Source organism: Capricornis sumatraensis, chromosome 20 (genome assembly GCF_032405125.1).
Source record: "Capricornis sumatraensis isolate serow.1 chromosome 20, serow.2, whole genome shotgun sequence".
Classification (NCBI taxonomy): domain Eukaryota; kingdom Metazoa; phylum Chordata; class Mammalia; order Artiodactyla; family Bovidae; genus Capricornis; species Capricornis sumatraensis.
Window position 1 is genome coordinate 53,562,575 of NC_091088.1, and position 277,182 is coordinate 53,839,756.

At 52.7% G+C, this 277,182-nt stretch overlaps 9 protein-coding genes across 25 annotated transcripts in view; 6 read left to right on the forward strand and 3 right to left on the reverse strand.

The window, feature by feature from the left end:
* The first annotated feature begins 290 nt into the window (after nucleotides 1–290).
* Nucleotides 291–6,333, forward strand: PSMD8 (proteasome 26S subunit, non-ATPase 8). Its single transcript, XM_068992442.1, has 7 exons — nucleotides 291–518; nucleotides 1,526–1,598; nucleotides 1,720–1,822; nucleotides 3,202–3,367; nucleotides 3,837–3,937; nucleotides 5,061–5,172; nucleotides 5,855–6,333. Exons 1-7 carry the CDS (start codon nucleotides 348–350, stop codon nucleotides 5,990–5,992), a joined length of 864 nt encoding a protein of 287 aa, XP_068848543.1. The 5' UTR covers nucleotides 291–347; the 3' UTR covers nucleotides 5,993–6,333.
* Nucleotides 6,334–6,957: 624 nt separating this feature from the next.
* GGN (gametogenetin) lies at nucleotides 6,958–9,844 on the reverse strand. The gene is made up of 2 exons (XM_068991709.1): nucleotides 7,947–9,844; nucleotides 6,958–7,075 (listed from the first exon to the last, which is right to left on the reverse strand). The coding sequence occupies exons 1-2, from the start codon at nucleotides 9,842–9,844 to the stop codon at nucleotides 6,958–6,960; spliced, it is 2,016 nt and encodes a 671-aa protein (XP_068847810.1).
* Nucleotides 9,845–12,915: 3,071 nt separating this feature from the next.
* SPRED3 (sprouty related EVH1 domain containing 3) lies at nucleotides 12,916–18,811 on the forward strand. The gene is made up of 6 exons (XM_068993301.1): nucleotides 12,916–13,040; nucleotides 13,251–13,431; nucleotides 14,544–14,712; nucleotides 14,818–14,894; nucleotides 17,287–17,430; nucleotides 18,146–18,811. Exons 1-6 carry the CDS (start codon nucleotides 12,973–12,975, stop codon nucleotides 18,809–18,811), a joined length of 1,305 nt encoding a protein of 434 aa, XP_068849402.1. The 5' UTR covers nucleotides 12,916–12,972.
* A 5,686-nt stretch (nucleotides 18,812–24,497) lies between these two features.
* FAM98C (family with sequence similarity 98 member C) lies at nucleotides 24,498–28,142 on the forward strand. Of its 2 annotated transcripts, XM_068993314.1 has the most exons (8): nucleotides 24,498–24,562; nucleotides 24,669–24,817; nucleotides 24,896–25,030; nucleotides 25,438–25,643; nucleotides 25,881–25,958; nucleotides 26,051–26,167; nucleotides 26,709–26,876; nucleotides 27,992–28,142. In XM_068993314.1, the coding sequence occupies exons 1-8, from the start codon at nucleotides 24,498–24,500 to the stop codon at nucleotides 28,133–28,135; spliced, it is 1,062 nt and encodes a 353-aa protein (XP_068849415.1). In that variant the 3' UTR covers nucleotides 28,136–28,142. The 2 variants fall into 2 exon arrangements, with proteins under 2 accessions (XP_068849415.1, XP_068849416.1); XM_068993315.1 differs by lacking the exons at nucleotides 25,881–25,958; nucleotides 26,709–26,876.
* A 1,448-nt stretch (nucleotides 28,143–29,590) lies between these two features.
* Nucleotides 29,591–43,198, reverse strand: RASGRP4 (RAS guanyl releasing protein 4). Its single transcript, XM_068992367.1, has 17 exons — nucleotides 43,176–43,198; nucleotides 39,998–40,182; nucleotides 39,471–39,589; nucleotides 39,299–39,360; nucleotides 38,517–38,648; nucleotides 38,277–38,430; nucleotides 36,662–36,835; nucleotides 35,337–35,453; nucleotides 34,270–34,545; nucleotides 32,494–32,574; nucleotides 32,310–32,414; nucleotides 31,969–32,087; nucleotides 31,714–31,858; nucleotides 30,565–30,601; nucleotides 30,328–30,462; nucleotides 30,093–30,205; nucleotides 29,591–29,647 (listed from the first exon to the last, which is right to left on the reverse strand). The coding sequence occupies exons 1-17, from the start codon at nucleotides 43,196–43,198 to the stop codon at nucleotides 29,591–29,593; spliced, it is 2,034 nt and encodes a 677-aa protein (XP_068848468.1).
* A 7,282-nt stretch (nucleotides 43,199–50,480) lies between these two features.
* Nucleotides 50,481–176,879, forward strand: RYR1 (ryanodine receptor 1). 2 transcript variants are annotated; one of them, XM_068993321.1, is made up of 106 exons: nucleotides 50,481–50,528; nucleotides 56,031–56,150; nucleotides 56,979–57,083; nucleotides 58,134–58,208; nucleotides 58,290–58,368; nucleotides 58,767–58,879; nucleotides 59,203–59,296; nucleotides 60,443–60,536; nucleotides 60,652–60,726; nucleotides 61,214–61,370; nucleotides 61,518–61,682; nucleotides 64,076–64,197; nucleotides 64,990–65,185; nucleotides 68,978–69,113; nucleotides 69,196–69,291; nucleotides 69,376–69,494; nucleotides 70,358–70,491; nucleotides 70,968–71,209; nucleotides 71,729–71,921; nucleotides 72,871–73,087; nucleotides 75,553–75,657; nucleotides 75,849–75,952; nucleotides 76,810–76,893; nucleotides 77,853–78,160; nucleotides 78,923–79,125; nucleotides 80,050–80,224; nucleotides 80,397–80,605; nucleotides 85,457–85,851; nucleotides 87,064–87,196; nucleotides 88,134–88,294; nucleotides 88,892–89,057; nucleotides 89,698–89,784; nucleotides 89,949–90,175; nucleotides 91,674–92,286; nucleotides 93,820–94,092; nucleotides 94,427–94,627; nucleotides 95,193–95,304; nucleotides 99,028–99,174; nucleotides 101,665–101,938; nucleotides 103,050–103,164; nucleotides 103,250–103,382; nucleotides 103,985–104,079; nucleotides 105,609–105,744; nucleotides 105,991–106,177; nucleotides 106,269–106,377; nucleotides 106,752–106,872; nucleotides 106,966–107,135; nucleotides 107,403–107,623; nucleotides 107,707–107,797; nucleotides 108,739–108,879; nucleotides 109,278–109,441; nucleotides 109,538–109,616; nucleotides 109,870–109,959; nucleotides 110,632–110,772; nucleotides 111,106–111,180; nucleotides 111,281–111,356; nucleotides 112,387–112,510; nucleotides 112,818–112,933; nucleotides 114,661–114,728; nucleotides 114,824–114,945; nucleotides 115,410–115,459; nucleotides 115,869–115,929; nucleotides 116,057–116,295; nucleotides 117,883–117,964; nucleotides 118,478–118,608; nucleotides 118,849–119,181; nucleotides 120,087–120,327; nucleotides 121,676–121,763; nucleotides 121,869–121,961; nucleotides 122,559–122,573; nucleotides 123,774–123,944; nucleotides 125,465–125,524; nucleotides 125,777–125,914; nucleotides 126,466–126,578; nucleotides 126,757–126,853; nucleotides 127,084–127,190; nucleotides 129,256–129,307; nucleotides 129,449–129,517; nucleotides 131,077–131,176; nucleotides 131,508–131,587; nucleotides 131,677–131,753; nucleotides 132,695–132,768; nucleotides 133,399–133,416; nucleotides 134,519–134,599; nucleotides 138,589–138,677; nucleotides 138,772–138,900; nucleotides 138,985–139,089; nucleotides 141,678–141,759; nucleotides 144,089–144,276; nucleotides 159,974–160,315; nucleotides 163,531–164,337; nucleotides 165,069–165,139; nucleotides 165,735–165,888; nucleotides 166,912–166,998; nucleotides 168,243–168,494; nucleotides 169,393–169,523; nucleotides 170,620–170,662; nucleotides 172,127–172,257; nucleotides 172,365–172,425; nucleotides 173,113–173,259; nucleotides 173,529–173,663; nucleotides 175,617–175,773; nucleotides 176,183–176,247; nucleotides 176,338–176,438; nucleotides 176,585–176,636; nucleotides 176,784–176,879. In XM_068993321.1, exons 1-106 carry the CDS (start codon nucleotides 50,481–50,483, stop codon nucleotides 176,877–176,879), a joined length of 15,126 nt encoding a protein of 5,041 aa, XP_068849422.1. The 2 variants fall into 2 exon arrangements, with proteins under 2 accessions (XP_068849422.1, XP_068849421.1); XM_068993320.1 differs by lacking the exon at nucleotides 122,559–122,573.
* Nucleotides 176,880–177,283: 404 nt separating this feature from the next.
* MAP4K1 (mitogen-activated protein kinase kinase kinase kinase 1) lies at nucleotides 177,284–193,693 on the reverse strand. The gene is made up of 31 exons (XM_068992140.1): nucleotides 193,595–193,693; nucleotides 193,367–193,424; nucleotides 193,166–193,256; nucleotides 192,395–192,459; nucleotides 190,862–190,917; nucleotides 190,723–190,770; nucleotides 190,531–190,573; nucleotides 190,353–190,425; nucleotides 189,598–189,729; nucleotides 189,127–189,189; nucleotides 188,941–189,022; nucleotides 188,089–188,205; nucleotides 187,803–187,881; nucleotides 187,045–187,103; nucleotides 186,928–186,971; nucleotides 186,806–186,850; nucleotides 186,003–186,045; nucleotides 185,431–185,593; nucleotides 185,254–185,336; nucleotides 184,632–184,716; nucleotides 183,366–183,442; nucleotides 183,204–183,264; nucleotides 182,161–182,269; nucleotides 182,015–182,073; nucleotides 181,730–181,833; nucleotides 181,155–181,329; nucleotides 180,815–180,877; nucleotides 180,527–180,616; nucleotides 180,366–180,436; nucleotides 179,654–179,709; nucleotides 177,284–177,353 (listed from the first exon to the last, which is right to left on the reverse strand). The coding sequence occupies exons 1-31, from the start codon at nucleotides 193,691–193,693 to the stop codon at nucleotides 177,284–177,286; spliced, it is 2,463 nt and encodes an 820-aa protein (XP_068848241.1).
* Nucleotides 193,694–194,971: 1,278 nt separating this feature from the next.
* EIF3K (eukaryotic translation initiation factor 3 subunit K) lies at nucleotides 194,972–207,447 on the forward strand. Of its 2 annotated transcripts, XM_068992478.1 has the most exons (8): nucleotides 194,972–195,093; nucleotides 195,944–196,042; nucleotides 199,419–199,539; nucleotides 200,830–200,904; nucleotides 203,728–203,794; nucleotides 203,887–203,964; nucleotides 205,564–205,689; nucleotides 207,386–207,447. In XM_068992478.1, the coding sequence occupies exons 1-8, from the start codon at nucleotides 195,035–195,037 to the stop codon at nucleotides 207,415–207,417; spliced, it is 657 nt and encodes a 218-aa protein (XP_068848579.1). In that variant the 5' UTR covers nucleotides 194,972–195,034; the 3' UTR covers nucleotides 207,418–207,447. The 2 variants fall into 2 exon arrangements, with proteins under 2 accessions (XP_068848579.1, XP_068848580.1); XM_068992479.1 differs by lacking the exon at nucleotides 203,887–203,964.
* A 6,376-nt stretch (nucleotides 207,448–213,823) lies between these two features.
* The window catches only part of ACTN4 (actinin alpha 4), a 73,474-nt gene continuing 10,115 nt past the window's right edge, over nucleotides 213,824–277,182 (forward strand). For 5 of the 14 annotated variants that reach the window (XM_068992017.1, XM_068992027.1, XM_068992026.1 and 2 more), the window contains exons 1-11: nucleotides 213,825–214,071; nucleotides 258,492–258,606; nucleotides 258,782–258,901; nucleotides 262,363–262,449; nucleotides 263,399–263,486; nucleotides 265,357–265,435; nucleotides 266,638–266,719; nucleotides 267,442–267,527; nucleotides 271,959–272,051; nucleotides 273,668–273,898; nucleotides 274,465–274,612. In XM_068992017.1, the coding sequence (XP_068848118.1) occupies nucleotides 213,910–214,071; nucleotides 258,492–258,606; nucleotides 258,782–258,901; nucleotides 262,363–262,449; nucleotides 263,399–263,486; nucleotides 265,357–265,435; nucleotides 266,638–266,719; nucleotides 267,442–267,527; nucleotides 271,959–272,051; nucleotides 273,668–273,898; nucleotides 274,465–274,612 (1,291 nt within the window). In that variant the 5' untranslated portion in view covers nucleotides 213,825–213,909. Of the gene's footprint in view, nucleotides 214,072–258,491; nucleotides 258,682–258,772; nucleotides 258,902–262,362; nucleotides 262,450–263,398; nucleotides 263,487–265,356; nucleotides 265,436–266,637; nucleotides 266,720–267,441; nucleotides 267,528–268,508; nucleotides 268,595–271,958; nucleotides 272,052–273,667; nucleotides 273,899–274,464; nucleotides 274,613–277,182 lie in introns of all 14 variants that reach the window. The other 9 variants (XM_068992019.1, XM_068992023.1, XM_068992025.1 and 6 more) reach the window with 6 other exon arrangements.

Genomic DNA, 277,182 nt, shown 5'->3' on the forward strand with positions numbered 1-277,182 from the left:
GAAATCTCCAAGACACAGACCTCAGGGTGAAGCCGGTGCGGCCATATTGGCTACGGGAAATGCGGAGGCGTTGCGACTGCCCCATTTTCAATTAGGGCAAGGGGCGACTTCCGGTTACCATTTTGAGTGACAGTAGAGGCGGAACTCTGGCTGACAAGCTCATTAAGGGCCGGGCTCCGAGGGCACCTCCCTGAGAGCGACTGAACGCTAAGCCCGGCGGGCGGAGGCAAACCATCGTAGCCCCGCCCCCGATTTAGGGCTCCACCTCTCGGCCCCACTTCCGTCGGGTGAGCGTCGGTAGGCGTCGCTGCCGTAAACCGGGCTGTCGGTTTGCCGCATCACGGAAGATGGCGGCCACGGCGGTGAACGGGGTGGCCGGCACCTCGAGCTCGGGGACTGCGGCGGCCTCGGGCGCGATCCTGCAGGCCGCGGCCGGCATGTACGAGCAGCTCAAGGGCGAGTGGAACCGGAAAAGCCCTAATCTTAGCAAGTGCGGGGAAGAGCTGGGCCGTCTCAAGGTAAGGATCGGCCGGCGGTGCTTCGCGGGGTCCAGACCTAACCGAGTTTCGCGCTCAGGGGGAAACCGCGCGAGGACGAGACTAAGGCGGACTGGGCTATCTAATAGGGTGAAGGATTCAGAGGAGCCGAGGTGCGGTTTGGAGGCACGTAGATGTGAGAGGGACCTCGAACGGACTAAATGCGGCCCCACGGTAGGGAGTGATGGAGAGGGTGTTTCTGGCACACCGAGTGAGAGGTTAAAATTTTGGTGCTTGGAGGCCTGGCTGGTTGGAGTGGTTGGATGGGGCTGTCAGCTTTTGTGATGTAGGGTTCTGGCCGCCACCAAGTGGGAAATGAGGACTGGACAGGGAGATGGAAGAAGGCTGAGATGATGGGGTTCGTGGTTAAGAACAGGCTAAGCTGGGGTCCGAGAAATCTGGGGCTTAGGGATAGATCTTTGGAGAGAGGGGCCCAGCTAAGTTATGAGGGCAAGACTGAAGCTGGGAAAAATGCTCTTAGAGCAGAGGACCTTAATGGGGCTCGGGTTGCTTCAGGCCAGGTGGAAGGGGTACAAATACAGTGGGCTGGACCACGTTGCTGAGGGGAGTGGTATCTGATAAGGGATGATGTGTGAGCTGGACCATAGGAAGAGATTAGCCCCCTTTCCTCCTTGGTGTAGGTTGAGGAGGGTAGCTGGTCCCACCCCCAACAAGGTGTGGGAAAGTGTTGCCAAAGAACCGAAGGTGCTAGTGTCTCCCCTCTCCCTTGATTCCACTGGGTCAGGCATGGAGTCGGTCTCCCCAGTGGGTCTATTAATACTTGTAACATGAAGTCATCCTAAATGAGCCCACATCATGTGTCCAGGCCCTGATCTGACTGACTCCTTTAATACTCATAACAACTTTATGAGTCAGGGATGATGGCTAGTTCCATTTTCTAGGTGGGAAAATGAAGGCCTAGATAAAAGTAAATAACTCATACCTAAAGTCCCATCTTCTTTCTTTCCTTCCCCTGCCCTCCTCTTCAGCTAGTTTTGTTGGAGCTCAACTTCCTGCCAACCACAGGGACCAAACTGACCAAGCAGCAGCTCATTCTGGCCCGTGAGTGTCACTGGAGTTGATGGGGGAGGTTTATGGACTTGGGTCGTGGCAGGAATGGTAGCAGTGGCGGTCAAGGTCGGGACTCTGGTCACCTCCTGAGAACTTTCTCTGTTGCCTACAGGTGACATACTGGAGATCGGGGCTCAGTGGAGTATCCTACGCAAGGACATCCCCTCCTTCGAGCGGTACATGGCCCAGCTCAAATGCTACTACTTCGATTACAAGTGAGAATGGACCTGGCCCCTAATTTGGGGTGTGTGTGTGTAGCAGCTTCCCTGGTGGCTCAGTGGTAAAGAATCTGCCTGCCAGTACAGGAGATGGGCAGATGCCTGGATTGGGACGATCCCCTGGAGAAGGGAATGACAGCTCACTCCAGTATTCTTGCTTGGAACATCCCATGGACAGAGGAGCCTGGCGGGCTACAGTCCATGGGATCACAAAGAGTTGCATGCAGCTGAGCACACAGTAGTGTGTGTGTTGGAGGGGGTGGGTGGTTTACATGGCAGCTTTATATCCTTGTTGCTCTAGCCACTTGGGACATCTTCCTTCGCCTGGGAATTCCCCCTCTGCATAGCTGTGTGCCCAGAAGCCTCAGGGTTTGTGGTTGGCCTGGAGGGCCTGAGTCTGGGATTATGCCATCCAGTCTCAGTTACCCTCTGGTCTGTCTCCTCCTTCACATTCCCATTAGAAATTTCCACTCCCCAAGGTAGCCACCGTCCCGTTTTATCTGCCTTGATGCCAGCTTTGCCCTCTTCCATTCATCCCTCCATGGCAGCTGGGAGGATCTTCGTGACACTAAAATTTGACCATGTTGATTGCCTGCTGAGAACCTGTCATGAGTCTCTGTAGCACTCAGGTTTCAGACCAGGCTCTTTCCTGTGGTCTCCAATGGGGTATCAGCCCTGACTCTTCTGTCTGTGTGTTTCCCATCCCGGCCTTGTCTCTCCTACTGGACTGTGAGTCTTCTAGAAACAGAAGGGTCTTGGTCACTGCTGGGTCCCAGCACAGCCTAGTATGGAGCCTGGCCCAGAGCAGAGACTCACTGATTGCACCTTGAATATGAAACTGAATGGTTTCATAACCGAATGGGGTTTCCATGGAGACTGATGGTTAAGAATTTGACAGAAGCAGCTAGAAAAACCGAATTTGAAGCTGTTTTCCCCCCTTCCTGATTATATGATCTTGGGCAAGTGGCTTCATCTCTCTAACTCTCAGTTTTCCCCCAGAAGTGAAGGTAATGCTTATTAATATAATCATAATTAGCACTTCTGTGATATTTGTTGGGGCCAGATACCATTCTAATCACTGTATTTGGATTAAATAACTAAATCAGTTAACCCTATTCATTTAACCCACCTCTATTACAGTTAGGGGAATGAGGCTTAGTCACTTTACTGGAGTGAGGTCACTTTCTAGGGCCCATATGATTGTGACTTCTTTATGTCTCTTTGAGCCTCAATTATATCTGAAAATCCAGGAACTAGTGCTCCTCCAAGGAGAGAGCATCGGGCAGTCATCAGGGTGGATCCCTGGTACCTGTGGTGTGGGGAGCTTGGTTGGCACCTAAGCCCTCCTTACCTTGGATTCCCACTCTGGTCCATAGGGAGCAGCTCCCAGAGTCAGCCTACATGCACCAGCTTCTGGGCCTCAACCTCCTCTTCCTGCTGTCCCAGAACCGGGTGGCTGAGTTCCACACAGAGTTGGAGCGGCTGCCTGCCAAGGACATCCAGACCAACGTGTACATCAAGCATCCAGTGTCCCTCGAGCAAGTGAGGCTGAGGAAGCGGGAGGGGAGGGCCTGGCTAAAGGGAGCGGCGCAGGGAGAGACACTCGGGAGGGTTTCCTGGAAGACTAGGCAGGGCTCAGCCTGTGGACTCATTTGCCCATTTTTCCAACACATATTGAGCCCTAGTCATGTACACAGGCACTTTGGTTGGTTTTCCGACTGTACAGTGAACCAAACAGATCAAATCTCAGATCTTATGAGGTTGATGTTCATCTGAGGAAGCAGATAGTAAACAAAATGATTGTGTGTGTGTCTGTGTCTGTGTGTACATACCAGGGAGGGCTTCCTAGGAGAGGAGGACCCCATCTGCATGGGGAATGGTGACTGTATGGCAGAGAGTATTCTGGCAGAGTGTAGATTCTGGAGGCACTGGGATTACAGTGAGGCCTCAGTGGGGATGCCTCTGTGCTGCCTCTTCCTCACCCTCTCTTCTTCCCCACCGTTCTCTACAGTACCTGATGGAGGGCAGCTACAACAAGGTATTCCTGGCCAAAGGCAACATTCCCGCCGAGAGCTACACTTTCTTCATCGACATCCTGCTTGACACTATCAGGTGCGTGGGGGGCCAGGGCCCTGCAGAGTATAGAAAGAGCTTGGACTCCAGAGTCAGACAGTTGTCTGTTTGAATCCCATTTGGGCCACTTGTGATCTGGGGAGGCTGGGCACATGAGTTTCCTTTTCTGTGAACTGGAACTGGTCATGAGATGGTGGTAAGAGCCCTCCTCTCACTCTGGGCCGTGTGTGTGTATGGGCCCATAGAATTCGATCCTGAGCATGGGCTTGGTGCCCAAACAGTGCTCAGCTCAGCGCACAGACAGAGACCTTGCTGCCTTTCTCATGGAAGTACTCCTTGAGTCATCTGGCTTCACCTCAGGTCACCTAAACTGTGGAACCTCAGTTTTTCGTTCTTTAGAATAGGGCCACCAAATCCTGCTAGCTCCTTGGGGGTTGCTGTGTACACAGGCAGCACTGCATGGGCGGATGGGAATGACGTGTACAAGTCCACATGTTCAGGTGGCATCACAGTTGGTTCACGTGGGCAAAGCACCAGATTGAGTGGAGTTCTCATTCCTCCAGTGACAAAGCTGGGCCCAGAGAGGTGCGGGGAGTGAGGAGGGGCAGTTGAGTAGGTTTAGGTTATTTTTAACTCTGAAATATTTCTACTCTCTGCAATGCACAGGGAATAATATAATGAGTGCCCACATACCTACCACCTGGCCTAAGAGATATTAATAAAATACTCACAAACAGGCAAGCTCCTCCTTGTCACTGGTTTTTGCCCAGAGCTACCCCCTTCTCCCATTTCAGTGGCTTGATGTCTTGCTGTTTTTTAACTTTAGTGTTGACCTCTTAAAATGGGTACAGAGAACCCCCTTGGGATTGGATCCTGTGGGGGAGGGTGTTAGGTGAAGAGATCCCTTTATGTGAATCTGAGACTCAGTTTCAGCCAAGCCTGAAGTCCTCATGGCTAGGAGTGAGAATCTGAGCCTGGGCCCAGGAGTCCTAGAGACCTGAGTGTGTGCCCTGCTGTGCACCTAGGTTTGCAACTCTAGTCAAGCTACTCTCCCCTGAGCCTTGATGGGATAAATGGGGCAGGTAACATATTTCAGCCATAAGTGCTGAACTGAAGGGCCAGGCCTTGTCTGTGTACGATAATGAGACTCATCTTCCCCCAGGGATGAGATTGCTGGTTGTATCGAGAAGGCCTATGAGAAAATCCTCTTCACTGAGGCCACCCGGATCCTCTTCTTCAACACACCCAAAAAGATGACAGACTACGCCAAGAAGGTGGCTGGGGTGGAGGTCAAGGGACCATAGGGTCCACTCGCTAACAGCAGGGTGGGATGGCCTGGAGGGACACTGGAGCAAGACTCCAGTTGTGTGACCTCAGGCAAGTGGCCAAACTTCTCTGAACTTCAGTTTCCCTATCTGTAGAAAGGGGCGAGGGTTTCATGTGTGGGATGAGCTGAGCCCAGCACCTGCCACCAGCCGGAGGGGGAGGCTTAGCGCTTGATGGTGGCTGTCCTCAGAATTCCTTGGAGAGTGCAGCTTTTCCCCACAAGACTTTGGTTCATTGGCTCTGGGGTGTTTGTGTGGGAGCAGGGTCCCTGGAGGTGCTGCTGCTTGTGGTGGAGTAGCCCTGGTGACTGACGAGGGTCACGATCAGACTGGAATAGGTGAACCTGAACTTGGGTGATGGGGACAGCTGATATCTAATGATTGTTTACTCTGGGCCAAACATTGTTCTCAGTACTTTTGATTCATTTGAATCCCCACAACAGACCCAGAGAGGTGTGTGATTAGGGTCCCATCTCAAACATGGAGAAACAGGGGCACAGAAAAGTGAAATTACTTGCCCAGGGTTGGTGAGGAAAGTGAGCCAGGGCCTCCATGGGTAAGTGCTGGCTCGGGGGCCTGGGGAGGGTGTGTGTGATCACCCCACCCATCTCCCATCTCTCTTTTCTTGCAGCGAGGGTGGGTCCTGGGCCTCAACAACTACTACAGCTTTGCCAGCCAGCAGCAGAAGCCGGAAGATACCACCATTCCTTCCACAGAGCTGGCCAAACAGGTCATCGAGTATGCCCGGCAGCTGGAGATGATCGTCTAGAGTCCACCAGGCACTGGGGTGGGGCACGGCTTGCATTATTTAAGGCAGTTGCAGTGCAGAGTCGTCCCCCCCCCCGCCCCCCCGCAATAAAGATGGATTGACATTTTCTTTCTTAGGCCCTTGTCGCCCCAAGTGGACTGGTAGGGACATAAGTTCTTATTACCTCTGAAGAACTTGGAAGTTTGAGGGCACGAGGAAGTCTGAGCTAACCTTGGATCAGCCTCTTTCCAATGGCCATTGCTCAGAGTCTCCAACACAGATGGCCTGAGGGAGGGACAGGCCCCAGTAGAGGGACTCTTGAGGCTAGCTGTGGACGTTCAAAGGCCAGGCCAAAGTACCAGTGTTCAGTGAAGGGGGCGAAATGTCCTGATATTGAAAAATACTTGCAGTGATTAAACCAGTTTTTTAAAATGACATGCTAAATCGACCTCTGTGAAACAAAAGGCACAAGGTCCTGGCCTGGGTGGGCCTTACTCCCACTCTTCTGAGCCAGTGCTGTGATGTAGGACCTCTGTACCTCCCAGCCTGTTTTCTGCCCTTGAAGTTCTCAAGGTGTTGAAGGCAGAGGCCAAATTTGACTGGGCCATTTGTGGGTTGTGGGATTTTCAAGATTTTCTTTGAGTCAGTTTTCCCAGCTGCATAATGGGAATGATCATTCCTGCTTTCCGGAGTGATTTGGGCTAAACCCTGAGCTTGGCACCAGAATGCCTGGAAATGGGGTTGATGATATTTAGGGGGGAGAGAACGTCTCACCTGCGGGCTCATCAGTCCACATGCTGGATGAACAGAACCTCCCTTATTGCTGGTCTGGGTCCAGCTTCTTGTTCCCAGGATGCGGTGCTTTCAGGGAGACCTCTGCCCCACCTCAGCCCTCCAACCCTTAGCTGGTGACTGATAGGCATCTCAGCATCTGGATAGCTTTTATTACCAAGGAGGGGTGGCAGAGGGCATTGAGCAGACTGCACTCAGTTGGAATGGGTCGCCTGCAAGTCATAGTGCTCCAGCCCGGCTACCAGGGAGCCGGCCAACTTGATGGTGGCGACCCAGGGTGGCTCACTCAGGTGGTTGGTGGGCGTGCTCAGCCTACAGGGAGGGTAGAATCATCAGAACCTGTGTGGCCAGGCCTTTACCCATTCTAGGCTCCACTCTCTCCATCTGTATGAGAGACCATGACTGAATATCCCAAAGGGAGTTTAGATCTGGGCTGTATCTGAGGAACAAACTTAGTAGGAAAGAGGGCTGAGGGCTGGTGATAATGGTTCCCCCAACTCCCCCTCCAGGCCCCAGCTGAGCCCCAGAGGTTCCAAGGGAGAGGGTCTCCCTGTGACTCAGGACTCAAGGTCCAACAGACCTGGATGATGACCAGATTTGAGATTAAGGGGTGAAGGAGAGGTAACCAGAGGATGCAGTGTCTCCCCTGAAGCAGCATCAAGGGTAATCTCTGCAGGACAAGGACTGGGACATCAGCGCCCTCTGGTGGTCAAGGACTGGAGAGGTCGGCAGTCTGAGGGACTAGGACTGGGGCTTCCTTTGGAAGCCTGCATTTATAACCACTTGGTTCCAGAAGACCATCATCTCTTCTGTCCCTGAAGAGCTTGAGACATGGTCCTTCTTAATCTCATTGGGGACAGGGTCAAGGAAGTGCATAGGATCAGGCCAGCAGGGACCAGTACCCCTGATGGCTCCAGAGAGTAACAAGGGAGGTTATCCGTCAGAGGTCTGGATACTAAGGGGCTGGGCCAAGGTGTTTTCTGTCAGGGAGCAGTGTGCTATCAAGGCTCCTATTGGTTCTGAAAGATTGGAGTTCAGTTGGGTTTGATATGCAGCCAAGGGGAGGGTCTGGGGGCAGCTGGGGTCAGGAGGCCAAAAGGTTGAATGGGGCCCTCCAGGAAAGTGAAGTTCAGGACTTGGAGGGGTATCCCCTTTCCCTCCCTCCTCCCTGACCTCCCCTCACCAAGCAGACACGTTTCTTGGCAGGCGGCGGTGGCGTGGCTGGTGGCGGCAGTAACACTTGCAGGGACAGGAGTTAAGCACCTGGAAGGGTGGCCAGTGGCGCGCGGCGCCCGAGTTAGCTGTCCCCGCCGGAAGAGCTCCGCTGCCACCACCCCCTGCACCACCGCTGTCAGTCACAGTAGTGGCTGTACGATCGCGGGGACCATCTCCGGGGGCGCCATCCTCACGCGGAACCGCGCGGGCTGCACGAGGACCCTTGTTCCTGCGAGTGCGGGTCTTGACTGGCGCGGGCGCGGGCACGGGCGCAGGTGGCAATGGCTCGGCCACAGTGGGAGCTGGAGCCGGGGATGGGGCCGGGGCCGGGGCCGGGGCCGGGGCTGGGGCTTGGTAGGCAGCCAAGGCGGAGGACAGAGAGGGAGCCGGGGCGGGAGTCACGGCCGACTCCAAGTAGCCCGGGGCGGGCGGGAGCGTCACGGGCAGCGGCGTTGGCTGGATCACGGGCGGCTGCGGTGTGGGAGGCGGCGCTGGAGGTGGCGTGGATGGTGGCGTGGGCGGCGGCGGCGGCGGCAGCGGCAGCAGCTCCGGCGGGCCGGGAGGCCCTGGGCGCACAGGCTCGCCATTGGTGGGCGCCGGGAAGATGAACATAGGCGGTGCCAGCAAGGCGGGTGCGGGCCTCCGGGACCCGGGAGCAGGATGCATCTGCCCTGGAGCAGGTGGTGCGGAGCCCCAGGGCCCTGAGAAAGCGGCTGCGCGTCGTCTGGGCGCCCCGACGCTTCCGCCAGCTCCATTGAAGCGAAAGTGGCGTTCAGGGCCATCAGGAGGGCTCACCCAGTCAAATTTGGGCTTCGAGCCTGGGAAGGTGGTATAAGGTGGCGGCGGAAGGGTCCGGGCGTGGGACGCAGGCGCCGAGGGGGGTCCAGAACACCCCTCGCCGTCTCCATCACCGCCCTCTGCTTCCTGAGTTCCCCGAGGCACCTCTCCCGAGGGGCGAGAGGCCCCAGGAGCGAGGGGCCCCTGTTTCAGGACTTCAGCGTAGGAGATAGCGCCCGAGGCGGCGAAGAGCCCGCCGCCGCCGCCGCCCCCCAGAGAGGCTTTAGCGGCTAAAGAACTCGACGCTGCCGCAGGGGCCAGCTGGGGCCCCGACTTGAAGGTGACTTTACACAACAGACTCAGGCCGGGCTCGGAGGCCGCAGGCCTGGCCATTTCGCCCTCGCCTGCTTGGGGAGGTGCCCCCCTGCGGGCCCCGCTGGCCGTCTGGCCCTCGCTGCCGAGTCTGGCCTGGGTTTCTGTAGGGGTTGCGGCGGGTGTGGCCAGAGCAGGAGTGATTCTGCGGTCCGGGGGCTGCCCGTCGGAAGGTGGCGGTAGTGGTGGCTTCCGCGGCTCCAAGGGCGGCGGAGTCGGAGACGGGGCCCTCGGGACAGGGTCTAGGTCCTCTTCGGGTAGTTGCCGGGACGGCGGCGGCAGCGGGCGGAGGCTCGGAGGGTCACCCTGGCCGCGATGACTCGCCTCCAGCAGACCGCGGATCCGGGGCACCGGAGTGCCCGTGGGTTTTCGCCACTTAGACGGCGCGGGCAGCAGGGTCCCCACGGGGGGCGGGGGTGGTGTGGAGACCGCGGCCGCAGCCGCCTCCTCTGAAGGGGGCGTCACTGGCGAGGGCAGTTCTAAGGTCAGGGGCAGGGGTGAGGGTGAGGCCTGGGGCTCCGGGGGTACCAGGAGTCCCGGGGGCGCGGAGCTGCCAGGGAACCAGACGCCCAGCCCGCGAGCCAGGCGCATGGCCGGGGAGGAAGGGGTCACCTCGGGCTCCACCAGGGATGTCCGGCGGGAGTCGGAGGACCGGTCCGAGGCCTGCTCTTTTCTGGAGCCCCCGCCCGCGGACGGCTCCGACTGCACGTTCCCCATTTCTGACGGAGGTCGGGGACTGTGGTCAGAAAAACTTCCGCCAGTTAATCTGCCAGGGCTGTGGGGAACCCCCCGAAGCTGGCTGAACTTGGTCCTGTCCGCCAGCACCGACTCAACCCTTGTTCCTCAAGACCTACTCAGACACTGGTTTCTCCCCGCATTCCTGTTCCCTGACTCTTGACGTTCACGCCTTCTTCCTCATGGCCCCATACAGCTAGCTCCTGCTCAGATACTTAGTCTCCCATCCTCTTAGTGTACTAAGGTCCGGTCTCTGTGTCTCTGGCTGGTCCCTCATATCACATCCCTACACTGTGGCCACGTTTCAGGTCTTTAAGCTCCAAGATATAGGTCTTGCCCGCTTCCCTGGCAATCACGCAGGCCGCGACACTCATGATGTCGGCCTCTGTAGCCTATAAGGCCTACAAAGAGTTCAAGCTTCTTTTCCAGAACTTAAACTGGGCTCCTGAGGCCCAAGCCCCGCCCCCGCCCTCTTGTCCCGCCCCCGATTGTCAAAGAATCGGGCCTTCTCAAGTCCCCTCCCACCCCTGCCCCAGGTCTGGCCCCGCCTCCGCTTAACAATTTCTGGTATTCTTGTCAGTCTAACCCCTCAGTCATCACCTCTAACCCTCAGATCCCTCTCTCTGTGTTGATCATTTGGTCCTGTCCTCTTCCCGGCTTTAATCCTAAATTTCTTTTCCCGCTCCTAGTCTAGAGGCAGGCCTCACATTCAGGCCCCACCCCTTTCCCCAAGCTCCTCCTTGGCTCCTCCTTCGCTCGGAGGATGCCACTCACCAACTCCTCCAGCTGACCAAAGTTCAGACCGCGGCCCCCTGGGCCCAGGGCAGGGCGGGAAACGGCCGTAGCAGAAAATAACCGAAAAGAACGGGGGTGCGGGTGAAGGCAAGTGGGCGAGACAGCGAGGGCGGACTCCGAGATCTAGGCCCCGCCCCCGAGCTCGAGGCTCCGCCCTCCTGTGAGCCAGCCTAGCACAGCCCCTTACGAACCTGGATCTCCCTTTGAAATACTCCGGTGTCTTCTTCCCCGCCCCCCAGACCTCGTAGTCCTAGGCCTCAGCCCTTTAGAACCTTCTTTTAGCCCCGCCCATTTACAATGCCCCGCCCCTCCGTTATTACCTCTCCCGAAGCCCCGCCCATTACGAACTCTGCTACGTAGCTCCTCCCTTTTGGAACTCTCCTTCGTCCGGCCCCTAAAGACAATTTACTTATAAGCTCCGCCCTTCTAAGACCTGGCAACCTCTCTTCCCAAGACCCTCTCCTTCCTCGGGCCGGCCTAGAAGGCCCTTCCTCCGTGGGCCCGCCCCTTCCCTGACGCAGGCGCTCGTCCGCGCCTTCGGCGTCCGCACCCTCTCCTCTAGGCCCTCCGACCCCGCCCCCTTGCGAAGGCTCCCTTCTCGCCCCACCCCTTTTCGAACCCAGTCAGGCACCCAGCCCCTCCCATTTAGAACCACAAACGTAGACCCTCGCCTCTTTAGAATCTTGAGACCAGGCTCCGTCCTGGACCCCTTCTCCATATCCTCAAGGGCCAATGGCGCGGATGGGTGGGAAAGTAGGGGATCCTGTCTGGATCCTGAGAAAATGCGGGCTGGGGGGCTGTTCGCTAGAGCCACTGCCGGGCTCTAGGACCCAGCGGGCAAGTGCGCCTGCCTCGCGTTTACCCCTCCCCCAAGCCGCCCCCTCCCCCCCACCCATCTTCCAGGTTCCCCCTCCCTCCCCCTGCGCCCCGGCTCCCGGTGCCCGTCTCTAGCGCCGCCGGAGCCAGCGAGGGAGCCGGAGCGAGCAGGAGGAAGAGGAGGAGGAGGAGGCCACGTCGCCACCGCTCGGAGCCCGGCCGGAGCCTCCCAGGCAGGTGCCGAGGGGGGCGAGGGGGCGGGGGCTGACAGACAGCCTGTCACGATGAGGGGGCGGCCTGGACCGCGCTGCCCCTCCTGCCCACCGGGGCCCCCCCAGACCCTGACTGGAAGGAAAAGGAGGTGGGGGCCCCTGAACTGCGCGGCAGCCATTTGGGGTATCGGTCACCATTTAGGGGGCCTGGACTTCCTCCGAGGACTCCCCATTCATAAAATTCCGTACTGGACCCTCACCATTGAGGAACTCAGGGGACCACTCCCCCCCGGGGAACAGCTGTGTGAGGAGCGTAGGGCATCCAGAAATCCCGGCGTCCCATCCCAGTAGGCCCGGGAGAGGACCCCTGCCCTCTTTCTCTGTTTCACCTGTTGTCGGGGGAGGCGGGCGGACAAAGGAAGCAGCGTCACGTGACTGCTCATTCACAAAATCCCATCCCATTGAGAAAAGGGGGCTGGGGGCGCTGCAGCCTCCCCCTCCCCTCCCGAAGGACTGGGGAAACCCGGCAGCCTGCTGGTAGGGGAAGGGGCTAGAGCTCGTTGCTGGGGTCCTCAAGGCCGGGGCTCCATGGTCCCTGCGCTAGGTGGTAGTGAGGGGTTGGACGCTGATCCCAATTATGGGCGGAGGGCTACGTCCCCTGAGCTGGGGGGCGGGGTAAAATGGTTCTGAAGGATGCTGGGGCGGGGAGGGAAAGGAGGAGGGATCAGTTCCTCAACCCGCAATCTCTCCCCCTTGCCTTTCCTCGGCAGGGGCCTGAGGGAGCAGGCTTGATTTTTGTGAATGAAATGCTCTCTGGATGTCTCTCGATCGCCCGTTTCTGGCTTCCTCTGCCTCCATCTCTCTTTCGGCCTGTCTCTGGCCATTTCTGGTTCTCTCCCTGCTCCTTGCCCATCTCCCGTTGCTGGGTGACTCAGTGAGCTTTGCATCCGGTCTCATTCATAAATCCGGGAAGGGGTGGGGGGGGGTGGGGAGGAAGACAGCCTGGGTTTCTCACCCAGCCAGTGGCCTGGGTGGCAGGGTGCGGAGGCAGTGTAGGGGGGACTGGAGCTGAGTTGATGGGCTCTAAGAAAATACATATGCGCAGGCACCCAGCTGTGAGGGGGACGATGGGTGGGGCTGTGGGTACGTGCTGAGGGAGGAGAAGGAGATAGGGTTGATAGGGGATGAGCAGGAGGAAGAAGGGAAGTGGAAGAGCGAAGCTCTGGGGGTGAGGATGGGGAAGATGGGGAAAGGGAGGCAAGGTGAGTATGGAGAAAAAAGGTAGATATGGAGAAGGAGGTAGGCATGGGAGAAAAGAGATGGCAAGAGGAAGAAAGAAGCCATGCTGGAAGAAGGTGGGCATAAGAGAGGTGACGGGTATGGGCAGAAGGTGGGCATGGGGAAGGAGGTGGGTGTAGAAGGTAAGGGGAGTGTGGGTGACTAAGGAGACAGTAGATCGGGCTGTGAGGGATGAAGAGGGGCGGTGAGGGCTGGGGAAACACTGACTAGGAGAGCAGGAATGACGCTCACTGACCATGTTGTCCCTGTCCCCCTACCTCCTCCAGGTACATGGTTCGGGTCCGAGCCGTGGTGATGGCCCGAGATGACTCCAGTGGGGGCTGGCTGCCTGTGGGGGGCGGGGGCCTCAGCCAGGTGAGCGTATGTCGGGTCCGAGGGGCCAGGCCCGAGGGGGGGGCCCGCCAGGGGCACTACGTCATCCACGGGGAGCGCCTCCGGGACCAGAAAGTGAGCCACCCTGGGGCGTGGGGGTGGGGTGGGGGTGTGGGGAAGTAGGGGGATGGGGCTGGGAATGCAGAGGTGAGGTCAGGTCATCTCCCAGCCGAAATCAAACCCGGGTGTGGGATGGAGCTGGAAGTGACTCTGTCCTCTGGATGAGAGTGGGGAGTTTGGGGACTATTGAGGGTGTCAAACAGTTCCCGTCCCCTGTCACTGCCCACTGGACGGCCACAGCAGCCTGCTCACTGGTCTCCTTGTCCTCCTGCTCCCTCCCCCAACCTCAGCCTGTTCCACTGGGGCTGGGCTAACACCTGACTCAGATCGTATCCCTCTTCGGCTGGCTCAGAACCCTCCCCCTGGCTCCATCTTGCTCAGAGATCCTCACCACGGGAATTTTACACCACCTGCCGCTCTGCCCTAAGTGTATTGGAGGCCTTTGGTGGGGGGACCATCTGAAAGTGTCACATAGGGTTTACCATCCTGTTGTGGGTTCAGCAGGAATATTCTGGGCTGTCTGGCATGAAATGGAAAGAGACTGTTGACGTTTCAGCTGGGGATGTAGTAGAAAGGTTTGGATTGTTTGAAAAGGCTTGGGGTAAGGGTTGCATTTCAGAGCAGGGGTTGGAAGGAACAGTGTAGGGGGATTTGAAATGGTGTGGAAAAAATACGGTGATGTTGGGCAAGAAGATGGGAGAACATCTAGGGTGTTGACCAGCATCTGAGGGGAAATCTGTGGGATTTTGATAAAAAAATTTTGGGAGGTGGTATTTGGGGAGATTACTGGGGCATCAGAAGGGGATTAACATTTTGAGATGTTCAGTAAAGCTTGGGGAGTACAATTGAGTTAGATGGGTGATATTGGCTATCAGAAGGAGGTTAACATTTTTTGAGGCATCCAATAAAATTTGGGATGCCCACTGAGATATCAGAGGGAGGGAGATGTTAGGAAAATGTAGAGATCAAGGGTTTGGGAGGAAATATTAGAGTATCAGAGGTGTGCTCAATACTGGGGTGTGATTGGGGTTCAAGGGTGCACCTAGGATGGGGAAATGAGATTTATGAGGTGCTCTGGCAGGAAGAGAATGTCTGACTTGGACCCTTCCTGCCTGCCTCCACTTCAGATCACCTTGGAGTGTACCCTGAGGCCAGGCTTGGTTTACAACAAGGTGAACCCCATCTTCCATCACTGGAGCCTGGGTGACTGCAAGTTTGGGCTGACGTTTCAGAGCCCGGCCGAGGCAGATGAGTTTCAGAAGAGCCTGCTGGCAGCGCTTGCTGCTCTGGGTCGAGGTGAGTGGTGCAGGTGGTGGGGGCTGGAGCCTGGGCTGGTTTGGGTGGGGGGTGGGAGAAGCCTGGCCCCAAGAACTCACTGCTCTGCCTCTCTCCTGACCCCAGGCTCGCTCACCCCCTCCTCCTCCTCCTCTTCCTCCTCCCCTTCCCAGGACACCGCAGAGACCCCCTGCCCTCTGACGGTGAGTCTCCTGGGTGCAAGGCTGCTGGGAGGGCAGGGGGCTATTTCTATTCTGCAAACATTCTTGAGCACCTACTGTGTATCTGGAACCATGCCACATGCTGGGGACACAAATTCGGGCCAAAACCGATTAGTGTCAATTTCAATCCCAGTGATTTTAGTTTTTCTGTTCTATCATGATTTACCCATTCATCCAAGGGTATTTATTGAACACCTTCCATAAGAAGTGTTTTAAGCACTGGGGATACATCAGTGAATAGAATAAAGTCTCTTTCCTCGTGGAGCTTCTATTCTAGTGTGGAAAGGCAGAAAAAAATTTTAAGGTATACTATAAAAATGGATAAATATTAAAAGTAAACAGGTGAACAAATCAATGGGAAATCCAACCTTCTAGTTGCTCAAACCTTGGAGTCATCCTTGACTCCTTTCCTTTTTTTAATGCCCCCTCATCTAGTCTGTCAGCACATATTGGCTCCACTTTCTTTTTTAAAAAATTTGGCCTCATCTCACAGCACACAGGATCTTGGTTCCCCAACAGGCATGGAACTTGGGCCCATCAGTGAAAGCACCAAGTCCTAACCACTGGGACCTCCAGGGAATTCCCTGGCTCTACTTTCAAAATTATCAGACTGTGCCTCCAACCTGGTGACTAGTTAACCTCATCTCCCAATTGGACTGTCTCATCAGCTGCTCATCATCAACTGCCCCCCTCCTCCATCTCCTTTCCCCCCACACAGCCAGAGGGACCCTACTGACATCTAAGTCTGATCACGGATATCCTCCACTTAGAATCCTACCGGGGCTCCATCTCACTCCTGGTAAAGGACAAAGTCCTCACAGAGGCACATAAGACCCCACACCAGCTGGCCCCCTATTAATCTCCCTCATGCTCACTAGGCTCCAGCCACATTGGCCTCCTCACTGTTAAGTCAAAAGGGAAAACAGATTCCTGTTTCAGGGCTTTTGCACTGGCTGGTCCTCTTGTCTTGGAACATTCCCAAATTTCCACATGGCTTATTCTCTTATTTCCTTCAGGGCTTTACACACGTAGTCTCCTCCTCAGTGAGGGCCCTGCCTGTTTTTATTCAGTAGCTAAGTTGCATCTGACTCTTTGCGAACCTGTGGACTGTAGCCCACCAGGTTCTTCTGTCCATGGGATTTCCAGACAAGAATACTGGAGTGGGTTGCCGTTTCCTAATCCAGGGGATCTTCCCAACCTGGGGATCAAACCCGGTCTCCTGCATTGGCAGGTGCATTCTTTACCACTGAGCCATCAGGGAAGCCCTGAGGCCTTCCCTGAGTAACCTGTGTAAAACTGCAGTCTCCTAATGCTCCTTATCTTGTTCTTTCCCCCATCTTCTAAGATAGTTTTATTTCCTCTCCCAATAGACAATTTTCTTATCTATGACTTTACTATCCACCTCCCATGCTAGAATGTCTGCTCCAGGAGTGCAAGGATCTTTTGTTGCTTTCATGCTGCATCTTCAATGCTTAAAACAGTGCCTGGTAGACAGTAAGTGTTCAGTAAATATGTGTTGAATAAATTGATTGAATGAATAAACGCACATAATGTCGGATTCGATTTGGCCCTTGCTGGGAACAGTGGGAATGTCTCAAGAGCACATGTAGGAACAAACTTGGTTCCCTGGGCAGAAAGGGGGGCTTCCCAGTATAATGGGAGATGTAGAGGGGTCTACAAAAGTCACCCAGACAGATCCCATTGAGTGCTTTCTCAGGAAAGATGCTGTGCTTTCTGTGCTCCATCTCATATCCTCCCAATGGCCTTTGCAAGCTTGGCAAGTCATGGGTGCTCAATGAATGTTTATTGAGGATAGTAATCTGTTGAGGTAGGAGTAATTCCCAAGTCACAGAAAGGAATGGAAGGTCTGAGAAGTGATGTTTCAGCTTGTAGAGGACACAGCTTGGTTTGGATGGGAAGGAACACATTCTAGGTGGGTGGAACTACCCCACTAAAGGTGTGGTGGTAGGCAGGAGGCAGGAAGGCAGCTGATGGCCAAGGGACAGGGGTTCTGAGAAGGGAGGAGGATTTGATGTTCTGTAGGTTGGTAAGCTGAGCAGATAAGAGGGAGTCCAATTATCATAACCATTTCCCACTCTTCCTGTACTTCAGGCATGTTTATGCCCTTTACAGTGGGTCCTAACCACATCCTTATGAATAGACAATATTATGATCCCCATTTTACAGAGGAGGAAACTGAGGCTCAAAGAGCTGAGCTCACTTGCCGGAGGTCACACAAGCAGTCAGTGGCATTGCCGGGGCTTGAACCCAGGTCTGCCTGGCCACAGAGCCCTCGCTCGCAATGGGAGGGGGTCTATATAAGGGCATCGGCTGTGCCAGAGGTCCCGGCTCTGAGGCCGCCAATCTCCCCCAGTCCCACGTGGACAGCGACTCCTCCTCCAGTCACAGCCACCAGGAGACGCCTCCCAGCGCAGCGGCGGCCCCCATCGTCACCGTGGAGTCAGCTTCCGGCTTCGGGCCGGCCACGCCCCCCCAGCGCCGCCGCTCATCAGCTCAGGTGGGGCTCCCGGGAAAAGGAGGCCAGGCGTCGGGGTCCCGACATGGGCGGGAGCTGAGGCCGCAGAAGGGCAAGAAATCACAGATTCCAAGGAATGGCTGACATGTCTTGTGGCGAGGGAGCTTAGGCCTGGGAAGCTTAGTTCCTGGGAAGGTTGGGTGAGGGCTTCCCGCGTGTCTCCTGCGCTCTTGGAGATTGGAACGCTCTGAATTCCAGAGGGGTTTAGGGGAGGACTTGGACAATGAATATATATTAGGGAGTTGGTGGTACTCATGGAAGGAGTTCTTTAGTACTTAACTCACGAGGAGTGAGACTCAGTATCCAAAGGAGTAAAAGGGACCTGGTGACCAAACTCCTGCAGGAGAAGGAGAAGGAGGAGAAGATGGCTGGGGTCCAGAATTCTTGAATCTGAGAAGGGCTGGGTACAGGAATCCTGGATCTTGAGAAAGGACAGGACTGAGAGCCTGGCCCACTGGGTTCTTAAAGTTTGGGCTTGTGTCTGGAGTCTTCTGTCTGTCCCTGGGAGTGGAGTGGGCTGAGAACTTAGAAGTTCGGGACCCCAGGCAATCAGGATCCCAGTACAGGATGCTAAGATAAATGAGGCCTGTGGCTGGGTCTTTGGATTCTCGGGTCTTCTAAGGCCGGGATGGATTGTGGTGGCATGTTGGGGATCACAGAGCCCGTTAACCTGTTCTTCTGTATCTTGGTCCCACAGAGCTACCCTCCGCTCCTACCGTTCACGGGGATTCCGGAGCCTTCAGAGCCCTTGGCTGGGGCAGGAGGCCCGGGCTGGGGCGGCCGCGGCTATGAGGATTACCGGCGCGCGGGGCCGCCCGCACCCCTCGCCTTGTCCACCTGCGTCGTGCGCTTCGCCAAGACCGGCGCTTTGAGGGGCGCAGCCCTAGGGCCCCCCGCAGTCCTACCCGCCCCTCTCACCGAGGCTGTGCCTCCAGCACCCCCGGCTCGCCCACCCCCAGGCCCTGGCCCGGCCCCTGCTCCAGCCAAGGCCTCCCCGGAGGCGGAGGAGGCGGCGCGCTGCGTGCATTGCCGCGCGCTCTTCCGCCGTCGCGCTGATGGTCGTGGTGGCCGCTGCGCCGAGGCCCCGGATCCGGGTCGCCTGCTTGTGCGCCGTCTCAGCTGCCTGTGGTGCGCTGAGAGTTTGCTCTACCACTGCCTGTCGGATGCCGAGGGCGACTTCTCGGACCCGTGCGCCTGCGAGCCGGGCCACCCGCGCCCCGCCGCGCGCTGGGCCGCGCTGGCTGCGCTCTCGCTCGCGGTGCCCTGCCTCTGCTGCTACGCGCCCCTGCGTGCATGCCACTGGGTCGCGGCGCGATGCGGCTGCGCCGGCTGCGGAGGTCGCCACGAAGAGGCTGCGCGGTGAGGACGGCCTGATGGGTCCAGCAGCCGGACCGAGGACCCAAAATTGAGGGTCCGGGACCCCGGACTCCGTTCGGACCCCAAACCCAAACCTAGGCACACCCGGAACTTGGAGCTTGAGTTTGGATTGAGAGACCCCAGACCTGGAACCTGGACCCCAAATGTAGGACTGAGAGACCCCAGAACCAGCTTCATTGGGATGTCTGTCCAAGAGATTCCAGGCCCCTTGAGTTCTGGCTTCCCCATTCTCCACTCCCACCCCGACCTAGACTAAGGAGATTCCAGGGATCCCCAGACTCTTCACCCCAGGCAGGCAGGGAGCACACGGATCCCTGAGAGCCGGGCTCATCCTGACTCCCTGTTCAAATTACCAACCTAGACCCCCTTCATGCCTGGCACCATGAACCCCGTCAGATTACAGCCCAATAATTAGGAGTGGCCAGAACGTGACCCTACCTGTATACAGTTACTCCCAGATCTTAAACCATAGGACCCGGAATCACCCCCCAGTGATTCTTGAATGCACCTAAAACCTGGGGTACCTGTATTTAAGATGTTCTTGTAGCCCCAGGACTTCTTAGACACCAAACCCTCTTAAGATGCCCTGAGTTCTTGGATGTGCTCAAATGGCTGTTCTCTCACCCAAATGACTTGGGAGATCCACCTCAGAGCCCTCCTTCCCACGTGCACATGGCCCAAGATCCAGAAGTCAGACTCCGAGATGCTCTGTGAGCCAAGGATCAAAGACCTCTGTAGACCCACCCATCCCAAGCTGGTGTTCCCAGGGATTTTCACTTCCATATATAGAACTCTGAAGTCCTATATATGTAGGACTGAAGGCCACCAGTACCTCAGGGTCTAAGACATAGGTCCCAACCCCTCAGATACCCTTCTTCCGAACCTCCTTGGACTCGGATTTCAAGCCCCAGATCATCCTGGAATCTTCAGCTTCTTTGTTCCCACATATTCCCAGTCCCCAAAAGGCTAGGAGCCCAGTTCCCAGAAGATGGGACGTTCATGGCAACTCAGACCTCTGACCCCTTGCCCCTGAGTGGCCCCAGAGTACTTTAGGAGCACTCAATCCAAGCCCCTAAGGTGCCATTGACCCTCCAAATTCAGAACTCAAGCCTACACAGTATTGGGATTGTCCCTGACTCAAGACCTTGGTCCCTCCATGCCAGAGACAAATCTGAGGTGCCCTGGAACTTTCGCACCTTCAGATCCCAGATTTTTTTGGATTCCAACCTCTCTAGCCTGATATTTCCCAGGCCCAGCTTGTGCATCTCTTGAGACCTGCTGCCCGTTGAATCCTGCCGTCCACAGGTCCCTGAAACCCCAAGGTCCCAGACTCTCGGAATTCTAGTCCTAAGGGCCCCAGCCCAAGTTCTCAGTATCATACAGAACTACCCCTTTACCCTAAAGGGAAAACAAAAAAAAAACATTTTGAGCTAATGTTCCTGGATTCCAGGACCACCCAAGAGCTCCCTTGCTCCCATATCTAGGAACTAGCATTGCCATAGATGAGTGTGCAGGCTGTTCACTAAACAAAGGCTCACAGCCAAGGCTGTGAGCGGGGCTGGCCATGCTGTACCCTCAGTGGAAGGTGTGCATTTGTGTAAGTTGCACAAAGGCAACTAGATATGGCTCTATTGGCACAAATGCCCATGGGTGCACACTCACACCTATACACACCCACACCCACACAATTCCCAAGCCTTGCAGACTCTCTCCCAAGCCCAACCTTGAGTCCTAGCCTTAGTCCAAGCCTTTCATGTTCTGCCCCTCTGTTAACCCCTTCACATCCATCTCAGAGTTGGGAGTTGTTTCGGAAAGTTTGAAAGCCTGGTTCATGGCCTTCTGGGAAAAGACTCCTGGGAAAAGGGGATTCCAAGATCTCTTTCTCTTCAATGGAATGGGACTTCTAGTGTACCACGGATCTGACAGCCTGTATGGGGGAGATCACGGTCTTGGAGCAACACAATCTCAATGTTGTATGGGCTTGGGACCTACATCTGGTCCTAGGCATCTTGAAGTGTGCCCTTACCTTTCCTCATTACCCAGACCTGGATGGCCTTGTGGGGGTTCAAGGGATAGGTCAAGGGGGCCAGAGGGATGGATCCTCCTGTCACTTCCTTTAAATTATTAACTATTTATTACATCCGGAACCTGTGAGATTCAGCTCTCTCAACCAGACCCTGGGATGGGTGAGAGAAAAGAGGGGTGTCCCTCCCATCCCCACTCTGCCCAGCTCTCATCAGTGTCAAACCCATCAGAGCTGAGGGCAGAGGGACGAGGGGCTGGGGCAGCCTGGGTCCCCATCCCCCTCTCTGTGCCTCGGTCTCCTCCCTTCCGTGGTGGGCGGGGGGAAGCTCCATTCTTAACCTACCTCGTTTTGGGGAGGGGTGGGACGGGGGACCAGAGTGCTGTAAGGTGCTGTGGGATCTGTGGCTGAAGTGGCGGGGGCTGGGGGAAGGTTCCCTGGCTCCCACCTCCCAGCACCGCCTCTCCCAGGTCTCCCAGTCCTGCTCCCTGCTAATACCCACCTCTGATCCATGATTACTCTTCATCACCCCTAAATCAGGGGTGTATGGAGGGATGACCCTGGGAGCCAGGAAGACCTCAAAACCTGGAGCCCCCAGGCCCAATTTCCCAGCTGCTTGCCCCTCAGATTGGATGCTTGGCCCTCAGGCTTGGGGGAGGCACCTCGACATTTATCTTCCTGATCTTGATTCTAAGCCAGTCTGTGACCTCAATATTGTTATCAGTGCAGGCTGAAGTAGTGGGGGGAGGATGGGGGCCGAAGACCAGCCTTGTCATCAGGGGAGGGGGCATGAGATATCGGCTCCAAGAAATGTCTGTGACAAAGTCTCAGCCTGTGTTCTTTATTTGCATTGATGCACCCCATCCTCTCACCTTCCTGAGTCACCAGACCAGACAAATCCTCCTTTCCCCTTTTCATCCTTTAGTCCCAAGCAGACCCTCTGGGTGAATTTTATACATCCAGTCACTCCACAGGTACATTTACTGAACACTTGTTGTACACCAAGCCCTATTCTAGGTGCTGGGGATAAAACAGTGAACAGAAAAATTCTTTCCCACAAGAAACTTATGAACTTTGTAGTGAAGGAGACAACATGTGAAGGAGATAGCATGTTAGTGAAGGAGATAACATATTAGAAATGATATATGCGTGCATGCTGAGTTACTTCAGTCATGTCCAACTCTTTGACTCTCTGCAACCCTATGGACTGTAGACCATCAGGCTCCTCTGTCCATGGAATCCCCCAGGCAAGAATACTGGAGTGGGTTGCCATGATCTTCTCCAGGGGATCTTCCCAACCCAGGGATCGAACCAGTGTTTCTTATGTTTCCTGCATAGGCAGGCAGGTTCTTTACCACTGAGAAATTATATATCCTATAAAGAAAAAGTGAAGATGGGGGATACAGATAGTTATTGCCACGGTGATCAGGGAGGCCCCATGGAGGAGGCTGGTACCCTGAAGGTGAGGGAGTCCTGGGGATGTCTGTAGGAAGAGCATTCCAGGTAAAAAGGACAGTCATGCAAGGCCCTGAGGGAGGAGCATGTTTGGTAAGTCTGAGGGGTGTCAAGGGAGCTGGAGAGGGGGAAGGAGCAAGAGCAGGAGGGTGCTTAGGCGATAAAAGGTGAAAGAAGGGGAAAGGGGGACAGGGAGGATCTCTGGGACCTTGCAAGCCATTGTATGGACTTTGCTGTTCACCCTGAGTGACATGAAGTTACAGGAAGTCTCCAAGCATGGCAGCTTGGAGCTTCTATGTCACAGCAGATGTGACCAGACTCAGTTATTCACAGGTTCCCTTTGGCTGCCTGTGGGGACAGATCCTGGTGGGCTGGTGTAGGGGTCGGGGAGGCTTGGAGACAGGGAGGAGGCTGCTAGTATGGCCCAGGGGAGACAGTGGTGCACAGGACCAGGGTGAGAGGAGTGGAGGCCAGGAGAAGTGGGCAAGATACTGGATCTGTTTTGAAGGTCGAGTTCAATTTAGGTATGAAAGTGGAAGTCTCAGCTGCTTAGTCGTAAAGTCATCATCCCACCTTCTTTATCCTAAGAGGTGGTGGTTGTTCAGAGTCCTGTCTGACTCTTTGTGATCCAATGGACCGTAGCCCACCAGGCTCTTCTGTCCATGGGATTTTCCAGGCAAGAATACTGGAATGGGTTGCCATTCCTTTCTCCAGGGGATCTTCCTGACCCAGGGATCGAACCCAGGTCTCCCAAATTGCAGGCAGATTCTTTACCATCTAAAGCACCAGGGAAGCTCAATTTAGATAAGGAGTAACACCATAAAGAGTCAAGGTTATGACTCCGTGGCTTTGGTCTGAACAATTTTTAATATTTTATTGAGGTCAACAACTGCTGCCGCCCCCTCCCCTCTCCAGTACCCAGCCATGGAGTAGATGGGACTGTGGAGGAACCAGATTAAGGGTAGACTCCCCCCTAAGAATCAGGTTCTGGCTCTTTTTCTCCTTGGAGTCTCTACTTCCAGTCTATTCTCACTCCCACTAGAACTATCTAGAAACTACTGGAGATCAGGACAGAGTTGGGAAGAGAGTAAACCTGGAAAAATAATATGAACAACAGCTACAAAAGCAAAAGCAGTAATAACAATAGTAACAGGTTAAGTGGTTAAAAGCACAGACTTTGGAATCATCTGAATTTGAGTCCTGGCACCACTATGCAACTCACTCTGTGATTCATCCTTTCTCTTCCATAAAGTGGAGATAAAATACCTAGCCCAGTACCACATACGAAATGCACTAGGTGGCATACGATATCTTAGTTCCCAAATTAGAGATTAAACAAGCGTTCCCTCCAGTAGAAGGGCGGAGGCTTAACCACTGGACAGCCAGAGAAGTCTCTCTGTTAGTCATTTTTAATTGAGTACCCCTTAGATGTCTGCTAAGCACTTACATACAGGACTAATCCTCACAAACAACTGTAAGAGATAAGCGTTATCACAGTTATTACACAGATGTCAAACAACTTAGAAGGAACACAACGATGGTGAATGGTGAAATCAAATACCTAACCTTTGCCTGCGGACCAAATTGCACTGGTAGAGTGCAGTCTCTTAATCACCATGGTATATTGCCCTTGATCCCTCTCTGAAAGGCTTAGGGAGGCAGAGGGGTGAAGGTGCAACGGGCGCACTGTTATCGATGAAGATTAACTCGGCTGTGTGTGTGCGTAACTGGGATTCCTGGTCCCTGTCAGAATTCCAGCTCTAAAGAGGAAAGGAGGAAACGGGTTTCTGGACTTAGAGCGGAGTTGGGAGAACAATATTTGGTATGGGATGCTTTAAGAGCAGAGGGCATTTGAGGGAGCCGGAGGAAAAGCTGCTTCTATGTCGCAGCACGAGCGACACCGCTGGTCTGTCGCGACAGCCGGGATCCAAAACGCCTGCTCTGGATTTTTACAAAGCCAGGTGGGTTTTCCAGCGCCCTGACTGGTTACGCGAAAGCACGCGCTCTTGTATTCGGCTAAGGCGGCGAACCTGAGGGCGGGTTCTACCTCCTACTACACCAGTTGGAATGACGAAGGCCCTTAGCGAGAAGCAGTTGATTGGTCAGTTATAGGGGCCACGCGCACGCCGCTCCTGGGGCGGAGCCTCCCACCGACCGGCAGGGGGCGCGCGCCTGAAGAAGAGGCGACATTCGCATGGAGGGGGCGGAGGCCGGGGAGCAGGAGTGGGCCGCAGTGGCCCAGGACCTGCTGGCCCTGGGGTAAGGGGAGCCGGGTGTGGCTGGGGGTGCAGGAAAGGGCAGGTCTTCCCTCAGAAATTCCTATTAACCTCTCCCACCCGCTCCCGCTCTCTCGACCGCGCCGCAGGTATGAGGGTTGCCCGGGGGCAGCGTCGCCGGGCACCTCGTGCCCAGACTTCAGGGCGCTGTGCGCGCGGCTGGCGGCGGAGCTGGCGACTCTGGGTGCCCTGGAGCGGGAGCGAGAGGAGGGCACGGAGGCGTTGAGCGCCGGCGATGGTACGCATGGAGGGAGGTCGGGAGGTTTGGAGCCTTGGGTGCCGCCGCCACGCCCTGACCATATCCCGCCTTCAGTAGGTCCCGGCGCTGAGGAGGAATTCCTGCGGCAGTTGGCCGGCCTGTTGTGGGAGCTGCACTGTCCGGACCGCGAGCTCTGCGGTGGGGACTGCGCGGCCTCACTGCGGGAGCCCGACGCGCGCCTGCGCCTGCTGCGTGAGCTGGGGGCCAGGCCGGCATGCGGAAGTGGGCGAGGCTACAGTCTCGAGGGGGGCGGGCTCTGCAAGTTGAGGTGGAGCCAGGATTGCCCCCGCCTCCAGGGGGCGTGGTCATTAACTGAGGAGTTCGAGGCGGGTGGAGGGCTCTGGGGTGGGCGGGGCTAGGATTCTGACGGAGGTTTTTGAAGCTCAGGTAGATTGGATAACACGGAGTCAGACAGGGTGGTTCCGAAGTGAGCCGGTTTGAATTCTGCAGAAGGAGCTAGGTCTCGAAGTGGGTGGAGCTTATCCTGGTGGTGGAGTCAGGGCTCTAGGTGGGTGGAACTAGGAGGCGGGAAGTTTCGAAGCCGCTTGAACTGTTCGGCGGCCCTCCTTGTTTGCACTGCTCCTTTTCCCTACTTTTAGGCTTTCTCTGCTCCGAGGTCCAGGCCGCCCGCCTCCTCCGCCTGCGCTCCCGTCTGGATCCCAACCCCGAGCCATCCTGTGGAGAGGGGGCAGAGGCGGGATCTGGCATGGTCCAGGAACTGATCCTTACTCTCCAAGCCCTGGGGCTGCCCAGACCCACGCGGGGGACCCCAGCCTGTCAGCTGCTTCTGGACTTGCATGCCAAGGTAGCCAGAGTCCCCTCCACACCGTGGCCACCCCACCTTCCTCGTAAGGGGAGAGCCCCCTCTCCAAAGGAGGCTGCAGGAGGAGTGCCACCGCCTCTGATGTTTTCATCAGGAGAATTGTGACTGCCATTCTTGGTTCTATGGCCGGGGTCCTCAGGGTCATAGGGAACTGGGATTCACTGAGGAGTCTATCCGATTTCTTCGAAGTTAACTCTGTCTTCCTCCTTCTCCCATCAGATCTCCGAGCTGCTGCCTTCCCTGCCCCCAGAGGCCCTGCAGCCCCTCCTCAACCACCCACTGGACGCACCCAGATGGGTAAGGTTGTGTATGGCTGTAAGTGAACAGTGTTCTCATCCAGAGATGGGAGTGAGGGCGACCCCTGGCGTGACTGAGACCTTTTCCCCCAGGAAGCGTTGGCGTCTCTGTCCCAAAGCCTGCGGGATCAGTATGGCTGCCGCCGCTGCCTCCTCCTCAAGCGCCTTGACCTCACCACATCTGCTTTCCACTGGAGTGATCGGGCTGAGGTGTGGGCAGAAGACCTAGGCGGAAGCAGTTGTGGGAGCTGCGGCTACAGCGGGGAGGAAGGGAGGGCCAGGAATATGACCCTCTTGCTGATTCTGAGACCTAGGACATTTTAGAATCCTGTGAGGTTGGGGATGTGGAATCTCTGGGCCCCCAGGGCATTCTAGAATTTCCTGGTCTGAGCAGGAAGGGTATTTAGAGCAATACTCCTTATTAAAAGATGTGAGGGCCCTCCCTGGCAGCCCAGTGGTTAAGACTCTATGCTTCCCTTGCAGAGGGCAGGGGTTCAATCCCTGGTTAGGGAGCTAGGATCCCTCATGCTGCATGCTGCGTGGCATGCCTCCTCCCCCAAAAAAACATACATAAAAGATGTGGGAAGCACACAACTTTGTAAGTCAACTATACTTTGATAAGACAAACAAAAATCGTAATGAAATATTAAAGAAGAGAAGATGTGGGCCTGAGTAGGGAAGAGAGAGGCTTTCAAGATTACAGGTCCCACCTGGTGAGTGCTCATGGGCGTGTTCTCCCACTACCTCGTAGGCCCAAGGAGAGGCCATGAAGGCAGTGCTGATCCCAATTCGAGAGGCTCTGGCCTCAGAATCAGATGTCTCCATTGCACATGTGCTGGCTGCCCGAGCCGATCTGTCTCGCCTTGTCCCAGCCACTAGCAAGACTGCCCGCCGAGGGACTTGCTGTGCTATCAACAAGGTGAGCACCTGGGGATGGGGAAGGGCGCCAAACACCCTTGGCCTTCACACTGGCCTTTCAGTCGCCTCTGCCCTGGACCAGCTTGTCCTCCCCTGCCTGGGTTGCTGCCCTGGCCTTCTCCTTAGGTTCCTGGCCTCTGGACTCACCACCTCTATTCTTCCCTCTCCACATGGCATTTAGAAGGAAATTTCCAACTCAAAAATCTGACCATGTCCTTCCCCAGCTCAAAACCCTTCTATGGCTCCCCAGTGCCTTCAAAACAAAGTCCATCTGTTTACTGAGCCCTTGCCCACCTCTCGTGCTTTGGCTTAAAATCCTCCCCTATCACCCCAGTCTGTTGTTTTGGGTTTTAACCATTTTTAAAAGCAAAACTATCTTCTGTTCAAATGATTAGGCTCAAATTTAGCCTCATACATCTCTGTTCAAACAGTCTTATATGACCTGGGCTTCCTAGCTGGCACTAGTGGTAAAGAACCTGCCTGCCAATGCAGGAGACATAAGAGACACAGGTTCAGTTCCTGGGTCAGGAAGATCCCCTGGAGGAGGGCATGGCAACCCACTCCAGTATCCTTGCCTGGAGAATCCCATGGACAGAGGAGCCTGGCGGGCTGCAGTGCACGGGGTCACAGAATCAGACCTGACTGAGACTACCAAGCACACACATGATCCTTAGGGCATAAAATCCAGCACAGCAAAAAGTGAAGCAAAATTTTAAGGAAAAAAACCAAAACACCGATTTGCTGGAAATGTTCTACAAAGCCCAAATATGAAACAGACAAAAGCTGAAGTGCCCTCATTCCTATTGCTGGGGATGTGGGCCTCTATCATCACCCTCCCCTGTATTCCCCCTTTGCTGAGGCCCCCTGACTGAAAGCTCCAGGACTGCATCTCCCACCACGCAGCCCCCACCACTGCACCACGCAGCATGCAGGATCTTGGTTCTCTGACCAGGGGTCGAACCTGTGCCCCCTTCACTGGGAGTGCGGAGTCTTAACTACTGGACTACCAGGGAAATCCCCAAATCTGCCCTGCCCTCCCTGCTGTTCTCTTGGGTCTCTGGTCCCCTTGTCCAAGATATTTTTCTTCTCTCAAACTCAAGTCTAATCATCTCTCAGGTGCTTATGGGCAGCGTTCCAGACCGGGGGGGCCGCCCAAATGAGCTGGAGGCCCCCATGCCCAGCTGGCAGAGCAGAAGAGAGGATGGAGGCGGGCGGAAGGCAGGCCGCCAGTGCTGGGGCCGGAAGAAGAAGAAGAAGTAAAGGGGACTGATGCTTGCGGGGAGGGTTCCTTCATGCGATGCTCATCTCTGAGGAGTCACTCTGAGGGTTTCTCTTGGCACCTGGCATCCCAGCCCCATATCCCCTGTTCCTGAGGCCCCAAAGTCCTCCCTGCATCTGCCATTCAACACCAAGGACCATGTTCTCTGGAAAATAAATGTAATTTATATGACAGCCCTAGGACCTGTCTCTGTGGGGGCCAGGTCAGGGGTGCTCAGGTTTGAGGTGACATTGGATGTCTCTGTTCCCTGGGTCTGAACAGGCTCCTACTGCTCTGACCCTTCAAATTCCGTTCTCTTCAGCAACAACCTTTGCTCCTGTGGGCATGGGGCAGGAGACAGGCAGGCATTGGACAAACATCTGTCAGTAACCAGTGTGTGCCAGCCCTGTTCTAGGCATTGGGGATACAGATAATAAAACTCCCTGGTCTCCTGGAGCTACCTTTCTGGTGAGGAAGGGCAGACAAGAAAGTTTAGTTTGTCAGATGAAGAAAGGGCTTTGGAGAGAAATAAAGCAGGAAGGCAGGATTGGGGGACTACGGGGGGATTGCAGCTTTGTGTGATCCGGGGAGGCCTCACTAAGAAGGTGATACTCGAGCTAAACCCCAGAGAGGGAGCCACGTGGACCCCCTTCCCGGCAGAGCGAGTGTCCTGTGCAGAGGTCCTGAGGTAGTGTTTGGGGGCATGATCAGGGACCACTGGGGCCAGTGTAGCTGAAGCAGGATGAGTGAGGGGGTGAGTGCTGGGAGGTGGCAGCGGCAGATCATGTGGGGTGAGGCACAGTGAGAACTCTGGTTTCCCTGAGTGAGATGGAGCCACAGGAGGGCTCTGAGCAGAGGAGGGGTTTGATCTGACTTAGGTTTCAGAGGCTCCCTTCCTGTTCCACCCTTTCTCTGACCTTCTCTCCCACCTCAGAGTTTGAAACTCTACCCCCTGTCCCCTCTGGCTCCTGACCCATACTGACATCAGTGCAGTATATTGGTCAGTAGCTTCCATGTGAGAGGCAGACAAACTGGGTATGAGTCCTGACTCTTAACACTCACGAGTTCTGCCCCCTTTGGTGAGCAGTTTGACCTCACTGAGCCTGTTTCCTCATCTGTAAAATGGGAATTTACGGACTTGGCAAGATGATGATGTTGTTTAGTCACTCAATCGTGTCCAACTCTTTGCGACCCCATGGACTATAACCTGCCAATCTCTTCTGTCCATGGAATTCTCCAGGCAAGAATACTGGAGTGGGTTGCACGGATATCACATGCAAGAAAAGGGAATACAATTAACAGCCACTCTGATGCAAAAGAAGAAAATAACTTTCTTTTGGAGTAAGAGATGACAGAAGCTTCAACAAAGGCAGTGTGGATGGGAAGGAGACAGAATAACAGGACTGGGGACTGACTCTGGAGGAGGAAGTGGGGAAGAGACGAGACCAAGGCAACATCTAGGAGTTCAGCTTGGAGGACTTGGTGGGTGGTGAGGCCTTCACTGGCAGAGGGACCTGGAAGGAGGATGACATGGGGTGATGTGGGGAGTGTACGATGTTCAGGTTCACTGTGGGGAGAGCCTCCCCGACGTGTCAAAGTGAAGTTTCTTTAGCTCATTCTGAGACGTTGCTCTTTTGATGAGTGGAATTTACTTCAATATTTATTAATGTCTGATCTGTTTGGCCTTAATCTTGACATCTTATAGTTTTCTTTCTGTTTTTCTTCCTAAACTCACTTTTTCTTTTGTACTAGGGATTACCCCTTCCCCTCCCCACCAATATACTGAAATTGCTGTCAACATTAAAAATTAGCCCATATCTACACCCTCCCACCCAAGCAGTTGAAGACTTTTGCATTGTTTCACTTTTCCTGTGCTTCCCCAAGTCTGTCTGGGTTCCCCCAGGCAACTAGGCTGGTCTCCCCGTATCCAGTTGGGGGTAGGGGGCAGTTCCTCCTCACCGTCTCTGGTTCCCAGGAGGGGTGTGGGGACTCTGTCTGGGTCCAAGCATGGCGAACGTGGCACCCAGTCTCAGGTTCCAGGGATAGCGTGTAGGAGAGATTGTCCTCGGAGCCTGTGTGTAGGGGTGCAGGTGGGAGGGACGTAGGTATGATGGGAAAGGCCTCATGACCTCGGAATGAATCCCCATCCGTCCACCAGGACCCCTTCCCAGGACTGCCACACCCTGGGTCTTACCACAGCTGGCCTGGGGAACTGGAGTGGGTGGGGCAGGGGCTTCTGGGGGACTCGCATCGCCCTTGGCCCCTGGCCTCTTCTTACATTCCACCTTCACTTGGTCTCTGCAGTGTCTGTGGCAACACAGCCCACAGTCTGGGGGAAATTCAGAGGTTAGTGCCAGAGGCCCAGTCCACGTCCCTCATTCTTCCAGCTTGCAGGTCCTAGATCCCCTTTCTCTACTGATGCTCCACTCACCCCGACAGCGGTAGCCTTGCTTGGTGACACCCCAAAGCTGGGAAGAGAGAGCAGAACAGGTTACCTAGGCTAGGAGAGGGAAGGCTGTGATTGGGGTAGGGATAGGGACTGTCTGCAGGAAACCATCCAAGTTTTGGAAGTGCCCAAGGCTAGAGGCCTCTGTGGGGTCTGGAAGACTAAAGGAATTTGGAGATTTGTCTCAAGTTTGGAGAGTCACCTATGATATGAGAATCAGACAAAATCTGGAGTTAATAAAACATACATTGTATGGGCAGGGGTTGTGTCTGTTCTGTTTCTGCCTGTCCCCTTCCACCCCCGCCCAGCGTCTGTAACTGTGCCTAGCGCCCTGGAGGTGCTCAGTGTCTATTCAGTGAACGAAACAGTGAATTTGGAAAGCAATCCAAGGTTTGCGAATTGGTCTTGGTTTGGAAGTGAGAGATCTGTCCATTCCACAGACTGGAGGATAGATTTCCAAATCCAACTGGTTTTGGAAATTGTACAGAGTTTGAATCATCCGGGGCCTAGAGACTTGGGAGCCTGATTCAGTTTGCAGATAATCTACCCATTCAGTCCAGTGCGTGGATGCTCAGTTGTATCTGACTCTTTTCGATCCCATAGACTGTAGCCCGCCAGGCTCCTCTGTCTGTGGGATTTCCCAGGCAAGAATACTGGAGTAGGTTGCCATTTCCTCCTCCAGGGGATCTTCCCGACCCAGGGATCGACCTTGTGTCTCTGGTGTCTCCTGCATTGGCAGGCAGATTCTTTACCACTGTGCCACCTGGAAAGCCCTTATTATCCAGGATTTGGCAATTATCCAGGATGGAGACTGTCTGGGATTTGGGCATTGTCTAGACTTCAGCATTATCCAGGGTGTAGGGAATAGCCATTATTTAGGGTTTCTGTGAAGTGTTTGTTGTTAAGTCACTCAGTTGTTTCTGACTTTGTGACCCCATGAACTGAAGCACGCCAGGGTGCCCTGTGAAGTATGGGGACTATTTGAGGCTGGAGGATTTTCCTAAATATGGGGATTATCTGGAACTTGGGGACTGTGAGCACCACAGGGGAGGGTTGGCTTTCCCAGCCCAGGCTGTGAAGAGTTAGGGCGCTCCAGGAGGGGTCCCTCAGGGTGACGGTGGGCAGAATGCTCACGAAGCCACTGCAGCTGTCACAGAAGGTGGGCTTGCGGAAGGTGACCTCCTGGAAGGTGTGCAGGAAGGCCAGGCCCAGCTTGGAGCAAATGGCACTGGCCCGGAGCAGGTATCCTGTCAGCTCCTCACGGCTGAAGGAGCCGCTCCTAGGGGAGAGACTGCACTTTAGCAGGCCTGGCCCTGTTCTCTCAGACCCAGGAGCCCGGGCTACCCCATGTCCTCATCTTTAGGGAACCCAGGAGTCAGGAGTACCTACCCCTGTCGGGGGGGTGGGTGAAGCCCGTGGCAGGCGAAGGGGAAGTTGCCTGAGAGTCGCTCAAAGTCCTCCTGAGAGATGGTGCCGCGGCCGTCAGGGTCATAGTTCTTGAACACAGACTTGGGAGGAGCATGGGAAGGGGAGAGTAAGGTCAGATCAGGGGCCCCACCATTATCTTATTTTTTAATCTTCTGTCCACACCCCACGGCATGTGCAATATTAGTTCCTTGACCCATGCCCCCTGCATTGGCAGTGTGGAGTCGTAACCCCTGGACCACCAGGGAAGTCCCCGGGGTTCCCACAGTCTTAGATCCCTCCTCCGGCTCAGGGCTCCCCCTCACCTCCACCAGCTGCTCCACATGCCGACCCAGAGTGACCGTGTCAGGCTTGGGCGTCACACCAGGGGCCCACTCCACCACCAGGGGCGCCTTGAAGGGGGAGGGCGGCTGGGGCAGGGACAGAGGGGCACAGTTAGCCAGGGCAGAGGCTTGGGCTGGAGGTCAGAGGTCAGGGCTGGGGTCTCACCAGACTCTTGGGACAGCGGGGCTCCCGGGCGTAGGAAAGCTCATAGATCTCGTCCTCCGTGTAGAAGAGATCCAGGGAAAGCTGGGGATGGGCAGGATGTTAAGGACCCTTGTCTCCATCCTCCTCCCTGCAAGCTAGGACTGCCCAGACCCCCAATCTCCTCCTCTTTCCAAAACCCCTTTCTCCTGGGACCCCCATGGTCCTCTCTCCCACTGAGCCCCCATTCACTCTCCATACCGCTGGCCCATTGAGGTGTTCTTTGTTGTTTGTTTGTTTTTGATCCCATTTAGAACTGCAAACCTCTATCGCTTTCCATTGTCTGTTTCTGCTGTAATTTTCTCTATAGCACCTATTTCCTAAAAGACCATACGGTTTACCTATTTACTTTTTTCACTGGCTATCTCCCCGAGGAAGTCAGCCCCATGAGACAGCAATTTTTTTTTTTTCCTGATGCACACACTGCTGTGAGCCTAAGTGCCTAAAGTAATGCCTAGCTCAGAGCCGGTGCTCAATAAATATTTGGGCTGATGGCCTCAGAGCCAGCAAAGCATGGCAGCTTAGGCACCAATCATCAGAGGGCAGGACCAGCTTCGGAGGCAGGCCCCACACGTAGAAGGGCCTTGGGTTCATTTAAGGCCCTCTGTCACCCTCTTGAAATTCTCAATAATTTCAAACAAGGAGACCCACATTTTCAATTTGCTGGTGATCCTGACTTAGGATCTGAAAGTCAACTTTTCAGCCTTTGACGACATTGTCCTCCAAATCCCAGTCTCTGTCAATTTATCACTCTTTAGAAAGAAATCCTCTATCTTCCTATCTATCTATGTAAAACAAAATATAGCCAGAACTGCACACTTGCAGTCTTGGGACATAGTGTGATGGTTAACATATGTTAACACTCATGTTCTGAAGCTGGCGTGCTGTGGGACAGGGGGCGAATGACCTCACCTCTGTGGGCCTCAGTTTCCCAGTCTGTAGAATGGGCAAATAAGGGTCCCTTTCTTGTAGGCGTGTGAGGATGGAATGAAGTGCTCTCTGGAGACTGTTAAACATGGTGTCTGGCACACAGATGATTAATAATTTATTATCTTTTTGCTTAGATTCCTGAATATGTTATAGCTTGGAATTTTGATCTGTTGGTATGAGAAGCTCAGAACCTTGAAGTTCTGAGCCCAAAGCAATTTTGGACCTAAGATCAATGGATATTTGAGTTCCTTGGTGAATTGGGGGAAAAACGCATTTTAAAAAATTTATTTATTTGGCTGTGCCAGGTCTTAGTTGTGGCATGTGGGATCTTTAGTCACAGTGTGCAGACTCTTAGTTGCATATGGGATCTAGTTCCCTGACCAGGGATCGAACCTGGGCCGTCCTGCATTGGGAACTTGGAGTCTTAGCCACTGGACCATCAGGGAGGTCCCCCAAAATGCATTACTTATATATAGCTCACTGTGTTCCAGATACTATTTTAAGTACTTTGTGTGAACTGTATGAGTGATATTTACATGAATTATAGATTCTTTTCAACCACTCTCTGAAGTACATCCTATTAGTATTCCCATTTTGCAGTTAAGGAAACGGGCTGAGGAATTAAGTGCCTTGCCTGAGATCACACAGGAAAAAACAAAAACAAAACTTACAAGCTCTGGCTTCAAAACCCATGCATTCCAGTGCTATTCTACTATTCTGTCCTGACCCTCATCCACCAGGACCCTAAATCTCAGGGCCCTACAGGCGCAGTCTCTGGGAGCCCAACCAGGGCAGCTCAGGGCAGCTCACCGTGAGCAGGTGCAGAAGGTCCTCACTGGCACTGCACGGGGGGCGCTGTTGCTGCAGCGCTGCCAGCTCCTGCAGCCGCAGGTAGAGGCTGTTGAGTTTGGGCAGGTGCAGGCGGCCATCAGGCAACCTGTCAGGCTGCGCCTCGTTCAGGGCCACCAGATCCTTGAGGTGCACACCCAGGACAGGCAGCCGGAAGTCCGTGCAGCCAGCCCAGGTACGGCGGTAATGGGCGTAGTTGTTGTGGGCTGCCAGGAGCTCTGTCAGCTCCAGCAGGGCCTGTGTGGGAGGGGCATGGAATGGGGGAGGCTGGCTCTGTTCCCCCAGCTCCCTGAAGGGGAGTACCCAGCAGTCTGTGGTGTGGCTTCGGACCCCCAGGGGCCCAGTGGCATTTTGGACCTCTCCCCAAGCCCCTCCATGTCCCACACTGGCTTCAGCACTATCCAGACTGCTCTTTTTCTTGGGTCTCCATCTCAGAAAGGCCCCACTATCTCCCATTCCCCAGCCCAGAGTGATTTTTCAAAAACCCAACTCTGATCATGGGTACTGTCATCTTTCCTAACTCCCCATTGCCCTCTAGATAAAGACCAGACACCTTAGCTGAGCTTGCAAAAGACTCAATAGAATCCTCCCTGCCCCCTTCCCTGGGGCATCTCTAGCCTAATATCCTGTCACGTCCTGACCTCAGCCACACACCAGACTCATGGATGACTCACTCTCCTTAAGACACTTTCAGGACACCCCAACCCATGCTCCTCCCATGGGTAGCCCAAATGTTGGTATCCTTGAGGACATGATTTCACTCCCCACCTAGACTGCAAGTTCTCTGCTAGCATCTCTCATCTGTCTCCCGCCAGTGCTGCTCAGGACCAGACACTCAGTAGAGAGTGGTCAGCACCATGGGTGAAGAGGGAGGAAGAGTGACAGAGGAGGACAAAGCCTGGGGGTCTGTCCGATTTGGAGGAGCAAGGTCTCCAGGGCCCCTGGGAAGGGGTGGAGGGGGTTGGGAAAAGTGTGAGGGCTCAGGATAATTGATCACTGGAACTTTGGGGAGGGCAGTGGGAGTTCACCTTGGTGCTGTCAGGGCTCAGGTGGGCATGGGAGTCCTTGAGTCTGGAGATGGCACTATGACAGAGGCCGCCGGTGACTGCCATCAGCGTGTTGAAATTTTGCAACTGGAGGAGCCTCTAGGGAGGGAAGGTGATGCAGAAGTGGTGGGTACCACATGGAGGACAGGTAAATTGGGGGTTCAAGTGACAGCATCCCCCTAGCTGAGATGAAGTCTTAAGCATGTGTGTGTGGGGTGCCGTGTAGGCATCAGATAGGTGAGATGTGTCAAGCAGGAGTGGGCCGCAAGCAGGTATGTGGGCATTACCGGGGGTCATGCAGACGATAGACTAATGTGAGGTCAGATGAAGGTAGGGGGAGTCAGGCGAGTATGGGGAGTTGGACCAGTTTGGGGAGTCAACAGGTCTGTGTCAGGTGTGGAGGATTCAGAGAGTTTAGGGTGTCAGGCAACTAGGCGGTCTCTGCCCTGGGAGTCAGACAGGTGAGAAGGGGCAAGAAGGCCTGTGCTCTGGGCAGGAGTTAGGGGCCGGGCAGAGGTGAATGGAGCCAGAGTCATATGGAGGGGTCAGGTAGATATGAGAGACAGGTGCGGGGTCAGCCAGTCACCAGGAACAATAGCCTCACCCTCCCCTTTTTCAAGTTTAAGAGCGGAGGTCGCTGGGGGGAGAAGGTGGGGCCAAGGAAAAATAAGATGCTCAGACGAGGAGACCCCAGGTAGAGGCCAGAACCTCTAAGCCTAGCGGGCCAAAGAGGGGAAGCGAGGTATGCAGAGACGCCAGAGGAAGGGCGTGGTCTGCGAGGAAGTACGCAAGGGGGCGTGGCCACGCTGGGGGAAGGAGGGCTTCCCTTTTCTCCAGAAGGGAGGGAACCTAGGAGGAGGGGGGCGGGGAGGAAGGGGGTTGGGGGAGGAGGGAACAGCGGGGCCTAGGGACACCCCAAGTGATGGGGCCGGATGCTGTCATTGTCCTGAAGGGGCAGCTGGGTCCTAGGGACCGGGGCAGGGGATGACGCAAAGGTGGAGGCAAGAAAGAGCCTCCTCTTCCGTTGCCCTGGAGACAGAATATTTGGGCATAGGGCTTGGGTGACGGGGTCAGGACGAACGTCGTCACCTGCCACTTCTGGGAAGAAGGAGTGGGGCCACGGCGGGTTTGCGTGGTGAAATCAAGGCCGGGGAAGAAGTACCAGCACAGTCCTGAGTTAGAACGATGGGACTGAGGCCTCTGGGGCATGGCCAGGGTGGGACGAAATGCTGCAGGGCGGGACCAGGAGATGGTGACGTCACAGGCCGAGAGCCCCGCGGGGCAGGTGTTCAGAAGGCGGGCCTCACCTGTGCCACGCGGATGAACTTGTCCAGCACCTGCGCTCGCTGTGCAGGCCCGGGACGGCTCAGCACCATGACCTGCACCCAGCGGGATACGCTGTTGCTGAGACCTACAGATCCCTCTAGGGTCGGGCAGCCCCGCACAGAGCCCTGCAAAACGTAGTCCCGCAGGTCCTGCGGCTGGGGGAGAGGTGGGCGTCAGGGTGGGCCCTGGAAAGCTCAGGCCCTAATCCTCACTCTCCCATCCCCCCAGCAGTCACGACCTCCGATGTCCTAGCCAGGCCATCACATGTCCCTGACGTCACCATGGCCCCTTTCATCTGAGGAGAAACGTTTAAAGAAAGCTGGGCCCTGTTCTGAGTCCTCTGTCATAGCCTTACAGCAAGTTGATGAATACTATATGATTCCCATTTTACAGATGAGGTCATTGAAGCACAGAGAGGCTAAGTAATTTGCCCAGGGTCACACAGGCTCAAGTCACAGTGGGAACTCAGTCTATTGCCCTTAACAGCATACCTGACTTGTGTACAGAAGAGGATACAGAACTAACTGCTATTTGTTCTGCACAAGGGGTCAACATTACATACCCACGTCCACTGCAGTGTACAGTCAGGAAATTTTCACATTAAGGAACCAGATCCCCACCTACCCTCAAAATGATGTCAAGATGGCAATAACTAAATACATATATAGTTTGAATGTGAAGTTGCTCAGTCATGTCCAACTCATAGTTTGAAGCATTTTAAATAATCATTTGAGTAGGTAAAATATGTCAAACTCTGCCAATTTCATATGCTTCAACTGGATGGCATTTACACTGGATCAGACACTGATCCTATGAAAATGAGTGTTAGTCGCTCAGTTGTGTCCGACTCTTTACGACTCCGTGGACTGTAGCCCGCCAGGCTCCTCTGCCCATGGGATTCTCCAGGCAAGAATACTGGAGTGGGTTGTGGTTCCCTTCACCAGGGGAAATTCCTTACCCAGGGATTGAACCCAGGTCTCCTGCATTGCAGGTGGGTTCTTTACCATTTGAGCCACCAGGTACCTATGAAGCAGGAACTAAGCCCCCCTTTTACAGCAAACAGGCCAAAGCACAGTGTATTTAAATGCTTCTCAAATAAATGAACAATTAATAAAAATATTTTGAGCACTTACTATGTGCCAGACACTGTGACAAGCCTTTTAGAAATATTTATTTATTTGGCTGCACTGGTTCTTAGTTGCAGCATGTGCGATCTAGTTTCCTGACCAAGGATCAAACCTGAGCCCCCTGAATTGAAAGCAGAGTCTTGGCCACTGGACCACCAGAGAAGTCCCCTGTGATGAGCATTTTTAAATGGACATATTAGTTTAATTTCCCCAATGAGCCAATGAACTATTATGACTTTTTTTTCACACATGAGAAAACTCAGTCCCAGAGAGGTTGAGAAACTAATTCAAAGTCACACAGGTTGGAAGGGGCTGATGGGATTTGAACCCTGGGGGCTCTGTACTCAGCCAGCTTAACTTATTTTCCTGTACCCTCTAGCACCCAAGTTTGACAGTTTGGGTCCTCTCAGTCCTGCCAGGCCCTGCTCCACCCTAAACCATCCCCAGCTGGGAGGAGAGGGGTCCTTACTGTGATAGCCTGGAAGGACCGGAACTCCAGGTAAGTGAGATGCTCTGCCAGCTCCCCAGTCTCCAGGTGGTCAAAAATCAAGGACACTTTGCACTTCTTGCCCAGGCCTGGGCTGCTCATGGGATGTGGGGGGCCTGGGCCACCCGGGCTAAGCCTATGGGCAAAGAGAGGCAGCGTATTAGAGGGACTCAGGGTGGGAGGTGTCGGGGTGTGGATGGGGAGGGGAAAGGACTGACTCACCGACTGGAGAAGTCTCCTAGGCTCTTCTGGACTGAGTTACCCTCCTGCTCCACAGTGGCCCAAAAGCGGCCGATAACCTCTTCTAACTGGGGGTCCTGGTGCATCGTCTCAGGGTGTTGGGTCAGCCAGTACCTGGGGGTGGTTTAGAGGTGGTAGGATGGGGCTGCGGGGAGGGACGCAGGTCTCTGAAAGGGGTCTCTGGCTGAGGGATCTCTAGGTGCTGGGCTTGGGGGTGGTGACTCTAAATGTGTACAGAGGGGTCTCTGGAAGGCCAGGGTTCAGAGAGGCACCAGGCTGGGAGGAGCTCTGGGAGTCGGGCTGGGGGCCTCTTATTACAGGCTGACAGATCTATGGAGGATAGCCTGGGCAATCTTGGGAAGTGGTTCGGAAGCACAATAGTCGGGGTGGGTCTCAGGGACTAGGCTGGGGGCCTATGGGGTGAGATTTTGGGGTAACGGGGTGAGATTTTGGGGTAACAGGGTGAGTGGAGTCTTAGAAGCTAGGTGAGTATATATATGGGAGGTTTCAGCAATTTCAGGAATCTGAGCTGGAGGTCTTGGGGTACTAGCTGGGAAAGGGTCCATAGTATCTGGTCAGGCGTCTCTAAGAGGTGAGGGTTCTAAGGAGAACTGGGAGGTGTTAGGAAAGAAGCCAGGGGGTTCTCAGAAGTGGGATGTAAGGGAGTAGGACTGCATAGTCTCTGGGAAGTGTTTTTTTTAGAGAGTGGCAGCAGGGTGAAGATCCTGGGTCATCATGGGCGTGGAGTCTTGGCCCAGGCCTACCTGACCAGGTGACAGATCTGCAGCTGTCTCAGCTCCTGCGTGCTCCCTGTGGCCTCCTGGTACTTGAGTTCCGGTCAAGGCTCGGTCATCCAGCATCTCAGACCTGACTGCTCACCCCGGCCCCACAGGCTCTCACGTCTCTGTCCTCCGCCCTCCACCCACTGCTTATGGCCCAAGGAGGATATAAGGTCAGCAGACGGGCAGCAAAGTGGGCAGAAGGCAGCACCCAACTGTGCATGGCAAGTACCATGTTGAGAACGTGGTCCCCACGGCGCAGGCTGCCAGCCGAGTCTGCAGGCAGGAGAAGGGGACTCTGGGTCAGAACGGCCCCTGCTGGACAGCCTGGTTCAAACCCCAGTTCTACCAGTGACTCGTGTGTGAGCTCGGGCACACAGCCTGGCCTCCTTGTGCTCCAGTTTCCTCGTCTGGACTGTGCATGGACCAACATCGTGCCTGGCAAGTCATGCTGAAGATGGAAATAAGAGTCAGACCCCCCACCCCCCACCAACCTGCCGCCCCGTCCATGCAGGTCAGGAAAATGAAACACAGGTATCTCTTGTGTTCCGACTACAGTGATTGAGATTCATCCCACATACTCCTGCTCTCTTTTTGTACCCCTCAAATTGAGCCCGGAGAGAGGTGGGTGCCTGGCCCAAGCTCAGACTTGGGGGAGGCTGGCCAGGGAGGGGGAAGACTCACCAAAGGACTGAATGCATTTCTCCAGCAGCTCATCTTCGCTGCAGCCGCCCTCGTTCAGCATGCCCAGAGCCATGGAAGCCAGGACCTTGCTGATTTCCCGGGGGCTGGGGCATGTCTTGTGGCGGCGGGCCAGTCGGGGCCGGCCCCGCCCCCCTGTCTTGCCTGGGCATTCCTGGTGGGACTTCCTGTGGGAACATCCCCTGGGGATTCATTTGAGCCCCTTCCTTTAGGCAGACCCCCAGCGTTCTTCTTGACCCCAATACCCCAAGGCAACCTGGGAGAAGCTTCTTAAAGGCAAGGGGCTGGCATTAGTCCTGACCTACACTGGATCCATAGGAGAAAACCCCAGTAGTCCAGATCATGGGAGCCATCTCCTACAGGTAAACTCCAAGGGAACCAGGGGGAAAACCCCGAAGGCTACCCTGATTGCCCTCTGAGGGAATCATGGGAGAAGATCCTCCAAGGACTAGTAAGGACCCACCAGGAATCATAAGAACTCTCACCACCAACCACTGCCCCTGAATTCCCCTTGACTGTGTGGTCCCGAGACCTCATTGAAGAGACTTCCTGTTGGCAGATGGGTTACTCCAGACCTCCCAGGGAATCATGGAGAGAAGATCCCCCGAACTATTCTCATCCTCCCTAGGGGGAATCATGGAAGGTTCTGCCTTCAGGGCCACTCCTCAGAATTTCTCTTTGCAGGGCTTCCCTGTTGGCTCAATGGATAAGAGTCCACCTGCCAGTGCAGGGGACTCCAGTTTGATCCCTAGACCGGGAAGATTCCACATGCCATGGAGAAACTAAGCCTGTGTACTGCAACTACTGAGCCCATGCACAACTACTGAAGCCTGTGCACACAGCCATGCTCTGCAAAGAGAAGCCACTACAGTGAGAAGCCCAAGCACCCCCATCAAGAGTAGCCCCCTGATCTACAGTGAGCACCCCCATCAAGAGTAGCCCCCTGATCTACAGTGAGCACCCCAATCAAGAGTAGCCTCCTGACCGCTGCAACTAGAGAAAACCGATGCAAAAAAGCAATGAAGACCCAGTGCAGCTGAAAAATAAATTAATTAAAATTATTGAATTTTAAAAATTTGGGGAAAAAAAAGAATTCCCCTTTGCCTTCCAACAGCCGCCCCTCCTCCCCTGAGCCCTCAGGAGGGAAGCAGACCCCCGAGATTTCATTCCTCTCTTCTCTCCCTCTCCTTGATCCCACTAAGGTGACAGACCCCCCTCCCCCAAGCCAGCCTTTCAGCAGGACTGGAGTCTCAGCTATGAGCCTGGGTCTCTAGATCTGGACCCTGGAGAGAAGATACGGGTGCAACGTGGCCTCATCAGGGCTCTTCAGAGCTGGGTGCGGTCCCTTGGGCTCAGGCAGCTTCAAGAAGTTTAAAAATAGTCCTCACTCTGCCTTTCGCCTCTCTGAGGCGCCTGTTCTAGTTGGGGAAGGAGGGTAATGGGGAGACAGGGCTGGTGAAGGAAGGAGGGAGCAGAATCCAGGCAGAAAGCCTTGGCTTCCACAGGAGTCAGATAAAACTGGGTTGGAAGGACTTCCCTGGTGGTCCAGCAGTTGTCTCTGTGCTTCCACTGCCTGCCGGGGGCATAAATTCAATCCCTGGTTAGGAAACTAACCTCCTGCATGCCTAGAGGCCAAAAAAACCCCCACAAAAAACCAAAAAACTGGGTTGGAGAAATTTGTGCTGACTGTGTAACTTTATGTTAATGACATAATTTCTCTGGACCTCAGTTTCTTCATGTGAAAAATGAGAGTCATCTTGGGACCTTCCCCAGGAATTTATTATGAACATTCAATGCCCTGCTCTTCAAAAGTGCTAAATAAGGGATTAAGTTTGCTGAGGCTGTTAAGTGGCCAGGGGTGGGAAAGTTAGATTTGAGATGCAGAGAGAGAATGTGATGGAGCAAACTGAAAGCCAGGCTAGGGGGATGGGGGTGAACAGAAATTTGGAGACTCTCATAACAAGGGCACTGCTATGTCCCTGGAACATCCTGCTAAGTCGCTTCAGTCGTGTCCGACTCTGTGTGACCCCATAGACGGCAGCCCACCAGGCTCCTCGCCCATGGGATTTTCCAGGCAAGAACACCGGAGTGGGGTGCCATTGCCTTCTCCGAGCATCCTGAGGGCTCAGTAAATCACCCACTGCATACCGGGCAGAGAGGTAAACACCTATCTATAGATCAGGGATTTTCAAAGCATTACCTGGGAACTTGACATAAATAGAAATTCTCAGGCCCCACCTCAGATCTACGTCAGAAACCTTGGCGGTGAGCCCAGAAGCCTGTGTTTTAGAAGGCCTCCAGGCGGCTCTGATGTGTGCCCATGCTTGAGAACCACAGGTCTAGGCTGTACCACTGAGGGCTTATGAGCCCATCTGAGGAGGGACTATGATTGATCTACTGACTGAAGAAGAAACTGAGGCACAGAGTGGGCAAGTGACTGACTAGGGTCACACAGCCAAAGAATGAGGCAGCCAGGTCTCCACCACTAAACTCCTGGATATTATAGGGGAGGGGCCTTTTGCCATCAGAGACAAACCGGGGGAGGAAGGAGAAGCTGCCTAAGCTAGGGACGCAGCCACCATTGCCCCTGTGAGGACAGGAGGGCAAGCTTCTCCAGGTTATAGGAAGCCTACTCTAGAATCTGCGGGCACAACCAGCTGCTAGGCCCTTTCCTTCCGACTGTCTGGCCCCCTCCTCCCCCGCAGTAGCATCGGGGGACAGCCAGGAGTCGCTTAAGAGGCAGGGAAGCCGCCTTGCCCCTTGGCACACTCCCCTCCCCTAGGGTAGGGCCCTGCAGGAGTCTGGAGTTTCCAGTCCAGCGGGCAGCCATGAAAACCCCCGGGAGGACAGAGACACCCAGCCTAGGGAGCCAGGATGACTGAGGGGGTGTGAAGGGTGCGGGGGCGAATGGGATCAGAGCAGCTCGAATGCCAGCAGAGCTAGGATAAGACACAGCCGCCCGAGCCAACAGCCCCAGCCTGAGCTTTCTCTGGACACCCCGAAGCATCTTTCCACCTGGCGCCCCCTGCTTCCGCGACGGCTGCGAGAGTAGTTCGCCACCGTGCCCCCCTCGTCAGAACCTTCCTGACCTTCTCCTGCAGCCCGAGAGAGACCCAGGGGCTCACGGAGCTCCGGGTCTCCTTGGGGAGGGTCCTCTCACCTCTTGCTGTCTTTCCTGTTCATGCTTCCTGGAGAGGAAGGGGGGTCTTATAAGAGTGAGGCTCAGCTCCTCCCCCCTCACCACTGCTCCAGCTTCTTAGCCCCCTGGGAGCTGGGGCCTCCTCGGCGCTTGGGAAGGAAAGAGGAACTGCCCCTCCCCACCCAGCCCCAGGCCAGGGGGAAGGAAGAGGCTGGGGAGAGACCAAAGGTCCCCCCTCCCCCCACTTGGGGATCCCTTCAGGCTGAGGTTTCCGGTGCTGCCGGCCCCCACCCCCAATCACCCGGCGGGCTCTCTCTATCTCCCCCATCTTTCGATCTCCAGACCCGTGATTCTCTGTTCTGTCACTGTCATGCTTCAATAAAAGCCCTTTTTAAAGAAAATAAGCCTAATATGACACATTTATGTACACGCACTCTAAAGAAAAGTCTGTATTTCTGTCAGGACATACTTACGTCTAACAATGCACAGAAGTTTGATTGGAAAGTCACAATACATGGTATTTTGTATATTTCTTCTTCTATTCCTTTTATTTCTAGCTTAGTTTTAATGCCATTTATGTCCCCAGAAAACATTTTTCACTCTATTGGTTTTATTGTAAGAAAACCTCATGTAGCACCTACTGTATGCCTCACACTGTCGTAAGGGCTTATATTAACTCATTTAATTGTCACACAATCTTAAAGACTGTTATTATCAAAACATTGCAGATGGAAGCTAACCCCCTGGGAGCCCCCACCCTATCCCACTGTCCCTCTTAGGCAGGGCTGACACATGGTTGGCTTTCATCTGACCTGTTCACTGTGAGTTTGTTTAAATACACAGAAACATGCTCATAGAAACAGACTTTTCTTTTGAGTATGTGTGTCTTTTTTTCGTTTACCTAAATGTGTCATGCTTGGCATATTTTTAAATGGAAGTACAAAGAAGAGTCAAATCATAAGTGTTTAGGTTGCTGAATGGTGACAAACTGAATACGTCCATGTGACACACATCAAGGGAGAGAATCTTTCTGTTTCCCATAAGCCCCCTTGTGTTACCAGCAGCCTAATTTCTAGCAAAGTGGTTTTGCCTGGTTTTGAGCTATACATAAACTGAATCAACTATTGTGTCAGGCTTCCTTCATTTAACCCGGTGTCTTTGTGATTCTTCCGTATTATATTTAGTTGTAGCTCATTATCTTGGTTGCTGTATAGTCTTCCATCGTGTGATTAGTTCATGATCTACTGACTGGGTTTTCTGTCATGGACATTTGAGTTGTTTCCCGTTTGGGGTTGCTGTGAATAATGTTGCTGTGATCATTCTATCCCGTCTTTTGGTGAACGAAGCAGTGCGTAGTTCTGTAGTGTAGATATCCGGGAGTGGAGTAGTAGTTGCAATATGATTCTGCCAAACCTAGTAAATGAGTCCATTCAACCAAAGCTCTCATATAAGTCTATATTTAAAAATATTTATTTATTTGGCTGCACCAGGTCCTAGGTTGAGGCATATGGAATCTAGTCCCCTGACCAGGGATTGAACCCAGGACCCTGCATAGGGCGTGCAGAGTTCTAGCTATTGGACCACCAAGGAAGTTCCTAGGAGTCTATTTTTGTTCCTTTCTTTTTTCCACTGAGAGAAGTCACCATGGATTTTTTTTTTTTTTTCAGACTGGAACATTTAGACAAGTACAGAGTGCATTCTCTTTAACTTTTCCATTCCATGCCATGTGATACGGTTTCAGACCCTCTCCAGCTTTTTCCTCCTCCTGCATTTTCTCTTCTCTCTCCTCCAGTCTCAAGGATGCTCTCTGTGATGTGCTGTTTGTGACTCTCAGCCAATCTCCTTGGCACCTGCTTCACACAAGGTGATGTAACGGCCCTGACTGAACTGAGCTCGTAGTGAGAAAGTGTCTCCAGGCCTCCTGGACTCGAAGAAGGATCAAGGAGTGAGATCGGAAAGCTCTGGGCACCGGTATATACGTGTGCCATTCCATGGCCCGCAGGGATGGTTAATACCAGCAATAATACCAGCAACCACAAAGGAAAAGACTCCTCAAGCAAACCACAAAAAACTTATGAGGCAGAAAAAGGGTGCATTTAATAACATCCAAATAAAGATTTCTTTTAATTGAGGACACTGTAGAACAAATATCGAATGACAGAGAGGAAAAACTATATTTAAAATGTCTAGAATCAATAAGAGGAGCTTCCCTGGTGGTCCGGTAGTTAAGAATCCACCTTCTAATGCAGGGGATGCCGGTTTGATCCCTGGTTAGGGAACTAAGATCCCACATTCTGTGGAGCAACTAAACCTGCAACCGCTGAGCCTGTGTGCTCTAGGGCCCATGTGCCACAGCTAGAAAAAGCCCGCACGCTGCAACAAAGACCCAGCAAAGCCAAAAATAAAAAGGTAAAATCAATGAGAAGAATATCCAGAATGTATATAAAAAAGGAACAGCTGCAAGTCAGCAAGAGAGAAAGATAGCCACTCTGGTAGAAGACGGGGCGGAGAGGATGAGCAGGTGAGGAGGAGACCCAAAACTCTGACAGGCACCTGAGCAGATGCTAGAAATTATTGGTAAGGGATCAGGGAAGGGCAAATTAAAAGAACAGTGAATCATCCTATTGGTCTGGCAAAAATTAGGCCTTGGAAAAATGCCAAATAGAGGTTGGGACTGTGGGGACCTCGGGACCCTCCTTGTACTGATAGCAGACAGCCATTCCTGAGGGCCACTTGGCACTGAAAGTGAAAGTGTTAGTCCTTCAGTCGTGTCCAATTCTTTTTGACCCCATGGACTGCAGCCTGCCAGGCTTCTCTGTCCATGGGATTCTCCAGGCAAGAATAATGGAGTGGGTTGCCATTCCCTTCTCCAGGGGATTCTCCTGACCCAGGGATTGAGCCCGGCTCTCCTGCATTGCAGGCAGCTTCTTTACCTCCTGAGCCACCAGGGAAGCCCCAACTTGGCAATACAGTCAAATCAAACGTGTGCATAGAGCTGTGACCCCCTCACTTAGCTCCTGGATGTGCATCCCTCGGTTCCACTCAGGGACACATACTAGGACATTCACCACAACATTATTTGGGGAGAGCTGGGGGCAACCTGGGTGTTACCTTCCCAGATGAGAGGGTGAATAAACCGAAGCAGACTGTCACCAGAAGGGCCTGCAAAACTCCAACAGGCATAGACAAGATGTCCACGGAGCAATGTGGGTGGGTCCTAAAACACGCAATGGTGACTAACAGGAGAAAGAAATGCTATTAATATCTTATGATATAATGCCCAATGACACAGAATAATTTTCTGTTATATACACAATTCTAAGGAAAATCTTAGATACTTAATATACAAGTGTGCATTAAATAGTGTACAATAGATAAACATGTAATTGGATAACATAATTACATTAGCCTAAATATCTAATTATATAATTATGCATTATATCATCCAACGATGTGGTACAAGCTCGTGTGCCATATAGTACAGTTGTATCAGTAAATCGGTATTTATGTAACATGTAGCAGTCCATTATACACAACTCTCCAGGTATCACTATAATTTTATTGAACTGCAAGATATTGTTTTGTATAGCTTAATGGATACCATTTCATGTTAATGATATTTTTGTTTCCCTTGCACCATATGGCATGTGGGATTTTAATTCCCTGACCAGGGACTGAATTTGTGCTGCTTGCAGTATAGGTGCAGAGTCCTAACCACTGGACCACCAGGGAAGTCCCCCCAATTTTTTTTTAATATTTACTTATTTGGCTGCACTGGGTCTTAGTTCCAGCATCCAGAACCTTTTAGTTGCGGCATGCAACTCTTGGATGTGGCATATGGAATCTAGTTCCCCAACTAGGGATTGAACACTGGGCACCCTGTATTGGGAGCACAAAACCTTAGCTACTGGACCATCAGGGAAATCCCCCAATAATAATTTTAATAGATCCCTTTATCAATCAATTACCATGTGGTAAGCTCTAATGGGTTTCCTCATGGAATCTTCACAATCCTAACTATCCCAAATTAATCTAGTGGACAGATGAAGAAACTGAGGCCCAGAGGCAAGAAGTTAACTGCCCAGCAGGAAGCCCAGGTGTGTGTGGCATCCTACTTTGGGACTTAAGTCCCCACAGGAGCAGGAAGGAGCTGGTTGCCCCCCTCAGGGTTCCCAAACTTACAAAGCCCAGGGCCCTCATCTGCATAAAGGGCGGCCCAGTTAGTGGCCATGGGTGGCTCAGGCAGCCCCTGGTGAGATGAGGATTAGTATTCTGGGGGATGTAGCCTGGCTCTGCTAAAGTGTCTTTTTGCTATAACTAAGAGATTTTATGCAAATATAAGAGACAGTATAGTAAAATGGTTAAGAACCCTGGCTCTGGGGTCAAATTCCTGGCTCAGCCTCTGTATGACCTTGGGCTGGTTGCTCTACCTGTCTGTGCTCAGTTTATCTGGAAAATGAGCACCATAAAAGTACTGACTTCCCAAGATTATTGTGAGGACTACAGTCATCGCTCAGCAACTGCAGGGGCTTGGTTCCCAGACCTCCTTGGATATGAAAATCTGTCCCGTTTTTGTATAAATGGTGTAGTATTTGCATGTAACTCACACACATCCTCTGGCAACATTTAAATAATCTTTGTGCGTGTGTGCTAAGTCATTTCAGTCATGTCTGACTCCTTGCAACCCTATGACCTACCTGTAGCTCGCCAGGCTCCTCCGTCCATGGGATTCTCCAGGCAAGAATACTAGAGTGGGTTGCTACGCCCTCCTCCAGGGGATCTTCCCAACCCAGGGATCAAACCCAAGTCTCTTATGTCTCCTGCACTGGCAGGCGGATTCTTTACCACTAGCACCACCTGAGAAGCCCAAATCATCTTTAGATTACTTATAATACCTAATACAGTGTAAATGCTATGGAAATAGTTGCAGGCCTGTGCCAAATTCAAGTTTTGCTTTTCAGAAACTTCTTGAATTTAAATGCATGATCAGTCTCTTCAGTCATGTCCGACTCTGTGCAACCCTATGAACTGCAGCCTTCTGTAGGTTCTTCTGTCCATGGGATTCTCCAAGGCAAGAATACTGGAGTGAGGTGCCATGCCCTCCTCCAAGGGATCTTCCCGACGCAGAAATTGAACCCACTGAGTCTCCTGCGTCTTCTGCATCACAGGCGGATTCTTTACCACTGAGCCACCCAGAAAGCCCCTGGATTTAAATATATATGTATATATAATTTAAGTATATGTATATAACTTATATACAGTTGGTTGAATCTGCAAATAGGAAACCCACAGGTATGGGGAGCAGCTGTACCTTATTTATTTAGGTCATGTCCTTAAAACCATACATGGCAAGGACTATACATGTTTAATTTCCCCTCTAAACAATATAAATAGTGACAGGATTGTTGTGAGAATTAAAAAATGACATGCAGTGAAAAGGTCCTAGCTCAGGGCCAGCCATGCAACAGGTGCACAAAAGACATCTGCTATGGTTAGTACCCCTTCCTCATCAGTTTTTATAATAGTGATGATGAAGATGATTTTCCTTGTATAGGTAGTTTTTAAATACAATTTTAAAGATATTTCCATGTACAGTTATTAAAAAATATTGGGTATATTACCCATGTGGTATAATGTCCTTGAACCTGTCTTGCACCCAACAGTTAGTACCTCCTACTCCCCTCCTCTTTATTGCCCCTACCCCCACTAGTAGCCACTAATTTGTTCTCTGTATTTGTGAACCTTCTTTTTTTTTTTATATTCACTAGCTTGCCGTGTTTTTTAGGTTCCACATGTAAGTGATATCATACCATATTTGTCTTTCTCTGTCTGACTTATTTCGCTTAGCATGCTGCTGCTAAGTCGCTTCAGTTGTGTCCGACTCTGTGCGACCCCATAGACGGCAGCCCACCAGGCTCCTCCGTCCCTGGGATTCTCCAGGAAAGAACACTGGAGTGGGTTGCCATTTCATTTGTTTAGCATAATACCATCCAAATCCATCCATGTTGCTTCAAATGGCAAAATTTCACTCTTTTTTTAATGACTGAATACTATTCCATTGTGTATATGTACCATATCTTCTTTATACATTCATCTGATTATGGATATTTAGGTTGCTTCCATCTCTTGGCAATTGTAAATAATGCTATGAATACTGGGTGCATGTATTTTTTTGAATTAGTGTATTTTGCTTTTTTTGGATACAAACCCAGGAGTGGAATTGCTGGGTCTTATGGTAGTTCTATTTTTAGTTTTCTAAAGAAACTTCCATACTATTTTCTATAGCAGCTTCCCATGTGTTGGTACAGTTTTTAGTGCTGGAAATAATCTGATTTAATACTTGCAGCAGCCCTGTAAGGTAGGTGCTATTAATATCCTGCTTACTAATTGAGGAAACTAAGCGCAGAGAGGTGAAGTGACTTATCCAAGGTCACACAGAGGACTGGCAAGGCAGGAATTTGGATCCAGTCTGGCTTATTCTTAATCATTGTGCGCGATGGTTTCTTTGTAAAAAAAATTTAAAATTTTCATTATTTATTTATTGGCTGTGCTGGGTCTTTGTCGCTGTGTGGACTTCTCTAGTTGCGGCCAGCGGTGGCTACACTCTAGTTGGAATCTGCGGGCTTCTTGTTGCAGTGGCTTCTCTTGTTGCAGAGCATGGGCTCTAAGGAGTGGGTTTCAGTAGTTGCTGCACGTTGGCTCAGTAGTTGCAGCTCCCGGGCTTTAAAGTACAGCCTCAGTTGCTGTGCCCCATGGACTTAGTTGCTCCACAGCAGGTGGAATTTTCCTGGACCTGGAATCGAACCCGTGTCTCCTGCACTGGCAAGCAGATTCTTTACCAGAGCCATCAGGGAAGCCCTGTATGATGATTTTTAAAGCCAGGAGAACCGGGTGCTCATTCCGACTCTGCTGTGTGACATCAAGCAGGGCCTTCACCACTCAGAGCCTCAGTCGGCTTTCTGTGAAATAAGAGAACGATGGCGCTATGGCGTAGGAGGACAGACGGTGGCTACCTTATAGACACTCCCCCTGAGCCTCCCCACCCCAAGCACACCTTTGGCAGAGGTTTGGAGTGTGTGGGCGGGACACCGTCTGGGGGCGGGGCCTTGGGCGCCCTGGTCCAATGGGAGCCCGGGGGCGGGGACCTCCTCCCAGCTCTGTCCAGCACACGAGTCCTCCACGCAGTTCCATCTACCCCGCGGGTGCCTCTGGCGTCCCCAGAGGTCTCCGACCCCAACCCGCCCCCAGCCCACCCGCCCGGCCTTCAGCCCCCTCCTCTTAGTCCCCGACTTCAGTCCGACTTCAGACGCCTCGGGATTCGACATCATGGGTGACGGAGGAGAGGGCGAGGATGAGGTCCAGTTTCTGCGGACGGTGCGTATCTCTGTGTTGGGGTCTCTGGGACTCTCTCGGGTCCCTCTGAGTGTCTCTTTGTCTCTGAACTCGCTGTCGTGATTGCTTGTGGACACTGAGACTCACGGTATCTTCCTCTGTCCCTTTGGGTGACTGTCACTCTTTCTCTGTTTTTCTCTCTCAGTCTTCCCCTACCTTCCTTGCCAGAGAACCAGCAGAATTTGGGACTGCAAAATGGGGAGTAGGGGTGTCTTCCGCCACCTTCTCTGACACTAGCAATTTGTCCCAGAGAACGGGGCCGCTGAGAGAGCACCCCCCTCCCACCTCTCTGGAAGCAGGCACTTGGAGAAGGTGGTTCTAGTTCCTGAGCTTAATTTAGCTGCCCCCTCCCCCACCCCCCACCTAGCCCTAATTCTCTTCTTGCTTCAGACTCTGACCTATTTAAATTCTTGGGAAGGGGGCTGGTGTGGGTTGAAGGACCGAACTCCTTTGAACTCCCAGCCCTGGAGGGTCTCCTGAGGGTCCCTCTCGTTCTGGGTCTTCTTTCTTCCCCCACTTGGTCTTGGGGAGGAGGGTCAAATATGGATGCTAATGGTCTCTGGGTGGTGTCTCTCCGGATCTGTCTCTTTGGGTTGTCTGCGCCTCTGTCTCTCTCCATCTCTGTCTCCCTGTCTCTGGCTTTGTTCTTCAGCTTCAGGCCATCTGCGTTTCACACCGCGTCTTCAGTGTCAAAGACTGTGTCTCTCCCCGCATCTCTGATCCTTGGCTGGGGGTGGGGGGCAGGGCAGGGAATTGGAGCAACAGGTGTCCCTCCCAGAATAGACCGTTTTTCTGGGGCCTGGGCAGGGGACAGGGAGAGAGGATGGAGGAGGGGCTGCCCATCTCAGAGTCCTTCCCATTTTTCCTCCCAGTGGTTCTGCTGGGCGTGGGGGTGTGAGGAGGGGAGGGGACGTTCTCGCTCCTGGGCCAGGTCTGCTGATCCTGCACTAGCCCTTCCCCACCCCCTCCGGGCCCTGGGAAATGCTGACACAGCATTCCGGCCCCAGAATAGGACCCTGGTGAGCCAGCTCTGGTTTCCTGGGAGGGAGGAACGAACAGCTGGGGCTGGTAGTGAAGGATGGGGGCAGCTGGACATTCGGCCATGGGAGGAGGCCCAGCTTCACCCTAGACGCTTGCCCCAGCCCCAGCCCCTTAGCAGACATCATGGGCTGGGCTCTGCCCTGCTCCCCAGCCCTAATAAGACCATGGGCATGGCTATGAGCCCTTGAGCAGCCACTCTATGTCAGGCGCCATGCCCAGGGCCTCAGCCTCCAGAGGCATCTAATTATATCCTTGCCGCTCTATCTTCTGAGGTAGGGCCCTATCTTTATCTCCCTGGGGGTTTTGAGGGAAACCGAGGCCGGAGTGGCAGAGTGACTGACCAAGGTCAAGGCCAGGAAGTGTCATCTCTGGATGCCCCTGGGTACAGCTCTCCTGCTTTCACAAGAGGAAAACTGGACTCCGACTGGCCTGGGTAGCCAGCGTTGAGTTCTAGAGGCCTGGCCTTGGCATCTCTTGGCCCCAGACTGGGTCCATCTTCCTGAACTTTTTTGAGGTTATTGGGTGATTTTCTCAAACTCTCATCCCACCGGAAAGAAAAATATTTCATATTGCAACCCAGTACATGCGTCTATACACACATATTATAAAAGTCAGCTTTATCGAGTTATAATTGACAGGCAATAAATTGTACCCATTTTAGGTGTTGTAGTTGACAAGCTGTACATGCCCATATGACCACTATCATAATCAAGACATAAGACATTTCCTTTACCCCAGAAAGTTCCGTTGGGCTCTTTTCAGTAATCATCATGCCCATCTGCTTTATGTCACCATAGATTCCATTAGTCACTAACTGTGTTTCATGTAAAGTATATGCTCATTTGTCTTGCTTCTTTTGCACACTGTAATATTTTTGACATTAATCTATGTAGCTTGTATTAAGAATTCATTCCTTTTTTGTTGCTAAATATTCCTTTGTGAATATGCTGCAATTTGTTTGTTGGTTCACCTGCTGATGGACATTTGGGTTGCCTCCAGTTCGTGATATTATGCTCGAATTAGCTTCATTCACACACGCCTATTTTTAACTGAAACAAGTTTCGTAAAATGTAGGTAGCCCTAGAACACGAGGGGCATGTTGCTATTTTCTGTTCTTGCTCTACTTTTATTTCACTTTTTAAGCACGATGGCCATGGTCCCCAAATTCCTTTCATTTCCTTCTGATGGGTGGCAACATCCAGCCCTGTGCAGGCTGGGGCTCATCAAAGCTTGGCCCAGGTCAGAACCTCCTGGGGGCTGGTTAATGGTCCAGATTCCCCGCGGACCCCAGAGCTACTGAATCAGGCTCTTGGTGTTGAGGGAGAGAGTAGGGCAGCTAGGAAGTTGCCTTTTTAGCCAGCCTCCTCCCACTTCATTCTGATGCAGGAGAAGGTTAGAGAATCATTGGCATAGGGATTAGGCTCACTGTCTCTGGTTTACATCTTGGTTTTGCCATCTACCTGTTTCCTTACTTTGGGCAAGTTGTTTTTATTTTTCTTTCTGAGCCTCAATTTCCCAGTCTGGAAAATGAGTACAATATGTACTCTAAGGGTTCAAGGGGTACATGCAAATATCTCTCTGAGCTCATCTCCCACTTTCTCCCTTACTCTTGAAGGCAGCACCACCAGGCTGTCTCCCTTGCTTTTTCTATTTTTTAATTAATTATTCATTTATTTGGCTGCACCAGGTCTTAGTTGCAGCATGTGGGATCTAGCTCCCAGACCAGGGATCAAACCTTGGGCCCCCTGTATTGGAAGCACAGAGTCTTAGCCACTGGACTACCAAGGAAGTCCCTCCCTTGCTTTTTCTGAACACCCTCAGCCCCAGGCCTTTGCACAGGCTGTCTCCTCTTCCTGGAACATTCTTCCTCCAGAGATGATCAGGCCTGATTCTTTCTTGTTATTCAGACAAGGTTCAGCTCAAATGTCACCTCCTTGCAGAGCCGGTCACTTCACCCCCCTCACGGATGTCATCTCTACCCCAAGAGCCACTCACTTACATCACCCTGATAGCACTTATCACTGAAATTAAAATTATAAATTGAATCACCTGTTTTTTTCCTTCACCAAGCAGCATGGGGGATCTTAGGTTCCCAGACCAGGGATTGAACTCATGCCCCCTCCGATGGAAGCATGGAGACTTAACTACTGGACCACCAGGGAAGTCCCTGATTCACCTGTTCATTACATCTCCCATAAGGATGTCAGCTCCACAGCCAGGGATTTTGCCTGCTTTATTTGCTGTTTTATATCCACACGTAGTCGGTGTCTAGCACAGAACAGATGCTCAGTGTTCATTAGATGCATGTAAAGCCCTGAGCATGAAGTCTAGCAGACAGTAGGTGCTTGATAAATGCAAACCATACAATCCCTTTGAATAGATAGCATATGCCCGGATGTCAGGTTTGGGGGTTATAGAACAGAGTAGTCCTGGGACCTCTCCTCCCAGGCTGGATAGAAAGAAAGAGGGCTGTCTGTGGGGAGTGAAGCCCAGGGTTTGCTGGAAGGACTAGGGGCTGTGTGACTTCCGGCAGGCCGCCTAACCTCCTTGAACCTATTTCCTTGGCTGTAAAATGGAATAATCACTGCCTTACTTGGTGATTAAACACTGAAGTCTCCATCAGTATTTTTCCCCCCATCAGTTTTGATTGAAACCTCTGTCAGTAAAAGTGTTGAGCATGCCCCTAAGTACATTTATATTAGTTATAAATGGAATATACGCTACTCAACTAACATATCAAGAAGTAGTCTAGTGTTCTAAGAGTGAGGCATATTGGGAATTGCCTAGAGGTCCAGCACTTTCACTGCCAAAGGCCTGGGTTTGAATGGAGAAAAATAAAGGTGGTGTGTGGCATATAGAGCCGCAGCATTGGGATGAAATCTCAGCTATGCCATATTCCAACTGTGTGACCTCAGGCAAGTTACTTCACCTCTCTGGGCCCTTGTTTCCACAAGTTCAAATACTAGGACTTATCTCAGAAGGTTGTTTATTTTACCTACATTTTTAATTTATTTCAAGCTTAGAGAAAAGTTGTGAGGTTAGCTCAAAGGACTCCCATGTGGCCTTCAGTCATTTCCCCCAGATGCTAAGATGCATTCGCTTCCCTTCTCCCTCTCCCTCTCTCCAAATGTCTTTTCCTAAACTGTTTGAGAGCAGGCTGTGGACACGATAACCTTAACTCCTAAATCCTTCAGTGTCTGATTCTTAAAAAACAAGGACTCTCTCTTACAAAGGGGAAGATGATGGCTCAGATGGTAAAGAATCCACCTGCAATGCTGGAGGCCTGGATTTGATCCTTGGGTTGCGAAAATCCCCTGGAGAAGGGAATGACAACTCACTCTAGTATTCTTGCCTGGAGAATCCCATGGACAGAGGAGCCTGGCAGACTATAGTCCATGGGGCCTCAAAGAATCAGATACAACTTAGTGACTAACACTTGGTTATTGTTGGTGGTCTCTCACAAAACCACAGCACGGTTATCAAAATCAGATTTCATGGGAACTTCGCTGGTGGTCCAGTGGTTAAAACTCCACTATTTCAATGCAGGTGACATGGGTTCGATCCCTGGTTGGGAAACTAAGATTCCGCATGCAGTGCGGCAGGGCCAAAACAAAAAACAAAAAAAAAAAACCAGGAGATTTCCTATGGCTGTGATACCATCATCTAATTCACAGGCTGTATTCACCTGTCACTAGCTGTCTCTATACCATCTTTACAGCATCTCCCCTTCATCCAGGATCCAGTCCAGGCTCTGGCACTGCATTCAAGAGTCACTAGACTGCACTCCTTAAATGATAACTACTATTAAAACAACACACAAAAGAGAAGTTAGAGAACACTGAGCTTAAAAGCCATTTAACTCCAGGCGCCCATATTTCCCATCCTCGTGGACCCCATCTGGGAGTCCTCTGGAGCCACTTGGCGTGGGCGCATGCTAAGTCGCTTCAGTCGTGTCAAACTCTTTGCAACCGCATGGACTGTAGCCCGCCAGGCTGCTCTGCCCATGAGATTGCCCATGATTCCAGGCAAGAATACTGGAGTAGGTTGTCATGCCCTCCTCTAGGTACTCTTCCGGACCCAGGGATAGAACCCTCGTCTCTTACGTCTCCTGCCTTGGCAGGCAGGTTCTTTTCAGGGCGCCACCTGGGAAGCCCGGAGACCGTTGGACTGGAGTTCAAATACCAGTTCCTCCTCTTATCAACCATCTGGCCTTGGACAAGCCATGTCCCCTCATTGAGCCTCAGTTTCCATATTTTAACACTGGGATGACACTGGCTCGGATCTCATCGGGATTTTAGAAGCATGCAGCGCCCTCAACAGGAGCCCCTACTGGATAGCTGGAGAGGGTGGGCGTTACTAGTAGTGTCTTCCACGAGGGGAAGGGGTGGACCGGGGGGCGGTGTCTTGGGGCGGCGCCGCCCCTGACGCTCCGCCCGCCCCCAGGACGACGAGGTGGTCCTGCAGTGCAGCGCCACGGTGCTCAAGGAGCAGCTCAAGCTCTGCCTGGCCGCCGAGGGCTTCGGCAACCGCCTCTGCTTCCTGGAGCCCACCAGCAACGCCCAGGTCTGTGCCGGACAATGGGAGAGGGGGTTGACGAGTAGAGAGGCCGGGACCTGAAGAAGGGGGTCTGGGTGGGGGGTCTGGAGAGGGGGTGCTCTCCCCACGAGGGAAAGGGGCGAGGTCTGGGGTGGGCGGAGGCCTGAAAAGGGAAGGGCGGGGGGCGGAGGGTCTTCAATACAAGGCAGAAGGGCCGGGAGGGTCAGGGGGTGCTAGCAGGGGGCTGACCAGGGAGGGGGCTGGAAGCTGAGAAGTGGAGGGAGTTTGGGGTCTGAGCCTGAGGTGTACTTAGGATCTGAGGGAGGAGGTGACCTGGGGGGGATGGTCTCGGGGCTGGGAAAGGGAGGGGATCTGGAGACTGACGAAGGAGGCGGCTGGGGGCCTGAGGTACTTGGGGTGGGAGGCTCAGCGGGGCGGTGTGAATCTGTGACCGCCGTTGTCTGAGGGAGGGGCAGGAGCTAGGCCTGTCTGCTGGTGATGGCGGGAGGTGGGGGTTCTCTCCGGGGAGGGCCAGGAGGAGGCTCCAGCGTTGGAATGGGCGCAGTGTGTCTGCGGGAGGAGGGCGGGCTGCTGAGGCCTCCTATGCGATTAGGTGGGGTGTGGAAACTTCTGTGAGGTTCGGGCGGGATAAAGGGGTGCGCAGGAGGAGGAGAACAGAGGTATTTCCTGGGATGTTGGCGGGGATGTGGAGTGTCTGAAGTGGGCGACAGAGGGCAGGGCTTCTTGGAGGGTTGGGGTCAGGTCGGGGTGTGAGTATTTCGATTAGGGGCAGGGGGTGCACCAGCACTTTGGAGCTTTCAGGGCCCCGTTCACCTCTCCCTACTCGCCCCCCAGAATGTACCACCCGACCTGGCCATCTGTTGCTTCGTCCTGGAGCAGTCCCTGTCTGTCCGAGCCCTACAGGAGATGCTGGCCAACACTGTGGAGGCCGGCGTGGAGGTGAGGCTTCTCCGGGCGGGATGGGTGGCGGGGATGGGTGGGAGGACCTGGGGGTCATTTACCGTCCTCTCTTCTTCCTCTCTCTGCCCTGCCCCCCGCAGGCCCTCAATTTGGATAAGTGGGTAGGTCTGGCCTTGGGTGTCATCTGTTCTTGCCACCTCTCCTGACCCCAGGCCTGCCTCTTGGGCCCACATCCTGCACATAGGGGTTGGGGGTCTCCCCCACCCCAGTTGTCAAGGTCTGTGGAGCCCAGAAAAGGCCAGGCAGGCAGGAAGGAAGAGGGTGGGGGCTCTTGAGCCCCCTGTTCCCCCACCCGCTCCTTCCTCCTCTTTTCCTTTCCTCCAACCCCGCTCCCAGCTCTTCTCCGCATGGGACCTCTCCCCTCATCACCTCCTGCCACCCCAAGTGTGGGTCCCCTCTGGTCCAGGAGTGGGTCTGCCATGTGATCACGTGGCCCCATCACATGGCCCCCTCAGAGCATGGGCATGTGATGGACATGTGATGGGGGCATGATGTCTTTGAGCACCTGGGTGTACCCACCCCTCCAAGAGGGGCTGAGTCGCCTTGTGCCCAGGGGTGAGGGGGTGGTGGCAGCACAGGGCAGGTCTCTGTGGACGATGCTCCAGTGTAACAACTGGCAGGATGATACCGGTGCACAGACGTGTTATGACGGGTGACAGCAGGGGGGCCAGGGTCCATGGAACGTGAGATACCGGGGCTGCCCTGAGTGACCCTAGGTATCTGAACCTCTGGAAGAGGGGTTCAGCTCCCTGGGTGACTTTGGGCCCTGGCTAACAAGTTGAAGGAGGCGAGGGGGACAGAGTGGGTTTTGGGGAATATAAAACACCCCATCCACAGGCTTCTCAGAGACCAGACCCTGCTTCCCCATGGAAGCAGGGAGGCTGAGGCAGAAAATCTGCTTCTGGTCTGAGCTGAGTTCTCTTCGAATCCAAGCCTGAGCATGGTGTTTTCTGGGGAGCATATTCCCCCCTGGTAGGCCAGATGTTTCGAGGGGCCTGTTCTCACTCTGCGCCCTCCGTGCCCCCACAGTCGTCCCAGGGTGGGGGACACAGGACACTCCTGTATGGCCATGCCATCCTGCTCCGGCACGCACACAGCGGCATGGTGAGTGCATCCAGGAGAGGGCGGGGCAGGGGGCGAGGGGGCAATGCCCACCAGGAGGCTGACTGCCCGCTCCAACCCTAGTACCTGAGCTGCCTCACCACCTCCCGCTCCATGACTGACAAGCTGGCCTTCGACGTGGGACTTCAGGAGGATGCAATAGGTACAGGGGCTGGAAGAAGAGGGTGTGATGGGGACACCGCAGGCAGTGAGTTGGGGTGCAGAAGGTCTGCACCCCAGACCTTTGGAACTGAGAGTCTTAGGGTGTGGATGGACATATTCTGGACGGAGAGACTTGGGTAGACGTGGGGGAACTCTAGGCAGAGAATCTGAGGGTGGGAATGGGAAACTATGAGGCAGAAGTAATAGGAGAGTTTGGGGAGGAGGGTTTGGAAGGCTTCGTGGCTGGGAATGCCTTGAGGAGGAGCATTGTTACCTGGAAAATTCCATGGACAGAGGAGCCTGGTGGGCTACAGTCCAGGGGGTCGCAAAGAGTCGGACATGACTGACTGGGCACACACACACACTTATCCAGAGAGCCCTTCCCGCCCCCACCCATAGGAGAGGCCTGTTGGTGGACGACGCACCCAGCCTCCAAGCAGAGGTCAGAAGGAGAGAAGGTCCGAGTTGGCGATGACCTCATTCTTGTCAGTGTCTCCTCCGAGCGCTACCTGGTGAGCAGTCCCTCCCTGACCACAGTGCCTATTGCCCTCTGGGGCTGGGGGTTCATGGGATCCACCCCATCTCCTCATCATGGGTTTGCTTGGTCTCTGGCCCCAGTGTCCTGACTCCCAGTTTCTGGTTTCATCCAATTTCTGGTTTCCACCCAGTTTCTGGTTTCTGATGCCCCATTTCCTGACTTGATCTCCATTTCCTGATCTGTGACCTCTAATTTTCTGTCTGCCCATTTCTTGGCTTCCACCTTGGTTTCTGACTGACTCTGGAACTATTGTTCACACCCTATCATCTCTGACCCCCACATCCTGGTGGCCTCCAGCACCTGTCGACAGCCAGTGGGGAGCTCCAGGTTGATGCCTCCTTTATGCAGACACTGTGGAACATGAACCCCATCTGCTCTGGCTGTGAAGAGGGTGAGGACCCCACACTTCTAGACCCTAAGCAGATACCCCCAAAAGCAGACCTCCAACATCACTCCTCAGACCCCAAATCTAGATCTCCCAATTATAACCCTCACTCTTAGATCTCCAACTGACCCCAAGTCTGAGACTCTAGAGCTCAAATCTCCAAACTGATGGTCAGATTCTAAATTCAGACTCCAAAGCTTAGATGCCAAACTCAAGTCCTAGAGGTCAGACCCCTAAACTCTAATCCAAAGCTTGAAACATTAAGTTTGGAGCTTATCTCTCAGAATCAAAGCCTCTAAAGGCAAGCACAAGTTTATCCCTCAACCCCCAAAACCAGCCCCCCAAATTCAAACTCAGATCTCTGATCTAAGACCCTTAATTCAGACCTCAAACTCAGCCAAACAACCTCACACCTCCAACTTTAACTTCAAATCTCCAATACCATTTCCTAGTTCAGACTGCCATGCTAAAACCCTAAATAAACTGTGGCCCCAAAACTTTGACCCCAAATCTCACACCTCAAACCTCAGGGCCCTAAGCTAGACCCAAGCTGAGACTCAAGTCACAGATAACAAAATTCAGGCCTTAATCTCAGACCCTGATACTCAAATCCACCAGCTTGTAACTACAAAGCTCCTATCTCCACAGACTCACACCCAAAAGTTAAAACTTTCAAACCTCAGACCTCAAACCGCAAACACTAGCCTCAGACCTCCAAAGTAACACTCAAAATTCAGATCCCAACTTCAGATCCAACCGCTGTACTTCTAAACCCAGGCCCCAAAGCAAGCCCTGGAACTCAGACCCCAGTGTCAAGGAATATTAGACCCAAATCTCTGCTGACATTCTCTGACCCAATCTCAAAAATCCAAACTCAGAACTTTAAACCCCAGACCTGCAAACCTCCCAACCTCAGCCCCACACACCCAGACCCCCAAATTTAGATCCCCCACCTCAGACCCCAAATCTCATGCCCCCAGCTCAGGTCTCAAACTGAGCCCAAATCTCAGACTACCACTTTGTACCTTCAAACTCAGATGTCCTATTGCAGACCCCCAAACCCGGTCCCCAGCTTTCCACAGGGCAGAAGGCAGGCCCCCAGTTTTGGTTCCAGACCATATGGGGCTCCAGCTCCCCTTGCTTCTCATCCAGGCTATGTGACCGGTGGCCACGTCCTCCGCCTCTTCCATGGACACATGGATGAATGTCTGACCATTTCCCCTGCTGACAGTGAGGACCAGCGCAGGTCTGGGCTTGGGGACAAGAGGGTCTGGGGTCTTGGGGCTGGGGGGTGGGTGGCAGAGTTTGGCTGGGGGGACTGGACCCTGAACCCTTGACCTCACTATCTTCCATGTACCCAGACTTGTCTACTATGAGGGGGGATCTGTGTGTACCCACGCCCGCTCCCTCTGGAGACTGGAACCACTGAGAATCAGGTAGGGGTTGGGTTGGGGGAGGCAGGCTGCAGGGGTATGTGAGGGGTTCCTGGGGGGCCTGGGAGGAGAAGAGCATTTTGAAGGAAGAGCTGAGGAAGAGACTGGAGGGTTCTGAGGGAAAATCTGGGGTCCCTAAGGGAGCAGTGAAGGTCCTTAGGGGTCTTACAGGTGGTGAGGGTTCCTGAGGGGGAGATCGGGGGTGCTGACTGAAACTGTGGGGAGTGGAGGGGAGAAAATGACAGATCTGGGAAACCTGGGTGCACCAGAATTATCTGGGGAAGCTCCGAGGAAGCGATGAGGGCTTGAGAGAAGTTTGGGGTTCCTGAGGGAGACCTGGGGGTCCTAAGAAATATCTGAGGGCTCGGAGGAAGGCTTGGGGGCCCCTGGAACAGGGCAGAGGGCTTGAGAAGGTTTCAACAAAGACTGTGGTGTCCACTGGGAGACCTGGGGGGCCCTCTGACGCCCACCTTGTCCTTATCCTTTGCAGCTGGAGTGGGAGCCACCTGCGGTGGGGCCAGCCACTCCGCATCCGGCATGTCACCACTGGGCGGTACCTGGCACTCGTGGAGGACCAGGGCCTCGTGGTGGTTGACGCCAGCAAGGCCCACACCAAGGCCACCTCCTTCTGCTTCCGCATCTCCAAGGTCGGTGCAATCAGAATGCCCGCGCTCACCTGGAGCTCTAAATTCCACTCCAGCCCCACTTCACACTTTGCAATCTCTTGTCGGGGGTGGGATTCCCCATTAAACTCACAGGCAGAGGAGGCTGACCTCTGACCCCTGCCCCTGTAGGAGAAATTGGATACGGCTCCCAAGCGGGACGTGGAGGGCATGGGCCCCCCAGAAATCAAGTATGGGGAGTCACTGTGCTTCGTGCAGCACGTGGCCTCAGGCCTGTGGCTCACCTATGCTGCCCCGGACCCCAAGGCCCTGCGACTCGGTGTGCTCAAGAAAAAGGTGGGTGCCTGGAGTGGGGAGGGGTGGGCTGCAGGCTGGGGCAGGAAGGGGACTGGGGGTGGTCATGCTTGAACCCTCAGGGTTTGAGCATGGGATTGAGAGAAAGAAAGACTGAGAGAGAAACTGAGATTGAGAGACACAGGAAAAAAGATATTTTATATATTTAGTGGGAGGGAGGTTCGAGAGGGAGGGGAAATATGTATGCTTATGGCTGATTTTCATTGTTGTACGGCAGAAACCAATGCAACGCTGTAAAGCAATTATCCTTCAATTAAAAATAAATTAAAAGAAGAATGAAAATAAAGTGAAACATTTTGGAGGATTTTGTCAAATTATACCAGAAGCTAAAAAGATATGTCTTTTGGCATAAGTAATTCTGATGTTAGACATTTATTGTAAAGGAATCAACTGGATAATTGTACAAAGATTTGGGTATATTTATCAATGTAAATGTCCAGTTAAAAAAGAATATATACATATGAAGAGAGACAGAAATATAGACAGACGTGAAGACAGAAAAATAGAGAAAGATAGAGAGACAGAAATAAGAAAAGACAGAGATGGAAAGAAAAAGATGGACAGTAACAAAGTGAGAATAATATTCAACCAAGTATTGAGTACCCCAGTTGTTCTGGATGTATGTATGGAAAAATAGGCAAGCTAGATTGACCTGCTCCCTGCATTTCCCATGCTCAGACACTGACTATACTGTCTAATGAAGTACATAGTTTTACAACCAAACAGTAGGAAAGCTATGAATACTTTTGATAGAGGGAACCGCATGTGCAAAGGCCCTGAGGTTGGGATGAAGTTGGTCTGTTGCAGTCACAGAAAGGAGATCTAGTTTGGCTGGAGGAGAGTGAGCGAGGGATGGATTATAGAGGTGAGGGCAGAGAGGGGATGGGAACAGATTGTGTAGGGCCTTGTGGGCTGTGGTGATGGAGGTGGGGGGGGAAGAATCTTGACTTTTACCCTGTATGAGATGGAGCTACAAGACAGTTCTGAGCAGGCCTGGAGGTGGCCTGACTAAGGTTCACAGGGTTCCTGAGCTGCTTGTGGGAACAGACTATGGGAGTGAGCAGAGCTGGAGGAGGGAGATGGGGTGGGAAGGGGCAGATGGGGGGTGACAGTGGATAACACAGGCGTTTCTGTGGAATGAGGAAAGGCAGAAGAGTCTGGTTGTATTTTGAGGGCAGAGCCAACTGGATTTTCTGCCAGACTGGATATCAGGGTCAAAGGGATAGGGATTAAGGATGAGGCCATTATTTTTGCCCTTTTTGTCCTGAGCAGCTGGAAGGAGGGAAGTGCCATTAAGCGAGTCAGGGACAGCCAAGTGTCAGCTCAGGAGGACAGGCCCCAATGCCAAAAACAGAGACATGCAATAGGCTTGCTAAGTGAATAAGTGGGAAGATGAGAGTGGCACCTGTTTGTAAAAAAAAAAGTGAGGCTTGAAGTTGGATACAAGAGCAGAGGATTTAGAGACAGGCCTGGACCAGAGAAGGGAATGTGGGAGTGGTCGGCAAGTGGATGATATTTAAAGTTGCTGGACTGGGTGGGGTCCTGGGGAGGTCAGCTCAGGGGAAAGCCAGCTGCTGTGATGGACTCATCTCCCAGAAAGGTGTGCAGGCATTCTGTCTGGGACATGTTAGGTTTGGGGTGCACTAGGTCTTTCTGACGGGGGGTGGGGGACGTTAATAAATAGGAGATACAAATGGAGAGGGTCTGGCCTGGACAAGATAGAGACAGAGAGGGAGAGAGTGAAAATCCAAGAGGGACCAAAAGAGAGAAAGAAAGACAGATGCTTGGACTCACCTGGTGGTCCAGGGGTTAGGAATCCACCTGCAGATAGATGCAGGGGACATGGGTTGGATCCCTGGTCTGGGAAGATCCCATGTGCCTTGGGGCAACAAAATCCAGCCACCACAACTACCGAAGCCTGCACTCCTTGACTTTGTGCTCCACAACAAGAGAAGCCACCGGAGTGAGAAGCCCACACACCGCAATGAAGACCTAGCACAGCCTAAAATAATAAATATATAAATAAAATTAAAAAGAGAAAGAGACAGAGAGAGAGCTGGAGATAGAGACAGAGAGGGAGGGAGGGAGAAAGAGACAGTGTGGGATAGACATGAGAGAGAGAGACAAAGGTGGAGAGACACAAACAAAGAGGACAGAGACAGAGGGTGGGAAAGAGGAGAAAGCTAGAGGAGAAAAAAGAGAGAGGGATTGAGGATGAAAGACACAGAGGCAGATGGAGAGGGATGGTGGGGGACTGGCAGAGATCTGGTAAAAGAAGCGGACAGTCAGGGGGCTAGAGACTGGGTGGAGGTCTGGGGAGCATGGCCCTGAGTGACTGGGTCCCCTTCCTGACTTCTCTGTTCCACCACTGCCAGGCCATTCTGCACCAGGAAGGCCACATGGACGATGCACTGTCACTGACCCGCTGTCAGCACGAGGAGTCTCAGGCTGCCCGCATGATCTACAGCACTGCCGGCCTCTACAACCATTTCATCAAGTGAGCCACCAGCCTGCCCTGCCCTGGGGGGCCATGCCACACCCTGACCCCCATGCTTCTGGAGTTCTTGCGCCTGACCATTACATCTCTATCTCTGACATTCACATGTCTAACATAGATAAACTCCTGACCTCTATACACTTGGGGCTTCCTGGGTAGCTCAGCTGGTAAAGAATCTGCCTGCAATGAAGGAGACTCTGGTTCAATTCCTGAGTTGGGAAGATCCCCTGGAAAAGGGATAGGCTACCTACTCCAGTATTCTTGGGCTTCCCTGGTGGCTCAGATGGTAAAGAATCCACCTGCGATGCGGGAGACCTGGGTTTGATCCCTGGGTCGGGAAGATCCCCTGAAGAATGAACTGGCAACCCACTTCAGTATTCTTGCCTGGAGAACTCCATGGACAGAGGAACCTGGTGGACAGTCCATGGGGTGGCAGGGACCACAGCTGAGCGAGGGACCACAGCTATACACTTGACCCCTAATCTGTCCTCTCCCAGTCATGACTTTGACATTCCATCCCTGATCATTACCTAGTTTCACACCCCTGACACCCAGACCCTCGACCCTAGACATCCCTTAGCCGTGACCTATGCTTGCATGACGTGTCCTACACAGGCGCTTTGCCTTTGGCGACTGTGTGAGCTCAGGCCGATGCCCCTCTATCCCTGCGCCTCCGTCTCCCACTCTGTTAAACAGGTGTATCTGTGGGCGTCCTGCGGGGACTCGGGGTGGGAGGGGCGGGACTTGCACAGTGTTCCGGGTCCCTTGCTGACCAGTGCGCGGTCCCCGCAGGGGCCTGGACAGCTTCAGCGGAAAGCCGAGGGGCTCGGGGTCCCCGGCGGGCACAGCGCTGCCTCTCGAGGGCGTCATCTTGAGCCTGCAGGACCTCATCGGCTACTTTGAGCCGCCCTCCGAGGAGCTACAGCACGAAGAGAAGCAGAGCAAGCTGCGCAGCCTGCGCAACCGCCAGAGCCTCTTCCAGGAGGAGGTGAGGCCACAGCGCGGGAGGGCGTAGTCTGTGGGCGCGGGGGCGGGGCCTGTGAGGGGGGCGGAGCCTGCCGGACCTGGAGAAGCGAGGCAGGAGGAAGGACCTGTCCTGCGTGAACAGGGCGGGGCAGCGGGTCATCAGGGACACGCGAGGGGGCGGAGTCTTGAGTGTCCGGACTGAGCGGTGGGCGTGGTTTTGGTGAGGGGCGGGGTGTGTGGCAGAGCAGGGGCGGGGCCTGTGAAAGCACTTGGGACTGGAGCCTGGAGGCCCCGGGCAGGAGTTGTTTCCTTTCGTGGGAGGACGCTGCGCGGTGAGGGTAAGCTCTGAGCCAAGACAAGCCCGTGGAGGCAAGACCTGAGAAGTCAGAGGCTGAGCTGCTGGCCTCAGGGGGCGGTGTCTGCAGGGGCGGAGCCTGCGGAGTGAGAGGACAGAACCTGAGTAGGGCATGGTGGGGTGCAGGGCCAGAGAAGTTTTCGGGTATCAGGTGGGTGGTGTAAGGAGTGACTTCAGCTTGAGTCAGAGGCTGGGGTTTTGTGTTTTACGAGGCTTGGTGGTCTCCAATCAGCGAGAGGTCTAAGTGGGAGGGGCCGAGATAGGTGGGAGGCTGGGGCTGGACAAAGGCCCAGGGTCTGATATTTCCACACAGTGATTGGGGAGCATTTTCATTTAGGGTCTTCCAGCTTGGGCCCCCTTCCTCTTCAGGGGCTCCCATTCTGATGGGGGCGGCAGACTTATAAATGATAATACTAACAATAACAAAATTTATGGCTTGGGATTAGTATATGCAAAGCGTTTGGAACAGTACCAGCACATGGAAGATGTTATATGGACCATGGTTATTATTACTGAATTTAACTACTGTATGTTATGGGTTTTGTATACCTGATATCCTCCCCATAACCCCATGGGGGATTGTAATTCCCATATTGCAATGGGAATTACAATGGGACACTGAGTCGCAGAGAGATTAAATAACAACCATTTATTGAACAGATATACCAGAGGGATTATAGTTGTCAACAAAACAGAAAAATCCATGTCCTTGTGGAGCTGACATGGCGTAGAGGATAAATGATCAATCAAATAGAAGGATTATAGGGTATATTAGATGATGATAATAAACGCTAAGGAGAAAAACAAAGCAGGGCAACAGTAGAGAGTGCTGGGGTTGTTGCAATTTAAGGTAGAATGGTCAGGGACTTCCCTGGCAGTCCAGTGGTACTCCCAACGCAGGGGATGCAGGTTCGATCCCTGGTCAGGGAACTAGATCACATTTGCCACAACTTAAGATCCCATTCCTGCAACTAAGACCTGGCCAAAGACATAAATATTAAAAATAAATGAAATAGAATGGTCAGGGAGGATGACCTGAATGAAGATAGGCAGCTACACCTACACTTGAGGGAAGGGAGATAGAACAAGTACAGGGGCCATGAAGTGGGAGTGTGCTTGAGACTTTCCAGAATAATGAGGAGGCTGAATTGACCGAAGCTGGTGAGCTAGAGGAAGAGTGGGAGGGGATGAGCCCAGAGAGGTGACAGGGCCAGGCCATGGTGAGGACTTTTGCTTTGGGAGTCAGAGAAGAGTTAGGTCTTTGAAAGTCACAACTGGCTAGGGGCTGAACCACTCTGTGTGACTCCAGCTGGTTGCGTTCTCTACCACGAGGCACTGCATCTCTTACCATGAGCCCAGGATGTAGATACAGTAGTTGTCATAGCAGCCTTATTGTCTATTACTGCTGGAATGAATCCACAAATGTAGCTTATCCATACGATGGCTGTGGATGCCTCTCAGCAATGAAAACGAACAAATGACAACTGCATGAGACAATGCTCTTCATCTTTTTTAAACAAAATATTTATTTTTTTATTTGGCTGAGCTGGGTCTTTTTAGTTGTGACATGCGGGATCTATAGTTTTGGCATCTGAACTCTTAGTTGCAGCATGTGGGATCTAGTTCCCTGACCAGGGATGGAACCCGGGTCCCCAGCATCAGGAGCACAGAATCTTAGCCCCTAGACTACCAGGGAAGTCCCACAGTGCTCTTAATCTTAAAATCTAGTATTGAGCAAAAGAATCCATGTACAAAAGAATACTTACTGTATATATCAAGTTCAAAAACAGGCAAAATGCCACTAGACTGCTTACCAATGTACACATAGGTAGTAAACATAGAGAAGCAAGGAAGGAATTTCCATACAAGTCAGGATGACAGTAATCCCTGGCTGAGAGGGTTGTGTAATCAGGAGGGGCATCAAGGTGACTTCTGGGTGGCTGGCAATGCTCTCTTTTGAGGTTACACAAGTGTTCTGTACATTTGTTTGTAAACCATAATCACTTAATCTTTATTATTTGCAGATACTGTCTTTGCAAATATGCCTACTTGCTCAAATTCATTTGTAACCCTCACCCCCTCCTCCCACCAAATCAATACTTGCAGTGTATTTGTAGTCATTTGTGGACATGTACGTACGGAGAGGAAAAAGTTTAAGTCAGCTGATGCCATGTTTCCAGTTGAGGTTGAGCAGTCTGCCTTTTTATTTCAACGCTCACCTGTAAACAAGCATCCTTTGCATATTGGTATATTGAGAGCCACATTTCATATTTTTGTGCTTTTTGTTAATTTTATTGATTAAAATGGCCCCTCAGCACAGTGGCAAAGGGCTGTCTAGTATTTTCAAGTGCAAGATGACTGTGATGTACCTTACTGAGAAAATACATGAATTACAGTGTCATTGGTTGTGATTTTAATGTTAATGAATCAACAGCATCTATTAAATTGGTGTCTTTAAACAGAAACACACATAAAACAAGAGTGTGTATTGATTGTTGGAAATGTTGTGCTCAGAGACTCAGAGATGCTCCCTGTGTTTCCTCTTTGAGCTGTGATTCTCAGGATTCACTAATTCAGTGTTCACGTCCACTATACAGAACTTAGCTACTGTGAAAATCAAGTATTGATTGTGCATTTTTATGTGCTTTTCTGTATATCTGTTATAATTCAAAATAAAAGAAGACAAAAGGTTAAAATGTTTAAAAGGAGAGAGAGAAGGCAAACATCTCTCTGATGGTTAGTATGGAGAGTGAGCTGGGCCAAATGGGACCAGGAGTAGGGTGCTTGGAAGTGGAAAGGAAGAAAAAAAAAAATGCTGCTGGAAGGAGAAGCACAGATTCAGTCCTGATGTTAATAGGGATGTGTTATGTTGGGGACAGAGGCAGAGCAGGACAGAGTCAGGTCTGGGGAAGCGAGGATGAGAAGAGGGAGATAGGAGTGAAGGTGGACATGGAGCCGGTGGCTCTGATTTAACATTATTTATGTATTTAATTGGGCTTCCCTGATAGTGCCGCTGGTAATGAATCCCCCTGCAATGCAGGAGACTCCAGTTCGATTCCTGGGTTGGGAAGATCTCCTGGAGGAGGGCATGGCGACCCACTCCAGTATTCTTGCCTGGAGAATCCCCATGGACAGAAGAGCTTAGTGGGCTACAGTTCATGGGGGTCACAAAGAGTCGGACACAATTGAGCCACTAAGCACAGCACACATGTATTTATTTATTTATTTGGCTGTACCTTACGATATCTTAGTTCCCTGACCAGGGATTGAACCCATGCCCTTGCAGTGGAAGTTTGGAGTCTTAACCACTGAACCACCAGAGAAGTCCCTGTGACTCTAGTTTAGATCTGAGAACACAGAGTCACTAGCTACTGAAGGAATGTGAATTAGCAATTCAAGAAAGGTAAGGAAGGGAGGGCCTGGGGTTCCTGTGATAACCCCCTATTTTCTCTATTCCAGGGGATGCTCTCCTTGGTCCTGAATTGCATTGACCGCCTTAATGTCTACACCACTGCTGCCCACTTCGCTGAATTTGCAGGGGAGGAGGCAGCCGAATCCTGGAAAGAGATTGTGAACCTGCTGTATGAAATCCTGGGTAAGGGGCCCCAGTCTGGACTCCCCGTTGAGCACCCCAGGTTCCCAGGCCTTTGGGATCTGACCCCTCTTTCCACCTTCAGCCTCTCTGATCCGTGGCAATCGTGCCAACTGTGCCCTCTTCTCTAACAACTTGGATTGGCTGGTCAGCAAGCTGGATCGGCTAGAGGCCTCCTCGGGTAGGAGAGCCCACAGGGCGGGGATGGGGACTGGGCGAGGGGAGGGCTGCATCTGTGTCGCCTCTCATGCGGGCCCCTGCGCAGGGATCCTGGAGGTGCTGTACTGTGTCCTGATTGAGAGTCCGGAAGTCCTAAACATCATCCAAGAGAACCACATCAAGTCCATCATCTCCCTCCTGGACAAGCATGGGAGGAACCACAAGGTTGGCCCCTCATCCCCTGAATTCTGAACCCTGACCTTTCCCTATGGCCCTCAAATTGCCCCCCTTCCCCCGTTTATCTCTTACCTGGACTCTCCTGCTATAAGCTTCCATCTCAATACCGAGTCTTCAACTTGTGGTTCTTAAATGAACTCTGTGCCACATCAGATGCTTCATTAGATCTTTGAAGCAGTTTATTCAGTTTCTGATTTTGTAGTCTTCAGTGGGAGCTGCACAGATACCCTCCATTTTGCCACAAGTGCTACTGGTTCCCCTAGAATTATTTCTAACCATCTCAGATACTCGACTGCAATGCAGGAGATAAGGGTTTGATCCCTGAGTTGGGAAGATTCCCCTGGAGGAGGAAATGGCAACCCGCTTCAGTATTGCTGCCTGGGAAATTCCATGGATAGAGGAGCCAGCCATGGGGTCCCAAGAGTCAAAAAAGACTTAGTGCCTAAACCACTAAACTACCGCCACCCCTCACATGTTTCCGTCATCCACCTGGGCCCTGAAGACACTCCACTAATCTAAAAGCCTCATCTGGGTCCCTGCGCTCTTCCCCTCACTGACCCTTTCACTCTTCCCCTGACCTCTCACCTGTTACTGCAGTCTCCCCTTCCTTACATTGCTGATGTCTTATCCCAACTCAGATGGCCCCTCGCTTCTCGCCTGACCTTTCCCTTTGACCCCAATCTCTCTCAGTGATTCCTGACCTCCCACTTACATCACCTCTTCTCAGTGCAAATCTCTATCTCCCATCCTGGCGCGTCATCCTTCTGGTATCCCATCCTGTGTCTCCCATAGACCCACCTCCCTCGCTTCTCTGGTGCCCTCACACCCTGACCTCTGACCTTGACCTCCAGGTGCTGGATGTGCTATGTTCCCTGTGTGTGTGCAATGGTGTGGCCGTGCGCTCCAACCAAGACCTCATCACTGAGAACTTGCTCCCTGGCCGCGAGCTTCTGCTGCAGACAAACCTCATCAACTACGTTACCAGGTCTGGCCCCAACTCCTGACTCCAGGGCTCAGAGCCTCTCAAGCCCCTCCCTGACTCCCGGGTGGGTGGGCCTTCCTCCACCCCCGACCCTGGGACTTGACACCGGTCCCCACTGCTGTCCCCAGGTCATCCTGGCTTCTCACACCTCTTGTCCTCTCTCCCTGCTCCGTTTCTGCCTCTGTCTCTTCCTCTCTTTCTGTCTTCCTCTGTCTGTCTCTCTCTATTCCTCCTCCATCTCTTTCTCCTGGGCTCTCTTCCACCTCTCTCTTCTCTGTCCTTTGATGCTCTCCCTCTCTCTGCTTTCTCTCTGTGTGTGTCTCTCTCTGTCTGTTGCTCTCTGTCTGCATGTCTCTGCTTTTCTATTTTTCTTGGGTATGGATCTCTTGGTCTTTCTCCCTTCCCTTCCCGCCCCCCACCAGCCTGGCTCTCCTCTCCATCTTTCCTCACCCTCCTCTCCTGTTCTGTCTCTCCTGTAGCATCCGCCCCAACATCTTTGTGGGCCGAGCAGAGGGCACCACACAGTACCTCAAATGGTACTTTGAGGTGATGGTGGACGAGGTGGTTCCATTCCTGACGGCTCAGGCCACCCACCTGAGGGTGGGCTGGGCCCTCACTGAGGGCTACAGCCCCTACCCCGGGGGCGGCGAGGGCTGGGGCGGCAACGGGGTCGGCGATGACCTCTATTCCTACGGCTTTGACGGGCTGCACCTCTGGACAGGTACCTGGACCCTTCTAGGGGACCCTCAACCCTGACCATTGACCCCAGGGTTTCTAAGGGTCTCACTGCACACCTTGGGGTTCTTGGGATCTTGACCCCCAAACAAGCTAACTTTGACCCCTTTACTCCTCATTTTCCAAGACCTTAACCCTAGAGCTTCCAGAATCTTGGCCCTCACCTGTTTCTTCATAAGCCCCAGAACTCTGATCCCAGAGGAAGTCTGATCTCTGACCTGAGAGATCCTAGAAAACTGCCCCAATTATTATGACCTCTGATCTTTGACTTCTGACCCCAATGATTCCAGAATCCTGACTCTAGGACAGCTTTAATCTCTGACTCCTACACCTCTCAGGAACCTAACCTCAGAGGAAACTTGACCTCTGCCCCTAATCTCTAAGAGCACTTGACCTTGGAGATCCTAAATCCCATTGGATCCTCTAATGTCTACCCTTGTCTCCTGAGTCCACTGGTTCTGCTGGACCTCTGACTTCTGACTTCTTCCCGGTGATCCCGGTGCAGGACACGTGCCACGCCTGGTCACTTCCCCCGGGCAGCACCTCCTGGCCCCCGAAGACGTGGTCAGCTGCTGCCTGGACCTCAGTGTGCCGTCCATCTCTTTTCGCATCAATGGCTGTCCCGTGCAGGGGGTCTTCGAGGCCTTCAACCTTGATGGACTCTTCTTCCCTGTTGTCAGCTTTTCGGCTGGTGTCAAGTAAGGACTCATCCCTGCCCCCTTGCCAGTCTCCAGACCAGGGCCTGTCCTAAGGCGGCTTCTGCAGGCATGCCATGGCCTGCTATGGGGCCAGAACCCAGTGGCCTACCCTCAGGACCGACGGGCCAGACCCCTGTGTGAGGGTCATAGTGATACTCTCCATGTTCTCCCAGTGACCTCCGCTTCTCCCCAATCTCCATGTCCCCAAATTTCACTGTGACCTTCTAATGATTAAAAAGTTTCTCCCAGTGACCTCCCAAATGAAGCTCTGACCCTCCCAATTATTCTATGCCATTCCAATGACCTCCAAATGATTTCAAAATCCGAACGATGATCTTCTAGTGACCAAAAAGCCTCCCAATGACCTTGGACTCTCCCAGTGACTCCATGTTCTTAACTCCTCAATGACCCCCCGCGTCGCTCAGTGATACTCTAAGAGCTCCATAATCTCCCAGCTACCCTTCAATGACCACAGTTATTTCAAAGACTTCTCAGTAGCCCAGTGTTTTCCCAATGACCCCGAGCTCTGTGTGTGACTTCTCACAATTTCAGTGGTAATTGTGATTTCTCAAGGTAACACCTTGAAAGTCTCAGTGACTTCAGGATGACCTTCTTCTTGGTCTCCCCCAAACCTTCTGGTATCTCTAAATGCTCTATTGACCCAGGACCTCCTCCAAAGGACCTTCCTGTGATGTGGATTAACTCCTTAGTGACCTGGCCCCCACTTTAGTTTTTTTTGACTTTCTAACAATTCCTATTGCCTTCTGACAGTTTCTTTGACCTTAGACTTTCCTGATTCCCAAAATCACCTCCATGACCCTATGACTGTCCACTGACCTCAAGTCAACCCAGCACCTCCCACCAATTCCAGGATTGCTCCCTTCCCCTCCCTGAGTATAGACTCTGCTCGGTAAACTGCCCTCACTAGTGACCCCACTCTCCCATCTAGAGTGCGGTTCCTCCTTGGTGGCCGCCATGGAGAATTCAAGTTCCTCCCTCCTCCTGGCTATGCCCCTTGCCACGAGGCTGTGCTCCCACGAGAGCGACTCCATCTGGAACCCATCAAGGAGTATCGGCGGGAAGGGCCACGGGGGCCCCACCTGGTGGGCCCCAGCCGCTGCCTCTCACACACCGACTTTGTGCCCTGCCCTGTGGACACTGTCCAGGTACTGCCTGCTCTTTAAGGGTTTCCTGGAGTGGCAGACTCCCTTAGGAGTCAGTGGGGTGGGCAGCTGAGCTGGAAGCTGGGGACCTTGTTGTTTGACAGATGGGGAAACTGAGGCAGGAGGAAGGCAAAGGAATCTCTCCAGGCAGAATCTCAGTTTCAGGGGGTCCTCACGATAGCCCCATAAAGAAAGGACTATTATTGGGACTTCCCTGGTGGCTAAGGCTCTGCGCTCCCAACACAGGGGGTCTGGGCTCGATCCCTGGTCAGGGAACTAGATCCCACATGCCGCAACTAAAGATCCTGTATGCCGTGATGAACATAGAAGATCCTGCATGCTGCAATTAAGACCTGGTGCAGCCAAATAAATCAGTAAAAATAAATATGTAATAAAAGAAAGGACTATTGTTGCCCCAATATACAGTCGAGGAAAGTGAGGCCTAGAGAGGTCGAGCAGGTCATGCAAGTCACACAGCTGATTTGAACTCAGGCGTTCTGGTCCCAAAGCCTGTGATCATATCCAGCACGATTTGTGGAGCATCTTTTCTATTCCAGGCCTCCCCCATTCCTCTTATCCCAACCTGAGCTCCCCACCCTTCCCACCAAGTGTGTTCCTCTAAGTCATGTTTAAGAGCCTGATCACGAGGGTCTGACTTTCAGCATGTCACTGTGGGCATGCGACTTCACTTCTCTGCGCCTTGGTTCCCTCACCTGTGAGGAAAAGGGGAGAATGAGAGAATGCACCTGTAGCGTGGTTGTGAAGTTTAGATGAATTAATGTATGTGAAGTGCTTAGCATGGTCCTAAGAAAATGTTAAGTCCTCAATTGAGTTATTGTCATTATGGGTAAAGTGAGTGAGTGAAAGCCACTCAGTCGTGTCCAGCTCTTTGTGACCCCATGCACTGTACAGCCCATGGAGTTCTCCAGGCCAGTATGGAGTGGGTAGCCTTTCCCTTTTCCAGGGGATCTTCCCAACCCAGGGATTGAACACAGGTCTCCCACATTGCAGACAAATTCTTTACCAGCTGAGCCACAAGGGAAGCCCAAGAATACCGGAGTGGGTAGCTTATCCCTTCTCCAGCAGATCTTCTCGACCCAGGAATTGAACCAGGGTCTCCTGCATTGCAGGTGATTCTTTACCAGCGAGCTATCAGGGAAGCCCTGTCATTATGGGCAGTAGTAATGTTATGGCAGATCAACCTGCCAACCCCCTGTAGCCGGGCCTGGATGTCTCCCTTCCCCTCCCCCACCGGTCAGCCTCAAGAGCTGTCCACTTAGTCTCCTGGACATCCCCTCCCCACTCCTCCCCTCACAACCCAACCTGGTCCAACTATGTGCCGGGTATTTATACAAACTACAGTTGATCCTTGGACAGTGCAGGGGGTTTAGGGGCCCAACCCCAGCACAGTTGAAAGCCCCAGTACTACTATTTCTGTCTTAGATACGAAAGAGCTGGTAAATGACACATTAAAGAGCAGGAAGCTGAAACAGTTGGGATAGGATGACCCAAACCCCTCTTCTTTTGATTCCACATATTGTGATCTCAATCAAACACAAACTTTTCCCTACCTTGAGTTAATTAGAGACCTGTAAAATGAAAACATGGGGCTTCCCAGATGATGCAGTGATAAAGAATCCTCCTGCCAATGCAGGAGACTCAAGGCACGGGTTCGATCCCTGGGTTGGGAAGATCTGCTGGAGTAGGAAATGGCAACCCACTCCAGTATTCTTGCCTGGAAAATGCCATGGACAGAGGAGCCTGGCAGGCTACAGTTCGTGGGGTTGCAAAGATTCAGACATGATTGAGCACACACACACACACACACACACACACACACACACACACACATACACACACACAATGAAAATACAGGTACTATATTTACTGAAAAAAATCCATGCAGTTCAAGCCTGCATTGTTAGAGGGGCTACTGTATATAACATTTAGTAGCTTATGTAGATGATTTCCCTGAACTCATATAAAGTAAGTATTGTGTTGGCCAAGAAGTCTGTTCAAGTTTTTTCATATGATCCTATGGAAAAATCAGAACGAACTTTCTGGCCAGCCCAATGGTATGAGTTAACATTGTTCCAGTTTTCATTGTACAGAGAAGGAAAGAGACCCATCTGTTCATTCAGCAAACATCTCCAGAGCATCTTCTCTGGGCTGGCAGGGCTGGGGAAATGCTGGAGACAGACACAGCCTCAGCTCTGCCCTCACGGAGCTCCCAGTCCACAGTGGGAAACAGACTCATCCCCAGATAATTGCTTGATTCTGAGGATGTCAAGTCCTGAGCATCCATCCTGGAGGCAGGACGAGGGGATGGGGAGCAGGGCTTGGATGGCAGGAAAGGTCAAAAGAGCTCCCTGGTAAACTGTCCAGAGCTGGTGCGTGTTCTTCGGAAGACTATTTATGGCGCGGGGTGGAGGGAACTCAGGGACCTCACGGATGTCCCCTGCCCCCAGATTGTCCTTCCTCCCCATCTGGAGCGTATTCGGGAGAAGCTGGCCGAGAACATCCATGAACTCTGGGCACTGACTCGCATCGAGCAGGGCTGGACCTATGGCCCGGTGAGTGGACAGGGGAGAGAGGCTAAACTGGCTATGGAGGAGTGAGAACCGCTTGCTATTGGGGAGGGGCCCGGGGTTGGAGGGCTCCTTGGGTTTCAAGTGGCAGAACGAGGGGTAAGAGGTCAGAGGTCACAGTCTGGGAGTGCTGGGGAGGGAAGAGGAGCCCAGGAGTGACTCTGGGGTTTCTCCAGGTTCGGGATGACAATAAGAGACTGCACCCCTGCCTCGTGGATTTTCACAGCCTACCGGAGCCTGAGAGGAACTACAACCTGCAGATGTCGGGGGAGACGCTCAAGTGAGGAGGGGACTGGGGAACAGGGCCCTGGGCCTGGCCGCTGGGCAGAAGGGCACAGGGAAACAGGGAGAGTGAGACAGAGACTGAGAGAGAGAGAGAGAGAGATAAAAGAGCCACACAGGGAGTGGGAGGTGGGGACTGTGAAACTGACAGAGGGTGAGTAAGAGAGAGAGGCATAAAGAGAGAAGCTCAGGACTTCCCTGGTGGTTAAGAATCGCCTGCCAAGGTGGAGGACACGGGTTCAATCCCTGGTCCGGGAGGATTCCACATGCTGCAGGGCAAATATGCCTGTGTGCCACAACTACTGAGCCCACACACTGCAGCTACAAAAGGCTGAGTGCCCTAGAGCCTGGGTTCTGCAGCAAGAGATGCCACCGCTGTGAGGAGCCTGTGCACCGCAACTAGAGAAGGGCCTGTGCAGCAGCGAAGACCCAGTGCTGCCCAAATGAATGACAAGTGAATAAATAACTTAAAGACAAGCGTTTCTCTGCACTAGCTGTGTATACACTGGAAAACAAAATTTTTTAAATTACTATTATTTAAAATGGTTCCCCTTGCTAAATAAAGATGCGCAGTAAGTGGAAGAAAGAGAAAGAGACAAGGAAAGAAGCAGAGAGGAAAAGAACACAATCAAAGAAATACAGAGACAGAGACACAGGGAGAGACAGAGGCAGAGAGGCAGAGAGATGGGACAAACACCCAGAAAACCAGAGCAGGAGACAGGGAGGGAGCTGGTGACCCAGAGTCAGCGCTGACAGGGGCCGGGGGAGGAGGGGAGCTGGGCTGGGGGAGGGGAGGCTAGGGACAGGGTGGCCATGTGGGGTGACCCGCTCCCCTGGCCCCACCCCCTGCCCCAGGACTCTACTGGCGCTGGGCTGCCACGTGGGCATGGCGGACGAGAAGGCGGAGGACAACCTGAAGAAGACGAAGCTCCCCAAGACGTGAGTGTGGGTGACCTGGACCCCACCTGGGGAATAGAGTAGGGGGCTGGGGATCCCACGGTGAGGGCTGGAGTGATCGAGAGCTGGAATGGTGAGGCTGAGGTCAGAGACAAAGGGGCCATGGGTTGGGGTGGAGGTCGTAGGACCAGGGATCAGGGCTGTAGGGTCAGTGGTGAGCGTCCTAGGCAGTTGAGAACGCAATTAGGAGTTCCTGAGAGAGTGGGAATGAGTTAGACTCAGGGTCAGAGTCTCCATGGAGTTGGGAAAATGAGAGAGCAGAAGTTGTGTCTCTGAGTTTAGAGATGCAGGGTCAATGGAAAGAGGTGATAAATTGCTAGAGTTGTCAGTAAGGGATCCTGAAATGATAGATGAGAGGTCAGAGGTCCTGGGGATAGATGCCAAGGTTGAAAAGTCAAGGACTCCAGTTTGAAATGATAGGGTCCTGGAATCAGAGGTAAGAAGCCTCCAAGTCAGAGGTGAGAGGTCAGAGCACCCCAGGACCAGAGAGGAGGCTCCCAAGATCAAGATGAAAGGGTCACAGAGGCCAGAGGTCAGTGAAGTCAAAGCCCTTGCTAGGGTCACAGGATCCTGGGGTCTGAGGTCAGGTAAGTTTATTTGAGAACCTTGATGTCAGATGGGAGTTCCCTGGTGGTCCAGTGGCTGAGACTTCATGCCCCCAATGCAGGGGGCCTGGCTTTGACCCCTGATCAGAGAACTAGATCCCACATGTCACAACTGAGTTTGCCCACCAAAACTAAAGATCCTGCATGCTACCCCACGCAGCCAAATAAATAAATGAATGTATTGAAAAAGAACGCTGCTGTCAGAGATCAAAGGTCAAAAGTTTCAAAGATCATGGGATCCTAAGGACCAGGGTCAGAGGTCAGGGGTCCCGTGGCACAGAGCCCAGTATTGGAGGCGAGGGTCTCGTCCCACTGGCTCCCCACCGCCACCCGCAGGTACATGATGAGCAACGGGTACAAGCCGGCACCGCTGGACCTGAGCCATGTGAGGCTGACGCCCGCGCAGACCACGCTGGTGGACCGGCTGGCGGAGAACGGGCACAACGTATGGGCCCGAGACCGAGTGGCCCAGGGCTGGAGCTACAGTGCCGTGCAGGACATCCCTGCCCGCCGGAACCCTCGCCTCGTGCCCTACCGCCTGCTGGATGAGGCCACCAAGCGCAGCAACCGCGACAGCCTCTGCCAGGCCGTGCGCACCCTGCTGGGCTACGGCTACAACATCGAGCCGCCCGACCAGGAGCCCAGTGAGTGCTGACCGCAGGCCCCTGACCTCGCCCCTGGACTCCAGTCTCTGACCCAACTCAGCCCCTCAGTGGGCTACATCTGTAACACTGACATCTTCCCAACCATGACACTCTGTCCCTGAGCCTGAACCCGATCTTGACCACTGACCTCAACTCAAGCTCTGCCTGGGCTATGGCTGCAGCAACTGAGCAGCCAGCCCAGGAACCCAGTGAACTCTGACCCTGACCCCTGACTCCAGTTCCTGACCCCCAGCTCTGATCCCTGACCCCTAACCTCTGGACTATGTCTACAATGTGGAGCCACCCAACCAAGCACTCAGAGAGCCTCTAAGCACTACTCCTAACTTGACCGCTGACCTATCACTGACCCCTGACCCCTGCCTCAACCCCTGCCCCCAACTCCAATTTCTGTCCCCCTCCCTGACCCTGATTCTGACTCCCTCTCCCCGATCCTGCTTTCAGCCCTTGTTTCTTAACATCGACCTTAATCTTGACCCTTCACCGCAGACCACGACCGTGACCGACCCAACTTTCTCCCTCCATGTCTCTATTCCTAGTTCCTCTCTGAAACTCTTGACTGCTAGAGGGACAGAGGAGAAGTCTCAGTAGGTCCCTCCTACTTCTCTGTGACTGCTCTGAGAGTCTCCAGTTCTTCTCTAACACCAAAAGCTGTCCCTTTCCCCCCAGCCCCCCAAGACCCTTACCTCTCCTGATCTCCCCCACCAACCCAGCCTCTCTTACTCTGCCTGGCCCCACATGCAGGTCAGGTGGAGAGCCAGTCTCGCTGGGACCGGGTGCGCATCTTCCGGGCAGAGAAATCCTATGTGGTGCAGAGTGGCCGCTGGTACTTCGAGTTCGAGGCGGTCACCACCGGCGAGATGCGAGTGGGCTGGGCGAGGCCCGAGCTGCGCCCAGACGTGGAGCTGGGAGCGGATGACCTGTCCTATGTCTTCAACGGGCACCGCGTGGGTAGCTCCCTGGCTCCGCTCTGCCAGGCTCTGTGATCCTTCCAACACTCATGCACTCTAGCCCTGCCTCTCTATCTGTGTCTCACTCTGTCCGCCCATCCCTGAATCTACCTTTGAATCTGACCTCTGTCCGTGCATATATCTGTCCACATCCATCTCTCTATCCAACCATCCATCTGTCATTTCATCCATCCATCTCCTCGTCTGTCCAAAGAATCACTTAGGCATCCACGTTTCCATCTATTCAGGTAGTTGTCAGTTCAGCCATTCACCTTTTTTAACTAATTTGTGATTCCATTTATTCATTCATCTATCTAATAATTTAATGTTTCATTTATCCATTCATCTATCCAATAATCTAATGCATACAGACGTCATCTATTTATCCACCACCCACACAGACCTATGTGTCTGTCTGTACTTTCTTCCTTCCCTCCGTCAACGCAGGTAGACTCTCAGCTTTCATTTCATTCTTCCATCCAGCCATACACCTGCTTCCCATCCATCTATCCATCTCATTATTCATGTATCTGTTCTGGGGCATATGGGTATAGATGAGTACATATGGGGGACATTGATAGTTAGTTTTTCCTTTCCATTCCTCTACTTTCTGCTTCCCCCAACCCTCCAAGACCACCTGGGTGGCCTTTACAGTCCCAGTCATGAAAACAACAGAGAACCCAGGCAAAAGGGATGAGATAGAGAGATGGCTGGGAAGGGAAAGCATGAACGCCTGACCCTTACCTTCCAAGGACAATGGATGGAAAGAAGGGGGACGCTGTGGGGCTGACCCTTCCTCTGTCCCCCATGCACTGGACCTGATGCCTTGCGTGTGTGTCTTGACCTGTCTCCCCTCGCTCCCATATCTCTCCATTTCTCTGTATGTCTCTCACACCACGTCTCCCCCTCACCTCCTCACAGGGTCAGCGCTGGCACCTGGGCAGTGAACCGTTTGGGCGTCCCTGGCAGTCGGGAGACGTCGTGGGCTGCATGATCGACCTCACGGAGAACACCATCATCTTCACCCTCAACGGCGAGGTCCTCATGTCCGATTCCGGCTCAGAAACAGCCTTCCGTGATATCGAGATTGGGGATGGTGAGGGCCGGCCTCGGGGCCCCTCTCTGGTTTTCTTCCATCTCACCTGACCCTACACCGCCCCCTCCAGTCCCCCGCTCTTCCATCCCCTCTTTCCACGCGCATCCTCCCCATGGCTGCCCCTGCCTTGCCCACGTATCCTCACCCCTGCCCATCTATCCTCTCCCACCAGGCTTCCTGCCTGTGTGCAGCTTGGGACCTGGCCAGGTGGGTCACCTGAACCTGGGCCAGGACGTGAGCTCCCTGCGGTTCTTTGCCATCTGTGGCCTCCAGGAAGGTTTTGAGCCATTTGCCATCAACATGCAGCGGCCGGTCACTACCTGGTTCAGCAAAGGCCTTCCTCAATTTGAGGCCGTGCCTCCTGAGCACCCGCACTATGAGGTGAGGACCGACCCCACTCAACACCCTCAGATCTGCTCCCACACCTCATTCTCGCCATGGTTCTCTTCCCCAAGCTTCTCTTCATCTGCCATTAATATGTTAGACCACAAACCTTGTAGAAGTGAGTGTCAGGATGGTGGACTCCCAGGGCTGCCTTGCAGGGTATCAGTTCAGTCGCTGTGTCATGCCAAACTCTTGGCGACCCCATGGACTGCAGTACGCCAGGCTTCCCTGTCCATCACCAACTTCTGGAGCTTGCTCAAACTCATGTACATCAAGGTGGTGATGCCATCCAACCATCTCATTCTCTGTCGGCCCCTTCTCCTCCTTCCTTCAACCTTTCCCAGTATCAGGGTCTTTTCCAATGAGTCAGTTCTTCACAGCAGGTGGCCAAAGTATTGGAGTTTCAGCTTCAGCATCAGTCCTTCCAATAAATATTCAGGGCTGATCTCCTTTGGGATTGACTGGTTGGATCTCCTTGCAGTCCAAGGGACCCTCAAGAGTCTTCTCCAACACCACAGTTCAAAAACATCAATTCTTCGGTGCTCAGCTTTCTTTATACTCCAGTTCTCACATCCATACGTGATTACTGGCAAAACCATAGCTTTTACTAGACGGACATTTGTTGGCAAAGAAATGTCTCTGCTTTTCAGTATGCTGTCTAGGTTGGTCATAGCTTTTCTTCCAAGGAGCAAGTGTCTTTTAATTTAGGTAATTTTAATTGTAGGGTATAACCTTGGCAAAAACACACCTTTCTGAGCTCCAGGTAGCTTGCCTACAAAATGGGGGAAGGGAGGAAAGAGAAGCTGAATTAGATGACCTCACTGGAAATTTTCAGCTCTTATAACAATTTGATCCTACCAAGGGTTTCTGCTTGATGCTTAAGTCACTTCAGTCGTGTCCAACTCTGCGACCCTATGGACTGTAGCCTGCCAGGCTCCTCTGTCCGTGGGATTCTCCAGGCAAGAATACTGGAGTAGGTTGCCATGCCCTCCGCCAGGGGATCTTCCCATCCCAGGAATTGAACTCATGTCTCCTGTGGCTCCACTGGTGACCCAACAATAAGGCTTAAAGAAATATAAATCCCTGGACACATTTCGGCACCTTCCTTACTAACTGTTATCTAGGGTGGTTTTTTGGGGGCGGTTACTTGTTTTGGGGGAGGGGCTGTGCTCGGTCTTTGTTGAGGCACATAAGCTTCTCTGGTTGTGGCACTCAGGCTTAGTTACCCCATTGCATGTGGAATCTTAATTCCCTGACCAGGGAATTAAGGGACTGAATCCATGTCTCCTGCATTGGAAGGTGGGTTCCTTACCACTGGACCACCAGGGAAGTCCCAGGGGTTACTTATTTTTTAGTAACTCTTCATTAATCTGAGTATCCTAATTTTTAGACCCTAATGTCTTTCTTTCTCAAGGTTAAACTCCGTGTCATATTCTGACCATAAAAACTCCATATAGGCCAAAGTGATGGTCCTTTTCTCAACCTGGGAAGAACTTGAATTCCACATGGCTGAGCTTCAGCTGGTACTTTATAATCAGACAGGCCTTGAGTTGGCCTTTTCCCTGTTTTGTGACCTGGGGCATATGACTCTTCTTCTGATAATCAGTTTTCTCTTCCTAGGCATAGCCCCAATCTCCCTCTCATACACTCTCTCTCTTTTCTGAATTACTTAGATAAGTTGGAGACATCTTGCCTCTTTATCCCTAAATATTTCCATATGCATTTCTTCAGAACAAGCTATACTCTTACAGAGCAGCAGATATGAAAATAGGGAAATTTAACATCCATACATATTATTACCTAATTTATAATCCATATTCAAACTGTGTTCATTGTGGTAATAATGTCTCTTTTTATTTTTCTGGTCCAAAATCCAAGCCAGGGTTACACGTTACAGTTAGTTGTTATGTCTCTTTAATGTATATAGAATGCTTTGGAGTCTTTCATTGTCTTTTATGACACTGGTGTTTTTGAAGGGTGCAGACCAGTTATTTTGCAGAATATACCTCAATTTGGGTAGGTCTCATGTCTCCTCGGCTTCCCAGGTGGGAAAAAACCTGCCTGCCAATGCAAGGAGACATAAGAGACCTGGGTTCGATCCCTGGGTGGGGAAGATCTGGAGGAGGCCCTGGCAACCCACTCCAGTGTTCTGGCCTGGAGAATCCCATGGACAGAGGAGCCTGGCGGGCTACAGTCCAGTCTGACTCTTTGCGATGGGGTCACAAAGAGTCAGACAGGATTGAAGCTACTTAGCATGCATGCATGCATGTCTCCTCACGATTGGGTTCAGGTTACACATGCTTAGCAGGAACATCATAGCAATGACGTTGTGTTCTGCTTGCTGCAGAATCTCAAGAGAGGCACACCATGGCACATGTCTTACAGCTGATTATATTAACTCTGACTCTGTGTTTATCGTTACCACCATCAAGTTAGTGTGTTTCCCTTTGTAATTAATAAATAATTTGTGGGGAAGCGTTTTAGGCTATGTGAAAACAGAAGGGTGTTTTCTTTTCTTTTTCGGCTGAGCTTCAAAGCTTCCAGACTTTTAGTTCCCCAACCAGGGATCAAACCCAGGCCCTGGTAGTGAAAGCACCAGGTCCTAACCACTGGCCCACCAGGGAATGCCCCCATCCCTGACTTTTATTCTATTTTTTTCATCTTAAATAAAGGGTTTTAAACAGGGGACTATCCAGTCTAGATTTGAGTTTTGGAAAGATTCCTTTTGACAGTGAGTTGTAGGTAGAGAGAATGGGGCCACGAAGACTAGAGAGGTGCCGGGGATGGGAGAGGATGGTGGAGTAGACATGCGTGCTAAGTCACTCCAGTCATGTCCAACTCTTTGTGACCCTAAGGACTGTAGCCCTCCAGGCTCCTCTGTCCATGGGGGTTCTCCAGGCAAGAATACTGGAGTGGGTTGCCATGTCCTCCTCCAGGAGATCTTCCCGATCCAGGAATCGAACCCAAGTCTCTTAGATCTCCTGCATTGGTAGGCAGGTTCTTTACCACTAGTGCCCCCCCGGGAAGCCCAACAGGAACCTCCCAATACTTGCCACTGCCAGATGGTGTTCTCAACCCCAAGAACAGAACGTTAGAGAGCAGTGAGAATGAATCAACTAACCCAACCACGACCACACAGACGAATCTCACAGACATAATGTTGACTGAGAGAAGCCAGACACAAAAGAACACGTACTGTAAGACCCCATTTATAGGCACTTCAAGGATGATGGATGCTACTCTGGTATGCTAAGTCAGGAGGGCATTACTGTGAGTGAATAATCAGACATTTAGTTACTTAGCGTACAAATCACAGGAGGAAGATGGTCAGTAGACTCGTCAAGGAGCAGAGGCAAAACAGGGTTTATTTAAATTAATTAATTTATTTATTGGCTGTGTCGTGTGGCACGGGGGATCTTCGTTGAGGTGCGTGGGCTCCAGAGAGTGTGGGTTCTGTAGTTGCACATGTGGGCTTAGTTGCCCTCAGGGCATGTGGGATTTTACTGAACTGGCCGCTCAAACCAGAAAGAATCCATCTGCAATGCAGGAAACAAGGGTTTGATCCTTGTATTGGGAAGATCCCTGGCGAAGGGACTGGCTACCCACTCTAGGAATCTTGCCTGAAGAACCCCATGAACAGAGGAGCCTGGTGGGCTACAGTCTATGGGGTTGCAAAGAGTCAGACATGACTAAGCATGCACACACACACACACACAGAGTTGGGATTTTAGTTCCCCAACCAGGGATCGAAACTGTGTCCCCTGCATTGCAAAAAGAATTAACCACTGGACCGCCAGGGAAGTCTCCAGACAGAATTTATAAGAGAGAAAGGAGAGAGAGGAGAGAAAAAGATTCTGCAGACAGTTTTGGTTGCACAGTTTTGGAGTGAATTCATTGGCTGACAAGGAGCACAGAGGTCTGTCTTGGCAATTGGTCCTTGATGAGGTCAACTTGAGGTGAGGCGTCAAAGAAAGGGCACTGCTCTAGTTGTTTATGGAGTCTCCAGAAAATTTGAGTATGTCTTTTGGGTTCACAGGCCAGGCACCTGTCCCTCTCTCAGCTCCTGCCCCTTATTTAGGCCAGGTTGCTGCATTTTCCTCATCAGACTCCCTCACTATCTTTGAGAGACATTGAGGAGGCTTCCAGGGGGACTGGTCGTGTGGTCCATTCCTCCTTCTGAGTGTGGGAGACACAGGCGTGTCTCTCCAGAACCTCACAGTGTTGTGCACTTATGATGTATGCATCTTCTGAGTGTTGTATTTCCACAAACGACAAATTTAACAAAAATTCATCTGGGGAACCTTTAAAAAAACTCTGACCCTTCTGGGCTGCTCTCCCCAAGAGGTCTCCATAAGAAAGCACGAGGGTGGGGCCCATGTTCTGTTCACTGATGTGTTCCTAGCACTTGGAAAAGTGCCTGGCACACAGTAGGTGCTCAGTAAATATTTGTGGAGTGGATAGATAGATGGGTGGGTGGAACAGTGGATAGATGGTTGGATGGATGGAAGAATGGATGGATGAATGGATAGGTGGGTAGATAGAAGGGTGGATGGATGGATGGCCTAGGCTGGGGTGAATCCTGTGCACAGGCAGGTTTTGAAAGCTCCCTGAGTGATTCCAGTTTCTGACCAGGGCTGCTCATGTACAAAGGTGTCCAGACAGACAGAAGGTGAATGCACCCACAGCCAGGCTGTGCGTCCCATAGGAGCTCCTCCACCCAGAGGAGTGAGTCTCTGGCTGATTCTCAAACGGTGCTCTAAGGCCGAATGGTGACTCTGTGTGTAATAAGGTTTAGGACCAATGGCCCAGCCCAACCTGCTGGCTCAGCGCTTCCTGCTCCCCCGACAGGTGACTCGTGTGGACGGCACCGTGGATACGCCCCCCTGCCTGCGCCTGACCCACCGCACCTGGGGCTCCCAGAACAGTCTGGTGGAGATGCTGTTTCTCCGGCTGAGCCTTCCGGTCCAGTTCCACCAGCACTTCCGGTGCACCGCAGGGGCCACCCCACTGGCACCCCCTGGCCTGCAGCCTCCTGCAGAGGATGAGGCCCGGGCAGCGGAACCTGATCCCGACTATGAAAACCTGCGCCGCTCAGCGGGGCACTGGGCCGAGGCTGAGGGGAACAAGGAAGGAACTGCCAAGGAGGGGACACCCGGGGGTCCTGCCCAGGCTGGGGTGGAGGCCCAGCCTGCCAGGGCGGAGAATGAGAAGGATGCTACCACAGAGAAGAACAAGAAGAGAGGGTGAGTCAAGGGAGGGGCAGGGTGAGGTTTGGGGTCTGTCCTGGGACCCCTAAGTTAGGCAACTTCAATAACTTGAGAAATCCCACTGTATCCCAAAGTGGCCCCATATGTGCTAGGTGGACCCAGATTACTGAGGGATCCTATTATGTCTCAAGTGAAGGCTATTATTTCTCTGGGATACTCTAATTTCCTTGAGAATGTAAAATCGGGATGCCCCACTATATCTATGAAGAACTCCACTGTCCTTGGGGGTACCTATTGGGTCCCAAAGCTTTTCATCCAATGGACTTCATTATCTGTGAACACTAAAGGGGACCTCAGATTCTTGGTCAAGTTATCTATGCCCCCAAGGCATTCCAATGAACACCACTGGTCTTCTAAATTGGGGTCATTTCTGTGTCTCAAATATACCCCCCCAAAAAAACTAACTTTAAGGGAGACCCTCAAAGGGCATTAAACTTGGATTGAAACCAAATCTGCTTTTCCCCTATGGTGGCAATGATTTTCAGTGGGATGTATTTCTGTGTCTCTTGAGGGGATGTGTGGAAATGATGGGAGATTTGGGGTTGTCACAGTTTTGAGGAGACATACTGCCTGCTGGGGGCTCCAGGGATCCCACATGCCTTCAGTGTATAAGACGGTGCCACAGGGAAGAGCTGTCCTTTCCTAAATGCCTTTAGCACCCGCATGAGACATGCTGACTTGGGAGGACCACTGTACGCTTCCCAAGGCAACCTCCATGTTCCCAGAGGCACCTTTAAATCTGGGTAACCCGACATCCGAAAACAGAGAGCCTCCAAGGTGGACACTCCTGACGCAATTGGGATTTCAGCCCTCTAGAAGCGAGGCCTTGGGTATCAGAAATGGGGTGTAGTTAGGATGGATGTGGGGCTTCCCTGGTGGCTCAGCAGTAAAGAATCCGCCTGCCGATGCCTGCCAATGTGGGAGGCGTGGGTTTGATCCCTGGGTGGGGAAGATCCCCTGGAGAAGGAAATGGCAGCCTACTCCAGTATTCTTGCCTGGGAAATCCCATGGACAGAGGACCCGTGGACTGGGTCACAAAGAGTCGGACACGACTGAGCATGCACACACGCACACACATACGTACGTATATATGTAGGATGAATGTGGAGGCGTGAACATTGTGACGGGAGGGCTGGGGGACAGGGCTGGAGAGTGAGCCTCATGACAGCCTCTCCTCTTCACCCCCAGGTTCTTGTTCAAGGCCAAGAAGGCCGCCATGATGACCCAGCCACCAGCCACGCCCACTCTGCCCCGACTCCCTCATGAGGTGGTGCCTGCTGACGACCGTGATGACCCCGAGATCATCCTCAATACCACCACGGTGCGAACCAAGGGCCCTCAGCAGACTTCCAAATGCCATGCCATAATCCCCAGTAATTGCCCTTATCTGGGGATACCCCAGTACCTACTGGAAACCGCAAAGTATAGTACACATCAATTTAAACCCGTTGAACCCCTAATTCCATATAGCTAAGGGCCTAAAAGTTGCAGGGAACACAATGAAGTCATGAGGCATGCTGACCTAACTCCCAGGGATCCCCAAATCCCAAGGATAAACCAACATAGACTCAGGACCCCAGTATCTGCATTTACAAAACTCACCGCCCCCAAATTTGACAGCTATTCTAGTGGCTCAGATGGTAAAGCGTCTGCCTACAATGTGGGAGACCCGGGTTCAATCCCTGGGTTGGGACGATCTCCTGGAGAAGAAAATGGCAACCCACTCCAGTATTCTTGCCTGGAAAATCCCATGGATGGAGGAGCCTGTTAGGCTACAGTCCATGGGGTCTCAAAGAGTCAGACACGACTGAGCGACTTCACTTTCACTTTCACTAGTATATTCCTGGGGGCCAGAATTCACAATAACCCCAATGTAGTTTTCAGTTCAGTTCAGTTCAGTTCAGTCGCTCCGTTGTGTCCGACTCTTTGCGACCCCATGAATTGCAGCATGCCAGGCCTCCCTGTCCATCACCAACTCCTGGAGTTCACCCAAACCCAATGTAGTTTTGGGATTCCCCAGATCTGGAATATTTTCTGAGACAAATAGCCTAGTGGTGGGAGGGACCCAAATTTGAGGGTATCACAAAACTGTCTCAAAAGTTTCCCAGATCTAGAAATACATCAGTAGATACAGAAAGAGAGGGTCTCAAATGCAGTAATTTCTTGTCAAACCCCCAGAGCACACTGAGAATCCAGGGAAACCAACTAAGAGTCCCAGGGAAGCCCACTGACTGCTGGTCCCCCCTTTGCTTCTCCAGTACTATTACTCTGTGAGGGTCTTTGCCGGCCAGGAGCCCAGCTGCGTGTGGGTGGGCTGGGTCACCCCTGACTACCACCAGCACGACATGAACTTCGACCTCAGCAAGGTCCGGGCAGTGACAGTGACCATGGGAGACGAGCAAGGCAACATCCACAGCAGGTGTGGGCAGGGGTGGGGCTGTGGGGGGCAGGCACGCTGGGCACCGCCCTTTCCTTCCCTCCTCTCCTCCTGCTTATCTTCCTCCCCATGGCTCCTACTCTGAGTTTTCCCTCCTCCTCCTTTTTTTTTTTTTTTGGTAAATTTTGGCTGCTCTGGGTCTTCACTGCAGTGCGCAAAGCTTTCTTGGGTTGCAGTGTGCGGCTTAGTTTGCCCCACGGTATGTGGGATTTTAGTTCCCTGACCAGGGATCGAACCCACAACCCCTGCAATGGAAGGCGGATTCTTAACCACTGGACCGCCAGGGAAGTCCCCTCCTTTCCCATCTTGCCATCCTCTTTCTAGGTTACCTCCTTTCTCTGTTCTCTCCTTCTGCTCCCTTTCCTTCTTCTCCTTCCAGAATCTACCACCAGCTCCTAAGAATTCTAGCTCCGAGGGGCTCAGGGTCTGGGGTGAGGGGTTTCAGTGCTCAGGTCTGCAGGTGGTGGGTGTTTGGGGGTAGGACTCTGAGTCCTGGTATTCTGGGAGCTCGGGAGAGGGGGTGTCCAGGGGTTCAGAATGCCTGGGGATCAGTGTGCTGACCACTTCTGTGTCCTCCAGCCTCAAGTGCAGTAACTGCTACATGGTGTGGGGTGGAGACTTCCTGAGCCCTGGGCAGCAGGGCCGGATCAGCCACACGGACCTTATCATTGGCTGCTTGGTGGACTTGGCCACTGGCCTAATGACCTTTACTGCCAACGGCAAAGAGAGCAACACCTTTTTCCAGGTGAGCCCAGCCCCTCAGCATCTTAGCAATAGCATCCTCATGATCTAGCATCCCAGGACAGCCCACCGAGAGGACAGACCCTAGGGAGACAGGACAGAAACAACCTCACGACAGGCCAGAGCTGTATTATGGCTATGGGAGGGGCCTGCAAGACCCTCTACTGACATCCAGAGAGAGGGAGACAGAGCAGAGCCTTGACCTTGGAGAGAGGTCCGTATTCCATCTTGGGCTGGTGGTACCAGTCCCCACCTTTTCACCAATCAGGGAAAACCCTAGGATGGACCAGAATTCTAAAATGGTATTTTCCTTTTCAACATTTGATTATGAAAGGTTTCAAGAACACAACAAAATTAAAGGAATTGTATAGTGAGGGCCTATGTACCTCCATCACGAACTGCAAAGTCCCAGATGAGAGGTTCCCCTGAGGAGGTGGAGGAGGTTGAGGAGGTTGGCCTTGCTGGATCAGAGGTGGTACAGTCCAATGGCAACCTCAGGGCCACTGTGGAGCCTCCTATGCCCTTTGGATCTGTAGGCACCAGCAGGATCAGGCTGGGGCAACTCGTTCCAGAGTTTGGGATCTAGAGTCAACACCACCTCCAGTTCATCCTCTTCCGCACCCTGCCCTCTTTTCCCTTGCCAGGTGGAACCCAACACAAAGCTGTTCCCTGCCGTCTTTGTCCTCCCCACGCACCAGAACGTGATCCAGTTTGAGTTGGGGAAACAGAAGGTCGGTGATGGGGCGCGAATGGGGGCAGGCTGAGGAGGGAGGTGCGGGAGGTCAGGTTGAAGTGTGTGTGGCGGGAGTGCAGTCTGGGAGGTCTTCCTGGAAGTGGAGTGGCGGGATCCAGCGTACTGGGAATCCTGACCTGTGCACACCTCTGCGCCCCGCAGAACATCATGCCGCTGTCAGCCGCCATGTTTTTGAGCGAGCGCAAGAACCCCACGCCGCAGTGCCCGCCGCGGCTGGAGGTGCAGATGCTGATGCCTGTGTCTTGGAGCCGCATGCCCAACCACTTCCTGCAGGTGGAGACGCGGCGGGCGGGCGAGCGGCTCGGCTGGGCAGTGCAGTGCCAGGAGCCGCTCACCATGATGGCGCTGCACATCCCCGAGGAGAACCGGTCAGGGCCAGCTCCGGCGCCCAGGGGTGGGGCGGGTACCTCAAGCCCTCTGGGGTCTGGATCCCACTGAGTACCCCCTCCCCACTACCTCTGGGGCTCCAGATGACGCCCCAAGAGGCCCCAGACCACCCTATTTTCTGCAGATAGCACACCAGGGGGCTCTCAATCCGTTTCAGCAGGCTCAGACTCACCGCTAGAGACTCAGACTCAACCCAGGCATGTCCAGATAACACCCCAGAGGACTCCAGATCGATCTCAGGGAGCCAGATCCACATCAAGAATCCCACACAACACCCCAGGGGCCTCAAGTATACCTCAGAGGGTCTTGAACATTATTCAGAGAGCCTTGGATGCATCCTAAGGTCTCTCGGGCATATGCAGGGAAACTTCAGATGTGTCCCATGGAAATCTCTAGCTCACCCCAGGGGACCCAGACACACCCAGCTAGAGAGTATTCTCATGGATGACAGCAAAGCTTTTACAGACTCTAAATGTGGCCAGGATCTCAGACTGACTCCAGGAGGCTTCCAGCATGCTTCATCTTTCCTTTATTCACTCATTCGACAAATAGCTCTGAGCCCCTCCTGTGTGACAACAGCATTCTGGGCTGGAGACACCAAGCCCTTGTAAACGGACATCTAGCAATGCTCAGACCTGCCCAGCAGGCTTCAGACCCACCCCAGAGGCCCCAGATGCACCCATTTATTCATCTGTTCCTACAGCAAATATTTATGGAGCACATTTGTTGTTGTGCAGACACTCAGTCGTGTCCAACTCTTTGCGACCCCATGGACTGCAGCACACCAGGCTCCTCTGTCCTTCACCATCTCCTAGAGTTGGCTCAAACTTATGTCCATTCAGTCAGTGATGCCATCTAACCATCTCATCCCCTGTCATCCCCTTCTCCTCCTGCCCTCATCTTTCCCAGCATCAGGGTCTTTTCCAATGAGTCAGCTCTTTGTATCAGGTGGCCAAAGTATTGGAGCTTCAGCTTCAGCATCAGTCCTTCCAGTTAGTATTCAGGGTTGATTTCCTTTGTGTTTAGTCCTTTTTAGGTTCTGGGAATATAGCAAACAATAAACAAATGAAACAGGCAGGAATGTCCTGTCCTGATGAACTTTACATTCTGGTGGTGTTCAGATATATCCAGGGTACTCAGACTTGCCAGAGCGGGATTTAGACCCAACCTGGAATCCCACATACATCTCACAGTCACCAGATCTTTTCCCTGGACTCTCAGATCCCCAGGGTACCAGACCATCCTATAAACCCCAGATGCATCCCCCAGGGAGCCCCCAGACGGGTGAGGGACTTCCACAACCATCAGAAAGCCTTCTTGTCTCAGCTCCACAGACCTCACAGAATCTTGACCCAGCAGAACACTGGGATTCCCTTCTAGGGCCACCAACACCTTCCTGAGCACTCTTTGCCTCTCAGGTCTGTGTCTCCCACCTCCTCTGCTTGCTCTGTCTCTGAATGTGGCCCACCTCCACCACAGATGCATGGACATCCTGGAGTTGTCTGAGCGCTTGGACCTGCAGCGGTTCCATTCGCACACCCTCCGCCTCTACCGCGCGGTGTGCGCCCTGGGCAACAACCGCGTGGCGCATGCTCTGTGCAGCCATGTGGACCAGGCACAGCTGCTGCACGCCCTGGAGGACGCGCACCTGCCCGGCCCTCTGCGTGCAGGCTACTACGACCTCCTCATCAGCATCCACCTCGAAAGTGCCTGCCGCAGCCGCCGCTCCATGCTGTCTGAGTACATCGTGCCCCTCACGCCTGAGACCCGCGCCATCACTCTCTTCCCACCCGGAAAGAGAGCAGATAACGGTCCCCGCCGCCACGGGCTTCCTGGCGTCGGCGTTACCACCTCGCTGCGGCCTCCACACCATTTCTCAGCCCCGTGTTTCGTGGCTGCCCTGCCAGCTGCTCGGGCGGCAGAAGCCCCGGCCCGCCTCAGCCCCAGCATCCCTCTGGAAGCTCTTCGGGACAAAGCACTTAGAATGCTGGGGGAGGCTGTGCGAGATGGTGGGCAGCACGCTCGTGACCCAGTCGGGGGCTCTGTGGAGTTCCAGTTTGTGCCGGTGCTCAAGCTGGTGTCCACCCTGCTGGTAAGGACTTCCTCCTGCTTCCCTCTGTCCCAGTCTCTTCCGCTACCAAATCATCCATACATCCATTCATCTGCCCATGCTTGCATACATTCCCCCTCCCAGTTATGTATCCAGCCATCCATGCATCTCTCCATCCATACACCCTTCACCTTCCAACTTATCCTTTTATCATCTGCTCATTCACTTTTCCTTCCATCCATTCATCTGTCATCTATTCATCTTCCTTCCTTTTGTTCAATCATGTAGCCAACCATCATTCATCCGTCCTCCACCCACCTTTCCATCCATCCATCTGTCCATTCAGACATACCCCCATCTGCCTATCCAAAAGTTCATCATCTGATTATCCTTCCAGTCTCCACCCAATTATCTATTTGTCCACCTCTCCATCCATCCCTGCCTCCATCTATCCACCTTTCAATCTAGTTGTCCGTTCATCCTTCCATTCGTTCATACATCATTTCATTCACCGTTTCATCTATCCATCTATCCACCTACCCATTTATTTATTAATCTATTTTCCCTTCATACATCCAACCATCCTCCTCCTTCCACTGTGCATCCATTCATCCACATATCCACGGATTCATCCATTCTTCCATCTTCCACCTACCTATCCGTCAATCCATGCATCTGTCTATCCATCTGTATTAAGTACCCACAAATCCATCCAACCATCTACACCTGTTCATTCACCCACTCGTTCACTCATTCTCCATCCTTCTATCCATTCTTTATTTCATGTACTCTTTCATTCACTACCCATCTAATGATTCTTACATAGAAACATCCATCCAGTTTTCACACACAAATCTATCCACCCATCCATCTATCCATCCCACCCCAGTACATGGTTATTTATGTGTTTATCTATTTACCTATCCACTCATGTACTTGCTTATGCATCTATCAAACCATGTATCCACCCATGTCTCTAAACATCCTTTATCCTGTCATCCATCTACCCACCATCTCTTCGTCCCCCTTTACCTTCACCTTTCAATCCATTATCCACCCACCCATAGACCTCTCCTTCACACCTCTGCTATTCCATCCACCCAGTCACCCAGTCACCCAGTCCTCCCCCATTCATTCATCTCTCTCTGTCTCAACTATTTTCCCTTCCATTTACCCCCTCTCCTTCCATCTCAGCATCTCCATTATGTTAACTGAGAGCTGGCATATACTGGGAGCCATGAGGGCCTCTATCAGATGTAGGATGTTTCCTGTCCCAGAGTCACAAACACTCAGGTTTGGGAGAAAGGACATTCACTTGGGAAGGGAGAGATGCTCATGTTTGGCTATGTGGTCTGGGCCATGTAGATGGGACACAGGGTATGGATCTGGGGGGATCTTAGGGAAGGTGGATGGTGGGACAGGGGGGATGCCATTCCTGTTTGTAGGAGGAATTGTATCCAGTCAATGCAGCGATGAATCTGGCTTGTGCTGGAGAATCAGGTCTGGGGAGTGAGGCCGGGACTTGATTATGGAAGCCTCGCAGGCTGCAGTGACAGAGCCATCTTTGTTCCCTAGGTGATGGGCATCTTTGGCGATGAGGATGTGAAACAGATCTTGAAGATGATTGAGCCTGAAGTATTCACTGAGGAAGAAGAGGAAGAGGAGGAGGACGAGGAGGAAGGGGAGGAGGAAGAGGAGGATGAGGAGGAGAAGGAGGAGGACGAGGAGGAAGAGGCCCGGGAGAAGGAAGATGAGGAAAAAGAGGAGGAGGAGACAGCAGAGGGGGAAAAAGAGGACTTGGAGGAGGGGCTGCTCCAGATGAAGTTGCCCGAGTCTGTGAAGTTACAGGTGAGCTGGTTCTTCCTGTTTTTCCAGCCTCCATCCCTCTGGGCTGGGTCTGGTGGGGCTGGAGTCTGGACTTTGACCCAAGGCAGTGGGGAGCTGCCGAGGGGCATAAAGCAGGGGAGTGCTGCTGGCTTTGAATGAGCTCTCTGGTTTTCTTGTGGGAGGTGAATTAGAGGGATGAGACCATGGAGATGGCCGCCTTGAGGATCCAGGCAGGAGACAGTGGTGGCTCGACCCGAGCAGGGCTGTGGAGTAGGGAGGGAAGGTAAGAATAGTTTCAAGGAAGTCCTCATGGTCTCACCACCATCCCGCCTACTACATGGCTATCATCCCACAGATGTGTAACCTGCTGGAGTATTTCTGTGACCAAGAGCTACAGCACCGTGTGGAATCTCTGGCAGCCTTTGCAGAGCGCTATGTGGACAAGCTCCAGGCCAACCAGAGGGACCGCTACGCCATCCTCATGAAAGCCTTCACCATGACTGCAGCTGAGACAGCCCGACGCACTCGCGAGTTCCGCTCCCCACCCCAGGAGCAGGTCCTCTGACCCCTGACCCTAGCTGGCCTTACTGTTTACCTCTCAACCTCAGCCTCTCCCCTTGCCCTGATCATGGATGATACTCAACCTCTAAATCGACTTTGACCTCTGACCCTACTGATACACTTATCTGTTACTCTCTCATGTGTGTGTGTGTGTGTGTGTGTGTGAGTCACTCAGTTGTGTCCAACTTTGCAACCGCATGGACTGTAGCCTGCCAGGCTCCTCTGTCCATGAAATTCTCTAGGCAAGAATACTGGAGTGGGTTGCTGTGTCCTTCTCCAGGGGGATCTTCCCAATTCAGGGATCAAACCCAGGTCTCCCTCATTGCAGACAGATTCTTTGCTGTCTGAACCACCAGGAAAGCTCTGTTACTGTCTTACGTCTCTCTGAACCAGACTCCTGAGTCACTGCAGACTGACCCTGACTCCTTTTGAACCTTTAGTTGCCCAGATTTTCTTTACTGATTCATGAGCTTAGACAGGAACTCACAGTTGGATATTTGATGCTCAACCTCAGAGTTCCTGCTCTGGGGTCTCTCACTCGAATCTTTGATCTTCCCTAGATCAACATGCTATTGCACTTCAAAACTGCTGAGGATGAGGAAGAATGTCCTCTCCCTGAAGAGGTCCGACAGGATTTGCTCGAATTTCATCAAGACCTGCTGACACACTGTGGTATGAGACGAGATCAGAGAATCCACCTCCCAAACTTTCTTTTGAGACCTGTCTTGAAGTTTTCCTAAGATTTTCTGATCTTAAATATCTACAGTTCTTGCGAAGTAACTGTTGGTAAAATGAATGACTGAATGAATGAACATATTAGTGAACAGGTGGATGATGTGGAAGGATATGTTTATATGGGTGTTTGGGTGGATATACATATGGGCTTCCCAGATGGCGCTGTGCTGTGCTTAGACACTGTTGTGTCTGACTCTTTGTGACCCCATGGACTGCAGCCTGCCAGGCTCCTCTGTCCTTGGGATTCTCCAGGCAAGAATACTGGATTGGGTTGCCATGCCCTCCTCCAGGGGCTCTTACAAACCCAGGTCTCCTGCATTGTAGGTGGATTCTTTACCAACTGAGCCAGCAGGAAAGCCCAAGAATACTGGAGTTACCCCTTATCCCTTCTTCAGGGGATCTTCCTGACCCAGGAATCAAACCAGAGACTCCTGCATTGCAGGTGGATTCTTTACCAGCTGAGCTACCTGGGAAGCCCCAGCCACCAGGTGGCACTAGTGGTAAATAATACACCTGTCAGTGCAGGAGACCAGATTTAATCCTTGGGGTGGGAAGATCCCCTGGAGGAGGAAATGGCAACCCACTCCAGTATTCTTGCCTGGGAAATTCCATGGACAGAGGAGGAGCCTGGTGGGCTACAGTCCATGGGGTTGCAAAGATTCAGACAAGACTGAGTGCGCGCGCGCGCACACACACACACACACACACACACACACACACACACACGGATGAATGGCTATCAGTTCAGTTCAGTCTCAGTCGTGTCCAACTCTTTGTGACCCTATGGACTAAAGCACATCATGCTCCCTGTCTGTCACCAACTCCCAGAGTTTACTCAGACTCATCACCAACTCCCAGAGTTTACTCAAACTCATGCCCATTGAGTCGGTGATGCCATCCAACCATCTCATCCTTTGTCATTCCCTTCTCCTCTTGCCCTCAATCTTTTCCAGCATCAGGGTCTTTTTAAATGATTCAGTTCTTCGCATCAGGTAGCCAAAGTATCGGAGCTTCAGCTTCAGCATCAGTCCTTCAAGTGAATATTCAGGACTGATTTCCTTTAGGATGGACTGGTTGGATCTCCTTGCAGTCCAAGGGACTCTCAGGAGTCTTCTCCAACACCACGTTCAAAAGCATCAATTTTTTTGTGTCAGATTTCTTTATACTCCAACTCTCACATCCATACATGACTACTGGAAAAACCATTGTTTTGACTAGACAGACCTTTGTTGGCAAAGTAATGTCTCTGCTTTTTAATAAGCCATCTAGGTTGGTCATAACTTTTCTTTCAAGCAGCAAGTGTCTTTTAATTTCATGGCTGCAGTCACCTTCTGCAGTGATTTTGGAGCCCAAAAAGATAAAGTCTGTCACTGTTTCCACTGTTTCCCCGTCTATTTGCCATGAAGTGATAGGACCAGATGCCGTGATCTTAGTTTTCTGATGAGCTTTAAGCCAACTTTTCTGATGAGTTTTCTGGTGAGCTTTAAGCCAACTTTTTCACTCTCCTCTTTCACTTTCATCAAGAGGCTCTTTAGTTCTTCTTCACTTTCTGCCAAAAAGATGGTGTCATCTGAGGTTATTGATATTTCTCCCAGAAATCTTGATTCCAGCTTGTGCTTCATCCCAGCCCAGCGTTTCTCATGATGTACTCTGCATATAAGTTAAATAAGCAAGGTGAGAGTATACAGCCTTGACGTACTCCTTTCCCTATTTGGAACCAGTCTGTTGTTTCCTGTCCAGTTCTAACTGCTGCTGCTTGACTGCATACAGGTTTCTCAAGAGGCAGTTCAGGTGGTCTGGTATTCCCGTCTCTTTCAGAATTTTCCACAGTTTATTGTGATCCACACAGTCAAAGGCTTTGGCATAGTCAATAAAGCAGAAGTATGGCAACCCACTCCAGTACTCTTGCCTGGAAAATCCCATGGACAGAGGAGTCTGGTAGGCTGCAGTCCATGGGGTCGCTCAGAGTCGGACATGACTGAGCGACTTCACTTTCACTTTTCACTTTCATGCATTGGAGAAGGAAATGGCAACCCACTCCAGTGTTCTTGCCTGGAGAATCCCAGGGACGGGGGAGCCTGGTGGGCTGCCATCAGTGGGGTTGCACAGAGTCAGACTGAAATGACTTAGCAGCAGCAGCAGCAGCAGCAGATGTTTTCCTGGAGCTCTCTTGCTTTTTTGATGATCCAACGGATGTTAGCAATTTGATCTTTGGTTCCTCTGCCTTTTCTAAATCCAGCTTGTACATCTGTAAGTTCATGGTTCACGTACTGTTGAAGCCTGGCTTGGAGAATTTTGAGCATTATTTTACTAGCGTGTGAGATGAGTGCAATTGTGCGGTAGTTTGAGCATTCTTTGGCATTGCCTTTCTCTGGGATTGGAATGAAAACTGACCTTTTCCAGGCCTGTGGCCACTGCTGAGTTTTCCAAATTTGCTGGTATATAAGTGAATGGACAAGTGTGTGAATTGATGGAGAGAAGAATAGCTGAATAAAGGAGAGAGTAAAGAGATGGCTGACTGGTTGGATGAATAAAAAGAAAGATGGCTTGAAGGATGGTTGGCTGATCTCTATTGTTTCTCATAAGAAGTCAGCTGATCATCTTACTGAGATTGTTTTTGTATGTGATGACTCATTTTTATCTGGCTGGCTTTCAATATTTCTCTTTGCTTTTGCCTCTAAGCAGTTTGAGTATGATGTATGTAGGTGTGGAACTCATTGAATTTACCCCATTTGAGGTTGCTGAGTTTCTTAAATGTGTAGATTAATATTTTTTATCAAATTTCAGATTTGGGGCCATTATTTTTCTAAATAGTCTTCTGTCCCATTCTCATCGCTTCTTCTAGGACTGCCATTATGCATACATTGTTATACTTGATGGTATACCATGGGTCTCTGTGGCTCTGTTAATTTTTCTTCATTCTTTTATTAAGGCTGGATAACCTCTTGTTGTTCTATGAATCAAGTTCATTGATTATTTCTCCTTCTATCTCAAATATGCTGTTGCACCACTCTAATTTTTATATTTCAGTTATTGTACTTTGTCACTTCAGCTTCTATATGGTTATTTTTGTATCTATTTCTTTTTATTATTATTATTGGCTGTGTTGGGTCTTCATTGCAGCGAGTAGGGGCTACTCTGTAGTTGCAGTGTGGAGGCTTCTCTTATTTGACAGGCTCTAGAGCTCGTGGGCTCAGCAATTGCAGCTCGTGGGCCCTAGAGTGTGGCTCAGTAGTTGTGGCCCTTGGGCTTAGTTGCCTTGAAACATATGGGATCTTCCCGGACTAGGGATCGAACCTAAGACACTTGCATTGGCAGGTGAATTCTTAACCACTGGACCACCAGGAAAGTCCTGCCTCTTTATCATGAGTCTCTATTTGATGAGTCACTGTCATCATACTTCGCTTTAATACTTCAGACATGGTTTCCTTTAGTTCTTTGAAGATACTTGCAATAGTTGATTTAAAAGATAAACGATTCAAAGAATGAATAAGTGAACAAATAGATGAACATATAAAGAAATAAATGAAAAACCCCATGAACACACACACGAGTGAGAAATGAATGCGTGAATACGTGAATGAATAAAGAAGTAAATGATTCAGCAGATTAATAAGCAAGCAGATGAATGACATGCCTTCCCTTCTTGTCTACCTCCAGGAATTCAACTGGCCGGGGAAGAGGAGGAACCAGAGGAAGAAGCCACCCTGGGCAGTCGCCTGATGAGCCTGTTGGAGAAGGTGCGGCTGGTGAAGAAGAAGGAGGAGAAATCGGAGGAGGAATCACCTGCCGAGGAGCGCAAACCCCGTGAGCATTGGGGCCACCAGGGAAAGACAGGGGTGGGCCAGGCAGCCCTGTGCTTAGGGAGCTTCTGGGTACAAGACAGGCCTCAGGAGTGGCACAAGGGATGGGTAAGTGGTATTAATGAGAGAGGAGGAGCGGAGAGGGGGGTGAGAGAGGAGGCCTGCTGGATGTGTGGCCCAAACACGGGTGCTGCACAGTGTGTGTGTTGAAATAGTGTGGCACAGGACTGCCAGAGGGGAGCCACACCTCCAACCTAGGACTGGGGGCAACTCCTGCACCACCGTGGTTGCCAAGGCTTTTCGTTGTTTTTCTTTTATTTCTTGGTGAAACAATTACTGTGCTGAGGGATAGGAAAACAGTCATGATAAATGTTGGGCTAGTAGGTCATTATACAAACTATGTATTAGGACCATATAACAAGGACAGAGTCCCTGACATTGCTACAGAGTTTATTCTATAACATTTCATAAATTATTGGACCAATTCTGGGCCAGGCACTATTGTTAGAGCTGGGGAATATATTACTTCATGGCAAATATAAGAGGGAAAAGTGGAAGCAGTGATAGATTTTATTTTCTTAGGCCCCAGATCACTGTGGATGGTGACTGCAGCCATGGAATTAAAAGACGCTTGCTCCTTGGAAGGAAAGCTATGACAAACCTAGATAACGTATTAAAAAGCAGAGACATCACTTTGCCAACCGAAGTCTATATAGTCAAAGTTATGATTTTTCCAGTAGTCATGTATGGTTGATTCACAGAGTTGATTCACAAAGAAGGCTGAGCACCAAAGAATCGATGCTTTTGAATTGTGGTGCTGGAAAAGATTCTTGAGAGTCTCTTGGACTGCAAAAAAATCAAACCAGTTAATCCTGAAGGAAATCAACCCTGAATATTCATTGAAAGGACTGTTGCTGAAGCTGAAGCTCCAATACTTTGGCCACTTGGTGTGAAGAACTGACTCACTGGAAAAGACTCTGATGCTGGGAAAGATTGAGGGCAGGAGGAGAAAAGGGCAGCAGAGGATGAGGTGGTTAGATAGCATCACTGACTGAATGGGCATGAATTTTAGCAGAGTCTGGCGGGCTACAGCCCATGGGGTCACAGAGGGGTGGACACGACTGAGCGACTAAACACAGCAAACTCCCTGGAAGACAGGGGAGGACAGAGGAACCTGGCATGCTACAGTCCATGGGGTCACAAAAAGTCAGACACAGCTTAGTGACAAACAACAACAAAGAGTCAAAGTCTCTACCTTGAAGGAGTTTAGAATATTACAAAAGAGATATATATGCACACACCATAATGTCAAATGACCATAGATGCCAATAAGAAAAATGAAGTTGAGTAGGGGAGAAAGAGGGACAAAGATGGAAAGGTTAGAATGGGGGCAGAAGATGCAAAGATTTGGGAGAAGATAGTTGGTACAGAAAGAATAGCTGGTGCAAAGGCCCTGAGGCAGGAACATCCTTGGTGCATTTAGAGGCCAGCATGGCTGGAGCCAAGTGAGCAGGAGAGGCGCTGAATATGAAGTCTGACGTGATGGGTCCAGAGTGCATAGAGCAGATGGACGGAGGGTAGGACAAGTCACAGGTCATCATTCAGTGCCAGTGCAAGAAGGTTTCTCCTAACTCTGAGACATGGGAAACATCTATCTTCTTTCCCAGAAATCCTGGGAAGAAAAAGTGCTGGGAGAGAAAGAGACAGAGAGAGACGTGGATGCTGGATGTAAGGGAAGAAAGTCCCGGGGAAATCACCAGGGAGAGAAAACAGTTCATTTTTGACATTATTTTCAAATGCCACCAATGTCCTCACAGTTTCTCTTTGTGTCTGTTGTCTCCCATGAAGAAAAACTGGCTGTTTTTGGTTTTTTTTGGCCACATCTTGTGGCACATGGGAGCTTAGTTCTCTGCCCAGGGATCAAACCCCATACTTCTTGCATTGGAAGCACAGAATCTTAACTGCTGGACCACCAGGGAAGTCCCAAAATTGCCTGCATTTTTACAGAACAGGGGCTTCCCTGATAGCTCAGCTGGTAAAGAATCTGCCTGCAATGCAGGAGACCTGGGTTCAGTCCCTGGGTTGGGAAGATCCCCTGGAAAAGGAAAGGCTAGCCACTCCAGTATTCTGGCCCGGAGAATTCCATGGACCGTATAGTCCATGGGGTGGCAAAGAGTCGGACACGACTGAGCGACTTTCACTTCACTCTACAGAACTAATGGAACCATTTGTGCTTTTAAAGATGCTCCTAATAGCACTCTAGTACTTTGTATCTGGTGGTACCCATTCTTTTTCCTCTTGAAAAGGGGCCTCTTGTGGTCTGGGTATAGGGTGAAGGTGACAAAGAGACTCTTAGGGCCATAGAACAGAGCATCTGCCCAGTTCTGGCAGGGGTAGCAACTGAGAAGCCCTTTGGCAAGAAAGGCTCCTCTTGCATTGTTCTGGCTCACGGCCCTGTCCTGGAAGCCCGTTCAGACCCTGTGTCCCTTCCCAGAGTCGCTGCAAGAGCTGGTGTCCCACACGGTGGTGCGTTGGGCCCAAGAGGACTTCGTGCAGAGCCCGGAGCTGGTCCGCGCCATGTTCAGCCTCCTGCACCGGCAGTACGATGGGCTCGGGGAGCTGCTGCGCGCCCTGCCCCGGGCCTACACCATCTCCCCCTCCTCCGTGGAGGACACCATGAGCCTGCTCGAGTGCCTCGGCCAGATCCGCTCACTGCTCATCGTGCAGATGGGCCCCCAGGAGGAGAACCTCATGATCCAGAGCATCGGGTGAGGCCCCCGCCCTTCCGCTACTGAGCCTCTCCCCTTCCCTGTTGAAGCCCCTCCCCTCCCCGCTGAAGCCCCGCCCCTCCTCCGCTGAGTCCTGTCGCTCCCCTACTGAGTCCCTGCCCTCCCCTGCTGAGGCTCCTCCCCTCCCCGGCTGAGCCCCGCCCCTCCCCTGACTCAGCTTGTCTTCGCGGGGAGGGACCGGAGCCCTCTGGGCTCCAGCTTGTCCCCGCCTCACGTCCTCTGGTTGCAGTAACGTGCCTGTCCCCACTTCTGCCCAATCCTAGAGGTGGTGCGCTCCTCCCAGCTGCTAGACTGTCTCCCCTTACCTCTCCACTCACTCCTGGGGAGCCTCTCCTACTTGCCTGCGACTCTTGGCACAAGATTTGCACCATTTGAGCTTCCATTTCTTCATCTGTAAACTGAGAAAGAGCCACACCTACGTCTCGGAGTCGTGGTGTGGCTTTAGTGAGCTGGTGTGTTTTTGTGTAGTCGCTAAGTTGTATCCCACTCTTTGGCAACCCCATGGACTGTATCCGACTCTTTTGCAACCCCATGGACTGTAGCCCAATCCCATCTGTCAATGGGATTGCTTCGTTGTCCCAGGCAAGAATCTTGGAGTGGGTTGCCATTTCCTTCTCCAAGGGATCTTCCCAATCCAGGGATCAAACCCACATCTGCTTGGCAGGTGGATTCTTTACCACTGAGCCACCTGGGAAGCCCAATAGCAATAATAATAGGTTTGAGCACTCACTCAGTGTCAAGTGTGCCTCGTTCATTCACTCAGCAAGCATCTGTTGAGCACCTACTATATTCCAGGCCCTTTCTAGGCATTTGGCAATACAACATGCAACAAGCTAAAGATGTCTGCCCCAGGGGAGCCCACCCTGGATCTTTGCCTGGTTTTCTTGTCTGTGAAACAGGGATAATTATAGTTCCTGCCTTCCAGAGTGGACATGAGGCTTGGATGAGTTCAGATCAGTAAAGGGGGCAGTGCTGGGCACAAACTAGGAGTTCAGTAAATGTGAACTCTTACCACAGTCGTGGTGATCGCTCCCCCAAGGGTCTGGGGGCTCTCCATGGACTTGACCCCATGCACTCGGCCTGTCCACAGGAACATCATGAACAACAAAGTCTTCTACCAACACCCGAACCTGATGAGGGCACTGGGCATGCACGAGACAGTCATGGAGGTCATGGTGAACGTCCTTGGGGGCGGTGAATCCAAGGTAAGCGGGCTGTGTGGGCCAGGAAGCTCAGGGGAGGGTGCCAAGGCGGGCAGGCACTGACCACTGGCCCACCCTGCCCACCCAGGAGATCCGCTTCCCCAAGATGGTGACGAGCTGCTGCCGCTTCCTCTGCTACTTCTGCCGCATCAGCCGGCAGAACCAGCGCTCCATGTTCGACCACCTGAGCTACCTGCTGGAGAACAGTGGCATCGGCCTGGGTGAGCAGCCCTGAGCCCACTCCTAGCAGTCCATCCAGGCCGGGCCCCACCCTCCGCAGGCTCACTCAGTCATTCAACAAATGTGCGTGTGTGGATGCTAAGTCACTTCAGTCGTGTCCGACTCTTTGTGACCTCATGGACGGTAGCCCGTCAGGCCCCTTTGTCCATGGGATTCTCCAGGCAAGAATACTAGAGTGGGTTGCTATGCCCTCCTCCAGGGGATCTTCCTAACCCAGGGATCGAACCCATGTTTCTTATGTCTCCTGCATTGGCAGGCAGGTTCTTTACCACTAACGCCACCTGGGGAACTCAACCCACCCCAAATCTGGCCCTGTAATGAGTAGCGCTGGGGACACCCAGACAGCCCTGGGCCTGGCCCTCATGGGGCTCACAGTGGAGTGGGGAAGACAAACTCATCCTGGACCAAGACAGCTTGGACTGCTCAGGCCTGGGATGGGGAAGCACGGGTCAGAGGAAGCATGTGACCCAGGCTGGGAAAGAGGTGGTCAAGGAAGTCTTCTTGGAGGAGATGAGACAAACAAAAGTAAGACAGTCAGCCAGGCACCTCTAATGAGCATTCTCACTGCCTCTCACCCCCACAGGCATGCAGGGCTCCACTCCCCTGGACGTGGCAGCTGCCTCTGTCATCGACAACAACGAGCTGGCCTTGGCGTTGCAGGAGCAGGATCTGGAGAAGGTATGGAGAGAAGAGGCCTGGCCCGTACCTGACCTCTTGGGGCGCCTGCTGATTTGGGATACACTCTAGGGGTGCTGTTGTGCAGGGTCCAGAACTGAATCACGAGGGGAATAATCTCAGGGAAGGAACAGGACCTAGTCACTCAGTCATGGTGTGTGTGTGTGCATAGTCGTTCGGTTGTGTCTGATTCTTTGTGACCCCAGGGCTGAGTGAAAATCCACGCCCCACCTCCCCAGCCTTGTGGCCTTGGCACGTTTCTTGGCCGTCTGTGCTCCCTGCTTCTGTGTGTAGCACTGAAGAGCAAGGGCTATGGAGTTCAGCAACTTAGGTTCAACTCTCCACACTGCCCCCCTTTGCTGTATGGCTTTGGACTAGTGACTTAATTCTCCAGGCTTCCATCTCCTCATCTGTAGAATGAATATAATGGAAACAGTTTCATGTAGTTGTTCTGAAGATTAAATGAGTTAACCCACAAAAGCATTTACAAAACAGTACACACTCTCTGACAGTTAAATAATTTATTTAACAAATGTTTATTGAGCACCTATTATGTGTCAAGACTGGTCCAAGGCAGTAGGGGTATGACAGTGATTGAGACGGTCAAAAATCCTTGTCCTTGTGAAGCTGACATTCTAGTTGGGAAGATGGAAAATAAACACGATGAATAAGTAAAATATATGGTGTATTAGGGCTTCCCAGGTGGCTCAGTGGTAAAGAATCTGCCTGCCAAGTAGGAGCTGCGGGAAATGCATGTTCGATCCGTGGGTCGGGAAGATCCCCTGAAGGAGGAAATGGCAACTCACTTCTAGTAATCTTGTTAGGATGATTCCATGGACAGAGAAGCCTGGTGGGCTTCAGTCCATGGGGTTGTGAAGAGTCCGACACAACTGAAGTGACTGAGCTCACACACATGCATGGTGTATTAGCTAGGGACAAGTTCAAGGAGGAAAAAACAAGAGAGAAATATCAAGAGTCGGAAGGGTGTGCCCAAATTTAGACAAGAGTGGTCACAGAAAGCCTCAGTGAGAAAGTGATAGTCAGGTAAAGTTCTGAAGGAGACAGGGGCCATACGGACATGGAGGGGGAAGGAGAGCATTCCAAGCTGGGAAGGAGCCAGTGCAAGGACCCTGGGGCAGGAGTGAACTCAGCAAGTTTGATAAACAGCAAAGAGACCAGTGTGGTTGTAGCAGAGGGACACAGGGTGAGTGCTTGGAGGTGAGGGCAGGAGGTGACAAGGGCAGGCTATATGGAGGGTCTTTGGGCATGGCCCTAAGAGAGATGGCATCACAGTATTTGCAGGGTCCCTCTGACTGTGTAGGGAACAGACTGGGGGTTGAAGGGAACAGTGAGCCCGGGAGAAGGTGGCTGTGATGGTCCAGGGGGGAGATCGATGGTGGAAGATGAGGCTTATTGGCTGAGGGATCCAGAGACAGTCGGATTGCAGAGGTCCCGGGGCAGACAGGGACTTGTGCCTTGGGGAGGAAGGTGGTGTGGGTCGAGCCCCTGGCTGAGCCTCCCTCTACACTCAGGTGGTGTCCTACCTGGCTGGCTGTGGCCTCCAAAGCTGCCCCATGCTCCTGGCCAAAGGGTACCCAGACATCGGCTGGAACCCCTGTGGTGGCGAGCGCTACCTGGACTTCCTGCGCTTCGCTGTCTTCGTCAATGGTGAGGCGGGCGGTGGTGGTAACAGGGTGGGAGGCTGGGGGCCGTCACGGGTCAAACCTCCCTCGGGTGTGGTCCATATTCTAAGCCACAGGCCTGGCCTGGGCAGGGGTGCCTCCTAGTGGGCATAGGGCAGGGTCCAGAGGTCAACGGGGGCCTGGAGTTCACCCTCGAGGTGCCAGGTTGAGGGCTGCCCAGGGAGGAACCCTGGGCAGTGGCTCAAGAGGCCTCCTGACTCTGTGCCAACAGGCGAGAGCGTGGAGGAGAATGCCAATGTGGTGGTGCGGCTGCTGATCCGCAAGCCCGAGTGCTTTGGGCCTGCCCTGCGGGGTGAGGGCGGCTCGGGGCTGCTGGCCACCATCGAAGAGGCCATCCGCATCTCCGAGGACCCTGCGCGGGATGGCCCAGGCGTCCGTAGGGACCGGCGGCGCGAGCAGTGAGTCTCCCCACCTCTCCTCGACAGAACAAACCACCCTCCCCAAGCCCCTTGATGCCGCCCCTTCCCACATCACCTCCTTCCCTTGCAGCTTCGGGGAGGAGCCCCCCGAAGAAAACCGGGTGCACCTGGGACACGCCATCATGTCCTTCTACGCTGCCTTGATTGACCTGCTGGGACGCTGCGCGCCAGAGATGCATGTGAGACCTGAAGCCCGGGCTGGGGCACAGGGGATGGCCAACCTTGAACCTCTTCTTTCAGACATTCAGCGACATTGATTCAGCTCTTGCTGTGTGGGTGGTCCTGGGCCAGGCAACGCTGGGAACACACCAATAACCAAGAGAGCCTGTGGCCCCACTCTCATGGACCTCCCAGTCCAGTGGGGGAGACCAGGCAGTGAGAGCCGGGGTTGTCAGGGCTGCAGGCGAACAGCGCAGGCGGAAGAGTCAGGGCTGGAAATTCTAGCATTCACTCAGGGGACAGGGTCCTACTTATGTGCCAGCGGGTCAGGAAGGGATGGAATGACCAAATGGGGCGTGGGGTGCCTGATGACATGCCCACCTCCCCTCTCCAGCTAATTCAAGCCGGCAAGGGTGAGGCCCTGCGGATCCGCGCCATCCTGCGCTCCCTTGTGCCCCTGGACGACCTCGTGGGCATCATCAGCCTCCCGCTGCAGATCCCCACCCTGGGCAAAGGTGCAGAGGGGCAGGACTCAGCAAAGGACTGATGCTGGGGAGGAAGTAGAGGGGCCCCAAGGGCAGCTCTAATCCCAGTCTCCTTGCCCACAGATGGGGCTCTGGTGCAACCAAAGATGTCAGCATCCTTTGTGCCCGACCACAAGGCGTCTATGGTGCTCTTCCTGGACCGAGTATATGGCATTGAGAACCAGGACTTCCTACTGCATGTGCTGGACGTGGGGTTCCTGCCCGACATGCGGGCGGCTGCCTCGCTGGACACGGTGAGTAGCCTGGCCACCCTCCCAGCCTCCACGGTTGAGATGGGTTATGGGAACGCCTGCAGAACAGTCTAATCTGGATAATGAGGGTTCATTAATTGACTCCTGGACTTTTGTATATGTTTGAAATTTTCTTAGTCCAAAGTAATAAGGGTAATAGAGACTGGGAGGAGCAGGTTTGGGGCGAAGATCAGAGGCCCGGGTAGTTGAGTTGCCAGGGCAACCCCAGGAGCATGCACGGGGACCTGATGTCCCCACCCTGCGCCCCAGGCCACTTTCAGCACGACGGAGATGGCGCTGGCGCTGAACCGCTACCTGTGCCTGGCGGTGCTGCCGCTCATCACCAAGTGTGCGCCCCTGTTTGCGGGAACGGAGCATCGCGCCATCATGGTGGACTCCATGCTTCACACGGTGTACCGCCTGTCACGCGGCCGCTCGCTCACCAAGGCACAGCGCGACGTCATCGAGGAATGCTTGATGGCGCTCTGCAGGTGGGGCGGGACCCGGGTGGGCGGGGCTACGAGCGAGGCGGGCCTTGGGGAGAGATAACCCCGTCCTGTGCGTGTCCTCGCAGGTACATCCGCCCGTCCATGCTGCAGCACCTGCTGCGGCGCCTGGTGTTCGACGTGCCCATCCTTAACGAGTTCGCCAAGATGCCGCTCAAGGTGAGGGCAAGCCCTCTTCAACTTGCATATTTCCATGTTCCACCCACCCACCGCCTTGCTCTATGCTCTGACTATGGAACTTTTTAGTATCACATCGTCTGGGCCGCTTAACCTGCAAACGTTCGGGCAGCAAGCGTCATAGAAACTTCTTTAATATTCTTATTTGCATACTAGGATTCCCAGGTCGTTCACTTTGCTTCATTGGTGCCTCTAGCACTCCCTAATTAGAATTTAATTCGCCCAACAGTGAGCCAGCCCCCCTTAATCAGCATATATTTGTGTGGTGTGCACCGCTTTTCCTAATCAGTATGCTTATTCGCGTGCTTAGACCACCAGCCTTCCGCTATTCAAATGAGAGCATTTATTTGAATCAACAGTACCACAGCTATCCTGCATATTTGCACACTGTCTCGTCTATTATTTTTTCATTTGCATGCTTCTTTGCCTAAGGAGATACCCCCAACTCACATATCTTAACTATTATGCACAATACATTTAAATCACCCCTATTTTAAATTTACATATTGGATGGTAGAGGCTCTCTCCCCAGTTACCATATGTTTGCATGGAGTACTGAGTATGTTTCTACTTGCCACGTTAATTCACATAAGGACAGATCACTTCATCCTTATGCCCATTTGCACACAACCCTTCCCGTGGATTAATATCCGCATGCTTATTTGTGTAAAGCAACACCAGGAAAATCCAGGTTTGATTTAATGCCCATCCTGATTCTGAATAAGAGTGCCAAATTTACATAATAAACTGTCCAGGATCACTTCCCAATATGCATACTATTCTCTTATTAGCATGTCATTTGCATGATCTCCACCTCCTTCATAACTTAAAATCAGTGGCACTCTGGGCCTCCCTAGGCCTTCATTTGTCTTCCCCTGTTTATGTCCCCCTCATTCGTGTGTCCCCCTCTTGCTCCCACCCAGCTCCTCACCAACCACTATGAGCGCTGTTGGAAGTACTACTGCCTCCCCACAGGTTGGGCCAACTTTGGGGTCACCTCGGAGGAAGAGCTGCACCTCACTCGTAAACTCTTCTGGGGCATCTTTGACTCGCTGGCCCATAAGGTCTGAGCACCCAGGGCTCCTGAAAGAAACCTGTTTGGAGGGCTTGGGATCTGAAGTCAGGGACCCAAAATGAAATTCCCAGTTTGGGGGTTCAGGGAGGGAAGCAGTTCTGCAGGTCTGGATCTAGGAGGATCTATGAGTTGGGTCTCTGGTTTGAATATCATGGAAGAGGGGATGGGGGACTCTAGTTTGGGGGCTTGGAGAGTATTAATTAGGGGTGCTTTGAGAGCCCAGGTGGGTCTGAGGTTTGAGTTTTAGAGTGAGACCATACTTCAGGTCTGAGGGCTTAAGAAAGAGGATTGATTATTGGAGGGGTGAATTTGAAGTCCTGGGGCCCCAGAATTGGAAGGCTCAGCCAGGCCTGCAGTGACCCACCCCGCCCTCCTCACATTCCACAGAAATATGATCAAGAGTTGTACCGCATGGCTATGCCCTGCCTGTGTGCCATCGCAGGGGCCCTGCCCCCAGACTACGTGGATGCCTCATACTCATCCAAGGCTGAGAAAAAGGCCACGGTGGATGCTGAAGGCAACTTTGATCCTCGGCCTGTGGAGACCCTCAAGTGAGGCCTGCAGGCGGTGGGGGGCTGGGGGAAGGAGGTTTCAGAGATGGAAGAAAGGGCCAGATCCAACATCTGCTGACCCCATCCCCCCAATAGTGTGATCATCCCAGAGAAGCTGGACTCCTTCATTAACAAGTTTGCCGAGTACACACACGAGAAGTGGGCCTTCGACAAGGTTGGCATCAGGGTCCTCCCCTCCCCAGGAATTCCCCACCCTTGCCCACCTTCCTCAAGACCCCAGCTTTCCCCCAGACCCAGATCCTCCTAGAGGGCCCCAGATTTCCCTGAGACCCATAACTCCTCCTGGAGCCCTCAGCCCCTCCAGGGCTCCCCTTCAGTGTCCCCCAGGCTGGTGTCCACCCCTCATCCTGCTCCCACCCTCAACTCCATAGTGACACTGTCCCTACCTGTCCCATCTCATCCTTCAGATCCAGAACAACTGGTCCTATGGGGAGAACATAGATGAGGAACTCAAGACCCATCCCATGCTGAGGCCCTACAAGACCTTTTCAGAGAAGGTGACCAAACCTTGGGGCCCAAAGTTGGGGGTGCAAAATTGGGGGCTTCGAGGAGGCAGCTTCATAGGTTTGGATCTAGCTGGATCTGTGGATTCGAGTTCCTCACCCATGGACTTCTGTTGTTCAGCCGCTCATTTGTGTCCAGTTCTTTAGGACCCTGTGAACTGCAGCATGCCAGGCTTCCCTGTCCTTCACTATCTCAAACTTGCTCAAACTCATGGCCATTGAATCAGTGATGCCATCCAACCATCTCCTCCTCTGTAGCCCCCTTCTTCTCCTATCCTCAATCTTTCCCAGCATCAGGGTCTTTTCTAATGAGTCGGCTCCATGGACTTTGCCTTCTGGCAAACCTGACTGCCTCCCATTGATCACAGACTCCTCGTGTCCCTTCTTTTAGAAACAGTCAGAGGGACTAGGTTTGATTCCTTGACCATACAACTTAACTTCTCTGAGTCTCATGTGTAGAATGGGATAATGAGAGCTTGTTTGGGAGCCTGTGTTACAGGGCAGGTAAGAGACTTGGTTTTGAATTCGGACTGGACCACTTAGACATATTGTCAGGGTTTTCCCCTTCTTGGGACCCTGGAGGCCAATGAGGCTGAGCCAGGAGGTCCTACCTCCCCCTCCCTCTCACCCCATTCCATTAACTCCACTCCCTCCTGTGCACCCCAGGACAAAGAGATTTACCGCTGGCCCATAAAGGAGTCCTTGAAGGCCATGATTGCCTGGGAATGGACGATAGAGAAGGCCAGGGAGGGTGAGGAGGAGAAGACGGAGAAGAAGAAAACCCGGAAGATATCCCAAAGCGCCCAGGTGGAGGCGGGGCTGGGGCAGGGGATGGGGTCATGACGGGGTGGAGAGCGGCTAGGAGAAGGGGTGGGGCCAGGAGGGGTGGGGCCAGGTAGGATGTGGGGTCCAGAGAGGGAAAAGGGCCAAGGGAAGGAAGTGGGGTCAGCGGTAGCGGGGGAGGCCAGGAGCGGGGTGCCGGCTAAAAGATCTGGAGCCTGAAAAACTGCAAAGGGCAGAAGAGCAGAGGGTGGCTTAGAGGCAGGCCTTTAAGGAAAGGTGGCAGAGGAGGGGATGAATTGGGTTGGGGCCTGGGCTTCCTGTGAACCAATCAAGCCCCCCCCTCCCCTGTCACCCCAGACCTATGATGCAAGAGAAGGCTACAACCCACAACCCCCCGATCTCAGTGGAGTTACCCTGTCTCGGGAGCTGCAAGTGAGTCTTCTGGCCCTTTATTTGGGAACGTGGAGGTGTCTGTGGCTAGAGGAGAACATCCTCTGAATGTGGGCCTTGACCCCTTTGCATCCACTCCTAGGCCATGGCGGAACAACTGGCGGAAAATTACCACAACACATGGGGACGCAAAAAGAAGCAGGAGCTGGAAGCCAAGGGTGAGGGCACCCACCCCACCCGCACAGACTCCCCTTCTCTGCAGTTCCCCTAGTCACAGGCTCCGGAGTCCTAAGGGCCTGGGTTAGAGTTGCGTGACTTTGAACGATTGCTTTCACTCTCATTGAACCTTCCTTTCTGTGTCTCTCAGTTCAGTTCAGTCGCTCAGTCGTGTCCAACTCTTTGCGACCCCATGGACTGCAGCACACCAGGCTTCTTTATCCATCACCAACTCCCAGAGCTTACTCAAACTCATGTCCATTGAGTTGGTGATGCCATCCAACCATCTCATCCTCTGTAGTCCCCTTCTCCTCTTTCCTTCAACCTTTCCCAGCATCAGGGTCTTTTCTGATGAGTCAGTTCTTCACATCAGGTGGCCATCACATCAGTACTGGAGTTCCAGCTTCAGCATCAGTCCTTCCAATGAATACTCAGGACTGATTTCTTTTAGGATGGACTGGTTGGATCTCCTTGCAGTCCAAGGGACTGTCAAGAGTCTTCTCCAACACCACAGTTCAAAAGTATCAATTCTTCAGCGCTCAGCTTTCTTTATAGTCCAACTCTCACATCCATACATGACTACTGGAAAAAACAGCTTTGACTAGATGGACCTTTGTTGCAAAGTAATGTCTCTGCTTTTTAATATGCTGTCTAGGTTTGTCATAGCTTTTCTTCCAAGGAGCAAGCATATTTTAATTTCATGGCTGCAGTCACCATCTGCAGTGATTTTGGAGCCCAAGAAAATAAAGTCTGTCACCGTTTCCATTGTTTCCCCATCTATTTGCCATGAAGTGATGGGACTGGATACCATGATCTACGTTTTCTGAATGTTGAGTTTTAAGCCAGCTTTTTCTGCGTCTCTACAGTGAGGAGAGTCACAGTGTTTACTCCCGTAGGGCTGTGGGGAGGCTGTGGGGAGCATCTGAAAGCAATGTTAGGTATGCACACTTTCAACTTCAGGAACCACGTCAAGGAGAGATTTGGGTTCCCCCTCCTACCAACGCCCCTAATTTCTGGTCTTCGCTGTCCCAGGCGGTGGGACCCATCCCCTGCTGGTTCCCTACGACACGCTCACGGCCAAGGAGAAGGCACGAGATCGGGAGAAGGCCCAGGAGCTGTTGAAGTTCCTGCAGATGAACGGCTACGCGGTCACCAGGCAAGAGGGCTGGAAAGCCGGGTCGGGGAGCGGTAGGGATTATGCGCGGAACCCCAGTATAAGCTGGCAGAGGCGAATCCTAAATAGCGGAGGCGGAGCCAGAGAGAGGAAGCTGATAGGGTGGGGCTGGGGAGGGATCAGAGGGGTGCGGCCTGTGGGCGGAGGCAGGGCCAGAGGGGAGGAGTCTAAGAAGGGTGGGGCCTGGAAAACGAAGGTGTCTCCTGGAGGAGTCCAGGGGAAACTGGAAAGAGGCGGGAAATACCGTTGATCTCGGTCTGAGCTGACCCCTCGCTCCGCCTGCACGCAGAGGTCTTAAGGACATGGAACTGGACACGTCTTCCATTGAGAAACGGTTCGCCTTCGGCTTCCTGCAGCAGTTGCTGCGCTGGATGGACATATCTCAGGAGTTTATCGCCCACCTGGGTACGAAGAATTCCCTCCTTGTGCCCGCCTTGGCTGCAGTTTCATCCAAGGACTCAGTTCATGCATTTCTGTCCCCGTCCCCGCGCCCTCCCCGTTGAGTCATTGAGCTAGACGTTGTTCTAGGGATTGAGAATAGGACGATGAACAAGATAAAGATCCCCGTCCTCGGCAACTTACATTCCGGTGGTGGATACATTCCCGCGGTGGATTCAGACAATTAACGTTGGAAATAACGTGATCACTTAGTGTGTTAGAAAGTGATTAGTGTTATGGGGAGAGGAATACACTAGAGCCAGGTAAAAAGGGCTGGGAGTGTGGGCCGGTTGTAATTGTAAATAGAATGTTCCAGGAAGCTAGGGAGAGCTACTGGTCATCTGGGGAGAGTAAATTAGGCAGAGGATCAGCCCGTGCAGAGGTTGCAGATGTATTAGGAGGTCTGTGTGGCTGAAGCAGAGTGGGGTGGGTGGGGTGGGGGGGAGAATGAGGGGAAATGGGGTCAGAACGGTGACAGACAGGTCACACCAGGCTTTGCGCCATGGTTAGGACTGTGGCTTGTTCCTCTGAGTGAGATGGTGCCCTGCGAGCAGTCTAAGCAGGAGAGGACCCTGGTCTGCTTTGGGTGTTCACAGGTTCCCTCTGACTGCCTGTGGGGGGTCAGGAGCAAAAGAGAATTAGAACTGGGAGATTCTGGGCCTAGTTTGAAGGCTGAGGCTGTTGAGATGTCTTGCAGATGCCTCTTATATGTCACTAAGAGTCACAAGTGGGGCCCCTGTAATCCCAGCTTCCCCCAGAGAGCCACCCCGGGACCCCCAAATTCCCTTCAGCTAAGTGAAAGGCCCAGCAGGGTTCACTCACACATCTCACCCCAAATCCCATGCGAATGGGATCCCTGTACTGCACGCCCTCCTGGAAATTCCCTTTCCTCCCGAACTTCACTTTCCTCATCTGTGAAATGGGGATTCTGTTCACTGTAACCAGCAGTGGTTCTGTCCCTTATTTGCTAAGTGACCTGAAGTAAGCTGTTGCACTTCAGTTTCCTCATCTGTAAAATGGGGTCAAAGGACCAGCCAGGCCTCCCATGTTGGGAGGAGATTTTACAAGGACTTTTCTCACAGTGTCAGAGACATAGCAAGTGTTTAGTAATTAAGCATTATTTTATTATTATTTCAGTAGTAGTATTTTAATAATATGAATTATTATTATCACTATGATGATGATGATTGAAACGGATTTCTACTTTAAAGTTAAATCTAGGGGACTTCCCTGGCAGTCTAGTGGCTAAGACTCCATGCTTCCAGTGCAGGGGGCACGAGTTTAATCCTGGTCAGGGAACTACGATGCCACCTGCCATGCACTGCAGCCAAAAAAAGGCTAAATTTAGCTTTTAAAATTCCCCCCCCCTCACCTATCACAAATTCTTTTCTTCCTGTCTACACTGACTTCTTTTTTCATTCATTCATTCCATATTTATTCAGTGCCAGGTGAGGAGGGGGAATGGCCTTACCCCATTCCAGTTTGTCCTTCTCTCCATTTTCAGCATCAGGAAGGGATTGATCAAGGAGTTGGGATCAGATGAAAACAGGGAAGAGAGGTTTACCTCAAAGCCGACAGCAGTGACTTCATACCAGGAGCTTATCTCCTGTCATACCGTCAGTCTGCCCCATCAGAAAACCCTGAGTTCCCTAGACTTGAAGCCACCATGACCCCTATTTGCCTTCCCCCACCAGAGGCCGTGGTCAGCAGTGGACGAGTGGAAAAGTCCCCTCACGAACAGGAGATTAAATTCTTTGCCAAGGTGAGAGGTGGCCACAGAAGCTGAAGGAGGCTGGGGACTGGTGGGCTTTCCTCGCCCTCCACCCAGTCCCCTTCATCTCTTCCCCATGCCCCCAGATCCTGCTCCCTTTGATCAACCAGTACTTCACCAACCACTGCCTCTATTTCCTGTCCACCCCAGCCAAAGTGCTGGGCAGCGGTGGCCACGCCTCCAACAAGGAGAAGGAAATGATCACCAGGTGCGCCCCCTCCCCCAGGACTTCTGACTCAGACCCCTGACCTCATGGTGTTGTAATCCTGGGTCCTTTTCTCCCAGCCTTGGACTTTAAAGGCTCTGTCCTGGGTGCTGGGCACTGATCAGTCTACCTGCAGAGGTGATTGAAGGGCTATGGTGACAAACTGTCCCGGTATGCCCCCCAGGATACGGGACTTTCAGGCAGACTGGGATGAATCGGTCATCCTATCAGAAAGGCAGATCAGCCTCCCCAACCCCAGCATCCCCGTTACTGCTTGCGACACTCTAGCTGGTTCATCTCTCTGCCGCTCCCCATCCCTCTGTCTCCTTCATTTTCTCCCCCATCATCCTTTCTCCTCCTGGCTCTGTCCCTCCCTCCCTGTCTTCCCTGTCTCTCCGCCTCTAATTGTGTCCCCTGCTTGTCCTCGCTCCCCGTTTCCCCCGTCCTGTTCCTTTCTCTTTCTTCAGCCTCTTCTGCAAGCTTGCGGCTCTTGTCCGTCACCGAGTCTCTCTCTTTGGTGAGTAGGTCTGCTCCCCAAGCCCTTCTCCCCGATCTTCCCTCTCTTCGCCTCTTCACAACCTCACCCTGAAGAGATATGGCCCAGGTTCACGCCTTAATCTGAACAACCTTCACGGTTCTTCCTCTGGACTTGGACATGGAGTGGGTAGTCCTGGGGATGGGACAGTGACTGGGAGAGTCCTGGGTTCTGCCACCTTGGAGTTCCCAGACTCCTCACCAGACAGTGATGGCCCAGAGGTCAGGGCTGGGGTCCGGGAGGGACCGGCAGAGGGGTCACAGGATGAGGAAAGGACAGGGGCCTATGGAGGGGGGGCAGGGTGGGCGGAGAGAGATGAGTTGAGGTGGGTGAAGAGGGAGGTGCTGTCGTCATAACCCTTCCTTCACCCAGGCCCACCTTGCTCCCCCAGGCACGGATGCCCCAGCTGTGGTCAACTGTCTTCACATCCTGGCACGCTCCCTGGATGCCAGGTGGGGCCATGGGTCACAGTGCCCACTCCCATTCTACCCCCGCCCCCCGCCGCCCCCAGCCCCTGTTCTCCTGGACTCTCTGCAGTCTCGAATCTCAGATTGCAGAATGCCCCCACTTCCCTCCTAGGACCGTGATGAAGTCTGGCCCTGAGATCGTGAAGGCTGGCCTCCGTTCCTTCTTTGAGAGTGCCTCGGAGGACATTGAGAAGATGGTGGAGAACCTGCGGCTCGGCAAGGTGTCGCAGGCGCGCACGCAGGTGAAGGGCGTGGGCCAGAACCTCGCCTACACCACCGTGGCCCTGCTGCCGGTCCTCACCACCCTCTTCCAGCACATCGCCCAGCATCAGTTCGGAGACGATGTTATCCGTAAGGGCTGCTGATCCCAGGGGCCGGGGTGGGGCGGGGGGTGTCAGTTCCACCAACACCATCCACCCCAGTGTGCCTGGTAGAGTCTGCGAGTGTTTCAGTGTTACGTTTATTGAGAGGTTTCATTGCTGTAAGCAAAGCGTGCATTCGGTTCAGTAAATTGGTAGGGAACAAAATGAGTTAGTCAGAATATTCATTCCACAGATCTAACAAAAGACCCTCCTTCACTGTAGCTTGAGCAAGTTACATGTATATTTCTTTTAAAAAACATATTTACTTATTTATTTACTTTTGGCTATATTGGCTTCCCAGGTGGCGCTAGTGGTAAAGGACCCACTGGCCAATGCAGGAGACATAAGAGATGCGGGTTCGATCCCTGTGTCGGGAAGATCCCCTGGAGGAGGGCATGGCAACCCACTCCAGTATTCTTGCCTGAAGGGTCCCATGGACAGAGGAGCGCGGCAGGCTGCAGTCCGTAGGGTCACAAGGAGTCAGACACGACTGAAACAGCTTAGCACACACATGCACACTGGGTCTTCCTTGCAGCACCCGGGCTTGTCTCTAGGTGAGGTGCTCGGGCTTAGCTGTCCCTTTGTTTTACCTTTCACTTTGAGTGTAGCTTCCCAGGTGGCTCGGCGGTAAAGAATCTGCCTGCCAGTGTAGGAGACATGGGTTCGATTCCTGGGTTGGGAAGATCCCCTGGAGAAGGAAATGGCAACCCACTCCAGTATTCTTGCCTGAAGAATCCCAGGGGCAGAGGAGCCTGGTGGGCTACAGTCCATGGGGTTGAAAAAGCGTTGGACACGACTTAGCAACTGAACCACTGCCGCTTATGATGAAGGTATCTCCAGACTTTTTGTTGAGCTCTTGAATATGAGCTGCACACACGGTGCCACCTCATCCCTAAATAGCCAGCCTGCAACACCTAGATGCTGCAGAACCTTTCCTCCTGTAACCACAACTTCAGTATCACTCTTAACCTGACCATGGTTAGATTTCCCCATTACCCTCAAAATGTCTCTGATTTGTTTTCTAACTCAGAATCCAGCGAGGTTTCTCTCACTGCATTTGGTTGTCATGTCTCTGTCACCTCTTTTCAATCTAGAACAGTCCCCCTGCCCCCTCATGACATTTAGGAAGTTGATGAGGTTCTTAACCTGGCCTCCTGGGGCGTGTGTGGATAACTGAGATTGAAGTCAGGATTGGATGTCTGTTTGCATATTCTGGAGACAGTGTCCAGCATTATCATCAAAGAGATCCATGACCCTTCTCCAAGGAAAGAGCAATTAGCCTTTATTGAATGTCTGCTGTGTGCCCTATCCCAATTGCTTTCCGAGTATTAATTATAATTATATTAATTAAGTAGTATAATTAATAATATTTTCCGAGTATTCTTTAATCTTCATAGCAACTCCATAAGGAAAATACTATATTTATCCACATTTTACAGAGAGGGAAACTGAGGCCAAAACTAGTAAATTGCAGGCTGGTTCTACGGCCCCTGCTCTTCCTCTGTCATTTGGAGACAAGGGAGGGGGTTGGGGGGGACCGGACTAACCCTAACCCCACCCTTCCTCCCCCACTCAGTGGATGACGTCCAGGTCTCTTGCTACCGAACACTGTGCAGTATCTACTCTCTGGGGACCACCAGGAACCCTTACGTGGAAAAGTAAGGCAAGAGATAGTTTGGAGCTGGGGTGGGGACTATCGGGGCTCAGGGACGTGAGGGCTCAGGAGAAGATGGGAGTGAGTGAAAAGCTGGGAGATGGTTTGTCTTCAGAAGACATGCGCACGGTGGCAACTGCAGTTCCTCAGTGTGGCCACGTGAGAGCGCTCAGAGGAAGGCCAGTGAAGGTGGTCACAGGCCCTTGGCACAAGGATGCTAGGTTATTCTCCGCTGGCAGGGGGCACGCAGTAACTCTGGTGGCCCAAGGCAGCCAGGCATGCTGGGGGGAACTGGAGAGGGCGGCTGGCAGTGCTCAAATGGGCTCTCCTGAGCCCAGATCACCAATGGAGCAAGAGGACATTCAGGAAACCCAGGGAAATGGCTACATCGGTGGCCACTGGTGAATGGCAGCTCTGCTCCTAAGGGTTCTGGAAGAGGCATGTCTGTGGAGGACGGGACTGGGATCCAGGACTGGGCAGAGGGGGCTTGGAAGCTAAGTACAGCCTTCTCTTCCAGATTGCGGCCAGCCCTGGGAGAGTGCCTGGCCCGCCTGGCAGCGGCCATGCCAGTGGCGTTCCTGGAGCCACAGCTGAATGAATACAATGCCTGCTCAGTGTACACCACCAAGTCTCCCCGGGAGCGGGCCAGTAAGTGGGGTGGGGCTGGGGCAGCTGGCAAGGGTTGTCTTCTGCCCACACGGGGTCCAAGGAGACCCATTGTGAAGGTAGTGGGGTCCAGTCTGGGCCCTGAGGTGTTGAGGATTCCCCGGCTTGTGGGTGCTTCAGATTGGGGAACCCCAGAGTTTATGGGGACACCAGTTTGTAGTATGGACACTGAGGTTGGGGCATGAGGAGTTGGCATGCCCTGACCCCCACCCTGTACCCCAGTCCTGGGGCTCCCCAACAGTGTGGAGGAGATGTGTCCTGACATCCCAGTGCTGGAGCGGCTCATGGCCGACATCGGGGGGCTGGCTGAGTCGGGCGCCCGCTACACAGAGATGCCTCACGTCATCGAGATCACGCTGCCCATGCTGTGCAGTTACCTGCCCCGCTGGTGGGAGCGCGGGCCCGAGGCACCCCCACCCGCCCTACCTGCCGGGGCCCCTCCACCCTGCACAGCCGTCACCTCCGACCACCTCAACTCGCTGCTGGGGAACATCCTAAGAATCATCGTCAACAACCTGGGCATTGACGAGGCCACCTGGATGAAGCGGCTGGCTGGTGGGTCTGGCGAGCGCGCAGGTCCAGAGAACTGGGGCCAGTGTCCTGGGACTCGGGTCCCTGGATCTCAGGGAGATCTCAGGGTCTGTGGTTTTCTGGGAATGGGGAGGAGTCAGATCTCGGTTTTCTCGGGATCCCAAGGCCAGAGATCATTCCCAGGAGCCTGAATCTCAGGGTCATAGAGTCCGAGATGGATGCATGGATCCTAGGAATCTTCCAGGCTGGATTTGGAATTTCTGGAGCCTTGGAAAGGGTTAGGAGCTGAGTCAGAAGGCTGAGTTCCTTATGCAAAGGGTCAGAGAACCAGGTCAAACATGGGGGTCCCTGATATGGACATTTAGGGTTCTGAGCCCAAGGTCAAGAAATGGGATTCCTGGTTCATAAGTTCCATGTCAGGGGTTAAGTTTGGGATCAGGGCTAAGCTAGAGATCAGAGCTGGGGTCAGAGGCCAGAGTCAGAGGCCAGAGAAGGTAAGAAGCCAGAGGTGTTGGTCAGAAATCATGTGGTGAGCTCCATCTGCGTAAGACCAGGTCAGAGGTTAAAGACTGGAGTGAGATGTCATGGGCTAGGATAGGGTATCAGGTTAGGATTCACTTGTTGGGGTCAGAGGTTAAGGACCTGTGTCAGGCTAGAGGGTCACAGTTTCAGGTCAAAGGTTATGGTGGGTGGGATGAAGATTCAGGAGCTATGTCAGAGGTCACAGTCAGAGGTCAGGCATGGGATCGTAAGCCGATACTAGGGTCAGACATGAGGGTCAGGCTGGGTTCAATGTTAGTTTCTAGATCAGAGGTACAGGTTGGAAGTCAGGGATGGGAACAGAGGTCAGGGGTGGGATCAGAGGTCATAGATGAGGTGCTGGAGTCAGCAGCCGGCCAGCAGCCCATGCACCCCGTCTACTCCTGCAGTGTTTGCCCAGCCCATCGTGAGCCGAGCCCGGCCGGAGCTCCTGCACTCTCACTTCATCCCCACCATCGGGCGGCTGCGCAAGCGGGCGGGGAAGGTGGTGGCCGAGGAGGAGCAGCTGCGCCTGGAGGCCAAGGCGGAGGCCGAGGAGGGCGAGCTCCTGGTGCGGGATGAGTTCTCTGTGCTCTGCCGGGATCTGTACGCCCTCTACCCGCTGCTCATCCGCTACGTGGACAACAACAGGTTAGCATGTCCCCAACTGTCCCCCACACACCCCCAGCCTGGCCTCTGGCTTCCCTGGACTCCTTCTGACCTCTGGCCTCCGACTTGCTATATACTTGCAATTCCCACTTCATCCCACCCCACCTCCTGACCCCCAGCCCCTGTTGCTTATGGACCAATAGAAGCCAGCCTTTGTTTGCTCCCCTTCTGCTCCTTTAAACCTCCTGAATCTGAGGCCCTGTGAAGGTTGCAGTGTTAGCCAGAAGGAGCCGTATTTCCTTCCTCCATCACTGGTCTCCATCCAGACCTTGCCAGCCTAATTTGCCCCAGAAACATGAGTCTTTGTAAAGGGCAAGCTCAGATATCAATCAATTGCTAAAACATCTCCCTGAAATCAGAGGCACCATTTAAAGTATTATGAAGTCTTAGGTGCAGCCAGATCCAGGGCTTGAACAGGTTTCAACTCCAAGTTCCATCTTGGTTGGAAAAGATGTTAAGGTTGTACCAGGGCTTTGTAAGAAAGGGCTCATGGATTGATTAGCTATGTCTGTCCCGGGAGCAGAAACACGTAGCAGCATGCATGCTCTATGTATCCTTGCGTGCTCATCTTTGTGCACATGAATGGGTATTGCTGCAGGACAGATTCCTAGAAGTAGGAGTGCTGGGTCGAAAAGTCTGGACGAGTAAAGCGAGGTATATTCAACACAGTATGAAATTGAACAGATTGTTGTAGCGTGAATCTCACAAACATCAGGTTGAATGAAAGAAACCAGAAAATTTTAAATAGAGTACATATCATATCATCTTTTTATGTAACGTTCAAGAACAAAGATAATTCATGGTCTGGAAGCCAGGATAAGGATATCTTTCAAGAAGAGGATGGGGGCACAAGGTTACTTCTGGGGACTGGAAATGTTCTTTTTAAAAAAAAAATTATTTATTTATTTGGGTGTGTTGGTCATAGTTGTGGCATACAGGATCTTTAATTGTGGCATATGGGGTCTAGTTCCCTGACCAGGGATTGAACCCAGGCTTTCTGCATTGGGAGCATGGAGTCTTAGCCACTGGACCACCAGGCAAGTCCCTAGAAGTGTTCTATTTCTTGACTTGGGTGGTGGTTACCCAAACCAAATGTGTTCACTGGACACTTTATACATATGTTATACTTCAATAAAAAAGGTTAGAGACAAAATTTTCAGAAATTGTCATTTATAATTTTTAAATCATCTGAATGGCCAGATTACCCTAGAAAGCTCTCGCTCTCCCGTTCGAGTCTCTGGGTGCCCTCCCCTGAGATGTCTCCCTGCTGCCCCCTTCCCTGGGGGTCCCTGCCCTCATCCTTCACCAGCCCCTTCCCCTGCCTGCCCAGGGCACACTGGCTGACCGAGCCCAACCCCAGCGCGGAGGAGCTGTTCAGGATGGTGGCCGAGATCTTCATCTACTGGTCCAAGTCCCACGTGAGTCCCCACCCACGCGCCCCTCCTCTCTGGAACCCGAGCAGCTGCTTCCCAAAGAGGCCCTCCCCCACCCTGTCTGATCCCCAACACCGCCTCCCCCACCAGAACTTTAAGCGCGAGGAGCAGAACTTTGTGGTCCAGAATGAGATCAACAACATGTCATTTCTGACGGCCGACAACAAGAGCAAAATGGCCAAGGTGGGTACTGTGCTCTGGGAGGAGGACTTAGCCGGGAGGGAAGGGGGAACAGCCTCGGGCTTCCTAGCTGAGCCCTCCTCATCCTGCCCGCCCTCCTCGTCCTGGTCACTTCCCTGAAGCCCTCACAGCAGCTCCTTCCCCACCCCCCTTCCTCCCCACCTCCCCCTTCTCTCAGCTCCATCCCCTTCCTCCTGTTTTTCCTCCTCCCCCATTTCCCTCTTCTTTCTCCATCTCCTCCCTCCTCCCTACCTGCTCTCTCCTCCCCATCACCCAGCACCTCGTCTTGCTCCACCCTCCCCACCTCCTCCTCCTCCCCCAATTTCCTCCTCTCACCTCTCCCACTTCTTTCCTCCTATTCCTTTATTCCACATCCCCACCTCCTTCCCTCTCCCCTTAGCCTTCCCTGAACTGCCCTCTAAAGGGCAAGGTCAAAAGGACAAACCCACCACCCTCAGCAAGGTCTGGAATTCCCCGGCTGGGGGATACACGTCAGGGTGGGGCAGGGGAGCTGGGCTAGGGCAGACTTGGAGGGGCCCTGGGGTTCTTGGAGGGACTGGGGTAACACTTCTTGTCTCTGTCTGCACCCTGATGCAGCAGGCGGGAGATGTACAGGTCAGCCCCACGTCTGGGACCTTCTGCATGGCTCTTGGCTAATACCCTCTACCCACCCGCCCCCAACCCCAGCCTCTGCTTTGCCTCCAGAAAACCCTTCCCCTGTTCCTTGCCTCTCAGCCTTGGCTTTCAGCCCCATCCTCTCTTGCTCCACCCCTCCTCCCACTAACTGTTCCCTTCCCGACCCTCAACTGTTGGTAGTTGTTTTTTTTAACTTTTATTAAAACAAACAAAAAAAACTCTCCTCTCAGCTTTCCCCAAAGCTTCAAAGCATCGTGGACTGAGGTTCCAGGGAATGGGAATGGGGGTGCAAAAGGCACGTGCATGGTTGGGTTTAAGGCCTGGACTTGGGAATTAGACCGACTCAGGTTAGAATCCTGCTTCTTGGCGGTGTGATGTTGGTCAAGTGTCTTACCCTTTTGAGCCTTAGAAGGCGTATGGTCGGTGGCCCCCGGCCCCAGAGCTCTGTGAGGACCCAGTGAGACACCGCATGTGCTGGCACACGGGTCACACTCTGTATCACGAGCCGGTGTGGATATGGCTCTGGCTGAAGCTTGCCACTGGGGCTTTTCATTGGCATGACTGGGGTGGCCCTGGCCGTGGGTCTGCACCCAAGGCTCCAGAACATGGCTGTGGGACTCTGTGCCCCGTGTTTCTGCTTCCAGATCTTTCTGGACCTGTCTTCTCTCTTGTATCTTCTGTCTTCCTGTCTCCTTGTTCATCTTAGTCTCTCAGTCCCTCTCTCGATCTCTTTCTTTCCACTTCTCTTGTCTCTTGGTACTCTTCCCTGTTCTACATCTTCATTTCATTTTCAGGAACTCTGTCTGGGGCTCTGAGGTGGGGGTTGTAGGTGTATTGTAGGGGCAGGAGGGGTGTCCTAGTGAAAGTTCTGAGGGGATTCTGGGAGAAGAATCCAGAGGTTGTGGAACCCTGGAATTGGGGGAAATCTGGAAGGATTTGGGATAGAAGCTGGGAATCTGGGATAGAAGCTTTGGTCCGTGAGACTCTGGGGTCAGGGCTCAGGGTCTGAAATGAAAGATCAGCAAGGTCTGGGGTGCAAACTGAGGCAGGCTCTGGGATCAGGGAGGGTCTGCCTAACATTCAGGTGAGGGGCTGGAGTGTGGACAGTGGTGGCAGGTTGGGACTGGGGCAGAGGTCAGGCTGGGACTCAAACTGGCACTGAGCCCCGTGTTCCCACAGTCGGGTGGCTCGGACCAGGAACGCACCAAGAAGAAGCGCCGGGGTGACCGGTACTCCGTGCAGACGTCGCTGATTGTGGCCACGCTCAAGAAGATGCTGCCCATCGGCCTGAACATGTGTGCCCCCACTGACCAGGAGCTCATCACACTGGCCAAGACCCGCTATGCCCTGGTGCCTGCTCAGCCCCTTTCTGGGAACTGCCAGGGTCCAACTCAGCACCCTACTGAGCCCCACTCAGCACCCCACTCAGCACCCCTACTAAACCCCCGTGATCCCCCAGGGGCCTTCCCTAGGACCCTCCTGAGTCCTTCTCCAGGACCCTGAGGGCTCACTGGGCCCTCTAGAATGCCCTGAACCTTCCCACAGGATGCTGAGGGCCCCACTTGGGATGTTGTCAGAGCTCTGGATCCTAAGGACCCTAACTGGGACCCCCTAGAACCCAGGAAGGCCACTAAGATCCCCCTAGGACCCAAAGACCACATCAGACCTTCAGGAACCCCACTGAACACCAATCCCACCTCTGCCAGAATCCTGAGAATCCCACCTGAGGCACCTTAAGCCCCCTTGAGACTCCTCCAAGTCCTCTGCCAGGACCTGGCCAAGTCCCTTGGGACCCACAGAGCCCCTCATGATCCCACTGGCCCTCCTTTGAACCTCTGGATTCCCACTGGGCTCTCCACCTCACTCTCTCTTTTCCTCAGGACCCTGTGGATCTCTCCCCTTGGAGTCTGTTAACACCCAACGGAGCCCCAAAGACTCTTAGGGGCCCAGTGAGCACCCTGTGACCCTAACTAGCCTCCAGGATCCTAATGACTTCTTCCCTAGGCTCAGAGAGAGACTGAGACCCCTTCTAAGCCCTCTGGGACCCCAAAGAGGCTCCTGGGGCCCCTTTTATCCATTATATGGGAACTCCCCCCTAGATCCTTTTCAGCCTCAGGGATCCAAGAAGTCCTCCCAGGATCCTGCCCCAAGACCCTTAGAACCTCCCCCAGGACCCTGCTAAGCACCCTGAGGATCTACTAATCCCCAGGACCCTGAAGACCACTGATTCTCCACCGATATCACAAGCATTTCCTTTCCCAGAACCCTAAAGCCTCCTTCCCTCAGGACCTCAAGCTTTTCCTAGGACCTGTTGAGGTCTGCTGGACCTGTTGAGGCCTGCTGAAATCCCAAAGACCCCTCCTGGGCCCTTCTGACCCCTTAACTTGGTTCTTGAGCACCCCCTCTCCTGGGATCCTAAAGAACCCCCACCCTACTGATTCTTCCTTTAGTCTCTGTGAATCCCACCAATGACAAGTGATTTGCCTGACCCTCTTGACCTCTGATGACCTTGCTGTCTCTTATAATCCCCCTCACCTACCTCTGATTTTCAAAAAACCCCTGCCCATCTCCCACTTACTCCCAGCCCCACTCTGACCCTCTTCTGACCTCCTTTTCTGACCTTTGAGGATATCTTCATGTCAACCCCTACCTCCTCTCATACCCCAACGAGGCCCCTCTAATCCTGATTCTTCAAGGTGCCTTCAGTGGCCACTCGGACTCCTCTCTGACCATTCCTGACCTCTGGATCCTTTTCATTTCTCTTGAATCCTCTCTTGGATCTTGGGGTGGTGGGGCTAGAGGGGAGAGGGTTGTAGGACAAGGAGGATGCTGGGCCCTCCGGAGTGACCCAGCCTGGCTTGTCTCTCCAGAAAGACACAGATGAGGAGGTCCGGGAATATCTGCAAAACAACCTTCACCTTCAGGGAAAGGTACGCCTCTGCCTCCTCAGTCTGCAACTGAAAGGGGCGCGTCAGGATAATAGCAACAGCCACAGCCAGCTTTTGAGCCTTTACATCGGTGCCAGGCATCGAAAGAAGGACCTTAACTCATACTCAATCCCTCAGTGAATCATCGTGGCATTGAATCGTGGGGCGGGGGCGGGGCCCTCCGAGAAGCCCGGCTGAGGGAGGAGGGAGCGCGCAGGGGAGAGGCCTCATGCCGGACCATCTTCCTCCTCTCAGGTCGAAGGCTCCCCTTCTCTGCGCTGGCAGATGGCCCTGTACCGGGGCCTCCCGGGCCGCGAGGAGGACGCTGACGATCCGGAGAAAATCGTGCGCAGAGTCCAGGAAGTGTCCGCCGTGCTCTACCATTTGGAGCAGGTGTCTTACTGCTGAGTGGTCAAAACTTGGTCTCTGGGCGGGGCCTGGGGCGGGCCTTGAGCCTGTGGGCGGGGCCTGAGAGTGAACCGCGGGCCTCTGGGCGGGGCAAGGGGCGGGTCTTGAATCTTTTGTAGGTGATGGGCCTAGAATTTTACAACGAGACTTAGAATGGAGGGTTTGATATGGGAATCAGACCTGGTGCGCAATCTTGGGCCTAGGGACGCCGGGGCAGAACTCTGGGTCTGAGAGTCAGGCCCGGTGGAGACGCCTTGACTCTGTGGGCAAGACCTTGGGCGGGTCTTGAGATTGGGGCGGGGCCTAAGGGGGCGGTCCTGAGTCCGTGGGCGGGGCCTATGAGGGAACTAATTGGTCTGCAAGCCGAGAATAGGTCAGAACTTTGACTCTATTGGCGGAGCCAGAGGGTTCCTTCGGCCCTGTGGGAATCGTCCTGAATTTGGACTGGGCACAGATAGGCATTTTCATTCGGAGCTGGAAGTGGGAATCAGACCAGGGGCAGAATCTGGAGCCATGACACATAATCCCGCCATCAGATCGAGCACCCTTACAAGTCCAAGAAGGCCGTGTGGCACAAGCTCTTGTCAAAGCAGCGCCGGAGGGCAGTAGTCGCCTGTTTCCGCATGACCCCCCTGTACAACCTGCCCACGTAAGACACCCCGCCTCCAACGGGGGAAGGGAGCCTAAGCCTCCTTGGAGAATGGGTGGGTGAGGAGGAGAGAGGATGGGGTGCGCACCCAGTGGGGTCTTGCGAAATGGTTAAGGGAGGCGGGCTAGGGACGTGCATGGGGAAATCTTGCTGACGCCTCGAATCTTCCCCTGCGAAGGCACCGGGCCTGTAATATGTTTCTGGAGAGCTACAAGGCGGCGTGGATCCTGACGGAAGACCACAGTTTTGAGGACCGCATGATAGATGACCTTTCAGTGAGCTGGGGCCTGCCTGGGAGTGTGGGGGCAGATGGGTAGGGCTGGGGCCCACCTCCAGGGGTCACCCTTCACACTGAGCGGTATGGGAGCAGGGGCCCCTGGCTTGGGCAGAACCAGGGGAGGGTGCAGGATGTGGGAGAAGAGAATAAAAACAGTCTAGCAGGGCTTAATGGGAGACAGGTGGGGACTCTGGAAGCCCCTACCCAAAGCCCCACTCCTCCCTCCAGAAAGCTGGGGAGCAGGAGGAGGAGGAGGAGGAAGTGGAGGAGAAGAAGCCAGACCCCCTGCACCAGCTGGTCCTGCACTTCAGCCGCACCGCCCTGACTGAAAAGAGGTGAGACCCTTCCTGGGTCCCCAGGAGGGACCCACTACCTCTCCCCACCCCAATCCTTGCTCCTCAAGAGAGAACCCGTGTGTCCTGGGAAGGGGGGACACCCACAGCTGATCCTTTAATGTCATTTAACTGGAACAAGCAGAGTCGCCTTGTACCACTGTGCAGACTGGGCACTTCACAGGGACATCTCTTCTGAAGGGTTCACATCACACGCAATATCAATTTAGGCTTATTCTAGAAGAAAATGTCTTGTTCACATAAAATCAGTATATTGCAGTATATTATACGGGTGAGGTCAGTATATTGTGATGCATTTCCAACAGATGACAGTGAGGAACAGGGCACTTCTAATTCAGACAAAAGCTTCATATGAGCCAATGGCAGTCCTGGGGATAAATAGCAGTAATAAGGGCACTGCTGCTAACGGTAACAATAGGCAGTATTTATCAAATGCTTTTCATGTGTCAGGCATCATGTTAAAACACTTGACAGTGAGATCCTCTCACTTCATCTTCACACTAGGAGATAGATATTATTATCAACTTTGTGTGTGTGGATGAGGAAATGAGGCACAGAGATTTGTTTTTCTCATGGAACACCAAGTCAGGAGATAGAGAGTCCTGGGCTGGGCAGTGGCATAGTGACACTGACAGAGACCCAGGCTCAATCAGGATTTCTGCCCTGCCATTCTAAGCTGTTGCCTCATAGCTACAAAATGGATGCTGAACCTCCAGACATCATGACTACATGTCAGACAGAAGGGAGAAAGGCTTTCCTCTAAGGAAAACCCAAATCTTTTTAGCCAAGGGACGCTCTCCATGGTGGGCTTAGGCACATGGCCCGTTGGCTAGAATTCTGACATCAGGCTACCACCAGCTGTGAGGGAGACTGGAAAGCCAAGTGTTCTGTTTTCTATTCTCTGGGAAAGCAGTGACTCTGGAGTTAGACTCTTCAGGTTTGAATTCCAGTATAGACTTTGTGACATTGGCCAAGAAAATTATTTGTGCCTCAGCTTCCTCATCTGTATAATGGGACTAGTCATATTGTTGACCCTTGAACAATGCAGGGGTTAGGGGCACTGATGCTGAAGCTGAAGCTCCAGTACTCTGACCACTTGATGTGAAGAGCCGACTCATTGGAAAAGACCATGATATGGGAAAGATTGAAGACAAAAGGAGAAGGGGGCGGCAAAGGGTGAGATGGCTAAACAGCATCGCCGACTCAATGGATGTGAATTTGAGCAAACTCCAGAAGATAGTGAAGGACAGGGAAACCTGGTGTGCTGCAGTCCATGGGGTCTCTTAAGAATCGGACACAACTTAGTGGCTGAACAACAACAAAGGGGAACTAACCCTTCACACATTTAAAAATTCATGTATAACCTTATAGTTGGCCCTCCATATCCATGGTTCTTCATCCATGGATTCAACCAACCATGGATCATGTAGTACTTTAGTAGTATTTATTGAGGGGAAAAGACCCCACATATAAGTGGACTCATGCAGTTCAAACCTGTATTGTTCAAAGGTCAACTCTATATCTACTTAGTTGGATTATTATGAGAATTAATGTTATTATGTACCAACACTTAGAATAGAGACCAACCTAGAGTAAACTCAATGGGTGTTGGCCATTACTTCTGCTATCATTAGTATTATAGAGGAGACGCAAGGAAGTGGTTAGTCATAGTTGTCAGGTGAGCCAACCAGTTGTCAGGTGGCAAGATAGCCCCAGAAGCTCCAGGGTTCCATCACACCATCACAACAATCCCAGTGGAAAAGGAGCACTTCTATCAATAGCTTCAGCAAAACTCCCAGAATGAATTCCATTGGACCAGCGTGGATCACATGACCATCTCTTACTTATTATTGTAGTCAAGCAGATAGAAGGTAGCAATTGGCTCAGCCTTGATCACATGCCCAGTCTGGCAATGGAGAGCCTACCCCATTGGCGCCACACAGCCTGAGAATGGGGAGGACTGACTTTCCAAAGGAAATCTGGAGGCGCTTATAAGATGAAGTTCCTCCATACTGGGTCCTGACTGTCTCCCCACTTACTTCCTCAGCAAACTGGATGAAGATTACTTGTATATAGCGTATGCTGATATCATGGCTAAGGTGAGGCCCTGCCCCCATCTGGGGCAGGTTCCCTTCCCTCCTCCGCCCCCCAGCTGCAATGCCTGTCCACTGAAAGGGCTGGGACTGGACTGGGATATCTTTTCTGTTCACCATCATCTCTCACTGATGCCCCGTCCCCAGAGCTGCCACCTGGAGGAAGGAGGGGAGAACGGCGAAGCTGAAGAAGAGGAGGTTGAGGTTTCCTTCGAGGTAGGTGGGATCAAGTAGTTCCAGAAGAAAGGGGTGGGAACCCTGACTCCATCATCCCCCATTCATTCAGCGTGTGTTCACAGAGCAATGCTGTGGGCCCAGCCCTGGGCTGGGTGATGTTGGGTACACAGCCGTGACCAAGCCAGTCCACTGGGGAGACAGCTACATCAGGCAGACAATAACAGCATCGAGTATCCATGGTGGTGATGAGGGGAGCTAGGCAAAATGGTCCTGGCAGGAAGAAGGAGGCACAAGCAGTGGGGTCAGGGTGGGAGAAACCAGGGAAGTTCAGGGGGTCATGGGGACCGTGGTGAGACACCTGATCCAGCCTGGGGGGAAGGGCTTCAGGGAGGGCTTCTCAGAGGAAGGGATGTCTGCAGAGAAGGATAAAAGAAATGTGGCAGTTGAAGAAAAAAGAGGAAAGTGTTCCAGGTAGGGGCACAGCATAAGCAAAGGCCAGATAGTGAGACAGCAGTAAATGCAATGAGCCCATCCTTTCATTCATTAAGGTGATCAGCAAGCATTTCCCCGAGTTTCTCAGCCTTTTTTGTGTCAGGGTCCCCTTGGGCATCTGGCGAAACTTTTCTTAGGATCATGTATTTATGTTTAGAAAATATTTATTTGGCTGTATTGTGTGTTAGTTGTGGCTTGAGGGATCTTTGTTGGGTCATGTCGGGTCTTTCATTGCAACGCATGGACTCTCTAGTTGTGGCTCAGTAGTTGAAGCACTCGGGCCCCAGAGCACATGGGCCTCAGTAGTTTCGACACCCAGGCTCTCTGGTTGTGGCTCAGGCTCAGTTGTGGCCTGTGCGCTTAGTTGCTTCACAGCATGTGGGATCTTAGTTCCCTAACCAGGCACTGAACCCATGTCCCCTGCATTGCAAGGAGGTTTCTTAACCACTGGACCACCAGCGAAGTCCCTCAGAATAATGTATCTAAGTGTACAAAATGAATTCATAGCAGAAGAAATGAGATATTAAAATAGTTGCTAAAATATTATTTTAAAATTTTGTGATACAGTAATATCTGTACCTTTTTATGAATCTACCAAATAACAAGAACAGTGGATCCAGCAGCTACTGTAATTGATAAGTGGTGATGAACCTAAGTGACATTTCAAGATGTCTTCAGAAATAATGTGGTATGCAAACATCTGTGATTCTGATGGATGACACAACCACAGATTCTGCTACCATTGCCATGACTTATGACCTCATCTATAATGGAAGGAAATGCTACATTTCAGCCAGAGGCTGGGAAACACAAACATAGACCTTCCCCCCGCCATCCGCATTCACAGATCCCTGGGATTTTATCCATTGACTCCTTGAAGGTGTGTGAGGCCATGTTATGACCACTCCAGGCCCAGTCCTGTGCTCAGTGCAGGAGACAAATCACAGATCTAAATCCCAGGGAACAGAGGAGCTTACAGTTGAAGGAATGAGCCAGGGGATGTGGCTGGATCAGGAAGAGCAAGGGTGAGGGCAAGGCTGTGAGGGGGAGAGGCTGGGCTGGTGGGCCTGGATTCACTCAGCAATGTGGGCTGGGCTCTGCTGCAGGAAAAAGAGATGGAGAAGCAGCGTCTCCTGTACCAGCAGGCGCGGCTGCACACCCGGGGGGCTGCAGAGATGGTGCTGCAGATGATCAGCGCCTGCAAAGGTGCCCTCCGGATGCATTTGGCTCCCCCCGAGTACACCCGTCCTGTCCCAGCCCGCCCAGCCCCTCTGGACCCAGCAGGCACACTCTCCCACCCCTCCTGCATGTGGTTTGCCCTCTTGACTTGCAATTTCTCACTAATTCCTTCAATCCTGATCACCCCTGCCCACACACCCTTGCACACTCCTCTGATCAACCTTGCACACTCCTCTGCCCAGTTCTCTGACATTCCCCCCGGGGTGGCTGTTTTCTGGTGGGCGGAGAGCACTGATTCCAAATTGAGCAGACCACTGTTTGCCCCCCGCGGTGCCCCCCTGCAACCCGTTCCCCCCAGGAGAGACAGGCGCCATGGTGTCCTCCACCCTGAAGCTGGGCATCTCGATCCTAAACGGAGGCAATGCTGATGTGCAGCAGGTAACGAGTGAAGGGACTTGGGAGGGCTAAGAGGGCTGGGAGGTTCCTGTGTGACTCCCAGGTCCCTCACTCCTCCCACCCTTCTGCAGAAAATGCTGGATTACCTGAAGGACAAGAAGGAAGTTGGCTTCTTCCAGAGTATCCAGGCACTGATGCAAACCTGCAGGTGGGCTCTAGTGCACATATTATTAAAAAAAAATAATGTTATCTACTTATCTTTGGCTGTGTTGGGTCTTTGTTGCTGCACAAGCGTTTCTCTAGTTGTGATAAGCAGGGGCTACTCTCTAGTGGCGATGCGTGGGCATCTGACTGTGGTGGCTTCTCTTGTTGCCGAGCACGGGGCCCTAGGGCCTGTGGGCTCCAGTAGTCGGAGCACATGGGCTCAGTAGTTGTGGCACACGGACTTAGTTGCCCCAAGGCATGTGGGACCTTCCTGGATCAGGGATCCAACCCATATCTCCTGCATTGGCAGGCAGATTATTAACCACTGGATCACCCCACTGAGCCAACAGGGAAGCCCCCCTAGTGCACATCTTTCATTAAGCTGAGTCCCCAGTCCTGGTACCACCTCCAGTTCTAGTTCTATTCTCTCGGTTCCAGGAACAGAGACCCACTCAGGCCAGCTCAGATAACAGGGAGTTTATTATAAGGAGTCACATGGAACAATAAAGGAGGCAAAATGCCGCAGACTTTAAGAATGAGTTGTGTTAAGGATCCAGATAGCTGGAAGGTAGTTGAGACTTCAGGGGCACTCAGGCAGCAGGGACTTGGGACTCTTTCTGATGACCCCTGTTCCTGTGGCTCCAGTGCTGTCTACTTTCGCTCTCCTCTTGTGGTTGACTGCCTTTCACTGCCTCTCTGAAGCTTTTGCTAATTGATGGTTTCTGTTTCCTTCTGATTTCAGCTTTTATGTATTTCATCCTTGCCCCACCTTACCCCACAGCTGCTACTGCATAGCTTCTATCAACTCTTAGTTTCTGCTTCCTCTCGATTTCAGCTTACTCTCTCTACCACCTCCCCCCATCATGGGGAGGGCTGCCAGGCTCTGGAATAGAGGAGGGCAGAGGCCTCAGCGCATCTTCACCGTCTTTCCTTTCTTTCCCTCAGTGTCCTGGATCTCAATGCCTTCGAGAGACAGAACAAGGCAGAGGGGCTGGGCATGGTGAATGAGGATGGAACTGGTGAGGCCCTTTTGGGCTTCCCTCTCCCTGGGGCATCCCCTTCCTTCAGGATCTACTCCCTCCCCCAACATTGCCCAGAGCTCCCTTGTCGCCCACACACCCTCCCTCCCCAAGAGCATCCTCAGGTTCCCCCTCCTGCAGTGGTCCCAGTCCTGCCCTGCTCCCATTCCTCCAGAGTCTCCCTCCCCCTGGTCCCACCCTTGGGTGTCCTTCTGTGTTCTCTCACCCATCGCCACATGGATCCCACCCTCCACATGCCCCAAGTCTCCAGCCCGGGTTGCTGTTCTCTCATTAATGTCCCTAATCCGGTTAATTGAGTCTCCTCTTTGCTGTGTTGTGACATGTCTAACCTTTCTGCCCTGATCCTTGCCTCCTGCCTCTCAATCTCTACCTGTCCATCTCTCTTTATCTTCCCTCTTCTTTCTTCCATTCTGCTTTCACCTTCTTCTTGTTCTCTTCTTTGCTTCCTTGCTCCTTTTTGCTCTTTATCTCTATGGGTTGTTTCTCTCTCTATGTCTTCAATCCTGACCATATCACTGTGTGTTTTTTTCCTGTCTCTCTGTCTCCTTCTGTCTTTCTTTTTCCTTCTTTTTCTTCTGCTTCTTCCTCCCATCCTGTTGGCTGCCTCAGTCATCAACCGCCAGAACGGTAATTCCCGGAGCCCATTCCTTGCTATGCTGCTGCCACCCCTCCCTTCTAACCCACAACCGCCCCCCTCCACCTGGTGGCTGAGGATCTGGGACATCCAGGGGAGGGAGGTAGCATGCCGGCGGAAAATCTTGAGATCAGGGCTCTAGAGACCAAGAGTCGGGTCCCAGATTAGCCACTAACAACACATGGAACTATGAATAAATCGCTTACTTTATGTAAGCTTGTTTCCCCATGTGTAAAATAGAAGCAAGAGAAGATGGCAAAGATCCTTTTCCAGCTGGATGTTGTTGGAGTTCCAGACCCAGATTCGCAGTCCCGAGGTGGGGTGAACCCCACTCCCACATACCCGGCTCTCTGCACCCGCGACCCCAGATTGATCGAGTCTGCTGTTCCCATCCACCAACCGGATTGGTTGCCCCCAAGCATCCACTCTGATTGGTGTGCGTGCCTCCTCTGCGCCTGCTCTGGTTGGCCCGAACATTCACTATCTAGCTTTCCCCTCGCTCGTCCCGCCCCCTATAGTCTACAGTGATTGGCTCCTTTCAGATGCCCGTTCTGATTGGTCCATGTTTACACTCCTCCCCCTCTGCTTTTCCTGGATTGGCTGCTTTTAAGACGTCTGAGCCAATTGGCTTTCGACCGCATCTCCTGCTCATTTCTCTCCTGCACATAGCCTTTGCGTGAAAGTGACTTCAACCCCCATAATCTATTAACCGCCCCCCCGCTCCGCAGTGCTGGAGGGGAGCTGAGGGAGGTATCAGTAGCCCAAACCTCTTCTAGGTCGACAGACACTCTTGGATGTCACACAAATGGTGACATCGAGGAGACACTGATACTGTATAAAGACATTTGAGGCCCAGCTTCATGACTCGGGGCCCCTCAGTCTCCTTCTGCTGATGTCCTGGACTTTGAGGTTGGGACTTCCGGTGTCATGGATTCCCATGGCCCTCATAGTGTCTTTAAAATGGTGGCTGCTGCTCCCTGCGCACCTGCTCTTTGTGCATGTGTGTGCAGTGTGCATGGGCCGTGTGCACACTTTCTGGTGTCTTCGCGCATCTGATGTCTTCTGGACCATGCCTTACCCCCCGCTTCCACCCAGGAGAGAAGGTCATGGCAGATGATGAATTCACCCAGGACCTGTTCCGATTCCTGCAGTTGCTCTGCGAGGGTCACAATAATGGTGAGGAGGAAAGGAGGGTGAGGTGGAGAGGCGGGCAAGGTCTGCGATGTGTCTGGAAGGGTTGCCTGAGTTAACCTCCAGTCCCATTCTCCCCTGATCAGTGATGAGCTCACCACCCTTCCAGACCCCACTGTCCTCGACCCCACAGTCCTTCATTCTTTACTTTCAGCCAGTGTCAAGCCCTGTCTGCCCACCTTCCTAAATCTCTCTTGAATTTCAGAAACCCAGCCACTTTGTTTCACTTTCACCTCCTCTAACCAGTCCAATTCCCCCAAAGCAATCTGCCAAAACCCAATTTGGCCAAAAATCAATTTTCACACATGAGCAACTCGCCACATGCCATTTTCCCACAGGCATTTTGCAGCAGCTGGCAAAGTTCGGTAAATGCGGTGGATTTCCTTTAACTCTGGGTCTGCAGAGGGAGAAATTGCCTGGCATTTCTAAATGAATCTCTTAGAACCACCTATTAATTTTGCTTATAAAATACTTTGCCAGGAGGAAGTCTCACATTCTCTTGCCTAACTTAAACAAGTTTGAGTTTCCACAACTTTTGTTCTGGTTCAGACAATATAACCAGATGAAAGATGACACAGCAATTTAATTAAATACATCACTGGTGAGAAAATGACACCTCACGTGGCACACAGTGTACAACGTTAAAGGAACAGTTTGAAATTCTGAACAGCAAACATCCCACCCAATGCAGTTTCCTATGACAAACATGTACAGTCTTGAAGTTGTGGTTATAACACTTAGCAGGTGATAAGAAACCACAGACTGCCCAGAAATTAACCTTCATGACAAGAATGGGAGTGATTCTAAACCTAACTTCCATAGAACCTGCACCCTGGCTAGCATTCTTTAAGGTAACTGGTAAACAACTTTAATTTTCACTCTTTTCTTTTCAACAAAAGATAAAGCATGAATCATTGTTTCCACAGCTAGTTTTCCTTCAAGTTCTGTTACATACCTTAGTGCCAAATGACTAACGTTTTCTTTCTTTAACGAAAGTGGAATCAGTCTTTGGGATTTAAAATGAATTTTCGTCTCTGGGTCTGTGACTTTTTGGAAATAAGAATGTTCTTTCAGTGAAATTTCTTTCTCCCACCAAATCTGCCATCCAGCCTTCTGCCCAAATTTGTGGATTCATAAACCAGTCTAGCCGAATAAATGTTTGAAATATCTTTCAAATCTTAGAGGCTTTGCATGTTTTGAGTGTTCAGTGTCATTCAGAGCAGACAAAAGCCAGGGAGTTGTAGCTAACCATTTAGGCTTATGTTCTGATTTAAATGAACACAGAAAAAAGAATTAGAAAACAAGGTTGGTGGGAAAGCCTATCAATTTGCTTATAAAATCTTGAATGTCTGAGTAGACTTTTCGTCTATCACATGAAACCAGGCAAAAGGACATTCAGACTGAAATAGTGATTGTGAAGTGTTCAGAGGGAAGTCAGGTAGAAGTAAAACTTCAGGAGAAAAAAATTCCAAGGGGCTGTTGAAGCCATCCTGGGCAACACATTGCTATAACATCAAAAGGATTTAACTGAAGTTTGTGTTCATTGCCTTGATAATCTGATGAATTGGTCATATGACAAATGGGTCTATAGAAGCTGTTCTCAGACTCAAGTGTGCCTAGGATTCACCTGGAGGCCTTGTTAAAATAGACTTTTGGACCCCATCCCAAGCCTTTGATTTAGTAATTCTGGGATGGAGCCCAGGAATTTGCATTTCTGACAGGTTTCTGGGAGATGCTGACTCTGCTAGTCTGGCCTGCTGCTTTGAGAATCACTGCTCCAAAGCACAACTTAACCTCAGCACTCTCTTTAAGGCCCCTTAAGAACCGCTGTTGTTGGAACTTGCCAGTGATTCAGTGGTTAAGACTCCGTGCTTCCAATGCAGGGGGCGCAGGTTCCAGCCCTGGTCTGGGAACTAAGAGTCCACAAGCTGTTGTTTATTGAGCACTTAACATACCTGTTCTAAATTTAGAACAGTGCAGTGTTCTAAATTCATTATATATACTAACACATTAAAATCTCAGGACAGCTTGATAAAGTAGGTCTATTGTGACCACCATGTTACATATGGGAAAATCAAGACACAGTCTGCCACACAGAGAGGTCACACAGTGAGAAATTTGAGCAGCCAACGCCTACTCATCTTTCAGGTCATAGCTCAGAGGTCCTCTCCTCCACGAAGCCCCCCATGACCACCCAGTCTGAGTCAGGCAGCTCCTCTGGGTTCCTCCAACCCCCTGAGCTTCCTCCATCACAACCATGATCATCATAATTATTATTCCAGAACTTCTCAACCACACACTGAAGAAGGGAGAATGGTTTAATAAGCCCCCAAGTAGCCATCACTCAGCTCAAATTATAAGCTTTCTGTCATAGAACGTTTTTCAAATAGTGGGAACTGACTCACAAGATGGTTGTGAATCAAGTTTATCGCCGAGATTCTCATTTCTAATTGCACATTGGTATGTCTGGGGAGCTTTGCAAGACACTAACGCCCAGTTTTCACCCCAGATAGTCTAATTTAATTGGTCTGGGATGAGTTATGAGCACTGGGAATTTTAAAATTCTCCAGGTGTCTCTAATGTGCAATCAAGGTTGGGAGGTTAAGAATATACATTTAGTGCATTGAGATCAGAATTCTTTCTCGTTAACTAGTACAGGGCACAAAATAGCAGAATGCATGGGACATACTGGGGTTCTCAGGTGGTGCTAGTGGTAAAGAACCCGTTTGCAATGCAGGAAACACAGGAGACTCGAGTTTGATCCCTGGGTTGGGCAGATCCCCTGGAGGAGGGCATGGCAACCCACTCCACTATTCTTGCCTGGAGAATCCCACGGACAGAGGAGCCAGGCAGGCTACAGTCCACTGGGTCACAAAGAGTCAGACATGACTGAAGCGACAGCACGCATGCACACATGGCACATAGTAAGGGTGTGTGAATCTACTGGTTCAGGTATATGTGGATGTCAGATTAGACAGCCCTCCTGGGCCTCAATATAAACATGTACTGTGTTTCCTACTGTGGGTTGCAGTTAGAAAAGATTGAAAAATTACCACATGACAATAGAAACTTCACAAGGGCTTCACTTTTACTCCTGTATCCCCAGGGCCTTGAACAGTGCCTGCATATGCGCTAAGTCACTCCTATCATGCCCAACTCTTTGCAACCCTATGGACTGTAACCTGCCAGGCTACTCTGTCCGTGGGATTCTTCAAGCAAGAATACTGGAGTAGGTTGCCCTGCCCTCCTCCAGGGGATCTTCCCAACCCAGGGATCAAACTTGAGTCTCCTGTGTTTCCTGCATTACAAGCAGGTTCTTTACCACTAGCGCCACCTGGGAAGCCCTGAACAGTGCCTGGCACAGAGTAAATGCTCAGTAAATTTATAGTACTGAAGTATAAGTGACCAATCTTCATCTATCATTAGCATAAATGATAAATATATAAACAATAAATATAAGTATATAAACAATAAATATATATTGACTAAATGAACAAATAAATGACAGATGCTTATCTCCTCTGCTTCTCAGTGGCTGTGCAATAAATTTTTTTTTGAGAAATGAATGAATAACCAATCTTCCATTGCTCCAGCACATAGTAGGCATTCAGTAAAAAAAAAACTTGTGAATGGCTAAAGGTTGAATCTCCATTTCTCCCTGCTGTATTATAGATGCTCAGTATATATTTTGGGGGGGAAATGAATAAATGATTGACCTGCCACTACATCTGGCACATAGTAGGCCCGCAATAAATATTTATTACACAAAATGGATAAATGATCCTCCATCTTCCTCTAACACATAGTAGGCACTGATAAAGAGTTATTAAAGAAATGATTATATGCTTTCTGACATACAATAGGCACTCCATAAATATTTATTGCATAAATGAATAAAGGACCCACTGTCCATCTCCTCTAGCACGTGTCCATCTCCTCGAGCTCAATGAATGAATAACTTTTCATCTCCCTAGATTTCCAAAATTACCTACGGACACAGACAGGGAATACAACCACTATTAACATCATCATCTGTACCGTGGACTACCTCCTGCGGCTGCAGGTGAGGCTGTGAGGCCGTCCAGGTGTGACCTGGGCAGGGAACTGTTGGGCCATAGCTGGCCCCAGCAGCCGCTCACACTGCGTCTACCCGCCAGGAGTCCATCAGCGACTTCTACTGGTACTACTCCGGCAAGGATGTCATTGAGGAGCAAGGCAAGAGGAATTTTTCCAAGGCAATGTCGGTGGCTAAACAGGTGTTCAACAGCCTCACCGAGTACATCCAGGTAGGGTTCGCTCTCTGGGGGGAGGCGGGGCAGTCTCGCATCCCTCGCCCTACCTGGTGCTCACGTAGAACCTTTGCCACCCAGGGCCCCTGCACTGGGAACCAGCAGAGTCTAGCGCACAGCCGCCTCTGGGACGCCGTGGTGGGATTCCTGCACGTGTTTGCACACATGATGATGAAGCTCGCGCAGGTTCGGGCCCCCCTGTTCTTCATCCTAATGCCTCTGGACACCCCCTAACTGGCACGTTTACAAGTTTTGCCCTCTCAGTTTTCCACCCCAGGGTTCCCAGCGGGTTCCGGACGGGTCCCATCTTCCTTCTGGATGGGCCTTCTGCCTGACGTCGCCTCCTCCCCTCCACCGCCAATCGGCTGGTTATCTATCTATAGTTCCATTGGTCTGCGCTTGGGCCCCGCCCCCTCTGGCCCAGAACTCCTCTATGGTTGGTTGGTGTTCACACCAGTGGGATGGATCATCAGCCGATTGACGGTGGAGGGGAGGAGGCGAGGTCATGCGGAAAGCCCGTCCAGAAGGAAGATGCTGAACCAGTCTGGAACCGGCCGGGAACCCTGGGGTGGGAAATTGACTGATGGGGATAGGAAAAGGGTTGGCGTCTAGATCTGGGCCTGAGGCTGAAGCAGTGTTTTGGTTCTTTATTCTGCTTGCGGCAGATGACTCCTATCCAGTGCATCCATGATGTAAGGTCCCTGTCGAGCCCCATCTCTAGCATCTTCGTGCTCCTTTTGCCCCACCACCTCCACCCCTTTGCAGTCTTGTCAATGTCTCACAAACATCTTGTCCGTTTGCTCTGCTTCTGTCTGGTAAACATATTTCAAGGCTGCCAAATGCCCTGCAGGAGGGCTCAGCATCTGAAAGGGCACCATCCAGACCCTACACATCCTAAGTAAAGACATCGATGTGTTTATTCCAGCAGGTGGCAATATTCTATATTTTATAATTTCCCAACAGGAAGAGTCTTGAGGAAGGGACGCTTTTTCTAATTTACTCAAAGGTGCCACAGGGGCTGGCAGAAACCCTGTCTGGTGTCATCTGACCTTTTGAAAGGAGTTGAATTTAACTACACAGTTTCTCAGTGTGAGTGAGTTGAAGTCAAGCTGTTGTAATCTTAAAACTCTAGAGAACACTGGTATCTTTGTAGAGATTTCCAAATCTTACAGAATTAATTCATCAGCCATAGCCTAAGTTACATTGCAAAAGCTAGAAATCCAATGCAAAGTGGTGGCTTACAAAAAAAAAAAGAAGAAGAATTTATCAGCTCACATCACAGATCAGATCATATCCAGGGTCTAGAATGCTGTTAGTAGAAATGTCTGTCTCCTCTCTGGCTTCATTATCAAGCAGGCACTTCCCAGGGGCTGGAAAGAATGGTGTCCTGGTGAGGCCCTCTAACAGCTTCAGAGGGGAAAGAACCCCTCTTTAGCTCCAAGAAAAGAGTTGCCATACTCTTATTGGACTACAGAGTCACATGCCCATTCCTGAACCAATCACCCTGGTCAGGGAAAAGAAAGTTCTGATTGGCCAGACCTGGTCCAATACTCACCCCTAGAACCAGGAAGGTGAGTTTAGTCCTATATTCTCTGAGAGCAGGATTGTTGAATCAATTAAGTAGCTGTGTCTTGGGCAGGCACACACCACAGGCACTCACCAGGATATGAGATCCTGGAATGTTGGAATCTTTGAGTCAGAATGCAGAGCTTTGGAATCATGGGAAAGTGTTAAGATTAGAGGGCTTTTTCCCAGGCGGCACTAGTGGTAAAGAACCCTCCTGCCAATGAAAGTAGACATAAGAGATGTGGGTTTGATCTCTGGGTTAGCAAGATCCCCTGGAGAAAGAAATGGCAACCCACTCCAGTATTCTTGCCTGGAGAATCCCATGGACAGAGGAGCCTGGCGGCTACGGTCCATAGAGTTGCACAGAGTCAGGCACGACTTAAGCAATTTAGCACGCATGCGCGCACTATAGGATTAGAATTAGCAACTCAAGAACTAGCATGGGGTAGCCTTACATCAAGCCTTACAACTAGCAAGGAGGAGCCTTACATCCCATTTACCTGGTGCCCTTACCCTTCTTCCATTTTATTAGGTAGAACCTTATGAAATTACCGCTTTGTTGGCAGCATGCCTGAATATTGTCATTTTTGTGTAGTTCAGCCTCATACAAATAGGGACCATGAGGCAGAACTTCGATAATGTTGGAGACTTCTGTGGGCCCTCCATGAGACACTATAACAGGAGAAGCAAAGTGTCCCCACATTCTTCCCAAAAGACTTACCAGAGAGCCCTTAGCTGTGCCCTGCAGCCTTCTTCCTGAACCCAGAGTCTCACTTTTTTCATCACACATTCATTCAACAAACATTCAGCCTCCCACTGTAGGCCAGGTGCAGTGTGGAGCTCTCATCCCTTCCCAGATCTGTGTCAGTGTCCCCAGTATTTGCTCCTGTCTGTCTCTGTCTCTCTTGGTCCCAGGCATCTGCTCTCAGCCCCATACTCCTCCTAGCCCTCTGTGTCAACCAGCCCTTGCCATTACACATCCCCCCTTGGGCTCACTTTCCCCAAAATGTCGACCCCAGCCCCACAATCTTGTCTCTCTGCCCTTTGCCCTGCTTCCGAGGAACATGTCTGGACTCGGGTCCCCTCAGAGGTAAGATGGGGGAAGAAAAGTGGCCTTAGGCCCTGCTGGGTGGATGGAAGCAGATGGAGGTGGGAGAGGCCTCTCTGCCAAAAAGAACCCTCACATAGCTGGGATGTGGGGTCCCTAGGACTCAAGCCAGATCGAGCTGTTGAAGGAGCTGCTGGATCTGCAGAAGGACATGGTGGTGATGTTGCTGTCACTACTGGAAGGTAAATGCCCAGTGGCTGGGGGTAAGTGGAGGGTACCAAGGTGCAGACAAGCTCGAGAATGGCCCTCAGACCCAGGAGAGTGTAAGCCTCAACCCCATCTGACATCATGTCAGGGTCAGTGCATTTAAACCGCTGTAATAAGCTCTCCAAACACTTATTGAGCACTTATTATGTGCCAGGTCCTATGTACATATGATAATTTATTGATTGCCCAGAGAAATCTTAATCAGGTGGGTGGCCAGGACACTTTTTAAAATGTCTGCCCTGAATCATTATTTATTTGCTGAATGTGTCAGTTAGTTCTTGCTGCCTAACAAATATTCCTAAAATGTAGTGGCTTAAAACAACCATAATTTATTACTAATTAATAAACTAATTTAACTTGCAGACAAAGACTTTTTCTATAGAGGTTCATAACAGCATCCTCATTCTTTTATATGGCTGCATATTACCAGTTGTGTTGTGATACAGTGATTCATTTAACCACAACCCTATCAATGGACATTCAGAGTTGGTTTGTTTTTTAATATGTTTATTTATTTTTGAGTCTTCATTGCTGCACACAGCTTTCACTAATTGCAGCGAGTAGGGGCCACTCTTCATTGCAGTGCACGGGCTTCTCATTGTGGTGGGTTCTCTTATTGCAGAGCAGAGGCTCTAGGCACACCAGCTTCAGTAGTTGCAGCTCGTGGGCTCAGTGGTTGCGGTGTGCGGCTCTGCTGCGTGTGGGTCAGTAGTTGAAGCACACAGGCTCAGTAACTCTGGCTCCCAGACTCTAGAGTACGAGCTCAGTAGTTGCGGTGCGTGGGCTAGTTGCTCCCCAGCATGTGGGATCCTCCCAGACCAGGGATCAAACCTGTGTCCCCTGTACTGGCAGGTGGACTCCCATCCACTGTGCCACCAGGGAAGTTCCACATTCAAGGTTTTTAAAATATATTTTGCTATGACAAACCATTTGGCAATGAATAATCCTCCTACAATGTCTTAATTTTTGGTAACTAGTCATTAGCTTTTAAAAATCAGATTTAGGGACTTCCCCTGGTGGTTCAGTGGTTAAGACTCTGTGTCTTCCAGTGCAAGGGGCACAGGTTCGATCCCTGGTTGGGGAACTAGGGTCCCACATGCAGTGCATGGTGCAACAAAAATAAATAAATAAATCATAAATTTAAATTTAAAAAATCAAGTTTAAAAGCAGCAATCCCTTTAAACATTTTGTTTTTGAAAAATTGAAAAACTCAGTGTCCAGGGTCTACAGTCTCACATGGCAAAAGTCAGCTGAATTGGATTAAATAACAAAATAATATTAATATTCAATCTGATGTTGATGACAGTGCTAAGATTAGATAAGAGAATGTCCTCATCATTTAGAATATATATGTGGAAATGTTTGGGGTAAAATGCCTCATGTCTGCAGCTTACTCTTTAATGATTCAGTGAAAAAAATAGAGGAAGCGGTATTAAAAAGCAAACATGGCAAAATGTAAGCCATTGATCAATCTGGAATACATGAAGTTCCCTTGTACTCTTGGAAACTTCATGCATTAATACATTTGAGATTATATGAAAATTGAAAGGTCCGAAAGGAAGCTGGAGCCAGTTTGGGGAATTGCCTGGTAGTCCACTGGTTAGGACTTGGCAGTTTCACAGGCATGGCCTGGGTTCAATCCCTGGTCATGGATCCTGCAAGCCATGTGGTGTGGCCAATAAACAAATAAAAGTGAAATTCTGTTTAAAGAGAAGCTTGAGCCAGTTTGCTTTGGGAGCGGGGGGAGCATGGTGTCCCAGTTTACCACAGTCTCCACCTCTTCCTATTGTCTGCCCTCCAGCCTACCTCAGTCTTCTACGGACTTCCCTGGCCCCTATGGACTTGGGAAAGACTTAGGTGTGTGAGCTCTGAGGTCTTACCTCTCTGGGTTCAAGTCTGCCCCACCGCCTCACTGGCTATGGAACCCTGAGTGTGGAGTCTCTCTGAGTCTATTTCCTCATCTGTACAAATGAACAGGGACTCATGTTCCTTACAAAGATGAGGTCACGCCAATGTAGCCGTTGCCATGGCATCTGGGACCTGCTGTTAGCTGATGCCGTTGTTATCTTTATTGATGACTCCCCCAGCTGTAGGGGGAGGAGGACGGAGACAGGATCAGCCAGGTTCACACCTGATGCTGTTGCAGAGCAGGAAGTGACCCTTTGGGGAGGGGTCAGAGCTGGCCGGGAAGTTCCACCAGCACAGGGCATCCTGGCAGCTCCTGAGCTAAAGAGGGGAGGCAGGCCACATGGGGACCCAGAGAGGAGGTGCTTTGGGGTCACACTGATCGGGGGCTGCCCACAGGGAACGTGGTGAACGGCATGATTGCCCGGCAGATGGTGGACATGCTTGTGGAATCCTCATCCAACGTGGAGATGATCCTCAAGTTCTTTGACATGTTCCTGAAACTCAAGGACATCGTGGGCTCTGAGGCCTTCCAGGACTATGTCACTGATCCCCGTGGTCTCATCTCCAAGAAGGACTTCCAGAAGGTGGGTACTGGGAGGTGGATGGGTGGGGGAGCCAAGGGCCACTTGTGCACCTGCCTGGCTGCCTGCTTTGGTCAAGAGACTCCTCTGGGCACCTCCATTTCTTTATCTGTAAAATGGGAATAAATCCATCCTTGGAGTTTTTTGGTGTTTTTTTTTTAATAATTTCATTTATTTAAGAAAATTTTTTAGCTGTGCTGGGTCTCTGTTGCTGCACCAGCTTTTCTCTAGTTCAGGCGAGCAGGAGCTGCTCTCTGGTTGAGGTGTGCGGGCTTCTCATTGCAGTGCCCTCTCTTGGTGTGGAGCACGGGCTCTAGGGTGTGTGGGCTCCAGCAGCTGTGGCTCCCCGGCTCTAGAGCACAGGCTCAATAGTTATGGTGCAGGGACTTAGCTGCTCTGTGGCAGATGGGGTCTTCCCAGACCAGGGATTGAACCCATGTCTCCTGCATTAGCAGGCAGATTCTTTACCACTGAGCTACCAGGGAAGCCCTTGGGTTTTGTTTTTGGTTTGGCTGAGCAGCATGTGGGCCCTCAGTGCCCTAACCAGCCATTGAACCTTCCCCGCTACATTGGAAGCAGGGAATTTTAACCACTGAACTGCCAGGGAAGTCCTCCTTGGAGCTGTTTTGAAGATGAAATGCGTTAATACAAATAAGAACCAGTATTTCTATTATCATTATTAATAGTCATAATTTTATCATTATTATAAATAGAGATCAGTTTTTCAGTTGATAAACATCCATTGGGTTTCTCCTCTGCATTGGGCCCTGTGCTGGTACCGTGACCATGGACAGAGCAACGCCTGAGACAGACACAGCCCTCCCTTCATGGGGCTTAGAGACGAATGGGAGAGGCAGTCACTAATGACCACTGCAGGTCTAAATAATGAGACTGTTAGGAGGGAGAGGCAGGAACCAGCTTTATCCAGGAGTCCACCCACCTGGCTTTGCCATCCTTTCTATCCCAGGTAAGTCACTCATCTGCTCTGAGCCTCAGGCTCCCCATCTGTGAAATGGGGCTAAGATAATAACATTAACTGTTTCAAAGGACTGCTATGAGAGTGGGCAGTGGGTGAACAGTGGATAGTGCCTGGAACACAGAATACAGGAGATATTGCCCGTTATTATTTCTATTATTACTGCCAGATCTTTTCCATCACTATTTTATCTTTTTCATTTCAAATAACTTCAGGCTTATGGAGAAGTTGCCAAGAACATTACATAAAATTTCTGCATACCGTTTCACCCAGATTGAAAATATGTTAACTTTTTACCTCATTTACTCTGTCATGATTCTCCTTTACCTCTAAATACTTCAGGTAATGAGAATGAGTTCATTCCCTTCAGTTCAGTTCAGTTCAGTTCAGTTGCTCAGTCGTGTCTGACTCTTTGCGACCCCATGAATCGCAGCACGCCAGGCCTCCCTGTCCATCACCATCTCCCAGAGTTCACTCAAATTCACATCCATTGAATCAGTGATGCCATCCAGCCATCTCATCCTCTGTCGTCCCCTTCTCCTCCTGCCCACAATCCCTCCCAGCATCAAAGTCTTTTCCAATGAGTCAACTCTTCACGTCAGGTGGCCAAAGTACTGGAGTTTCAGCTTTAGCATCATTCCTTCCAAAGAAATCCCAAGGATGATCTCCTTCAGAATGGACTGGTTCGATCTCCTTGCAGTCCAAGGGACTCTCAAGAGTCTTCTCCAACACCACAGTTCAAAAGCATCAATTCTTCGGCGCTCATCCTTCTTCACAGTCCAACTCTCACATCCATGCATGACCACTGGAAAAACCATAGCCTTGACTAGACGGACTTTAGTCGGCAAAGTAATGTCTCTGCTTTTGAATATGCTATCTAGGTCAGTCATAACTTTTCTTCCAAGGAGTAAGCGTCTTTTAATTTCATGGCTGCAGTCACCATCTGCAGTGATTTTGGAGCCCCTCAAAATAAAGTCTGACACCGTTTTCACTGTTTCCCCATCTATTTCCCATGAAATGATGGGACTGGATGCCATGATCTTCATTTTCTGAATGCTGAGCTTTAAGCCAACTTTTTCACTCTACTCTTTCACTTTCATCAAGAGGCTTTTTAGTTCCTCTTCACTTTCTGTCAAAAAGATGGTGTCATCTGCATATCTGAGGTTATTGATATTTCTCCCAGCAATCTTGATTCCAGCTTATGTTTCTTCCAGTCCAGCGTTTCTCATGATGTACTCTGCATAGAAGTTAAATAAGCAGGGTGACAATATGCAGCCTTGACGTACTCCTTTTCCTATTTGGAACCAGTCTGTTGTTCCATGTCCAGTTCTAACTGTTGCTTCCTGACCTGCATACAGATTTCTCAAGAGGCAGGTCAGGTGGTCTGGTATTCCCATCTCTCTCAGAATTTTCCACAGTTTATTGTGATCCACACAGTCAAAGGCTTTGGCCTGGTCAAGAAAGCAGAAATCGATGTTTTTCTGGAACTCTCTTGCTTTTTCCATGATCCAGCGGATGTTGGCAATTTGATCTCTGGTTCCTCTGCCTTTTCTAAAACCAGCTTGAACATCAAGGAGTTCACGGTTCACGTATTGCTGAAGCCTGGCTTGGAGAATTTCGAGCATTACTTTACTAGCGTGTGAGATGAGTGCAATTGTGCAGTAATTTGAGCATTCTTTTGCATTGCCTTTCTTTGGAATTGGAATGAAAACTGACCTTTTCCAGTCCTGTGGCCACTGCTGAGTTTTCCAAATTTGCTGGCATGTTGAGTGCAGCACTTTCACAGCATCATCTTTCAGGATTTGAAATAGCTCAACTGGAATTCAATCACCTCCACTAGCTTTGTTCATAGTGATGCTTTCTAAGGCCCACTTGACTTCACATTCCAGGATGTCTGGCTCCAGATGAGTGATCACACCGTCGTGATTATCCAGGTCGTAAAGATCTTTTTTACATAACCACAAAACATTTATGCAAATCAGGAAATTATCTTCGACACAATGCTGCTATCTACAGATTTTATTCAATTTTCACCCTTGAAGGAAGTTTTCCCTTGTCAGGGATCCAGTCTGGGATCAGGGATTGAATTTAGGCATCCTGTCCCTTTGTTGCTGCTGTTCAGTCCCTCAGTCGTGTCTGACTCTGCGACCCCGTGGACTGCAGCATGCCAGGCCTCCCTGTCCCTCACCATCTCCTGGAATTTGCCCAAGTTCATGTTCATTGCACTGGTGATGCCTGTCTCTTTAGCCCTCTTCAATCCAGAACCCTTCCTTGGTTTGTCTTTGCCTTTTATGAGCTTGACGTTTTTGAAAAATAGAGGCCAGTTGTTTTATAGGATGGCCCTTAGTGTGGGCTTGTCTGAGTTTTCCTGTGATCTGACTGAGGTTATAGACTTCGACAGGAATATAAGAGAAGCACTGTGTCCTTCTTGGTATCGTCTCAGGAGGTACGTGCTATTAGTACTTCACATTTCAGTCTGTGTTCGCTCGGCTCACTTGGTGAAGGTGTTTACCAGGGTTTCCACTGTAATGATACTATCGTTCCCCTTGGTATCTTGTGAGGATGTGCTTTGAGACTATGTAAATATCCTGTACTCAGGTTGGCATCCATCAGAAATGCTTATGTCAAATGATTATCACTCTAGCAGTTGATAAGAGATAGTTTTTAAATTTTCTGATGTCCTTTACCTTCATTGTGTGTGTATGCTCAGTCATGTCCAACTCTTTGCGACCCCAGGGACTGTAGTCTGCCAGGCTCCTCTGTCCATGGAATTTTACAGGCAAGAATACTTGAGTGGGTTGCCATTTCCTACTCCAGGGGATCTTCCTGACCCAGGGATCAAACCCATATCTCTTGTGTCTCTTGCGCTGGCAGGCAGATTCTTAACCACTAGTGCCACCTGGGAATTAGATACCTTTTAGAAAATTTTTATTGCATTATAGTTGATTTACAAAGTTATGTTAATTTCCACTGTACTGTAGAGTGATTCAGTTTTACATATATATATATAATCTTTTTAATTATGGAGTATCACAGGATGTTGAATAGAGTTCCCTGTGCTATACGGTAGGACCTTGTTGTTTATCCATTCTATATGTAATAGTTTGTATCTGCTAATTTCACACTCCCCATCCTTCCCTCCCCCGCACCCCCTCATGCAACCGCAAGCCTATTCTCCACTGTCTGCGAGTCTGTCTCTGTTTGGTACATACGTTCGTTTGTGTCATATTTTAGACTCTGCATATAAGTGACACCGTATGGGATTTGTCTTTCTCTTTATGACTTACTTGGCTTAGCATGATAAGCTCTAGGCCCATCCGTGTCGCTGCAAGGTCGTTATCTCATTAATCTGTAGGACTGAGTAGTATCCCATTGTCTACGTGTGCTGCGTCCTCTTTTTAGGTCCTTATTTATGACTGCACTGGGTCTTCACTGCTGCATATGGGCTTTCTCTGTTTGCCAGCGGGGGCTACTCTTTGTTGCCCTGTGTGGGACAACACATTCTCATTGTGGCGCCTTCTCTTGTGGAGCATGGGTTCCAGAGCATGCAGGCGCAGTAGTTGCGGAGCACAAGCTTAGTTGCTCCGAGGCACGTGGACTCTCCCCAGATCAGGGATTGAATCCATGTCTCCGGCATTGGCGGGCAGGTTCTTAACCACTGGACCACCAGGGAAGTCCCCGTACCACTGGGATTATCCATTCATCGGTTGATGGACATTTAGGCTGCTTCCATGTCTTAGCTATTGTAAACAGTGCTGCTATGAACATTGGGGTGCATGTATCTTTTTGAATTAGTGTTTTGTCTGGGTATATGCCCAGGAGTGGGATTGCTGGATTATATAGTGATTCTATTTTTAGTGTTCTTAAGGAACCTCCATACGGTTCACACCAATTTACATTCCCGTCAACAGTGTAAGAAGATTCCCTTTTCTGCACAGATTAGGTACCGTTTTACTGTAAGGAAGAGTTTTTCCTTTCTCCTCCATTTACTTGTTTGTTTATGCATTTGTTCATTCATTTATGTCGGTACAGACCTATGGCTTCTTATTTTATCCTAGGGGTTGCAATTGCTGCTGTCCATCAGCATTTAAATAAGCCCAGGGTCACCCAAGTTAAGTATAAAGTGCCCCATGCCTCCCAGCTGTCCTCCAAGAGCCTCCCTGCCTCTCTGTCTCCCTGCTTCTCAGCCACGCCTCCCAGGAGCTGTCTACACTTGCTCACTCCTTTCTCACCTCCCACTCCTTCCCTCATTTGGGGTTTGGTGGCTTCTGTCCCTGTCACTCTCCTGAAACTACACCAACTAAGATCATCAGGGATCTTTCCACCCTACCATCTCTCCTCTGACCCGTCATCTTGACAGCATTTGCCACAGTTGGCCATGTCCTCCCCCATCCCTAGCAATGCCTGCTTCGCTGGGCATCTGTGCCACCCACCCCTGGGACCCCTACCTTCCCTGGCAATCCCTCACAGATTCTTTTTTTTTTTTTTAAGATTTTTAAAATGTGTACCATTTTAAAAGTCTTTATTGAATTTGTTACAATATTGCTTCTTTTTTTCTATGTTTTGGGTTTTTGTCCCAAGACATGTGGGATCTTAGCTCCTCGAACAGTGATCAAACCTGCTCCCCCTGCAATGGAAGATGAAGTCATAACTACATTGCTACCTAAGCTTTAGGGAGAAGGGATAATATGTATCATGTTCTTATGTTCTCACTCTGCGCCAGGTCCTATGTGTAAATGAATGGTAATTTACAGCAACCATGAGGTAGTAAGGACTATTTTTTTATTCCCATTTTACAGAAGTGGAAACTGAGGCACAGGGAGGTGGAAATGCTCTGTTTAAGGTCACACAACTAATTGACAAGTCTGGGATTCAAATTTAGGCAGTCTGACTCCACAGTACACTGCCCCCAGGGTCATTCACTTACTAGCTCAATAAATAGTCAACGAGCACCTCCTGAATGCCAAGCCTGCTCTGGGGAGTCCCAGCCATACTCTCTCGACCAGCAGATTTTCAGCGAGAGTCTGAGGGGGGATGGCTGCAAGAGAACCCGAAAGCATAATGCAGGAGCTAAAGTCATGTCATTTATCTATCTATCTATCTATCTATCTATCTATCTATCTATCTATCTGTATATATAGGCCATGCTGTGCGTCATGTAGGTTGTTAGTTCCCCATCCAGGGATCGAACCTGTGCTCCCTGCAGTGGAAGCATGGGGTCTAACCACTGGACCGCCAGGGAAGTCCCCTGCATCATTTATCATTTTAAAAGGACTCTACTCAGCAAAGGAAACCATCAACAAAATAAAAAGGCAACTTACAGAATGGGAGCAATATTTGCCAACCTCATATGTAATAAGGGGTTGATATCCAGTGCACACAAAATGTTCATGATAACTCCAACACAATAAAATCAATAAATCTATTTTAAAATGAGCAAAAGACCTGAATAGACATTGTTTAAAGAAGGCATACAAATGGCCAACAGGTACATGAAAATGTGCTCAATATCGCTTATCATCGGGAAAATGCAAATCAAAAAAACCACAATGAGATATCACTTCACACCTGTTAGGATGGCTGTTATAAAAAAATAAAAGAGAGAAAGAGAGAACGAGTGTGGCAAGGATGTAGAGAAAAGGGAACCTTTGACCATTGGTGCTGGGAATGTAAACTGGTGCACTATGGAAAACAGAATAGAGGATTCCTCAAGAAATTAAAACTAGAACTACCATAAGTGAAGTCGCTCAGTCGTGTTCGACTCTTTGTGACCCCATGGACTGTAGCCTACCAGGCTCCTCTGTCCATGGGATTTTCCAGGCAATAGTACTGGAGTGGATTGCCATTTCCTTCTTCAGCGGATCTTCCCGACCCAGGGATGGAACCCAGGTCTCCCGCATTGTAGACAGACGCTTTACTGGCTGAGCCACCAGGGAAGTCCCATATGACCCTGCAATCCCACTTCTGGATATCTGTCCAAAGGAAATGAAACTATTATCTCAAAGAGATGTTTGCTCTCTCATGTTCATTGCAGTATTATTCACAATAGCCAAGGTGTGGAAACAGGCTAAGTATCTGTCAATGGGTGAATGGATGAAGAAGGTGGTGTGTGAGGGGGCATAGGTATACCTATGGCTGATTCATGTTGATGTTTGGCAGAAACCAACACAATTCTGTAAAGCAATTATCCTTCAATTTAAAAATAAATAAATTTAAAATTTTTAAAAAAGTAGAAGTACTACCAAAAAAAGAAGGTGGTGTGTGTAAACATGTAATGAAATATTATTTAGCCGTCCATTATTTTTTATAATTTTATTTATTTTATTATTTTTATTTATTTTGGCTGTTCTGGGTCTTCGTTGTTGCACAGTCTTTTTGCCAGTCATGGGGGCTACTCTCTAGTTGTGGTACGTGGGCTTCTCATTGCAGTGGCTTCTCTTGTTGGGGAGCACGGGCTCGAGGGCATGTGGGCTCGGTAGTTGTGGCCACGGGCTTAGTTGCTCTGTGGTGTGTGGAATCCTCTGGGACCAGGGATTGAACCCATGTCCCTTGCATTGGCAGGCAGATTCTTATCCACTGGACCACCAAGGAAGTCCTGCAGTATATTCTAGAGATACAGGGAGTGTCCTGATTATTTTGTATAGGTGTCCAGTATTCCACTTTGCATATGTATTATGGTTTATTTGATAATTTCCCATTTTTCTTCAAAAATAATTTATTATTCTTATTGGTATTTTCACTTACCTATTTATTTATTTATTTTTGGCCATGCTTTAAGTCATGTGGGATCTTAGTTCCCTAACCAAGGATCTAACCCATGCCCCCTGCATTGGAAGCACAGAGTCTTAACCACTGGACTACCAGGGAAGTCTCTGATTATTCCCTGTTGATGGACACTCACTGTGTCCCCAGTCTTTTGCCATTACAACACGTGCTCTCATTAGGGCTGCCATGCATAGTTGTTCAAGCTGTGCACCGTACAAAGGTGCCAATTTATAGCACAGATATTGTAAATTTGTACCACAGGTTTCCAGCAGATGGAAGTAAGTGTGTTGAGGAAGCCTCCTTGTGGGCCACTAGCAATGCTGACTAGAACAATATGTGCATACATCTTTTTGTATGTGCAGTTATATCTGAAGATAGACTTCCAAAAGTGGGATTGCTGGGCTAAACGGTAAATGCATTTGTCATTCGGACAGATTTTGCCCTCTGTTTTTCCTTCTCATAAGCAACATGTGAGGCTGCCTCTTTCCCCACAGCCTCATCACCAGACCACATTTGTCAAATATTTGGATTTTTGCCAATCTGATAGGTGAAAGGGGGTAGTGCTGTGCAGTTTTAACTCACATTTATCCTGCTATGAGTGCCGTGAAGCATCTTTACACATTACTTTGGGCTTCCCAGGTGGCACTAATGGTAGAGAACCTGCCCGCCTATGCAGGAGACGTAAGAGGTGCAGGTTCAATCCCTGGCTCAGGAAGATCCCCTGGAGGAAGGCATGGCAACCTACCCCAGTATTCTTGTCTGGAGAATCCCATGGACAGAGGGTCCTGGTGGCCTATGGCCCAGAGGGTCACAGAGTCAGACACGACTGAAGTGGCTTATCATGCGCACATTACTTCTTTTGTATTACTTGTTCAGTGAACTGCCTGTGCCCTTGGCTTACTCTTCTACTGGGATGTTGGCAGTTTTCTTCTTGATTTCTAGGAGCTCTTTATATATTGGGCCGCTTATAACTTTGCTAGTGATATGAGGTGTACTTCTTTTTCCTAGTTCATCATTTGTCTTTTGCCTTTGCTTCTGATGGCTTGTTTGTTTATTTGTTTTTGGGGGGGAGGAGTTTGGACATGCATAAAACTTATTTTTTTAATTAAATTTAGTTTTTTGGCTGCACTGGGTCTTCATTGCTGTGCTCTCTCTAGTTGCAGTGAGCGGGGGCTACTCTCTAGTTTCCATCCAAGGGCTTCTCGTTGCGGTGGCTTCTCTTGTTGAAGAGCACAGGCTCTGGGCACATGGGCTTCAGTAGTTGCAACACATTAGCTGTGGCTCACGGGTCTTAGAGCATGCAGGATTCAGTAATTGCAGAACTCGGGCTCAGTAGTTGTGGCACACAGGCTTAGGTGCCCCATGGCAAGTGGAATCTTCCTGGACCAGGCTTTGAACTCATGTTTCCCGCATTGGCAGGCAGATTCTCAACCAGTAGACCACCAGGGAAGTCCAAGACTTGATTTTTATGTAGAAAATCATTTAAAATATTTGTATTAATGTTAAACAAGATAGGTAATACAGGGGTACATTCCTTTTGTAAAAAAATTCAGAACTTACAGCTATGGTTGAGGTTACCTTTGATCCCTACCTCCCACCCATTTCTCATCATATCTCTTCAAAGGCTGCCATGGTTATCCTCTTGGTGTTCAAATCTCCAGGCATTTATTTCTGCATTTCCTTTCATATGTAAATCTGCATTGAAAAACATACAGAATTATTTTAGGGTTTCCCAGGCTCTTCATGGTTGACAGAGTTCTTGACAGTTTGCAAAACATATCTCCAGTGATAAGTACTTGGCAGATTCCAAAACATCTATGACAGTTTGGAAAGCCCTTCCTGGTGGGTGAAAACATATCTTAGGCTACTAATTTATTCTTGGCACTATTTTGCAGTTTTCTTTGTTTTTTTTTTTTATTAGCAAATGTTTTTGTACATCTCTCTGAATTCAAGACTTCCTTTTAAAAACATCTTTATTGAGATATAATTCATATACTATCAAATTCACCCATATAAAAGGTATAATTTAATGGGAGGAGTTTTTTGGTATATTCACAGAATTGTGCAGCCATTGCTACAATCTAATATTAGAACATTTTAATCACCCCAAAAAAAGAAACACCATGCCCTTTAGCAGTCACTTCCCATTTCCCCCACTCAGGCCCCTGCCAACTGCTAATTTGCTTTCTGTCTCTATAGATTTGCCTATTCTGGACACTTCATATCAATGGAACTGTCCAATATATGGTCTTAAAAGGGTTTCCTGTTATTTAACAAGCCACAGTGTCATTATCACCCCTAACTGAAAACAAAGCAATGAAGACAAATGAAAAAGATCCATAGCTCATTAAATCATCAAATGTCTGCTCTGTGTTCCAATTTCCAGATCTTCAAAATATCACATATAACTTTTTGTAATTTCTTTGAAGCAGCATCCAAACAAGGTCACCTAGTGCTATTCATTGCTAATTCTTCTCTTTAAAAAAAAAAAAAAGACAGCTTTATTTCTGTCTTTATTTTTGGCCATGCGGGGTCCTTCTTGCTGTACGGGCTTTTCTCTAGTGGCAGCGAGTGTGGACTACTCTCTAGGTGTGGTGTGCGGGGTTCTCTTGCTGCGGAGCACGGGCTCTAGAGCGCGTGGGTTTCAGTAGCTGTGGTTCCCGGGCTTTAGAGCACAGGCTCAGTAGCTGTGGTGCACAGGCTTCATCGCTCGTGGCATTTGGGACCTTCCTGGACCTGTGTCTCCTGCATGGCACGTGCATTCTTTTCCACTGAGCCACTACCACCAGGGAAGCCTGGTTGCTATTTCGTTAAACCTCCTTCTATTGACTGCTGTCCCTCCTTCACTTTTTCCTTTCCTGGCAGTTTATCTGCTAGAGATCCAGTCTGCTGATCCAGTAGAGCAGCAATGCCTGATAGAAATACAGGGACTTCCCTCATGGTCCAGTGGCTAAGACTCTGTGCTTCCAATGCACGGGGCCCAGGTTCAATCTCTGGTCAGGGAACCAGATCCTACATGCTGCAACGAAGACCCAGCGCAGCCAAATAAGTAAACAATTATTTTTTAGAAAGAGATACAATGGGAGCAACACATACAGTTAAGGAATTTCTGGTACCTGCACTTTTAAAAAAAGTGAAATGAAACACATGAAATTATTTTAAACAATATGTTATTTAACCTCCTCCACCAAAATTATATTTTGACATATAATCAATATAAAACTTATTAGATATCTTAAATTGTTTTTTTACACTGTCATCAAAATCCATAAGTATACACTGTTGCCACATCTCACTTTGCACCAGCCACAATTCTATGGCTCAGTAGCCACATGTAGCTCATGGATCCGTAGATACTTCTCTATTAATCGTAGAGTTTCCTGCCTTTGTTTGGATCTGGCTGATGCAACCTTATGGTGTCATTTAATCTGTTCCTCTGTCCCCTGCATTTCCTGCAAACTAGGACTTCGGTCACGAAGCTTGATCAGACTCAGGTTTGGAGTTTTGGTTTTTGGTTTTGTTTTTTCCTTTTTTGCCAGCGCCTTCCTTCATGGTGCTTCATATACCCATTAAGAAGCACAGCCTGTCCCCTCATCACTCCTTTGGTGATGTCAGCAACCATCAGTGCCTGACGCCCAGACACATTGGTTCATTAGAAATTGCAAAATGGAGATATTCTCATTTCTAAATGTCTGACTGTTACCCAGCTTCACATGGTTTCCCAAACCCAAAGCATCATATGATTTCCCAAACTTTACAAATCTTTATATTTTACAACAGGCTTTTCAATTACTTTTATGATTTAAAAGATAAGGTCAGCCTTCTTTTAAAAAAGGTCTTCTTGATTTTCCAAAATTGTAACAGAGTTAAAAAGTCTTCTCAGTTTTCAAAATGCTTAATTCATTTGACAAATATGCGCTGAGTGCCTACTGTGTGTAGCAGTGAACAAAACAGAGACCCCCCCCCCCCACCGTCAGAGCTGGTAGCCCAATGGGGAGGGGCAGATGAAAATAAGTAAACAAGATAATTTCAGGTTATAACCTGTGGTCTGAAGTAAATGAGCAAGGTGGTGTGCAACAAAGTGTGATGTAGTCAGCCCTGTAAACTGGGTGGTCAGGGAGGGCCGAGGACATTGAAGCTGAGAGCTGGATGCTACCCTGTGAAGGTAGGAGAGTTTGTGGCCTCCCCAGCAAAGGGGACAGCAAGTGTAAAGGCTGAAAAATGGAAACGAGGGATGCAGAGGAGGCCAGCGTGGCTGTTGAGAGGGAGAGAGGCAAAAATAAAGTCTGAGAGGTGATGGGGGAGGATGTGCTGAGCCTGGCTGGCTGTGGGGAGGACTCTGACTTTTAACCTGAATGCAATGGAGCTAAGGGAGGATTCTGAGCAGGGGAGGGATGTGATCGGACTCGGATGTTTACAGCGTCCCTCCAGCTGTGTGTGCGGGGTGGCGGGAGAGACTTTGGGGAGAGAAGAGGAGGAGAAACCAGGGAGGAGTCGCTGTGACCCTCTAGTGGGGGAGAGAACCGTGGAGGGGGCAGAAGTGTGTGTCCTAGGTCTTTTGAAAGCAGAGCTGACAGATTTGCTGATGGATTCGGTGTGGGTAGTGAGATGAAAGGGAGGGATCAAGGATGACTCAAAGATTTTAACTTAAGCACCTGGGTGGGTGGTGATGCTATTCCTGAGATGGGTAAGACTGTGGGAGGAGAGGTTTTGAAATCAAGAGTTCAGTTCTGGCCTTTTCCACACAGAGATGTCAGATAAGGCTTCATCTGTCACGTGTATGGATTCTGGGGAGCAGTCAGGGTTGGGATATAGACTTCACAATCATTGGCATGGGATGGCTTTCCGCGGCTTGAGCCTCAAGGCTCCCTCCATGGAGCGTGTATATCTCAAGAGTGAAGATTTCAGACCTGGGGCCCCTTTAACCTTTAGAGGTCTGAAAGAGGAGACTCCAGCAGAGGAAACTGACAACAGTCAGAGAGGAAGGTATTTCAAAAGAAAGGACAGGCAAACGGACAATGACAAAGAGAGAGCAGCAAATCACAAGAGCATGCAGAGTCCAGGACTGAACGGAGAGGATGGAGTCCCAGGCCCCATGTGGAGCTGGGTGGGGGAGTCAGATTTTAAGAGGGGCAGTGTCACACTGTATCATAAGAAAAGGAGTCAGGTTGATGGAGCGACAGTAGAAGGTGAAGAGTTCCTGTGTGATTATGTCTCCACGCTCTGTGGTTTCTAGAGCCCTTCATGATTTGCAAAGCATGTTACTCATTTAGAAAGCATTTTTGCAAAGTTCTTGGCTACAAAGCACTTTTTAGAGCCAGAAAATTTCGCTTCTGTTCATACCCAGAGCAACGTTTCTCAGACTGCATGTGGCAAACCATCTGTTGGTCATGAAATTAATTTAGTTAAGTCATGACCAGCATTTTTAAAAATAAAATAGAACATTGCAGAGTGCGTTACATAGCGAAAGTCAGAGTTGTGTCCTGAAATCTTTTTTTTTTTTTGTCACATTATAAAATGCATTCTTACTGTGGGTGCTGTCAAAACATTTAAAAGATTGCCCCAGAGAACCTTTTGCAAAAAGTGCAGCAGCAGAGAGCAGTATGAGAATATTCAATGGAAGTGTCTGTAAAGTAAAAAACTGGAAATAATCTAAATGTCTGTCATCAAACCTTCTTCTATGATGGTTGTCGATTTTCTTTCCTGGAGTCACCTTCTCTTCTGGATAGAATGCTGTATTTATAAAACAGGAATACTACACAGCAGTGGAAATGCATTCATCTGACCTATACATCAACATAGATAGATCTTGAAAACATACAGTTGAGTGAAAAAATTACATGATTATAATTCTTTCTGTCAAAATAATGTACAGGATACCAGATAAATGACAGGATATAGATAGTAGAAGTACTGACACATACTTCTTTTTTTATTGAAGTAGAGTTGACTTACAATATTATGTTATATTAGGTACAACATAGCTATTCAATGTTTTTGTAGATTATACTCCATTTAAAGTTATTATAAAATGTTGGCTATATTCTCCTTGCTGTACAATATGTACTTGTAGCTTATTGATTTTTTAATGTATTTTGCACCTCTTAATCACCCTCCCCTATCTTGTCGCTCCCCGCTGCCCTCTCCTCACTGGTTTGTTCTAGCTTGTCCTCTATATCTGTGAGTCTGTTTCTGTTTATTCTGTTTTCTCCTATGCTCATTTGTTTTATTTTTTAGATTCCACATAGAAGTGAAAACATCGATATTTCTCTTTGATCTATTTCACTAAGCATAATACCCTCTAGGTCCATCCGTGTGACACCCAGTTCTTTTTAAATAATTAATTGATTACTTTTCTTTTTGGTTGCACTGGCTCTTCCTTGCTTTTCCCAAGGCTTTCTCTAGCTGGGGTGAGCAGGGGCTACTCTTCATGGTGGTTTGCAGGCTTCTCAATCCAGTGGCTTCTCTTGTTGCAGAGACAGGCTCAAGGCTTGCAGGCCTCAGTAGCTGTGGTGCACGGGCTTAGTTGCTCCAAGGCCTGTGGGATCTTCCCGGACCAGGGATTGAACTGACGTCCCCTGCATTGGCAGGCAGATTCTTAACCACTGCACCACCAGGAACGCCCTGACACATAGTTCTTGGGAAGGATACACCAACTCCAGGATAGTTGGGGGAGGATGGGGAAATGGAGAAGAGGTACACAGAGGGCTCCAATCACTGCTGGCATGTTTTAGTTCTTAAAAATATAGTAGTTGAAAATGTGTCATCGTGAGCATTTGTTAATTCTGGGGTGATGAGTATATGACTCTTTATTCCCGGTTGAGATTTGGAGGCCTCCATTGTGTCCAGTGCCAATTATGCAGATGCTGAAAATGGTAGGATGGGGGATCAAAGGGTCTTGGGGAAGGGGTAGAGGGGGTGGCATGTATTGCTATCAGTCAGGACCCTGGCCTTGAGGGGGCTGGCCTGGAGGAAAGAGTGAGGATCAAACTGGGTGATAGAGGGAGCTGTTTGGACAGGATGGCAGGACTGACCTTTGAGGGAGAGATACAACCAGCACAGGGAGGGAACCAAGGAGAGAAATGCCACAACTCCGTTCTCCTCCTGCTCCCTGACCCCAACTGGGTGGCTCCCAACTGCAGCCAGAGGGTCAAGAGAGCCTCTGGTACAGACCACAGGTGCCACTGTAAGGGGTGAGGGTGGGAGGATGGGTGGAGAGCAGGATGGCCGGCAGGGAGCTTGGGACAGCATCCCTTTACCAGCTGCTACCCAAGTGCTGGGAGGCTTCCCAGGTGGCTCAGTGGTAAAGAACCCTCCTGCCAATGCAGGAGACATGAGATGCAGGTTCAATCCCTGGGTCGAGAAGATCCCCTGGAGGAGGGCATGACAACCCACTCCAGTATTCCTGCCTGCAGAATCCATGGGCAGAGGAGCCTGGTGGGCAACAGTCCATAGGGTCACAAAGAGTTGGACAGGACTGAGTGACTAAGTGTGCACACGAGTGCTGAGTTTCATCAATTCACATCTTACCACCAATGAAAAATGGACTCACCCTGACAGTGCATGTGTGGCTCAGCTTTGTGGAAATGCAGCATTCAGTAACTTTTAAAATATTTATTTATCAGCTGTGTTGGGTCTTTGTTGTGGTGCCTGGACTTAGTTTCCCCATGGCATATGGGATCTTAGTTCTCCCACCAGGGATGAAACCACTGTCCCCTTGCATTGGAAGGCGGATTCTTAACCAGTGGACCACCAGGGGAGTCCTAGCATTCAGTATTTTAATAACTGGTACAGTCTCACCCATGTCAACCTCTGAGTGTCAGCCTTTGGCGGTGATTATACGATCCTGGACTTTTCTGTCCTTATGAAAAGTCCATAGTAGTTTCAGGAAGAGCATCGGGGCTCCCCAGCCCACCCTTCTGACCTCTGCTTCTACTCCACCCCGCCGCCCCCCGCCAGGCCATGGACAGTCAGAAGCAGTTCACCGGACCGGAAATCCAGTTCCTGCTTTCGTGCTCCGAAGCAGATGAGAACGAGATGATCGACTGTGAGGAGTTCGCCAACCGCTTCCAGGAGCCAGCCCGCGACATCGGCTTTAACGTGGCGGTGCTGCTGACCAACCTGTCAGAGCACGTGCCGCACGACCCGCGCCTGCGCAACTTCCTCGAGCTCGCAGAGAGCATCCTCGAGTACTTCCGGCCCTACTTGGGCCGCATCGAGATCATGGGGGCCTCCCGCCGCATCGAGCGAATCTACTTCGAGATCTCGGAGACCAACCGCGCCCAGTGGGAGATGCCCCAGGTCAGCAGACCCATGCACGTGCATGCTTGCCTCCCGGGGCTTCCGGGGCATGCCCCTCGCATGCTTGGACCCCACATGGGGCAGTGCACGCTTTGCACATCTCCTTTGCAGACCCCACTGGGCCCCTGCTCTATTCGTGCAAGCCCATGCTCACCGTTTTGCACATGTTGTATGGGTACTGCTGTGCCCTTGCAGACCTTGCAGACCTCTGGCTCTCATGCCTACCTTGTGCAGACTCGGCCTGTGCATGGACATACCCTGATATGGGGCTTCCTCGGTGGCTCAGCAGTAAAGAATCTGCCTGCAATGCAGCAGACGAGGGTTTGATGCCTGGGTTGGGAAGATCCCTTAGAGGAGGGCATGGCAATCCATTCCAGTGTTCTTGCCTGAAGAATCTGCATGGACAGAGAAGCCTGTGGGGAGCTACAGTCCATGAGGTCACAAAGAGGTGGACACAACTGAAGCGACTGAACACACAGCATACATACCCCGATGCAACACCAGCAGCATTGGCATACCTTCAGTGTGGCTGCTCACACCACACCTGCCTCTTGCACACTCACCCTGGGAGCTCTTAATAGTCCGGATGCCACTGTACCCACACTGTGTACTTGAACCCACGTGGTTACACCCACCTTGCTCACCTTACCAGCAGCTCCTGGTATGCTCTCTCTCGACGCTGGCCTGCCCGTGCCCACTCTTTTGCACACTCACTCTGAGGGCTCCGGGATGCCCTAATGGTGGCCCATCCCTCACCAGTCACCATGTGTGTGCATGCTAAGTCACTTCAGTCATATCTGACTTTTTGCCACCCTATGCAAGGTAGACCACCAGGCTCCTCTGCCCATGATATTCTCCAGGCAAGAACACTGGAGTGGGCTGCCATTTCCTTCTCCACACCAGTCACCACATGTGCCCCCAAATGCCCTCTGAATTCCTAACACACAATTCCTATCTCACTTGTTCTGGGCCCACCTGTGGGTGCACCTGTCTTGCGCACTCACTCTGAGGATCCCAGTGTGCCTTCCTGAAGCCCTGGCATGCCATATGGTTGCCTGCCTCTCATTTATTCACCCATACATGCCCTGGCACACCCATGCTCACCCATAAACACTTGGACCGCCCTCTCCAACATGTTCACAAAAGCCCCCTCGCCCATGTCCTTGGTGGCCGAGCCTACCTCTTGACCTATGTGCTCCTAATATGCCCAGCCCGGTGTTTGTCCCTTACATACTCACTTGCTCCAAGAGTACACTCACATGGCCCTGACATTCCCCCAGTCCACCTCACACACTTAGCCAGCACGTGGTCCCCGTCCCCCGTTCTCGCACATGCCCACGTGCCCCTCATGCAGGTTCAGCCCCTGTTGTCCAGGTGGCCCTCCTGCTCACAATCACAATGCACACCAAGACTGTGTGCCCCTTGCTCTCACACTTCCTTTTTTTTTTTTTTTTGTATTTTGGCCATGCTATGCAGCATGCAGGATGGTTCCCCCGTCAGGGATGGAACCCAGGCCTCCGCAGTGAAAGCACAGAATCCTAACCCCAAGGCCATCAGGGAACTCCCCCCACTTCCCTTTGGTTTCTCAGATGCCCCCCCCAGGCACGCACACACTCCTCCTACTTGCTCTTGCACACCCTTCCCACATCACACAGTCTGTGAGGCTTGCACTCCCATCATCTCCTCAGCCCTGGGCCCCTTGACTCTCCTCCTTGGTGAGACCTGGCTCATGCACTCCCAGGCTTGTACCCCACCCTGAACCCTGCCCTCATGTTCCAGGCCCTCTTACACTTATTCCTGGGTCCCCCTGCGTGAGCGTCGTGGTGCATACACACAGCCTGTATGAACTGTAGGCCCCTCCCACATTTACAGGACTTCCCAGGTGGCTCTGCGGTAAAGAATCCACTGCCAATGCAGGAGACATGGGTTCAGTCCCTGGGTCAGGAAGATCCCCTGGAGAAGGAAATGGCAACCCACACCAGTATTCTTGCCTGGGAAATCTTATGGACAGAGGAGCCTGGTGGGCTACAGTCCATGGGGTCACAAAAGAGTTGGACAGGACTTAGTGACTTAACAGCAGCAACAGCTCACATTGACAGCCTCCAGCCCCGGTTCTGCCCAGGTCCATGCATGCCTCCCCCATATGCCCATGTCCGCGGAGCACACTGAGCCCGGCATGGTCACTTTCTCCCCCACATTCTCCCATGCCACCTTGGCCCGCTCACACCTGATACCTCCCTGAGCCCCTTGTGCCCTCTCACAAGGCTTTTGCATATTGGCCCATCACATACTCCACCAGAACCCCCAAGATTTTGCTCACTCATCTGTATCCCTTGAGGCATCACTGTACATTCATCCTGCTCTCCCATCTGGCTTAAAAGCCATTGCATCATCCTTCCACCAGGATGGCCGCACGTCCCTTCATCTGCAGGAAACCGTGGCTCATCACTGGTCCTTCACACTCTGGTACCTGCTGTGGGAGCTCCAGCTCCCACCTCTGCCCCTCAAATGCACTCCACGGGCACACTCTTTGTTAGCGCTATTCCTCCACTCACTCACTTCCTCCTGCTCACTCCTTCCCATTCCCACCTTCTAGTGGTCCCAGGAGCCCATGTCTGTCTGCATGGCCCTCCAGTGCTCAAACAGCAGTACTGAGATAGCAGGCACATAGGGCATTTCGTAGGCACCAGGCCCTGTTCTAAGCACTCAGCATCTGTTAATTCGTAAGGGGAAACTGAGGCCCAGAGAGTTCCGTCTGACAGTGGTAGAATTGGGATTGGAACCCAGACAGGCTGGCTGCAGAACCTTTGCCCTCAACCACCATGCCCCCTTTCTCAAAGAAGCCAAAAACATCGATTCTGGAGCCAGCTTGTTGGGAATTCAAATTTCACGCCTGTCACCTTCTGTGTCACCCTGAGCACGTGACTTTCTGGGCCTCCACTTCCTCATCTGTAAAATGGGGATAACAGCCCATACTTCTGGGATGGTTTGTAAGGATTAAATGTGATTACGATACACAAAATGCCAGGATACTGGCCCTGGCCCTGCTGAAATTCATACAAGTGCACCTACAGCGAGTGCAATACAGGTGCGCTCCTCGAAAATAAAAACCACGAAGATGCTTAGAACAGCGGCGAGCGCCCGGCCGCCTTTGCTGTGGTCCCAAGTGCCCGCCGACGGCGCCCCCATCATGTCCCCTCCGCCCCGCGCTGCAGGTGAAGGAGTCGAAGCGTCAGTTCATCTTCGACGTGGTGAACGAGGGCGGCGAGTCGGAGAAGATGGAGCTCTTCGTGAGCTTCTGCGAGGACACCATCTTCGAGATGCAGATCGCCGCGCAGATCTCGGAGCCCGAGGGCGAGCCGGAGGAGGACGAGGACGAGGGCGCCGGCGCGGCGGAGGCGGGCGCCGAGAGCGCGGAGGAGGGCGCCGCGGGGCCCGAGGGCGCGGCGGCCACGGCGGCGGCGGGCGCCACGGCGCGGCTGGTGGCGGCCGCGAACCGGGCCATGCGGGGCCTCAGCTACCGCAGCCTGCGGCGGCGCGTGCGGCGGCTGCGGCGGCTCACGGCGCGCGAGGCGGCGACCGCGGTGGCCGCACTCCTCTGGGCGGTGCTGGCGCGCGCGGGCTCGGCGGGCGCAGGGGCCGCGGCGGGCGCGCTGCGCCTGCTCTGGGGCTCGCTCTTCGGCGGCGGCCTGGTGGAGGGCGCCAAGAAGGTGACGGTGACCGAGCTCCTGGCGGGCATGCCCGACCCCACGAGCGACGAGGTGCACGGAGAGCAGCCGGCCGGGTCCGGGGGCGACGCGGACGGCGAGGGCGCGGGCGACGGCGCGGGCGATGCCGCCGAGGGTGCGGGCGACGAGGAGGTGGCGGACCAGGAGGACCCGGGAGTCGCCGATGGGACGGTGGCTGTGGCCGATGGGGGCCCCTTCCGACCCGAAGGGGCCGGCCTCGGGGACATGGGTGACACGACGCCGGCGGAGCCGCCCACGCCCGAGGGCTCGCCCATCATCAAGAGGAAGCTGGGGGTGAGAGTGCGGGAGGGGGCTTCAGGGGTTTGGAATCACTGAGGTAGGAAGGAGGGTGAGAAAGGGGAAGAGAGACTCTAATAGAGGGTGGGTGGCGGTGCACAGAGAGAAGGAAAACAAAAAGAAACGGTGAGAGGGCCTGAGAGATACACAGAGACGCACAAAGAGAGAGACACACTCAGATGGACACAGAGATGGAGACCTGGAGAAAGGCTCCGGGTAACACGCGCAGTTTCTGGGAGCCACGGAGAAAAAGATATCTGGAAACAAATAAACCAGCAATCCAGAGACCAAATTAGAGGGGAAGGGGGATCAAGACCTAAAAAGACCGAAGATGGGGTCAGAGACTGGGAAAGACCCTCAGAGATACAGGCGATTGTGGGGAATTAAGTGGCCCGCTTGACCGAAGCCCCTAAAGCATTCTCAGGCCCTCAGTGCAGAGTGCCGGTAGGGGTGCCGTTGTCAAGGTGATGAGAGGCCCTGCGGGGAGAAGCGCTCCACTGGGAGTCAGCCTGACTCTGCACAGTGCTTCGGTCACGGCTGCTCCATCTTTCTGAGCCTCAGTTTCCCCTCTGTAAAATGAGAATGATAATCCCTTTTCTGGTGGGGGTGGAAGGGGATTGCACCTCAGACTGCCTAGGAGAAAAGTGCAGAAGGGACATGGAGAGGGTACGCAGGTCTGAGGGGCACTGAGGGTGCGGGATCCACCCAGATACTTGCCCTGCCGTCAGGTGGCTGGAGAGGAAGAAGAGCTGCCTCCAGAGCCAGAGCCAGAGCCGGAACCCGAGCCGGAGAAAGCTGAGTGAGTGGCCTCAGGTGCAAGGGGCCCAGCCCCTGTCACTGCCTCCCTCATCGACTGGGAGCCTCCCGAGTTCAGGGCCTGAGGCTGTCCTGGTCACCCTGTGACCTCAGCATCACTCAGCCCAAGCCCAGACCCAGAGGAGGGCCTCTGTGAAAGACAGTAGAGGAAGAAATGCTCCTCTCCTCCCCACAAGCCTTTCTACCAGCCGTTCCCTCCGCCTGCAGCACCCTCCCCCATGCTTGGTCTCAGCCTTCCTCCTCCTTCCCATGCTGGCTCACCCATCTCCTTCTCCTGGAAGCCTACTGTGACTCCCCTGCTAAGATGAAGGGGTGTCTCCTCCTCAGGGTTCCCATGAGCCTCTGAGCTTCCCCCATCCCAGCCCTGACCGCTCTGGGCTGTGACTGTCTGGTGATGGGTCTGAACCCCACTGGACCCGCACCCCTTGAAGACAGGGCCGGAGGCTGGTCTCACCACTATGTCCGTAACACCGTCTAGACCTGGCCAGGCATGGGAGGCACCCCACACTTGGCTTTGAATGAATGCATGCATGTATTTCCCAGGCACCTTCTCACTCTTTCTGTGTCCTGCCCTGCAGCGCTGAGAATGGGGAGAAGGAAGAAGTCCCCGAGACCCCACCAGAACCCCCCAAGAAGGCAGCTCCTCCTCCACCCCCTCCAAAGAAGGAGGGAGCTGGCGGTGCAGGCCTGGAATTCTGGGGAGAGCTGGAAGTACAGCGGGTGAAGTTCTTGGTGAGGACCCCGCAAGGGCATCCGAAGCCCCCTCTCAGGGAAACCCAGCATTCACACGACCTCTGCCCCCACCCTGTTCCTGAGCCCACCTGTGCCCGGCTCACCTCTGAGGGGAAGCCAGTCTGGGCAGAGGGCAGAGATGTCCCCAGACAGAGCAGGACCTGGGCACAGGGCAGCATTTTCAGGCGGTCCTCCCTTGGCTCCTCGGCCTCTCCCTGCTCACAGTCCTCATTCCCACCTCCATGCCTTTGCGCACCTGGGACCACCTGCTTCGACTTCCCTCCTCCATCCTCTATCCAGAGCTAAATCCAACTGAAGCCATGGCCTATTTCTTGGCTCTCAGCCTTCAGGTGGGAGCTGCCACACAAGCCTTAGCTCCTCCTGTGTGGGGGGGTGGGCAGGGGTGAGAGAGACTCACCTCCTCATCCAGGCCCAGAAGAAGCGAGGGTGAAATTTGGGAGGGCAGGGCCCAGGGCTCCACCTGTCCTGTCTCCTCTCCAGGCCAGCCTGACATGAGGGGCCGAGGAAAACATGCTGGACAAAAGGGGGCTCCTGTGAGGATTTGGAGAAAGATCGGGGAATGCAGAGAGCAATGGAGAGGAAGAAAGGAAAGGAGAGTTAGGAACAGATGTCCTCTGCCCGGGATAAAGCAGACCAGGCCACCTTGTCCTGGAAGCAGCATGGCAGGGGGGTTGGGAAGGTAGACTCTGGAGCTGGACTGCCTGGCTTCAAAGCCCAAGTCTGCCACTTCTTATTGACATGACCTTGAACAAGACAGCTCACTCCCTGAGCCTCCGTTTTCTCATCCAGAAAGTGGGCACATCAGCGCAGAACTAAACAGGTTCATGTAGATAAAGCACTTAGCCCAGGTCTTGGTATACAGTAAGCACTCAATAAATGGGAAGTTGTGGGACCAGTTATTCAGGACCTCAGTGCTTGGGTTGTGGGTGAATGTTGGGATAAATTCTCCAAGGGAGAGGATGGACTGTGAGCTCTGTCTTTCTCTTTCTCTCTGCATCTTAGAACTACCTCTCAAGGAATTTTTACACCCTGCGATTCCTTGCCCTCTTCTTGGCATTTGCCATCAACTTCATCCTGCTGTTTTATAAGGTGCTGGTCAAGAGGGGCTGGGAGGATCAAGTGCTGATCTGGGCTGTGGGATGGGAGGTTCAGTCCCAATAGGTCCCCAGGGCCCTTGAAATTCACTAGGGACAAGGGATTGGGCTCAGGGTCCCGGGGAAGGGTCAGGCTGGACACCTGGATCTTGAGACCCTATAGGAGTGAGTGTACATATCTGGGTCCATCTGGAACACATGCCTGAGGGCCCGGGGGAGTTAGAGCAGCGAACAGGTTGTGGGTTCCACGTTCAGCTCTGCCACTGGCCAGCCTTGTGCCCCTGGGTGCAGGCCTTGCCCTCTCTGCAGCACCCACCAATTCAGTTACTTCTCTTTGCCTTCACATAAGCTAAAGAGAAATCTGTGGGGAGGAGGCAATGGGAAGCTCATGGGAATTCTCTTAATTAAATTAATTCTCTTAATTCTCACAGTTCAGGGACTAAGATCCTACATGCCATACAGTGCACCCAAAACAAACAAACAAAAAATACATGTAAAGCTCTCAGAATAGTACCTGGTATATAAAGATGCTGTATGAATAAATGATAGCGACCACTAACTTTAGTTAGTGTTAAGGGAATTCCCTGTCAGTCCCTGGTTAGGCCACCTCTTTCACTGCCAAGAGCCTGGGTTCAATCCCTGGTTGGGGAACTAAGATCTCACAAGTTGATACATATCTGCGTGCGTGCTAAGTTGCTTCAGTCCAACTCTTTGCGACCCCATGAACTGTAGCCCGCCAGACTCCTCTGTCTGTGGGATTCCCCAGGCAAGAGTACTGGAGTGGGTTGCCATGCCCTCCTCCAGGGAATCCTCCTGACCCAGGGATCAAACCTGTGTCTCTTACGTCTCTTGCATCTGCAGGTGGGTTCTTTACCACTAGTGACCCCTGGGAAGACCCTGATATATATGTGTGTGTGTGTGTGTGTGTGTGTGTGTGTGTTAAAATTAGTCTCTCTTTGGGGCTCTACTATCAAGACAAATCAACTCTTTTTTCAGTTCTCCTGTCACTCAGTCAATAGTCAAGATTCCCAGAACAGAGTCTGATTTGCTAGCTAGGGTCCTGGACCTGCCCCTTGATCTTGATTGACAGTCCTGCTGAGATTGCCTCTGACAGGGGCCAAGACCAAACCTCAGGCATGGAGGCTGTTCATTTTCTTCGTGGGTTCAGGGTGTGGTGGACCAGGCACCAGGACCCCAGGTCGCCACCCTGACTGACCTGTCCCCCCCACCCCGCTTTAGGTCTCTGACTCTCCACCTGGGGAGGATGACATGGAGGGGTCAGCAGCTGGGGGCCTGTCAGGAGCAGGGTCTGGTGGCGGCTCCGGCTGGGGCTCGGGGGCTGGAGAGGAAGCAGAGGGCGACGAGGATGAGAACATGGTGTACTACTTCCTGGAGGAGAGCACGGGCTACATGGAGCCTGCCTTGCGGTGCTTGAGCCTTCTGCATACGCTGGTGGCCTTTCTCTGTATCATTGGCTACAACTGCCTCAAGGTGGGTCATGACCACAGCCTTGGGGCCGGGACGTGTGTGTGTGTGTGTGTGTGTGTGTGTGTGTGTGTGCGTGTGTGTGTGTGTGTGTGCGTGTTTGGTGGAGAGGGGAGAACATGAGCTGGGGCCCTGGCTGAGAGGATCTGGGACAGGGGCTGGGGTATGGTGCACAGCGTTGGGACAAAGGGGACCTAGGGCTGCGGTAAGGCCAGGGGCTGAATACAGGACTGGGCTCTTTAGCAAGTGTGATATTCAAACTGGGAACTGATGCAGCTCACACTGAAGAGATGGGTCTTATGATGATGTTAATTTCTGGGTCAAGAAGCACAGTTTGTCATTTGGGACTACATGTCATTTTCTACGTGTTGGTCAGCTGGTGAATCTGTGAGGGGTGTGTGCGGGCCTCAGACGCAGCCTGGGTGCCAACAGGGGGACATGGATTCTGACATTAACTGTGCCCGAAGCTTTGTGATGCCCCATAAGCTGTGTTACAAAAATTTCCATTTGAGTTCCACGAGAGCTGACTGTCTGGCTAATCTTGATACTTAACAATTGGACGAACAGAGTTCTTTGGGCTTCGAACGTCTGCATGTGCGGTTCCCTCTGCCTGGAAGGCTCTGCCCTGCTTTGATCTCCTCTCACCTGCCTGATTCATTCCTCCTCCTTCCCTTGGGAGGCCACCGGCTGCAGCAGGCACCAGTTCTGGGCCCTCCTGGGTTTTTTGCGCATCCCAGCCCTGACCTTATGATTGCACTTCCCCAGTGCTACTACCCTGATCACTCTGGGAGCACGGCTCTGCTGTGGGGTCTCATGAAGGCTCCAGCAAGACATCCCTGCTGCTGCCAAGGCTGTGGTCTCCTGACACTCCCCGCCACCCTATTTACCTCCGTGCACCCTCTAGGTGCCCCTGGTGATCTTTAAGCGGGAGAAGGAACTGGCCCGGAAGCTGGAGTTTGACGGCCTCTATATCACGGAGCAGCCTGAGGATGATGACGTGAAAGGCCAGTGGGACAGACTGGTGCTCAACACTCCGTAAGGGCTCAGTACCCCCGCAGTGGGTGGGGGAAGCCGAACTGGGGTACCACTCCATCCCCAGCCCAGGCCTGGGGAGCCTGACTCATTCTCCCCAAGCCTCCACCTTCCTCTTTGTAATACACACCGGTTGCCTGTGCATTAAAGTACCTGTGGGGGTTCTGGAGACACATGGAGATTCCCGGGGCCCCAGCCCAGGAGATTCCGGTTCAGTGAGTCTCCAGAGGTGCCCAGGAGATTCTGGTTCAGTGAGTCTCCAGAGGCGCCCAGGAGCTGCATTTTAAACTCCATCCTCATGCAGGATTCTCACCAGGTGTCATGAATGGGAAACTGATGAAATCATTTGGGTTTTGAACTGAGCCCAGAGAGGAAATGAGGGTTATGAAGGCAATGTGGTGGGACACTGGACCCCCAAAGAACACTCCCAGCCCATCCCATTCTCCCCAGGTGAAGTCCCAGCTTCCGTGTTCGTACAGCCAGGCTGCATCCTGAGAGGGAGGCATGTCTCGAATAAGAACACCAGGGCAGGACTTCCCTGCCGGTCCAGTGGTTAAGACTCCGTGCTTCCAATGCAGGCAGCGCGGGTTTGATCCCTGGTCAGGGAACTAAGATGCCGCATGCTGCGGGAGACAAAAACGAAAAACAAAACAAAACCTGGTAAATAAAGGGCCAGAAGCATCAAATAAAATTAAATAAAACAGCATGAGAAAGCCCTCTGTTCCCTGGACGCCAGAGCGGGGCCAGGCTGCTGGCTCCAACACCCCCCACCCCCATCACACACTCTTGCCTCCCTGTCTCCCATCTGAGTGCAGTTCAGGTCTTTGTACATCCCTGTCACCTGGGCTCCACCGATGATAGCAGCGGGGCCTGGGGGTGGGGGCAGGATGTTAAGGTTGACCTTGGACAAGCGTTACCTGGCCTGGGGTCTTTAGAGCCTGATCCTGAGTGAGAGGTTGACCCCATGGTCTGGGATCCCCCGTGAGAAAAGCATTGGAATTCCAACCCCACCCCACCCCCCACCCCACTCCCGCCCAGTTTGGCTGGCGGCTTCTGTTCCTTTCTCCCCTAACATCTTGTGGCTTCTTTCTCTCGGCAGGTCTTTCCCCAGCAACTACTGGGACAAGTTTGTCAAGCGGAAGGTGAGACGCTGTGAAAGGGGAGGTCGAAGGTCCTCCCCAGCTGGGTGCCTTGATGCCACCAGCCCATCCAAACCCAGTCAAGCACTTGGTTTCTGTGCAGCCTTGGGCAAGGGGCTTTGCCCCTCTGAGAAGCACCTCAGTTTGCCCGTCTGGAAATGGGCATGATAATCACCCCCCTACACCCCCTGTAATGAGACGATGCATGAGACAACCTCAGCAGTGCCTGCCACAGAGTAAATACTTCGTGGATATTAGTTTTGAGGGAGGAGCTAAGGCATCTTATCTTCAGCACGTTGACTCTGGTGCTGGATTGCCTGCTTTTCTCTTTTTTGTTAATTTTTCATTCATTAATTAATTTGACTGCATTGGGTCTTAGTTGCGGCACCTGGGATCCTCACTGTGGTGCTCGGGATTCTCTAGTTGTGGCCCCCAGGCTTAGCTGCTCTGCGGTCTATGGGAACTGAGTTCCTCTACTCGAGATAGAACCCATGTCCCCCGCATTGGAAGGCAGATTCTTAGCCACTGGATCATGAGGGAAGTCCCTTGTCTGCTTTCCCATGTGTCACCTTTTCTGTGCCTCAATTTCTATCATGTTGAGTGAGGTACTAAGAGGGCTGACCCCACTGGGTTGTTGGAAAGATCGTTTGACCTGCTTCGTGAACAGTATCTGACACACACACAAAACAGACATTAGACAAGTGTTGACTGTTAGAATCATTCATTCACTCAACAAAAGTTTATTGAGTACTCCTAGGTATCTAGTCGGTCCTACCTACTAGGAACTGTACTAGGGTTCCTAGCAGTAAACACATTTTGACCCTCAAGTTGGAAAGACAGATGAGGAACACATTTATAATGTTCAGATGGTGATAAGTGTTGGAGGAAAAAAGATGGGCCGGGAGGGGGAGTGTGTGGGGGTTGGCCCGGAGAGATTACTCTTTCGTGCAGGGTGATTAGGAGGTGAGGGAGTGAGGCAGGCAGGTGAAAATCCGGGGGAAGTGTGTCCTGGCGGGGGGGGGGGGGGCGAGAATGGCAGCTGTAAAGGTCCTGGGGCGAGGATGTGCCTCGAGTATTTGAGGAGCTGTGGGGAAGCCAGTGTGGCTGGAGCAGAGTGAGAGGGTGAGCAGGAGGAGATAAATTCATCAGTGATGGGGTGGGGGGCAGTTATATAGGATTATATAGTGTTATATAGGTTATATAGTTATATAGGATTCCTTGCCTACCTGCCTAATTATAATAAATTATCCCAATTAATTTGGCTAATGAGCTAACTGGGGGGGAGGGCTTTATTACTTTTGGACCCTCCCCCTGAGGATCTGAAGAAAGCTCTGGCCCTTCTCCCCAGAAAAATGCACCCCCAGTCTCTCACACAAAGTTCAGAATGTCCCAGACCTGCCCCACAGAGCAGACCACCACCTTGCCCGCTCTAGTCTTGTCTGCACGGCCCCCTGCTCCCCTGTGCAGGTCTTGGACAAGCACGGGGACATCTATGGGCGGGAGCGGATCGCCGAGCTGCTGGGCATGGATCTGGCCACGCTGGAGATCACAGCCCACAACGAGCGCAAGCCTGAACCACCGCCGGGGCTGCTCACCTGGTAAGCCAGGGAGGACTACCCCCACCCCCAGGCCTAGAGCAGGCCGGGGAGGCGGCTGTGGTCTGACTCTCCAGCATCTGGCCATCCTTGTTTTCTCTGCCCTGCAGGCTTATGTCCATCGATGTGAAGTACCAGATCTGGAAGTTCGGGGTCATCTTCACAGACAATGTGAGGAGGGCCCCGTAGGCGGGGGAGGGGCCTACAGGTGAAGGGCGCTAGGAGGGTTGGGGGCTCCACCCCCAGGTATCCCTGACCAGGGACCCACTCCTGAGCTCTGTGCACATCTGATCCTAGGGCACCCTAAGACCTGCCTAAGGTTCCTTACCCTCCAGCACACTCTTTTTGTTTTGTCTTCCTTAATTCATCTTATTTTATATTTAATCATCTACTTGGCTGCACTGGGTCTTTGCTGCTGCGCCCAGGCCTGCTCTAGTTGTGGCGAGTGGGGCACTGCTGTCTAGTTGCAGGGTACTTTGCAGCGCCTGGGTCGGTAGTTGTGGTGGACAAGCTCAGCTGCCCCCACAGATGTGGAATCTTCCGAGACCAGGGATCAAACCCGTGTCCTCTGCATTGGCAAGCATATTCTTAGCCACTAGACTGCCACGGAAGGCCCAGAACACTCTCGGATTCCCAGACTACATCCTTCTGCAGAGGGTTCCCCAACTCCCCGAAGAATGGCTTCCCACACCGAGTGCTCCATTGTTCTAGAGTGTTCCTGATCCTTCAAATAATCCCTAGCCAGAGATGGCACCCTGACCACCAGAGCACGCCCGATGCTCTTGAATGTTCCTGGGCCTCCAGAGTGCTCCTTGACCCTCATGCATGCCCGCTGACCCCGGGTTTGTGTGCCCACAGTCTTTCCTGTATCTGGGCTGGTACATGGTGATGTCCCTCCTTGGACACTACAACAACTTCTTCTTTGCCGCCCACCTCCTGGACATCGCCATGGGGGTCAAGACGCTGCGCACCATCCTCTCCTCCGTCACCCACAATGGGAAGCAGGTGTGGAGGGACCTGCCCAAGTGGAGTGAGCCTGGCAGGGGCCACCTTAGCTGTCCCTTATGAAGGGTGAAGGCTGGGCAGCTCGGATGAGGGGGGCGCAGGGTTGGGTGAGGCAGGGCAAGGCTGGGCTGGCTGAGCCAGGGTGGATGTGGGTCATGAGACCCCGGCAGGAGGGCCATCTGGGCTGAAGTGGGGCAGCAATGGAGAAGGTGGGCGTGGGGGAGCGGCAAGCCAAGCGTGGAGCTGAGCCGCCCCCTGCCCGCCCCCAGCTGGTGATGACGGTGGGCCTCCTGGCGGTGGTGGTCTACCTGTACACCGTGGTGGCCTTCAACTTCTTCCGCAAGTTCTACAACAAGAGCGAGGATGAGGACGAACCTGACATGAAGTGTGACGACATGATGACAGTGAGCCCCCCCCACCCTTCGCTCTTGGCCATGTTACCAGCCATCCCTGACCCTTAGTTTTCCCATCTGTAAAGGGGGTTAGTAGTAGGACCTACCCTGGGACTTCCTGGGCTGTCCAGTGGTTGACTCCCCCTTCCAAGGTAGGGGGCGTGGGTTCAATTCCTGGTCAGGGAGCTAAGATCCCACATGCTAGAGAGTGCAGCCAAATTAAAAAAAAAAAAAAAAGTAATAGAACCTACCTTGCAGACTTATTTCCAGGGTTAAGTGATCTGACCCTTTTACTTGGAACACTGCCTCAGTAAATGGTAGCCACTGTTGTAATATTTGAGCTTTTCAAGGTATTATCATTGGAAAGGTGCTCAAGCACAGTGCCTGACTTACAAGCCATGTGATTTGGGGTTGACAGCTCAACCTCCCCACACTCTGGTGTCCTCACATGTGAAATGGTTTTATAATAATAGATTCTATATCCCAGGGTTGCTTTTAGGACTCAGTGATGCTCCCTGGTAGCTCAGAGGTAAAGAACCCACCTGCCAATGCAGGAGAGACAGGTGTGATCCCTGGGCTGGGAAGATCCCCAGGAGAAGGAAACGGCAATCCACTCCAGTATTCTTGCCTGGGAAATCCCATGGGCAGAGAAGCCTGGTGGCTACAGTCCTTGGGGTTGCAAAGAGTTGGACATGACTGAGCGCACACAATGCTCCCTGACCATCAAAGACTTAAAAGTTTAGAACAGTGCTTGACAGGTATTAAGGATTCCATAGACGTGAGCTACTATCATCATTCTCTATCAGGAAAAGTTTTATGCCATGCATGTTTCTATTTTCTCTTCTATTCTAATAAATGGTGGTCATCACCCAAATTGAGTTTAACTTACTATAGGCGTGGGTCACAGTTGAAAGAATCACTCCAGTGCTTTATCTCAGAATGGCCTGTAATATGGCACTATGCTCACAGGACCCATCTGGTTCCTCAATCTGGTATTTGAGGCCCCACCAGACTTGGTCTTGTTACTCAGCCTTGTTCCCACCAGTCACTGGTCTTAGCTCTTACCCAAGGCAACTGGGTTCTCTCACTTCCTAGAGACACAGAAAAAAAAAACCAAAAACAGTGTAAGGTCTTTCCCAAGTCTCAGGCAGACCATATCCTTCCCTCTGCTCAGAACCTTCTTGTGGCTCCCCAGTGCCTTCACCATGGTGTACAAAGCCAGGGGAAAACTAGCCTGGCCTGAGTCTAACCACAGTCCTTGCCTTTTGCTCTCTGGCTGCCTGGTCCTCCCTCAGTTCCCCTAAAATCATGTGTTTCCTCCCAACCCAAGCCCTTTGCATCTGACCTTTTCTCTACCCGCCCTCTCCCTGGCCCTACGTACACACGCCTATTCACTTGATGCCTCATCTTCAACTTAAATGCTGCCTCTTACAGGAAGCTCTCCATGACCATTAGCTGGCCCTCATTTCTGTCCTCACTCTTGCTCACAGGAACTCTGTTTCCAGCCTCAGTGAACCTCTTTTCAGTTCCTCACAGGAGCAAGATGTATTCTTTCCTCCCCAGGGGTGACGAAACACATGTGGTTTTCTCTGCCTGGAACGCTCTCTCCCACCTAACATTTTGTTCATGTTTCCAGTTCACACATGTCCTCTCTTCTAGGAAGCCTTACCCTATCACCCAGGCGAGGTCAGGCTTTCAAAACTTCAACGTTTCCTGTGCTTCCCCCATCTTGCCCATGACTACGCTGTGCTTTCCTGGCCCTGGGCCCTCCCTATCACAACCCTGATCATTTCTGGGCTGTCACTATCTGATGCCAAGCTTGTGAGCCCTGTAGGAGCAGCGTTCAGGGCTGTCTCAGTCATTGCTGTGTGTGCCCTGCCCCAGCCAGTCCGGGGCCCTGTAGGTTCTCGGTGAATGTCGAAGCCTGAACGCGCGACTCACGTGCTTCTCACCCTGCCCCTGCAGTGCTACCTCTTCCACATGTACGTGGGTGTCCGAGCTGGTGGGGGCATTGGGGACGAGATAGAGGACCCAGCAGGCGATGAATACGAGCTGTACCGAGTGGTCTTCGACATCACCTTCTTTTTCTTCGTCATCGTCATCCTCTTGGCCATCATCCAGGGTCAGTGCTCATCAGGGTCTTGGGAGTGGGGGCTGTGTCCAGAGGCAGGCTAGCTCCTTAGTGTACAAATCCAGGATCTGGTCAGCCTGGATTCATATCCTGGCTCCACCTCCCCCTACTGTGAGACTTTGGTCAAGTGACCTCTCTGAGCTTCAGCTTCTTTATCTATAAGATGAGGATATTGATTATACTAGCCACATAGAGTTGCTGTGAAAATCAAGTTAATTCATAGGTGGTAAGTATCTGGCTCATGGTAAGTGCTCAGTAAACACTAGGTGTTATTATTTTTAGTAAGTGGGGTGAGATTAGGGAGATTGGGTTCAAGACTCAAAGGCAGATAGCTAGAAGTGAGAAGTTAAACACTGACGAGCGCCCTGCAACTCCCCCCCCGCCCCGCCCCCGCCCCTAGGTCTGATCATTGACGCTTTTGGCGAGCTCCGAGACCAACAAGAGCAAGTGAAGGAAGATATGGAGGTAGGTCATGTCTGGGGGGCGACTCTGAGGGATTCCAGGACCCTGAGGGGTGGAATGGACCTTGATTCTGATGTCTCCTGCCACGCACAGACCAAGTGCTTCATCTGCGGTATTGGCAGTGATTACTTTGATACGACACCGCATGGGTTCGAGACTCACACACTGGAGGAACACAACCTGGCCAATTACATGTGAGTGTGGGCCCGTTGGCCAATCAGGAGGGTGGGGCGTGGCCACCAACAGCGGGTGCGGTGTCCATGTGGGTGGATTCCCAGCCAGCTAATCAGGAGGAAGTAAGGGAAATCGTGACCTGTCTACTGCTGCCTCCTATCCCCAGGTTTTTCCTGATGTATCTGATAAACAAGGACGAGACAGAACACACGGGCCAGGTAAGCGTGTGTTAGTGGAAGGACAATGGGCAGGGACATGATGAATTTTAATATAAGGTCAGTCAGCAGGTGGCAGTGAAAAGCTCGTGTCAATATGAAGCATTTGAAGATGTGACCAACTAACTCTTCCCCATCTCCCACCCCTAGGAGTCTTACGTCTGGAAGATGTACCAAGAGAGATGCTGGGATTTCTTCCCGGCTGGCGATTGTTTCCGCAAGCAGTATGAGGACCAGCTTAGCTGAGACACCCCTAGCTGGCCCTTCACCCCCCACCTCAAGTGCCTTATTCTCACAGCAAACCCCACAGCCCTCAAACCCCTCCCCCCAAGGCAGCTGGGGGAGGGGTGACCATGTACTGACGAATAAAGTCTGTGCTACACCCCTGACATCATTGTGTTGGATTGTTGATTTTTGGGGGGCGGGGGAGGCATCCAGGAATTCTGCTCTCCTCTCCTTCCCCCGACCCCAAAATCAAGATGAAAGCAGAGACTGAAGTCATGTTTATTGGGAGACAGGGGCATGCCAGGATCAGGAGTGTGTGTCCACTTTCAATATGTCAGAGGTGTCCTTTAAAATCCAGATCTGATTGTGTCACTCTCCACCTGGAGGGAGATGTAGAGACTGGTTCCTAACACCCCCTCGGGGACTCATTCCTGGATGTAGAGGTTGCTGGGGGCAGTGGGATCATCTGCTGGGCGCGTCTCCACCACCACAGGCCTGGGGAAGGAAAAGAGAAGTCAGTTCATTCACTCATGTGCAGAGACGTCGATAGAGTTTGTGCCAGCATAGTGCTGGGCTAGAGCAGTGGATGAGCAGACACGGCCGTCGCCCTCAGGAGACCAACATGAATCAGTGAATTAGATGAGTACAAAGAAGCATGAGGCACATAGCAGGGAAACCCAGCTCAAGGGGTCAGCCAAGGTGTCCCTAAAGAATGGATGGTAGAGCCTGAAAGAAGCTCAGGAGGGAACTTGGTGAAAGGGCAGGGAAGAGCGTTCTGGGCAGAGAGAACAGCCTGGGCGAAGGACTTACATGGGAGAGGGCTTGACTGCACAAGTCATGGTTTGTAGGCTGTGACCAGGATTGGGTATTTATCTTGAGGCCACAGGAAGCTTTTAACCAGGTGGACAGTGACACAATCAGATCTGGATTTTAAAGGACACCTCTGACATATTGAAAGGTCAGAGAGACCCTTGAAGAAGCTCTCACTGGCTAAATCTGTGAGTATTTGTGCCTCAGAACAGATAATGATAGTAATAGATTATAACCCATAGAATAAAACGAAAATCAGCTTCCCTGGTGGTCCAGCAGTTAAGAATCTGCTTTGCAATACAAGAGACACCAGTTTGATCCCTGGCCCAGGAAAATCCCACTTCCCACGCAGCAGCTAAGCCCATGAGCCACAGCTACTGAGCCTGCGTGCCTAGAGCCTGTGGTCCACAAGAGAAGCCACGACAAGACAAGCCTACACACTGCAATGAAGAGCGGCCTCTCGGCAAGTAGAAAAGTCTGTGTGTAACAACGAAGATCCACCACAGGCAAAAATAAACAAGTAAGTAAATCTTTAAAAAAAACATATAAAGTGGAGGATCATTTTTTAAAAAAGAATAAACAAAAAATCCTTGAGACTATGCTAAGAGACACACAAACACCCAGTCATTTATACACACATACATACAAATATACATACACGGTGGAGAAGGGACAGCTCTTTCCTACAGTAGACTGCCGACTTATAAATGTAGAAGGAATGATTGAAATAGGAAATTCACCATTTAATAGACTCAGGCAAAAATCATCAAGTCATGGTAAAATTAGGTGAAACAATAATTTTACATTGTCTCAAGAAATTACCCCAAAGAATACTTATTTATACAGAGAAAAGAAGAATAGCATTATAGTCAAGAAAGCGGGCTCATTCCATTTTAACCAAGTGACCGACCAAAGATAACCTCACCAGTAGCAGGACAAACTGACACACACTTCCTGATCCAATGTAGTGAGAAGGATACCTCATCACTTCTGTGGTATTCCTGCCCCAAACGTGTAACCTGGAAACCTCAAACTCAACTAAGGGACATTCTGGAAAACAAATTTCCTGTACTCTTCAAAAGTGTCAAAGTCATGAAAAGCACAGGAAGTCTGAAGAACGTTCCAGGCACAAGACTAAAAGAAACATGACCCCAAAATGCAGCCTGTAATCCTGGATGATATCATGGACCAAAAAAAAAAGTATTATTTTTTGGTTACAAAGAGCATCATTGGAACAACTGGTGAGACTTGAGTGGGTGTGTGAAATTAGAAGATAGTGCTATCTCGGTGCTCTTTTCTTGATTTTGACAGCTGTATTGTGGTTTGTGAGAGTATGTCCTTGCCTTGATTTAGGAAACACATACTGAAGTATTTTGGGGTAAACTGGCATCATGCTTGCAATTCATGTGCCAACAGAAAAAAATTACACATATATGCGAGGCAAGAATAAAGCAAATGTGGTTAAAAATAATATACAGGGAATCTGGGTGAAGGGGATATAGAATTCTTAAATTTATTTTTGCAACTTCTCTGAGTCTAAATTTATATCAACATATCAATAAAAAGTTAAAAAAGAATGAAAATTCCACCTTCAGGCTTCCCTGGTGGCTGGGTGGTGAAGAATCTGCCTGCCAATGCGGGAGACACGGATCCAATCCCTGATCTAGGAAGATCCCATGTGCCATGGGGCAACTAAGCCCACGCACCACAACTATTGAGCCTGTGCCCTAGAGCCCAGGAGCCGCAACACAGCCAAAGCACAGCCAAAAATAAACTAATTAATTAAAAATTTTTTTAACAAAAGAAAATTCCACCTTGGCTGCTCTATGGGGAATAGACTATAGGGGACAGAGATAGAAGCAGGGAGACCAAGTGAGAGGATGTCCAGGCCAAAGATTCGGATGGCTGGGGACACCTCAAGATACCCTCTTTACATCCAAAGCACCCCCCTCCCTGGTCCTCTGTCCTCTGCCCCAAGTTCATACCTGGGGGAGCCAAGCAGACGGAAGGTGAGGGTGGGGTCTCTGAGCTCCTGCAGCAGCTGGGGAAAAAGGTGCTGTATCAGTGTCTAGAAGACTCCTCCCCTCTCCCATAAAGAGAGTAAGGGGCAAGGTCTCTGAACTCCTCAGGTCCAGAAATAATCATTGCTGCTAACACCACTCATCAACTGTGTGACCTCAGGCAAGTTACTTAACCTCTCTGCACCTCAGAGCACTAACCTTTGAAATCATAATACCTACCTGACAGGTGATCCCGAAGATTAAGGAGAATACAAAAGTGTAAGGGCAGAGCCTAACACATGGTGTTCTGTGGATTAAGCATCATTTTCACTCCATTTTCCGGATGAGAAAAGTGAGGCACAGAAAGATTAAGCTATTTGCCTAAAATCATTCAGCTGGATTCCAACCCAGGCAGTCTGGTCCATGCTCTTAGCTCACTTGTCTCTATTTGTGACCCCATTTTACAGTTGGGAGTCTGAGGGAAGCTCAGAAAGAAGCAAAGTCATACAGTGACCCTGGTTGAGCTCTGGTCCCAAGAGACACTGGAGCAGAGAAGGGGACCTGTCTGAACTGAGCCTAGAGGAAGCGTCACCTCCAGGGACTTTACACCCTGAGTGAGTTTGTTCTCCCAATGGATCTGATGAGTGAGATGATTGACGTGGGAGGGTCTTTCTGGTGCTAGGAGGAAGGAGCTTACCTGATCCGAGCCTAGAGCCCAAACCTGCACTCCATGCTTCCAGAAGGCCTGGAGCCGACCCCCGACCATAGCTGGGAGGAAAGCAGCGCCTGTTACCCTTGGGCTCCACTTAAGCCTCCAACCTGGACCCCAGACCCCGGAATTATCATTCCGGCACATACCCACGGCCTCCACTGCTTCAGTCATGGGGATCTCTGGAGTTCGAAGCCCCCGGGCCGGGGCCCCCTCTGGGGTCACCAGCTTCAGGGACCCTAGAAGGAGGTAGAGAAGGGACTGTAAGAGCAGTAAACGGGCTTCAGAAGGTTATCAAGGGACCGGACAATACGTTTAGTGTAAGAAGCAAAGCAGGACGAGTAAGGACTGGAGGGGCTCAGAATCTCTGAGAGGTGCGGGGTCTGGGGGTCGGTATCTAGGAACAGTGGAGGCAAGGGAGGGAGGAAGGTTCTTACCGTCCATCAACACCATCACCTTGTCTTCCTCAACCTGAGTCACCTGTACTGGTCCCTTGTGCTCTGCTTGAGAGATCCAGGTTCAGGGACCAATCTCACCGCATTATGCCTTCCTTCGCTAGGCACCCCTCTCCATTCCCAAGCAATCGGGCTAACCCCCCCATCACAGAATTCCCCACTCCCCATCATCAATCTCATTAATTATATATACCCAATGTTCTCCCGCCCCACTCTTGGTTCATCCCCTTTCCCAATTACGCCTCAGGCTAAGCACCGCCCACTCAGACCCAACCCAACCCAACTGATAAGCCTCACCCGTCCCAGAGCCTGCCCGACTCACCCGTGCTCATCTCGCCCAGCCAGCAGGAGAGCGCGCCGAAGCGCACGGTGTGGAAGAGCACCGACTTCGCCGGCCTTCCGGGGCTCACGCCGATGCACACTGAGGGCAGCTCGGAGCCTGGCCCGGTCAGCAGTGCAAACACCGGCAGAGGCGTAGGGAGCGGAAACAGCACCTGCTGCGGGCCGCGCAGGGAGGGGCGGGTTCAGATGAGGAGGGGGCGGGGCCTGGGGCGGGGCCTGAGGAGCGGGGTCTTGGAGGACAGTGAGCTTGGGGCTTCCGAAGTATTTCTCCCGCCCGCCAAGTGTTTCTCGAGCCCTCAGTTTTGGGAAGCACCATCTAGAAACTTCAAGGAGGTGAGGCCTCAGAAGGCTTAGAAAGTGACGGGTGGCGTGAGGGCCGGAGCTTAAGGATCCGAAAGACTTCAGGGGAGGAGCCTCCAGGTGGGCGGAGCCTTGGGGAGATTGTGGGAGGCCTCGGGTGGAAGCCCAGGTTCGCGGAGCTCGCTGCGGAGGCGTAGAGTAGACGGCCCCAGCCACCCAAACTGACAAAGCCCCTAGCGTCTCCAGGCTCCCTACCCGGACCAGCAGGAACTTGTTCATGGGCTGGTACCACTGAAGCAGGACCACGGATGTCTCCAAAGCCCCACACAGGAACGGGCCTCCGGAGCTGGTGCCCTCCGCTGTGGAGGCGGGTAAGGAGCGGTCAATGGTCTCTCCCGCGACCCTTCGCCCCCAAAGGCCACACACCTCTCCCCAGGCTCTACTCACCCTGCCTTAACTCTGCAACCCTCTCCTGTGGAGAGGGAGTCCAAGTCCCACCCTTGGTCTTGCCCCCTGTCTGCCCAACCCTAGGGTTCTCACCCACACAGCACGCCCGGCAGCCTTTGGTGTCCGGGATCTTAGTGGAGACAATGTTCTTCCTGCGGCAGAAGGTAGGCATGAATGGGAGCGAGGGACGGCAGGAATGGGGCATTAGAGGGGTCAGTGGTACCACTAGGGGCTGGTACCTTGCTAGTAGCCGGTGGGGGCTAATGTGAGCGATGGGGCTTCCTGCTCTGCCCTCTTTCCGTTCCAGCAGGCCCAGGATGCCATGAGAATACAGGTAGGGGGTCTTTCCTGCAGTGTGTGTGTACATAGGGAAAGCAGGCAGTTATAGGCTACTGCACACTCCCACCCTTCCCTCAGCCCATCACTCGGCCCCATCCCTTTTAAATGCCCAAGTCTTCAAGACTCAAGCACCTTTGTTTATTCATTTTTTCATGCAACATGTTAAAAAAAATTTTTTTTTGCCTGTGCCCCACGACATGTGGGATCTTAGTTCCCTGACCAGGGATTGAACCCATGCCCACTACTGTGTAAGTGTGGAGTCTTAAACACTGGGCCACCAGGAAGTCGCAGTGCAACATATTTTAAATGTCCACTATAGGCCAGGCACTGTGCTTGGCTCTGGTGAACAATGGTAAGTAAAATAAATATGTTCCCTACCCTCATAGTACTTGTGGCCGCATGAGAAATGACAGACACTTAACAATCAGATGAAGTTACACATATTACAAAGTGTAACAAGGGACATCTAGAAATTCTGCAAAAGTTTGTCATCACAGATGTGAGATGAATGAGCTCACTCATTCTACTTGGCTTGGGGTCTCCTCATAAATTAGAAATTCTTTTACACAAGGTGTTTATAAAACAATGACACAAAATTTTAATCCACAACCTGCTCACTCCATTTTAGTAAAGCATGGAACAAGTACTGTCATCTTGTCAACATCAAAGAAAGGTAGAGACTGACTTCTCGTGGAAATTACCTCAAAACTGACTTGAGAGGTGGGCACTATTGTGAGCCCCATTTTAAAGATGGGGAAACAGAGGCTTAGGAAGAAGTGTCTTGCCCCAAGTCCCACAGTGAAAAGGTGGCTGGAATTTGAACTGTAGGCTCTGCGAAGGGGGAGCCTAATTGTTTTCTCGGTGCCCATCTATTTCCCAACCTCCTTACCTTTGACCCCTTAAGTTCTGACCCCCACCCCTCCCACCCAAGCCACAGCCAGACCTGAGAGAGACATGAGGACATTGTTGATGGAGTACACCCAGGTAGTCCGGCCAGAAAAAAGCTGCAGGGCAAGGGGGAGATGGCTCCTGTAAGACCCCAGCAAGCCCAACTCCAGCCCCCACCCTTGGCCCCCCTTGACCCACCCCAGGGACTGCCCCTCACCATCTCCAGCGTAGCCTCCTGGTCATTTCGATTCAGGATAAAAATGCCTTCCTCGGCCCCCAGGAGCAGGTGCTGGTCTAGGGGGGCACACACGATGATGCTAGGACTACTCCATCACACGGGGCCTCCCAGACCCCATATGACCCCAAACACTGATGCTCTGTGCCTTCAGTTCTCTACTCTCCCCTCACACTGACATTTCCAGCCTTTGTTTTCACAAATCTGAACTCAAACCCTGACCAGTTCCCTTAAGCTGGTCTCATTCTCACCAGCCTCTGACTTCCCCTGTTCTGGTAGTTCTCCCATCTCTGACCTGCAAACCCTGACCATCTGTCCTCTCAATTCTGACCCCAACATCAGACATGTCTTCCCCAGTAGCCCTCTCAATTCTGTCTTTCTCCCCAGTTCTGGTCCCTGAATGCTAATCCTATCTCAACACTGATGCTCAAATTCAAATACCCTTACATATGGCTTTTTCTGTCCAGTGTGACCCCACAAACTCTAATACTGTTTCCTTAACATTTACCCCCCACTGACTTTGTCTCCACATCTTTGATCCCTAAAGTCTGTCCCTTTCTGCTACATTCTAATCCCTAAAACTCCTGACCCCAAATTGCTGATTCCAGTCTCTCTACCATTAACCTCCAACTGAGGCTGTGCGTATGTGTGTGTGTGTGTGTGCGCACACGCTCAGTCATGTCTGACTCTTTGAGACTTCATGGACTGTAGCTCACCAGGCTCCTGTGACCATGAGATTTTCCAGGCAAGCATACTGCAGTGGTTTGCCATTTCCTTCTCTGGGGCAACTGAGGTTAATGGGGTCCAGCTGTCCCAGATCTTATACACTGAACGCTGACCTTTCTGGTTTATCTGACACTCCTTTTTAAAATTCCTATTTTATTTATCTATTCTTTTGTGGCCACACTGTGCAGCATGTGGGCTCTTAGTTCCCCAGCCAGGGACCAAACCTGTGCTCTCCTGCAGTGGAAGGACAGAGTCTTAACCACTAGACCCTCAGGGAAATTCCATATCTGACACTCTTGACCTCCAAACTAATTTCCCTAATCTTCACTCTCAAACTCAGCTTCAGTCTACCCAGCTTTGATCCCTAAACCCCAGCTGTAACTCCTGGCTCTGCCCCTGCCTCCACTCTGCCACTCCCTACTGTATTAAGACCCTTCCCTTCCCCTCTCCCTGACTTTCTGCCTTCCACTAAGGGTCCTCCCCAACCCCACCACATTCTCCGTGGCCCTTCTGAGTACTCACCCTTGGTGGAGGGGTGTGTCCAGGCTGCTGTGCTGTGGATCCGGAGGGGGCAGCCATTGAACAACTTGACGAGAAGGGCACAGCCCTGGGTGGGCCATGGGGGCGGGGCAGCAGCCGATCCAGCAAAAGGGAGGAGGGCACAGGAAGGCACAGTGGTTAAGACTCAGAAGCAAAAGTGGCAAGGTTCAAATCCCGCCTCTGCCTGCTCAAAGGTTTATGACCTTGGAAACTGTTTAACCCCTCTGTGCCTCAGTTTCCCCATTTTGAAATGGCAGATAATATGTATCTCTGCAGGATCTGCAGGCTGGCATCCCTGACTCACTGGATATAAGTTTGAGCAAACTCCAGCAGAGAGCAAAGGACAAGGCAGTCTGGCATGCTGTAGTCCACGGGGTCACAAAGAGTCAGACACGACTTAGTGACTCAACAACAACTGCAGTATCTCTCTCTATCTGTGCAGATATACACCATGTAAAGACACAAGATCAGGGTCTTGCACAGAGGCTCTGCTGAACAAATGTCACCTGTCATTATTATTAGTCTTCCCTGCCCCATCCCCCACTCCCACCAGGCTTCCCCAGCCGCATCCAGAGATATCAATCCTCAGCATCACTGGCCTCACCTTTCTCTTCATCTTTTCCTTCTTGGGGGGCAACAGTGGGGGTTGGTCAGGCTCTCGGGGGGCTGGGTTCCACAGTGAGGGTTCTGAGATGGGGAGGAGAAAATCAGCCCCCAAAGCCCCCTGATCCCTGCCCAACCCCCACCTTCACCCACCTCCCACCCCAGCCTGCCCTGTTACCTGAGTGGGCAGTGAGGTGGGGGCTTCGGGTGGCTGGGGGAGGCCCGAGATGGGGGGTGCGCGGGGGAGGCCCACTGGCACACCGGACCAGCACTCCCGGGCTCAGCTGGCCGTCATCCCCAGTCCCCCCAGGACCCTCATCTGACGGAGAACGGAACTTGGGCTTTGGAGAGAGAGGAGGAAGGTGGGGAATACATTAGATCAACTCAGAGAGAGGGCACCTTGCCAACCGCCTCTGCCAGAATCGACATTAGGTCATGGCTCTGTGATATCTAACCACCCCTCCAACCTTCCCCTCTGACCCATGCCCCAAAATCAACATACTCCAGCAACTAAAGGGGAAGGGTTGGGTGCAGCGGGGTTTCCAAAGACCAGCTACTGACCAGTATCCATTGGGCTAAATATTCTTAGTCCCACCCCTAGGGTCAGGGATGCCATTTCCAGAGCCCAGTCATCCCAGTCTCTCAGATCTCAAAGGACCTTGTGTCCCAGACTCCAGCCCAAGAGAGCTTAGTATCCCAGTGTCTATGGGCCCTGGCCCCCTGCCCCCCATCTCTGTCCCAGAGTCTTACCTTGGGGGGCAGTGGAGGAGGTATGTCTTCTGCAGGGGCGGGGCTGGAACACAAAGATGGGGTCAGCAGGCGGTGGGTGTGGGCAACAAGGCCTGGGGAGGGTTGGGGCTGGAGGTCTGAGCTCAGGAGGGTCAGAGGGTGACTCGATCTGAGGCTAGAGCTGAGGGCTAAAGGACTGATGACCCTGATGATAATGGTACCAGCAACTCTTAGATAGCAAGTGCTGCCAGTGCATCAAGTCTCTGCAACTTCACACCTGCCTAGAACACAGACTATACAGTGCTCCCGGGGGTCAGGTTCTCACCTGGTGCGCGTGAGTCTATTACAGACAAGAGGTGTGCAACGGACAGGTGGGCCCTGAGGCTGACACAGGCCTAGAGCTGGGGGAGATGGGGGCCTGGGCCAACTGCTGGGGTTGAGGTTGGGTCTGGGTCTGAGGGCCTGACATGGGGGAAGGTTCAGTCTGAGGGTGGGTGAGAAGTTGCAGAAAGATGAGGGGGCCCGAGGGTTAAAGGTTAGGGCAGCAGCTGAGGCCTGGGGGTGAGAGGAACATCTGGCAGGAGCTGGGGACTGGAAGGTAGCAGGGGACCCAGGGTTGAGTTGGCTGGGATTGGAGAGGAAGGAAAGGGGAGTCAGGGGTTGGAGGTGAAGGAAGATGGGGATATTGAGGGTCCAGTCAGGGGTCAGGGGTCAAAGATCAGCACTGAGTAGTAGAAGGGAAGCAGGGCTGAGGCTGGGATCAGCGGGAAGGAAGATGGGTTGTAGGAAGGCGAGGGCTGGGTGGGGGCCTGTGGAGCTCTTACATGTCCACGTCGTCATAGTCATCATCGGACTCTGATAGGTTCCTCCTGAGAAGGAACAGGCATGAGCCTTGGGTGGTCCCCACGCACATCCCTGCCCCACTCCCACCCTGAGGGTCCCTGACCTAGGACTGCCGCTCTTGAAGTCTCCAGGGGGCTGTAGGAGAGCCTGTGGGATAGTAAAGGGTCAGCAGTGGCCCAGGGGGAGAGGAGGGCAGCTGGGCAGTCAGGGAGGATCTCACCGTGTCCACTGGGGGCCTGGACTCCATGCCTCTGAGCTTCCTGAACTCCATGTGCCGCCCTGGGGGATGGGGATGGGGCGGTCACACAGTGAGCTGGGGACAAGGATTTGGGAACAGAAAGAATAGAAGTGGGGGTGGGCTCTGGGGTTAGGATCTTAGCACTGGAGCTGTCCCTATAGGGAAGGGCTCTTGGTTTACAGGGGTCTCATCTCGGGGCTTCCTAGGTAGTACCAGTGATAAAGAATCCACCTGCCGTCGCAGGGGATGTGGGTTGGATTCCTGGGTCGGGAAGATCCCCTGGAGGAGGAAATGGCAACCTGCTCCAGTATTCTTGCCTGGAGAATCCCGTGGATTCTGGCGGGCTAGTCCATGGGGTCACAGAGAGTCGGACACAGCTGAGCATTTAGGGGTCAGGAATGGAGATCAGGGAAGTGGAGGTTCAAAATGGTTATAGGGTAGTTGCTTTTAGGTTCCATTTGGGGATCAGGGAGCAAAGATTCCTGAGGTCTCTGGGAGTCCTGGTGGTTATGGGAAGCCTCATGGGGTGTGTTTGCAGGACAGAGAGGTGGGGGTCTCCAGAGGCATTTTGTAGATCAGGTGGTGGTGAGGTTCTCTGGGGTCTCCTGCAGAGTCAGATGGTGACAGGGGTCTCTGAGAGTCTATTTGGAAGTGATGAGGGTCTCTAGGACAATCTGATAAGGGGGCATCTCCTGGATTATAGAGTCAGGTGTCCAGAAACATAAAGATTCTCTACTCACGACAGCAGTCCGCGTCTGGGATCCCCAGAGAGCTGGCCCGATGGGTGGATCGGATCCGCCGAGGGATGGCCGGGGGGAGCTGAGCAGAGCGGCGGCTGCATCAGACCCGAGGTCCTCCAGCAACAGTCCCCCCACCCTGCGGGTCCAGCCCGGAGTCCTGGGCCTTCCCATGACCTGTGTGCCCCCAAGCTACCACCCCATCCTCCCTGGCTCTTTTTTAAGAGAGGCAGCAAGGGGGCGCTCCAGGCAGGGAAACAGGCTGAGAAAAGGCGAGCTGGTCCCTCACCTCAGGGTCTTCATCTTCAATCTCGCCCACAGGGGGCCCCTTCCCGGGGTTCCTCAGTTTGTCCAGAAGATCTAGGATCAGGCCCCTGTTGAGCCCGGGCTGGGACACCAGTTGATGCTGGGGGAGGGGAGGAGGGTGTCAGCAGGTAGGGGGCGGGATTAGAAGGAGGGGGTTGGGATGGGGCTGGAGAACTAGTCTAAGAGGAAGCTTGGGGGGAAGTTGCCAAGAGAGGAGCAAGGCACGGAATTCTGGGGAGCTGCACCCTGGGGGATTCTGAGCTGTCTGAAGGGATTAGAAGAATGTGAGGTATTCTGGAGAACTCTAGAAGTGTCTCAGAGGGGACTGGAGTTCCCCTGCAATTCCGGAGCACACCCAGGAATGGGTCCTGAGGCCCTTAGGAATTTGTGAGATTTAAGAACTCAGTGTAGGGAACTTTGCTGCCGGTCCAGGGGTTGAGAATCTGCCTGCCAATGCAGGGGACACAGGTTCTATCCCTGGTATGGAAAGATCCCACAGGTCGCAGAGCAGCGGAGCCCTTGAGCCACAACTAGTGAGCCCTTGTGCCCGAGAGCTCGTGCTCCACAATGAGAAGCCACCCCGGTGAGAAGCCCGCGCCCTGCAGTGAAGAGAGGAAAGGCCACGTGCAGCAGTGAAGACCCAGCACAGCCAAGAAAACGTAAAAGGGGCCTGGGATACAGTTCGGAGAGTCTTGAGGGTCCTGGGGAATTCAGAGGGAGCAGCGACTTTGAAAGGGCCATGGGGGTTCCGTGAGATGAAACGATCAACGTTGTAGAGGCCCTGGGGAATTCCGGGGGTGAGTTTGGGAAGGCTTCTCAGGGGAGGGAGGCTTACAGTGAGCATCTTGGTGGCACCGGGTCGCTTCTTGGGGCTCTTAGTGAGGGTGACTTTGACAAAGTTGTGGAAAGCAGCCGACCTTGCGAGGAAGAAGGCGAATTCTGGGGTGAGGGGACCAGAGGCCCTCCCATCAGACCATCACCCTAGGCCCCGCCCTCCCTCCTCCACGTGCCCCTCTCCTACCATTTGCCTTTATCCTTTAGCCTGGGCGGCTGGTAGCCACTCTTGGTCATGAGGAAGAGAACCCTGGAAGAGTAAGGAGAGAACGTGGGGTTTAGACTTCCAGTGGCAGCCAGACCTCATGGTTCTGGGGGCCCCTAATAGCACTGAGGTCGGCAGGGAGCAAAGGGAGGGACAGAACGAGAATGAGTGGTATGTTTCACAAGGCATGGGGTGCCCCTTCGAGGGGACACCAGCAGGCTCAGGGGGAGCCTCAAGATGGGGCTCCCTAAATTGGGGCCCCTCATGTGGAGGGATGGAGAAAAGGCTTTCTGGGTTGAGGGGCTCCTGAGGGTCTCAGATTGGGCTCAGAGTAAGGGGGGTCTCCTCCAGTGGGTATTGAGCTGGAGAAACAGGCTGGGGGGGGCAGGTGGTGCTCAGGGTCAGAGTTGAGTGGGGTCTCTGGGACCAGGGGGACCTGCAACATCTGCCTACCTGAGAGGGTGCACGTCAAAGAGTGGTGGCTGTAGCTCGGCTAATTCGATGGCTGTGATGCCCAGGGACCAGATATCACACAGTTCATTGTATCCCCCCTTCAGGGCCACGGCCGCCACTTCTGGAGCCATCCTAGGGGCAGAGACCCTCGGAGAACCAAGGAGTGACACAAGAAGGGGAAGGGGAGACAGAGGAGAATGGGGCAGGCATAGAGAGAGCCAGAAGCAGACAGAAACATACAGATGGAGAGAGACAGAAATAAAGACTTCCCTGGTGGACCAGTGGCTAAGACTCCACGCTCCCAGTGCAGGGGGCCTGGGTTCTATCCCTGGGGAGGGAACTAGATCCCACATGCTGCAACTAAGACCCAGCACAATCAAATAAATATTAAAAAAAAAAAAAAGATGGAGAGAGATAAAGGCAGAGAGACAGAGACAGGCTGGAAGATGGAGACTAAGAGAGAGAGAGTGAGACAAACATGGACAGATATGGAAAGACAGACAGACCAGAATAAAAATCAACATAAACACTGGGAGGAATGGCTGGAGGGTGCACAGAGAGACCTAGGTAAATGGAAAACTCCAAAAAGACCCAAAGAGCAGATAGACTGTTTACCATCTGAGCCACCAGGGAAGTCCGGTCCAGAGAAAGGGAGAAGTGGGCAAAAAAGCAAGTACAGAGATTCCCAGAGATCTGGGCTGGTAAACGCCACGCCACCCCCCACCACTCCTAGCTGCCAGCCAGGCATCCCTCACCAGTAGGGTGTCCCAATGAAAGAGAGGCGTCGAGCTAGCGTTGCCCCGATCTGGGCCGAGATACCAAAGTCAGCTGGAGACAGAAGGAGAGACATAGTGACCTGGGCTCCCCTGTCCCCTTGGTCTCCCCTCAGGCCCTCAGTCAGCCCCTCTCCCCACTCCCACCAGCCACACTCACCCAGTCTGACCTCCCCAGCATCGTTGATGAGGATGTTGGCTCCCTGGGGAAAAGGGAGGGATTAGAGGCTGTCAGAGATACCCCCAAGTCCAATGCTGCTGACATTCCCTGGCCCCACAACACCCTGACCCTCCTGACTCCTGTCTCCTGGGTCCCCCACCCACGAAGGCCACCTCTCTGCCCCTAGATCACCTTGATGTCCCGGTGGATCTTCTTCTGTGAGTGCAGATAGGCCAGTCCCTGGGGAGGAGGGCGGAAGTTGGGGGCTATGAGCGTCCTGAGGCAGGAGCAGGGCCCTGCCCCACCCCAAGCCCAGAGAGCATCCCCTTACCTGGAGCACTTCCCGGCAGACGTAGCTGATCTGGAGCTCCGACAGGGAGCCTGTCACTGCAGAGGTCACCCAGGCACTGTGTTGGGTGCAGGCCAGACCCCTGGCCACCACCCACACCAGCTGAGAGGGTCCCACACAGGGAGGGGAGAACTGGGATGGGACAGGTGGGAGGAGGAGGCAGAGAGGCAGTGATGCAGGGAACCAGAGAGATGCATTCAACGTGATTATCTGCTGCATGTCTACTGTGTGCCAGCCACTGTGGCAGGCAGCAGGGATACAGCTGTGGACAAAAGAGGCAGAGATCCCTGCCCCCGTGGAGAGAACGTTCTAGCACAGGAGGCGGATGGCAGACAAGATAAACAGGTAAGATACATGATACACGAGACGCCAATAAATAGTGAGAAGAAAAATTAAGCAAGAAAAGATAACAGGAAATATGTGTGGGAAATATGTGTAGGAAGGAGCATGACATTTTATACAGGTTGATCAGTGAAGGCGACCCCGAGAAGGCGGCGGGGGTGGAGATGGGGAGCAGTCCCACTCGGAAAGGGAAAGGCAAGTGCAAAGGCCCAGAAGCAGGGGAGTGCCCCCGGTGGGGCTGGAAAGCAGAGGCGTGGGTGGAGTAGGGGTGAGGGCGCCAGTCTGGGATTGTCAGCCGGGGTCAGACTCAGGGGCAGTGTTGAGAAACTTGGGCTTCGCTTTGGGGGGAGATGGAGGGCATGGGACAGCTCTGAGTGATGTCACTCTGTAGAACAAGGAAAAGCAGAGAGAGACGGGAAGAGATAGAGAATCAGGAACAGAGCCAAGCTGAGGTAGAGAGAGACAGACATGAGCAGAGACGCCCCAAACTGGGAAAAGAGACACATTGAGAAAGACACAAAGGGGTGAGAATACACCAGAGAGAGACAGCAGACTGAGGGGTTCAGAGACTCGGTCTGACGGGCTGATGGGGTGAGTCACTTCCTCTCTGTGGGCCTCAGTTTCCCCCACCCGCCCTGAGGACTTCTTCATGAAGTCCTTCCTTTCCTGACCTTTGAGGTCTAGGGCTGGAGGGAGACTGGGAGATGGTCAAAGATAGAGGTGCACATCAGAAATCTGATCAAGGCCCACCCCGCCCCCACCCTCCAGTGCTCCAAGACAGTGAAAAGCAGGCTGAGTGAATCAGAAATGCATTCACTCATTAAATGAACAGATGGGCCCCGACGATGAGCTGGAAATGCAGAAATACTCAAAGGCATGAATAGACCTTGGTGAGAAAATGCAGGCACAGGGGGAAGACGGGGCAGGGAAAGTCGTGGGGATCGTTGCAGAAAAAACAGAGCTGGACTCTCAGGTCCTGAAGGATATAGGGTTCAGGGCCCACTTGGGTACCACAGTCTCCCCAGCATCTTCCAGGCCAGGCCTGGTCCAGAGGAGGGGCTCTGTGTGAAATATAGACCAGAAAAACAGTCCCCGGAGACGCAAGGGTAGAGGGACAGGACACGTGGACTGGAGGGCCAAGGGCTGCCTGGATCTCCTCGCCCCGCCACTCACCTTGGTAGATGTCCTGGAGAGAACCAGCCCCACAGAATTCCATGCAGATCCAGAGTTTCTGCAGCCTACAACAGTTCAAGAGCAACAATAATAATAGCAGTAATAAATCATTATTTATAGGACAGTTTCTGGCTCACTGTCCATCCTATCCTAGTTCAACAAGAACTTGAATGTAAGAGCTGTCATCTCTCTATTGGCTACCAGAGTGAGATCATCCCATTTTACAGATGGGGAGGTTGAGGCTCAGAGAAGAAAATATATGTTTAGGGTCAACTGGACCAAACCCAGGTCCCTGGGCTCCTACCATGACGTTCTCTGTTGTCCCATGCTAACCTAGGAGACAGGGCAGAGACTTCACAGGTTGTGGAAGTTCAGAGGGGACAGAGGAGCCCAGGATGCCAGGTCTGGGGGGCAGAGATCATTCTTGGGGCATCTGGGATATTCAAGGGTCAGGGAAATTAGGGGTTCATGTTAAAGGAACAGAAAGTGAAACTGGAGGACCTGCAAGTCAGGACGATGATCAGTTTTAGGGGGACTTGGTTTCACATTTGGTTACCACAAAGGGATCAATTTAGTGAGAAATGCTAGTTATTTATTGGAGATGAGGTTTGGAGGTGCTCTGGTCAAACAAGTGGGACTTTGGGCTGGGGATTAAGTTAGGAGGCTTCAGTTAAAAATGGAGGTCCGGGATTAGAGGTTAGGTTGGGTGGGGGGGGCTGGTCAGGAATGGGAGTTGGGGGCTGGGCTGGGGGGCAGGGGAGGTCTCATCACCAGAGATAACTCCCATGGTAGGCCACGATGTTGGCGTGCCGACAAGTTTTCAAGATGAGGATTTCCTTCTGAAGGGTGGAAACATCATCATCTGCGAGGAGGGGCAGAAGAGAAAAGGCTACGGCAGGGATGGAGTATGGGGGAGATCCCAGGGTCCCAGGAGGTGGGGCAGGGGAATGAGGACCTGGGTGCTCTCCTCACCAGGCTCCATCTTCACCATCTTCAGTGCCACCAGGTCCCCTGTCCCCTTCTCTCGAGCCTTGTAAAGGGGAAGTTGGCAGTCAGGCAGGCTCCATTTGCCCGAGGTCTTCCTCAGCATCCCTGAAGCTAAGCTGAGGACTGGGACCCTCTCACATCCCCATCCCTTCTTGGGGCTCACCCCCAAGGTCACGGGTTTGAGGGTGTCGGAGAAGGAGGGGGGTTCCTCACCTTGAAAACTTCTCCATAGGTGCCGCCACCCAGCCGCTGCAGCAGGTCATAGTGGTCCCGGGGGTCCCTGTTAAAGATGTCAGGGTCTACGAGGTCCATTCCTGGGGGCCGGAGCTGGGCCTGCGCCCAGGGGCCAGCAGGGCCTCAGGGCTCCGAATGCTGGCACCTCCCTCCCTCCCCACACGCCCTGCACCCGCCTTGCCTCCACCGGCTGTGGCCTCCCCCCTCCCCACTCTCGCTTCCTGCCCCGGCACAGAGCTGTGCAGCCAGCGGCTCCACCCCCTGTCCCCTGGGCCCTGACAGCCTGTGAGGGGCAGCTTGCCTTGGGACCCAGGGGACTCCCCCCTCCACCTCCGGGGCCCTGGGCTGCATGTAAACCAGATGCAAACTATCTTCATTGTGACCTGGAGGGTGCCCTCACCCTCCCCCGTTATGGGCAGTGGCTAAAAACATTTGAACCTCTGCTGAATGCTGAGTGTTGGGCCACAACCTGGAGATGGCAGGTCTACACCTGGATGACCATGCAGTGTACATTATTGTTCACCCCGGACACATACAGGCACTTAGTGGTAACTCCCGGTGCGGCGCGCAGGCCAGTCGCTGTGCACACTCCTGGATACCCGTGTGCACGTATGTGGATACACCCAGAGCATATACATATATGACACATGCATGTTCAGTCATGCTTGCAGTGGGCAGTATCTGAACACACAACTAGGGATGGCACATGCAGAGCGCTCGCCTTCACCCACGGAACTGGAGCTATGGGGACTGGGCGTGATCTAGAGGGCTCCACGAGCCCCTCTCTCCGCCCCTGCCGAGCTGAGCACAACAGCTTTGCGGGCCACTACCCTCGGCGTTAGGGTGAAGTGTGGGGGACCAGGTTCACGACTTAAAACTGCGAAGCTCAGGATCCTGCCTCAGAGGCCAAGGGGACCTCAGAGGGCACCTTCTTCGGCACATGCCCATGGACCAAAAGGATTGTACTGATGGAACCCCAGCAGTTTTGAGTTCACAGCCGCGCGCAACGCAACGTGCGTGCACGCCCTTCACGCATCAGTCTACTTCCCGGTAAGTCCGCGCTCACGCGCCAGGGTCTATAACTGGATACGCGAGGCCCGGGAAAAGCTTAGTCCCGCCCCCTCGCCGCGAGAAGGCGCCTGCGCACTTGGTTAGACTAGGTCTTTTCTCGCGCCGTAGCTTCTGCTCGAGTAGAGCGTATGCGCACGCGCTAACTGCGCCGGCTGGGAAGAAGTCACGCGGCAGCCGGAAAGCGTGGCAGCCGCAGCTAGACCCAAAGCACGATTCACCGCCCCCGGGGCTGGAGAGAAAACAATTACGTAGTTTCCGTTTCCACCAACTCTTCCTCTTCCGGTCCTCGAGGACGCTTTGCCGGCAGGGTCTTCGGCTCTAGCCCTGGTGTGGGAGGCGGCAGCAGTCATGGCGATGTTTGAGCAGATGAGAGCGAATGTGGGCAAGTTGCTCAAGGGGATCGACAGGTCTGAGCCCGGTCGGAGGGAGCGTTTCTGGCCAGCGTGGAGGAGAGGGTTTTCTGGGGTCAGCAAGAGGTGGCCAGCATTCTGGGCTTGCCCAGGGGTGGGATTTTTCAGTCAGTCTGGAGCAGTTGTTTAAGAAAACAGCGTTGTATAGGCCTAAAGGCAAGAGGTGGCCTTGCCTGCCGCTCAGTCCGCTTTACTTGCCTTAAGGCCGCCCTCTCTACTTAACTTATTCTCTCTCAGCCCCTCTGTTTTCTCTCTGCTCCTCAGGCTCCCTGAGCCTCTCAGTGCCTCTTTGTGGCTCCCCTTCCCCCCCTGACTTCATTCATCGAACACATGTTTACTAAAGTCTACACTGTGAATTCTGCGCAATGGTGCGGACCGGAGATAACCAAAGACAGCCACTGGCCATGCTTTCATGGAGTTTCTAGTTCAGATAAACCGGACGGTAGATAGTGATAGCCAGGAGTGGTCAAGGCGGTGATGGGGGAAGCACAAGTAGATTGATGGGGGCTAGGATGGGGAAAACTAGGCAGGAGAGAATGGGCTGCACCAGAGTGGGGTTTGGGGATGGGAGGAAGGGGTGGATATCAAAGATGTCCGGGAGGCCAGATGTACAGGCTGCAAGGGCTGGTTGGCTGAGAGATTGAGGAGGCATTTTTCAGAAAAGACCCAGGGCTCCATCAGAGATTATGGAGCTGATTCAATATTTGAGTAGAGCAAGTGGCCAGTGACAGAGGGAGGGAGGAAAGGAAGAGAAGGAGGAGCAGGCGACAGTCGCCCCCACTCCTACCCCATGGGAGTGACTGGCCTCAGCTCTTGTCTCTGCTCACCCGTCTTGTTTCTCCTCTAGGTACAACCCTGAGAACCTGGCCACCCTGGAGCGCTATGTGGAGACACAGGCCAAGGAAAATGCCTATGATCTGGAAGCCAACCTGGCTGTCCTGAAACTGTGAGTATCTGCCTCCATTCCCACCCCGTTCCCATAGTCAGCAGCCTGCCACTCCCAGCACTGGGTGGGGTGGGAGTGAGGGGTAACCACCAGGATGTGACTTCTCTCTCTTTTTTAAAAATTGGAGTCTAGTTGGTTTACAATGTTATATTAGTTTTAGATGTACAATAGTGTTTGGGTATTTTTATAGGTTATACTCCGTTTAGAGTTCTTATATAATGGGGGTCATAGCCCCTGTGCTGTTCATTGTGACTTTGTATCTTACTTATTTCATATATATTTTGTACGCCTTAATCCCCTTCCATTATCTCGCCTCTCCCCCACCCCATTCCCATCTATAACCACTAGTTTGATCTCTGTTTCTGTTTTGTTGCTTTTATTGTATTCTTTAGATTCTACATATAAGTGAAAACATGTGGTATTTGCCTTTCGCTGTCTGACTTAACTTCACTAAGCATAATATTCTCCAGGTCCATCCATGTTGTTGAAAGGGCAAATTTTCATTCTTTTTCCTTTTTTTTTTTAAAATGGCTGAATAATATTCCATTGTGTGTATGTGTTTCTATGTACCACATCTTCTTTATCCATTCATTTGTCAGTGGACACTTAGGTTGCTTCCAGATCTTGGCTACTGAAAATAATGCTCCTGAGAACAACGGGTGCATGTATCACTTCAAATTAGTGTTTGTTTTCTTTATTTATATTTATATACACACACATACCCAGGAGTGGAATTGCTGGATCATGTGGTAGTTCTAGATTTGATTTTACAGGGAACCTCCCTACTGTTTTCCATGGCAGCTGTGCCAGTTGACATGACACTATCAAGCGTTCTCTCCTCCACATCCTTGCCGGTGTTTTGTTATTTGTTGTCTTCTTGTTGATAGCCATTGTGTCAGGTGTGTGATTCTGATTTGCATTTTCCTGATGTTTAGTGATGTTGAGCATCTTCTCAAGTGCCTGTTGGCGATCTCTGTCTTCTTTAAAAAAGAGCATCTATTCAGAAGTTTCTGACAGGGTTTTGGAGGATTTTTGGTATTGAATTGTATGACCTCTTTATCTGTTTTGGATAGAATGTGCAAGACTAGGGAGCCAGGAAGTAGGGGCAGGAGGAGGGATGGTTTTTGAAAACTTAGTTACAGGGGCTGCACTCCAGCAGTTAAGATTCCAGCCTTCCACTGCAGGGGACACGAGTTAGATCTCTGGCTGGAGAACTAAGCTCCCGCATGCCTTGCTGTGCAACCAAAAAGTAAAAAAGTAAATAAATAAAAATCATAACAAAGCACACATACAGGCTACTGCAGAAAGCAAGTATGTGGTTTAACGTGGTTATAAATGAACACCTATGTAGTCAGCAGCCCAACTGCAAAATGGGTGTTGCTAGCACCCCTGTCATTTGCCCCGTGTGTTTTGTGCCAACCACGCAGACCTGATGACCCTGGTGACCACTCCTGTGCTCTCGTGGCCTGGCTTTGTGTGAATTTACCACACGCTTGCAGGCGCATGTACACACATACACATCCTGATTCGCTTAGCGCAGGTTTGCCTGCTTTGAACTGAACACAAGAGTAGCTGCACGACTGGAGCTCTTCTGCGTCTGGCAGCTTGCACTCAGCCCTGGGTTTGTGAGCTCCACGCTTTTCCTGTGTGGCCGCAGTTGGTTGTCATTGCTGTGTAGTGTTCCATGTGGAGCCAGGTCCTAATTATCTGTTACCCTGTCGGTGGATATTTGGTTTCCTCTTTCTAGATGCTTTATGGACACACCGTTATTGTTCCTTGTTTTAGTCACTAAGTCATGTCCAACTCTTTTTCAACCCCGTGAGCTCTAGCCTGCCAGGCTCCTCTTGTCCATGGGATTCTCCAGGCGAGAATACTGGAGTGGGTTGCCATTTCCTTCTCCAGGGGATCTTCCCGACCCAGGGACTGAACCTGTGTCTCCTGCATTGGCTGGCAGGTTCTTTAGCACCGAGCCGCCAGGGAAGCCCAACTACCAACTTTGTAATGTTTAGAGCTTTCATGACCTCGATTTTGCCGTCTGTAAGATGGAGACAGTGTGTGTGCTGGTGAGGTCGTTTAGCATGTTAGTGGTGATAACCACTGCTTAGTGAGCACCCCCATGTGGTACCTCCTGTGCTATAACTCTTGTGTTAACTCACTTTGATGCTATGTTTTGTTTGTGAGGTAGATACAGTTGGGTGTTTTTTTTTTTTTTTTTTTTTTTTTGTGGCAGCACCACACTGGCATGCAGAATCTTAGTTTCCTGAACCCCCTGCAGTGGAAGCACAGAGTCTTAACCATTGGACCACCAGGGAGGTCCCGATACAGTGGTTTATTCTCACCTCTTGCAAGAGAGGAAACTGATGCACAGAGCACTTATTATCTTTTAGAATCTTACTTCATTGTTTATGTTTTCGGCTGTGCTGGGTCACCGATGCTGTGCGAGCACTTTCTCTGGTTGTGGGGGCTAGTCCCTAGCTGAGCTGCACAGGCCTCTCACTGCCGTGGCTTCTCTTGTTAGGGAGCACAGGCTCTAGGGCGCATGGGCTTCAGTAGTTGTGGTGCACAGGCTTAGCTGCCCTGTGGCATGTGGGATCTTTCCAGACCAGGGAAGTCAAAATGCTCCATGCCGGGGCTTCCCCGGTGGTCCTGTGGTTAAGAATCCGCCTTGCAGTGCAGGGGGACATAGGTTCGATCCCAGGTACAGAGAGAGCCCACATACCCCAGGGCAGCTAAGCCTGTGAGCCACATCTCCTGAGCCTGAGAGCTTTGGAGCCTGTGCTCTGCGACAGGAGAAGCCTGTCCATGGGGTTCTCCAGGCAAGAATACTGGAGTGGGTTGCCATGCCCTGCTCCAGGGGATCTTCCTAACCCAGGGATTGAACCGTTTTGCAGGTGGATTCTTTATCCTCTGAGCCACCAGGGAAGCCCAACAAGAGAAGCCAGCCCACCACAACTAGATAGTAGTCCCTACTTTCTGAAGCTAGCAAAAGTCCACGCACAGCCACAGAGACCCAGCACAGCCAAAAATAAACTATTTTTTAAAAAAGTAGTCCAGGGCCACTCAGCAGTGAAGTTTAAATCCAGGCAATTGGCTCCAGAGGCTTGACCGCTGCTATTTATGCACTCATTTGTGAATCACTTAACACTGTCTGCCTTACGGAGTGGTTGTGAAGATTAACTGTCTCCGTCTACAGAACAGGAAAGTAGGCGTCAGGGAGCTAAAGGTCCCAGCCAGATAGTGGGGTGGTTGGTATCAGAGTGCAGATGTGCCCAGCCCCCAGACTCCGGGCGGAAGCAGCGAGCAGCCTTCCTGGCACCTGGTGAGGCCCAGGGACATGGAGATGGCACTGCTTCTGCATCTCTGTTTCTCTTCTCAGGTACCAGTTCAACCCGGCCTTCTTCCAGACCACGGTCACCGCCCAGATCCTGCTGAAGGCCCTCACCAACCTGCCCCACACCGACTTCACGCTGTGCAAGTGCATGATCGACCAGGCCCACGTATCCTTCCCGCTTCTGGGCTGGGACTGGGGGAAGAGGGGGCGCAGGGGAGACGGATTCACAGGGCCGTGGTCTTGAGTTCGGACACAGACACCAATTGCCTGCTCTGGTCTTGGCCCCGGGCTGGCCGCGGCTGGAACAGTACCATCAAGGAGCTCACAGTCTAGCGGGGGAGACCCGTCCTCTCTGGAGTAGTCAGGACTTGGGGTGTGAGGGGCCAGAGGAGGCACCTGAACTTGGCTGGAAGCCAGGAAGTTTTCCTGGAGGAGGGAACAGATGAAAGATGAGGAATTAGATAATTCATAGGGAATGCTGATCCAGGCAGAGGGGAGCGTGTGTAGGGAAAGAAGAAGAAAAGAGCTCGGTGCTGTGTTAGAGTCAGTAGAGGACGTTCGGCTTAGCCACAGAGTTGGTCAGACTCAGAAAGAGCACTGGGGAGCTGAAGAAGGCATTAAGGCTGCAGAGTGATAGGGGGAGAAACATGCTTTAGAAAGATTCCCGTGAGGCTTCCTAGCCGAGGGAAGATCACCAGGCCAAAGGTCGGAGCCACGAAGAGCTGGCTTGTCAGCTTCCCTTCATTCTGTGTATCCCCAGGGACTGGCCAGTGTCTGTCTAGCACAGCGCTGGTCTCCAGTGAAGAGATGTTGAGTGAGATACCACTGAACTGGCCTACTCATTGGCGGCTGGGCCGAAAAATGTCTTCCTCAATGAACCTGCTCTTCCAGGTGTGTCCACGGGGACACCCGCCTTCTGACCGACAGTCCACCTCCCCGAGAGGTCTGTTCTGGTGGCTTAAAAACCGCATACGATCCACTGTTCAAAGTTCAGCAGAGTATACTACGGAAAAACCAAGGCTTCCTCCCTCCTCACCCCACGGCCACTCGGCCCACGGCCACCCGCTCCCCTCCCTGAAGGCCACAGTTGCTTACAGCCCTCTGCCTTTCCACAGATAGCCTACAGATACAGACGTGCAGGTGTGCGTGTGTGTATACACCCGTTCCTCCCTACCAGTGATGGGCTGTTACACGCGTCTTTCTGCATCTTGCTCTTTTCATCTTGCTAGAGGTGTGTCTCATCACGTTTTCCATGTCAGTTCTGTAAGGCGTGACTCGATCTCAGCGTGTGAGGCGGCCCCTGTTGAGTTGTCCCCATCTCTGGATCCTTAGGTTCTTGCTCATTTTTGCCGTGACAGACCACGCTGTGGTGAGCAGGAGGTGGGCGGGGCAGTCTTGGGCGCAGCAGCTGCCTCCTCTGTCTGGAAGGCCTTTTGCCCTTAACGCCTCCCCCCAGCAAGAAGAACGGCCCATCAGGCAGATTTTGTACCTCGGAGACCTGCTGGAGACCTGCCACTTCCAGGCCTTCTGGGTAACTTCGCTGGGGCCCCGGGGTAGGGTGGTGACTGGGACGTGCAGAAAAAGCTGCTGGAAGTCAAGACCACGCACATTCATTGGTGTCCTCCATGGCAGTGGGCCCTGTCTTCAGAACTCTGCGTGTGGGATGGTATAGAATGGTCATCCCCACCTGGAGCCAGGACACCCCGGTCCTCTCCTCTGCTGACAAAGCTCAGGCTTTCTCTCTCATACACACACACAGGCACCTGTTCTTCCAGCAGAAGTCCTCTGTCCTCTAAATACTCTACCTGCAGGGGACTTCCTTGGTGTCCAGTGTTTAAGATTCTGTGCTTTCACTGCAGTGGAACCTGAACCAGGCATGGGTTCAAACCCTGGTTGGGGAACTAAGATCCTGCATGCAATGGGACATGGCCAAATAATAACAGTTGAATAAAGAATAAATACTGTTCCCTCTTTCTTGTCCTAACTGGACCTGGTGTCCCAAGTGGGAGTCCACATAGCCTCCTAGCTCTCACCTCCGCTCCCAGACCCAGCGCCTCCTCCCACAGCCCCCCAGCCCTGAAGCTCCTGTCTTATCATACCCTACCCCACTTTGTTGATATTGCCCCACCCCACTCCATGACTGCTCATTTTCGTGAAGAGTGTAACGCACAGCCACTCTTTATTCCTAGATGCTTGAAAGGGCAGGTGTGTGATCCTTCCATCACCCTGACTTCTCAGTTTCCAGATTTCTTGTTCTCCCTGGGTCCTGAGCCCCTCACTCCCTCCCCTCACATCCAAGATGAGACCAGTTCTCAGCACACTGAATCCCTAAGAAGTTAAAAAAAAAAGGAACAAATATGATACTAATACTTGAATTGTGCCTTCATGAAATCTGATGTCATTGGTCTGGGTGTGGTCTTGGCTTAGGGATTTTAAGCAATTATCTCTGGTGATGTTGCTCCCCAGCTAAGTCTGGGAGTTACTGACCTGTACTTGTCTTCATCAGCAATTGCCGCCTCTGCCCGTGAAGGTCAAACATTTCCACCCTCTGACCACTTCCTCCTCGCCCCTCGCTTCCCAGCTCCCCGCCATGAGGCCTCTGACCCGACATTCTTGGACCTGATCGGCAGCTCCAGGCCTCTGTTCTGCTTCCTCCTTCACAAATCATGCTCTCCTCTCCTGGGGCTGCGGGAGGCTGGAGAGGAGCTGTCAGTGCCCACCCCCAGCTGGTCCTTGCTTCCCTCCCCGTGTTCCTGGATGGCTCTCCGCAACTCCTCAGCACCGCCTTTCTCCTCACCTCAGCCTACGACCTGGCTTCTCATTTCACAGGAAAATAGAAGTGGCCAAAGCAGAACTTCCCACCCCTGACCCAACATCTCCCGGCAGCTGACCAAGCCCTGTTCTGCTCTAGTGAGTGACCTGTCCCTCCTCCTCCAGTGCTCTGACCCCCTGCCCTCTTGCCCACTCAGTGGCGTCACACCAGCCATTCTCCCCACTCTGCAAACTTGACCTTCCCACACTGTTTCCATCCCCATGCAACACGTCCACGCTGCAGTGGGTTCTAACATAGAGAATTCCCCCTGCACCTCCACACTCCCCAGCAGCTCTGCCACCACCCCCTCCCTCTGCTCCCCTTCCAGCCTTGCTCCTGGCGGGGACCCCAGCTGTCCCAGTCTGCCCGGGGCTTTCCCGGCTTTATAGCACAAAATCTCACATCCCAGGCGAATCAGGGCAGGTTGCCTGTGTTCAGCCTTGTCTTATCCCTCTGCTCACATGAACCCATGCCATTCAGGCTTTTGTGGCCAGCCCTCTGACTCCTGACTCCGGCACAGGCCACCGAAGCGCTCTTGTTGAGACCCACAGTGACGCCCCCATTGCTAGATCCCGTGGGAAGTTCTCAGGCCCCAGCTCACCTGCCCGGCCAGTGTCTCTTGGCTTCCAGGCCAGCTGCTTTCCCACCTTCCTCCTGCCGAGCTGGCTGCTCCCTCTCGTTGTCTTAGTGGGTTCCTCGGCTCCCTCCCTGATGCTGGGGGAGCCCTTGCTGGGAGGGTGACATTTTAGCAGAGGCCTCAAGGAGGTGGGATTGCTAGCCATGGGAGAAGAGAGTTCCAGACCCCGAAACAGCGAGCAGTGAGACCTTGAGGTGGGCGGATGTCTGACAAGTCTGAGGGGCAGCGAGGAGCCCCTGTGGTTGGAGTGCGGGGTAAGTGGGAGGAGGTGACAGGTAGTTCCCAGGGGGCTGTGGGGCGGTGCTCATGGGCCGTGGTAGGGCTGTTGCCCTTTTCTCTGAATTAGGTGAAATCCGAGAAGAGGTGGTTGAGTGCAGGTACCTCATCTATCTCTTCTCTTGTCATTTCATGGGAAAAAAGAAGCAGCCAAAGCTGAATTTCCCGCCCCTGGCCAGTGCTGAGGCCTTGAGGTGGCTGAGTGTCTGGCATGTCTGAGGGGGAGTGAGGAGCCCCCTGTGGTTGGAGTGAGGGGGTGAGTGGGAGGAGGTGATGGGCAGATCCAGGGGAGCCTGCCAGGTGCAAACCCCACCCTGTGATTTGGGGCAAATCTCTTAGCTGCTCTGAGCCTTGGTTTCCCCATCTCTAAAATGGGAGAAAAACCAGCATTGTAACATCATAAGGTTGCATACAGAGGAAGGGCTGGCGTGTGGGGTGAATGCCAGAGTGTTCGCTTCTCTTATTTTACTATTGGGGTTAATCTTGGCATTATTTATAACTTTTTTCCTTGGCCACATGGCTTTTGAGATCTTAGTTCCCTGACCAGGGATTGAATCCAGGCCCTTGGCGATGAAAGTGCTGAGTCCTAACCACTAATGTTATTGTGGACATCATCTTTCCCTGCACAGCAAGCCCTGGATGAAAACATGGACCTCCTGGAAGGCATAACTGGCTTTGAAGACTCTGTCCGAAAATGTAAGTTCCTCTCTGAGCTTGGGCTCCCTGAGGGGAGGGAGTGGCAGCAGGTTCTGAGAGTGGCCCTTCGTCTTTCTCCCTAATTTCTGCAGTTATCTGCCATGTCGTGGGCATCACGTATCAACACATCGATCGCTGGCTGCTGGCTGAGATGCTCGGGGATCTGACAGGTAAGGCCTTCTCTGGGTCCCTAGTGCCCATCTAGGAGGTCAGGGTGAGCAGGGCAGTGGGCCTCAGCCAGTTCCTCAAATGGGCTCACTCCTGCCTTACCAGGTCGTTATTAAAGGCCCAGTCCAGAGCGGAAATGAGGAATTAGTAACACCTCCCTTTCCTTTTCAGAGATCCTACAGCATTCATTCATTATTCTGCATAAATTAGTTAAATGCCCACTCTGCACTGTTCAAGGCCGTGGGGGCACAGCGGTGAACAGCACGGAATGGCTTAGAGTCGTTCTCTTGGAGGTAGCAAAGCAGATGACGAATGAAGCTGTTCATGTCTAGTGGGATTCATCCATGACAGCCGCTAGAGAGGGCCGCGAGGGTGGGGAGTGAGGGAGCAGGAGGCACGAGGAGGTGGAGGCGCGGCATCTGGAGTGAGGCGGGCAGCCTGAGGGCAGAGTGAATGTGAGGATGCTGTGCTCAGAGAGCAGTCAGGGAGCCCTTGGGTGAGCCAGGGGGCGGAGTCAGGGCAGAGAGGTGGTGGGGGGAGGGGTTTCAGGCACTGAAGGGCCTCCTGCCTGAGGACTTCTCCTTTATCCTGAGTAAGATGGGGCCACTGGAGGGGTCTGAGCAGAGGAGGACATGATTAGATTTATATTTCTAAAGATCCCTCTAAAAAGAAAAAAAAGTACGTTTTTGCTCATTTTGCAAAAAGAAATACAGGAAGGGAAAAATTTTAAAACAAGGAAAATGGTTACTTCTTGGGAGCTGAGGGCGAAAACAGGGAGGAGAGTTGGGGGGTGGGGGTGAGATTTCTCTGAGCACCTTTTGGATAGTTTTGCCTTTTAAGCCAGGTGGGACATTGTTTCAGTGGAAGCTAACTTTTTTTGGACACTTTGTGTTGGGCACTATACTAAGTGCTTTACATTGGGTCGATATTTTATGTGTTTAAAAGTGAAATTAAATCAGAAAGGGATGAAACACCCTTTAAAGAATTATTTCAAGTTATAGAACACTTCTCTGGCCAGAAAATAACCTTTTTTTTTTTGTTGGTGTTGTTCACTCGCTAAGTCCTGTCTGGCTGTTTGAGACCCCATGGACTGCAGCATGCCAGGCTCCCCTGTTCTTCACTGTCTCCTGGAATTTGCTCAAACTCACGTCCACTGAATCAGTGATGCTAGCTAACCATCTCATCCTCAGCTGCCCCTTTCTAAAGGCAAGAAAGAGCTTCAAAGAAATTCTTAAACATGGTGCCATAAGCTTACTGTTCTTGGTAATGATGAATATCATCATTTCGAAGCCATTTCAGTGGAGATGGGAGAAAAGCAGAGAAGTAAGCTATCTGCTGTTTTTCGGAGCTGAGCTTTTACCCTGGGAGACACGAGAGGTGTAGAAAATGAAAGGAGACTCAGAAGCCCTGTAGTGGGAAGGAGGAGAAAGCGAAAAGGCTCCCCCTGGCGGCTGTTTGGAGACTGAACCATAGGAGCCCCAGGCTGGCAGCCCGAGACCAGATCTGCCCAAGGCAGGCAAGGAGGGCACCCTGAGAGCACTCCCCACCCCAGTACTGTGGGATCCGTGTGCAAAGCCCCTGCGCTGCTGTGTCCCCTGCAGACAGCCAGCTAAAGGTGTGGATGAGCAAGTACGGCTGGAGCGCCGACGAGTCGGGCCAGATCTTCATCTGCAGCCAGGAGGAGAGCATTAAGCCCAAGAACATCGTGGAGAAGATCGACTTTGACAGTGAGTAGTGGCCCGAGCCTCAGACTGTGGGGCTGAGGAGGGGCCTTCTAAGAGAGCAGGGCTGGGTCCCCAAGGACTCAGGTAGATAAGTTCTGACTCAGGGCCAAGAAATGTGTATCTGCCAGATTCCCCTGATCTCCTCTGTCCCAGGCAGGCCACCTTCCCTGGGGAGAAAGGGCCGAGGGTCCTGGTGTCCTTCCCTGGAATTCTGGGCACCAGATCCTGCCCTGAAGCGCTCAGTAAGACTTCCCAGGGCCTGGAGGGACCCGGCAGGGTGTCCCCACACCCTCACTGGCCCAGGGCCTCAGCCCTGGCATCCGTTAACATGCCGCAGAACGCCTACCAGGAGGTGCAGGCTCTGCGGCCAGGGCCGCTGGGTGGGATCCGGGTTCTTTATTCATCTGTGTAACTTCGGGCAAGTGATCTTACATCTCTGTGCCTCCAGTTCCTCATCTAGAAAGTGGGGGGGTCACAGCCCCAGAATTATGACTAACTCCATATAGTTCTTTACATTGTTTATTATTAAAGTCATTGGTCCTCGGGTCAGCCCCATAAGGCAGGTGCCAGTACTGTAAGTAACTGAATAATACTGCAGTACCCACCCCCTGGAGGTATGAGTGTGAAGTGAGACACTGCATGTGCAACACTTAGCAAAGAACCAGTCCTGCGGCTCACTAAACGTTACCCTCGTTGTCACCATCACATTAACTAACAGACTCCACTGGCTGCTCAGCTAGAGCGAACCTGCTGTCTCACCTTCCCACTGCGCAGGCATCCTGGAGTAAGCGAGAACTGGCGGGGCAGGGACGGGCTGCCTCCTTTAGGCCCTCAGTCTCCTCCTTGCCCTCTTAAGTGTGGTTCTGATGTGTTAAAGATAAGGACTGGTACACTGTGGCCTCTGAGTACAAAATGACTACATTGCTATTTAATTGAGGAACAAGATTGAGCAGGCAGTCATCTCCACACCTGGGGGCTGCAGACCTTCAGTCTAAATGAGATGCGCCCACCGAGTTGGGGTTCTATGTGAGAACTCCTTGGAGCAAAGGGTTCTGCGGATGAGATGCAAGTCCAGCTCTCAGAGCATCTCGCAGATTGTTGCTTAGTCACTTCAGTTGTGTCCTGACTTTTGTGACCCCGTGGACTGCAGCCTGCTAGGCTCTTTTGTCGTAGGATTTCCCAGACAAGAATATTGGAGTGGGTTGCCATTTCCCTTTCCAGGGGATCTACCCTACCCAGGGATCGACCCTTTGTCTCTTGTATTGGCAGATAGTGGATTCTTTACCACTGATCCACCAGGGAAGCCCACCTTGCAAATAGTACCATAGTAAATGTTAACAGGATGGTGATGAAGATAGCAAATCATACTTTTAAAATCCAGGCATTGGTACTTCCCCTGGTGGTCCAGTGGCTAAGCCTGCCTTCCCATGCAGGGGTTTGCGGGTTTGATCCCTGATCGAGGAGCTAAGATCCCGCAGGTGTCATGGCCAAAAAACCAAAAAGCAGAAAAGAAAAGAGAAGCAATATTATAATAAAATTCAATAAAGACTTTTAAAAAAGAAATAAACAGGCATTGTTCTAAGCCTGTTGTTTAAGTCTACAAGGCCCCTAAACAGTTGTGGGCGCTGCAGTTGGCGGTTGGAGGTTCATCTTGTGTCTTTCCCATGTTGACCCTGGCCTTCCCTTTTCTTCTCAACAGGTGTGTCCAGCATCATGGCCTCCTCCCAGTAACTTTGCAGTCATTTAATAAAGATGTGTTGACTTCTTAGCCTGTTGTCTCCCCTTCGACTTCCTGCCTCTGCCCCTCCCTGACCAGCATCAGGGTCTCGCATCACTGGGTGCTGGGACCACCTCTGTGCTGTCTGCCCACCCCTACCCCTCAACCCAGCAGCAGAGCTTCTGTCTCCCCGGATCTGCTCCTCTGCCCAGACCCAGCAGCTGACCTCCACCGCCCCCTTCCTGACCCGTCAGATCACAGGTGGAGGGCCCGCAGACATGAGTCAGCACGGAGGGTATGAATGGGTTGTGGGTGAGTCAGCAAGGTGTGAGTAGGAGCTAGTAGCCCAGCCCTGCACCTGGGGCTAGCCTGGGCTCTCCTGTCCTCCCGAAAACCTATTCGAACAGGTGCGGCCCCTGGGTTCCTGGAGAGGGAGGGGCAGCACCTTTACCCTGGGGCCTCACAAGCAGCCCTAGGGCAGTGGCCGGAAGAGTGAGTGGGGGAGGATTCTGGTTGCTTGCTCAACCTGTGAAAGTATTAGTCGCTCAGTCCTGTCCTTATGCGACCCCATGGACTGTAGCCCACCAGGCTCCTCTGTCCATGGAATTCTCCAGGCAAGAGTTACTGGAGTGGGCTGCCATTTCCTTCTCCAGGGGATCTTCCCCACCCAGGGATTGAACCTGGGTCTCCTGTATTGCAGGCACATTCTTTACCATCTGAACTACCAGGGAATCCCTTGTCAGAATCATAAGGATTCCATGGGCTCTGGCCAGTGACGTTTACAGATCAAGACCTAGCCTGTTCTTGGCACTGAGCAAACCAGGGTCACTTCCTTTCAGAGTCAGGAGAGTATTCCTCCGCCCCTCTCCCCCCCCCCCCCCCGCCCCCACATTGGGAACTAGTCCCCAACATTCTTTTTGGTGAGACTTTAAGAAAGTTGGGATTTGCAGCCAGGCCTTTCTCCCCCCATCTTCAAGTCTTAGCCTTGGGTTGGTTATTCAAATTTGGTAAGGTATTCCACACATTCTGATGGAGTGACTGGTTGAGCTTTCACCTCTGAGCCTGTTGTCTGCAGGAAGAAGGAGTAGGCACAACAGTGACTGCCTCTTAGGGAAAATGAGAGGAAGTCAGATGCCGCAATAGATGCATAGCCCGCCCTGAGGGAGTGCCTCACTCTCATGCCCTTGTGTGTGGACTCTGCTTACAGAAAGGGCAGCGCCAGAGCTGCCAGCCCTCCCTGCTGGCCAGCACTCACACCCATCATTCTCTAAGCCAGGGCAGGACAGGATACCCTTTACGCTGAGATCCAGACCTGAGCAGGAGCCAGGAACTAGGGCGTGCCGGAATCCGGGGACAAAGGGTGCTATTGCAGCTCAGGACTTGGGAGCCAGCTCTATGGGGTGGGGGGAAGGAGGGGATACTGGATGCTGTCCCCCACCCATTTAGTTGTGTCCATCAGCAGAAGAGCACCCACTCTCGGTGGGCACGCTCCCACTTGCTGACTTGGCAAGTGCCTCCGTGTAGGATACAAGCTGGCACACCAGGTCACGGCCATTCCGCAGGGGGAGAGGAAATGACCTTTAAGTGTTTTGGAAGCCACGGCTTGTCCTGCTTTGACAACCTGCTTCTGTTCTAGGAGGATCACCCTTTGAGCAGCTAAGAGGCCTGGCTCTGCAGAAAGACTGAGTTTAGAGGCCAGCCCAGTGGCTTTTGGGTGTGTTAGTAAGGAGAGTACCCCCTTCAGCCGTTGCACTCAGGGCTTTGATATCATCAGCATGTCACCTGTTGTGGTGACTTGGGCTGAGGTCTGCTGGTACAGCAGCTTCCACAGTCACCTCTAGCATCCCAGAACCTGCTCATGTCCCCACCCTGAGAGGTCACAGCCCTCTCTTTCATCTAAGTAGGGTTAATAACGGGATAGAGTATTATTTTTTAATTCAAAATGTACTGTCTAATATGTTTCTTTTTGGCCATGTGGCTTGCAGAATTAAGACACTTGTGGGGTCTTAGTTCCCTGGCCTGGGACTGAATCTGGGGCCACAGCTGTGAAAGCGCCAAGTCCTAACCACTGGACTGCCGGGGAATTCCCAATAACGGGATATAGCATTTAATAAGTTCTGACTGAAGTCACAAAAAAGTCACAAGTTTCCCACCAAATGGTGATGTGGAAATGGTGAACCTAACCCCAAGCCCCCCTGGCCATACCCCTTCATGTAGGAATTGCCCCCTGCCAGCTGAGAGCCCCTGCCCACTGTCCCTCAACCGTCTGCAAACAGTAGCTGTTATTAGTTCACTCTCCACGGATGGCTTCTGGGAAGTGGCCTCAAAGCTGACAATTAAAGGGAGCTTTTCATTTAAACCTCACTGGCTGGGGACATCCTCTTCCTCTCTGAGCCCTGGGTCTAGGGGTTTTCTCAGTGTCGACCAGGAGCAGGCAGGGAGGGGCAAAAGGTCCCTTGTAAAAGAGGACTCTCCCTGCCCAGCAGGCCCAGCCTGAGTCCCGGGCTCGTTCTCCAGGTCAGGCAGGAAGAGGTGCCCAGCCCGAGCCCAGCCTCGGCCCAGCCCTGCTTTGGGAATGGTCAGCACTGCCGGGGTCTTTGGCAGGGTCATGGCCGTCCATGGGAAAGTGGGCTGCCTCATCCTCTTGCTTCGCTTGTCCTTGGATCTCTCCCAGTGCCTTTGAGAGAAGATGAGTGAACCTGGTGGCTCCCGAACCTGGAGAAGTCGTGTCTTCTCATCCCCATTCCCCAGCAGGTGACTGTGACACAGTCCTTTTGTCCTGTGTCAGACCCTGCCTTTAGTCAAACCCTTACCTTCTTGCTTTCCCTAGCAACAATTTCCCTCACGGCCATCCCTGAATTCAGTACAGTTCTTCATACTGTTGCTCAGGTCCATAACTTAGGAACCATCTTTTTTTTTTTAAGAATTTATTTATTATTTTTAGCTGTGCTGGGTCTTCATTGCTGCGTGCGGGCTTTCTCTAGTTGCGGCGAGTGGGGGTACTCTCGTTGCGGTGCACGGGCTTCTCGCTGTGGTGGTTTCTCATGGAGCACAGGCTCTAGGGCTGACAGGCTTCAGGAGTTGCAGCTTGTGGGCTCTAGGGCTCTGGCTCAGTAGTTTGGTGTACACGCTTAGGTGCCCCGCGGCATGTGGGATCTTCCCGTACTAGGAATGGAACCGGTGTCCCCGGCATTGCAAGGCAGATTCTTACCCGCTGGACTGCCTGGGAAGCCCTAGGAGCCATCTTGAGTCTGGATTTTTTTTTTCTTTTTCACCTCTGCCTCCCACCCCCAACAAATTCATGACTCTAAAGTCGTAGAGGCTCCACTTTGTCATATCCCCCCACTGCCCTTCCTCCACAGCGCTCTCCTCTACCCTCCATCTTCCTGTCCAGCTTCATCAGGACCACTGCAGCAGCCTCCTCATGGGCCCCCTGAGCACACTCCACCTTCTACAGTCTATTCCCCCGGTGCGGCTGGAGGACCCAGTAGACAGTTAAATCAGACCCCAGCCCTGCTTACCGTCTTCCTTAACTTCCCATTGTATTTAGAATAAAATTCACTATATGGCCCCATTGCACTTAAAATCAAAACCTCTTTTCAGGCAAATAATAATAATAATCAAATCATTATATGTCAATTATATATCAATAAAAAAGACTCAAATTCCTCACCATGGTTTTAAGTCTATTCATTCATCTGGGGTTTATTAAACTTCTACCTTAGATGTGAGTTCAATCCCTGGGTCAGGAAGTTCCCTTGGAGAAGGAAATGGCAACCCACTCTAATATTCTTGCCTAGGAAATCCTATGGACAGAGGGTCACAAGAGTCTGACCCGACTTAGCAACTAAACAACAAAGAATCTTGTGCCAGACACTGTTTCAGAGACTAGGAATATGACCAAACAAAGATTCCTACCATCGTGGGCTGACATTCTTGAGAAAGAAACTAAATAAACAGTCATATTAGGATATTAGTGGTGATCAGTATTCTGGGAAAAATAAAGCTGGGAAGGTGTGGATGCTATTTATAAAAAAGTGGTCAGGGGAGGTCTCACTGAGGAGGCGCTATTTCCTCTAATTTTCAGGAGAGGAGTCTATGAGCCTTGGGGATCCAGTATCTAGGGAGAGTGTTCCAGGCAGTGGTAACAAGGTATCACTATGTTCAAAGGCTCTGAGACTGGAGCATACCTAGTATGCTGGAGGAACAGTTAGGAGGCCTAATGGCAGAAAGGGAAGAGGAACTAAAAAGCCTCATGATGAAGGTGAAAGAGGAGAGTGAAAAAGCTGGCTTAAAACAACATTCAAAAAATTAAGGTCATGGCCTCTGGTCCCATCACTTCATGGCAAATAGATGGGGGGAAAATGTAAACAGTGGCAGGTTTTATTTTCTTGGGCTCCCATATCACTGCAGACAGTGACTGCAGCCATGAAGTTAAAACACCCTTGCTTCTTGGAAAGAAAGCTATGACAAACCTAGGCAGAGTATTAAAAAGCAGAGACATCGCTTTGCCGACAAAGGTCTATGTAGTCAAAGCTGTGGTTTTTCCAGTAGTCATGTGTGGATATGAGAGTTGGACCATAAAGAAGGCTGAGCGCTGAAGAACTGATGCTTTTGAACTGTGGTGCTGGAGAAGACTCTCACTGAGAGTTCCTTTGACAGCAAGGAGATCAAATCAGTCAATCCTCAAGGAAATCAATCCCGAATATTCACTGGAAGGACTGATGCTGAAGTTGAAGCTCCAATACTTTGGCCACCTGATGAGGAGAGTCGACTCATTGGAAAAGACCCAGATGCTGGGAAAGATTGAGGGCAGAAGGAAAAGGGAGTGACAGAGGATGAGATGGTTGGATGGTATCACCGACTCAATGGAGATGAGTTTGAGCAAACTCCGAGAGATAGTGAAGGACAGGGAATCCTGGTGTGCTACAGTCCATAGGGTTGCAAAGAGTTGGACACAACTGTGGTGAAAGTTCAGAAAGGAGGGGAGAGTGGGAGGTGAGCTGGGAGAGACATGAGGACCAGCATGATCAGGATGTGGAAGAAAGACTTTGTGGGTTTGATTGAAACCCCAGGAGTCTCAGTGGTTTCAAAAGCTGGGCCAGGAAAAAAAAACAAACCAACAAACTGGGCTGGGCCAGGGCAAGGAACGCCCCAGCAGCCTTCCTCTTTTCCTTGACTTTGACGTGTGGCACCAAGGGAAGGTTCTGAGCAAGCGAGGGAGGGATTTGACCTGATTCAGGTGTTCGCAGGCTCCTTCTGGTTTCTTGTGAGAGAGTTGGGTGGTGAGTGGAGGAACAGAGAGACAGTGAGGCTGCGGCAGAGGTCCAAGTGAAGACAGGCGAGGGTGGACGGGACCAGGGTGTGCCCATAGAGGAGGGAGAAGTGAGTGGATCCCATACATACTTTGAAGATGGAACTGACAGAATTTCCTGAAGAACTGGATGTAGGGTGTGAGGAGAAAGAGGACACGGGGTGACTGAAAGCTCTGTTGCCTGCAAGCTGGGAGGATGGAGGCGCCATTCACTGGAACAGGGATGATCATGGGGTGACCAGGTTTGAGAGGAAGATCAGGGACTCAGCTTTGGATATTTACACTCGAGACACCTCTTAACGTGACAATATCATTTATCTGTATTTATTTGTTTATTTATTGCTGCACCCCACCCCTCGCATTACCTACTTGAGAAGTGAACACCCTTATGCTCAGAACCGTATCGTCAGCACCTGAGAACAGTGCCTGGCACACAGCAGGTGCTCAATAAGTGTCTATTGAATGAATGAAGATAGATAAGTCCACAAAACTCTCGAGTCAGCCAGTATCTATTCCAGTCTAACTCCCATGTCCACTTCGTGAATCCCGCCGGCGTTTGTTCAAATGTCCTCCTCCGAAAGCCTATCCTGACTACTCTACATTTCAGCTTGATTTTTCTCCGTAACACGAATCCCCTTGGAATATATTAACATATATATTATGTACTGAAAATTATGTTTGTTGTCTCCCTTCACTAGAAGCTTCCGCGAGGGCAGGGAGTTTTATCTATTTCGTTTAAGTGGCAACGCACACAGCAGGCGCTTAATAAATATTTGTTGACTTTTCCTTGCTGAATGGGATACGTGCCACGCCTGAGCGGGTTTTCTGAGTCGGACGGCGAGACCCGCCTTACGAATCATCCGCGATCTGGCCCCGCCCACACGCAGAGGCCGGGCGCGCTCACGCGGGGACAGGGGGCGCGGCTCGTCCACGAGCTGAAGGGCGGCGGGGAAGCGCGCTCTGCGCAGGCTCCGAACGCCCCGAGGCGGAGTCTTAGGGTCTTTTGGGTTAGGAGGCGCGCGCGCGGGAGGGCGGCGGCGGCGGCGCGGTGCGCAGGCGCGGCGGGCAGTGCGCAGGCGCCGGCGGAGGGCGGGCTTGAAGCAGCTGAAGCGGCGGCGGCGGCGGCGGCAGCGGCTCGGGCAGAGGGGCGGGAGCAGAGGCTGGAGCGGACGGGCTCGGGAGAGGCGGCGGAATGGTGGACTACCACGCGGCGAACCAGTCGTACCAGTACGGCCCCAGCAGTGGGAGCAATGGCGCTGGCGGCGGGGGTAGCATGGGAGACTACATGGCCCAGGAGGACGACTGGGACCGGGACCTGCTGTTGGACCCGGCCTGGGAGAAGCAGCAGCGCAAGGTGCGTGGCCCTCGGGCCGGACGGGCTGGAGGGGGGGGGTTCCGAGGGAGGCTGGGGGCCGGGAAGGGGCTCGGAGACCCTGAGACGGGATCGGAGGGTCTGTGGTGAGAACTGGGCGTCCTGAGAAGGAACCGGCGGGTCTGGGAAGGGGTTTGGAGTCCTGGAAAGGAGTTGCAGAACTTGAGCGGGGAATTGGGAGTCTGAAAAAATAATTGGCGGCCGAGTAGGGGATGTGGAAATCTAAGACTAGGAATCAGGGAGCCCGAGGAAGGAATTGGAGCGTCTGGCCTGGGAATGAGGGGAAATCGGCGAGATGATTGGAGGAGACTCAAGAACGGAATTGGGTCTGAGGCGGGATGGAAGGGTCAGGATGGACTGGAGATGGTCAGAGGGAAAAGGGGGAGTCTGGAATGTGTGGGTCAGGATAGAATTCGGCATCGGGGCAATCCGAAGAGGAGCTGGAGTATGGAGGGCGTAATTTGGATTACAGAATCCTCTGAAGAGGGTTGGAATTATGGGAGTCCCAGGGATGAAGCCCCTTTCATTCTAAAGGGGATGAAGATTCTGGAAGTGGGTGTGAAGGGACCCAGGGCTTGGTGGGTGAGGATGGGGAGGCTGCTAAGGAGGTCTGGACTCTGGCTCTGGTGGGAGAAGTCAGGAAGCTGTGAATAAGAGGTTTTGAAGGGGCGAGATATTATCGGGGTGCCCTGCCCTACAGGGAAGAGGAGATTAGGAGATAGAAGAGTTATTGGTGACGCCAAGGCCTCCTTGATGAGAGGCCGAAGGGGGATAGAATTTGGAGTATTCTGAGGAGGGGTTCTGAAGAATTGATGGAACGTAGACAAAGCTCAGCAAAGGGTTGGCGTTGCCGGAGGCGAAGGTAGCCTGAACGAGGTGAGAAAGGCGGGAGAGAATGGTCGGAATGGCGGATGGTGGGAGGGAGGTGTGCGGAGTAATGAAAGTCTCACTAGAAAAGGAGTGTGTGATGGATAGACCTAGAGAGGAATCTGGGGGTGAGGGCTTCTGGAGGTGTCGTCCCAGGACTGGAGAGTGTGTTTATGTGTTGTGAAGGGAGAACAAGTTGTTTGGGGAGGAGGGGCTGAGAGTGTGCAGAAGAATTATCTTTTGGGGGTGGTGATGAAGAGCCCCTGCTAAAGCAGGGTCTGTTTTCAGGTGGCACGTTGGAGTGTGGAGGCAATTTGGGGGGACTCACAGTGGGGAAAGGGAGATAAAAAGGAGTGGGAGGTGCAGAGAGGGTGGGGTGTGTGTCTTTGTGTATTTGTGTATGTGTATAGGTGTGTGTGTGCACATAATCCAAGGTGGTAGAGAGCAGGGAGCTCCAAGCTGCTAAAAGAGAGGGTTTCGCGTGCGCAGGAAGAGCTAAAGAAAGGAAGGTGTTGAGGTGGGTGTGTGTCTTGGGAGGGGGCTGTTTCAAAGTGTGTGGAGAGGGTGGGAGGTACTTACTTAATTAGAGGCATGTTGTAGGTTCTTCAGACCTGAATTTTCTTCCCGGATTCATTACCAGTTCCGTGGCCTTGGGCAAGACCCTTGATCTCAGTGTGGTCCTGTCATCTGTGGAATGAGGAGGGGTCGAGGGAGTCCCTTCTGTGATTCTAGGAGGGTGGATGTGTGTGGTGTTGGGAGAGTAGCAAGGGGTTTGAGTGTGGCTGGAAGCCTCTTGAGGGTGTGAGATGTTGCTTTGGGGCTTCCGTGCAGGCAGCCCAGGCTGGTGGGGAAAGGGTGAAAGGAACAGCTGTGCCAGGCAGCCTGGGGTGGGGCCTGGCTTAACCTTGGGGTAAATTACCAACCTCTGCTTGAATTTCCTCATCGGTAGTTGGGGGAGTGGGGGGTTGGTGGCGGCTCCGCGGTGATGTCCTTATCTGTTGCCCCACCTACCTCCGGGTGGGCAGGTTGAGATAATCTGACATAAAAATTCTTTTTGAGGGGAGAGACCTAGCCTCCGGTCTCAACAGTAATTTACTGCCGGAGGCAATGCGGGGTTGAAAAAGGTTAAGAGTTGCTCAGAGACCTGGGAAGCTGGGAAGGGAACAAGGCGGGGTCCGTGGGGTTGGTTTTTTTTTGAGAAAACCTGGGCTCCTTCTCCAGCTCCCGGTTCTGGGGGAGAATGAGCTTTGGAGTCTCTTGACTCAGGTGGTGGGGAGTAGGGACCTTCCCTCCCCCTCCCTTGCTGACGCCTACCCCTCCCACAGTGACTCCCTCTGCTCGCTTCCACTCCCTTCTGGGAGTCAGGGTATGTGCTCCACCGTGGTTATAGTCTCCCTTGCCCGCTGGGTGAGGCCAGGGCACCCTTCAGGCCAGAGCAGGAACCAGGACTCACTGGCATCCCCAGGCCTGGCTGCAGTTGTGTCATCACCCCCCCACCCCCCATCCTATCCTCAGGGACCAGGCACGGTGGAAGGAAAGGGTGGCTCACAGCCCCTCTTAGACCAGCTGTTTTAGATTCTCAAGAGGGGCCAGATCCTAGCGTGTCCGACTTGATACAACTGTAGCAAATCTTTACACGCAACTGTACTTTGGGGGGAATATCATTTCACTGCTGTGTGCCTACCTATTTCGGGGCAGGCATCTTCTCTGAAATGGGAGAAGGAGTAACGGAAAGGAATATATAGACGAGTCTGCAGTTTTCTTCCTTCTAAGAGGACCCCCACCCCCACCCCTCCCCAGACTGGGTTTTCCTGCCTGGCAGTGCCACTTTGGCAAGTGACAGATTGCCCTTCTTGCCCCTCTAAGGCTGAGCCACGGACCACAGAGAGGGTGGCGGTTCTGTGAGTGTGCTGTGTGTACTCTCACGCCCTAAAAAGCTGTGTCCAGGACAGCTGTAGGCCCCTTAAAGCGTGTGGCAGTTGAATTCTTCTAGGAATTAAGCAAGGTTTAGCCCAAGTCAGAGGGTGCCTGTGGTTCCCAGTGGTTCTCATATCTACCTGAAGCCCTTCTGGGGACCCTTGTAACCAAGGCATTACCTGATAAGTAGGTTATGCAACAGCTCTGATCTGGAAAGGCTCTACATGTTTTCTCCAGGGGTGTGGGGGGAAGGACTGTTCTGGTCTTTGAGCAAATTCTTGAGCAATTATAGCTCTGGGCCAGAACTCCCTCTCCCAGTTTCTGAAAGAGGCTTGAGTAGCCTTGCCACCCTTGCTCTGCTGGACAGGTGAGGGCACTTGATAGCCACTCCCGAAGTTCTCATTGCAGCAAGAGGAACTGCCTCCTTTGCTAAGCTGGCGTGGTCATTGAAACATCACTGACTGCTCACAGGGCCTCAGTGTTTAGACCCTGACCTTTGGCTTGGGCTCTATTGGATTTGAGTTAATTATTTGAACGTTCTGATGGTGTCTTGTTTTCCTCCAAGTAGGGTTGTTTTTCTTTCTTTTTTTTCCTTTTAGGCTGATGATAGAGACCTCAAAGTAGCCATCTGTTATTTTGTTCCATTACTCTTAATTGCTTGCCTCTTAGGAACTGGCTGAGACTAGCAGATCCTTAGCAGTTTTTAAAAATGGAATAAGTTACTTACCGAAAACCAAAACCAAAAAAAACCCCAGACTCAGTTGTCATCTAGAATTAAAGACTGTACCTATGTGAGGTGGAGAAGGAAATGGCAACCCACTCCAGTATTCTTGCCTGGAAAATTCCATGGACAGAGGAGCTTGGCAGGCTACAGTCCATGGGGTCGCAAAGAGTCCGACACGACTGAACGACTAAAACACACACACACACACCCCTATGTGAGAGGGGGGGCAGGTATTCTTTTTGCCTGCCTGGGAGAGGGGTTGGGAAAGGTACTCAGCTGCTAGCTTCTGTCCTTGGTTACTCCCCCCTGCCCCAGGTTTTAAGAACAGGGCTTTTCTCAGAAATAGAGACACAGACAAAGGGAACTAATGTGTGGCTCCCAAGCGGGTAAGAGGTGGGAGGAGTTGGGAGCTTGGGATTGACACATACGCTATTGGTACCATGTAGAAAATAGATAACTAATGGGAACTTGCTGCGCAGCACAGGGAACTCTGCTTCACGCACTGTGGTGACCTTAATGGGAAGGAAGTCCAAAAGGGAGTCGCTTTGCAAAATGATTCATTTTTCTGTACATTAGAAACTAACACAACATTGTAAAGCAGCCGTACTCCAGTGAAAATTAAAGAAAAGAGCAAGAAACAGGGCTTTCCTGCTGCCTGCCTAAGAGGTGAGGTGAGGGAGGCTGGCCGGAGTGCAGTGCCCCTTGTAGCCACTCACACCCATTCAGCTGAGGGTTGCGATCCAGTTGGTGCCATGGAGTGGCGCCTACTGCTTCATCTAAGTCGTTTCATTCTCTGTGCTCTAGGGCACGGGCAGGAGTGCCCCCTGCCTTTTGAAATACCGTCCCTGAGACCAGCAAGGAGGCTCCTTTGGCAGTGGGGAGCTGACTCACTGTGCAGTTGGAACTGGTGCTAAATAGTTCCATTTAATGGCAGCTGATGGTCTGGCCTTGAGCAGGCTGCCTCATGGGAAAAGTTTGGTGAGAAGTATTGGAGGAAAACAACCCTGGAAATGAGGATGGGGTTTTAACATCCAGGTGCGGCTGGTGCTATCTAACTCCTGAGATGCAGTCCGGGAGGTCAGTGAAAATGTAGGTTTGCACCCCCAAAGGGCTTCCTCGGTGGCACTGTTGGTAAAGAGTCCGCCTGCCAGTGCAGGAGATGCAAGGGACGTGGGTTTGATCGCTGGGTCCGGAAGATGCTCTGGAGTAGGAAGTGGCAACCCACTTCAGTTCTCTTGCCTAGAAAATTCCATGGACAGGGGAGTCTGGCTGGCTGTAGTCCATGGGGTCGCAGAGTCAGACACAACTGAGTGTACACGACAACCTCAACAGCAGCAGCCACACAAAGTGTCCTCTGAATTGGATGTCAGAGGAGCAGGGACAAGGCTGGATTCCCGGCTCAAGGCTCTGGGGTGGGGAGTTCTGCCATTTAAACATATACTCCGGTCACGGCTGAGTTTGGCCAGACAGCCCCCTTTTACAGAGTTAAGTGAGTGAGTAGTACCAGTTAGCTGGCAGCTCTGGTCTAGCAGATGACAGCAAAGAGAATGAAGCCAAAAAGGCATCGATTGGGAAGACTCAAGGAATTTCTGAGATGGTTGAGATGAACACTTCTGGCTTTTGACATTGATTTATAATGTGCCGGGAATTGTACAAGCCTTTGACCAGACTTAGGGTTGTTCTTTTTTTTTTTATTTGAAAAAGGATTCCCTTTGATTTTGTGGAGGATAAGGAGAGGGAAAGGGCAAAGATAATTAAGGAACAGCTGTTTGCTGTCCTTGTCACTTGCTCATTCAAGTTTTCTGAATGGCTGAATTAATCAGCATGTTTGTCTCTTCTCTGGCATTCGGAATGTTCTAGATCAGTGGTTTTCCCAGCTTTATCCTTATTTCCTTTGCTTAGTGATGTCCCTGTTTTCATCTGTCTGGTCACTTCCCTTCCGTCGCTTTTATGTACTGTACAGAATAGTACTGAATAGCAAAAGCACTCCTGTTACTTTAAGTCTTCCCCCCTGCCCGCCACCCCCTTCTTTTTTCATGGAAATAGGAGGTGAGTGATAGCAAGTTGGCAATTCAGTGGCAGTGGTAACTGAAACACTGACCTACTAAAAGGTGGGCGGAAGCTTCCACTTGAATTGATACGAATCCTGTCATCCAGGAAGGTTTGAAAGACAGCTTTATGTCCCTGGTAGTTTGAGAACTCCAGATCAGTCTCCTTCAGGATGAAGTTCAACTTCCAAACATCAAAGCCTCAAGCGCAATTATAAGGAAACTTAGTTTTACAGTGTTGCCCGTCTAGACGCCAGAATTTGTTATAAAGTGTCTGCAAGTGGCACGAGTAACACTTGCTTTTCTTCAGGAAGGTTTATGAGTTACATTTTAGTTAGTAACCCAGGTATCAGGAAGTATACGGTTCAGGGAGTCAAGCGAAAACAGAACTTTAAAACGTCCAGCCTCTGTTTAAAGAGTGATCTTATTGGGAGGAAAAATTAACCGACTGGTTGGGAGGAGAAGGATCTGCCTCCAGCAGAAAAGGGAGAACTCTGCATACATTTAACCGGCAAACGTCCTCGTATCAGAAGTTTTGTCCAAGTAGCAGTCTCTCTGGGCTTATAAAAACCCCAGAGACATTTGACTTGGTGTTGTGCCTTTTTCTGTTGTGGTGTTCTTTCATGTCCTTCCCCCTCCCCTTTCCCTCGTAAACAACAGATGCATTAACTTGGAATGTCCGTGGAAAGTCTTTGAAAGCCGGTTGGTGTAACATGGTTGCCGTCTCTTTAGTCTGAGCAGCAGTTACTCCAGAAGAGGCCAGTGGCCTTTTTTCCCTTAGATGTAATTTACTGAAGTAGCCTCTAAAAGCAAGTGAATTGAGCTTTAACTTGGGGTTCGCTATTTGCCACCTGTTTCTGTACTGGCTCCTGCCTTCCTGGGATGGGATGAGCCCCAGCTTCCCGGAGAGTGAGGACCATCCTGTGCCTCCAAGAAGGCACAGTGGTTCTCCAGCCAGAGCAGCCCTCCTCATCCCTACATCATGCTTGGCTCCGTACTTACTAAACTACAGTCATTTGTGATTTTTTTCCATAGCCCGCTTTTGCTTTTATATCCTTAATAATATTCTCCTAAGTCAATTTTGCCTTTTTAAACTTAAGTTTTAAAGGGGAAATTTATGTGAGTATTGCCAGTGGAAACGCCAGCTTCCCTGGCCATAAATAGAAGGAAACTGCAAAAATAAAACAGGCTGGAAAGAAAACAATGATGTGAAGTTCTAGCCTGCTGCAGGGTCGAGGCCTGAGGCCTGCTCCCTTTGTCAGGAGGAGATTGGCAAGTGTCCGGGAGGTGTAGAGACCCAGAGAACCAACCGAGCAGAGACTTTCTCTTTGATGTGTTCAGGAGGTAGACGAGAGAATCAAAGGGAGTAACCGTCTCTAAGTCATTCAAGTTTCAGCGGAGAGCGTGGATAACTCTTAAATTCTCCCATGGTGTGCTTGCCATGTGTCGAAAAAACGTTATCTCACTTGACCCTGGAAACATTCCGAGAGTGGCAGGGCAGAGTGACTCACCCAGGAACATGCCACCCGTCCTGCCTGCCCGGCCTCCCACCGTACTACCCATGAACACGTCTCTCAGGACTGAGTGGCACTGGGTTTTTCTCTGCATTCAAATGTTACGGTTTCTTGATTTTTTTTTTTTTTTTTAGAAATCGGGGCCACATTCTAAATAAAAGAACTGTGGGTTTATCCCTTGTTCCTCACATTGCTGTTTCTTTTTTTGAATTTTATTTGTTTGTTTTTGGCTGCGCTGGGCCCTTGCTGCCGCGTGGACTCTTCTCTAGTTGCGGAAGCAAGGGCCACTCTCTAGCTGTGGCGCGCAGGCTTCTCGTCGCAGTGGCTTCTCTCACTGCGGAGCGCGGGCTCTCGGGTGCACGGGCTTCAGTGGCCGCAGCTCCTGGGCTCTGGAGCACGAGCTCAGTAGGTGGGGTGCACGCATAGGCTTAGTTACTCCGTGTCACGTTGGGTCTTCCTGGACCAGGGATCGAACCCGTGTCTCCTGCATCGGCATGCAGATTCTTTACCACAGAGCCACCAGGGAAGCCCTGCTTTCTCTTTTTAAGGCTCCAGCTTCCTTACACAAACACACTTGAAGTTTTTGGGCTGCTCTTTTAAGTGTAAACCACCCTACTGCCCCATCTGCGTATTTGCATCCTCAATTCAGAAAGGAAAGCAGTGCCCTCCTGCCGCGTTAAGAAAGGCTGATTTCAATGTTCTGCTTCCAACTAAGAGAGCAGAACAGATTCTCTGTCTCCGAGTGGAACTCTGGGCAGGGGCAGAAGTAGCTGTAAGTGGCAGATTCTGCTCCACAGAACACAAGTGAAGTCGTCTCGGGAAATATCGTCGATGGTGTTGAAACGATTGAATGGGATGCTGGAACACCAGCAATACAATAGCATTTGTGTCTTCAGCTTTGGGCAGGAATAAAGAAGACATTGTGGTTTGTTTCATGCTTTTTAAAGTCGTCCCCCCCGCCCCCCCGCAAAAGGTGTGGGGCTGAGTGATGTCTGTTACTGGCTTTCTAGTGGGTTTTTCTTTTCATCTTTTCCCCCCTCCCTGAGGGCTGGTGAGAGTGGGTGGAAGCCGCAGTCCAGGTGGATGGGAGGCAGTGCGGAAGGCAGGCCATATGCCTTCCTTCTCGTTCCCCGTGTGTGACGGGAATGCATTTGGTCTTTTAACCTCCAAAGAGCCCAAGATGAAGGGTTTCCATATCTTACCTCCTGACCAGTAAAGTCTCTGATTCCAACTCCAAGAATGTCTTAATAACAGCCATCCAGGATGGGGGCATGGCAGGAAGTCAAATAAATGCATTTCTTCTCCCCTCCCCCCCTTCTTTTTTTTTTTTAAATACACATTTAATACACCGAAATACAAATTTCAGTGGCAGAGAAGGCCAGTTCGAGGTAAGGGGAAACACCACAGGAGGAAGCTTGAAAGTGAGCAACCAGAGCCACCCTGGGAGGTTGCCTGAGGGGGTGTCACACCAAGAGTCTGTGGGTCTCCAGCTAGTGTTATTGAAAAAACAGTCCTCCCTCTATCAAGCACCACGGGCAGTGCTGGAAGCCAGCGCTTCAGTCACCGGGCTCGGCATGCGCCCGCGGTATGGTGTGCACCATCGGCATGGTATGCCCGTGTGCAGCCGTCAACACACCAGTGTGCTTTGATCAGTCTCTGTCAAGGTGTGTGTGAAAGGTCTTTAGTTGATAACATCATGGAAACCGAACTGCTCAGCATTTCAGAGATGTGCCTGTGTACTCACGGCAGCGCCGGCTCTTGGGTAGAAGCACGGTGCTGCCAGCCAGTCCCCAGGAAGGTGTCCACAGACACGGTGGCCATGCTGGGCCGGGGGACCTCTGTTCTCTGGTGCACAGGTCAGGCCAGTCTGTTTCATCGATGAGGAGTGTGTGTATTTGTAAGAGAGAGAGGAGAAGATGAGTACACGTGAAAGCCGCTGTTGGCTTTGTGGCCAAGGCCAGTGCTTTTTCTCTAGGCATTTAGAGTTGGAATCTCAGCTATGTGACTTCTTAACAGCAGGGCAAAATGTGCCTGCATCTTTTGCCTGCTTTCGCAAACACTGACAAAGTTAAAAAGAACTCTAAAGTTTCCAGCAAATCCCAAGCACAGTTCATCCCATGATAACATTTTTTTTTTTTAAACAAGCCACATCCTTCCTCCTCCAACTCTGCCAGTAAATAAACCTTTTTCTCCCCCATTACTCCCACCTCTTTCCCCTGCTCTCTTTTCTTTAAGGAAATGAGTATCTTTACATTAAACCTTTGTGTCTGATGGAAATATTAAATGCCTCTTGGGCTGTTGCTGGCATGGATTATGTGGGGAAGAGTCAGATTTTTAAAGAAGTTTTACAGGCTGGTATGATCTTCCAGTTCTAGCCTATGAAGTATAAACTCCATTTCAAAATTCAAAATGTCTGGAAGCAGCCAGCTTGCCAGGCTAGTTCAAGGGCAGTCTGATGAATCAACCCTTCTTAGAGGCTGTCTGCTAACCAGCCCTGGAAGGTATCCAGCCGGTAAACATCACCAGGATCGTCAGGCAGTTTTTCCTGTGTGTGGTTGGGGGCGGGAGGAGGGGGAGGGATCACTGGAGCTGCGCGGCCAAGTCTGGTAGGATGTGACTTTCTGTAAAACAGAAAGGTCTAGAAAGGGCTGTATCAAGATGTGTTTTTCCAAGATGTTAGGCCTGTAGTCACCCAGCACTGAGTGTACTGGTGGAGTGAGAGGAAATACCTAGACCAGTTGGGACCGGGGGAGCCTTTTTAACCATTTTGGGAAGCAAGTTTTCCCTTTCCTTTTGTAACTTTCACTGACTCAGGGACAACCCATGGAAGAGAATTCAGTCCGCTGAGAGCAGTGAACCATTTCGAGAATGGCTGATTGATGGATCATGGCCCCGAGCCGCGGGAGGTCAGGGAGTGGCACCGGGCGCCTACCCGCCATACGGAAACACCCCAGAGATTCAAAGGGAACCAGCTCTGACCATAAAAATACACGACTCGTGACTCACAGCGCATTGAGTTCTCTTCGCAGCTACCTTAGACTTGAGAAAGTTCTGGGCCTCTTTATAAACAGCCACAAAGCTGGCCTTGCCAAATACGGCCTGCTCCAGGGCCACCGGGTCAGCCTAGGAGACAACTTTCTTGCCTAAAAATAAGTCTTATGTTCCTACCGAACATTCCAAGCATAGTTTAAACATGAGACTTGTGAGTCGCAGTTCAGGCCTCGTGGGTTCAGTTACGTCAGAGCGTGGGCAGTTGAGGGTCTTTGGGGAGCTTGGTTCCCCACTTTGGGATTGGCCCCTGGCCACCAAGGAAATCAGATGACCAAATGAGAACCACCTCCCAACTCATTTCTTTATGTTCCTGATCTCTCACAGGCTGGTGGGGAGACAGCAGGCACGTAAATAAAACAAGGTAATTTCAGATGGGATTATGCCCTATGAATATAATAATAGCAGCTAGCTAGGACTTGGCTTGGCACTATTTTAAGAGCTTTATGTAGACTGACTCATGTAATCCTGTGAGGCAGGTATTGTCACCTCTACAGGACAAGTGTGGAAATGAATCCTTTGAAGTTGAAGCCACTTGCCCAAGTGACAGTGCTAGGATTTGAACCTAGAGGGTCTGACTTTCAAGCCATGTTTACACTATACTACAGTCTGGTGATTGGGACTAGCCTGGGGAGAAGTCGGTCAGGGGAGGAGGGCAATGCTGGTACTTCGGATCAAGAGGAAGATCTCTGAAGACTTGACAGTTTAGCTGTTCCCTAAGGGATGAGATGGGGTCGCAAAGAGTCGGACACGACTGAGCAACTGAACTGAAGGGATGAGAAGGGTGGCTCAGTGGTAAAGAATCTACCTGCCAGTGCAAGAGACGCAGAAGACGTGGGTTCAGTCCCTGGGTTGGGAAGATCCCCTGGAGGAGGAAATTGCAACCCACTCCAGTATTCTTGCCCGGAGATTCCCGTGGACAGAGGAGCCTGGCGGGCTACAGTCCATGGGGTCACAAAAGAATTGGACACGACTTAGCAACTGAACAGCAACAGTCACAGGGGATAAGAAAAAGGGAGCCAGGAGAGCACTGGGGGACAGCTGTCCCAAGCAGAGGGAAGGGAAGTATGGCGGCCCTGAGCAACAGAAAGTTCAGGATGGTCGGAGCAGGGCATGTACAATAGAGAAGATGGGCAGAGCCAGCTCTCTTGGAGTTTTGTTGGAAGTGGTGATGAGGCCCAGGGTCTGTAAATGCAGTCCTTCTTAGACCCAGTAGGCCAGGAACCTCACACTTCCAGAATTCTGGCCCTGCTGACGCTCTCCCCTCAGGCCCCCTAGACAGGCCAGACCTGACTTCTAAAGTGGGAACCCCAGGACCACAGAGCATTAAACCAAACAAAGGCTTCAATTATCTCTATGATCGCGGCTCCAGTAGACACCTGTGTTTGATTAAAGCGTTGGTAACTTCTGAATCTGGAGTTTTATGGCACTGTGTTCTCATATGGCTTGGTTGTGTCTTTCTCAGAGAGCTTAACTTCTTTCCCCACCATCAAATTCCAGCTCCCTTCTGTCTCATCAAGAGGCTGCTGGATTCACAAAGTATCTTTGGCAAAAATGTTGTGTCTCCCTCTTTGAAGTGGGAAGCCAGGAAGCCCGATTTTTTTTTTTTTAAACTGGCTCTTCTAGGCACCCCCATTTCGCTGTAAACCTCTCTTTCATTTACTCAGTATTTCACCGTCGGTTCCTCTGGTCAGGTGGGGCTGTAGCTAGGACGCCTCTAGTTCAGAGAGGCGGACTTGCAGGCTGATTCATTCTGAGGCATCCAGCTTTCTGTCCCCCGCTGGAGGCCGGTCCAGGAACACCGTAGTTTTCATTTGGCCCATGACTCCCCTGTCAGAAGGCACACCTTGTCAAACTAGTTGTGTGGCTTTGACTCAGCAAGGGAGGAACGCTGACAGCGCTCGGGGCTAGCCATGGACACTCCTGACTCCATACACATGGCGCCGGGCAGGAAGCTAAGTTCAGGGATCATGCGGTGTCCGTCAGGTGAGCTTGGGCTGGAGTTCTCTCTGCCCTGCCCTAGCTGCAGTCCAGCAGCAAAAACCATCCCTTCTGACAGAATTTAACGGAGCAAGTGAATATGAAGGTGGCCTGTGACGGCCCGGCCAGCCCTGCTGCGTCCACTGGAAAGAAGACGGAGAGGTTTCCATTTTCCTGGCAGCGCACCCATGTGAACTTGTTAAATCTTTTAAGTAGCCGTATAGGAGGGGAGATAAAGGTGTGTGTTTTTATCCCTATCCCCTTAAATATAAAAATAAAACTTCCCCCTTATAAAATTGATTTGGAGTGGGAAGGAAATCTATGGCAAGTGGAAAACAGGTCCAATTATATTGAACTCGTACCCCATGTTTGGGAGATGGCTGTAAGTTTCCACGATGGGTGGGTGGCTCCTCATGCGTTTATGTTGCGGTGAACCTGCTCCAAGCTGTCCCCACAGATAGAAGAGGCTTTCTGAGGGAGGAGGCTGTCTCTTTTCACCATGCTGCAGAGACTTGGAAGGACTCTTGAATGACTTCACTCGGGTAGCGGTGTTGGGGCCGCTGACCGAAGCGGGTCTGCTTTTGACAGCCAACCAGCATCTTGTGTAACATGAGTTGGGGCTTTGAGGGCCCTGGAGTCCGGCGCTCAGGTAGAAACATGACCGCCAGGGCCCTCGACAGCCTTCGCTGGGCCCCTGTGCAGAGCAGAGCTCTTCACCGAGCCTTTGGGGGTATGAGAAACCGGAGACCTGGCCTGTGCTCTCAAGGAGCTGGCAGGGTAGCTGGGGCGAGAGCGGAGCCACATGAGACCTCAGGAGGACACCAAGCGGCCCACAGACAAGCCCACAGCACTCTAGCCGTGTCCCGGGAGAGGAGAAGGGTGAAAAGGGCAGGTGGGGTCAGTCATGGAAACCTTCATAAAGGAGGTGAGTGTGGTGGCGGGCAGGTGTCTGGGGGCAGGCATTAGGGGATCCCATCCCACTTGTGCAGTCGGAACAGCCTTCCTTAGCTGCCTCTTGTGAGCAGTCCCACCAGTCCCTCCCCGCAGTGAGCCGTCTCTTTGGGGAGTTTCCCATTTGAGACAAGGCACCATGTTCAGTATGTCTCAGCTATCCATGCGTTTGAACCTCTGTATTGCAGGACCCCAGCTTCTGAGTCCCTATTCACTCACGGGTCCTGTGGCTTTCAGGGATCTAGGGGACAGGCCAGACCCTTCTCCCCAGGTGGGCTTCGGCTCTGACTACTCCTTTTGAGGCGTGTGCTTTCAGCTTGCTGACGGTCCCTCCTGAATAAGCACAGGCTTTAGAAAAGAGGAGCAGAGAACACCCCCTTCTCCTGACCTCTTCTGTCCCAGGGTTTCTTCAGGCCTTGCTCCTTACCTCTGGGTAGGTGATGCTCGGCACTGCCTTCTAGTCCAGATGACACTCAAAGTGGGGAACAGCGGTTCTTTGCTGATCATGGAAATGAATGGGGTCAAGTCCCGCTGGCTGGCTGGCTTGGCGCACCACAGTAAACACACTATTGCTGGCATGAGGGTAGCCTCCAAGTGTTCTGCCTCGAGAGTTTATTCTTGCCTGCCAGCTCAGCTTCCAGGTGCTATTCTTTTCTTTAAATAAATGCCTTCAACTGGCTTGTGCAATGTAAGAGTTCCCATCCCAGGAAACACTCAAGTGTGTTTTAAAAAAAAAAGGAAAACCAACAAACTCCTCGTTCAGATGCTCATGGGCCAAATGTGTGACTCAAATACTGCAGTGCCCTTCATTTGCTTTCCCAAAATTGGCGTATTCGAGTGGCACGCTGGCCTCACTGTGAGATAAGGTTGGGGTAGCCGGCCCAGGCCTCTTTCTTAGACTGTGTGTGTGGTTTCCCTTTGGGCTTTTTCTCCCTTCAGGTGATGCTTGAGAGCCACCACAGCGCAGCTCACGCATGTCGTGGCTGAAATCCTCCAGCAGGACCTGGCCAGCATCTCTCCGATCTCGCTCGGAATCAGGAGCTTTGCCATGGAAGGATTTGGTGGGGTCAGTGAGGGTGGCAAGTGCCGCCTGTCACGAGCCAGGCTGTGTCGCCTGGGCGCTGAAGCACTGCTTCTGCTGCCAGAGCTGCAGGCTGTTAGCATGGCCAGTTCCTGTTTCCTTATGGTTTCCAGGTGGAGTCTGCCTTAATCCTTAAGAGGTGTCTCTTTCCCCACTTTTCAGAGGCAGAGAGGGGAAGGAGGTGGACTTCCTTCCAGGAGAGAATAGGGGCTCACTCATTAGCAGCTGGGGAATCTACATTGCTCTACCCACACTTGGGGAGAGGTTTCGGGGAGGGGGGTGGATGTTGCAGAATATTCAGGAACAGAAAGTTTGTTGCAGGAACCCAGGCTCTGGAAAGAGATGCCCGCTCAGCCAGTGGGTGAGCTGGTGGGTGGGTGAGCCGATAGCACCCAGCCCGCCCACCAGACACCAGGAGGCAGCTCAGATGTCACTGGGATCCAGGCTGTCTCCTGTCTCCAGCAGCTGCAACCCAGGACGGGGTGTCGAGAGCACTGCCGCTCCTGTGTGAGGGCGCTTCTGGCGACAGAAGCAGGAGGCAGTGAGAGGTATGGGGTGGGAAGAGGGTCAGAGCAGAGCCTTCAGAGGGGGACAGAACTGGGCTCAGTACCCGACTCCTCCACCTGCTGGTTTCGGGGCTGTGGGCGGGACTTAAGCCTGTGTCCTCCTTTGAAAAGGGCCACCATCCTACCTCACAGGATGATTCTAAGATTAAATAGGAGAAAGAGTGTGTCTGAAGCACTTGGCACAGTGCCTGACACCTTGTCAGTCCCAGTTCACGTAGCTTCTCAGAATTCTTTCGACAGCTCACCATCCTACGTCCAGGTGGGGTCTGCTGCTGGTGTCTGCCCTTCAAAGGAGTTGGAAGGGTCTGCTGAAACGTGCAGCTGAGTGGAAAACCAAAATGTAATGTATCCCCTTTCCTAAAGCCCTCCCCCAGGGAGCTTTGAACCCTGAACCCAGCCAGGGACTTCAAAGCAGCATCCACTGTCAAGGGGCAACTGGAACGTGAGACGCAAGTGACATGACGAAGCCCTGTCCCCGGGCTCTGGGTCCATCTGGGCCTCATTACCTGGGACGTGGCTCCGTGTTTCTGAGTTGCCAGCCCTAAACAGTTTTGTGTCTGCATGAGCCATGGGCAGGGCCGGCAAGGCTTTTTTTGTAAGGCAGCTTGTTACTAAGTTTAGAGTCAGCCTAGGGGCTCTTTCTCGGGTCCTCTTCTTTCCCTGTCCCCTTCCCCACAAAGCAAAAAAAAAAAAAATCCTTATCAACTCAAGTTAGAAACAACCTCCAGCCAGTCAGGCCACCTTCTTTCAACTGGTGATCAAGTGGAAAGAAGAATGGCCTCCCACTGATAAGCCCCAAAATAACCGCCCAGAAGTGCTGTCAGATGGGAGCCTTGCTCAGCTGCTGGTCCAGAATGTTGGGCCTTCTAGAGCAGCGGTCCCTAACTTTTTTGGCCCCAAGGACCGGTTTCTTGGAAGGCAGTTTTTCCATGGACCGGGGAGGGGGGATGGTTTCGGGATGATTCAAACACGTTACATTTATTGCACACTCTATTTCTATTATTATTATTAATACATCAACTCCACCTCAGATCATCAGGCATTAGATCCCAGAGGTTGGGGAAGCGTGTTCTAGAGGGCTTAGAGGAGCGCTACCGCCTCCTTCCCCCAAGCACATCTCACGGCCGGCTCCATCCTCTTTTCCGCCTGCCTCCTGCCACCCCCTCCCCTTCCCGAGGTCACTTCCTGATGCCATTCCTCAACTTAGCCCCTATCCCCCCCAAAAGCAATCAAATCCACAACCTAATAAGGAAAAAGAATGAGGAGAATGTCCGCCTCCCAGCCTCTCGCCTAACAGGGCGCAGGCCCGCATCAAATTTGGAAAATGTTACAACGGGAGCGAGCGACAACCCACTGGTGGGAGGTGGGAGTGGGGCCCGTTTTCAAGAGCTGCCCTTTGCCAGCTGCAGGCAGGACCCTGCGAGAGGGCCACCTGGTTTGCGCTTTCCAAATCAGGTGGTTGACACCCTGCTCACAGGCTGAAGTGCGAGGAAAGTAACATCAGCTGCACCTCCAGTTGGGACTCACACACCTGGGGTGGGGTGGGGACAGCACGCGTGCTTGGGACAGCACGCGTGCTTGGGACAACACGCATGCTCAGAGACAGCTCCCCTCCATTGCAACTGGGACTCTGCAGATCCTAACCCTTTCTGCCTCTGAGATGAGCAGTTTTCTTCCCCTCCACTGTGCCAGAGTTAAATTAGCCCTGGCGTTAATGAAAGCTTGTCAACACTTAGAGTGGGCCCCCTCCCCCGAAACCTGTCACCCCTCCTACATCATTATCCCAGGGCACACCAACCCTTTCCTGACGCAGTTTCCATTCTCCCTTTTCTCCATGGAAGGAGGGACAAGCCCCTCTCCGCGGGGGAGCCCCGGGGAAGGGGGCCGGCTGAGCCAGACCTGCTTGTTTGGGAAGGTCAAGCTTAGTAATTAACCTGAACGCTTCAGGGAGGGGATGAAGAAGGAACCAGGCCTAAGGATGTGCCAGGCCTTTCAAATGGCTAATTATCAGCAGGCATGAGGTCATCCGTAAATACATCTAATTCTTTTGCTGTAATTAAGGTGCTCATTAAAAGTGCAGGGAGGTTCTATTTTACTTTATTTTTTTTTATTAAAGGAAAAAACACAAAAAAGCCTTTGTTTCGAATGGACAGGATGGCTTAGAACAGGCGGAGGACTCGAGGCACAGGACTAGCTTCCTGCCGAAAGAGCCTTTACAGGAAATTCACTGCAAACAATATTGGTGACCCTGCCAAGGAGGCAGACCTGGGTGATGTCATTGTTCGAAGCGGTCACCGCCAAGCCTGGCCTTGGGGGAGGAGGGCTGGTGAGATTAGAAAATGTGTGTGTGTGTGTGTGTGTTATCTAGAAGAGGCAAGTCAACTGAAAATCTGGGTGGGAGAGCAATCACAGGTGGGGGGAGGTCTTTGGAATACTCTTAGCTAGGTTCAACTTTCTTATTTTTCCAAGTTTAAGAAAATTCTCTGTTACTATGTTTGCGCCTCAAAATGCTGTTGCTTTTTCAGAGACAGCCTTTTCTGAGCCATTCCTCGTTTTGTGCTTTCTTGGGTAACTGGCTGTTACACTCTGGGATTTGTGGCCCACAAGGCAGGAAGTTAGACACCAGGTAAAGGCTTGCTACTGCTTTTCTCGGGAGGAGAGTCTGCATCACTGAGTGGAAATGGAGACACAGGACTAGATTACCATATCTGCTTCTTCCACAAAAACCATTTTGGAAAACCACGCAGTGCCAGCAAGTGGGCATCTATGAGTCGCTAACCTTCCCGTGTACCTCCAGGAAGTGTCTGGAGCATCTATGAAAAAAGGACAAAGCTTAGCATCTTGTCTTTTTTTTCTGCTGGCCGGAAGTCTAACAGAGAGGCATAAACACAGTCTTCAAATGAAAGCAACAAAAATAAACTCAAACCAGCCCTGCGTGAAGACATTAATGCAAAATATGCCAGCCGGCTTACTATTTATATGCCACAAGGCAGTCATCAGATCTAGGCCTGGGCTAAGGAGGGTTATGTCTTTTGAGGTGCCTGTTCCTTAGAATTTCAAATGACCCAGGGGTGATGTACTCAGACAGGGTTGTAACGCTGTCTTGTTTCATGCTTTGCCCAGTTCAGTCTCTGGCTAAAACCTCTGAAATGCTAATGCAGGATCGGGATACAGTTCAGAGTGGCCTCCTCCCCCACCCCGCACCCTCCCCTGCTTAAAAAACATCCTAACAGCTTTAGAAGGAAGTGTGAGGATTGAATAAGATAGCCGTAAGTTTCCTGTGGTTCACATCCTGTAATCGCTTAGTGTTCTTTTTTTTTTTTTTCCCTCCTCACTCAACCAACATTTACCCACACACTGACAGGGTTAGGTTTAGAGATACAGCAGGGAAGAAAACCAGCCTAATTCCCATCCTTATAGCAGTCCCATTATGGAGGGGAAGGTGGACCGTAGGTAGAATGCGTTTGCAATCTATAAGCCCATTGACATTGCCTCTTTGGGTTCAGAAAGGATCTTCCCAACAAACCCTACGTGTCTTGGAGCTCAGGTGTTCCGGCTGCCTCCCTTAGAAATCCACCACCAGCTGAGTCCTGAATGTCTGGTTCTTGGTGTGTGGTTTTGTAAGTTTCCCAGGGCTGAGGAGTCACCTTGGGATCCCGCTTTTCCTGGAACTGTCCTGACGTGGGACACATTGCTAGAAAGGCCCAACAGATCTAGGCAAGAAGGAGGCCCCTCCTGGCCAAGGAAACCAGAGTTGGCAGGCATTCCCCCAGTAGTGGCATTTCTAGAACATCTATGTGGGAAAAGCTTCAGTGGCCTAGTCCGGTCCGAAGTGGGTGGATGGGGCCAGGTCTGGAAGCTGCAGACCTGCTGCTTTTGCTCAGATGGAGGATATGTATGAGGCAGCTGGGGAGAAGCTGGTGATGGGGCTGGTGGCCGACACCACACCAGTGCCTGAGGAGATGGTTGCCTTTGGATGGCTCGAGCTAAGCTCCATTCTGGAGCTGACTTGTGTGCTTAGAGCCACGTTCTTGTAACTGCCGGGAAGCTGAGCCCGCTGTGGCCTCAGGAAGTTGGTGAGGTTAGCACCGGTTGCTTTTCGAAGGGCAGGTTGACACTGCATGGACGGAGCCCTGGGATTTTGTCCTTTGGGGACACTGTGGTGAAAATCCTCTTTTGGGTTGCTGGCTCCCTTGCTCGTTAGGTGTCTCGAAGCAGGAGTTGAGAGGAGGAGGGCGAGGTATTAAGTGCAGCCCAGCCAAAAAATCTCCAACGTATATGGAAAACTTCAGTGCTTTCCTGATCTTTTGTGGAAATAGCTGTTCACTCTTAGCACCACTGGAAAGTGTTGGCAGCTGGAGGGGATCATTCCTCCAGGGCCCCTCGGAGCCCGTGTGTCTGGGGTTCCTACCGTCTTCCTGACCTTACCTTTCTCTTGCGTGTCACCCATCTCAGCCTCCCAGCCCCATCATTTGGGGCCTGGGAAGCGTGTGTTCTGGATCTCCCAGGAAATGTGGGGTTTCCACACCCTCTAACCTGACCCGGAGTTTCAGGCTATTTGTGGTGCATAGGAGATGCTGGGATTTGAGGAGGGGTGGTCAGAGGAGGCTGGGAGCGGAGCCAGGGCAGCTTTGCTCTGGTGCTGTTTGAGGGGCAGGACCAGGCTGGCTCCGTTGTGTCATATAGGGTGTTCCTCCGGGTGGGTGGCCCTGTCTTTTGGGCCATTGGGAGTGGAGGGGGGGTGTGAGTGCTCCTGGTTTTTTTCTGGAGTGGAGAGATTGCCGTCTGGGTTATCGAAGGGCAGGTGACAAAACCCAGTGAAGGAGCTTGGGTGGGGACCAGGGCTGCCACTACTCAGCTTCCGCTGATTGTGGGCCTGGAACTTCATTTCCCAGAAGTTTGGAAATCCAGAGTTCTGCAGGACAATTCATTCAGTTTAAAAAATGGGCCCCCAAACCTGGAGGCCATATGAAGTGGGCCCCCAGAGCTAGGGATTTGTGACCTCTGACCTCGAACGTCTGCACGGTCTCGTTTTTCTCTCTCTCCTTTAGTTCCTTCTTTCCTCTCAACTGGATTGCCGCTGCTAATCCTCTTACTGGGAAGGAGAAAATCCATTTTCTTCTGCTCCTTGGTGGTGACAGCTCTGATAAAAGGTGGTTGAAATGAATGGTGGTTAAAAAAGAGGGCTTGCCCTGTCTGGTTCCCCTCTCTGGACTCTTTTCCCCATTACTGTAGATAAAAGGATCAGCTCCTCAAAATTTCTCTCACCATATAAGGATTTTTAGGATCTGGCTCCACGTTTCTGTGAACAAAAATAGTAGAAAGTTGTGTTTTGTTTTTCATTTGTTTTTGTTTTGGAAGGCTCCAAACAATGTTCATACAAAGGCAGCTCTTCTCATATACAATGAACCTGGTGAACAATGCCAACCTTCAGAATTAACTGCCAGTTCAAATTTTGCACCCCAGTGGCAGTTGTACAGAAATACTCATTTAGGATTGTTCAGCTAAATTTGACTTCTGGAAGGTCTTGGCAGCCTGGGTTTTGTGAAAGATATCAATTCAAAGATCTGTGTAGACAGAAAAGCCAGAACACAGTACTAGTCACTGATGAAAGAGTTGACGGATTTCAGAAAAATGGGGCATGCTAGGTGTGCAATAATAAAGCTAACTTAAAAAAAAAAAAAATTGACACTTATCCCTGGAAAATTCATGCAGTTTTTTCCCTAAGCTCTAATTAAGTCCCCTGTTTATTGGATTAATGGCCCCACAGAAAAAAAGATCCTTATCAAGCTTTGCATTTGTGAAAGCTTTGCATCTGTCTGGCTGGGAAAGGCCAGGAAACTCCCCATAAAGGCATTGCCCTCAACTTTAACTTTTTTGGGCTCCGTTACCTCCTCTCTGGTCTGAGTACTTCCTGGCTTGATTGTTTTCTCAAGCTGGCCTTGAGTCCTTAGATGTTATTTGTGTGCCTCGAAATAGTTGGAGGAAAAATGGTTGTAATGCTTTGCATTGCTCCCTGCCTGTCCGGTGGATGGAAACTCTCTCTGTCTTCAAGGGTACGGGCTTCCCACCCAGGAACACGGCTGGGTGGAGAAGACCTTATCACCTCGGCTGGTCTGCCATGTTATTCCAGTGGGCTCTCGCCATACTTCAGGGCCTGGGCTGAAAAAGTTTCCAGCCTTCCACCAGTCGGCAGCCCAAGGTGCTTTAGGATAGAGCAAGTTGGTAGGGGTTCTCATCAGTGGGCTTCACTGCCAGCCACAGGCCACCCAGGGGTGTTTGTTACATGAGGCTCTGTTTGGTTTCTTTGATGTGTATCTTTTTTGGTGGATTTGGAATGAATGAAGGAAGAAGGAGATGAATTATGGAGGGGAAGGGAGGTCCAGCAGATAAGGAAGAGAAGCTCTCAACGCCAGTTTTAAGTGATCGACCCCAGCACGATTGATGAAGGAGGTGGCGGCGTCCACCCTTGCAGCCTTCACTGAGCATCTCTCCAGTATGTGCCATAAACAAGGAACTGGGTGAAGAGAGGTGAGCGAGATAGTCCTTTCTGTCCTCGTGGAGCTTCCATCCAGTGGGGAAGATAGGCATTGACAGCAGCAAAACAATAAAAGTGCCAAACGTACAGTGTTCCAAATGGTGATCCTTGTTTTGAAGGAAAAGAGCAGAGCCCTTTAGGAGCATGCCATGGATTGGGCAGCAGCCACCCTGGGAGAAGAGTGTCCTGGGCAGGAGGACCTGAGAAGCGTGGGAGGAAAGAGAGTGGGGCCAGGGCAGTAGGGCCCAGCGGGGAGGGTGGTGTGAGGTGACAGCCTCACAGAAAGGTGACAGCCACCAGAACATGCCTCCAGTGAGGATCCTGGGTTTTCTTCTAAATGAACGAAAAAGCATTGGTTGCACAAAAATTTACTTCACGGCAGTCACTGTTTTGGCTACAGTCCATGGGGTCACAAGGCTTCCCAGGTGGCGCTTGGTGGTAAAGAATCCACTTGTTCGATCCCTGGGTCGGGAAGATCCCCTGGAGAAGGAAATGGCATCCCACTCCAGTATTCTTGCCTGGGAAATCTCATGGACCAAAGGACCAAAGGGGACTAAACAAGTCACTGTTTTGGGCACTGCGTTATATAGCTGTGTAAAAATAAAACCGAACCATCCCTGCCCTCCTGGGGCTCCCAGTCAAGTGGAACGCCATGGAAGCGTGTTCTTTTTTTGATGCTGGGACAAATCCTGAGATAGCTCATAAAGCATATAGCACTTTAAAATACAGTCCTTGGGAACTCCCTGGCGGTCCAGTGGCTAGGACTCTGTGCTTTCGCTGCCAAGGGCATAGGTTCGATCCTTGGTCGGGGAGCTAAGATCCTGCCAGCTGTGCCTCACAGCCAAAACAAAACAAAATTTGCAGCAGCCTGTTTTTATTCCACCTTATGGATGAGGAGACTGGGGTTCAGAGAGGTTATGTGATTTGCCCAGGGTCATTCAGCCGACACACGACAGAACCAGGAATCAAACCATACCCTTCTCCTTCTAGGTGATTTCTCCCCTGTCAGGGCTGAGGGATTGGTTCTCTCCTCTCTGTGACTTTATGCCCCCGGTGATATGAATCAGGGGCTCCTGGTGATCCTTGGACTTGAGGCAGGCGATGGCATCAAGTCACCTACGACTTGGGTCCTGCAGGATCCAGGATAAGGTTGGTGATGTCCCAGCTTCACTAGCCCAGAGCTGTGTGTTTCACCTTTGCCGTGGCGTCTTGGGTGGGAGCCAGGCATTCGTCTGACCTGCATGTCTGGCGGAACTTGTGTGAATGGTGGCTTGGAGCCGGGGAGTTGCTGTAGCACCCCAGCCAAACCTTCCAGGTGCTGCCTGCCTATATATGGCCTGGCCTCAGAAGACAGGTGATGGCAGGAGGAGCTGTTTTCTGTGTTGCTGGTGGGAGGTGCCCAACTACATTCCTTTTCAGACAAGCACAAACTAGATATCTTTGAAACCAAAGGTCTGAAAGCAGCCAAAGAATTAATCGCGGCCTGAAAAGCACAGGCTGAGGGTACAGCCAGCCTGGCTTGTGCGTCACCTTTTCCACTTTGTTGCTTTTTAATAAGCCCAGAAATACCTCTTAAGAGAGGAGGATCTTCTGTGAACGCCTCCAGCCACGTTCCTTCTGGCCGACAGCAAGCCCTCCAGCCCTCGAGGGCTCAAGTCCACCCTGCTATCAGGCGCACTTCGGCTGATGAGGTGCTGGGCAGAGGTTGCAGCCGCCACCAGAGGGTTTGGTGATAAAAGGTCAGCTGGATGGACCCAGCTCTTCATCACTCAATCAAGAGGCCTCACAGCAGGGAGAGAGCAAGGCCAGGACGCAGGGACTCCTGCGGTGCACGGAGAGGCCAAAGCTGGGCCCATGTGTGCTCCCCGGCACCCCTGCCCTGTAGACATGGCGTCTCCTAGACACAGGCCCTGGAGCCAGAGCAAGGCTCAGATGCTGCCCCTGGTGCTGCACTTACTACCTGCTGGACCTTGGGCAAGGTGGCCCCAGTTTCCTCATCTACAGGATGGAACCAATAATGTGTTGACCTCAGGGTCAGGATTCAGTAAAGCGATGGGGTGGGGCATGTTTACCGAGGTGCAGAGATGGTGGCTTTTTTGCTTAGACTCTGTCTCCTGGGGTGGGCGGTTAGGATGGAGTCTTCGCGAGGTCTCTTCCTGTGGGATCTGGAGTCCCACCAGGAGTGATGGTTTGGGGGTTGAGGGGTGGGTGCTGGGAACCTTTCTTCAACTCAGAAACAGCAGCCAGAGAATTAATATGACAGCTTCTTATGATCTCTAATATGAAGCCAGCTGCTCTTGGTTTTAGTGTCTTTTTCCCCACTAATATTCGTTGTCTGACTTAAAAAAAATTTTTTTTAATTGAGATGAGGCCTTTAATTTAATTGGAGGATGATTGCTTTACAATGTTGTGTTGGTTTCTGCCATACAAGATTGCGAATCAGTCATAATCATATATCCTCTTCCTCTTGAGCCACACCCCCGCCTCGACACCCCTGCTCTTTGAAGATGGACTCAGATCGAACAAGTTCAGTTGCTGGATATGGACGTGTTAAGCATTGAAGAGGGCCTGGGAAGTAAGGATGCTAGAAAGGGGCAGAGGTGTCTTGCTCATCCTTAATAGTCTCAGGCCCAGGGTGGAGGGTGGAGCCCTGTGGTTTATGAGCAGACTCTGGACGAGAAAGCAAAGCCAGGAGGGCCACGTGCTTACTACCTCAATGTCCTGCGAGTGGGCCAGAGGGGCCCCACCGGGCCTCAGGGAGGCTCGAGGGGTATTGTGTGTCCTGCAGAGCGCCCCATGTGTCCTTCCCTCTGGGAAGCCTTCCACCCAGGCAGGGCCTCCGGGGCCGGATGTGAAAGGTAAACAGGCAGCCCTTCTTCTCTTTACCGCAGTGGAGCCCGGAAAGGCCCGGGTTGTGGCTTTTCATCTCAGGAAGCCCTGAGGTCCCACCAGCTCCCCTGAAGCAGCCTCGCTGTCCCTGTGCAGCAGCGGAACCAGTGTGGCCCCAGCGGCTGTCCTGAAGCCTGAGCAGCAATAACCACCCCCGCCCCCGCCATCCCATCTCCTCGTGGGAGACGAAATGCCCCGCTTGAAATTTTGATCCGTATCCCAAGCCTGGAAGCCCCCGGGCCCTGCGGGGTCTGTTGTTTACTGCCCAGCCTGTCTCTCCCCGCCCCCTGCTCGCGTCGCTGTGCGGGCACGCCAGCTGCCTCTGCGCCACGCTCTTTCCTACCGGCAGGGCTGTTTCCCTCACCAGGCCCCCACGCAGCCCCTCCTCGTTCCTGAGATCCGCAGCTCTCCTCCACCGTTGGTCAGCAAGTCACACTCGACCCCTCCCGCCCAGGCTGGGTCTCTGTCTTAGGGGCGCGCCTGTCTCCTCCGTTTCTCTGTTAGCTCTGCCCGTGGTTTGATCCTTCCACCCTCCCATGACACTGTGAGGGCCGTGAGAGTAGGCTCACCTTTGTCTCTTGCTGTGTGTATTCCCAGCATGTGGAACAGATACAGGTGCTCCGATAAAGGCGTATTAGAGTATAAATGTATGTTTATTGGAGCACCTGTATCTGTTCCTCATGGATTACTAGCCAGTCCATCAGGCAGGTCAAATGGACCTGCCACCTGTCTGTTCACCCACTTACTTGAGTGCCTCCTGTGGAGCAGCTTGGTGTTAAGGGTAAAAAGATTGCTCACCCTCGGCTCCTCTGGGAAGGAAGTCCCTCTGCAGGCCCCGTGTAAGCCATGTGCTCTGGAAGGTCATAAGCCATCCTTCCCCAGACCCAGTGGGTCAGCCAACTGTCCTGGCTGACTTCTGCATCAGTGCCTACCAGATATGAAACACAAAGAGGATGCTTTTCAGGAGGGGAGACATCACTGTCACTGGGGAGTGGGAGAGATGTTGTTGGGACAGAATTCATCCCATTTTGTGCAAACGCTTCCCAAGCTAGGTGTGCACACGTCGTGTGCCAGGCAGCGGTCCAGGCCTCCGGATACAGCACAGGAGAAGGCCCCTGCCCTGAGAAAATGAGGCTAAACACAGGGAGGCCTTTTTTAAATTTTTCTTTTTTTAACTTTTCCCTTTTATACAGAGATTGCTACCTATAGGTCAAATTAACTTAGTATAGCAAGAGACAATAAAATGTTTTGTTTCTCGAGATAGCTACAGACGTTAAAAACCCAGCCCTGTGGTTTCACTGCTGGCCGCTGTCCCGAAGCCTGGCTGACTGTGGTACCGGGTCCTGGGGCAGCCCACTCGCCTTCGTGTCCTGAGCGGAGCCCGGAGATGCGGGGTACCAGGAGAGGAAGCGCGGTCTAGGCTATCTTTGGTGGCCATTGTTATTTGTGGGGCATTGGCAGAGAAGTCAGGACCGTGGAAAATCTAGAGAAAGAGAGAGGCTCCGTGGTGCGGTCGAGCAGAATTCGATAGCTCCTTGGGGCTCTCGGGGCCACGGGACCCAGGGCGACCCAGCTGCGCGGTCTCTGCTGTCGGCCTCAGCCCTGGGCTTTGTCCGCCCTCGTCCCTCCACACCTCCTTCGCTGTCCGTGTGAGTGACGCCTGGGGAATGAGCTGCTCCGTGTTCCGAGTTCAGGCCCCTGGGACCTTCTCTCTGTTCTGGAGAACAAAACCTGAGATTGTTTCTCCTTTTAAATGCAACTTTGTTCCGCAGGAGAGGAGAAAAGTGAGAAAGAAGTGCCTGTTTGTTTGACGATAGTGAGGTGTCCTTGATACACCTTTGGAAAGGGCCCGTTTGCCTGGCAGCCTTTGCCGGATAATGAGAGGAGAGGAACACGGGGGACTTGGGGGGAAGCTGAGGCTGGGAGTGGAGACAGGGCGGTGAGGGTGGGGGAACTTCACCTCACAGCAGCCTGGTCCGTCTGTCTCTTGCAGCAAAGTAGAGTAGTACTGGATGGTCCAACAGCTGGGTTCTATCCTGGGGGAAAGATATATGCTTGGCTGTTGGCCTTGATGCATTTAAAAAATGTGTCAGCCTCTACTGGCCGATTCCATTTCCTCACTTCCCAAATACTTCCCAAGCCCGGCCGCTCCCCCCGAGTCTGTCCTGTCCAAGATCTCCAGAGACTGGCTAATTACCACCCCTGAGGGTGTGGGCACAGCAGCGCCCATTCGGGATGTGTTAGGCACCTCCTTAGTGCCAGGGGCTGTATTAGGTGCTGGGCTGTGGCAGGGCCCCTGCCCGCTTTGTCAGCCTCTCTGCAATGCGTGGTCCTTTCAACTCCCCCCACACCCACCACTTTCATGAACATATACAAAAGCGGAGGGAATCCTTATGTACCCATCACCAGCATCAACAGTTACTAACCTTCTGCCAAATTTATTTCATCAGCTTCTCCCAGCACACTCCCCCCTCAGACTGTTTTAAAGGCAACCCCAGACGTCACCCCTAACTGCTTCCGTATGTTTCCCTAATGGATACGGTGTCTGTGTTTTTGACGGAGCCACACACCATTGTACTGGATGCTTCTGAGCATGTCTCAAGGAAAAAGAAAAACAAAGTTCTCCCCTTTGCTTTCCTCGACTTCACCTTCTCCCCTCTTCTACCCTAAGAGAAGCTCAGAACGTGTTCAAATGAATGACTGAGTGAATGCATGTGCAAACAAATGGCCTTTCTGCTGAGTTTTTTTTTTTTAATTATTTTTATTTTGGCTGCACGGGTTCTTCATGGCAGTGTACAGGCTTTCTCTAGTTGCAGCGCACAAGCTCAGTTGCCACACGGCAGGTGGGATCTTAATTCCTTGACCAGGGATCGAACCCGTGTCCCCTGCGTTGAAAGGCATTTGAATTCTCAACCACTTCTTCTGAGTTTTAGATGCAAGTTGAAACTTACACGCCAGGTAGCTATGCGGCACACACTTCACACTCAGCGTGTCCCAAGCCAGACTTGTTCCTGAGCCCCTCTGCCTGGGTTCTTCATATCTGGGTCTGACGTCCAAGTCAAAAACATTGGAATCGTGTTTTGACTCCTCAGCCTGTCACGGGCACCAGGTTTTACTTATTTCTCGCAAGTATCAGAATCCTGACCCTCCTCCTGTCCTTTCCACTGCTAACGCAGGGGCACTTAGTGAGTCCTGGGAAAGTGCAGATTCTGAAGTCAGACCAACGGGGGTAAACTGCAAGTGCTGCTGCGCTCACTGCCTTGCCCTGGGCGACAGCAGGGAAACGCGACTCTGAGGGTAGTGACTGCCTCCAAGGCCTGTGGGGAGTCTCTAGCGAGCCGGTGCTGTGCACCCTGCTGGGCATACAGGAAGTGCTCTGATCTGGCCGCAGCAGGCCAGGTCTCCCACAGCGGCCTCCTAATGGCTTCGCTTCAGTCTCCCGGTTCATCTCGGTGGCTCCACGAACATGACTCATATCTAACAGGGTCACTCTGAGAAACCTTCCCAGAGGACAGATTCTGAGTTCCTCGGCCTCTCTGCCTCCTGACCCCAGCTGCCACCGTCTCCTGCATCTTTCCCTGAAAGTGAAAGTAGCTCAGTCGTGTCCTCCTCTTGGTGACCCGATGGACTGTGCAGTCCTTGGAATCCTCCGGGCCAGAATCCTGGAGTGGGTAGCCTTTCCTTCCTCCAGGGCATCTTCCCAACCCAGGGATTGAAGCCAGGTCTCCTGCGCTGGAGGCGGATTCTTGACCAGCTGAGCCACAGGGAAGCCCCTCTTTCCCTGAGGAGCCCCCCCAGAGATCTCTTGCACATTTACGTTGTCTTGTTCTTAATGTTCCCACTATGTGGGACGACCCTCTTCCCAGGTCACCACCTATCAGAATAGCGCTCCTCTTTCAGGGCCCGGATCCGGTGTCGCCTGACCTCTGCTGTCCTCGGATCAACTGCCCCGCAGTGACTCGCTCACCGGTGTCCCTCTGCAGCTGGACCGTGCCCTCCTCCAGGGCAGAACGGCAGGTTCTGTACATCTCCCAGGCCCTCAGCTGTGATTCCCTTTACTTGTCCTGAATCTGTTTCTCCAGGAGATGGGAAGCTACCTGAAGGCCAGTGTCAGCCTTGTCAATGTTTAATTACGTAAACGGGATTTCTCATTCTCTCCACCTTCCGTGACTTCCTTTTTTCTTTGTTTTCTTTTCCAAGAGGAGAGGATGCTGTAGCAGTTAGGGACTCACGGCAAGGGTTCGCTCGCACTGGTGAGGGGGAACAGCTGCCCGCTTTGGTCGCTCTGCTGTGAATTCAGGCTGCCTTTTCCCTGGTTCTATCCAACAGGTTCCATCTGTGGGCCGCAGGCCAGCTGCTGGGGGCGGAGGGGGGGTGCACTTTGGGATACAGGCCTTCTTATCCTCCTTTTGTTTGTAGCCCCACCTTACCGAAGGGAGCGGGCCCCAGTCATCTCAGACAGGACGGCAGCACATGGCGTGTCTGCCTTCCTGCAGCCGCCTGCCACCCACAGCGCAGAGAGGATCAAAGGCCCAGGCAGTGGAGGGGATGGGACTGACGGGGTCCGCGTCAGTGGAGCCGGAGCCGCCTCCTGCCCTGTCCTCCCCTCCTTCCCTCCCGTGGGACGCAGGGGCTCCCGTGAAAGGGGCTGCAGCCATTCGGAATAGATTTTGCACGGGGGATTTAAGATTTAAAGCAGTGACATTTTTTCAGTGGCACAGCTGTCTTTCAAGTCGAATCCCATGTGGATCTGCCATGTTATAAAATCGAATAAATAGCTGCTGAGGTTAAGTGTGAGTAGGGAGGCAGCCTCCCTCCCTACCCACCCGTCCTCTGCCCGGCACCCCTCGCAGCTGAGCTCTTTCCGAATGCTGTTTGAAAATCGCCCCTGGGCATCATGTCTGCTTCTCAGCTGAGAGAGGAGGTTCACTGTCCGTTTGTGAAGCCTGTGGGGGTTCACTCTCAGGCCTGTGTGTTTCTAAAGAAGATGACTTGGTGGGGACGGGGCGGGGTGGGGGGGTCCTGGGTCTGCATGAAGCTGTGGAGCAACTGTCACCTAGATCTGGGAAGGAGGAGGCGTTGACACAGGATGGGCGCGTCCTGCCAGCTCTGCCTTGAGAGTTCTCTCCATCTTCACTGCTGTGACCCTGCTGTCCCCACGGCCACCGGGGGGGTCTTCCCACAACCTAAATCCAGTCGTGCTATGGCCCCCTCCCCCGCAAAAGCTTCCTGCCACTCCTAGAACGGGCTTCCCTGGTGGCTCAGCAGTAAAGAATACACCACCAACGCAGGAGATGTGGGTTTGATGCCTGGGTCAGGAAGATCCCCTGGAAGAGGAAATGGCTACCCACCCCAGTATCCTTGCCTGGAGAATTCCATGGACAGAGGAGCCTGGCTGCAGTCCACGGGGGTCACAAAAGAGTCGGACACGAACAACTAAACAGCAGCAACTCTTGGACTCACAGTCCCCACCCCTCCTCCAGGGGCCCGTCAGGCTCCTGCTCTTCCTCTAGGCCACACCCACCAGGCCTGTTCCCACCTGGGGTCTCTCCTCCTGGAATGATCTCCCTCCTGCTGCCCACTGGTTGGCCCCTTCTGTTGGTTCAGAGAGAGGCCTCCTTGACTTGGCTGAATCCCTCCCCGGTTACTCAGTTCTGTCTGTTGGTGGCCCTGTTGTACTGCACCACCGCCATCTTCCTCTCTTCCATGTCATCCCCTCCCCTAGCATGTAGACTCCGTGAGGGCAGGGATGTGTGTTTAATCCCAGTGCTGAGGAGCTGGCAGCATTTTTATTGGAAATGAGTGAGTGAAGTTTAGGAGAAGCTCTGGAGCCGTGAGTCTCCCCCTCCTGGAGGCTGGCCCCCCAGGGAGAAGGGGTCCGATGCCAAGCCCAGGCCCAGATGACTCTCTGGGATCCTGGGTCCGGCCAGCTTCTCTGTTCTTGGGCAGTGTCAGGGCACTCAGACCTAGCCCTGTGATCCCCGGAGCCTCCAGCTCGGCCCCTGCCTCTCCTGTTTGGGGCTCCTCTGGGAGGAAGCAGGTGGTCCGGGCGCTCAGAGTCTAGGCAGGACTTGCTGTTCTACCCCAGCCTGAAATTGATTCCCTCCAGGCCCTGCCTTGAGCCAAGCTCTGTGAACAGAGGGAGGCTTGGGAGCCAGGCCTCCTCAACCACGTGTTGAGGAGAGAGCGATGGAGCTGCATGGCCGGAGGACCACCAGCCTTCTCTTCCCTCCTCGTCAGGGCACACCATGGCTGCACCTTTGTATGAGTCACTGGCCATAGCCCGTCATAAATTGTTTTTTCCTATATTATCAGAGAGGGCGCCTCCTATGCAGTCCGGGGACAGATTTGATATTTGATACAGGGTCAGTTAACACGTTGTCAAGTCGAAATCTGTCATTGTGCCCATATAAGGCAAACTCCTCGGGTTACTTTTTACCTTGGCAGACTCTCAGGAATGTCAAGGTAACCAGGCCACCTCAGCATAGCTCTGATTCTCGCTGGGTCACCTGACCAGCCCTCCCTCTTCTGTGACTCACACTGTAGCCTGCGAGCTAGCCCTGAGACGCACGGGGGCGGGGCGGGGCTGGGCGGGGCGGCAGCGCTGGTGGCCCCGGGGGCGGGTGGAATTGGTGGAGGGTCTCCAGGACTGCGCCCGGTTGTGTGTCTGCTTTCAAAGGAGAGAAACTTAAGTGAGGTGCCTCACGGAGGGCCCGCCAGAGTGAAAAGCGGAAACGGAGCACAGCCTTGGCCAGACTCTAGGTTGGTTAGGAGACATGTGGGCCTCGGTTCTGACACCTACCAGCTATGTGACCACAGGCTGGTGGCTGATCTGTAAAATGTAGAGGACTCAGAGCAAATCCTGGTACATAGTAAGCGCTCAGTAAATGTGAGTCATCCCCGCAGTTGTGTCAGGGTATACCCCACCCAACTGTAAAAACACCTCTGCTGTTTTCCTTTGAGGCTCAGCCCCTTTAGTGGCTTTAATGGGGCAGATTGAACTGGTCCCCGGAGTCCCTCCCTGGAAAACTGAACCCACAACTTCACAGTGGCCCCTCATCCCCTGACTCCCCCGTGTGCGCTCCCACACACACGCAGAGCAAGCCACTGTCGTTTCAGGGCTGGGAGTCAGCCGAGAGCGGCAGGGGCCCTCTGTCCTGTGACGTCACGCTGCTCCTGGAGACGCCGCCCCCTGTGACTGCCTTGTGGTTCCGTGCGGTTCAGCCAGGCCTTTGTACCAGCCCCAGGAAGGCCTGTGGGTTGGACGAGCCAAGGTGACAGTCTAGCCCTGTCCCTCTGCCAGGGCAAACGTTTTCACCATTTTTAATAGAGCAATTATGAGTCAGAGGTTTCAGTCTCTCTCTGCTGGTTCCTCCCAGTCCTGTAATTATCCTTTGGCTATAGAACCTTCTTTTGGTTTTTCTTTTTTAAAAATCTTCCTAAGACACTGTCCATCTCGCGTGTCCAAGGGGTCTGAGAAGGAGTGCCTGTGGTAAAGGAAAAAAAAAAGAATCCAAATCCAGAGTGATTTCTTACCCTACAGAAATGATGCCTCCGCCTCCCACCCCCAGCACCATTCTAGTACCCCGCCAGGACGCAGAGCCAGCGAGGTAGGACGCAGGGCAAGAGTAGATAATTCTGAACACCTCCAACTGCCTCTTGGCAAACTTCAAACTCCAGGCCTGGAATTTCTGGTCTGAGGCACCTCCCAGATTGACCGATGGATTCATTCACTCTCTTATCCAGTACGAGCTTCAGCAAAAGGCAGGCAGGCTGACCAAGCACCTCCACGGTCCCCCTGCCGGTGCTGGTCCACTCCGAGATGAGGAGAATGGGTCCTGCAGATAAATGCCTGCGTTCACTCAGCCTCCAGGCTCGCCCTGCTTCCCAAGGGATCGTCTTACTCCCAGGCTGTGAGAGTGAGAAGCCAGCAGGACAGAGCATATAGGAAACAGTGCGCGTCTGTGAGCGCTGGCCCGGCTCTGGGTCCCCTGGTGTGTCCAGAGCAAAGGTTTCCAGCACAACCCGTTCCGCCCTGGCCGTGTCGCCCACATCCCTGCTTTGTGCTGGAGCGGGAGAAGGCTTCTGACCTGACTGGCTGGCTGATGAATCAGAATGTCCCCAAAACAGGAAAACGGAAAGGGATCACCGAGGAGGAGTTTCAGATGTCAAAGGCAAAACCAGCAGCACCATTAGGGATCGCTCCGGGGCTGGCCCCAGGTGCTTGCCCTTCTACCAGCAAGGCCCAGTTCGGGGATCATGTAAACTGCAGCGGAAAACAAGCTGTCTGCTAGAAGGTGAATGGGGGTAGGATGGGGGAATGCGTGTGTCTGCCATCAGGTGGCCCTGGTCCTCAGCACGCTCTGCACCCCTGGATTCTGTTGGGGAGTTTCTGCGGTGGGCTGCCATGGCCCAGGGCGGAAGACACTCAAGTCCTGTCAGTACCCCCCTCGCTGACTTTTTTCTCCCCAAATACCAAACACCTGTTACCTGGACGAGCCCATCCAACGGGCGGATTTGCCCCCGTCCTCTTAGCCACCTGTTCAGATTCTAAGCCGCACAGTCTCGAGGCCAGAACTGGCTCACTTGGCTATCTTTCTGAAGGATCAAAGTTTAAACCAGACGATCTTTAATCTCCCCTCCCAAGGCTGAAACCCGAGCCCAGCTGTAAGCCATTGAAAATAAATGGGGTTTTTGTGGCTCAGACTCCATGTTCTCCAGGTGAAGGGCCTCCTGTGCCCGATTGTCTCACAGCAGAATGCCAGATGGGGCCAGAGGAGGCGGAGGGCAGGGCCCCAGCCTCTGCTGCTGCTGCCCTAATTTTAAAACTGCATTTTGGGAGTGGAAGTTTTCTCTTTTAAAGGTAGCTATTTCAAGGTAGGCCTCCCCCATCTCCTCTTCCTGCTGAGAAGGCCTCCTTTGAAAGCGGAGCAGTGCCTCCAACCTCCGTGCCATGGGCTCCGCCTGCCTGTAGCTCAGACCCTTGCTTCTCGTGGATTCTGTGTGGATGTTTGTGTGTTGGGGGGGAGCACCCTGGGAGGACCCAGTTTGTGGAGTGTAATCTGAGTAGCTTTGGGTTGCTGGCTTAGTTTTCCATGTATGAGAGGGCTCCAGAAAGGTCCGTTTGAGAGCAGAGACAGGCTCAGCCTGGGGCACCTCTCTACCCTGGGCTGCCTGTCCCCTGCTTCTCCGAGAGTCCAGGCTGGTCTAACAGATGGAGTGGCGAGGGCTCCCTGGTTCTGCCTGGGCTTCGGATTCCTCATTTTTAGAACAAAAGATTAGATCTGAGTGGTGATTCTCCACCCTGGCTTTCTGTTAGATTCACCTTTGTGTTAGATTCAACCCTGGCTTCTGGTTAGATTTGTAAAATATTGTTATTTGGGACCCATTTCCAAGAAATCTGGCTCATTTGTCCTGGGGTGAAGTTCAGGCGTTTTTTTTTTTTTTAAGAAGCTCTCCAGTCCTGTACATTTATTGTAGCTTGGATTTCAGTAAGGGTCCAAGATATATGCATTGGGGAAAGAACAGCTTTCTCAGTAAATAGTGCCAAAACAACTGAATGTGAAGGATAGAATTAGACCCTTTCCTCATAGCATATGAGAAAAAGGACCTCCAACTGGATCAAGGACCTAAATGTAACTTCTAGAAGAGAACATAGACATAAATCTTCATGACCTTGGGTTAGGCAGTGGTCTATGTGAAAGTGAAAGTCGCTCAGTCCTGTCCGACTCTTTGTAACCCCGTGGACTATACAGTCCATGGAATTCTCCAGGCCAGAATACTGGAGTGAGTAGCCATTCCCTTCTCCAGGGGATCTTCCCAACCCAGGGATCAAACCCAGGTCTCCCTCATTGCAGGCAGGTTCTTTACCAGTTGAGCCACCAGGGAAGCCCATTAGATATTAGATATTAGATATGGTCTATTAGATAAGCCAAAAACATAAGCTATTAAAGAAAAATAGGTATTACAGTCTCCAAAATTTAAAAAACAAAACAAAAACTTTTTGCTTCAAAGGACAAAAGAAAGTGAAAAGACATCCCTCAGAATGGGAGATCATATTTGCAGGTCATACATCTGGTAAGGGTCAAATGTCCAGAATATATAAGAACTCATAATGCAACAGTGAAAACACCAAATAACCCAGTTAAAAATGGACAAAGGACTAGGACAGACATTTCTCCGAAGAAGATACACAGTTAGAAAATGGCACATGAAAAGACGCCCAACGTCATTAGTCGTTAGGGAAATGCAAATCAAACGCCGCAACAAGCTACTGCCTCAACCACTAGGATGACTGTACTCAGAAAGTCGGTTAATGACAAGTGTTGGTGAGGATGTGGAGCAGCTGGAGTCGTCACACTCTGCTGGTGGGGATGTTAATAGTGCAGCCTGTTTGGGAACCAGTTAGGCAGCTCCTCAAATGATCAAACATGCATTTACCATGCGACCCACCAGTTGCCCTTCTAGGTATATTCTTAAGAGAACTGGAAACATATCTTCACACAAAAATTGGTGCATAAATGTCAGTAGCAGCGTTCCTCACGATAGCAGATGTATGCGGTAGCAGAGGTAAAAATAACCCGAAAGTCCATCAGCTTGTGAATGGACAAAATGTCACATGTCCATACGATGGAATATTCTGTCAGAAAGAAATGCGCTACAATGTAAGTGAACCTTGAGAACATGCTGAATGAAAGGAACTGGCCAGAAAAAGCCAGATATTGTATAATTCCATTTGTGTGAGACGTCTCGATGAGGCAGATTCAGAGAGACAGAAAGCAGATTAGCGGTTGTTGGGCTGGGGAGGGAGGGAGAAGAAAAGAGTTACTGCTAACAGTTCTGGGGTGATGAAAATGTTCTGGACTCAGATTGAGGTGATAGTTTCTCAGTCTCATGAATATGCTAAAACTCACTGACCTTTATATACTTTGAAAGGGGTGACTTTTATGATATGTGAATTATAATTCAATTAAAAAACTGATTTTCCAAACTGCATGTGGTTAAAAAGAGTGCATGCTTAAAAAGAGATCACGCCTGTGATCCAGCTACTTGACTTGTATTAGTTCCCTACTGCTGCGTAACAAATTGCCTTTTCAGAGCTTAATGGTTGAAGGCAATAGATGTTAGAGAGAGCGATAAAATGCAAATAAACCAGGAAAGTTCCTAGATAATCTGTTGTAAAGCCAGGGCTGCGAACCTCAGGATTTGAAGGCTCTCTGAAGCAAGAAGAACGAGAGCTGGTCGTTATATTCTTTTATTCATTTGGTAGTCGAGTGGGCAGGCAAGGGGAAGGAGGGTTTGGGGGGAGACCGCTGTGTGTCAGCCACTGGAAAGCAGCCAGCCAGCTTGGTGAATCCCAGGGTGGGGGGGTCTGGCTTCACCAACTGCAGGGCTGATACCAATGATGGCACCTTCCAGAATAGGAATAATGTAGTAATGAAAGGGGCTTCCCTCATAGCTCAATTGGTAAAGAATCTGCTGCAATACAGGAGACCAGGGTTGGATTCCCTGGATTGGGAATGTCCCTTGGAGAAAGAAATGGCAACCCACTCCAGTATTCTTGCCTGGAGAATCCAACAGACAGAGGAGCCTGGTGGGCTACAGTCCCTAGGGTAGCAAGATTCAGACACGAAACCACCAGTAATTAATAGAAGCTCTGTTGAACAACCACCCTGCCAGGCTGTGTGTGCCGTGGTTTCTCTCTGTTATCCTGTCAAGTGCCCACATGTCTGTTATCCTCATCTTACACGGGAAGAACTTCACGCTTAGAGAGGTGAAGGTCCTCTGTGGCCATACACAGTGGGTGGCAGAGCAGGGATTCAGGCTCACGTTTGCTCAGACTGGAAGCCCTTGCTCTGGAGCACTGGGCCATGTTGCCCTCCCCTCCGCCTTGCAGACCCTGGCAGATGGATGTCTGCCAGCTCCTCAGCCTCCTCCTCCTAGCCCACCTACTGTTCCGCCCTGTGTAGGCCCAGCTCCTCTTTTTAAAAACTTACTTGTTTTAAAAAATCTTTTGGCCATGCCACATGGCACATGGGATCTTAGTTCCCTGACCAGTGGTTGAACCCGGGCCTCCTGGACTGGCAGCATGGAGTCCTAACCACCTGGGCCACCAGGGAAGTCCTAAGGCTCAGCTCCTCTGGAACCAGGGCTTTTGCGTGCCCAGTGGCCTCAGATGCCTGAGTGAAGAGGGCTGCCAAAGGCACCTCTATTCTGTGGGGGTGGCACACCAACGGCAGTGTCTTTCCTGGCTTGTTTTGGGGACGCGTACAGCTCCAGGATTATTTCTGTGAGCTCCTGAAAGAGAGCAGTCTTAACCCTACGTAGGATCCCTCACCAGTATAAATGGGATTAGAAATCGTGAAGTCCTAAACGGCTGGCCATGAGAAGCCCCAGCCCTATTCATTCATGGTAGGATTTACACAGCACCTACTGTGTGCCAGGTGCCAGGCCAGGCAGTGGGTTCTGCAGCCAACAGGACCTCGCTCTCGTGAAGCTTCTGTTGCACATGGGAGGGAGACGGGTTATAGACAAGAACCTCATTTCTGATAGCGACTAGTGGAGTGGGTGAAACAAAGCAGAGAGGTGATAGCATGGTGGAGATAATAGTAGGGTCAGGGCAGGCTCCCTGGGACAGTGGCGTCTGAGGGAAGCCCTGAGTGACGAGAACTAAGCAGCCTGTAAAGACCTAGAAGAAAGCCTTAGCCCAGCGTTTCCAAGGAGGAGGGGCCAGCACTCCAGAGGCAGCCCAGGGCAGCAACAACTCACTTGCTTTCTGGCGCCTCGTGGGGGGTTGGCAGAGGCAGAGACGCCGGCTACCAGGAGGGGACTAGGGGGTGGGGTAAGAGATGGTTTCTGGATGGACACGCAGGGCCTTTGGAATGCTTGCTGCTCCACTCTGCAGTATTTATACCTCTCCTCCAGCTGGGAAGTCAGCTTTTTCATGTTGGCCGAGAAAAACTCCGAATAAGGCAACAGCAGGCCAGGACATAAGAAAGAAGCATTCCACGTTTCCCTGTAATTGCTTTCAAATTAGGTTCTGTCGTCAAGGGGCAAAGCACACAGCTCTGTCCCTGGCTGCTTGTGCAGTTGGGAACCGGACGGGCAACCGAAGTGTCCCCGTGCCCCTGCCCCGCCAGCCCTGATGCCCTGAGCCGGCAGGGCCATCCGAGTCCCACACTGCTGCGCCTGTCTCGGTCGCGGCCGTGTCATCATGACCGGTTCATTTTCTCTTCTCTCGACTTGCTCCCTGGCTTTTATCTTTAGAATCTGCTAAAGGCAGTGGACCTTCAAAGTAGCCCTCCCATGTGTAATCTCAGAGCTATTCCAGAGGTTTCACAGACTTCCTGGATGGATCCATGCGGGTGTTGCCAGGGCAGTCACCTTTTCACCTGGGCCCCTGGTAACCCAGATTCCGGAAGGCTTAGCTTTCGGACCCTGAAAGCACCTTTAGGGTTGGTGATGAAGCCCAGGGGCCAGGGGAGCAGGCTCTGCTTTCAGGACCTGAGAAGATGCCCTGCTGGGGCCAGGCCTTGCCCAAAGCCTGGCAGTAGCCGGCAGATGGGTGATAAGAAGGGTGGGTGCCTACCCCAGGAATAAATAGCTGTCCCTCCCCGGTGTCCAAGCCCCGGACACCCTTCCCAAGGTCCCATGGAAGCAGTAACCATGGGCAGCGGCCGAGGCCACAGCGGGCAAGGTGGAAGTTCAGGAGGCAGGACAGCGGCCTCCCCCTCAAAGCAGCTGACACCCCAGCGGAGCGGCAAACCCAACACGGTATTGCAGAGGCAAGGTTTGACAACTCCCAGCTCCCCAGGGAACCCCGTCCTGCCTGCCAGTGCCCTGGGAGAGTTTGCCGGGGCTCAGCTAGGCAGCCGGTCCTTCTGGGTCAGGCTGCTGGCCTGGGACGTCTGGCTAAGGGGGTGGGCGGTATAGAGAGTGGAAGGCGGGGGTGCAGCATGAGGCAGCCAGCAGCTTTTCCCAAAGCCTCGTCCAGCATGGAGTCAATGGAATCCACATGTGAGCGTCCGTTGGCGGTCGGGCGAGCGCGGCCCCAGTCCTAGTCAGGAGCTCCTTCGCCAGAGCCATCATCAGAGCCGGCGTGCGCGCCCCAGCCCAAGCCTCGGGTCCCAGCTGACTTTGCCGGAGACTCCCTTCAGTCTGGGTTTAGTGGAATTCCAGCCTCCAGCCGACATTTCCTTCCACGCCGCCCCCTCCAGTACTGAGAGCATGGCTTGTAACACGTAGTCGCTGAGAAGACAAGGGCAGGAAAGTTTTTTCAGCTGGGTTAGCCGCATCCCGCCAGGATCCTTCCCCTTGGCCCGTGCCATCACCCTGCCTGCTGGAGGGCCACTGGTTTCTTACTGGGGGCTGCCCCGCAGTCCAGAAGGTTTACCTCTCTGGGTTGGGGGAGGGAGTCACCGATGAATGGCTCATTAAAGCCCATTGCTGCCACATTCCTGGCTGCTGAGGTCACCTCCCGAACAATATCCATCATTCATTCACCCAGCCGCCCCACATCCTGGCCACTGGGAGGGGTCCCTGTGACACAGGAAGGACTTTATGACCAGTGATGCTTGGCCTTGCCCTCCCCTTCCAACACAGTGACAAGGCAGAAACAGCTGCGGGGGGTGCTCCCGAGGCTTGCCCGTGGAGCACCAGTGGAACCCAGACCGACCGACAAGCTCGTCTTTGCTTCTTCCACCCCGCGCCCTCCCCCGCTCCCCCACACCCGTGTGCTATTTTAACAACCAGAGAAGAATCTTTAACAGGCTGCCAGTGTGCAGAGGCAAGTTCTGAAAGCTCTTCTCTGTGGTTTTGTTCACATGTGTTCTCAGAGGCAGAGTCCACATCCTTCCTCCCTCACTAGGTAGGTCAAGGGCTGGGCGCAGGCTCCCTTCACAGGATGGCAGGGCCACCACTGGTACTGTCCGCCTGCCTCCCACGCTGGGCTCAGGCCAAGCCTTTAAGAAGCAGATGGGGGACTTACCTGGCAGCCCAGTGGTTAGGACTCCTTGCATCCGATGCAGGGGGCGCGGGTTTCATCCCTTGTGGGGGAACTAGAATCCTATGTGCCATGCAGCCTGATCAAATTTTTTTTTGTTTGTTTAAGAATTTAAAAAAAAAGCAGGTGGGCTTTGAGGGGAAGAGCCCTGCCTGCCTCTGCTCGCCATGTGAGCTCAGTTCCAGCTTGGGGACTGAGATGGGGACAGGACCTTTCTTGACTTTGCTTTGCCAGGCTGGTAGGGAACATTCCTCTCAGAGAAATAGGTGTCGGCCCCGTGTTTGTGTTTATTGACTGTGTGACCTTGGGCGAGTCTTAACCTCCCCCCCACCGCCCCACCTCAGTTTCCTCACCTGTAAAGTGGAGATGATAGTGTCTCACGTGACCACGGGGGTGGGGGTTTTAAACTGTTGCTAAGTCATTGCTAAGTCACTTCAGTCGTGTCCAACTCTGCGACCCCATAGACGGCAGCCCACCAGGCTCCCCTATCCCTGGGATTCTCCAGGCAAGAGTACTAGAGTGGGTTGCCATTTCCTTCTCCAGTGCGTGAAAGTGAAAAGTGAAGTTGCTCAGTCGTGTCCGACTCTTAGCAACCCCGTGGACTGCAGCCCACCAGGCTCCTCCATCCATGGGATTTTCCAGGCAAGAGTACTGGAGTGGGGTGTCACTGCCTTCACGTGTAAATGGTGGTGGTGGTTTAGTCACTAAGTCGTGTCCAACTCTTGCTACCACATGGACTGTGGCCTGCCAGACTCCTCTGTCCATGGGATTCTCCAGGCAAGAATACTGGAGTGGGTTACCATTTACTCCTCCAAGGGACCTTCCCGACCCAGGAATCGAACCTGGGTCTCTTGCATTGCAGGCAGATTCTTTACCAACTGAGCTACAAGGCAAGCCCATGCAAATGGTAAGAGCTAGCATTACGTAGGCTGCTCTCCTTCACTCCCTCCCTTTCTCCAGGGCCAGGCTCTTTTCTCGCTGCTGCAGGGCCTTTGCACATGCTGGTCCCATTTTCTGGAATGTCTTTCTTATTTTTGTCCCATTCATTCTCCACAGGGGAACTTACTCGTGTCTGCCTGGCCAGAAGGTCAGGAGCTGTTCCCCAGGATTTCCTCCCCTTTTTCCTTTTTGGCCACACCATGTGGCTTGTTGGATCTTAGTTCCCTGACCAGGGATTGAACCTGGGCCTCCTGCATTGGGCGTGCGGAGTCTTAACCACTGGACCCTCGGGGAAGTGTCCTCCCCTCCCCCTCCGGTATCCTAAACACTCTGGTGAGCTCCCTCTTTGAGAGGTGAGAGGAAGGAGGGCAAATGCAAGGTGATGCCTAGAGTGTGGCTGCTGGGCCAGGGAGCGTGCTAAGTCACTTCAGTCATGTCCGACTCTTTCCAACTATAGACTGCCAGGCTCCTCTGTCCATGGGATTCTCCAGGCAAGAACACTGGAATGGGTTGCCATGCCCTCCCTCCAGGGGAACTTCCTGACCTAGGGATTGAACCAGCATCTCTCATGTCTCCTGCATTGACAGCCAGGTTCTTTACCACTAGCGCCAGCTGGGAAGCTGGGCCAGGGTACCTGACTTTAAATCTTGCTCTGTAACTTTACAGGTACATGACTACCTGTGGGCAAATCACATCACCTCTCAGACCCTCGGTTTCCTCATCTGTTAAATGGGGCAGAAATGGCAACCGCCTCACAAGGTAGCTGTGCGGATGAGAGACGTCATTAACATGTGGCAAAGTGCCTAGAACAGCGCGGGGCACACAGTTAGCTTATGGGAGTGTCTGCTGTGGTTGTTACCGTTCCCTCTTTTCCTGAGGGTGTCACTTCTGTAGTTGAGTCATCACTTGGTTAATGAGATCAGTTCTGTCCCTCATCACACTGGAAGCTCCTTAGCGTGCAGCCTGGGTCTGCTTTTGCTCAGCGTGGTGGGTTCAGCGCCAGGCCTGGCCCTGACCAGCAGGCAGCAGATGCCCGTCTCAGGAGTGGGTGTCCCGCCCCACAGCGCCCTGGGCATCACGGAGCCAGCGGGGCCTGCCCCGGTCCACGACTTGTGCTGTGACAGAGCTGCAGAGTGGCGGGGGCACAGCGGACCCACAAGGCCTCCATCTATAGAAACCACCCTCCACACTACCCACCCCGCACATGGAGAGGGAGTGAATAAGCAGAATGCTATTTTTGTAACCAAGTAGAAGCAGCTATGAATTTTTCATGGCCCGATGGAACTCCAGCTCCTACTCACAGTCGTGCCACATGGATCTGGAGCTGCGAGTGGTGGGCTTGATCCCGAGGAGGGCCTCGTGACTCCTGCCCATTGTGCCCCGGGCTCAGGGCCCCCTGAGTCTCCAGCGTCAGCAGATGCCCCTGGTCTTCCGGGAGGAGAAAACGGCCAGACAGGCCATGGAGTGCGGGCGTGGGGCCTCTCGGTGGCCTTCCTGTCCGTCGTGTGTCGGGTTCCTCGCCACTGAGGCCACGCTGGTGGGTCTTCTCCCCAAGCACTCGCTCTGCATTCTGCTTGGGCCTCTGCCTGCTTCCGGGCAGGGAGACGGGAGTGCCAGGCAGAGTTGCCATTTATCTGAAAGTAGTCCTTCCCTTGACATTTGTTTAAAACTGAATACTTCATCTGTGCCAGGCACAGTCCTAAGTGATTTACTTGCGTTATTTTGTTTAATCATCATTTAAGAGAGGAGATTACTGTCTCCGTTTCACCCAATGCAGAACCTGAGGCTCCTTGCTTGCCTGAGGTTACCCTGCTGGAAGGTGGCCTCAGTGGGCAAGGCAGGTCTGCGTGAGGCCCCAGCCAGAGCTCTTGTTTTCTGCCCAGAGAAGGTGAGCAAAGGTGTGGAGATGGGCCCTGTGCACAGGGTGGGCAGTGTTGTGATCTCCTGAGGACAGACGACCTGAGCCCAGTGAGGTCAAGTTCATTCAGAGCCCGCCCAGGTTGGAGTGAGAGGGTCTTCTGCAATCTCGTTTCCCCTCCAAACCGTGGTGGTGGGGTCAGGGCCTTTGCAGACAGACTAGGTCCCACGCTTCCCAGGGGTGGAGTGGGAAGCTGCCAGTGTGGATGTGGCCCCAGGTGTGCGGGATCTCGGGACGACCAGCTCTGTGGCGGACATTTTAAAGCATTCCTCTCCACCTCCCTCCCACATTCAATCCCACAGCAAATACAGGCGGTAGATTCTGATAAGTCCATCCTACAGAGTAGGATGATGAGGTGTAGGTAGGCCAGGTCACCTGGTTGCAATCCCAGAAGTAAGCTGAGGGGCCGGCACTCAAGCCCTGAAGGATTACCTCAGGTGTAACATAGGCTGATGGAGAGAGGTGCCCTCCCTGCAGACCAGGTGCCTAGATCTCGGCCCAGAAGCACCGGGGGCTCGGTCTCTGGGAACTACCCTCTTGTGTCGTCAGCCGGGGATGTGATGGCCAGTCTGCTGCCCCATTGCATCTTTCAGGCGCAGGGGACAGCAGAGGCCCGGCATCCCCTGCCACTTCCTGTCCCAGCCTGGCCTGCTGCTGCCCACTGCCCAGGCCTGAGGCCGCTGTGCTTTGGGCATCCTAAAGGCATGTGCGACGAGAGACTAAATTTCTGCCGCCCGGGAGCACACACACTCATATGCACGCAACATCCAGCAAGAGCCCCACATGACTGGAGAATGCTGTCCGAGATGCCAAGGGCTGTGTGTGGGGGCGAGGGCAGGCAGGGTGTCCGGGGAGGAGGGGACCCCGGGAAGCGTGGTGTGCGGAGAGCTGAGCGCCTGCTGTGTACTCCAGCTCCACAGGGTCACCACCATGAACCCTTGCACTGACCGTGCGTGACTCGGGTGGTGTCTTCGCTGCCACATTGCAGATGAGGAAGCGGGCGTTGGGAGGGTTGGGTAACCTTTCCGCAGGGGTGGTGTAACCAGCAGCCTGGCCCCGGTTTGTCCAAACTCAGAGCTGCTCGGGGGAAGGAGCAAGGGAAGTGAGGTGGGGAGGCAGATGCATGCGCACCTCGCCGAGAACCTGCTCCAGAGTAGCTCACGGCTGCCAGGAGGCAGAAAACAGCACGCAACTGTTAGGAGTGAAGCAGAGGGACTTCCCTGGTGGGGTCCCGTGGCTAAGGCTCCACGCTGCCAGTGCAGGGGGCCTGGGTTTGATCCCTGGTCAGGGAGCTAGATCCCGCATGCCACAACTAAGACCTGGCAGAGCCAAATAAATAAAAATACTAAAAAAAAAAAGGGGGGGAAACAGTGGTCCTCTGACAGACCTGCACAGAGGAGGGGCGGGCATCTGAGTCAGCATCGGGGTGGGGCAGGCTGGCCAGCCTGGGTGGCTGTCCAGGGGGGCTGATGCTGGGGGAGGGGTGGGTGTGGACCGAGGGGCAGAGGGGACAGCCGTGGGCAGGTTTCTGTCTCTCCGGGGCGGTGGCAGTGGAGCTCTCCTTCCTGTTGGTGGGAGGTGGGTGGGGTACCCTAGCCGCCCGCAACCCTCCCCCTTTCTTCTGGTTTGGAAGGTTTGGAGGGAACCCTTGCTTGCACCCACCTAGTAGTGTGTTAATTAGACGGCTTCTTTGTCTGCGAGGGGCCTCGCATTGAGTCTCCCAATGAGCTGTTCTGGTGACAGTTGTCAAAACACATGGTGTTTGGCCAGTGTCTTCCTGGAAGCCCCTCGCCCCCCACACGGCCTATGCCTGCACCCGGGTGCAGCGCGGGCTCTCTCGTGCATTCCTGGCTGTTGGCCCAGGTCCACGCTGGGCCTGCAGGCTGCCGGGGACAGGGCAGGGGACTCCCGTGGGAAACAGGCGTGGGCTTTTTCCCAGACCCTGCTGCCGGGGCTGCGTGGGCCGGTCTCCCCGGAAGGTGTCTGGACACGTCCACCTTAACTGATGTGACGCACTTCCCTGGCGCTGGAGTTGATGACGACAGGCCCCAGCCAGCAGGGGGCTGAACGCCAGTCACCTTGATCGCCACGCCCGGGCCCCATCCTCCATAATTCTCTGCTCTGGTTCAGGACTTGGGCTGCCAACGTGAGTTCCAGTCCACGCTCTGCCACCCATTATCCCGCTGACCAACCGGTGGTCTGGGAACCAGCCTGAGCCTCAGTTTCCTCCCGTCAGCCTGCCTGGGTCTCTGTGGAGATAGGCGCCAGTGTAGATAGAGGTTGGGCCCTGGGCCTGACCCCGGGCGAGGGCCCCATGATGGCCGTGTTGATGCAGAGTCAGGGCCGCGGCCCAGCCCTCTTGCTGAAGAGCCCCGACAGCCACACTGACCCTCCCGGCCACCCTCTGTTCTGCCTCCCCAGACCTTCACAGCCTGGTGCAACTCCCACCTGCGGAAGGCGGGCACGCAGATCGAGAACATCGATGAGGACTTCCGAGACGGGCTCAAGCTCATGCTCCTCCTAGAGGTCATTTCAGGTGAGCCCCACCCCCCCACAGTGCCCCTAGGACTCCGCCTGCCCTGCGCATGGCTGCCAGGCAAGAGCAAGGCCTCTACCAGCCGCAGCAGCACTGCACCGGCATCGGCCTGTTCTGGGGAGCAGTGGGGACCCTAAATCTCCCCCCTCTCCCTTTCATGGTGTTCGGCCCTCAGGGGAGCGGTTACCTAAGCCGGAGCGGGGCAAGATGAGAGTGCACAAAATCAACAACGTGAACAAGGCCCTGGACTTCATTGCCAGCAAAGGCGTCAAGCTGGTCTCCATCGGGGCGGAAGGTGAGTCTGGACGGGGCCCAGAGCAGAGTGGCGTTGGAGGAATTCCTCGGAGGCCCAGCGGTTAGAAGTCCATTTTCTCACTGCTGAGGACCCAGGTTCAGTCCCTGGTCAGGGAACTAAGATCCTACAAGCCACGCAGCCAGGAAAGAAAGAAAAAGAAGTTGTGTTGGTGGTCAAGATGGGGGTGCCAGATACACCAAGTGGTGACCACAGTGTCTGCCTTCGATGTGGCATTGGGTTCACAACCCACCCCTGCTTTCCTTCCCCCAGAGAACAATCCAGTCCAAGACCAGGGAATCTGGTTCCCCCGGTCATGAGGGGCACAGGGGAAGAATGGCTTTGCTCGGACTGTGGACACCTCACTTACCCTCCCGGTGCTGGCCTGACACGTGACCCGCCGTCCCTGAGTCAGGAGCACCTTTGCCCTTAGGCCCCCCTGGTGTCCACGGGCAAGAGGGGCTCAGAGGAGAGGAGGACGCTCGCGGCCCACTGTCCGGGCTCTGGGGCAGGGAGTATAGGTCCAGAGGTCAGGGAGCAAACCTTGCTGGCTGTGTGGCCTGGGAGACTGTGGCCTCTTGACGGGGCTCCCAGGATCCCTCTGGGCCCCATGTGGGTGCCCAGCTGGCACCATGACCTTGTCTCTGGGTCCTGGCGGGAGCAGCGGCGTGCCCTCGCTCCAGCAGCTGGAGCTCTTGTCTTGAGCTTCCCAGGCGCCTTTCAAGACCAGGCGAGGCCTGATGGAGCCCAGAAGGTCCCCATCAGCCTGGGCTCACAGTCTTGCTCGTTAGTCAGAGCAGGGTTTCGTACACCCCGACATCCCTGTTGTCCCAGCTTTTAGAAAAACGAAGAAAACTAATTGCTGTTAATGACAGGGCTCTGAGAGTCTGGCTGAGACTCCAGGCCAGGAATGCATGTCCCGTGTTCCAAGGCTCTGCCCTGGCCCGGGTCCTCTCCAAGGAGGGGTGCCAAGCCTCGCATGCCACGGTCGAGGTGGTTGGTGTTTGTTTAAAACAAAAAAACCCGAATTCAATCAGGCCCTGAGATTTTCTGTCCTTGCATGGATCTTTCCTCCTGGCTTCCCTCCAGCCTCCTGCTTCTCACAGCTGGATTTTTTTTTTTTATTTTGCTCAAATGCTAGCCTGTAAACACAGACAGGGCGAGAGAAGACCCATGGCAGTCATGTTTTCATTTGGAGAGAAACTCAGTCTAAAAACGTTCCCCATTCATGCCCAGACCGCTTTGCTCCCAACACCCATGGCCTTCGGGCCTCTTGTGGGCAGCTGGCCAGAGCCATTCTGAGATATGGGTACCTGAGAGCCTTGATCTAGACCCCCACCCACTCCCGACTCCCTGTCCCTCTGCACCGTCTCGGCAGCTGCGGGAACATGACTTCCTCGTGGGGCTTGTGAGTGGGGTCAGGAGGCGGAGGCACAGCTGCAGGTCCAGGGAGCAGCTGGTGGGTGTGTCGTGAGAGCGGCCACTGTCCCCCTGGTCACAGGGACTCTCTAAGCCCTCCGTGACCAGCCTGCTCGGGCACCAGCTGGGAACGGGCACTGTGGCCGGCACCCAGGAGGAACACAGCGTGGATTTCCTGGACAAATCCCTGCTCTCACCCCACGAGAAGGCTCGGCCTAGTTTCCAGAGCTGGGGTTCTCGGCCCTGGGAAAGGTGCAGACAGACACCGTGTCCTTCCCCTGCCTCCAGGCAGCCAGCTGCATGTATTTCCTCTCCCCAAACCCTCAAACGGAGAGCTCCCCTCAGCCAGCAGCCCACAGCTTCACTGGGGGGTGCCTCTCCAGTGACTGAAGAGCCCCCCACCCCACTCCCTCCTGGTGAGTGTGTCCTCTGGGGGACCGTCGTCCCTCCTCCTCAAATCAAGCTCACCCAGAGTTTTCTGTCCTCGAGGCCAGTGAGCACGGTCTCTTGAGGCATCCCTCCATTCTCCCAGCCTCCCTCCTGCACCTGGGCTGTGAGAGGCGCGGTGGGCTGCAGGCCTGAGAGGACCGCCACAGGCGTGTCAGGCCGATGGGCTCTGGTCTGCGGCTGCTCGTCCGCACTTCTCCACCTGGCCCCAGACCCCAGGGTGCCTGGGTGTCACAGAAGTGGTTTTTCTGCAAGTTGCTGAAGCTGAGGAACGTGTGGTCCAGACCCTTCTCTCTCACCCCCAGGAGTCTGGGAGAGTGGTTTTTGGTCAGCAGAGGAAGTGTGAGCTCGGCAGCTGGCCCTTGTGCCCCCTGCTCCCCGCCGCCCACGGCTCCACGTCTCTCTCTCTGTCTCTCTGTCTCTCTCTCTCTCTTTGTCTCTCTCTCTCTCTCTCTTTCTCTCTCTCTCTCTCTCTCTCTCTCTCTCTCTTTCTCGCTGGGCCAGGTGCTGGGGGTGCAGGACTGATGACAACGCAGACAAGGAATAGGCAGCTGCTGCTGCCACTGAGTCACTCAGTCATGTCCGACTCTTTTGTGACCCCAAGGGCTGTAGCCCGCCAGGCTCCTCTATCCATGGAATTTCCCAGGCAAGAATCCTGGAGTGGGTTGTCATTTCCTTCTCCAGGGGATCTTCCCGACCCAGGGATCGAACCCATGCCTTCTGCTTGTCAGGCAGATCCTTTACCACCATACCAGGGGGGAAGGCAGACAAACCAGCCAGTGTGTGCGTGTAAGGGCAAGAGCAGGGTGCCGGGGAAGTCAGGGAAGCCGGGAGGTGACGTAGAAGCAGAGATATAGAACAGGCTGGGAAGGACCACCAGCCTTCTGAGGAAGGAGGCAAAGGGTGCACTTTGTGGGTGAGATCCTTAAAGCAAGCAAACGCTGACTCGCCAAGAGGGTGGAGCTTAGAGAGTGCTGGGGAGGGAGCGGCTGGGTCACGCAGAGCAGGGCTTGTGAGCCCGCCTCCAGCACACGGTTTGTTTCAGGCACGGTGGAGCCTGAAGCAGGCACTAGACGCAAATCCGATGCACCTGTTAAAGTGACCACCCTGCTGCGTGAGAGTGGATCACGGGGATGGAGGAGGCAGTGCATCGAGATCTGGGGGACACGACAGTGGCTTGGACTGAGGTGGCAGCACTGGTTGTTGGAAGGAAGGGGACAGATTCTCAACAAACACTAGCGTGGCCTGCACCTGCTAGTGGGGAGACATGCCCATACAGGGGTGACGGGGCCAGAAACGCAGGCCCAACAATGCCTGGCAGAAGTCCTTTGCACTGGGTCACGAGAATGAGCTACCCGGAGAGGAGGAGGCCTGTGTGGCTAAGAACACGTGTGCGGAAGGAAGCCTGAAGGTGCCTAGCGGCAGAAGGCTTTGGTGACCACGCTTCCTGTTGAGGGACACCTTCTCCCAGCTCAGGTGGTGCAGGACAGGCCTGGGCAGCTCTGTCAGATGACGGAGTTGAACTCTAGACAGGTCCTGGGGCGTCACCCTCTGGCTCTAACAACCCTCTCTCCCTCTGCCCCTTTCCCTGTGTGCAGAGATTGTGGACGGCAACGCAAAGATGACCCTGGGAATGATCTGGACCATCATCCTCAGGTTCGCCATCCAGGACATCTCTGTGGAAGGTGAGAGCCGAGAGCCTGCCGACTGGCAGAGAGCAGCCTTTTCTCTCAACCCCAGTGCCACCCAAGTTTGGGGGACTTGGTTAGACTTTCCAGTGTTTTGTCTTCATGCCTTGAGGCTCTTTACTGAGTCTGGACGTGACTCCCAGGGCCTGGCCCTGCCCAGGAGTGCTGGGTGGAGATGCTGGCCCAGGTGCAGGTGAGGGGGTGCCCGTGCGGCCACGCCCTCTCAGTGGACCCTCACACCACCCTCGTCCGGTGGGCGTGACCGTGCCATCTGACAGTCGGGGAGCAGACTCGCGATAGAGTCAAGCCTGGCCTCGTTCTCCAGGGTGTCAGCACCCACGTTTCCACTCTACCTCCCACCCTCGGACTTGGCCTCCAGGGTCCAGGCCAACACAGGGTGAGAAAAACCACGGGGCCAGCGTGTGGAGGGGCTCCTGGTGACAGGCCAACACAGTGACCAGGACACACGTGGGACCTGCCCTCATAGCACGCCTAGTCTGCTGAGGACAGTCCACGGGGCGCTGCCCATGGGGAACGGAGGGACCTCCTGGGGCCCTCCCACCCCACTTCCTCAAGGCTGCGGCCGGCCCCTGAGCGGGCAGCCTGTTTTGGGGGCCTTGTTCAGAAGCCGGGGCCTGCATCAGGTGCTTGTTGGCAGTGTGTCCTGCCAGGCATAGGCTTTGGGGCCAGAAATGGCTCAGGTTCAGGCCCTGACACTGCCCTGTCACTGTCACTCCCAGGGTGACCCCAGGTGAGTGACTGCTTCCGGGGCCTGGGGTGCAGCTAGGATCTGGAAGGGGCACCCCCACTGCGGCTGCCCCGTCCAAGGGCCTCTTCCCCCAGCTTCTCTCTGCCCCTTATGCCTGAGCCCCAAGGGTGACCCACCCGCACTGGGCGCTGTGCCTTTAGCTGTGAGCCTGGGCTCACATCCTCATGTCTTCTGCAGAGACCTCTGCCAAGGAGGGGCTCCTCCTCTGGTGCCAGAGAAAGACAGCTCCGTACAAGAACGTCAACGTGCAGAACTTCCACATCAGGTGAGCGGCTGGCGGAGGGCCTTGCCCACATCATCCCCACGCTGCTTCCCAGGACTTGAGATGCTGGCCGGCCCCATCCCCACCCCTACCCTGGCCCTCTTCCTGTGGTTTTGTCAGGGTCCGTGAGGTGCCAGCTCTCAAGAGTGCCCCCCACACACTGGCTTCCATGAACCCCTGGGAAGGTCCCTGCATCCCTTGGGGGAGGTAGCAGTCAGCTCACCGTCCCGGGCTGAAGGCCTTATGGCCCGGCACCTGTGGGAGGCCCTGTAGAGACTTCTTCCCCAAGTCAGGTAACTCAGAAGCAGCAACAAAGCTCTCCTTTGTTTTGACCTCTCAAGAGGGACCTGCCGTCCTAGTGAGTTTAGTGTCTGGGGAAATGTGCCCTGTGTCTATTAGAGGAACAGGACTCGGCCAGAATAAGCCTGCTCTCCCTCGGGTCAGGGCAGAAAGTGAGTGTGTCCACAAGGCAGGCACGGTCAGTGGGAGATCTGGGAGTATGGCACGGCCTGGGGATTAGGCGTGCAGGCTTTGGGGGTGGCCTTGAGATCAGATCCGACATGACCGTGACTTCACCCCTCTGAGCCTCTGCTGTCTTCCTGAGGTGGATGGTCCAGGGAGAGGGCAAACACAGGGATGAAGAACGGGGTTTTCCAGCATCCACAGAGGTCCTGCTGTGTCCTCGGGCTCCCCAGGGCCCTACACTGGGCATTGGGGACCATTGTGCTCAGCCATTCATAGCTTGCAGTCCCTCCCTTGATCTCCGAGTCTCCTTCCTTCCCAGCTGGCTGGTCCTCCGTGCACTTCTCATTCATTTATGTATTCAGTCACTCAGTACCTATGGAGTGCCTACTCTGTGCCAAGAGTGGGAATACAATAGCGCCAAAATCAAGTCCCTGCCCTTGGAAGGTCACACCTCAGCCAGGGGACTAGTTGTTGACAAAGGTGTAGTTCACAAAGGTGTGAAGGAACCAGCCTAATTCCAAGCAGTGAGAAGGGCCGAAGAAAGACAGGATAAGGTGTCATAAGGTAGCCAGCAAGAGTGCCGTGGTCAGAGAGGGGTCTGTCTGAGACGCCATTAAGCTTGACCTCCGGAAGAGCCAGCCCTTAGAGCAGCGGCCCCCAACCTCTTTGGCACCAGGAGACAGCTTTTCCACGGATCATTCCTCTCTCTCAGGGTGGGAGGGGGGCATAGTTTTAGGATGATTCAAGCCCATTCTATTTACTGTGAACTTTATTTCTAATCTGATGCTGCTGCTGACCTGACATGAGGTACCTGTGTACAAACCCAGAAGTTGGGGACCCCTGCCTTAGAGGTTCTCGGGGAGGGAAATGTGACCAGTCTGGCCTGTAACCAGCTGTCACTTCCCTCTGAACAGAGCCCCTCACGCCAAGCCACATCCTGGCATTTAGCCAGCACACCGGTCAGTTCAGCCAAGGTGCAGAGGGCCCACAATGCAGGCCTGTCCGGTTCAGTGGGGCCACGCACGGCTGTGCTCAGCGGGGCACAGCTATCCCGGTAGCGAGCAGTCGTAAAGCGCTTGTCACGTGCCAGGCATTGGCCTAAGCCTCACACAGTTACTCATCCCTCACAACAGCTCGATGAAGTGTCGGCACTGTATTATCCTTGTTTTGCAGATGTAGAAACTGAGGTAGCAGGAGATTAGGGGACTTGCCTGAGGTTGCACTGGCAGCGGAAGGGGTGGGATTTTCCCCCAGATGGTCTGGCTCCAGCAGCCAGGCTCACAGCCAGTCGGGCACACGCTCTAGACCACCGCACTGGGTGGGAGGTAGTCATTCCTGTGTGCTCACAGCCCATAGCCCCTCATGACCATGGGGGCCCTTCTCACAACCTTGGCCTTCCCATCCCCAGCTGGAAAGACGGCCTTGCCTTCAACGCCCTGATCCACCGGCACAGACCAGAACTGATCGAGTACGACAAGCTGAGAAAGGTACGCCTCTCTCGCTCCCCTCAGTGGCCCACAGACACCCCAACTCTGACCCTGACTCTGGGCCACTGCCCCCAGCCCTTCTGTCGCTGGTGTCCAGAGCTGAACTCTGTGCCCTGAAGCAGGGGACCCCTGTGCCAGCCATCAGGAAACCCCAGGCTCGGCGGCTAATCTCGCCTCCTTTGCTCCCCTTGGGACCTGTCCCCGTCTCCCTCCTTGAGCATTGCAGCTGCCAGGGGTTATGGGAGATCCTTCCGGCTCCCCTTCCTTTTTACTTATTGCTTGTGACTTTATCGGGTCCTGGTTGTGGTGGGCAGGCTCCTCTCTAGTGGTGGCGTGGGGGCTCAGTTGCTTTGGCACACGGGATTAGTTGTCCCTTGGCATGTGGAATCTTAGTTCCCCGAGCAGGGATCGAACCCAAGTCCCCTGCATTGGAAGGTGGATTCTTAACACTGGACCACCAGGGAGGTCCCTAGCTCCCCTTCCATAACCCTCCAGATTCTGGAAGCGGTCATGCTCTGCCCAGTGGGGAGGGGTAAGGAATTCTGAACCATCACGGGGGAGCCCATGCTACAGAAGAAGGAAGGTGCTCCTGAGCAGGGCCTGTGGGGGAGGCAGCCTAGGGCCGGAGAGAAAGAGCATCATCCCAGATGGGGGCCCAGATTGGGGGACGGGGGTGCCCAGGCCTGCACTCAGCCCGCTCAGGCCACAGCCGCTAATCAAGTAATCGAATTGGGCTGTAGCTGGAGAGTGGGAGAGGCCCGTGAGGGAGGGTCATGGTGAAATGGGCTGCCATCCTGTGAGCTGGGCTGAGCTTAGAACGTGGAGGCTCTCTGCTCCCCATCCCCATGCCCACACTCCAGTGAGCTCTCAGGTCTGGATCAGTGTTTCAGGGCAGAGGGTCTTAATCTGGGACCCAGGGGTGGCTGGAAACTCTAAGGAAAGAGCACGCCTGTGTTTTTTTCTGGAGGAAAGGTGCAGTTAGCCCCCAAAGATTTACAGCAGCGCTCCTTTATCCAGGTGTGTCTGCCCCGCCCTGTCCCCAGCCCTCTGCAGCAGCACGGGTGGCTGAGAACTGCCTGAAGGAGCATTTCCAGCTCCAGCCCTCCCAGGATCCCTCCCTTCGGGGCCAGCCCTTGTTCCCTCTGCTTGTGGGTCCTGCCCCTGACCATGTTTCTCCTCCTTCCCTCGCCTCCCTCCCCCAGGACGATCCCGTCACCAACCTGAACAATGCCTTCGAAGTGGCTGAGAAATACCTCGACATTCCCAAGATGCTAGATGCAGAGGGTAAGTACATCCCTCTTGCTCTGTCAGCACGCTGTTCTATGGACATGTCTTGGGGTGACCTCGGAGCTGGCGGAGCCAGCCGGAACACCTGAGCGAATCTGCCTGAACCGGGAATAATGGTGTCGTCACTCAGGGCGCCCAGGCTGGAGCAGCCTGGGTTGGAGTTGATGGGGAAGGGGTCTTTGAAGGGACCAGCTCTTAGGGCCGCCCCTGGGGCCTGGGCCCCAGGCCCCCCCGCCATAACCCTTCCTGACTGGTCCCGCCCCTCAGTCACTGGGAGGGTCGGCTCCTGTGAATAACCAAGGCCTCCACCTTCCTGCCTGCCACAGGCTGGGGATCTGGCGCCCACAGAGTGGAGTGTTGTTTTCCTTTTCCGGCTTTGCTCCATTTCCCAGCCATGCACCGCCCCGGCCAGGACCCCCGCCTCTGGCCTCTGGCGGCCCCTGGGGCTGACCGTCTAGCAGCCCCTTGAGGCCGTTCTCAGAAAGAGGAAGTGGCCTCGTCTTAATCCCATTTCCCACAGCCTTGGCCTTTCCGGTGGCCATGGGGGATGGAGGGGCCGAGGGGCTGGCCAAGCCCACTGGAGTCGCCCAGGGTCGTGGAATCGGCTCCGAGGGCCCTTCTCCCAGGACTCCTGCTGTGGCCTGGGGAGCCCGTGCATCTCCGTGAGTGCCCGTCCCCACCCCCGCTGGGGCAGTTTAACCCTTGTCGTTCACTTACAGACATCGTGAACACAGCCCGGCCCGACGAGAAGGCCATAATGACCTATGTGTCCAGCTTCTACCATGCCTTTTCGGGAGCGCAGAAGGTACCGGGCAGGGCCAGGCAGGCCCACCTCGCCGCCACCGCCCAATGCCGCTGCTGCCTCTCTCCTCCCGCACTCACCTCATTTCTCTTGCAGACGGCAGTGGCCTCTCTCCGACTGGAAGCCACCCCCCCGGCTCCTTGGCATCACCACCCGTTTACCTCTCTCTGCTCATAGTATCTCTCGAGCGCCTCAGAGCTCACCCCCCTACTTCCGTGCCAGCACTGAGAATACACACAGCCAGTGACCGAGCCAGGCAGGGCCCCTGCCCTCATGGAGCTAACATTCTAGTGGGCAAGACAGACAACGAGCAGGCCCACAGAGAAAGTAACGTACATGAGAGGAGTAGGAGAGAGCACAGACGGCCCGGTGGGAGGCACCGGGCTCCTCACCTGGGGCCGCTGGCGGGGAGAGGGTGATGAGCAGGTGCTGCTGGGCGCGGAGCTGCGGACAGTGTTCCAGATGGTGGGGGGGGCAAGTGCAGAGGCCCTGGAGGCATCCGTGGGGGGCTTATCCAAGGAATGGCTGGGGAGGAGAGGAAGATGAGGTTGGAGAAGGTGACAGAGACCTTCCAGGGGAGACATTGAGTCCTGGAGTTTGGGTTTCATTCTGAGACCCCAGGAGATGATTAGGGGTTTGTGCTCAGGTGGTAGGTGGTCACACAGGACATGGGTCCTGCGTATGTTTTCAGAAAGATCAAATAATGCAAGCCAGATCCCCCCAGCCCCAACCAAGGCTTCCTGGCTAGTGTGTCCCAAACCCGGGCCTGGTTAGGAAAGGAATCTGTCCCTTTCGGATGTCCCCCCCTTTCCCTCTGCAAAACTTCGGCAAGACGTGCCCACGCAGGCTGGAGCCGGGGTCTGGCTTCCAGTCCAGAGCCAGCGCTATCCTTCCCGCATGAGCCTCAGGCCCGGCCTCGGCTGCCCTTCCTGCATCTTTCACTGTCTCCTGCCTCTCTCTCTCTCTCTCTCTCTCTCTGCGCAGATATTGTAGGCACTCTGAGGCCAGATGAGAAAGCCATCATGACTTACGTGTCCTGCTTCTACCACGCTTTCTCAGGGGCTCAAAAGGTGAGCTGGGGGCGGGAGCACCTTCACTGCTGTGGCCAGAGACTCACCCTCGCCAACCCCCCGCCCCACCACCATCCCGCCATCCCAGTGTCTGGGCTGCGGCCTGAGGACTGACCCAGCCTGGAAGGTTCTTGTGACCCTGAGCCTCCATGGCCACCGCCCAGCCAGCGCTGGTCCAGGGCTGAGACACCACAGACAGTCCCACGAGTCCCTCCATGGATATAGCCCACCCTGTGAAGTGGTGGCTGGTCCCAGTTTCTCTAGACAAGGCAGTCGAGTCCCAGTATCACCTCAGACAGCGGGGCACAGCTGGGGCCTGTGCGCCGGCTCTCAGTTGTCCCCCTCTTTCCCTGATCCATGCCCGGCCGCCCGCCTGCCGCACTGGCCGTGTCCCCACTGGGAACGCTGGCTCTCCTGCCCTGCCCTGCAGCTCCTTCCCCCAGCAAACGCCCCGGGACAGGCCCGTCTCTGATTCCAGGGGCCCAGGTCACCGGGCCCCTGCCCCCACAGCCCCAGCACCACAAGCAGGGAGTCAGGGTGTCTGTTCCCCGGGGTGGCTCTCCCCGAGCCCGGCCGACCTCTCACCGGAGCTGCCCCTGCTGCCTGGAGGCCTGGACACCTCTGTCCCCTCCTCCTGCCTCCTGGGTGCCTGGTTTTGGCCTGCAGTGTATTCCCAGCAACTTGATTCTGTGTCCCGCTTAGCAGTTGGGCAGAGAGAAGACCAAGAAATGAGCTATTTATTGAGCACTAACTGCGTGCTTCCCAGGTGATGCTAGTGGTAAAGAACCGCCTGTCAGTGCAGGAGACGTAAGAGGCATGGGTTCAATCCCTGGGTTGAGAAGATCCCCTGGAGGAGGACATGGCAACCCACTCCAGCATTCTTGCCTAGAGAATCCCGTGGACGGAGGAGCCTGGCGGGCTACAGTCCATGGGGTCGCACAGAGTTGGACACAGCTGAAGCAACGTAGCCCGCCCACAGCCGCATGCTAGGACCTCCTCCAAACGCTCCATGTGCACGGGCTGTCGGTGGCCCATGCCCACGCCAGGAGTGGGCAGGCCCCGTTATCCCCACTTACAAGAGGGGGACACAAGTCACAGGATGCAGACTGACTGCCGCCTGCCTCAGAGCCCCAGGTCCAGCAAGGCCTTCCTGAGGGCAGTCTGCCAGGGGTCCCTGCTCTGTTGCCGCTCAGCAGTGTGACCTCGGAGAAGACCCTCACCTCCCTTCTCCTGCGTGTGAAATGGGGAGCAGACCAGCGCCCTCCTCGGGATCATCTGAGGATTAAACGAGCGGGCGAAGGGCTCAGGAGAGCGTCCGGCCCCGTGGGCGCCCCGCACATGGCCTGGCAGTGGGAGCAGCCTCCCCACCATGTGGCTGGAGTGTGTGTTTGACGTGTTCTCCCGGCAGTGGGGAGGCGGGAGGGTGCCTTTGGCACAGGCAGGGAGAGTGGAGGGGACCTCTCACCCTAGAGGGAAAACGAGGTTGGGTGGAAGATTCCTGGCCACAAACCCCGACTAACAGCGCGTTCGCTGTGGGCCTCCACCCTCGCTGCCACCACACTGCCCTGAAGGGAGTGTCTTCTCTCTGCCCAAACTGCCCTCTGGTGCTTAGAGCAGGACTCCAGGGTGGGGGACCAGAGGCCTGGAGGCATCTGTGGGAGGGGATGCCTGCCAGAAAGCCCAGGTCAGAGCATTTGGGAGGTTTTTTGGTGTTTTTTACGCCTCGGGGTTTGGGATCTTGGTTCCCAGACCAGCGCCCCCTCCAGTGGAAGCAGGGAGTCCAAACCACTGGACACCAGGGAAGCCCCAACATCTGGCAGTTTTTGAGGGAGCTGGGCCTCTCGTGAGGGAGGAAATAAAGGCCAGCCTCTGGGGAGCTGCTGGTCACCAGGGACATGCAGAATACAGGCCTCTCTATCTTCCCCCAGCCTGTGTTTACTTCTCAGGAGAGCCCTGTAATGATTGTGTTATTGCCACCGTCTTTTCCAGAGGCTCCATCAGGCCTCTGAGTGCTCTCTGGGTTTTGTTTCATTTCATGAATGCAGGGCAGCGCTAGTCCTCGCCCCACGTATGCCCGTCCTCTCCTGATGGTTTATTTCTACTCACGAAAGCGTCTGCTCCTTGTCCTTTGCTCGCTCATTCATTCATCAGCTCCGAGTCCCTCAAACACGCCAAGCCTCGAGCCGGCTGCCAGGAATTCAGCCTCGAAACAAAACACTCCTGCCCATCAGCCCGCACCTTTGCGGGGCCTGCCCGGCAGGGTGGAGCTGAACTTGGGGTGCCGGTCTGGTTGTCTCTCAGGCTGGGGGTCAGGACTTTCCTGGGCTCTTGCTTCCTGTGCTCGCTCGGGGCTGGGCGTTCACTGGCCAAGGCCTTCGCGAGCCTCCCCTCTGGGGCTCATTGGCGAGTGTCCTGCAGCAGGTGTGTGTGCATGTGTGTGTGCGTGTGTGTACACACCAGCGCAGCTGGCCCTCCACTCCCCTCCCCACCTGTGTGTGGAGGAGAGAGGCGGGCATCAGCGGGGCTGGAGCCATCCCCAAGCCTCTCTGTTTTCCTTCCCCACCGCTCTGTAGACCCTCCTCACTATTTCTGTTCCTGTTCTGTTGCCGTTTTCAACTCTTCTTCTTGGAGGCTTTCTGTGCTTCCTGAAAGGTACCTGGTCTCTGTGTGCCATCCCTCACCCTCCTCCTCCTGTCCTTGCGTTCCGCCCCCCCACCCCCAGCAGGACCCCACCCTGTAGTTCGGGGCAGAGACTAGTCATTGTTGGCACCGCTCCCCTCCACCCTGTGGATCGGGACCTCTGCCCACCCAGCCAGCGGCAGCCTCCTCCAAGGGGGGGGAATAGGAAAGGGGCCAGGTGTGCTCTGCCCATGCACTGACCACCAGCCTGCTCTGGGGGACACTGGCACCCCCTCCTCTGCCCACGCCCCACGGCTCCCTGGCGCAGCCTCCTTCTCAGCCAAGGGGTGGGTCCTTCCAGGGCTCAGCTGCGTGGAGGACCCTACTCAGCCTCACCCAGGCCTCCTCTCTGTGGGCCTCTGAGTCCATTTCCCCCACATTAGGGGACTCCCCACTCCACTTCAATACTTCCAGGGTCCAAGCTGAGAGAGCACACAAGCCCGGCTCCCTGAGCAGGGGCCTTAGCAGTCAGCTTCAAGGACCCCAGCAAGGCCTGTCAGGACTCAGCCATTCAGGGCACCCTCTTACTGGTCTCTGCTTCCTCTCCTCCCCGCCTCGGGGCCTTCTGTGTGGGCCACGGACGTGCCAGCTTTCAGGGCACCTGCCTGTCAGGAGGGAGGGTCAGCAGCCCCCAGGCAGCCCTGACTGTGTGCGCTTTCCCCCCCAACCCTGTCCCCCGACCCAGGCTGAGACCGCTGCCAACCGGATCTGCAAGGTGCTGGCCGTCAACCAGGAGAATGAGCACCTGATGGAAGATTACGAGAGGCTGGCCAGCGACGTGAGTGACCCCTCGCCCCTGCCCTCCCCCGGTGGCCCCGCCAGAGCTGAAGGATTGGTCCCCTCTTATTACCCTTGGCCCACGGCCATGTGACACCTGCAGAGGAGAGAGCAAGGATGGCAGCGAGACCTTCTGGAGAAGGTCAGAGGGTTACAGAGCAGAGTTTGGCCACACCAGTGCTCATGGGCTCACAGGACTGAGGGTCAAGAGTGACGTGCCACCGTGCTCACTGGCTCCTGGCACCTCGAGCCTGGCTTCCTGCAGAGATACCTAGGGACAGAGTTTTTCCCGCTGATTAGAATAAGCTGGGGAGCTTTTTATTTTATTTTTTAAAAATCTGTTGGGCATGCCATGCAAAAAAAATCTTAATTCCCTGACCCAGGGATCAAACCCACACCCCCTAGAGTGGAAGCACAGGGTCTTAACCAGTGGATCGCCAGGGAAGTCCCTTTATTTAAAAAAAAAAATTTAAAGGAGCTTTTTAAAAAGTTCCCACCCCTATGCAAAAATTCCTGTCCCTGTGTCCCGCACACAGAAGCCTGATTTGCTAGGATGGAGAGACACCCGAGATCCGATACAGCGACAGACAGGATGGCTGTCACGACAGGTCCCCTGTGAGGAGGGAACTCCTGTTACCTTCTTGGCATCTGTGCTGCCCAGGAGGAGCCATTTGACTGCTCTTCTGGATCAGCGTTCCCCAGACTCTGAGATTTCACAGACCAGGAAATTTTGGGAAATATTTCCAGCCCACCTATAGCAGCCAACTTTTTCTTTTGCAAAGTTAAGGATACTTTAAACAAGAGAAAGCTACCATCTGGTACCACCATCACTGCCAACACCAAGGAAAGGGTAAGGGGCTGTGTCCTAGAGTCCCAGCCTTGCCCAACAGAGGGCAGGTGACCCCAGGCACCCAGAAGTGAACACTGTGGAGACCTTGGGCCTCGGTTTTCTTGTCTTGCCTGAGGCTGGCATTTGGGACCCCCTTCCCCAGGCATATCTACCTGCACGGTAACTAATCGTACTCTCCTGGGATTGTTCTGGAATGTCCAGTTTGTTTGCTCGTTTGTACCTGGTCCTCACTCCCTCAAAGACACGAGTGGCTCATAGAAGTACAGGTCACTTTCTTTTTTCAATTGTGCTGTCTAGTTTTCTGTGCCCAGGCCCTGTGCCTGGCACCGGCCACCCGAGTGAGCCAGGCGTGTGGCCAGCCCTGCCTTGGGGCACTTACAGTTGGTGAACGGGGCGCAGCGAGGTTCTCAGTGTTGCGTATGGCGACAGTGGATTCTTGTGCAGGCCTGATGGGGGAGGTGCCCCCACAGGGGTGTCTGCATTGAGGCCGTCCTACTTAGAGGAGGGAGGGAGACCAAGAGCAAAGGCAGAAGCAGAAAGTAGCCAGAGAGCAGCACTGTGGTTCCGGCAGGAGTGATACCCCCAGAGTCCCTGGCCATGGGACGCCCATAGGGAGTCATGGAGAAGTCAGGCTGGGCAGCAGGGGTGATCCCCCAAGATGGGGTCCTTGAAGATCCAGGTCCCGTGTGCCCACGCTCTGGAGGCAGCCCTGTCAGCTGTCGGCGGGCCCCCTGCCAAGGTCGCCCCAGCTTTCCGTGGGCCCACAGCTCCTGGAGTGGATCCGGCGCACCATCCCCTGGCTGGAGGACCGCGTGCCCCAGAAGACCATCCAGGAAATGCAGCAGAAGCTGGAGGACTTCCGCGACTACCGGCGGGTCCACAAGCCGCCCAAGGTGCAGGAGAAGTGCCAGCTGGAGATCAACTTCAACACGCTGCAGACCAAGCTGCGCCTCAGCAACCGGCCCGCCTTCATGCCCTCCGAGGGCAAGATGGTGTCGGTGAGTGCCAGGGCCCAGGAGGCCTACGGAGCCACCGAGGCCCCGTGAGGGGTGGAGGGGCAGCTCCAGGCCACCCCCAGGCATAGTGTCTGGCCTGCACAGTCTTTCTGAACTAGAATGCACAGATCCGGGTGCAAGGTGCTGTGGGGCATACACTTGACACTTAACTGTGTTTCATTTCCCCGCATCACTCTCTGGAGTTTTATTCTCACCCCAGGACCACACCATAGTTTGGAATCATTTGAATCTGGACCTTGATTTGGCTGGGACTCCCAGACCTCCAAGTGCTTGAGATCCCTTCCCAGGAGAGGGTGATGGTCACTGCACAGTCAGCTTCTGACTCCCATAGCACCGTGGGGGCATTCATTCGTTTCTTGTCACTCATTCGTTTAATCGGAAGGTGTGGGCCGCACCTGCCTCATGCGGGGCCCTGTGCAGGCACAGCAGAGCAGGGCGACATGAGACCCTGGCCTGCTTCTCTGCCTTCTGTGAGCGTCCTTCTGGGAGGCACTGCCCCGCTGGGTGCCCCAGCCCCCATGTAGCCCCGCCCTCTCCTGCCCCCACAGGACATCAACAACGGCTGGCAGCACCTGGAGCAGGCCGAGAAGGGCTACGAGGAGTGGCTGCTGAACGAGATCCGCCGGCTGGAGCGGCTCGACCACCTGGCAGAGAAGTTCCGGCAGAAGGCCTCCATCCACGAGGCCTGGACCGATGGTACAGCCCTCCCTGCTCGCCCCTCCTTTCCTGGCTCTCAGACACACACATTGCTCACACATACACACAGACACTCACACACACAGAGCCCCTACTGCCTGTGTGGGGTTTGTCTGTTTCTTAGGCTCCCTGTTTTGCTGCCTGAGAACACACGTGTCGCAAATGACGCTTTGGGTGCATCCAGCCCTGGGCAGCAAGGAACAGCTTGGGGCCAGGTCTCCCTAGTCTGCTCTGGCCTGGAGATCACTCATGGTGGGCGCCTTCGTAGGTCACTGGCGGCCGGTCATCTGAGAATGCAGCCCTGGGCTGGCTGTTTAGGGACGTGACCCCCAGGCCGGCCTGTCTGCCCTGAGGATGGCACCCCTTCAGGCCAGTGGGGCCGGGGGCAGGCTCGCCCCGCTCCTGCAGCTTGGATTCACGTCTCTTCAGCCTGCCTTCCGTCTCCCTCACCCTTTTGAGACCGTGGACCTGGCGCTGAAGAGCCTGTCCTGGCCAGCCTGGGATCCCGAGCACGGTTAGACCAGGGCACGGAGCTGCCTCCTGGCCCTGCTGCCCGACCTGCAGGTGCCACTCACTGACCAGCCTTCGGTGTGGGCCCCCCATGGGAGCTCTTTCTCAACTCTGCCCCATCCAGTGCCTCCCCTGGGGGAGCTTGCCCCCCGTGGGACCCCTTCTTCCAGAAGGGCTGCGGTGACTCCGGTTTCTCGGCAGCTCCACAGCTGCCTGTCCTCTTGGCTCGGGCTGTGGGATTCCATCACGTCCTGGCCCTCAGCTGGGACCCACACCAGGCTGAGATCCCAGATCCCAAGGGCCTGAGAGCCTTCAGGAAACAGCCAGCGCCTGGGAATGCAGAGGGCCTTCCACGGGGCTCCCACCCTCCCGCTCTGGCCGCCTCCTTCCCGCTCTGCCTTGCCCTCCTGCCGCCGGTTTCACGGCTCCTTGGAGGGTGGTTCTTCCTCCAGCCCCCACCCACCCAGCCATTAGGTGAGCATGCTTGCATGCTCAGTTGCTCCAACTCTTTGCAACCCCATGGGCTGCAGCCCACCAGGCTCCTCTGTCCGTGGGATTCTCCAGGCAAGGATACTGGAGTGGATTGTCACACCCTCCTCCAGGGGATCTTCCCGACCCAGGCATCGAACCTGGGTCTTCTGTATTTCCCGCATTGACCAGCAGGTTCTTGAATAGTAGCACCACCTGGGAAGCCCTTTGGCAGGCAGCCCCAACCCTGGCCAGTTGCTAACACCCACCCAGAGGCGCCCACATGGAGCCTGCCCACCTCTGCCGGCATGTGGACATGAGGCTCTGCAGGCTATGCTGACTGGGGCCCATGTCACCCATGTCCCTGGCCGCTGCCCAGCGAATGCCCTCCTCACAGGAGCTCCTGAGGATCCTGGCCCTCCTGTGCCAGGGGAGGGATGCAGAGCAGGGGGAGCCGGAAGGCCAGGCGAGGACCACGAAGCCTGTGCTGGGAAGCAGGTGCCTCCCTCTGCCTCGCAGAGGCCACACTCGTGGGCTCTGCCCCTCAGCCCTGAGGGACGGGGAGTTGCCATGTAGTTCATCTGTTGGCTCTTCATTCATTCATTCAACAAACATCTCTCGAGCCTCTTCGCTGTGCTCAGCAGTTTCCCAAGCAGGGAGAGGTTCCTTCCCAGGGAGCTCAGAGACCAACCAGTTTTGCCATTTCTCTTGTCAGAGGTTCCTTGTCACAAGTAGGATTTAGAGCGCCCGTGTCCCCCGCTTGGATGAACCATCTCCTATCATTATCTCTCTCCATCATCCTTCCTTGGTCTCTGAGGATCATCCCTGTGGATTTGCCTCCTGGGGGCCTCTCGTCAGCCCTTCAGCCTCTCTCCTGGGGCTCCAAGAGGCCTGGAAGAGGGTCTCCTGAGGCCGAGGGGAGAAGGGGTGATGGGCCCTCAGAGCTGCTTCCCTGGGAACCTGGCCGGCCTTCACCTGAAGGCGTTTAGAAGTGGGTCCAAGCTTCAGCCAGGGCCCAGCTGCTCCATCGGCCTCCACATGCCTCGGCCCCGCCTCCCCTCAGGCACTCTGGCATCCAGCCCTCCCCCTTGCGTCGGAGCCACTGGGCAGGCCTGTCCATTCTCATTCCCGAGACCTGAAGCCTCCGTCCTCTGAGCCACCAATTACGCTCCACAGGACAGACCGGCCCCCGACCCCGCTGTACCCCTGGGATCGGGTGGAGCAGGCTCCTTAACTGTGTGTGCAGCGGGGGCAGAGGGCAGAGTGAGCTGCTGCCACCCTATAACCCCCTCACCATCCCCTGCAGCCTGCAGGAGTATGTGAGCCTCCACGTGGAGGCTCCTCACAGGGTCTCAGATTGTCTGGGGAGAAAGCGCCCCCCGCCCCCTCCCTCCCTTGGCCTGGCTGCCCCTTGGCCCGGGTCCCAGGCAGCCCTGGCCGTGGCCCCCTCCTCCCCCTTCTTCCCCCTGGCAGTTCCCTTGCGGCAGCTCTGCTGAGGCAAAGAAGTGGTAACCTGCTATTTCTGGTTCCCACCCTTGGAAGAAAGCGATCTGGAGAAGGGAATTGCAAGCTTGCCTTTGTGGTTGGGCCCA

Coding starts and splice junctions, on each gene's coding strand:
- PSMD8 (XM_068992442.1), top strand. CDS start 348: ATGGCGGCCACGGCGGTGAACGGGGTGGCCGGCACCTCGAGCTCGGGG. Junction 3,368..3,836: donor ATCCAGTGTCCCTCGAGCAA/GTGAGGCTGAGG, acceptor CGTTCTCTACAG/TACCTGATGGAGGGCAGCTA. Junction 5,173..5,854: donor TGACAGACTACGCCAAGAAG/GTGGCTGGGGTG, acceptor CTTTTCTTGCAG/CGAGGGTGGGTCCTGGGCCT.
- GGN (XM_068991709.1), bottom strand. CDS start 9,844: ATGGGGAACGTGCAGTCGGAGCCGTCCGCGGGCGGGGGCTCCAGAAAA. Junction 7,076..7,946: donor CCAAGAAACGTGTCTGCTTG/GTGAGGGGAGGT, acceptor CCCTCCCTGTAG/GCTGAGCACGCCCACCAACC.
- SPRED3 (XM_068993301.1), top strand. CDS start 12,973: ATGGAGAAGGAGGTAGGCATGGGAGAAAAGAGATGGCAAGAGGAAGAA. Junction 13,432..14,543: donor AGCGCCTCCGGGACCAGAAA/GTGAGCCACCCT, acceptor CCTCCACTTCAG/ATCACCTTGGAGTGTACCCT. Junction 14,713..14,817: donor GCTTGCTGCTCTGGGTCGAG/GTGAGTGGTGCA, acceptor TCCTGACCCCAG/GCTCGCTCACCCCCTCCTCC.
- FAM98C (XM_068993314.1), top strand. CDS start 24,498: ATGGAGGGGGCGGAGGCCGGGGAGCAGGAGTGGGCCGCAGTGGCCCAG. Junction 24,818..24,895: donor GGCGTTGAGCGCCGGCGATG/GTACGCATGGAG, acceptor CGCCTTCAGTAG/GTCCCGGCGCTGAGGAGGAA. Junction 26,168..26,708: donor ACTGGAGTGATCGGGCTGAG/GTGTGGGCAGAA, acceptor ACTACCTCGTAG/GCCCAAGGAGAGGCCATGAA.
- RASGRP4 (XM_068992367.1), bottom strand. CDS start 43,198: ATGAACAGGAAAGACAGCAAGAG. Junction 34,546..35,336: donor TGAGCCCTGACAGCACCAAG/GTGAACTCCCAC, acceptor CCTCCCACACAG/GCCCTGCTGGAGCTGACAGA. Junction 30,463..30,564: donor GCAAGGCTACCGCTGTCGGG/GTGAGTGGAGCA, acceptor AATTTCCCCCAG/ACTGTGGGCTGTGTTGCCAC.
- RYR1 (XM_068993321.1), top strand. CDS start 50,481: ATGGGTGACGGAGGAGAGGGCGAGGATGAGGTCCAGTTTCTGCGGACG. Junction 112,511..112,817: donor AACGGCTACGCGGTCACCAG/GCAAGAGGGCTG, acceptor GCCTGCACGCAG/AGGTCTTAAGGACATGGAAC. Junction 118,609..118,848: donor GTCTCCCCGGGAGCGGGCCA/GTAAGTGGGGTG, acceptor CCTGTACCCCAG/TCCTGGGGCTCCCCAACAGT.
- MAP4K1 (XM_068992140.1), bottom strand. CDS start 193,693: ATGGACCTCGTAGACCCTGACATCTTTAACAGGGACCCCCGGGACCAC. Junction 189,023..189,126: donor CTAAAGGATAAAGGCAAATG/GTAGGAGAGGGG, acceptor CTTCCTCGCAAG/GTCGGCTGCTTTCCACAACT. Junction 186,046..186,805: donor GACTATGACGACGTGGACAT/GTAAGAGCTCCA, acceptor TTTGTGTTCCAG/CCCCGCCCCTGCAGAAGACA.
- EIF3K (XM_068992478.1), top strand. CDS start 195,035: ATGGCGATGTTTGAGCAGATGAGAGCGAATGTGGGCAAGTTGCTCAAG. Junction 199,540..200,829: donor GCATGATCGACCAGGCCCAC/GTATCCTTCCCG, acceptor GCCTCCCCCCAG/CAAGAAGAACGGCCCATCAG. Junction 203,965..205,563: donor GATGCTCGGGGATCTGACAG/GTAAGGCCTTCT, acceptor TGTCCCCTGCAG/ACAGCCAGCTAAAGGTGTGG.